This window comes from Phaethon aethereus, assembly GCF_964289735.1.
Source record: "Phaethon aethereus genome assembly, chromosome: 4".
Classification (NCBI taxonomy): domain Eukaryota; kingdom Metazoa; phylum Chordata; class Aves; order Phaethontiformes; family Phaethontidae; genus Phaethon; species Phaethon aethereus.
The window spans coordinates 77,591,161-77,879,518 of NC_138578.1; the positions used below are offsets into that span (position 1 = coordinate 77,591,161).

General features: G+C 40.9%; 1 protein-coding gene across 6 annotated transcripts; it reads left to right on the top strand.

Moving 5' to 3' along the window:
• Positions 1-38,551: 38,551 nt before the first annotated feature.
• On the top strand, positions 38,552-234,750 carry CTBP1 (C-terminal binding protein 1; the record flags this gene model as incomplete). 6 transcript variants are annotated; one of them, XM_081999169.1, is made up of 9 exons in its annotated part: positions 38,552-38,609; positions 191,556-191,710; positions 203,789-203,933; positions 207,777-207,983; positions 218,883-219,097; positions 223,026-223,156; positions 225,297-225,424; positions 228,883-229,000; positions 234,564-234,750. In XM_081999169.1, the coding sequence occupies 9 exons, from the start codon at positions 38,552-38,554 to the stop codon at positions 234,748-234,750; spliced, it is 1,344 nt and encodes a 447-aa protein (XP_081855295.1). The 6 variants fall into 6 exon arrangements, with proteins under 6 accessions (XP_081855295.1, XP_081855296.1, XP_081855297.1 ...); XM_081999170.1 differs by having other exon boundaries at positions 234,567-234,750; XM_081999171.1 differs by lacking the exon at positions 38,552-38,609 and adding an exon at positions 161,506-161,545.
• Positions 234,751-288,358: the final 53,608 nt, after the last annotated feature.

Genomic DNA, 288,358 nt, shown 5'->3' on the forward strand with positions numbered 1-288,358 from the left:
CTCACTCTGAAATATTTGGAATAGTAACACTTTTATATGAGGTTTATACATTTTTTTGTTAAAAAGGAATTTAGAAAATAAAACTCAAGTATTCTAAAATGCCTGCCAAGCATCTTGATAATTTTTTAGTCTTCTGGGAAATAGAATTGTAAGAGCTCTGAAGAATGAGAATTCATCTTTCATTGGTGGCTAGTAAGAAATGGTTGGAGTCAAGTCGGCACAACCAGGAGTGAAAAGTAGAATAAACCAACTTGTGAAACTTTGCAATATGCTTGCTGCTTTCTAGAAGTACCTAAAGTATATGAAAAGCATTTGGCTGTTTAAGTCTGTGAAAAGCTGGCTAACAAGTAGTGTCTTTCAGTATTTATAATATTTAGATTACTATTTGAATGCTCATTATTGTAATTACAGCTAGGAAAGTGATAATAAACTGCCAAAAAGTTGTACAGACTTGAATACTGTTTATTGATTGCCAGGCATCAGCATAGGAGCTGATCTGATTTACCATACCAAAGGTTGAACAAAGGGATGGAAACAGCAGAGCAGATTTTTTTCCAGTATTTCAGACAAACATCTTTTGTTTGTAATATAGCTTAGTCAAGGATTTTGCTGTTAAAAACCAAATAAATGAAAAAGCCTTAATTAGATTTAAAAAGAAATTTTGCAACTTGGTCATTGATGTCACCTGCAGTATTGTTGGAAGAAGCAGTTTGTGACTAATGAATCCACCAAACATACTGGCCAAGCGTTAATTTATACTAGTGTGAGGTGCCGCAAATAAAAAGCAAAAATTAAAAAGAAAAACTTCAAAATGGACATTAAAATGAAAACGCATGTGGAATTAGAAATATCTCAAGAATATTTTCAAGAATTCCATGGAGAAAGTATTTCTTCATCTCAGAGGGTGGTAAGGAGAATGAAGCGTATCTGCAGCTGAGGAATGATTGAAAAAGGAGGAGAGTTGTTCAGACTTTCTAATGCTTGTCAGAAATCTGGGATGATTGCTTTGGGAATTGTATCTGATTATCAGTTTATTGGAATTTGCACCAAGCACAAGTATTTTGATCAAAATCTGAAAAAGCACTGCATGCAAATACAAACCTCAAAAAGTCAGTAAAGAGGTTCTGCCTTGGAACCTGTAGTCCATTTAAAATAACATTGCTGTCAAAATAAGAACAAAGGAGTTGAAAATAACAACGTTTGGGCTATTGAACCTTTCAGTTACTTCACGGTTCCCATTCCCAATGAGAAAGTCACATGTTGAATCAAGACCAGGGGAAAAGAAATGCATGGTGGCAGGACTAACATCAGAACAGGTTTTCATTTCATATGTGAAAATACAATTTGATGTTCTTTCCTCCATTACCCTCCACTGAAGTCTAATTCCTTTTGGCTTTGTAAACTTCATTAATGAAGTAAACTGCACTTGAAAGGTGCTTGTTGCTTTTTTTTGTTTTGTTTAAATTAAAAAAAAAAGAACCACAGCATTTCAGTGTTGTGTTCCACCATGCATTCCTGTGAACAGTTGCATCAGCATAGCTGGGAGTATTTATGGATTTGAAGCCCTAAGGCCTGGTCTTGTTGCCCAGAGACAATTTATATCTGTTTGTTTTGTAGTCTCAGTCCGAAGTTGTCACAGTCCATGTGGCATAGCTACTATGGCAAATGTGAAACTTCTGGCTATCAGTAATACTCCATGTGACAGAAATTTTGTTTTACAAAAGGGTGCTGGGGAGCTGGGTGAACGCGTAATGTGCGTTAAAATAAGTTATGAATTTTTGCAAAGTAAAAACTTCAGAACTTGATAAATATTATAATTGATAAACCAAATTGGATCCGCTGTTCACTATGATGACCTATTTTTTTATTTATATGCTTTGTTGTCAGCAGGATTTCTGCCTTAGTGCATGGGCGGTGTCATTTCTTGCGTGTGCTTGGTATCTGTGCAGCCTGTTTGTGGAAGTCCAGCAGTCTGCTGTGTAGAAGGGTCAGTACAAAACTGTGGTAAAAGACGTTATTGCCTACGAGATCCTTTACCTTCTATTGCAAAAACTGGAGTCTGTGCAGTTTTCCAAGTAAGTTCTTCTCATGGATAGCTCTGTTCCTTAGGAATGCAGCCATGGTGGGTGTTAGAGTTAAAAGCAGAATATCTGTTTCCTGGGGAAATGAGATGGATTTTTCTTCCTTTTCCTGATGCAATGCTAGAAAGGTTTGTGATGGCTCTTTTTTCCCTGAGGCAGTTGCCAGCTTTGGCAGCCTGTTCTTGAGCCGCTGCAGTCGGTTTGTGAAGAAGCCAGTCACTCAGCTGGGCGCGATGCCTGACCTGACCCAGCAGATGATTGCCTCCACGAGGGGAAGTCCCATTCCCCATCCTGTAGCTGTATCCCTTTTCTTCCTTTGCATCAAATCTTCTGCTTACCAGATTACTTGACAAACTAGTTTAGCTCACTGCGTCAGCTATTATTAGCTAATAATTTTTTGTCGTTATCTTAGTTTTATTTTTGCTCTTTGGGATCTATTGATTTGCTGAATAGTCAAACACCAAGCTGTACAAGTGAAGAGTGGAATCTCTTGTCTGGAAGAACGGAAGGGAAAGGAATGAAGATTACCTTCTTTAGCAGCAGCGAGCTATTATGTCGATTTATTAGCTGACTGACGATACCTTTGGAATGGTATCGTGTACTTTAGTACAGGGCTTGACTATTTAAATATATGAATTGCTGCTCGATATCATGTACTTTGAGAAACCAGGTCTAGGAGTCTCATATTGGCTATTTGAAGTAATTTAATACCTTTGATCTTAACCTTCTTGTGCCTTAGTTTCCTTATATTGCAGATTGGCAAATATCCCTCCTTCACCATAGGCTTTTTATGAAAATAAATGAATGTATCAGTGTTCAGGTATTAGAGAGGAAAGTGCCAAAGGGAAGCACATTAGGAATTTCTTCACAGCAGGATTTGAATAGTGTACAATAAACAAATTCTTGCTGAATAAGGCAGGACCTCTCTCATAATGTTTCTTCTCATTTAGAAAAAGGCAGACCATATTCCTCTCTAATTTTAGTGTTTCCTAACTTTGGCATGCCTGATTTTGCACCCTTAATCATGTTCATTTAATCTGATCTAATTGTGTCAAGTTTTCTGTGCAATGAAACCTAATTGAAAAGATACACTAATAACCATCCTTAAAAACAGAATTTGGCACACGCATACTAACCATGTTATTTTTACTAGTCAGTAAGTTTAAAGTGCGTTTTCATATAAGCTGTGCAAAATGCTACTGGTTCTCTGGTTGAATATTATGTCTTTATTGATTCTTTAATCATCTTAATCACTTATCTCCTTAATACATAGGTGCTAAATATGAGAGTTTTCAAAAAACTAAACAATATAAAACTAGAATTATAACTAGCAGTAATGTGATTTCAAATAGAAGGTTCATTACTAGGTAATTACCTCTAGATTGCTTACTAAAATTGGTTTAGGAAGTTGTTGCAGGATTTTGTGTTTGATGACAAAATTTTGAAACTAAGTAGGAGATAGCAAGTAAAACCACACTCAACTTTGTGTGTTCTCTCATTCTTCTAGCCCCCATCTCCTCTTCCCTCGCTGTAATTTTGGATTCTCATGCTCTTAAACCCAGTGCTTCTGCCTATTTTCTGTTCTGGGATTACTTACACTGAGCAAATCTCACAGCTGTAACAACTGCCTGGGATGCGTTCATCTCATGACCAGGCTGGTGTGCAAGCGTCATGCCCTGGATTTCCAGTAATTTGAAAGGCAAAGATATTCAGAGCTATTGCTCCTTACCAGATGTTTTGCCAACTTCTGTCTGTATGTTCTCTGGACAAGGAATTTTCAGGAAGTTACCAGTCCAGCTGCTCTTTGAAAAGTAACCCTAAACCACTTTTTTTTGGCCAAGCTGTCTAGAGTATTTTTGACCAACTGTAAGACTATCAATAAATAGTTTATAAATTGTAACTTCCTACTTGCAATTGATTAAACAAATTTCCTATTGCAAACATTAAGTTTAAAGAAAAATTCATCTGAGCTGTTGACTTTCTGTAGTGTGTAAACTACTGTAACTGAAGACTACCAAGCGACATAGTAATAAGGAGAGGATTACAGCAGAGGAAACAAATGCTGATTCTTAATGCTGATTTTTCAAAAATGTTCTGAAGACAAATCTATGTTTTCAGAGTCTAGATATCTGGACACTGGGAGTATGTTTGATCATGCTGAGAGGTTAGATTTAATTTTTACTTTATTCACTGGGGAAATTGTAATGCATGTCTGAGACTTGTACCAAGTCAGAAACTTTCTTTTTTTATAGCATAACAGAGAGACTGATCCAGCAATTCAGGCATAACAGATGGCAGGGTTTCAGGAATGAAATTAAAGTGAGATTATAAGCTAGGTATAAAGTACATCAGAAGATGTGCTGAGAGAGAAAATTGTAAGATGTGCTTCAAGGGTCACCATTGGGCACATTTAAGAGTTTGCTTTTTCAAGCTCTTTATAGTCATATGATGATTATTCTATAATAGTGTGCTGTGGGATGAAACTGTATTGCTTTGTGCTCTGATCCTTGCTTTGATGACAGATCATTTGGGGGAGGATGGGACACTGGTGTGGCTCCCCTGCTGAGAGAAACAAGGTTCTCTACCTTTAACTCTTCTCTAATGATATCAAGGAGTTACAATATACTGTAAATAGAAGTACAATAGAGAATGGTAGAGTAGAACAGTAGTTTACACGGGGACTACTTTGAAATAGCAGTCCATGACTAGCAATCCCAATTATTTTCTGCACAGCTGCTCACATTCCAGAAGAATAATGTCTTGTTTTGAATTAGCTTCATGCAGTTCAACAGGGGGTCTTATTTATAGATCAAAAGTATTTGCATGGATTAATCAGGAATGATACAAATTAGTGTCTCGTCATAAACAAGTGCAAAGACTTGTAAAGTTTCTTTAATATTCCCTTTGCCAAGTTACACAAGTAGTTTACAGCTACTATACATGGCTCAAATAGAGATTTGCGCTACTCCTTCTACACTGTGCTGTGAACAGTTGTTTCCCACTTCTGGCAGGTGGCAACATGTATTTGTTTACTGGTTTAGTGGGATACTTTAATGAGAAATATTTCGGTAGCCTGAGAATAAGGCACTAGGAATGCTGGCTTTACAGTAGTTGTTTGTATGCCGTGAAATAGGAAAATGAACACTGCCTCCTTACCTTTGACGGCATGATCATCTTGAATAATTTGCTTTGAAAGTTAAACTGACAAATTTGCTTATTTTTGAATATCCTGAGTGTTTTCTACAAAATGTTGAAATTATTTCAAAAGCAGATAACCAAACCTGAGGTTTCTGTCTCAGCTGGGTGTCCTTTTTCTTACAGAATAGTCTCTTATACTTTTTCTCCTACCCCTTTCATCTTTGAATTCTTACCTGTGCCATGCCTCAGATGTAACTGGATGGGTGGAAGATACCCTATTCTAGACTTGCTTTGCCCAAAACATCTCTGGCAGGTGAGAGATGTGGGTTTTAATCCTTCATCTAAAGTAAAGCGTTTTGGGATGCTGTATATAAGATACAGTGATGAACCACTGTAGCTAAGTGAATTTGTTGTTGTTTATATGGGAGCATTTCCCAAGTGTGAGGGAGACAGAGCAGAAAGCTCAGAGGTGCTTGTTTGAAAATGCCACAGGTGTGTTGGAGTCTGGCTTCGTGGGTTTGGGAAAACACAAGTTAATTCCTTTTTATTGAGTGAGAGGCAGTAGTTTTCATTGGGGTATGCTACAGAAGTCTTGAGTGCAGTCTAATAGTTTGTGTTCAGTGTAACAGAAATGGTGGCACGCAGGGAAAGGGATGAAATATTTAAAAGGCAAGCCAAGTAACTGTTGTAGTAGCATGCTGGAGGCTATAAGAAGAGAAGGTCTATATTTTCAGGTCAGAGGAAAAAAACACACAATGAAATAATGAAAGTATTTGTTAGTAACAGCCTGGACTAAAATTTTAGTTACATATGAATTACAAACCTTTGAATCAGCAGTATTTAGACCTAGTTTGAATGTGAGAACCTGGAGAGGCCTGAATCTAGAATTGGCTCCAATGTTACAAGCCTAAGTCATAAACATGTTGATGATGTCTGCTGTGACTTAGTTTTGTCTTTCTTACCACACAGATACATACTAATGTTCAGCTAAAAAAAGAAAAACCCTGCAGCCAAGGTTTATCCTCAAAAGACAGATATTTTGCTGTGCCACAAGCCAATAAATCAATTAATCTAAGGTCGACCTTTCAGTTAATGCTGAATATGTCTCAGAAGCTTTGGGGGAAGCAAATGTGCAGCTCCTTCTTTTGCTTGAACACAGCAACTATCACAGGCATTCCTTCCACCCAACGGCAATGTTGCTTTAAATTTAGGGAGATGTTGCTGTACCAGTTACTTAACAGCTGAAATCTGGAGGCATTTTTCTCAGTAACAGTACTTGAAATGGTTAAGTCTAGCTTTAGCAGGAGTTGATTGTACTTGCATAAGAAAATCTCTTACAGTAGAGAAATTTGATGTGAAAATAGACTTCTCTTGGCTAACATAAAGAACCTTGATGAAGGAAAATGTCTTGTTAAGATATGGAAGAATTCCTGCAAATGGTTCTTGCAGATTAGAATCACAAACCTGTGATGTGTAAGGGGACCTCTGTATCATATTTTGTCCAATGTCCCCATCCAAGTAGAGCTGTTGACAGCACGAGGTCATACCAGCTCTGACTTTGTCTAGCTCATTTTGGAGACCTCCAGGGTACAGCTTCTACCATCTCTCTGGGAAGCCTATTCCACTGCTGCACTACCTACTCCCTGGGGAAAAAGTCTGAGGCCAGTTTGAACCTCCCAAGCTGCTTTTGACCCCTGTTCTTCTCTCTGCTGCTGAGAAGAGTTTGGCTCCATGATAGCTGTTGTTCCCTGAGCTGGCTCACGTTCATCTTGCGTCCACAGCAGTAATCCCCAAGGACCTTTCCAGCAGGGCTGCAGTCTCTTCCCAGTCTGTACTGATGTGTGGGGCCATTCTGGTCCAGGTGTGCAGTTTACTACTTCTTATGGGTACCGTTCTGTTGTCCCAGTCCTCTTGTTTAACAAGGTTCCTTTGAGTTGAAGCTCTACAATATGTACGGCATATCAATCTCCCCATATCTCTTTCCAAGCTTGATATAGTCACTGTATTTGTTGTAGATGCATTCTGTCTCTTCCTCCAGTTTAGTGATAAAAATGTCAAGTAATAACAACTCCTGGGCTTACCACATGCCACCAGCCAAGCCACTGATTTCATCTCTTTGGGCTTAGTGGTGCAGCCACTTTACAACCCACCTAACACCTTTATGCAGCTCATGCTTCCTCACCTTCCAAATGAGACTGCTGTGAGATGCGGTGCTTTGTCCAACCCGCAGCCTTTTATCACAGGAGGGTATTTGGGTTGGTAAAGCATGGTTTGTCCGTGGTGAATCCATGTTGACTGTATATAAATACCTTCTCCTTCATGTATGCTTGTGCTTCTGTGGCTTTATGCTTTAATGTAAGATGATTGTCATGTTAGTAAATGCTAAAATAATCAGTGTGTGTACGTATGATTTCTGTGATGCTAAATCCCTTGCTGCGCTAGTTCCCTTCAGTGCGAAGAAGCAGATTTTTGCTTGGATTTTTAGGGGAATTTAGAAAATATCACCTAGAACATCCTTGTTTTTATAATAAAGCAAAATGTTTATACACACTAAACTGTAACTGCAATAAGCAGAATTCATGTACCAAGTCAAAATCTGAGGCAGAAAACTGCATGTTAGCTTCAGCACTGTAGTGGTGTAGCTTATGATGATTTGTAAAAGTTTTCCCTAAAAAAAAACCCAACACAACCACAAAACGCACAGCAAAACAAAAATGGACTCAAACTTTGCATTCTCAGGATCTGGTTGTATAAAATACGTATTATGGTGTGGGGAACATTTTTGTAAAACTTAAAATACAGTGCTATCTGGCTTGGCTCCCTATTGTCTTATTTCTACTAAAGCAACCCTGAAAATTAGAGGAAAGCAGGAATTATATGAAAAGAGAAAGAACAGAATTTGCCTGTAGCGAAACATGTTTACAGTAACAGATGCTCTCAGCGGAACTGCAGGATGTTCATAAAATAGTTTATTTTTTATCTATATAGCTGGTAAAGAATCAAATCAATTGACATAGATATATAAGAACGCAGTGTTTATCAGAACATTAACAGCTGCATTTTCCTAGTTGAATAGTTTAAGAATGCTTTTGAAGAGTGAAGTGTAGCAATAGCTAACAGAAGTAATCAGGATGGTATTTCCCACATAGTTATGGGGAAGAGGGTTTATATTTTTTTTGATGCATCATGGGCAGGCACTTACTTTTTTGGGGCATTTGCATGTTGCATCTTATTTTGGTGACTTTTTTTTGTCTTACAGGACAGAAGGTGAGGTGTCACTGATTCAAAGTCAATTTGAATAAAAAAAAGTTTACTGATTCTGATTTTTATAATTTTTTTTTAAAGCCTCTACTTTTTTTTTCTGCATGATTTGTCTGTTGTGCCTATCTTGTATAAATGCCATCAGCAGAAAGCTAAATCACATGCTAGAATCTAAAGCTTTTATAATTGACATATTCAGTGCTGAAGCACTGGCTAGATATGGTTATGACTGTGCTTCAGAATCAGCGCAGAAAAATAAAATGAACTGAATTGAGTATGTCTGGTTCTTTGAACTATACAAATGCTGAACTTTAGCTAAAGGTGCATATCTAGGTTAAAAAAAAAACCAACAACAAAAAACCACAAAACAACTAAACAACAAATGAATGTGTGAAGGCCTCCTGGACACTGTAGTAGATACATGGGTGTCCTTGTGGTTATGTATGTCTCTTGAATTTCCAGTTCCAGCCTTTATGCTACTGGCAAGTTCATAAAAGCTGTTGTATTGCATTAATCTTTGCCTGTTATTTTAAACTCAAAAAAGCTGCACTACTTTGTCATGAGACAATCTAGTATCTCTGAGAAGACAAGGTAAAAAAGCTCCAAAGGATACAACAGCCCAGAAGCAGTATAAGTTTTGGTTATTTTTTTTTTTTCAGTTCTTGTGTGATGATGCATGATAAAACTTTGCTTGTATTCATTCTGTTTATTTGCTGTTAGAGGTGAAATTTGTGAATCCTGAGTGTTATGTCAGCTATTGAATATGGGGAAGGTCAGTACTTGACTATCCATTTAAAGTTCATATTCATTTTACTCAGAAAACTCTGAAGAGGTTTCAGACTAACATGTATTAGGAGGATTTGGACATTCTCTTCTTGGTGACCTTTCATATTATGTTACCACACTTCCATTTAAAGACTGCTTCATTTGTCCATCACTGTGTGTGAGAGTCCTTCACCCTACTTTCTGAGTTTTTTCTGGACAAATAGAGGTTATCTGTAGAAGATTGAGAAGCATTCTTCACAAAGAATATATAGTACTAAGTTTGTGTTTTGACTGAATTTTTCTAATGCATGTGAGATTTTTTTTTTTGTGCAAAGTCCCACTCACTTTGTCGGCACTGAACACCTAATTTGGCAATTTATTTGTTTTTTTTTAAATCTCCTGCCATGGACAGAATGTTCCAGGGGTATGTTTATCCTATCAGCCTACAAAAAAGAAACATATTTGAACACCAATCTTTGTTCTTTGCACTGAAAACTGAATCTCCTGCTTTCTACAAGTGTTATTACACGTTGCTATTAGATGTTGCAATGATGTGTACTGACTGCTGTCTTTTAAAGCCTGTGTTTTTTTAGGTACGTATGCAGAAAAACAACTTAGATGTTCTAAATACTGTACTTATCGAATGCAGTGTAAAAGCATATAATGTGTTGAGAAATAGAAAGTGTGCGGATTAACTTTTATTTATCAGCTATTTAAATTAAGTTGTGATAAACTGCGTATGAAATATAAAGAAGAAAATGCTGAAGTGGAGAAATAAGGTGTAGCTCTCATGTATCACCTCCAGAGGCCTATGCTGAAAGTAAAACAGCTTAATCCACTGTGATTTAAAATATTTGTAAAATATATAATAAAAATAAGGTATAGAGGTATTTGTTGTGTTTTATGCTGTATTTAATGCTATATTAGGTTTTGGTGCTGCAATACTTTCCATTTTCCCTAATAAATCCAGAATGTACACTTAGTGCTATATTGCATATTTGTTGCTTCTGCTTATGACCCTTTTACTATCAGAGTCAATGAAATTAATCACTTGCAGAAGACGCCCTAGGGACAAGTCCTCTATTAAGATGACTTAACAGGTCTTTCATGTCTCCGGATTGTACAATAACAACAAGTCTAAAGTCATCTTGGGTGGAATTTCTGGCTGCGAAGGGTGTCTGAAATGTCCTTGGTAATTTTTTTCTTTCGAATCTTAGCGATTTAGTGTGGTGTAACTATGAGAGAGAGAAATATATTTGGAATTATTCTAATAAACACTTACAGAATTGATGCCTATACCAGAAGCATGTGGATTAAATTAGTTTTGTCTTCAAATTGGTAGTAGATTATTAAGTATGTATATACAAATACATGTCTCCAGAACTGAGGTTTTTTTGTGCTCATGCATCAAAAAATTGTGTTTCTCTGAAACGGACACTAATAATCCATTAAGTTTTTTATCAGTGATAAACAGTTATAGTAAGGTTTTTCTGGGTCTAATTGCACTGTTCTATAAATTTCCTGAATACATGAATATCTCACTTCCCCAAAAAGCGTAATGGCTTAATATCTGTAAAATTTCCTCATAGGAATAATACATCCTTACGAAGTAATTTAATTGGAGTTGACTGAACGGGTCACAGAAGTTAGACATTGCTTTTAAAGGCCTTAGCTAGTTTTAGACTAGCCTTGCTTGTCTAAATGTTTTGCTTTCTTGCAGCACATACCAAATATAAATTATATTTGGACAAGGAGGACACAATAAATATGCTCTAGACATGCTTGGAGCAGTAACTGTTATAGCTGGGATTTTTGGAGGATTAAGAAAAACGCATCAGTCCATGTAGAGATACAGTTTACTTCGCCAAAAAGAAAGCACTACAGGCATTTCTGGAGTGCAGTGCAGTTGTGATCAATATTCATCACTATTACACTGTAGTGAAGAAAATACCATTTTACAGTGTTTCACAGTTACAACTGATGCTTTCAGTTGTTTGTAGCCAAGAGAAACAGGCCAGATGGGAAGATATATCAAAAGGTAAAAATGAAATGTGGTTAACTTTTATTTCTGAAAGGGAGAAAAGAAAAATCACTGAAAATATTACAAATACACTTCTGAGGTCTTTTCTGGGAAAAACTGCTCTAGCAGGCACAAGCCTATGACACGTTTGTCAATAGAAGACAGCTGAGTTAGTATGGCTGTCAATAGAAGAGAAGACAATATATATTTTAGCTTCAAAAAGAAGCACCGTGCTTTGGAACAACTCTTAAGAGGATCGATATCAAACAGTAAGGGCCTTTTTTAATGCTTTACTTTTTTTTTTTTTTTTTGGTATCCTGAGACAATTTATGCTGTGAGAGCGCAAAGTTCTAATCATTGCAGAAATAGCAAACTGAGATTTTACACTGGTGGCTTCCAAGTTTTTTCATGACTTGCAGATTCAGTTTCCCTTGTTGGCAATGTGAGTATTAGCAGACTAATATTTGAACAGAAATGTTTCTTTAAGGGTTTTTTAATGTTTCATATATAGTAATCTGAAGTTCAGTTTTCACCATCTTAAATAATTTGAAATATCTCTTTAGGGATAATTATATCTGAATAAAATGTCTTTGCTCTTATGTAAATGTATTTAAAGGAAAGAATTAAAAACTTAATGTTTCACTTTGCTGTGTCCAAATGAGCTTAAATCAATCTTAGTAGATAGGCACTGATACAATGTTTATTTTTTTATTCTATATTTGATGTCTTAGGCCTTTATAAAGGGACCAATCTTATTTTCATTTGTATTAGTCTCTTTAGGGACATAAGTGTCTGAATCAGTGAAGGGCTGGGAAAAAGGTACAATCTTCAGCTTGTTACTGTCAAACTGCAGTAAATGTATTAGGAGGAGACATCAAGGTATCATAGCTTAGAGGAAGACTGGCTGGCCCATTCCCCAGCTCTTACTAAAATGAGGGAGTCCTGAGGTGCCTTTACTGGTGTCTTTTTTCCTCCTTCCCCCCCCCCCCCCCCCCTATTTTTTCTTCACACTAAAAACTTTAAAACAGTTGGATAGTAATTTGGCTGTTAAGTATTCTAAACCAGAGGCATACAGATGGAATCACTTGTATCTCATTTTGTTAGGTATGGTGCTCCTTTTTAATTGAGCTTGTGTAATAGGTGTGAGATCACCTGAAAATCTACTATACTGAACACACTGGAGTGGAAGTCTGCCTCACTGTTGGTAGAAAAAGGAGGGGAGTTGCTCTGAGTGGTGATTTTTCATAAATGAGTAAAGTTATTTTTCTTCTGAGATTTTTACCTTGTGAAGTTTCATGTAGATTTTAGTACTGAAAGCTAGAAGCAGTGCAAGTAATTTGATGTTTGTGTGGGGTTTTTTTTTGTATTTTTGTTATTTTCCAAATGTGGGAATAGTTGAGCTTTGTCGGTTACAATTTCGGATCCCAACAAAATAAGTCTTTGTCATTTTTCTGGAAAAATCTGCAGTTTGCCCAATGACCTGTTCACATTTGCACCTTGAGTTTATGAGGCTGCTGTTCGGCAGGATTACAGCAGGATATTCTTGGGGAGGCAAGGACGGAGCCGTTTCCCCATTGCCTAGCAAAGCTCCATCCTCCCAAGCCTCCACTCGCACAGAAAGGGCTGCCATTGCCCATTCGTGGCTTCCCTGCCTATTCCTAAAGCCGCTCTGTTCTGTGACTCGCTTCCTAGGAGGTTTGTATCCAGGTGTACGCCATTTTTCCACCCCCTCACTTTCTTAGAATTTGGCTTTGTTTAGCCCTGTGGAGACCTCAGCTGCCTCACTTGCATGAACTGTCCTCTGGCAAGGCTCTAGCATAGCTGGCATCAAGCAATTCCTTAATTTTTTGGCAGCAGGTTGGCAGGAGACATTACATACATTTTCTAAGAAATCCTATTACTCGAGTATTGTTGTTATTGTTATTAAAGCTCTTATCTGCTAAAAACATAGGAACATGCCTTATAGTTCTACATCTTACGGTTCTAGAAACTGGCAGATCTTACCTCTTTAACCTTTTGCAAGGAATGTGATGTAGGTACGTAACGCGTGCGTCTTCATGAGATGGCAGATGCTGGGAGGAAATCTGTTGTAAATAGTTAGAAAAACTCTGAACAAGTTGACTCTGAACAAGCCACATCTTGGCTTGTTCTTTGTTTTGATTAGCTTTGTCTTTGGTTAGCTAGATGGATCGAGCTGCCTTTTTTGCCCTCTGTATTAAGACTATTTTCCAGTTTTCTGATTGTCCCAGTATATTTTCTGATTGACATAATTTTTCAACACTCTCACTGAAGTATAGGCTCTAGGTCTCTACTGGTCTAGTGGTGACGATTCTACTGCTTACAGACTTTTTATATTTTCTACATCTAATGTTCATACACCAAAAGATTGCATTTTATACGCAGTAACGCTATATTAAAATGCATTTGTTGTCTTATCAGTAATAAGTGGGTCAACACACTTAAAATGTTGTCAGGCTGTCCACTTTTGTCTGTATTTCAATAGGTCTGCCCATACTCTGTATCTATGCCAATTGTTCAAGCACCTAAGAACGATTAAGATAGTGTTCATATAATTTTCAGGGGAAAAAAAAGATACAGCCTATTTAAAAGTGTAAAAAGGTTCCCTTGGTAGATCTATGGGAACAACTTATCAGAGCGTGCTCTGAAATAAAAGGTGCTGTGTGATGATAGACTTCTGAATTTCGTGGAGACATTTCCAGAGGATTAGCCTAAAGGACTTCAGTTACATTTGTACAGCTCCAACTATAATCTGCTTGAGATATGAAGACCATATAAATGTTGTAATGTCAAAAATTAAGAATTCTGAAACTGGTCCATGCCTCTTTGGAAGACAGAATAATAGTTCACTTCGGGTATACAAAGCTCCACAGGTGATTTTTATGACATAAAAGCAAACTACTTCAATCACTTCGCAGGGTTTTCACGGTGTTTGCCAAAATGTCGAGGGTATAGTCAGCATAATTCTAGACATTGTCTAAGCAAATTGTGGGTTGCGTTAAGTTACATTACTGTGGGCTGTGCTCTAGGAGTCCTGCAACGTCTGGTCAACCAGCAGTCGTTTTGCTTACCTGTAGCAATAAATGGGCAATTGTTTAGTAGCTAAAACCTTGGTTCTGTTTTGTTGGAAAGATGACAGTGTGTCATAGAGCAGGGTTTTTGAGTCGTTTTGCCTTAGGCTTATCTGCTAATTAATTCTTGCAGCTCCTCCCTGGTTATCTCAGGTGCAACCTCAGAGCAATAAAGCTACCCTGCTTCTGATTCTATTAGGTATAATTTTAGTAGTAAGGATTGTAATAATACTGCTTCGGATACATTGATTGCCAAGCTTATTTTAGGTCTTAAAACCATGAGAGAGAGATGATTTCTTGTACATTTGTTATTATATATTGGAAAATTAAAAAATACTGTGTGTTGTGGAGGGGAGGTTGCTGGTTTGTAGCTATAGGAAATCCTTTGTATTTTCTGATGTATGTACTTATTTAGAATCTATACAACGTATTTTTTATTGCTGTTTTTATAACAAAGGACCTTTGTATGAACTTTGTTTTACTACTTTAGTAAAAAGCTTGGAGCGGATGAATTAAATGAATGCCAACATTTTCTCATTGTAATTTTGTAACTGGTTGTTCCAAGTTATTTTGGAATTGTGAATTGTTCATTCTAATTTCAGAGAAGGTATGGCAAGTTCATAATCCAGTATACAGATCCTTCTTTTAAGCAAATATTTTTAGAGGAGCCTTCTGTTCTTTATATTCCAATATTCAGTAATAACCAATATTCAGTATCCCCTGTAATTCTTCAAATAATTTTTCCATAGTTATTAGTTTCTCCCTGAAGGTTTTCTAAAACAGTTGTGTTCATCCTGATTATTTACTTTTGCTATTTTCATCTTCTGAATGTTGAAAGTTGACTTTAGATATAAGCTTTTTTTAGAAGTATGATTTTTGCTGAATCTTTTCAGGTATTCTAAAGAAGATTTTGAGTAGTGATTTCCAAAACCAGTAATAAGAACAGCTGTAGTCTTTAAAACTTTAAACAAAAAGGTTTTTTTAAGGGCCAGAGTTTGGAAAGCCAAGCATAATGCGCAACTAATACTTGATATAATACAGATGGTCTAAATTTCTCATCCTTAAAGGGTCTAGATTTCTCATCCTTGTAGTTAATTTATTGTCCTCTTTCACCTGTAGGAACTTTTGAGAAATTTAACTTCTTTATTTCATGATCCCTTTTTTTAACCTTGATAATCACAAAGTAGCATTAGAGTGAGAACTGTCTAGATTAATTGATGCACAATTCATTTAATACCATAGGATTTTTACAGTTACCATTATGTTTTATACGGATGCTTATTCTTATCTTTTGTCCATTTAGAAAACTTAAAAGCAATTAATGATCTTACTGTAGGAAAGTCCTTTTCTGAAATTCATTATAAGCTTACCTTTGGTTTAGATTTCAGTTTTGCAGTGGAACTGGAGAACTTCCCCATTAATTCCGTATTCATTATTTAAGCATTTCTATTAAGTGATGTGGTACCTCAAATTTTCACGTTACCCTAATGTTTGTCCAGATGTATTTACAGGTTAATGTCTAGTTTATAACTACACTGCCTAGTACTAAAGAGATTATTAATTGCTCTTCAGATAATTTCTGGAAGATATATTTCAGTTCCTGAAAACAAACTTCATTGAAAAATTAAGCTTTTAAGGGAATTGCTCACAGGAGGGAAACAATACTGTAAGTAGTACAAAATGAATATTGATGTGAAAATCAGTCATATAAGGTCTTTGCTTTTGTTTTTAGATACTTTGGTTTCTGTCCTATCTTTGAGTAGCAGGTATGAATCCTGAAACACAAGAATGTATGAATGAATCAACTGGTCTAACGTAAAAATTACAATGTCTCTGGATTTAAATAACCAGTAAGTTTTAAAAAAGTGCCTATTTCATAAACCCACTAGGAAAATTATAATGAAGATTTTTGAAGATTTAGACCCTTTATGCACATATGTGTGTATATAAAAATAGAAACCCAGGTTGTTTTACATTACCATATTAACAACTGATCAGTAATAAGTATCTTCAGCCTGTTTTTAGATCATGGCAAACATACAGTAAGGTGAGTTAGTTGAGAATCTTATTTCCATTACTTCTCAATTTTTAATTGTATATTCCATCATTCAGGTCAGTCTAACTGTTTTTTAAAGTGATGTTTTATTGACATGTGACGATTAGCCATATCGCTGCCCGGTGTCATCCACAAGCAGGATGTGTGCACAAACAGGATATGATCTGAGCAAAGGCACTTTGCAAAATTGGAATAGGAATATTTTATAATGCAATTAAATATTAATCTTTTTTCACTTTGTATCTATTACCTTTATTACATGCATCTTATCCAGGTTTATTGACAAATAGGTTTTCAAAAAGTAACTTATTGTTTAAAAGTGATCAGTTTTGGCATGTGGGCATAATTTTTTTCAGTTAAGAGATAATTATGTATTCTATCCTTCTATTATCTTCAGATAACTTCTGTTTCTGCAAAACTCAGATAAAAGAGTATTAATTCTAAGAATGTTGCATAAAGATAGAGAATAGCTAAATAGTTTAACTTTTAAAAGTTTTACTTCATCACAAACTCTTTTGTTTTGCATAGTGTATTTGTTACATTTGATGGAAGTCAAGTTTGGAAGGGATTATTTTTTGAAAATACTCTTTGAAAAATGTAAAGTCGTAAGTTCACAGCATTTTCTTTAATTTTCACATGCAGTATTAAATCTGTTAGAACTGCTATTGATGTTCACTTAGTTATGATAATAACATGTTGCATATGGAAATAAATACTGCTGCAAAATTGCTTTGGTTTTTTAATCATCCAGGAAGTTGAGTACCAAAGACTTACAGTTAACTTTTTTAATAAAATGTTAAAATATTAATAGTTGCTATTGCTCTTGAGATGCTGAAAAGATGCATTTAGTTTAATATTATCTATTTCATTTTGATGGAATGACAATCTAGAAGGAAGTTTCTTTGTAATGGAGACTCCCAACAATAGTTCTTATAATTGGTTTTAGGCATGGCTTTTAGTGTATAATAGGGGTCAGATATTGATCTCAGTAAAATAAAACTTTCTATGGGGATCATTAAATCACTTATTCTGTGCTGGCATCGGTGTAAGTTATTACTTAACTTGTCATTGTTATAGCCAAAATTTCCTTTGAAATAATTTACTGCTCCATGGGATTTTTAACTGTGCTAATTAATATGATTATTGCTTACTTCCTAGTAATTAAATATCTAGGACGACTTTTGGGATCTTGTGCCTTTGTTCATTAATCTGTCATTTACAGTAATAATATCCAAGATGTCAGTATCAATTCAACCTTTATAGACTCACGATTATTAATTTATGCCGTAGTTATTTCAGTCCTTAGGATATGCAGTAAAAAGTATCCTGACTCCTGCGATCAAAAATTGCACGCTGGATCTGTAGGCACCCATTTGTTTTTAGGATTATAGGATGTTTTATTGATTCTTAATTTTCTGTTGTTTATTTCTATGTTGGCAAATTGGGTATTTTTAATAAGCAGTAGAATATTAAGAACTAGAATGGAATGAGTGATTTGCTTTCAGAACAGTGGCAGATGCTTTGCTGCTTTCTGAACCCATTGTGTTTCTGCCGTGCTTCTCCAGCTTCTCCAGCTTAAAACACTGGGGCAAAAAGAGCCCGTTACAAAGGGCAGTCAAATGTCAAAACTATAAGTGAAGAAACAGTGATTTTATCCGTTACCAAGTCTGACCGATATAATTTCTAGAATTGCATAGATAGCTTGTTATAACATTAGATCTAAGTGCGTGTACATAGATAGAAATCAAAATGAAATGTGTCAAAAGGATTTACTTTGAAAGGACACATTTTAAAAAGTTGATTGTGGTATGTATTGACAGTTTAAATGAAACATTTTTATAAGTGTAACTTCTAAATGAAGTTAAATACTTTTTGAGGCTTAGTTTAAAAGGTCTCAGGTTGCTACTTTTCCCTTATACAGAAGTCAAGGGTATCCCCAATATTTAAAAGTAAAGCAGTGTTCCATGGTATTTCAGAGTGGTGTTTGGGTCTTTAGTTGTTATAAAGTAAACAAATTACAAAAGTCAGTAGATTTCCAAGCTTAATGTTTCCATTTCCTTCAAATGCATCTTCTGGCTACTATTAAATCTGTTGTTGCAAAATAGTACTTGAAAATATCGTGTCCATTTAAACTTCAATTTGTTTGCTTTAAAAAAGAAGTACTTGTATCTTACATTTAAAAATATATTATCAAAGTTGATTACTGTCTGGCTGTATTTTTTTTGTGGAATGTACATCTAATGGGAAGTGAAATCTTATTTGGCTGTAATTTTTTTCCTTTCTAAAATATGTTAATATTTTTAGAGTTTATAAAAACCCAACCATATAATTGCCAACCCATATGTGTACTCACAGACAGATTTCAAAGCATCAGATAAGAAACTTGACGCTTCAGGGAGCAAACCTGAGCTTCAGGTTGTTTGAGGAATTGCTCCCAGTGGTAACTGATGGTGAAGTGTTCTCCTCACCAGTGCAAACGAAGACTGGTTTAGAGGGGGAATGCATTTTCTCTGGGTGGACATGGCAATGGAAAGAAAATATTGAGGACGTGGAAAGGGTTTTTCATTCTGTTGTGTACTTGCCATTTAATTTTCTCAGTTTTAGGATAATTTGGATATAATTTAGGATGATCTTGGATTTAATTGATTTTACTCCTGCAGTACTGAATTTATCTCTTGCAGGCATTTCACTTTTCCTTAGTTCATTCCAGTGCAATAACCTGTTCATGTGTAGCCCATTTAAGTTGTATTTTTGAACTCTGTGGCATGGCAATCCTTCAACGCCCTGTCGGGACAGTTCCCAAGTCGGGAGGTGGGACTATGCTAATGGGAGAGTGTGACAGGGACCATTGGGTGGCCTGGAGCTGCTCTGAGCGGCTTGGGGAGACTAGTGGTGGACTTGGTGAAGTTAGAGAAGATCAGATGTTCTGTTTGCTGCTGCAACAGGGAAGAGGAGGTGGAGAGCCAGTGCTGGCATGCAGGGGGACAGGAGAAAGACAAACAGCTTAGCTGTACAAATAATGAGTGAAGTCCCAACAAGCTCCAGTCTGTGCTGGAGAAAACTTGGCTCTGGATACCTCTTCTGCAAAGCAGAATTAGCTGCCCCTTGTCACCCCTCCCTCTGGCTTGCTTTCCAAACCCGGAGTGCCCTCTGGAAGAAAGAGGCCAGAGAGTTACATCTGAGCATCTTAAACTATAAAATATATCCACATGTGAGGTGAAATGGATGGGGTTGAGCATTTCTGTGCTTGCATACTGCCAATATTTACTTAAGGCAAGAGCTGGATCTTGTTAGAACAACTGGGAGCAGAGGGTTTTTTTCAACATGGAATTTTATTAATCAGCCAGAATGGATATTCCTGCACAAATGGAGAGCAAGCTTTGTAAAATCTTTAGCCATACATTTTGTAATTTTTTTGCCTGATGGGCATTTTATAGCAAAATAATAGTTCAAAATTAAGGTACTTAATTAACAAGTAAAGAACTGACCCAACACCAGCGACAACTGAATCACTAATATTTTAGCCATCTGTTGCAGAATTGTTCACTGGAGTTGAGCCTAAGGGTGCCAGAGTTGAAATCGATAGCCCAGCTCAGGTGCATCTACACCAATGCACACAGCATGGGCACCAAACAGGAGGAGCTGGAAGCCATTGTGCAGCGGGACAGCTATGACGTAGTTGCCATCACAGAAACATGGTGGGATGCTTCTCATGACTGGAGTGCTGCAATGGGTGGCTATAAGCTCTTCCGAAGGGATAGGCAAGGAAGGAGAGGTGGTGGGGTGGCTCTGTAAGTTAGGGAGTGTTTTGATTGTATAGAAATCAATGATTGTAAAGACCAAGTAGAGTGCTTATGGGTAAGGATGAGGGGGAAGGCCAAGGAGGCAAATATCTTGCTGGAGTCTGTTACAGACCACCCAACCAGGACGAAGAGTCAGATGAGACATTCTATAAATGACTGGCAGAAGTCTCGCATTCGCTGGCCCTTGTTCTTGTGAGGGACTTCAATCTACCAGACATCTGCTGGAAGTATAACACAGCAGAGAGGAAATGGTCTAGGAGGTTCCTGGAATGTGTGGAGGATAACTTCCTGACACAGCTGGTGAGTGAGCCCACCAGGGGAGGTGCCTTGCTGGACCTGCTGTTTACAAACAGAGAAGGACTGGTGAGAGATGTGGTGGTCGGAGGCCGTCTTGGGCTTAGCGACCACGACATGATAGAATTCTCGGTTGTGAGGGAAGTAAGGAGAGTGGACAGAAAAACTGCTACCATGGACTTCCGGAGGGCAGACTTTGGCCTGTTCAGGTCACTGGTTGAGAGAGTGCCTTGGGAGACAGTCCTGGAGGACAGAGGGGTCCAGGAAGGCTGGACAGTCTTCAAGAAGAAAATCTTAAAGGCGCAGGAGCAGGCGGTCCCCATGTGCTGTAAGAAGAGCTGGCGGGGAAGGCGACCTGCCTGGCTGAACAGGGAGATTTTGCTGGGACTCAGGGAAAAGAGGAGAGTTTATCACCTCTGGAAGAAGGGGAAGGGCAACTCACGAAGAGTACAAGGATCTCGTTAGGTTAAGCAGGGACAAAATGAGAAAGGCAAAAGCCCAGCTAGAGCTCAATCTGGCCACAGTTGTAAAGGATAATAAAAAAATGCTTCTACAAATATATTGACAACAAAAAGAGAGGCAAGGAGAATCTCCATCCCTTACTGGATATGGCGGGGAACATTGTCACCAAGGATGAGCAAAAGGCTGAGGTACTTAATGCCTTCTTTGCCTCAGTCTTTAATAGCCAGTCCAGATATCTGCAGGGTATTCAGCCCCCTGAACTGGAAGACAGGGATGGAGAGCACAATAACCTGCCCATAATCCAGGAGGAAGCAGTTAAGGACATGCTAAACCGCCTGGACACCCACAAGTCCATGGGACCTGATGGGATCCACCCGAGAGTACTGAGAGAGCTGGTGGAGGAGCTTGCCAAGCCACTCTCCATCATTTATCAGCAGTCCTGGTTAACAGGGAAGGTCCCAGAAGACTGGAGGCTTGCCAATGTGACGCCCGTCTACAAGAAAGGCCGGAAGGAGGATCCTGGGAACTACAGGCCTGTCAGCCTGACCTCTGTACCGGGGAAGATCATGGAGCAGTTCATCTTGAGGTTGCTCACAGGGCACCTGCAGGACAACCAAGGGATCAGGCCCAGTCAGCATGGGTTCATGAAAGGCAGGTCCTGATTGACCAACCTGATCTCCTTCCATGACCAGGTGACCCGCTTAGTGGATGAGGGAAAGACTGTGGACGTTGCCTACCTGGACTTTAGTAAAGCCTTTGACAGCGTCTCCCACAGCATTCTCCTGGAGAAACTGCCGGCTTGTGGCTTAGACAGGTTTACTCTTCCCTGGGTGAGGAACTGGCTGGATGGTTGAGCCCAGAGAGTCGTGGTAAATGGTGTTAAATCCGGCTGGCGGCCGGTCACAAGCGGTGTTCCCCAGGGCTCGGTTCTGGGGCCGGTCTTGTTCAATATCTTTATTGATGATCTGGATGAGGGGATCGAGTGCTCCCTCAGTAAGTTTGCAGATGACACCAAGTTGGGTGGGAGTGTTGATCTGCTGGAGGGCAGGAGGGCTCTGCAGAGGGATCTGGACAGGCTGGATTGATGGGCAGAGGCCAACTGTATGAGGTTTAATAAGGCCAAGTGCAGGGTCCTGCACTTCGACCACAACAACCCTATGCAACTCTACAAGCTTGGGGAGGAATGGCTAGAGAGCAGCCCGGCGGAAAGGGACCTGGTGATGCTGTTTGACAGCTGGCTGAATATGAGCCAGCAGTGTGCCCAGGTGGCCAAGAAGGCCAACAGTGTCCTGGCCTGTATCAGAAAGAGTGTGGCCAGCAGGAGTAGGGAAGTGATCGTGCCCCTGTACTCGGGGCCGCACCTTGAATACTGTGTTCAGTGTTGGGCCCCTCACTACAAGAAGGATGTTGAGGTGCTGGAGTGTGTCCAGAGAAGGGCAATGAAGCTTGTGAGGGGGCTGGAGCACAAGTCTTCTGAGGAGCGGCTGAGGGAACTGGGGTTGTTTAGTCTGGAGAAGAGGAGGCTGAGGGGAGACCTTATCGCTCTCTACAACTACCTAAAAGGGGGTTGTGGTGAGGTGGGTGTTGGTCTCTTCTCCCAAGTAACCAGCGATAGGATGAGAGGAAATGGCCTCAAGTTGTGCCAGGGGACGTTTAGATTGGATATTAGGAAAAATTTCTTCACTGAGAAGAAGTCAAGCATTGGAAGGGGCTGCCCGGGGAGGTGGTGGAGTCACCATCTCTGGAAGTTTTCAAAATTGTGTGGATGTGGCGCTTCAGGACATGGTTTAGGGAACATGGTGGTGTTGTGTTGACGGCTGGACTTGATGATCTTGAAGGTCCTTTCCAACCTTAGTGATTCTGTGATTCTGTTAGATAATTCAGAATTTGGCATTTTACTCCCTTTATACGGATAATTTTCATCTAGATCTTGACACAGAGAAGCTAACAATCTCAGTCCAGATATGCAACAATGTCAGATAAAACAAAAGCACATGTTGTACTTTTGGTCTATTTTAGGCCTTGATTTTTCAGGGGTCAGTTTTTCATTTGTTTTTGAACTGTAACATAATTGCAAATATACTCATCTTGGAGTGTTGAACTCCTGATGTTATTTATTCAAACAAAAGACATTTACATTTTCAAATCTAATTATGTATAGGTAAAGCTCTTCTTCAATTATATTGAAAATATTCAGGAAAAGGTTGCAGGGTCTTTATCTTTGGTGGGCAGTCTTTGAGCTACTTCTGGAGAAATAATACCAGCAGTCAAAGCAAGGTTAACATTTAGCTATCCTTGATAGAAATTAGTGCCCCAGTTCCCATGTTTTTTCATCTATGGAGATTTCATAACTATAAACCATGTAAAATTATATTTAACTTAAAATTTTCTTTATGTACAATAAACATAAAGATCATAGTATTTATCATGAGACCATAAGATCTACTCTGCATTATTGGTTCTTTACATAGGAAAATCTGTTGGTGATGTTGTAGGCCATAGGATTTTGGTTGTCTCGCTCAGTGAAAAATAGTAATTGATCAAAATACAGATAAAGTTGTGATTAAGTGAATGAAAAGTGGCAGAGGCATGTGAGCAGTTATACTGAAGAAGCTTAACAATATCAATTGTGAGAAACATTTTACGAAATTTCATAAAATTGCATAGACGTTCCAAAATAGCACTCAACAATTTTGCAAACTAAATCCATTATAAAAGAGTAGAACACTATATCATTTATTCCTTACTTTTGCAGAGGCAAAGCTGGAACTGCATCAGTTTTCAGCAGCTCAACTAACTGAAAAACAAAGTTGTAGCTGTATATATTTGTAAACTGTTTGTTTGTTGCTTACAGTTAGGTATACTTTGTTACCGACAACTGAAGCAAGTAAGATGATGAGAAAGTTAGTGAGGCAGTCTGTCTAATGTTCCTTTATGAAACACCTGTAGAAATGTACTTGGTGTTTCTGATAAAAGATGAAAAGAAAATTCAAATTGTGGTGGTATTGCTGCTCTTGACATTGTGGGGTTTATTGTCAGTTATTTCACGTCTTTCTTCTAGCAGGTAAAAGCAGAATATTTCAGTGAAATATTGAGGACTAAGCCTCTATTCTGATGTTTTTATGTTTTATTTAAAGTTCTTTTTCTGAGTCAGGAGAACTCTTACAGGATACTTTCTGACATCTCTGCAGTTCTAACCGTACTCCAGACACGGTCTAGTAAAGTTGATGCAACCTCTCTTCAGCCATGGATTCCTGTTACAATGCTCTTCACACTTGGTCTGGTGGCTTTTGACCTCATGTATTTGACTTGTTCAGATTATTTTGGCCCAAATGACAGCTCATGAAAGTTGGGATTAGGCAACATGGAGATGTCTGTAAGGGGATAGCGGGTATTCTTCCCCACGTAAAATGGGTCAACACTTCATGCAATGCGGAATGTATTTTCAGTATTAGAATGTAATTTTTGTCCTTCTTACTGTAGAGCCTTACAGTTAATTACTATACAGACTGGGGAGGAAGTTATCTCGTTTCTTAGTAAAAGTGTAATACTGGCATTTCCTAGTGTTTGTCTTAGAAGGAGCATTGGGATTGTCTCCGCTGAGGTTTGTTTTGAATTTGGTATTTAGAAAAGCTGCTTTTAAGTTTTTTGTCTCTTTTTGTTTTCTGAAGATAGAACAATATTGTCTGGCTATTTAGGTTTTACTATTAAGCTTTGAAACAGTTCTGAGTATTTTAGTGGAGATGCTAATGCTGTGAAAGTTAAGGAGAAGAGGCAACTGCTAACCAGTTCTGAATCACTTCCATACAGGCTCCCATACTTAAAAGGAGAACCAGAGTTTCACTCAGTTCTTACCTCTTCTTACAGACAACTGAGTTGATAATCTGGGCAGTCTGCTGGTTTTAGGAGCTTTGTTTTCCCAGTAGTGTACCTAAAAACCATGAAGGAGCAAGGAGGAGTAAGCAGCAGCCTGTGGAGAGTTCAGGAGTCATCTTGAAGACAAGATGAGGAAGTTGTAGTGAAGAGAAGAGAGGACAGCAAGTATTGTGAAGCTCCAAAAATAAGAAAAATGTAAAATGCCAAGGTTTCCCAGCTATGAAAGCAGATTCCAAGAGCAGTTTTTTGCACAGTGATTCCAGCAGATCGTCTGATGAACACCCTTTATGAGTATTTTTTGAGTAGTAGCCTGCAGAAGTTATGAACAACTTGGACTACTGATAATTGAAAGTAGCACAGTGAGTCTTCTGTGGAGGAAATTTGTGTTTTTCGTCCTGGATGCAACACTGCAAAACTCTGTTTTTTCTCCAGGTATTCTTGATTCCAGCCAACTGTCATTCTTTTAACATTGCTGAAGGAGTTCATAGTACACCAGAAATCGATGGGAAGTTCATCTAATTTATGTAAATTTTTGTCTAGACCTTTTTAAAAGTCAACATTATGGCAGAATGTGCCTTGGAAAGCAGTATAGGGTGCCTGCTGACGGGTGGTGAGTGGGTGTCTCCTCTTGTTCTCAGTGACAGTGTGGCATTCTCATAGGCAAGAAATATTATGCTTCTCTCTGACAGGAGATCAATACACTTTGGTTCAGAATGTCCTGAAGAAGCATATTCAGTGTCTAGTGACACAGTATGCCACCACCTCATCTTTTCTATAAGGAATCCTACAAGGAATAATTTTTGCTTCAGTTTAATCACCTGCCTGATAACTGGTTAAAAGATTTGAGGATGTGAACTAGAGGCTTGGATGTTTGGTATAACGTGCAGTGCTACTTCTTTTGTCTCACATCCTCGGCTTTAATCCAGAATTAAGGAACACATTTCTTGAGAAATGCAAACAACTTTGTCTAGCTTTCAGTCATTTTACGTCTTTTCTAAAAGTTTCTACTTAGTTTGTGAGAGATTAGGTTCAGGCTTTTGGCCTTATTTTCAAGATGTAAAATGTTATGGACTTGAGATAGTTTAAAACTTGTAGATAAAAACTGCCCTCTTCAGTAACAGGATCATTCTAATTAATCAAGAAGAGCTAACCTTCAAGTTAATATGGTCTGGAAATTTTATTTCCTAGTGTAGCATAGGACTGAAATGAATTTCCATTAAAGAGTACTACAGTCTTATCACTTTCTAGATCAGCTGCCAAGTCCACTTCTTGCTTGATCTTTCTTCTGTAATAAGATGCAAAACAGCATATATGTTCAAATAAAGAAACTAAAAATAGCGGGCTGCACATACAGCTGTATTCCAGATATGAGAGAGAATAAACTGTGAAAATTTATAGTTACATCAGTTATATTGCAGAAGGATACTGAGGTACTATGATGAATGTAGTTACACTAAAACCTTTTTGGAATAAAACAAAATGGCTTTTGCATTTGGACCAACTTACTATGCCAGCTTTTTGGTATACATAATGTAGGGATCTTGCATCCTGATGTGAGGATGAAGCCGCTTTCTAAGATTTCTAACACCTACCTAATGATGTCAGTGTGTGAAAACATAATGGCCTGTTTATCCCCTTCTGCAAATACCAGAATTGTTTTACAGTAAAGGTAAAGTAGTTTTGTATTGAAGTGCATCTCAAAACCCAAGCAACCTGCTGCTCTGTGACATTCAAGAGCTCTTGAATGGCAGTTTTGAATGTCGAGATAAAGAACAGGATTCCCAAATTTTTAAGGCCTCTCTTGAGAGAGACTACATCTCATTGCTGTATGTGAACAGAAGAGGGGAAAATCCAGTTGAAAAAATTTTGCAGAACTCCGTAGTGAAGCAGCCTGTAGTGACTCTGGTTCTCTCCTGTGCCTTCCCACTACGGATTAAAAGAAAGAGCAGATAAGCTTAAATGCTGAATATAGACAAAACATAATCAATTTGGAAAGTGAGTAGTGTATGCTAGTGTTGATTATAATATATCATATACAATTGTCAGTCTCAGATTCATGAGACTACCTAATTGTACTTTTTGTTTCCCCACACTTAATTGCATTAAAGGATACTATATCCTAGCCACTAGCATTAATCTTCTACATAAGCAATTCCTGTAATTGCGATGGAGATTGCATATAGGATTTAGCAAGGTGTGAAAAAGCTCTATATTATTGTGATTGAGATGGGAGTGTAGTTGGCTGGATATTTCTTAATGAAATGTCATGTTGGGAGATGTAGATTGACACCCAAATGTGGGGAAAAGATTTACCAATTAAATACTTTCTGTAGTCGGGTATGAAAGCTGATTGCGGGAAGATGGTCAGTTATGCCTTTGAGGCTCGATAGCTCTTTCCAGGAGCCCAGTGGTGAGGGAGCCACAATGGGAAATAATCTGGTAATTATACTTTTAGGTATTTCTGTAGAGTTCAGTAGTATTTTCTCTTTTGCCAAGTAGGTATTCTAATAGTTGGGGTTTTTATAGCTACAATTTACAGCACTTGCAAACTGATTAGGATTTATAGAATGTAACACTGTGTTGTGGTTGTGCATCCATGGATGCCCCATCCCTGGAAGTGTTCAAGGACAGGCTGGATGAGGCTTTGAGCAACTCAATGTAGTGGAAAGTATCCCTGCCCATGATGGGGGTTTTGGATGAGATGATCTTTAAAGGTGTCTTCCAACCCAACCCATTCTATGGTTTATAGGACTGTAGGTAAAGGTGCAAAGCTTGACAAAGATGCCTTATGTTGAAACGTAATGGAACTTGTCACTTGTTTGCTCACTTATCTTGCCTTATCACCAAGGTTTTATTGCTTAGTAAGGAGAGAAAACATTTTTGGTAATATCTAGTGTTACACATGGGGAAAAACAAAAAGGTCTTTATTCTTAATGTAACTATATTTGCTCATTAAAGAACTTTAGTTTCCTGACCCCATAAACATCTAAAGGATTTATGTATCAGATTTATAACTCTACTGATATCAGAAATGTTGAAGAAATGTAGAAATGCTATTGCTAAATGTTATTAACAATCATGTATAAATTTCACAATTAAGTATCTTTTTAATGTTGATTTCTGGGAAATGCAGAGTAAATGCACGTGATACTTAAAATTTTACTATTGGACTGCATTTAAAACCAAACCAAACACATGTGATTTACATGTGGCTATGTACAATTTTTAAAAAATACATTTGTAATTTATGTGCTACTAAAACATGCAGTTTTACCAGGATACCTAAGTAAGCAATAATTCACCTAGATCAGGTATCTTTTATTCTGACTGTAATGAGTTGCCATAGTTTTAAGAGTGGGAGCTATAGTAGCAAAGATTTATCCTTGGTATTTTCTTTTTTCAACCAGAGCATAACTGGAATAACATGACAGTCTCTGGAAGTCTAATCATGAAAAGTGTCTCCCCCTCTGTCCCCAGTAATTGGGGAAACATTATAATATCTCCAGTAGTTACTTGGTTAAACAGTTAAACTTCTGTTCTTTAAGTCTATAATGTATAGTCTAATTAACACGAAGTATTACAAGATGAATTTATGCTTACCTCTCTTAAAAGTGCTTTACATGAAGGATGTCAGGTGTATCCAATATAGTGCTGTAATACTGCATATCTTGAAAATTCAAGATGTTAGATTTTTGTTTGAAAAAAGATTATATTCTAAGGTTTACAAACAGTATTAAAAAAAAAGCCTATTGTAATACTAGTACTGCTGATGGTATGTTGCTGCCACAGGGCAGCCTTCTAGAGAAACTGGCAACTCATGGCTTAGACCACTCTTCACTGGGTAAAGAACTGGCTGGGTGGCCGAGCCCAGAGAGTTGTGGTGAATGGAGTTAAATCCGGCTGGCGGCCGGTCACAAGCGGTGTTCCCCAGGGCTCGGTTCTGGGGCCAGTCTTGTTCAATATCTTTATTGATGATCTGGATGAGGGGATCAAGTGCTCCCCCAGTAAGTTTGCAGATGACACCAAGTTGGGTGGGAGTGTTGATCTGCTGGAGGGTAGGAGGGCTCTGCAGAGGGATCTGGACAGGCTGGGTCGATGGGCTGAGGTCAACTGTATGAGGTTTAATAAGGCCAAGTGCAGGGTCCTGCACTTCGGCCACAACAACCCCCTGCAACGCTACAGGCTTGGGGAGGAATGGCTGGAGAGCTGCCCGGTGGAAAGGGACCTGGGGGTGCTGGTTGACAGCTGGCTGAGTATGAGCCGGCAGTGTGCCCAGGTGGCCAAGAAGGCCAACAGCGTCCTGGCCGGTATCAGGAATAGTGTGGCCAGGAGGAGTAGGGAAGTGGTTGTGCCCCTGTACTCAGCACTGGTGAGGCCGCACCTTGAATCCTGTGTTCAGTTTTGGGCCCCTCACTACAAGAAGGATGTTGAGGTGCTGGAGCGTGTCCAGAGAAGGGCAACGAAGCTGGTGAGGGGTCTGGAGCACAAGTCTTCTGAGGAGCGGCTGAGGGAACTGGGGTGGTTTAGTCTGGAGAAGAGGAGGCTGAGGGGAGACCTTGTTGCTCTCTTACAACTATCTGAAAGGGGGTTGTGGTGAGGTGGGTATTGGTCTCTTCTCCCAAGTAACTAGCGATAGGATGAGAGGAAATGGCCTCAAGTTGTGCCAGGGAAGGTTTAGACTGGATATTAGGAAAAATTTCTTTACAGAGAGAGTGGTCGAGCATTGGAAGAGGCTGCCCGGGGAGGTGGTGGAGTCACCATCCCTGGAAATGTTCAAAAAACGTGTGGACGTGGCACTTCAGGACATGGTTTAGAGGGCATGGTGGTGTTGGGTTAACGGCTGGACTTGATGATCTTAAAGGTCTTTTCCAACCTTAATGATTCTGTGATTCTGTAATATGGGCAAACTAAAAATGTGGCCAAGAACTGTATCTGCCTAATATGAATAAGGTTATTTCACTAAAATACTTAAGTATAAAAGCAGTTTTGAAGAAATGAGGTGCAATTGTAATAGTTAAATATTACCCAAGCAGTTTACAGTTCAAGTGTAAAGTATTCAATCTCAAAAAATGTTTTTCCAGTACTTAGCATGCTTTCTTACAGCAGTATGTGAGCACATACTAGGCTTTTTGGTGCAGAGAAAAAACAACACACGTCCTATAGTTCTTTTTCTAAACTTCAGTCTTTACTAACTTTCTAACCTAAATGTCTCTAGGCATGATTTCTTACCCACTTTCAGAACACAGCTTCTTTCCCCCCGCCGCCCCCCTTTCTTTTCCACTGAAGAAGCACATGTTATTTTTAGCAGTACTTTTAATCTGTAAAACACAGGTTTTTAGACATCCATGGGCTACTTCTCATAGTGTGAGATCCGTGGCAGAGGAACCAGTTTCACATGTGGAATGTGCACGCAGTCCACGTGCCTGGCATTTTGATGTGAGTTTGTGTCTTTCTTGGGGAAAAAAAAAATTAAGGGGCAATAAATCAATAAAAGGTTAAAAGTAATCTTTTCTCCCTTCTGGTTTGAATCCTTTCTAGCAATGGAGATTCATGAAATGCGCCAGTCATCGTTTCCTTTCCTAGAGAATTCATTAACCGAGGCATTAGCCTTTTTATTGTCATGAGCAATGACTAATTCCTTGCATCCTGTTATGCTTTCTCAGGTGCATTAAAATATTAAATACATATCATTAATTTTGAGTTTCTGATTCAAATAATGAAAATCTTGTGTTTTGAATTATTTTCTGTAGGGGCAGTTCAGTTTCACTGCTGTTGTCTCTCAAAACCCCTAAGATTTTGATGCATTCATTTACACAGTTACTGTCTGTCTCTTGCATCCAGCTCTCCAAAAGGGAGGGAGGCTTTCTGCTCCTCAGCCTGTTCAGAAAAAGATAAGTGGAGATTGATCTTCTTTCAGTGTAATTTTCTTTCATTTCCAACTTCAAAAAATACAGAATTGATTACTTTTAACACTGATCTAACAACTCTCTTATTTGACATTTTTAAATGGTTTTCATTTGGGAGTTTTTAAGTACTTTATAAAAGGGTATCGCAGTAGCTCTGTGTGCTGGGGTATGTGTGTTGCTTTACAAATGAAACCAGTGGTGGATGAAGTGAAGAACGCGCACCCACCGGCTTGTACGGCTTGGGTCTTGGAGTAGGAGGCAAAGCCAAGAATTCAGCATATGAGTGAATCAGATTCATCATCTGAGAAAGTCCACACCAGTCTCTTTTATTTTTATTTCCTTTAAATCTGTTCATGAATAAGATTGAGGCTTGTCACTAATGCCAGTCTTTCTGAAGAAGTTTGTGCTGAATACTTGAAGTTTTTGGAAATACTGTTTGATGAGGAGCATAGCTGTATTGCGCAATGAGTGGTTTCTGATACTAAGGATATCTTTTTAATTTTACTTAAAATGTAGGTGTCTCAGGTAGGCAGCCTTTCGTAATTTTTCTAATCATGGTTTGAGCTTCTGAATGAAGTTTTATTCATGACCTAGAAATCTGAGTTAGCAGAGATGCTTCCCATCTGTTTGTAGTCATACACATCTGCAGTAATACATTTTCAGTAGTGAGTAATTTTTGGCTTGTAGACAGATGTATAATTGAGAGAGAATGCTGCTAAGGAAAAAAAAAAAGCTTTGGGAAAATAACCTTATGGTGAAGACAAATATCTCATAAAAAGCTTATAATGACAGAATTAGTATTACAGCCTCTTCTACTGTTTCCACCATATTCCCTCTCAAAAATGCCATTTTTTAATCTTGTTCCGTGAAAATAAGGGCTTATGATTATCAAATTATTATACTACATGTTGGAAGACATTTTATTTGGTGCTGAAGTAATTTGATTAAAAACATACGACAAAAATTTATTCATTAAAAAATAGGTCAAAAACCCATAAGCTTTGTTTTTAATGGCATGCTGACAAGGGGCATTCTCGATCTTATTTTTAACATTTTTATCAGCAGGAAAAAACCCCATCACTGATAAATACAGTAAAAACTGCTGATGTGATAAAAAAAGAGGAGATTGCTGCAACGCAATCAAATTTCCTTTGATAAACTGTACTCTATCAATTTGTTCAAATTTTAGGTCATAAATACAGAATGAAAGACTGTTGGCTGTACGCACAGGGCAAAGAGCCTCATCCTAAAAAGTAGCTTTGCACTGGTGATAAATAAACTGCTGAACCAAGTGCAAAGTCTTTTTGTCTTAGGTGCGGTCCCAGAATGTGTCTGAAGACTGTGAGGGAGAGCAGTAAAGGTTCTTCTGCACTGGACATTGATGTAACTGCTCCTGTGAGGCTTTCTCTTGTTCTGGCAGTCGCAGAGCAGTACTGTAGTGACTTGCTGTTGAATTTAAGGATGCAAGGTTTGACACAATTTAGGTTCATGAAACATGACTTTCTAGTAGAGTATCAAGGAGCCTGGTCTCTTCTGCAAGTAGCAAGGGATGGCTTGGTGATACCCAAGAGGTATCTGTGCAAAAACGTCACGGAGTTATTCTGTCTGCCGAGCAAAGCTGTAAGAAAATCTGGTGACTGGAGTTTTAAGCTAACCTGCCAATGAAGCAAAAGCAGCCAGTAACAAAGGACACTTGTTGCTGGAAGAGCTTACCATGTACTATGGTAGAGTCTACAGCACTGACAGGTTTTTAATGATGGTGATTTTCTAGATGTCTCTTATGATCTATATTGGAGAGACTGTCAGTTTGATGATTCCAGCAGTATCTTTTAGGCATAATAGTATAACTGGTTTCAGGTTTGGGTTTTTTTGTTAGGATGTTTTCTGTGCACCCTGTGAGCTGTGGATCTCACTTTCTGCATGGCTGAATCAGTCCATTTTGTAGCACACCTGCATTTCCTAAGAACATAAGGTGTGCCCATGTGTTGGAAGGGACTGCAGGTCCATCTGTCCTGTGTCCTGTCTCCAAGACTGGCCTCTAGTGGATGCTTAAGGAAAGTATCATGTTTGTTCTGCTCTTGCTCTTCAGGAAGCATCTCCTTTCATGCCAACTGTTGGATGCTGAGCTAAGCCAACATGCGGTCAGTGTAATATAGTGCAGCAGCTGCTACGTAAGAGAACAAAGCAAGCATGCGCTGGCATTTTTCTTGCCTTTGGCATTTACCCGTTTCTGGATTTCTGGCCTGGGTTTGCATCGTGGCCATTATTATTAGTGACCGCCGATGGCGTTTCCATAAACTTGTCTAATTCCTTTTAAGAACCACTGAAAGTTTTGGCATCCATGACACCTGTGACACCAAAGTTTACAATTTAATTACGTACTCCATGACAAAGCTTCCTGTTGTTTTTAATATGCTGGCTCACTATTTCACTGTGTGCTCCCTAGATATTGAATTGAGACTTGGTGCATATTTTATATGCATTTGTTGTATTCCCCACAGTCATGTTGTCTTCGGGCTGAGGGAGTATTTCTTCTTCTCCTTTTTCAGCAAGCTATTCCATGCCTTGGACTGTACTTGCTGCTGGTCCTGGCACTTTTTCTAGTTCTCCAACTTTTTTGAGGTAGATGATCTTAGACTTAGGTAATGCTATTACAGTGTTTGGGGTTTTAGTCCTTTTTGGAATAGTATATAACATTCTTCATGGCGTCTAATTCAGTAATCGCTTCACTTCTGTTATTAATTTATTGATCTTGAAGCTCCCTGTACAGTTTCTCTTAGACTGTACTGACATCTAATGGCAAGGCAAAGTGGCTTAACCACACTTAATGGCAAGATAAATTGTCTGGCAGGCAAATATAATTATATATTTTCTTCTTAATTCAGTAGTAATTTTTGTAAGACAAGATGGAATAACTTCAATTTTTGCACAGAAAGTCTGACCTAATACTACTTCTTCTGGTAATTAATCTTTTTTTATTCTGCTCTTTGGGGCACACTTATTTTTAACTGTAGTTTAAATCTTTGCAAGAGTAGTTTTGAGTACAGTGAAAGTGGTGTGATGGTTTTATATACTGCGAGGTTTTCGGTGTTAGTCACAGCATCTCCAGAAAAGGATAGCAGCATAAAATAAAATGTAAGAACAGATACTGACCTGCAGAACTTTGGAATAGGGTGTTCCAGTCTTGTTGTAGCAATCTCACTATTGCTGCATTTTGAAGAAACATGCAAACAAAGGTCTTTTGGCCTCTTTGTCATCCTCCTATTTGAGGTTCCTCTATATTTTTATCGGCTGTTTTTCAAATTCGTAGTGAGAAGTACTGTTGAATAATGCTTTTGAACTTTAGAAAGAGAAAAGATTGAGTTCAGATATTAATCTCAACGCTATATTTTGTGTTTAGGTGTAGTATGTGGTAATTTCAGCAAGACATCAGTATCATCTAACTTCCATTATGAACCACCATTCCTCTGATCCAAAATGTTTGTTTTTTACAGAACCAGTACTGCTGCTACTGACACTAGAAATTGTCTAACTAGAAGTTGTAGAGTTTTTTCAAGTAGAATGTTTCTCTTGTACATCATCAGCTTTTTTTTACCCTTTCTCAGAGTTAGAGCCCTTCTGTGGCCATAGCCTCAGAAAGTTGACTTCTTTACTATGTAAATGCATCTTTGCTTTTATTTGAACTATTTATTAAGCTAATTTCTCTGACTTAGCATTTTTACATGTCACTTTACTTTCTGCTGTTTATCAACTTGATACTGTCCTCTCTCTTGCCAACACAATCTATGTTGTTCTGTACTAGAGAGAAGTATTTTGAAATTTAGATAAATTCCTGTTTCTCAGGAATAGCTTTCTCACAGTCTAACTTGTCTTCAGTATGTGTCGTAGCCTGCTATTTTCCCAAAAAAGGAGAAAATCTGAAACTTGCGACTTAATTTCTACGGAACATCAGTAACTGTTGTAGAGTGAGTAATTCTTATTTGTGGTTTGTACATTGAGTTAGGTTTGCAGAAAAGCTTACTGCTTCATGCTTTGGGAATAGCGAGGTCAATAAAATGGTTTTCAGAATTCCAGAGCGTATGGTTTAAATTTGTAAATCTGGTGCTCTGTTTTTAGCCACACGGAACCAGTTGCGGCACAGAATATCTGAGACACTAGGAATATCTGACATCCAGCCATGAAGCTGGTGTGGATCCTGCAAGTCCTTCTGGTCATTTCACTGAAGAGATACTCAAGCATCCATGGGTAGGGGAAGATGGAAAAAAAGGCCAAAACACCCACAAAGTTTCTGTTTCTCACCTGTTCAGGTGAGCAAATGTGAGGTCAGGCATTCATACTGTGGTCATACAATTGCAAAGGAGGCTGACAGCGAGGCAAAGGGAGAAATCAGCCTTTTGCCTTTCCTAGCTGTGCAGGTGAAAGGCTGGGCTCAGAAGAGTTTATAGTCTAAATCTTTTTGCGAGTGGGTTAACTAATATACAGTTGACAATTTTTCTGGTAGGCTTTCCCCACCTGTTTGAATTTAGTAGAAACGTGATCTGCTCCATGCAAAATTCTCCCATTAGACTGGTGCAAAGGAAATGGTCCTGCATGGCATGCTGCAACCTTTTGGGTTTGTGAGTTCTTCCCTAGTGATTTGGAGTTTGTCTCAACCATACAAGTATGTGTATAATTAGCCTACTGGTTTGCCTTTTAAAAAAAATTGTAGTTTTAGTTTGCTTCCTTTTCATCCTCTTTCTCTGAAGAGATCATGGTTTTTTGAATGGGCCTGCCTTCATATCTTCTCACTCACAGGTTTTGTTTATCTTTTACTCCACCACCAGTGTTACCTGTTTTGAAAACTGAAATAAAAGTTGCCTTATCATTCCTGTTTTAGCCTGCAGAATTTGCTCACTCTCCTATAAAAATGTTGGAGACTCCCTTTTTCCTTTTATCTTGAAGTCTCAGAAAGAGTAAAGCTCTTTATCAAGAGTGAGCTAAATGCTCCAGACTGCAATACCCAGAGGCATATTTTCTTTAAAAATGTTTTCAAGCATTGGAATCATCTGATTATCTGAAAGAAAAAACTCTAATATTGTTTTCAACAGTGTATATTTTAATCTAAAATTTGTACTGCTCAGAAGAGTTCTGCACATTGATGGTATCTCAGGTTGCTTGGTAGCTAATGCTTGACGTATGTGATAAGCAGTATATATTCTTAAATCACTTGCATTCTCAATTCATCTTAAAATGTTGGACTACAGAACCCTGATCTTAAACACTATTTGGTAGTTTGTATTCTGATTTTTAATTCATTAGGCAGTGTGCTTGTATTTTTAGTGAATTTCTCAAATACAATTATTCATGTTGTGGTTTGGTTTAGTAATTGCAGTAACTAATGCTCCCATAATGATAAGGCTTTTGTTTTTCTGGGAAATGCTTCCCATATCATCATCTTCTCTTTGTGTTAGAACATGAAGTATAATAAAAGTGTATGAGGGTTAAATTTAGAACTGTGTTAACATGTTAATTTAATTTTTTCTCAGAAATGTTTTTTTTGAAACTTATGACAGCTTACTGTGAATAAAAATAATCTGAAAACAATGTATAAAATAAAAACCTTGATTTATATGGTATGCTTTGAAGCTACTGTAGACAGATAGAAAACATCTGGTGACGCTTTCAGTGGCTGGTCAGTAGTTACAGATGGTCTGTTTTTTACAGCTGTCATCCAGCTTTGTACGTAGAATGACTACAGTGGAAAAATCTTTTGCTGAATGAATAAACAACACAGCACAAGGAGGCCAGCAGGCATATATGTTTCTACAAAGCAGGCATATATGTTTCTACAAAGCAGGCATATATGTTTCTACAAGACGAAAAATTAAAGAAGCTATCAAAATTTAAACCAAGACTAGTATTTAAAATGTTCATTATATTCTGGCTTCTGTTTTTTTATCCTTTCGCTCTTTCTATGTGACTATTGAAGGAAGTGGATTAGAAAACAGAAGTGATAAGGGAATAAATTAAAGACAAGTTAAGGACTGATCCTCTACACAGGTTTGGGGTGTTGGCTGAACCAAAGGCAGGTGGCTATGTAGCTAGCTTTTAAGGTTTTAAAGTGCATGTCAGATTTATTGTAATGCTTGTGCAATCTTATAACAACCACATTCAATATTGAAGAATATTGTATTTTGTAAGAATAATCAATGTTGGGAAATATAATAGAAAATTTCTAAAATGGCAACATTATTTTTGTTTTTTAAAGAGAAGAAACTGGGCTTCTGCATTCTTCATCCATTTTTCTTCTCCCATTCATGATGTGTTGTTATGTTCAGCTGGAATCAGACATTACGCAAAACAGCAGAAGAATCTTGAATGGAGGGTAAAGAAAGATGTGTGGAGGGAAAGTGAAGAGGAGGATGACGCTGAATAAAATGTTAAAAACATGATGAATATTGCACATTAACTCAAAATTTTAAATGAAAAGAAACACGAAGAAACACGAATGTACCAAGCCGGGCAGTGTTGGGAAAGATAACTATTGTAATGCAAATGTGTAGTTCTTGATGTTTAAAATACTTTTCTTTGTCCTTTCACCCGGGGTGCATGAATCTTCATATGTTGATGGAATGTGCCTGTGTTTGGTTTTTGAAAAGTTTAGCCTCTCGAAAGACAATTTCTAGGTTCAGTCACTTGTAAGGCCGTTTAATGCTGTCCACTGACGTTGAAAGCTATTGGGCAGGGGTAAAAAGAAACAGGGAAGGGGATCATTTGGCTCATTGTAACGGTCACCGTGCTCATAACGCAGTGTTCTCCGAGTTAGTTTCTCAAAGCCTACTGAGATATTTAAAGGCAGATAAAAGTAGTGCTCTGATTATGCTTTTTAGAGGGTCTGTAGAGTTAGTTTTACCCCATCCACTTGCTCGTGCGCGTTTCACTAGTCTACTGCTCTGATTAGCTTCTTGCTGAGAGAATTTTTCCTTCTCTCTCTCCCCACCCCCCCTTCCTGCATCTCGGTGGTTTGGCTTAAAATGCAGACTGCTTGCTTGCAATACCCTTATGCTGTCTTGCCCAGCTACACGGTGTCTGAAAAGTGCTTAGTTGTATTTGCTGCCAAAGAGCTTGCCTAGTCATGCATAAACCTGCTTTAAATGCCATTGGGTTGATATAGATGTTGGCGTTCTGTGTTGTCACCGTGATGCATTTCCTTGGGTCTATGGCCCTTGAAATGTTTCCTTCAACTTCCAAGTATAAAACTGGTTTACGTTATCATTGGAAGCTTAAAAGTTGAGAATGAAAAAAGTGTTTTCCCTCGCTGCGAGCGTTACGATGCAGAAGTGTGGCTTTCCAGTTTCATTCCGGGTGGACACATTTCTGTCATTTTACGGGAGTCGTGTACCTGTGCCTACCCGAGATGCCTTCTTCAGAGGCAGTGTGTTTAGTGAAAGGGTGAAAAAGTATTTGAGAGTCAGAAGGCAGAACGCAGCAGCTGTCTCGGAGTGTTTCTTACACGGGCTTGTTTGAGCTGTGCTGTGCCCTTTGCATCTCTACATGGTTAGAAGGCAGTTTGTTGTGAAATACCAGGTTACCTAGGATGATTTAAGAACTTTATGTGTTTTCTTAATTGTTTAAATTATGTATAGATCATCTCTCTGGAAAGAGGTAGAAGAAGATCTGTATTTTAAAGTTTTAAGAAGTTATCTTTCTGTTCACAGGTGAAAATAAGTTTATAAAAGACAGTAAGCATTTCTGACTTGTGGCTGGCTTGAGAAGACCATCACCAAACTGTGTGGAGACATTCTTTGAGCTTCCACTCTTATGTCTCTAATGGACAAACACAAAGTGAAGCGGCAACGTCTGGATCGCATATTTGAAGGTTAGATATTTCGATTTCTAATGTTAACTGCGTCAATTAATTTCATGGACTACTGATATTTCTAGAGCCTGGAACTCTTCTTTTGGTCATTGAGTGTATTTTTAATTACGTTGCAGTTCCTGTTGCGACTATATTAACTGTGCACAAGTGCTGGTTTGGCGTTAAAACAGATCTGGACAAATGAAAGCAATAAGCGTGTGAACTCTGTATTACTCTACAGTTAAGTTTGCTTTCAACTTAACTATTTTACAGTATTCTACCCAAATGTTGTGAAAGATTGTGTTTTTATATAAAATAACAATCGCAAAAGCGTAAGATAAGCACATAAAGCTCTCTAGGGTCTTTCTCTACATGCTCGCTTCATGTAGATTGATTTTAAGAGCCTGTATCTGATCCTGGGAAGGAAGTAGAAAATCAAATGAAAAGAAAACGCATAAAAAAAAAAATCCCAGAAGCCCCCCAAACTGTAATAAGCATTAATCAAAATAGCTTGAATTCTAGCAAAAGGAGTGTAATCATTTGGGTCAGGCATTTTACCGTAAGTCACAAATGACAAAGCTGTATATTCCTGGTATTCTTTGTTCATTTGCTTTTAGAGTTGGTGTGAAAGCAGGTCAAGGGATAAGATGTACTATTTCTAAGAACATACATGAATGATTTGGGCTAAATGAATTTTTGTATTAAAATGTTAGCTTCTCCTGAAAAGGCAAAGGTATAGTTAATTTCTTTACTAACCCGTTTTGATACGACGGGAGAAAGCGCACAGACTTCTGGGCTCATGGTCTCTGCATCATGTCTAATACTGGAGCAGTGAATTGCAGTTTGCATTTGCTCCTCCACGCATTGGTCTTGAGACTTTTTTTTTCCTAGCAGCTGTGCTGGTGTAAGCAGCCCCTGGCAGCTGATTTCTGTCCTTGTTTTTTCCCCTTTCTTTGTGCCAATATGAGTGTAAAACTGTATAACGAGCTACACTGAGAAGGTGACTCATACTAAATATATGCTTTTTTGTTGGTATAGTTTCCATTTAGGTAAATTCCTCAATCCAGGTCACTGTTCAGCTGACAAAGCAGTTGCATTGAAGGGGGCAGTTGGAAGGGATCAACGAGGGGCACTGGGACCGTTTACACTGACGTAGCCAGAGGAAGAGACATTTCATCAAAGTATCAAAGGCTGCAGTTCCACATTTGGTTTAGATGGTTAATCTCCTTGTTTAGTCTCTTCTAAAAGCAGGCAAGCCTGCCTATGATTGCCAGGTCCAAACTTTTCTCGTGTCCCACCTAGACTGGTTGGCCAGGTGGTCAGTTGAAGCTGCGCACTGGAGACTAATCCCTGCTCAGAGAACTGGGGACTTGGCTGCTGAGGATGGGGACTTTGGGAAGGCTGCCCCTCTTTCCGGGCAGCTCTTCAGTCAGATCAGCTGGAAATGACTGAGGGGTGTGCTGGTGCAGTGCATGGTCCTCTTCTCTTTTCCCAGTCTCAAGTCCTCATCCTAGGGTCTCTGTATCTGACCTCCCCATAAAAAATGCAGTATGTTAACTTTTATTTTTGCCTGTGTTAGTGAGCTGAATTGGCAAACTGTGAGGAGGATGGAGAAACCTGTCTCTTGATGGCAGCCGAAAATTAGATAAGCTCAACCCACTTGATGGAATTTCAGCCTCCTTTTAGGCTTATTATATTGATCAATGGGACAACCTAAAAGGAAAATAGAGTCTGTGATGATGTGACAAGGAATGTTGTCAGGGACAGAGGTGACAGACAAGTAGCCACTGTGTCTGTTTAAATAGCAGTGGCTTCCCCCAGGCTTCATGTTCACATCTAGTGATGCTGTTTAATCAGTGCCTTTTGTCTCGCCCGTCTTTCCCAGCCCTGCACAATTCACTGCATCTACTGGTAAAATCTGTGTGGCCATGCAGCATAGGGAATTGATCCAGTTGAAAAATTATGTAGGAAAAAAGGTTTCTTTAACTACCTCTGCCTTCTAATCCCATTTACCATATGCTAGGCAGATAGTTGTGTTGGAAAAAGAGTGGGAAGACTAGGCAGAAGATGAACAAGAGGAGAGGAGGTGAAACAATGGATATGGAAAAATGCTTGAAGTTTTATGGTTACGGGAATCCAGTTTGGCTCTTTGAAATGCCTGAGCTGTATTCTGCTCTTGGGTGTCTGTGTGTTCAAATTTCCAAATGTTCCTTCAGGTTTATAAGCATGTCTCTGGCTGATGTTTTTAAATTGCTATCCCTGCAACTGCATAAAGTGGGATAAAAAGTAGGGGATTAGTTTGTTTTAAAAAGGCTTTTTGCTACTTATGGTCATGTTCAGGTTTAAAAATTAAATATGCAGAGTTCTCTGATATGTGCCTTCCATAACACAAACTAAATATTTTATTATTTAGAAATATGCATAACATTTTACAAAGCTCAGGAAATTTAATGAGCTGTATGGCTATTAAAGATGGTTTATCTGAGGTGATTCTCCCCATCTACTCCACTCTGGTGAGACCCCCCTGCAGTGCTGCGTCCAGCTCTGGAGCCCTCAGCACAGGAGGGACATGGACCTGTTGGAGCGGGGCCAGAGGAGGCCACAGCAATGATCTGAGAGCTGGAACAGCTCTGCTGGGAGGACAGGCTGGGAGAGCTGGGGTTGTTCAGCCTGGAGCAGAGAAGGCTCCGGGGAGACCTTATTGCAGCTGCCAGGGCTTAAAGGGGGCTTGTAAGAAAGACGGGGACAGACTTCTTAGCAGGTCCTGTTGTGACAGAACAAGGTGTAATGGTTTTAAATTGAAAGAGGGCAGATTTAGACTAGATATAAGGAAGGAATTCTTCACTATGAGAGTGGTGAGGCACTGGAACAGCTTGTGGGAAGCTGTGGATGCCCCCCATCCCTGGAAGTGTTTGAGGTCAGGTGGGATGGGGCTTTGAGCAACCTGGTCTAGTGGAAGATGGCAGGAGGGTTGGACTAGATGATCTTTAATGTCCCTTCCAGCCCAAACCATTCTATGATCTGTGTCAGCTTTTTTGTTCATCAGTTTGTGTATAGCTTGCTTCTTTTAACCTTTTCCCTCAAAAGAGAATTCTTTTTAAGACACTTTTTCTTTTTATTGCAAGTTCCACTTAAAACTAGGTTAAAGTGTTTTACTAACTGTTGCTAACTACATATTTTTTCATAATTGTTTAACAGAAAAAACTTGTGATGGCCAGACATTAATATGTTATGATATCTATAAAGAGGTGCCAGTGTGGTTCTGGTGGTGACATACAGCATTTCATTACTGTTTGTATCCGTGTATCCGTGTTTGAGGAGGAGTTGATCATGAGTTGGAAATTCAGCTTCTGAAAAATGAGTGGTGTGGGCCTGATTCTCAAAATGAAATGCTCACGTTATAAACATGCGCGCGGGGTTGCGCACAGCTTTTTCCGTGCAGTTAATGGATTACAACAAATGCTCTTGTAAGGTAGATAACTGTGCATGCAAAATGTTATTTGGGTTGAACTGCTTTCCTGTGGCTTTAGGTAATGTGCACACTTGCTTGTAGTAATTAATCATGCAAATTAAGCAACAAATTGAACAGGCATTGCTGGATTTACTATTACCTTGTGAGTTAACGATAGTATGGTAGTAGTACTACTAAATTTCAGATGCTACTCAATGCAGGAAAAAACCTGATCCTATTACTTTGGGAGCAATTAGTTCCCTTAATGTAGCTGAGTAAGTAATTTTGTCTCTGAGGTACCTATGATTCCCTTCAGTGATTTCTTAAATATGAAATTGAATATTTGCTTTTAATCCTGAAGCTGTTTGCAATTATATTTTCTTGCACATTTCAGTGGTCTGCCATGTTCTTGCATGGCAAAAAGCGTGGTATAAAAAGTGCTTTATCACCCCAGTTTATATAGTTCTATAAACTAGAGTTTACTTAGATAATGGAAATTGAAGACTGTCCCTTGAAAAAGCCAGATATTAAATTCTGGTTTTTAACTTCCACCAGTAGCTGTGAATTATGCTTGGGCAGAAAGATATGAGTCTAGGTACTCTGAGATGCTAATACTAAACTCGCTTCACAATTTCTAAAATAACACTTAGGATTCTTCCCTTGAAAATAAATAGTATCAACGCATGCGAAAGATTAATCACTCCCTGATTATATTGTTCTTTGTCCCCCTCTCCGGTGATGCTGGTGATTGCAAAGCATAATTACGGTAGTATACATTTGGCAGAACAGTTGGAAGTGTCACAGTGCAAAAATAAAATGTGTTCATTTTGTGGGTAATTTGAGAAATTCTAAATGTTTTTGGCATTTTGAAAAGTTGTTATCTCTAATTAAGGTATTATTGTACTTTATATTGTAACAAAACTGTAAACAATGCTGTGTATTTGCTTATATTCTAGCAATCTTTAATTAAATGTGTGTATGTTTTACTGACCGTTGCTTGGAAGTTACCTTGGGGATGTCTGACCTCTCTTGGATTTGCTGGGAGCCGATAGATGAAGTAGGAAGGCAACAGAAGGTGGCTACAGTGCGAAGAAAATTCTGCTTTGAATTGTCTGTGTACGGGCTTGGCAAACATAATGAATTAATTTTCTGTAAATACATTACATTGTACAATATCTAGTGCTCAGTCAGCCACTGCTTTTGGTGGGTTTCCAAGCTTTTTTCCGACTCTTTTTTTAAAGGGGAGACCTTAGGGACATCAGCAGAACTGGCAGGAGGAGACGGGTGTCTCCTCTTACATTTCTTCTTGCTTGTTTACGCAGGTATTGGGGATGAAACTGCTGCAGCACAATACCAGAAATGTAACTGCAAAATTGAGAGCGGCTTTTCCAGTTTGATGATTGCTTGAAACCAGGAATTTCTTTCCAGAGCACCTCATATGTGACGTTTGTAGCAAAGACTGTACTGTATCCAAGCACAACAAGGCTGTGAAGACCCTGTATGCCCCCAGACAGATACTATATCTTTTTCTAGTTCTGCTCTTGAGGAAGAGAAAAGCAGCTTTGCACACCTCAGAGCTTCTTGGCAGTCATTACAAATCTTCTTCCTTTTTATGCAGCACTGGTATACTATATATTTTAAGGTTATTCTTAATACACAGGTTGCCTCTTCCTTTTTGAAAGTACCCAGAAGAAAACTTGAAATATATTTTAGCTGTTTTAACAGTGCTGCTTTATTACTTAAGAAAAGAGAATTACTTGGTTGGGATCATAAATTGGAAAAGAAAGTGCACAGTAATGGGATGGGTTTCTGAGATTTCAGATAAAATCTCTTATCTTTAGCTTTTATGAAGGGCAGTCTTTCTTTGGGAAGGTCCGACTGCTGGCAAATAAACAAGTGTTACACCCTTTGAAGGACAGCAAAAATGCACGCTAAAGGAATAGTTCCTTTTCAAAGATATGGTCTAGGCTTTCTTTCCTCATAAGAAAACATCTGTGTCTTTAAAGCTTCTTTCTTCTTCTCGTGGTGCTATATAGCATGAGATTTAATAAGATGAATCCTCAATTCATAGTTGATGTGGTATATTGATGGTTCCAGGAGGAATGCTGAGAAAAAAAATCAGGTATGAATTTAATTTGGTTTTCTTCTTTCCAAATTTATAAAGAAATCTGGAAATACAGAGTGACTTACTTTAAAAATGCATTTTCTTTCCTGATTTTTTTTCTTGTGCATGTAATAGAGAGCTTGGCTTCTTAACAAGTGGAAAGTACAAGACTGACAAATATCAAGTGTTATTTCATGACCACTGATGGAGCCTTTCTGGCTTGCGTAAACTGTGATTTGACCCATTGCAGTTGTGAAATTAGGTTAAGTTTTCTGCATATTAATGAGGGAGATTGCCTCCTTTGGCAGTGCTTGGGCTTTCCCTAAATTTAAAAAAGGATTGTTACTGAACTTGGTACATACTGTGTAAGTTGATCTGTAAATAGAGGAAGGAGGAATAAATGATTCTAGGCAGTGAGTACACTTAGCTCTTTCTTACCTAACTGGGAATTGCAGATGTCAAGTTCTTTGGAAAACGAGCTCTCAGTTTTCTTAACTGACATCCAAATTTGAAGATGCTTGTGGTTGTCTCGCTGCAGATATTAGAGAAAGGAAGGAAATAATAAAATGTGCAGACAATTGTGAATCACGCGGTAGTTCATGGGGTTTTCTTTATGCATACCGATCTTAGTAGTAGGCACACTAAGCACACCAAGTGTTTCTTAAAAAGAGATGAATGGGCTGCCTAGTTGCTTGGTGTCTTTTTGACAGACTTCAGAAGAAGTCCTATTGAAGGATTAGGGCAGCAGAGGGAGCTAAAAGATTCCTAATATTTTATCATTTGTTGTTTCTGAAGTGAAAGTTGCTCCTTCATAAAGTACCAATTAACCTTCACAAAAACATGATTTTCTAACCTTAAGTGCCTTCAGCAAATAAATAAGGGTTTTGAACTGGAGAAAATTCCTTTTCTCCCCAGCAATCCAGTATAAATTAAATTACGAATCAGGTAGTAAAAGCTACTGAAATCTTTCTGCAGGAACAGCCATCAAATCTTTCAACTGTAACAAATGAAAGTGTTTAAGCAAGCACAGTTTTCTATGAATAACTCAGGCAGAATATTCTATGAATAAACCAAGGCACTTTCAGATACAAGTGCCTTAAAATAAAAATGCATACGTTCTTGCGTTGCATACAAGGGTCTTTTAACAATTCAACACTATTTTAATGTGTTTTGCTGTGAGAACTTTGAAAATATTTTTGAGATTGAAATACAGAGAATTAGGTAAAAATATTTAATCTATTAGAGTTGTCTTCAAAGAACAGGAGGGCTATTCTAAGGTATAAGATAAGTCACTGAAGGTCATAGAAATAATAAAATGTACATGATGCCTCCATGAATCATCACAGAACAAGATCATTTGCCACTTACCACACCTTAAGGAAAGTTATCTATATATTTGGGTTATGTTTACCCCAATGCAAAAACATCCTTTATCGCATTACAATTATAGTTGAAATGCTTATGCACAGGCTTATGTTTGGGTTTTGTTTTTATCCTTAATATTCAGTATTTACGGTGCAAGGTGTTTTTGGCTTTCTTTTGGGCTCCTGCAGTAACCTGCTTTTTTAATTTGAACCTGCATTATGTGCTACCTAAACACCTTTGGAATTTGCATGCACTTAAGCTACGGCAATGTTACAGGGGTATTACTAGTAACAATGTAAGCTGTATGAAAAGAAAATTAGCTTAAAAGCCCATTTTGCCCTAAATGATGCTGAACAGTAGCTGCTAATGAAAAGCATTATTTTAACAAGAAAACTAGGGAGAAAAAAACTACAGAGAAGAGAATCTCAGCGAGGTTTTTAAATTTTGCTGAAACATTCAGGTCACTGATTTAAGTTATGAATGTTTTAAAGAAAAGCTGTGGTTTTGTGTTGTCCAGCATTACATATTTTAGCTGTATAATTATATTTTTCCTTGGTATACTGAAATAAAATATGCTTCTTGCTTGTGACAGCAGCTACATTCAGCTACATATCCAGAGCACTGCGTCTTACTGCTATAATAAAGTGAAAACTACTTTAATGTTAGTGTCAAAGAAAGTGCTAAATACAGTAAACAACATAGCTTGAAACTAGGTTGCAGGGTTGTAATAATTGTATTTTTAATTTAATATGTATTTGAACCAGAATCCAATACTCAACCACACCTAGCTATCTAACTCCTGAGTAATCTTTGGAGAATTTAAAGAGCTTTTTGGACTAGATATTTAGCTTTTATGCAGTGTAGAAGAGTGCCTGGTAAAACTTTCAAAAGCTTTAGAAGTCTAAGTACTTGGTGGTAACATATACTTATTTCTGCCTGGGGTCAGGGAAGTTGCTCGGGAAGCCCTAGATTTATACGTTGCTTTACACTCTGCTCTGGAAAATTGAACTGTACAAAGATTAAGTGTCTAGGTAAACATGCTGAAAAATTTAAATAGTCATCTAATTAAAGCAGACATGTTCAGCTTTCATAGAGACAGTGCCCATCCTTAGGGAAGTACAGTCTGAGATGCAAAAAAGGATTTTATTTTGTTTCCTCCCGTAGCGCAGTCAGGATGGGAGTGTGATTATGCAAGTGGAAACAAGAAAATAAAAGTGGAGACAGTCTTCTAGTGCTGAAGGCATCTGCTGCTCCGTCCTTGTTCCACCAGGTCAGTGCTGAACTTGAACGGTGCCTCTCTGTAAAGAGGAGGAATTGCATGGAGGCTGTGCCAGGGGAAGAATATCTTGCAGAGATCTCTCTCCTCCTAGAAAAGTCATTGTGGTCTGACAGACAGGTCATTTGGAGTGAAGAAACCTGTATTTTATCTTTTAGCTCTTCTGAACTCAGTTAGCAGGTTAGAAAACAAAAGTTGCCTCTCCGCCTTTTCTTTTTCCTTGACAGAAAACAGTCAGTCGGAGATTTTCAGAGTTACTGTGATATAAATAACAGCAGGCTGTTGTAATACACTTGGAATCCCTTTAAAAAAAGAGGCTTTGCTAACTGAAAGTACCTGACATTTGCAGCGGGTAAAAGCGTGTCCATTGGTACCACTGGTCAAGCATTGGAAGAGGCTGCCCAGGGAGGTGGTGGAGTCACCATCTCTGGAAGTGTTCAAAAAACGTGTGGATGTGGCACTTCAGGACATGGTTTAGGGGACACGTTGGCGCTGGATTAATGGTTGGACTTGATCTTGAAGGTCCTTTCCAACCTTAGTGATTCTGTGATTCACTGTAGATCCAGAGCCGTGTAGTGGTTTGTGACCCTGCTCGGAAGCTTAAATAGGAAGGTTCCTTCTTCTTTCCTTTCCTGTGAGAACTAAATTTAAATTGCTTGTGACTTTGAGTAGATGTGTTTTGGTTTTCTGTTGTGTTTTTTTCTTTTAAGCCAGAAATTAGCTGTTCAAATTACTCAAGTTTCCCTTTCCTGATGCTTATTTTTCAAAGTAGCATCCTATGCACTGAATTTTCAAACTTCTCATTCTGCCAATTAAATGGAGACGCACCAAAAAACCCAATAAAAATTACAGGTGATGGCAGTAGGACAGCAAAAGATGAAGAGGAAAGACTCTTTATTCTTTTGATCCTACCTGTATTTTTCAGAAAGTTTCCTTGTGTGCTAGATGATGACACTCAAATACAAATAGTCTATGACTCCTGTTAATAGGTTATTAAAAATAATTGTAAGTGTTAATTAAATACATGATAAATGTCTCTTTTTGTCATGGAGTGTATATTTTAAGAAATAGTTGTATTAAATGTGAATAAAACTTTTTCCCAGGCAATTTTATCGCTATTTCTTGTTCCCTGCCGTTCCTTTCTTTCTTGAAGATTGCATCAGTCATACCCATGTGGTTTTTTTTCTGGGTATCAAATACCGCTTAGGCAGGTGTTACTCAGTTTCCACAACATCTGCCAGTCATTTTTTTTGTTGTTGTCTAACCTGCAGATGGTCATGTTTGCCTGCTTGTGTAGAGCTCCACAAACTCCCAGGCTTGTTCCCTGAGTGCTGCACCGCACTTGCAGGCAGGCACCATCAATTTATCAAGCTCAAATAATTTAGTAACAGTTCCTTCTTGCAATAAACCGAGGCAGCTGCACTCCAGCTATCCTTATCTGCATGAATGCATAGATTGTAAAGGGCTTTTCTGACAAACAAGACAAAAGTTTAGGATTTCAAACTGGAATTTGGGGCATGTAAGTCAGAACGACTAAATGCTGATGTTTAGAAACAATATAATAATGCAGAGAATGAATTAGTTACCATAGTAACTGCTTTGTTTTAATAATTTGGTGGGGCAATGAATAGAAGGAGCTCAGAAAGAAGTAGTAGGAATCTTAATTACATGTTGTGCAATGTGAGTGGCTTTGTTCATTAATACTGAAATTTATTTGATTTTATAACAGATTGAAGAATGACTGTGTAAGTTTTACTTTGGAAGGGCAATAAGAATGATTTACAGGTCTTTTTATTCATATTTTGTTTTTCCCCTGGGAAAAATATGATCAAATTTTATGTTTGATTATGAAAACACAGATTATCGATTTCTTAACAATAAAACATGCTCAATATGTTGGATCGTAAGCATGACTTCAATCGACGTGCTGTGGTTTGTTGCTTGGCAGTTGTTGGCAGCCTAGCAACATGCTTCAGTCCAGACCTGCAAAAGGATGTAGACACCCAAAGTTCAGAGTTATGGGGAAGGCAGGTGTCTCAGTACTTCAAAACCCATCTAAAATCATCAGCACCTTGAAATCTCATTGTACTTTATGGATAAAATTTATGTCCCCGCCACACTTTAAGATCATCTTAATTTTCCCTCCTCTTGCACAGTTTAGAGTGCCTTTCGTATTTAAGACAAGGCAGGATCCTCAAACAGAACTAGCTTTTTTGGAGACGGATGCACGCATCAGCTGGACCCTGTTTTGCAGAAAGATAGCAGGCACGATGGTGCTTTATTCAAGAAATTCATGTGCAGTGCCTCCAGTCCCAGCACCCCTCATAAGGCTGGGCCCGAGATGCCTGTGTGCTGGTGAGTCGGTCCGTGCCTAGGGACTGGCCGGTGTGATGGAAGGGATTGCTGCTGTCCTACCGCAGCCTTTCACAAAGTGGGGCCTCTAATTAGAGTCTGTTTTCTCATCTGGATGCCTTTTTTTTTTTTTTTTTTTGCTCTCCTTAATGAAACTTGCAGGAACTTAATTCTCGAGACTACTGGCAGCTTTTGGTTGACATTTGTTAGTGAGTTAAGGATTTAATTAAGGAGGGCCCAGCGGGTAGATGGACAGACGCAATTACGTAAGCCTGGTTTCCTTTGAAAATCTGTCTAAAAGGTGCTTAGATATTACATACAGAAACAAGAAGTGCCACCTGCTCATTCCTTGGCCAAGGAAGTGCCTTCCATCACTGGACTCAAACCATGTTCCCTCCCTAGACCAGGTAGTCTTAAAGTTCTTTCTGCAAAGCGGCACGTTTTAACAGTGGCTCCTCAGTAGGTAAGCGTGCCTGCCCAGGAATGGGGAAACTTTGTGTTCTAGATGATCACCAAGCCAAAGATGATTAGTTTTTTGAAGGGAGGTTCTTTCTGTGTGGCTTGCTGTATTCTGTGTTCCAGGTAGAATCATGGAATCTTTGGGCTGGAAGGGACCTTTCAAAGGCCATCTAGTCCAACCCCCCTGCAGTGAGCAGGGACATCTTCAACTAGATCAGGTTGCTCAGAGCCCCGTCCAGCCTGACCTGGGATGTTCCCAGGGATGGGGCATCTACCACCTCTCTGGGCAACGTGTGCCAGGGTTTCACCACCCTCAGTGTGTAACATTTCTTCTTCATGTCCAGTCTGAATCTACACTCTTTTAGTGTAAAACAGTCACCCCTTGTCCTATCCCAACAGGCCCTGCTAAAATGTCTGTCCCCATCTTTCATATAAGCCCCCTTGAAGTACTGGAAGGAATGCAAGATCAATTCATTGTGCCAGAAAGAAAAGGGATGAGTGAGCTCAGTAAGGAGTGCTCTAACTCAGGAAGGGAAATTTGGGCTTCTCTTCCCTGTTTCTAGAACTTTTGTGTATATAATTTTGTGTTCGGAGACCTAAACTTGTGGACTATTTCTTTTCTCCAAGGTGAGGCCCCCATCACTGGGCTATTCTTGTCCCTGCCTCCTCCCCTCTAGTCTCATCAGAAACTTGCCCTGATAAAGTATTTCTACACCAGCGTATCATACCTCCAGACCCACGTTTTCGTAATTATTCCCTTATCTCTTAGCTGCATTGTAATAAAACTAAATTGCAATGTTTTTGAAATAGTCACTAGCTTGATTTGAACTTTTCCTTCACTGGAATTCTGAAATGCTTGTTAATATAATCTTAAAGTTTACAAAAGCCTTTCCTGTTTAGTTTTTGAATGTCAGTCTGTGAAATGTCCCAAAATGTCAGAAGATTAGATGAGTTTTGCCCCTTGTCCAAGATGTTGATGCATGAAAGTAAAAGGGAGTTCATTCCAGAGCTGAAAACATCCAATGAAGAATTTTTTAGTCGGTTACTTCCTTTTATCTGTTAACCATAAATCAGTGGTTATTTTATAGGTTCCTTGTGATTACAGTAATCAACAGATGCATGGTTGCATCCTTGAATAGTTGGTGAAAGAAACTTTAGAGCAACTCCTTAAAGGCAATAGTACTAGTGCATCTGGTGATGAAGAAAGGAGTGTGGTCTTGCAGTCAATTGTGGTCTTTATCTGCCTTTTTTTCTGCAGTTGAGTCTCCTTTTCCTTGTTTTTCTGATTCTTTTTTCTAGTGAGGAAAGAAAATAATTTCTACTTCATTACTTGTTTTCTAATGTTTCTTAAAATATTCTTTGTTATATATTCATTTTGCTTAGTGATATGCAAGTGGATTTCCACTGGAAATCAATTAGCATTAAATGTTAATTTTTAAATGTAACGTTCAACTCTATTTCATTTGCTCTGATTTTTATGCATTAGTCCTTTATGAGTGGAAGCACCTGCAAATACGTTCCTAAAATCATAGTTTTCCATGTATGTAACTGTTTATTGAGCGGTCAATTATAGTCCTCTTAGATGAAGACTTGAAGCTTTTTGCAAACAGTGGTATTGACAGGTTTTAGCTGGGAAAACACTAAGTAGTAGCCTGAAACAACCGTGTCTGCTGACGTTGGCTTACGTCTCCAAAAGCTAGCAAGTCTGCAGACAGTAGAGTAGATGTCAAGTAGGGTAGATCGTTCCATCTCTCGTTCTGTCTGCATGGTTAACTGGAGGAAACCCATGGTATTTCAGCCTCTACTTTGGAGTTCGGCATGGAAAGCACTCCTGCCCCTAAGCTGTGGATTCCTCTTTACGAAAGAAATACCAGTGGGGTCTCCATGTCAGGTCCACTGGTTGTGGGAAAGGCTTATTGGATACAAGCTATGGTCTTCCTTGAGTCATGAAGTGCTTCAGAAGCATGATTGACTTGTACCTCCTTGATATGAGGTAATCATCTAATTGGAGAACATATTTGCTAAACAAAGATTGTTGGATTGTTCTGGATAAAAGCCTTGTATTGTATGCATTTTTAAAATGATTTACAGGCAAGTTCATCCTTTTATGTTGATAAAATTTGATGGAAGATCTTCGGGTAGGAAGAGGAGTTCAAAGAAAAAAGTACTTTCTTTAGCCTGACTCTACAAAAGTCCCTTACGAATGCTTGATTTAAGAGGGGAAGTTTGTACTAATAATTCTGGTAATTGAGCCTAGTTAGCACACACAAGAAAACACTATTATATTTTGGAGTACTGATTAAAAATAACTTTATACTTCCTTTAAAATCCTTTAAAGTATACGTAAGTATACATACACAATATAGATTACTTGAAAACGTAACCAAACCTTTTACATCAAAAAATCAGATATTAAGAAAGCTTGTTTTAACACGTAGTTATGGTGTTCCTGCCACCTGTCTCCTTAGTCTTGGAGTTACTGTGATGTTTCATTTGCTTCAAGTTTTTTTCTGTTCATTTTTTTGTCCTTTGCTTCTGCCTTTTTCTGGGCTGGATGCAGTTTGTACCTGTTCCCCTTCCTGTTTTTCCGTCATGCCTGAGTGCTGCAGAGCTTGTTTTATCAAAGCTGGCACTCTGGTTCCTGGAATTCATCTCCTGTTTACAACAGTTCTGTAGGTCAGAACTGCCAGGAACTACAGAAATTAAAGGTTTATCAGCGTTTCTTTATAGGACCATAGAGGTATAATTTCTGTTGAAAATCTTACTTAATTCAGTGTTATAATTGAACTACACTTACATCCCGTGTAATAGGAGGTTGATTTATTAGTAGCAGTTAATTTAAAAGGCTGCTGGATACTTCCCCTTTCCTTCTGCAGTATGAGTGGGCTTTTTTGTGTCTTTTTAGAAGTTTTCAAATGTAGCTGAAGCGTGGGACAGATCCTGACTTTGTGTTGCCAGGTTTACAGATGCCACTGGTCTTATAAGCCTTAAATTATCTTTTAAGTAAACACTTCATAAAATAGTAGAAGCAGGGTTTTCATGATTTGTAGAAAGGCCATAAATTCATATTTAATTTAGCTCAGCTACTTTACTATATGATAGGTTAAATTGATCTAAAACAATTTAGCTTGAAAAAACTCTGATAACTTCAGATTTTAACTAAATATATTGAAAACTGGAAATTTCTAGAGAAGGAATTCTATGCAGACATTCCTTGGCTGTGAAGGACAGAGCAGGGGGAAGAAGGGAAAGCTAAAATTATGAATAAAAGCAAGTTCAAGCTATCACCATATCCTTGACATTACTAGCATAATATGTATTGTAGATTGGTAGTAACGCCCAGCTATTTTGCCTAACCATCCAAAACAGGACAACATTGTTCTCCCTATTGATATGTGCATAATGTTTTTGTTTTCTGTTAATGATGCATTTCCCTTTTTACTAATTAGACTTTAATTATATTATATCCTTCTAGATGTGTTAAAGGATTATGGGGTGAGACAGTAAAAACTTTTTGGGTATAAAAGTGTAAGTTTGAAGAAGGGAGTTAATTTCCCCAAGCCAGCAATATTCATCTACTGATGATCATTCAAGAAACAAGAGAAATGCTGACATTATTGTCAATATTTTGTCTTTTATGACAGCTAAAGCCAGGACTTTGAACCAGGGACCTTCAAGCATAGGTTTAGTGTTCAGCTGTACCTGCTCCATCGTCAGTCATGACCTAGGATGCTAATTTTGTTTTTAAATATGTTGTCTGCAAATAGTAAAGTATTAACACATTTTTTTTAATATTTAGCTCAGATTAGAGCCACTGATTTAGTTTTATTTTACTTGCTGAAAGGCTTTTTGTTTGGTCTCTACAGAAAGTAATGGTAAGCTAGACCTTTCTCATTCGGGGTTTATTTAAGAGTAATATTGATCATATGTTATCAGCAAGTAGAAAATCAGCATACCTGCTAAGACAAAAATATAGATATGAGGTTTCAGCAGTCACGTTATTTTAAGACACAATCACCATTGGAACGTGTTCCATTAATGCTTAAGATGACCATAGTTTTTTAAATGGCAGAAAATTTGATAGAAGCATTTAGTGTATGCTGGGTGGGATGTTTTCAGAACTCAGATTCTGTGAAGCTTAAGTATAATCCTCTTCAGTTTTGTGTTTTTTCAAACAACATGACAATCTTCTCCAAAAGCGTTTAACTGGTTGAAAATAAAGTGGAAGAAAATTAAAGATTGCTTGATAAACCAGGGTGTCATTCGCTGAATTCAGCATTAGTCAATTTGAACTGATATTGGAAAATGTGTTTATTAAAGTTACAGAAGTCTTAATAAGACCACGGTGTAGGTACAGGTATATCTGCAAAATACCATAAACGTTTTGTGTAGCAATTGAGCATAAGCATGGCTAGCTGTCAGCTAAATCAGGCAACTAGGAAACTTTTAATCTCCTTTCAGATATTTTCTATGGCTGTTTTATTTTCTTCTAGTTCTCATTTTCATATGTTTTTTTACTGTGTTTCAAAACAGGGAAAAAGCGTACTAACCTCCTGTTTCAGGGACACAGCACTGTCCATGATATTTTAATTAAGTCACAAATGGCTGATGGTTTATTGATTATTGATCTTGTAGCTGGAGCCTAAATTGAGACTGTTGGCCCGTCTCTGTTCTGGCCTCTTCAGGGTTCGCTACCAACCAGATGAGGGGAAGAAGAACAGAAAAAGCTAGCGTGGTTTGAAGATAAGAACTCCTAACAGAATGAAGTTCTGCACTCCATTTTTTTTTTTTTTTTTAGGTTTGCTGATGTGATTTGAAGATTGCCTACTTGAGGTATCCAAGCTGTGTGTGCCACCTTGTAAAGACCAGGGAGGTTGGTGCGGGCTGTTGTAGTTGAAAGTAAGTGCCCTTAGGGAGCAGTTCAGGACTTGCTTGGAGTTTCTGCTGTTCTCCATGGACTGGATGTGGATCCAGCTGGCAAGCAGCGCTAGGGAGCAATAGCCTTTCTTGTTGGGAGAGTCTCCATGAGCTATGCTCGAAAAAGTACCTGAGTCAGCATTGCACTCTACGCTATTGATAGTCAGAACACCAAGTCCCTTTCTGGGAACAAGCAAGAAGATTTTGACCTACTTCAATGAAAGTGTAGCACTTAAAATATTCTCCTCAGCCCTAGGTTAGAAAGCAGCGCTCCTACTTCCCGCAAATGCGTCCGAAACGCCTCGCCTTGCAAATCTGTTTCCATTCTCAATGTGATAACCAGCAGGTATCAAGTGAAACTGCTGCTGTAGCTGTAGAAAGCATTTCTTCAGAAATCAGGTGAGTTATGAAACTCCTTACTGCAGAATATTGTAGGTTACTGAAGTTTCACGAGGGCTGAAAAAGTGAGTAGGTATGTTTGTGGAAGAAAAATCCACTGGGTTTGCTGAAACACTTCTGAGTCACACACCTCCTGAATTGCAATTGAGAGGAGAGGTTCTAGAGATGAATGAGTGGTCTTGCCCTTTTCTCATATTCTTTTTCTCAGTGTTTTTTCCTGAATCTAGCGGCAGGAAAAACCCACTATTGAGCAAGATAGACCTTTGGTCTGAATTCATCACAAGCTTTTCTTGCACCCTTGGTTCTGGAAGGTTTCTCTTTTCCTCAGCCCGACTTAGTAGAACTTTGTTGAAGGGTCCTTCTCCCTTTCTTTGAGGCTTACAGCCGCATCAACCTAATTTTTAGAATAGAAAATTTCAAGTAACACTGTCCACCTGCAGTGCATGGGTTATACTAACCCAGCATATCAATGTCTAGGACCTCAGGTACGCGCTGCTGTGCATTTCTAATGCTTTTCCATTAGGCCTGTCCATGCAATAAATCGTACTGCTTTTCATGACATATATTTTCTAGGTGTTGGAAAAAATATCATTTTAGAGACCACTTGTAAGTTAGCTTTTTTTTGTCTAACTCAGAACTGATGAAGTGTTTAAAGGAAGAGAGGCAGGATACCTAAAAATAAAAAATGGTCTTCTGTCTCAGCTGTCTATGGTAATGCACAACATGTGAGTGATGTATGTAACAAACCTATGATGAGATCTCTCGAAGTGGAATGGTTTGTGATTAAAGATAGAGGAAATCAGAACAAGGCTTAACCAGCTGCGCTTGGTGTCCTTGTGGAAGCAATTTCCCACTGTAGTTCTTTCCTCAGCTCTGAAATGATGATAATACTTTTACCATCTGAGGCTTTATGGCAAGGTGAAAAGTCTACATATAGTTTATAAAAAAACAACAACCCAACAAACTATTATAGAATAATGCTCCTTAGTATTTAATAATTTGCCTATCCAAATAACTGTCTCGATTAAGGAATAATTGAAACATATTTACAGAGAAAATTTGAAAGAAAATAATAGCATTATCAAGCTAAAAAGCTATAACACATAATTATTATGTACTTACTTCATGATTCAGCAGTTGAGCTGTTTTTGTGCATGTAAATGATTTTTACTTAATGGATTATTGCAGCACTTCTGAGCAAGCAGCGCAGGACTCTCCGAAGGGCATACCTTGAGGACACTGCAGCAGCAATATTTTGCTGTGTCACTAGAGTTTATCATGCGTAAAGGACAGATTCTTTTCTACTCGGGAGTTTTCAGATGGAAACTACTGTTACATTTCTGACTGATTTTTATGTATGCTATCAGTGTACAAAAAGTTCTTAGACAAGAAATTGGTGGTATTTGTACTGGGTTTTTGTCCTTTTATTTAAATATTGCATCATCAAGTGTCTAACTATAATGGCAGTTACATAAACTACAGCGAGAAAATGAGGAAATGTGACTACTTCATACAAGAATTTTACGAGTGATAGCTTTTATTTCTTTTTTTGAAGCAGGAGTAATAACAATTTAAGTGTATTTTAGTTTACTGTTGCAGTGCTCTATGGCTGGCAAGTGCTATTATTAAACAAGTAGTAAAAATACTCTATTGATTTTATTGTTTTAGTAATACAGTTACAAGAACCACTTTACTAGAGTTCTCAAGATTTCTAACATGTTTGAGAGTTAGTACATAGAAGTAATTTCTTAGGCTCGGACTGCATCTAATGCTTCATGAAAGTGATCTTTCTAAACAGCCAGAGATTTAGGTACTAGATAAGGGAAATATGGTTTCATTAGGATGAGATTTATCTCTGGAAAAAAAATGAAAAATGTAATTACCAGCAAATTGAATTGAACTGAGGAGCATACTCTTAAAATAAGGTCGCTGATGCAAATATTAGCTCACAGGCATCTACAAAAAAAAGGGGTGATGTGTCATTTGTAGAACAGTTTATCGGTGTCAGGGATGGTCTCAATTACAACTCTGTGTCTGTGCCAAGCTTTCTTTGTATCCCTAAATGTGTAAAATCTTCATGACTGACCTATAGGCTGCACAATACAGTGTTGTGTTAACCTGCGGGTTTTTTTGAAGAACAACATCTTTCTACTGCACTGATAAAGTTGAGGGAAGAATGGGGAAATATCCAGTAAACTCGTGGCTTTTTTGATTGAGCCTTTAATGTCAGTCCAAGAAGTAACAGAGCTACAGAGAGATGAGAAGGTGCATAGAATGAAGCTGGTATAACTGTTTGCTTTGGCCTTCCCCCAAACATCTACACGATAAAAGGGAACTTTTTGTTGAACTTAAAGTCAAAGAAATCAAAACAAACATTCCTACATAAAAGAACCTCATCCCCTGCTAAAGGGTGACTTCCTGGTTTATTGAAATGTAATCTCTCCTGTTGTTGAAATATAATTAATACTAACACTAAATTTTGCGTTTTGACAAGATGCTGTTTAATGTCTGTATTACCAAAACTGTATTACCATTTTCCCTACCGGTGATCGCGGTTGATAATGCTGCTGGCAGTTTCCATGAGGAGACACCAGTTTAGCAACCATGGGGGTGGAAGTACGTTTTGACTCTGATTCACGGAAGAAGGTTTAATAAATTCCGCAGAGATTTGCTCTTTGCTGTATGAACTTCTTTTTGCTTTTCTTAATTCAGAGTATTGTACCTGAATTTAGTAGTGATGTGATCAGCTGAAATTAAGCTAGTTTACTAACCAGTGGAGGAAGAAAGATAGTCTTTAAAGTGTTTAGAATTTTACTTGACATGACATGAACTGAAGTTTTAATCTTTTCCAATCGAATATAAAGGAACTTCTATCTTGAATAATGTACCTCATCTAGTTCCTTTAGGTGGTGGGAAGGATCGGAGCCTAAGGAGGGCTCCGACAGACTTCTTTGGATCTGAAGTTTAGATGGGAGAGCAGTTATTCTTGAAAGCTACCCTATTGGCTCTGTTACTCTAACTTCACAACAGAGGTAACTCCCTCATTCCCGCACTGGAGTGCATTAAGGAGCCCAAGTGTATCTTGGGCTCTTGACTGTGCTGTATTTTTACTACTGAAAGATTACTTTCTGGAGCTCTGAAAGCAACACTCCTTAAAGGTAGCATACCTGTGCCTACTTTTCAAAGGGAGGCAAGGAAAAATATGTTGTGTGTTTATGCCTAAACCTAGGTTTTGCAATCATGTTGATATTAGCATCCACACTGCAAACAGTTTTTCAAAATTTGGCATTACTTCAGCATTAAGAGATTGAATTGCTTTATTTTAATTGAAACCCTTGTAAGTTGTGATGGTACTGCCTATAATTCTTCTGTACTTTAATTTTCATTTGGAGCTATCTTTTGTGTGGTTGACAATTATATGTTTCAGTTACAGTTTATGTACCCTTGCTTTCCTAAATACTAAACTGTTTCTAATTCTGTAACACCTATTTTCCCCATGTATCAACATACAGCCATTCTTGGGTGTTCTGCGTGCCCCTGTTCCCTTCAAAATAAGTCATGTATCAGATATTTTTCTTTCCCTTTAAGTCTGATATTTTGGTGGCCCTTCTTTCTCCTTGTATGACAATCCATTTGCATAATCTCAGCTGATTTTACCAACAATACGATTACTTATGCTCCTTCGCACACTAAAGTAACATTGAATTATGTGTTGCATTGGTTTGCTTGACAGATAAAAGGAAGAACATTTCTTATGTTTTGAATGAGGAAGTTAGTGCAGCTAACGCATTGTAAAGGCATGCCATCTGCAAAGGAAGAGGGGAAAGGAAAAAGCAGTGTGCATGCCCTATCAGAGCACTTGCATCACTTCTACAAGGTACAAAACCGGCATCCCAAATATACTTCAGTTTTCCAGGTAGATACTTCATTTACAAAACTGACACAAAATGAAAAACATTGGTACAAAAAAATTCTGTACTTGAGAGTATGCGTGGACAAACGTACAGAAACAATTCTCTGAAGCTGCAGTCTCAACTTTGGTCCTTATCTCAGGGACCTGCCTGACCAGATTCCAGAGCCGCCTATCTCCTGGTCATGATTTCTTCTGTGCGTGTGATATTTTATATATCTTTCCGTTTGGGTATATCAATGAGGCAGAATGCCTGCTTTGAGTAAGCACTTTGGATTCCATCTCCAAACTCTGCTTTAATCAATATCGTTTGCAGTGATAGAGTGCTGTGTAGAGTCTCCTTTTCTCATCTAACCTCAGCCAGGAAATACAACAGATGGGTTTCACCGTGCTTTTTTGGCAAGGAGTAGCATGAAAATAGAAATAAACCTCATTACGTATGTGCTTCACAGCACGATGCTTGCAATGTGTAATAAATATCACAAAAAAAGTGCAAACTTATTGCCAGTTAACCATTAATCGGGGGAAAAAAGTTTACTAGAATGGGCTTGAAAGCAAATGCATCTTAACCTTTACATTAAAAACTGGTAGTAGGGTGGTTTTTTTCCTTGTATGTAGACATGCACTTGCACAGAGACAGTATCTCAATGTACTGTTATGGAATGAAAGGTGATCCAGTTACGTGTTTTTCCAGAAAGAGCAAACCCACTGTTGAGTAAACAATACAACAAATATGCAATATCTAACAGACTAAAGTAATATAATTAGAAGACAAAATTGCACCTCTATAATTTTATTGTTTTCAACAGCCTGGTTTTATGAATTACTAATTAACATTTTAAATAATCTGAAATATGGCGATACATGTAAATCATGTAGGCCTGTTAGTTATTCAGTGTATTCGAGAAAACTCTAACATGTTTTCTGAGCTTCAGGTGATAAAACTTTTGGCAAGGCATTTGAGGGGATAAAAGTTTATAAATCTGTAATACGCTTCCAGCTGAAACGGAGGTGGTACAGGTTGTCTTTGGTGGCCTATATGGGGTAAGAGTCCTGGGTACATCGGTATCTCTGCTGTGTATCCTGTCACATCGGAGGTGCACGGGGGAAAGTTTCAATGGTTCAGCCTCCCTGTCGGGTTTTTGGAGGTCGTAGATGGGGATGTGTGTTTATCCAGTACTAACAGCAAGATTTTATTTTAATAATGATTCTTTCAGCCTATTGTGCAGCTCAATTCTTAGACTTTCTGTATGTTAGTATACTAAGTGATTTTTTTTTTTTAATCCTATCAACTAAGATAAATATAAGCTTAAAAATACCTTTAAATTTAGAGATTAATGGGCAGTTGACTTCTTTGGATGAGACTAGATTTCAGGACTATCTGTGAGATGCTATATTCTGTAGGATAATGCACTATGGTTCTACTCAGGACTGGACAGTACATCCATTTTCTTAACAGCAATTTCTTCTTCACCTCTGAAGACTTCTTCAAATATCTTCTTCAAAGAGACACTAACCTCAGTGACACCTAGAATATGTCATGAAATTCAAGACCTTTCATGCTTTCACTCTATATATGAGATGTTACATAGATTCTGGTGATGATCCTGGTCATTCTTCATTCCCCGATGGCTGCTACGGCATCCTCTGACCCACCATAGACTCATCAGCCATGTCAACTGTTCCCTAAAAAACCAACACGGTCTCTTTAGGTAACTGGATACCCGTTCTAGTCTGAAGGAAAATTTGATGTCAACAGTTCATCCTTCCTGTTCAATGCTTTTATCGTTTCACTAATGTCAATTATGTGCTTCTACTGACATTAGTGAAGAAAACAGTCAAGATTCAACGGTAGCAATTCATATAATCCAAGAGCAAATGGACCCTGTAGTTCTTCCTATCAGTTCTACTCAACAGCAGATTTTACTTTCATATGCAACACCTTCAAGTGTATAGTTTTGATACTGGTTGGTTGACTAACATCAAAAGAAATGTAGCTGTTCAAATCCAGAGTAAGACAATAAAACTTTTGAGGAGCGTAAGAAAACAGAATGAAAAAATGTTTTCCACAGAGAGTACTTCACAGCCCTCAGTAACTCTGGTTTCTGGTTTTCTTGAGTGTCAGAAACCTTAAAGCATTTGAGACTAAGCTGGCTTCCAGGGGACACATTTAGTTACCCTCTTAGCCTCCTCTCTCCTCATGCATCCTAAGGTGCTGTGTTCCTTACAGACGCACACTTCTGTTCTTGTTACTGACCTCAATGACCAGGAACCAGGAGAACCTCAAAACAGCCTTAACTAATGCAATCTCTGTTTACTTCTACCTTCCTAATTCAGCAGTAGCATTGTGTAGTTTTGTGTAAGTAATAGGTAATGTGGGTCGGTTTCTGCTCTTCAGCTTTAGTAAGACCAGGAAATTTGAGGGAAATGAGTGTTTTTTTTAAATCACCAAGTTTCTTCATTTTTATTCTGTTGACAGTACCTTTGAAGGCAAATTTTGTCATGGCTAGATCACAATGAGCCGTAACAAGTTGGTTTACATATTTTATTGAGACCATAGATGATATCTTAAATACAGGCTCCATATTCTTATTCTCTTTTTTTGACATACAATTCTCTTTTTTTTTTTTTTGAGCTAGACTGTAAAGTGGTCTAAATTCAGCGGGAAAAAAATGGAAGAAAATAAACATTTATTGTACAAAATATGTATTGGCTTGCACTAGGTCGTCCTGAACTCTTTAATTACTGGAGAACTTAGAAGGATGTGTTACAAATAGTTTTACAAGATCAGTTTTTGTAATCTTACAGGTTCTTTGCTCCACTCCTTACACCCTGTAGCTCTGGGCAGGAGCTCTGCTGCTGGGATCTGCTTCCTATGAATCCTGTTGCTTCCTGACCTTGTAGATCCCCTGAAGTTAAATGTCAGTTTTGACACTTCCTTAAGAAGTTGTCAAATATTTTTGTCCATCTACTTTTACATGAAAGAAAGTATAAAGCAAGCTTAAAGAATTTTTTCTATTTTTTTTTTTTCCTTCTGTGCAGGTGTTTATCACTAGCTTAAATACCAGCTGTGTGTGTAGATATTTTTCATCCTGAATTGATTCCATATATTTTTAGTTCCTCTATTCAGCTGCACTAAACAAATTTCTAAGCAGATATGTCCACTGTAACAATACCTAGCTAAGTCATTAAAAAAATTACAAATAAGTATATTCAACCTCTAATCTTCTCATATTACATCCCTATTGCCTCACTATATATCTTTTTTTCCTGTTTTCCCATCCCTTTTGGTTGACTCTTCAAATATAGAAAATCTACTCTTATGTATTCTTGCAAAATCCCATTTCTGTAAAATGTTACATGCTCTAGTGAGCCATTTAATATAGATCTCTTTTGCTTTTGTTTACTGATGCTATAAATTTAAGATATTTTACTCTTCCTCCCATCAAAAGCCCAGTGGACCAAAAGGAGTTTGGTCTTATCAAGCTCAGTCACTTTTAAAGAAGTAGTTTACCACTGTGGTGATGGGATTTCCCCTTGGGTGGTGGGGGAAGTGTCAGATTCAAAATATACTGTGCTTAGCAAATGGAATAACAGTACATTTTCAAAGTGAGAACTTGATTAAAAATAGTTTGAGGAAAATGAGGGGGATAGCTTAACTTCTGACATTTTTTAGTGTCTCTTGAATTTGATTTATCTGATGTTATATAATCAAATGACACGTCATTATAATGTTATTTCATGTCCGAAATATTACTGTGATATGACAATTTTTTTCTTTTCTCATTGCATCCATTGCACCTTTTTAAAAAAATAAGACTTGAGTCCAGTCTTTCTAGACACAGTTTAGAAATTATTTAGGCACAATATTTCATAATAGAAACATTTCATATATTGATGTTTCATATTACTTTAATATAGCCCATATATTTCAATAATATTTCATAATAGAACTAAAAATAAATTTTTGTATATTAATGCTATTTGACAATCACTGACATCAATACTGCTATTATTTATGGACACTTGAAGTATTTATAGTAGGAAGTATGTTAGGCAGTGCTCGATTTAGGAGAAGGGATAAGACCGAAATTCCTATTTAAAGTGCTGTGGACATAAGTCTTGGAAGGCCTCTGTACTGTATGGTGATCTGCAAAGATTTTTCTGTACAAAATGCAGTAATTTCAGTGAAGATTAATTTTTATACTTGCATTATCATCCTGCTGCTTGTCATTAATCAATCCTTTACCTTTTTAATTTTGTGCATGTCTTATTGTTAAATCTGATTTTTTTTTTTTAATGGCTCCTGCTTGCTTATTCTAGCATATTTGACACTTAATATCGTAAAATGGCTGTGTAGGGCATTTAGTTATTTGTACCCTGTGAAATTTGTATGTGTGGAGACTGAGCGAAGTGATGTGGACCCCTCTCATGAGACTAAAATATATCTTCTAGCTTCTTCACTGGTGTAAAACAGTAATAATACTTCATAGAGTTACGCAGGAAATTCTGGGTGCCCCAGATATGAGATGCTACAAAATATTGTTGAACGTATTTGTTTGCTTTGTTACGTTGGCTTCAAGTGTTTGGGTTATTGAAAGGGTAAGGCTATTTGCTTAGTTTGTGTGGGGAGTTTCTAGTTCAAACAAGATGAAACTAGTTTCTTCTTGAATGGCTGTTGCTTTTCAACTCTTGTTAAGTGTTGTCCATGTCAAGGACTGCTGCGGTGATATTTTCTACCTTGTTAAACTACTCCTAATTTTTCTTTTTTTAAACCTCAATAGAATTTTTCTTCTGTGACTAAATAAAAAGTAACCTTGTTCAAATAATCTAAGCGTTGTAAATCCTCTGTAGGTCTTTGGGACACAATGGAAGCTGCTCTTCTTCCTCTGTCAATCGTAGGTTATTTCAGGTGGTTGAGAAGGACGGATGTGCATCAGGAAACGTGGATTTACATCTGGGATTAAGTTAAAAAGGCTTCTATTTTTCCATTGTCCCAAAAGAGTGTACAAAACACATTTTAGCTGATAACTTTAGAAGAAGGTGTTTAAGACTGACGTTGGGGCAATATATAGGCCATATACACTCCATGTAAAAGACATATGGATTCACCGAGAGTCACTCCAGTCCCTGTAACTGTAAATGATATACTGGGTACTTTATAAGCAGCTGATTCTAGTGGCATGGTCTTGGAAAAGGAATAAAGATGCACACTCCTGTTACAGCAAGTGACCTGGACCACATGTGCCATACTACAGAATGCTCCAGAGGACATTTATAGCCCACTCTAGCTTCATCTGCCACCTTCTCATTAGATTAATGGTGGAAAAAAATAAATACAGGTAGTTGTTGAGCTTTATCTCCTTTTCCAAAGGTAGTAAAATGCTTATTGCATGGCGAATAGAATTTAGGTGGTGTGGTACATCATTAAAGGCTCCTACAAGCTCCAAGGTAAATTCATGTAGAAATAAACTTGGGCTGGAAGTATGTTGGTAAGCCGAAATGTATGCGTCCTTCAATACGTTCAATATGTAGAGTTCAGTCTTCATTAGAGTATCAGTTGCTGCTTTTTGTAGAATTACAGCAATCTTGTCTTCACAGAAAGCAACATCCAGTACAGGCAAATACTCTGCTTTGAAGCCTTAGTATTGCCAGGGCTTCTAAAAATGGTTAAGCCTATTTATTTTTCTGGCAGAACCATTTTTAGAGCTTCTGAAAGCTATTAAACGCTTCCGAAGAGGCACATGGGAACAGACAATCTCAAAAATAAATTTTAAGCTGTTGTTTCTGATTTACCCATCAAAAGTGCTCTATTCTTACTCATGTTGCAAGATGGGCTGCGTGAAGATGTCTTACTCTAGCGAGAATGTGAATGCAAAATGCAATGAAGGATGTTAATTATTGCATATTTTACCTGGATTTATTTCTTTAGTTAGTGGATTGTTTTCTGTATTTCAGGCAGCTTTGAAAACAAACATATCCCTTTCATTGAAAAACAGGTTTATATTCTTCAGATTGAACAGCTTTAGCCTATTCCAGATAGGCTAAATAGGTTCTGTTATCTGTGACCTGAGAGAGCTTACGAAGGACTAGAGGAGCAAGAAAAAAGTCCATCTGCTTTTCCTGAAGAAGCACTAATTGATTTTTTTATATATATGTAAAAAAAACCCAAAACCTTCCTTGTGCATGCAGAGCTGCGATGAGCAGGTAGGCAAGTAAAATGAGGTGTACTGACCTCCTTGTGAGCAAACAGCGCAGCTCAGGAGCATTTCAGTTGAGGTGTTAATGCTCAAGATCATTCAGGTTTTTTAATCAACTGGTAGTTTCTTTCTGAGTCAAAACAATAGCTGAAACCAAAGTGATGTAAACTCTGCAGTTAGTTTATTATGGGATTATGATAGATCTGAATGTTATCTTAAGACTGTTATTAACTCTTAATTGACGTTTAATTCTACTTAGTTTTAATATAAACACTTTTCTGTTAAGAGTTGGTTTTGCAGAACAAAGGGAAAAGCATATTTGTATACAAACACACAGAGGCAGTTTTAGTGATGTCTGATCTGATACTACATCAAGGGGAAACGGCTGTGATTTAATGAGCACAGAGCTGACTGAAGTTCATGACTAGGGCTGTTACTGAAGTTGTTGGAAGGGTTTAAGAAAAATCTCGCTCTGCACGTGACTTCAGAATTTAACCGCTGAAGTAGGTTGTGCCAGGAAAGAGGGTTGTGTCTGCAAAACGTCAGAGCTGGGTCTTTGAGTTCTGGGTAATCGTGTAATTAAAATAGAGCGTTTTGTTGAACACGCCTCAGCAGAGGTCCTACAGCTACCTGACATCTCCCTACAGAAATCCCACCCTTTCGGTGAGAAGGGTGTGTGCGCGCTGGCCTGCCCGAGCTGAGGACCGTCCCCTTGGGAGAGGCAGCGGGTTCACCCTGCCGTGGGCGCCCGCAGATCTGCGGCTCTTGGCTCCCATGCCTCCGGGGCGGTCTTGAGCTGCTTTAACCATACTGTGTGATTTAATGGCACTGTTTGATCGTTCTAGGGGTAGGGAGACAGGTACAGGCAAAGACTCTGGTTTGACATCTTGGTATTGGCAGTGCTTCTAAAAATGCTTAAACCTACTTCATTTTTTTTGGCCGAATCATTTTTTTTTTTTTTTTTTTAGAGGTTCTGAAGACTCCGGCATGCTGAAGGCAGCCATGTGGTGTGCGGGGCAGCCTCTTGCACCTCCCCAGAGGAATTTTCACTCTGTTTCTAAACCACCACCATGTTTTGAAATCCAGACATTATCTCTTGTTCAGGGAAAAAAAAAAAGCTTCAGCTCAGTCCTCAGCACATGCAAGTGTTGTGTATTTTATGGAAAACTAAGGAGCTTATAGTGAATTAATTCAAGACTCATAAAAATTAGTATTTACTGCTGACAAGAATTATAGGCTTCCACCTTGTGAGCTACCGGAAGTGAAGAAGCAAGCCCATGTTTGGTTTTTGCCTGCCTCTTGAAGGTCGGTGAGACCTTGGTGTTGGAACAAAGCATCCACTAAATGTGTGTGTGTGACTCCAACCACAGAGGCCGATTCCTCAGTAACAACACCCAGTGTTGTTAAAGACCTTGAGCCAGAACATGTTGCTCACGACCATCTGTTGAATAATGATGTTGCAAAGACTAGACGTGGTCCTTATGTAAGCAACCATAGGCACCATTTTATTCTATATATCTTAACTCCCGGTGTAAGGAAGATCTGGAAAGCATGCAGAGTGGTTATAGCTGGAAAACTGAGCTAAAGAAGAATTATCTCTTCCTGCATAAATTCACTGGCCGGTGTTGTTCAAAATGAAATAATATCTTTCTAAAAGGTGTGGTGTGCAAGAGGGGTTACCAGTGGAGTATTGAGCCTGGTTTGCTTAATGTGGATCACCTGGCATCAGTAGAGGGGCTGTGCTAATGACAAAATTGGAAGACATCCTAAATATAGAGGAGAATCAGGATATTGTACAGAAATAACTGAGACGACATTGAAAACTGGGCTAATAGAAGTGGAATCAAATTCAAAATGCAAAATCGAAGGTCATATCTTCTAAGTGAGTAATAGCAGAGTCTTATAAAACAGGAACTTGCAACAAGATCCTCATTATAGATAAATAGTACTTGGATGATCATAGGATGTGCTTTAGCAGTCCCTGTGATATGCATGAAAACAAGTGCACAGAATTTTCTGCTCTATCAGTGCGAGTTCATAATTTCTGAACAGTTTAATGAGTCAGGTGAAGAGACTATCATGTAAGAGGGAGACGTGAGGAGTGTAGAGTGTTCATCCTTAAAGAGATACAGCATGGAGCGAAAGAACTGAAAACCAATGGCTGCAGGCAGATAAAATGGTACCAACAAATGCTGAATGAATTGAGAATGAATGCTGGAAGAGGATTCCTGATGGGCAGAGCACCCAAAGTCCACCACAGCTTTCCAAGGAGAGGGGTGGCGAAAAAATGGAGGGATTTCCGTAGTAAGGCAGTTCATGAAGGGACTTATTTTGCATAGCGCCTGTAACATCCTAAGGGAAAGCCTTGTCAGACCTGTGCTTCTAAGTGTGTAGTGGCAGTAGCACTCTTAATGCTTTATTCAAACTATTGTCTTTCTCTGGGAAAAGTGTAGATGTTCACAGCTATCCTTGAGACAAGCTGTTCTTGGTGTAAAAGCCCATTGTGATAAATGGTGTGATGAAGTACCTTGACATATAGGCTAAATGTGTAAGGTTAAGAGAAGACTATATTTAACTAATGTATTAAATGTGTCAAACACAATAGAATGTCCTTCAAAAGGAGCTCAAAAGTTCCAAACAAACCTCCAGGGTAGAAAATTTAGGAGGAAGTAGATGGGCTACAGCTACTCATTTCTAGATGATTATCATATCAGTTGTTGATCTGAGACAGATGATAAATTCTTAAAAGCCTATTTTAGATTTTAGTACAATATAAACTGTTTTCTTAAATTCCTTATGGTCTCAAAATTACACCCATGAAACATCAGCTATGTTTACCAAAATATTTTCAAATTTAGATGAGAGTTGCAATACAGGGAGATAACTCAAAGAAGGAAGTGTATATCTGGTGTTGACAGTTTTTTAAAATGACGGGAATGTGCATGTACAATACTCAGAATTTTCACTGTAAGTAAAAAAAAAAGTATCTTTACTCTTCCAAAAAAACCCCACCCCAAACCCCAACCCTGTCATTATAACAGGTTTTGACTTTAAAAATAGCATTTGTTCTTCTGCTTTAAATCAGAAAGTATTGAGACTTTTTATTGTAGCAATATATTCTATCACCACCGAAAACCAGCGTGGAAAAAGACAACTGCATTGGGTTGCCATCCTTCTGTTAAGCTTCAGTGCAGAACCTAGATCTCTGCGGATCTGGGATTTTTAAGCCCTGTAAGAGTGCAAAGAATAATTAGAAGAAATGCTTAAATAAAAAACCCCAAAAACGGAGTTCATTGTTGTCTAATGCTCACTGCATATGAATGCTGTTAGTTTGACATTTTAATAAGTGAGTAAAAGAAATGTTCAGATTACCAAGAATACAGAGATTGCCTAGCCCCCAGCCCAAACCTGCCCGTGGTGCTACCTCCTGCATGACCTCCCTTCCCTCACCAGCAAGCTCTGGTATGTAAATGGCTGAATGTAAAGCCATGCAGGTAGGATGGCTCTGAAGAGCATGGGAATTCAAGCAGTGCCCCTGAAGCAGTGCTTCCGTTAAAGATCTGCTGTGTTACATGTGTCTAAGATGAATATCTGGGTAATTGGTTGTACGAACAACAAGGGAAATGCAGCCATCGTTTGAGAGGCAGCACTGTGCAGCACGATCGAGGTCTAGCAGAAGCGTTGGTTCTTTGGAAAAGCAGTGGTCTACCAAGGTCTCTGGCAAAGTGTGAAGGCGTTTGTGCTGAGCCAGAATAGTAGTACAGGAGTAGTCAAATTTCTATTTGCCTTTCATTGAGTGACTTAAGATATTCAATAATTTCAGTTTCCAAGTAAAGAATGAGGCAACTTGGTCTTGAAGTACTTTATAAAATGATTATTGAACTGGATCAGGCTGTAAGCCCCATCTAGCCCAATGTCCTGTATCCAACAGCAGCCAAGAACAGGACAACTATGTACGGTATTTCTAATACCTCCAGCCTTCAGGCATTTTGAGAGTATGGACTTCTGAATCTCATGCAGCTTACATATATATATTTATTATATATATATACACACACACAGACACACACATATATGTGTAAAAATGTAAATATACATAAAACAAAGATACAGAAAATAAGTAAATATACAGAATTTTTATTTTTCTTTCCCTGGGAACCTGGCTGGTGTTCCTTTTGACTCCTGTGAACTTAGGTCTCTGCAATTCTGGTCTAGGAAAGAGGAAGGTTTATTAGAAGAAATGCACCAGGATCAAGTGACTAGTACCACATAGATAAAAAGCAGTAGTGGGCATTTTTTGACCACTGACTTAAAGATATTTAGGATAGAAACATTATCATTCCGGGTGATAAGGTAAAGATGTCCTGGTATATAATACTTAACATTATGCATGCAGATACATTTTAGAATAGACTAAGTAGGTATACATATATGCATATATGCAGTCTTAATATCAGGGATAAATTTGCATAATTGTAGCTCATAATTTGTCTTCGTTGCAGCTATTTTTGAAAGTTAAATAATTGCTGATAGGAGGGAGTGGTAATTTATGGCAAGAGAAAATGCTCTCGCCTCATCTCGAGGGTGGTGGGTGTAATTCTGAAGCTGGTCCTGTTTGCTGCTTCTCTAAAATATGCATTGCTGCTATGAGTAGTCACATTTTGGTGGCTGAGAAGATTTGTAGCAATGTGGGTATTTTCTTAGTAAATGAAATGATCACGATGCAGAAAATTTCGAAAATATTGAAATAAATGGTGGTTTGTAAGTGGGAATATTTGGGTATATTTTCCAAATAAGGAATTTTTTTTCTGAAAGAAAATAACATTTTATAATAAATTTCTAGTTACTAATAATATACAAGAGAATAGATTTTTTTTTTTAAAAAAGCTAGGTTGCCATAGTTAGGGAAGACAGCAGCTCATCTAAGTAATAAGTCATTTTTAAGGAACCATGCCTGTTTATTACCTTAACAATGCTCTATAAAGGATTAGACTGAAATGTGGATATGGCCTTTGAGAAGATGAATGTCATGAGAAGGAGCTCCTGGAATTATAACTTCAAATATGTTCCTGTTTGTGTTTAACGTATTATTAAATGTCATTTGTTTAAAAAAGGCATTCAATTCATAATGGATCTAGTACAAACAGATAATGTTTTATATTATTTAGACTCTATTTGTTTTTGTTTCATGACAGCATTTCAGAATTAAGATTCCATTATTTATTAGCTAGAAAGAAGGACAGGAAGGACCTTGTATCATGTGTTTAGCTAGGAAATCCGTGGAAGTTCAGAAAGTGGCTAAACATTGTGGATGTAAAATACTCACTAAAGCACTGCGGGTGTGAAAGTACGCTTCCAGGAAACGCTGGATGTTTTACTGTGAAAGAGGTAGTTGGAAGGTCTGACAAGACTTCAATCATGTGAAGATCGCCTGAGAGTACCACGTATCTGGCATTATAGAGGATTAAAACTAATTTTAGGACAGCCTTCTGATGCTGTTGATATGGCATAGTTAGCCTGCAGAGACCGAGCACTAAGGAGTTTCAGGAACTAATAATTGTAAACTTCAATAAACAGGATCTCAGTATTTTAAATACTTTGTTTAGGACACGCTTCAAAGCTGCATAGCAATAGCTAACCGGGATCATGGAGACTGAGGATGCGCCTAACTGCATTCTTCCCAGAAGTAAAGCCTATGCCGTAGGAGGTGCTCCATCTTCCTCCCTGGGGAAGGAATGACTTCTCCGATACCTTTACGTGAGGTTGGAACAGCTCTTCTTGATGCATTTCTCAGTAGTGGAAAAGATCCATGCAGGAAAATACTTTACCATGTCTATACCTTCAGACCTTCAAGTCCAATGGGATTCATTGTATTCCCAAGTTCAAGCAAATACTTGATACTTAAAGTTATTCAGCAGGCACAAAATTTTGATAAGCAGTGTCCATCTATCAGGTAAGAGACTTGCCTTGTATATTTAAGTAAATTTTCCATCATCCTAAATGTGCAAGAAATCTTTGTGTACTCTAATAATGACGACTGCTTGAAGTCTGACTCGTTAAGGAATTAATTTGGTGTAAATATTCCCCGATGTAGGTAATCTGTTTTTATTACTTTTAACACCAAAATCAGCAACATATTTGAAGGAATAAATTACAAAGCAAGGAGAAGCCTAGAAAGTAATTATTGCGGGTATGGTAGTGAATTCTCTAACCACCACTTCAATGATTTTTTTTTTTTTTGTTACTTTCAGTTATGCTTTATGAAACATGTTTATCGACTATGTCAGCAATGTTCTTCCTCAGTTGCTGTTGCAAAGACCATTTTCGCGGTTTATCACAAAATGCCAGATTTGCTCAGCATGTAATTTAATCTTATGCTTGGAAGGATCCACATTACTTGGTTATCATGAAATTATTCTTTAATAAAAATGTATGCTTTGTGATCTATATTTTATTAATTTGGTGAGTCAGTTTATCGATTGTCGCAGATGCCATGAATGTATAATTTGTCACAGTTATTGGTTGCCTGTCAGCAGTTCGTAGCACCACAGAGTTCTTGGCTCTTGGGGCACCTTAGAAATAAGTCTTTCTCGATGTGCAGAAGAAAAGCTTTCTCCTGTAAATTATCGCCCAGACTTGGGTTGATATCAGGTTTATCACTTCGCGGCGTGTATTATCCTGTATTAGCCAAACACTGTGAACAAACGACTGACATGGCCTGTTCAGGCAAGAGTTTTCAGCAAATATGATTGAGTGATTTTTAAATGCTGGGGATGAAAGCACAGATTTTCTCACTATTTTAGCTCACTCTAAAATTAGGAATTACTAGGGTCACTAGACTGGAAAAACAAGAAAATTCTGAGCTTTTTTTTAGCCCTTCTTCTATAGTTGATAGTTTTCTGCTGTAATATACAGCAGCCATGAGTTTTGTTGATTTAAAAGTTTATTTTTATGAACAAATGATAATGAATTTAAATTAAAAAAAAAAAAAGACTATGCATTCAAAATATATATATATATTTTAGTAAAGCAGATACTTATTTCCAGAACTGTTGGACTCCAGTGTTCACTTCGCTAGAACTTGCGTGGTGGTGATGCAGCATAAAGCTTTGCGCGCTGAAGGGACGTTGTGCGGTTGAAACATCTGCTGGTCTCGTTTCAGCATTTGGAAAGGCCGGGTTCTGGTCACGCACCGAGCTTGTGTGTAGTGTTATGAAAAAACCAGTGGCCGAACGGACACTCTTCGGAGCCTCCCATTTTAGCTGGAGTGGGGGACGGGGTTTGTCCACCCCCTCATCCTTCTGGATTCGCTGAAACACCAGGTTTTGGGGTTGATTTAGGCAGAGGCACCCTGTCACGCTGAGCAGAACACGTTCCCCGGGGGCCTCCCGAAGTTAATGCTCTGTATGATGGGGGGGTGTTAACGTAAAAAAATCTGGGAAAAGCTCCCTCCAAAAAAAAAAGAAGAAAAAAGAAAAAAAATAGGAGGTGGGGAAAAAGGAAGAAAAAGGTAAGGGGGGGGGGGAGCAAAAAATAGAACAGAAAAGGAAAGGCGAAAGCGGAGGGGTGTCCTGACCCTCGCCGCGGCCGGGGCACGTTCCCCACCTCGGCAGCGGTGACCCGCTCCGCTCCCGCCCCCGCCGCCGGCCGGGTAATGAGCTGCGCTGCGATTGGCGGAGGACCGGCGGCGGGCGGCCGCCATTGGCTGCGAGCGGCAGGCTCTCCGCCCCGATTGGTCGCGCCCGCCTGCCCCGTATTTTCAGCAGCGGCGGCGGCGGCGGCGGCGCAGGCATATTCCGGTGGGGAGCCGGCGGCCGGGATGCAAGGTGGGTGGCCGCGGTCCCCGGCCCTGCCCGTGTGCGGCGGGCAGTCGGCACCCCCCGGCACTGTCGGCGTCCTGAGGCCGAACCGCTTGATTTTTACCTTATTTTTGAGCGACTATTTTATGGTTGCCTTCCCCCTCCGGCGGCGCGCTGGGCGGGGTGCCTGCGCTCCCGGGCTGCGCCAGCGCGCAGCGGCGCGGTGGGGGCCGGGGCGGCCGCAGACCTCGCCGGCCCCGGGGAGCGCCGCGTCCCGCGCCGCCGGGCCCGCAGCCGCTGCCTGCCAGCGCAGCCCCGCGCCCCTCTCCTCGCGGGGGTGGGTGGGTGTTTTGGGGGGAAAGAGGTTCTTTGTGCGTGGGTGGAGGGGCTTGGGCTTGCGTGGCCGGGCAGGGGGCACAAAGGCCGTTGTTCAGCAGAAGTTTGCCGTGGCGGCGGCACCGGGACGGGCTTAAAACTGGGAGGTGCGCGGCTGGAGCGGGGTGCGTTGGACGCCTTGGCAATGCGCGCGGGCGAGGCGGGGGGCGGTGGGGAGCAGCCCCGGCGCGGGCGTCCCCGCAGTTACAAATCGAGGTTTTGCCCGTGTTGAGTTGCAGAAAGTACCCCGGAGTCGGCTCGGGCTGTATCAGAGCCCTGCTGAGAATCCGGGGTCCTGGCCACCAGTTATTCCCGTGGATCTGCCAAATACTAAATTCCCGGTTCCCCTTCGGCCTGAGACTATAGCTAATTGGAAGTGGACGCGATGGTGTGTTGTCATCTGAACGTATTTTGTTTGGTTCGAATTTAAAATATCGTATATGAAGCTAAATACCCTCCGTTTGTATATCGCCTTGTAAATCTGTTACGCGGTTCGGACACAAATTTGCCTCTATTATTTTGCGATATGTCTAATCTCACCTCTTTCTCACAAGGCGTTTTACAGTCAACTGTATTTAATACATTCCTGCTCTATATTTTCTCTCATAAAGCCACATCCACCTTTCAGAGTTCTACGTTTCCTAGTGGTTTTCATGGCAAAAGTTATTTCTGATTGAGGTAACGTTTGAAGACAGAAAAAAAATCTTCTGCAACTTTCCTCCGTGGCATTTTCTCTGAGTAACGGTGCAGTCGCCGCTGGGCTGTGTGCTTTCTGTGCCATCTCCTAGTTAGCTAGAAATTTAAATATACTGCGTAGCATCCCCAGCTGGAGGCAGTACTTAAATTGTAGTATATTTGCATGATCGTTTCTGTGACAGAAGCGAGCAGTGGAAATTTTAGGTACAAATACCCAATTTGAGCAGGTTAAAAATCAGTGCCTGGAACGTTTCTTTCGAACAAAATTGCCTCTGAACCTTTAAGGTGCCTCATTCATAAATTTGGTTTAAAATCAGTGGTGCTGTCGGTGAAGTCGGTGGGATCTACGCCCGAGTTTGCTCATGATGCTGTTAAGCCCTTGTTGCGCGTTGCGGAGGCAGAAGGATGCTTTTGGGCCCAGGCCTGTTGCTAGGCCTAAAAACTACTTTTTTTTGTTGTTGTTGCTAGCCTGAAGCCGTAGGAAGCAGTAAAGGTTTTTCCGGGGACTGAGGGAAAGTTTTGGTCTGGCTCTGCCGAGCAGGAGCAGCCTCTGGGGCATGGGAAGTGGCTGCAGGTTCATGGGTCCTCGCCTCTCAGCCGAGCACCCGTGGGTGCATGGGCAGCCTGCACAGCGAGAGGGACGGCGTGCTCCCCTTCGTCGAAAATAACGGTGAATGGAAACGGCACCTGTTGCACCAGCGGTGGGCTGTCAGCTCCTAGAAAAAAACCTGCCTGCCTGCGGTTTTATGGTTACCTACCCAAATCACATGGCTCGTCCGAAATGACAGCTCTCCAGGGAGTTTAAGTTGAATTTAACAGCGTATTACGTTCAAATGATTGTGAATACTTGACTGTATGAGAAATGCAGATAGCTATATATAAAGTATTTTTTAAATTATGAAATAAATACCATTTATACAAGTGATACAACTTTAAAAATGAAGCTAGCTACAGTTCAGTAACTACCATTTGAAAGTAGAAGTACCCATGTGTACATTTTATTGTCTTTTGATTTCATTACATAATGGCACGCATAATTTTCATACTTTATATAAACTTTTCCAGAGCATCCTGTGAAAACAGACAGAATAATCTCTATGCCTAGTTGATACCTACTGAGACTTCTTTAGCCTAAGTAGCAAATTCTGATTTCTAATAGTGTGTAAACAAAGTGCAGCCAGGCTGGCAGGTGTTGCCTGCTCGTGGTGGCAACAGAAATACGAAAGATGACGTGAGGACTGCGGAACTGAATTACCCCTCCGCGCCTCCTGCTTGTTTTCTCACCCAGACAGGTGAGAGAGAGCAGATGAAGGCTTTTCTTTCCCTTTCTCACAGAAGAAAACTTTGTTGTTTCTTACTCTCGCAGTTGAATTAGTAAATGTTAGTAAGCGTAGACTATTAACTAAAGGAGATCCTAAAGAAAAATATTTTCCAAATATAAATAGATAATTGACTCTTATTAAATATTTTTCTAAATAACTAAACATAAAAAAATCAGGCTAGTAAAAGTAACAGTCAATTAATTGGGTTTTTGGTTGGTTTTTTTCCCTGATTATATGAGTTGGATAACAGTTTAGACTCCAGTATATGTACAAACATGCGTATGGATACAATGGATCTGCTAAATATAGATTACTGAAAGATCAGCATGAGTGAATGCATAAATCATAAATTTATTAAAAAACAGTCTCTGAATTACCTCTTACCTACCTATGTGTCTGAAAGAGAGGATCAAAGTTTTAGCAGGTATCATTCAGTTGCTTTGTCGGTTTTTGGGTTTTTTTGCCTTTATTGTGACCTTGTTGGTCACAATATGGATGGAGAGTGAATATTTCCTTGGTATTCTTTAAGGTGGTAATTTCTCAGTAGTGATGTGACCTAACAGTGGCACTTCTCGCTGATAACAGCAATGTTTATTTCAAAAGTGTAATTTTTATATTTAAACACATGCAGTGTTAGATTAGAAAACGTTAAATGACAATTGCATGGCATGTTTGTTTTTAAATGGTTATGCTGAACGGTGGCAGAAAAATTAATTTGTAGTTTATAAAGATCTGTGATTTTTCTATCTGCTATTTAATAGAGCTGTAATGTTATCACCGAGCGCTGCCAGTTCAGTATAAAGTGCAATGTGTAACATTTTCTGGTGGCAGAGTTGCTCTAAGTGGAGAAATAATTTAAGCGGTACAAGGATTTTTACAGCCCTCTTGTCACAATTAACTGTGTTTATGAAATAGGAATTTACACAACGTCTGCCTTTCGGGGCTGGCGTTCCCCTCGGAGCCCGCTCGCTTCCCAGGCCGGCAGCGTCGTGTCTGAAGCATCGTGGCAGGGCAGGGCGGACTGGATGGAGCCTGCGCGGGGAACGGGCAACCCGGGCAGTGAAGTGATTCACTTGATGTATCTTGTTGGGAAACTTGTGTGGGAAATGCCGATGTTCTTAAGTATAAAACCTGCTTTCGGTTTCATTTTAGGTGGGTGACTTGCTCAGGGGCAGCAAGGTCCCTGGCCCGTCACTGGCTCATCCCGCTCTCGCTCCATGTGTTCTCGCCTGGTCCCCCCTAATTCCTGAGCTAGCGTGTAGGCAGTAGGAGTCGATCTCAATGCTCGCTGCTATTTTTGCCTTCATTATTCGTGGCAAAATAATTGAGACCGCTGATAAAACAAGCGGTGTTGTTGTGAAGAATAGCAGCAGACTGTGCTGTGTGTTACCTTTACCTCTCAATTTTAGAAGATGAAGTAAAAATGATAGCAAGTTCTGTTGCTATTATTTTTTATACATATATATACATGTGTATACAAGAAAGAGCAAAACCTCCTCATTCTTGTATGGATGTTTAGTCCAGCCTTCTGTTGCTGCCTCCTGAGGTTTTACTGCTAATTGTTCTCCTACTGATATTGCAAATTATTATGATTGTTAGGTCAGAGTGAAAAATTATGTGCAACAGGTAGTTGTTATAGCGGAGATCAATCATATTATCTTAGAGCTACTTTAATCTGGTCAAGCTACTTTAATCTGGTCAAGGAAGGAGGCCAAACTAGTTAATTATCTCTTCTTTGGGTTATCCTTCTATAAAATGGGACTAATCATCATCATAAAAGGTGCTTTAGAACTTATTAAATATTTCTGAAGCACTTAGGAATCACAGTTAAAAAAATAATTGCCTAGTAAATTGTCTACTCAATAAGATTAAAAAAAAAGGATCTAGAGTATATTAGGCTTCATAATCGTTTAAATAGATGCATGTAGTTTATTTACCTACTCAGCAAGAACTAACAACCATTGAAAGCAAATAGTTCTTTAGGAGAACTGTATTTGCAAAATGAAATTACTTAAATCAAGGTTTCCAGTTCACTAGTTTAAATTACTTCTACATTTATGATTTAGGCTTTGATTTAAATCATACTTTCTACTGTTAATGTTCAAATTTATCATCAACACTGAAGCTGTGAACACAAAAGACATTCTTGGCAAGACTTGCAGAATGTAATGTCAGTATATTTCTCTGGAACACTAAAAATTTGGAAAACAAAACCTTCATCTCGGCACTTAAGATGTTTGATATCTGGCGGAAAAAAACAAAACAAGCTGCACATGATTCTATTTTAGTCAACAGGCTAATAGGTGGCCTTAATATAGGAGTTAATATAGGTTCCAGTGGCCTTAATATAGGAATGGAAGGGCTGGGCAGAGGTGCTGCCAGCACGTGGCTTTGTGGTCATCGGTCTTCTTAGAATTGGAGGAATATTTCTTGGATAAATAACATCAATCTCTTCATCAAATATAAAAGCACTGACAATGTTTGCCGTTGCTTTTGTTGATTAGGAGAAATACCAAGAACGAAACTTGTTCTGCATTCCCAGCAGAAATACTGCGGAGTCTCCCAGCTTTTTATTCGTTTCTTGTTCTGCCTAGCAATTAGATAAACAAAACCTCTTTAGATTGTCTTTACACTTGACAGATTGGCATTTGTTTTTCTCTCTGTTTAAAAGAAAAAAGCCAAAACAACCAACAAGCTGAGATTTTCTTCAATCAGGAAGGAAGTTTAGACTAAAGCTTCCAGAATTTATGGAATTTACTCTTACTCTTGTGTTCCCGCAGCTTGGAATTTGAAGGGGAAGCTGTGTGCCTCGGATGAAAATTGTGTGTAGCCGTGCAAGCTGTGCAAAGCTGTAAATCCTCAAACCAGCTCTGCTTCCCAGCAGTTTTACACGGATCCCGGCCAGCCACGGTGCTGCCTGGGCGCCAGGATGTGGGAGCCGTGGGTGATGCTCAGGCAGACGCACTGTGGACGTGGTGTACTTCCCCCTTCTGCCTAACCTCCTCAGGATGGTGCGGGAGGGTGGCTTTCTCCTGGCTCTTTTGGACTGCTCACTGTTTTCATGGGAACCCATATATACTCAAAGATTGCCCAGAATTAAATGCCTGTGATGTTAGGAGCAGAGAGCTGGCTCTAGGCAGTGACTTACGAGCCCTTCCCTTGCCTTCAGGAAAGGTTGCAAACAGGGATCTGATTTGCACCTGTTTAGAAACAGCAATTTCAGCTTTAAATAACGATGCTTTAAATTGTGATTTGCATTTGTATCTTTAAAGAGTAAATACCAGATTGCTTACATAGGTACTATAACTAGTTACACAAAAATTGAAAACCACCATTAAATTACTCAGTTTAAAAAAAAAAAAAAAAAAGGAAAATAGTCTAGTAGGCTACTACCGTTTGATGTATGGATACCTAAGCTAGATTTTTAAACTTCTTAGTATATCGAAATGCTGTAATGTTTCTCAACTGTTGAGTTGCTGTTTGAATGGTCCATATTTCAGTTGTAGTTCTGTAGCTTCCTATTTTCATTCTTACTCAGAATATCTTTAAATAGAATAACCTCTGAGTTGTTACTGGTATATTGGTACCGCACTTTGAAAACCAAGATCAATAATCGTATCCCTATCCAAAAATAATTCTGTTATTTGCTGAATTGTTCAAAAACGTTCTTTGGCTTGTTTTCTGTGCACCCGCTTCAGTGACCAGAATGTCAGTGGAGGCTTTGTTTAAATGTTTTTTCTTTATTTCCACTCCCCCCCCCCCCCCACACACATACACCTGTTCATCTAAGTCTTTTGGGCCAGACATTGGTTTATTTGGTTGGGCATTACGGCTTTTTTTTTTTCCCCCCTCTTCATTCAGTTAACTGCTTGTTGTCAGCAGTTCTGACACATCCCCTTGTTTTCCGTAGGCTGCCCGTGGAAGAAAAGGCTTGTTTCCAATGACAAAGGGTTAATCTGGCTCGGAGTTGGATTAACTGTTGCGGTAGCTCATGATAAACATCTGTTGCAATACTCCCAGATGAGAACATTGCTTTCAGAAGTATTTACTGCGCGTTTTGGACCCGTGCACTTTACTTGTGGTTTTATTCCCCCCCCCCCTCAGTTATTAAATTCTTTCAAAAGGACATAAATCCAAAGAGTCTGTCTCGGAGACTGTTTATTTTATGATACAGAGAAGGAAATGTGATTACCGAGTTATTGTTCATGTGCTAGAGCCCCTGAATAGCTCCAACTGGAGCGCAGAAGCATGTGCGTTCCTTAATAAAAACCAACTGCGGGAGCCGGCTCCCGGGAGCGCTGCCATGGGTGTCGGTGCCCGGCGTGGAGTCCTTGGGATGCCGGTCCTCTGGGTATTTTCTTCCCACTCTGAATTTGGCAAGATAAGACTGGTGGGGAGGAGTGGAGTTTTATTTGGACCTGGAACCCAAGGGTGGGTGTATGGTTGGAAGGGTTTGGGCAATGGGTCTGGGGCTTTGCCATTGAGGAAGCCTTCTGCTATTTCCTTGGAATCTTTTCTTTAAGTTGTTTTTTCTTTTTAAAGTTTTTAAACTTTTTTTAAAAAAGTTTTCAAATTCTAGATTTAGTGGATCAAAAAATGACAATTTCCCGTGCAGCTAGCTTTTGAAGTTAGGTCTTCCAGCAGCTGGTTCTTGCTGTAGCTGAGGATCAGGAGAAGCAAGCAAAGCAAGCTTTGGTGGGTTTTCCCAAAACATCAACAACCTTCTCCCCCAAGCCCCCAAACCACAAAACCTAACCGTGCTTGGTGTGTCTGGGAAAATAACATTGGAAAACAACATAGAATATCTTAAATGGTGGATGTTTCCTGACAAATTGTTTTTCTTTCTTATACTAATGCTCTTAATGAAATAATGTTCAAGGCATTTTCACCTATATTTCTCAGCAGGTGAAAAATATTTTGAGATAAATTTCCTATGCTTTTATTTCCTTCCGCTATCAAAGAAAATATCAGACTACTTTACAGAGGTGCTGATCATCACCAGAATTAACTCTGCATAGCAGTCTAATGAAGCTAGATGATGAAATGGGGGACTTCCACACCACTGGGAGACTCTGTAACTTTACTTCTTGCTGATTTTCTTAGGTCTGGCGGAAACACTTGTTTTAGCAATAAATCTGTAAGAACAGCCATACCGATTCAGATCGAGCGTGTCTGATTCAATATCCTGTCTCTGATGGTGATCTGCAGCCGATATCTAGGGAAGGGTACAAGAACAGTGATAAAATCTAACGTGAGGTTTCTTAGTTTACCAGTTTTATGGTGGTACCAGGAATTTCAGAATCTGCTTCCTAATCATAATGCTGAAATGACAGATGTGCGGTTCTTAACAGCCTCGGCTTTCTCTTAAAGGCCACGATAGCGACAGGAGGATGAAAGAAGAAAAAAACCCCTGACGAATAATGGATAGTATGTAAAATAGAGAGAAATAGTGGAGTAATCCTGGATAGACCTGGAAAAAGAAAAAAGGGGGCTATAGCTACTGCAGAATACAAAGAAATGGCAGGAAAGGGTTGGCTTGTTACCCCAGGTGAAGGCACCCCACACCTGAGCTCAGTGAGACCCGATGAGTTTTCAGCTATCACCTGCATCGCGTCATTTGTGCATGAGCAAGAGTAGGGCACAACCAGGACGGGGAGAAACTGTTGGCCTGAGCGTCATCCATGGAAAGAGATGGTAGAGGGCAGGAGAATGAACTGAGCTTGGGAAGGGCGAAGGGGAGCAATGGGACCGTGAAAGAAACCTGCAGAAGCTCTGGATTATTCTTGGTCTGTAAACATCTGTCCACTCAAATTAATGAATAAGAAGTATTGTCTGTGTAGGGAATATCTGCTGCAGGTTTGCGCTGAATCCCTTGTAGCATTGCTGTACTTTTCCCAGGCCTCGAGACACACAGGTTTTATTTTTAGTGCTAGCCTGGGTTCTGTTTTCTGGCAAACCTGTTCCAGCTTGCTGCAGTCATTACTACTAAGGCCAGCTAAATAGCAGCTTGAAAATACTTAAAGCAATGTAAATAGTAATAAATTACTTTGTGTGGATTAAAAGTACACCTAGGGTGGACTTGTTCTTGGGTCAGGTTTTTTAGTGCTATAGAGCAAAAGCATGCTGAGCCTTATGTTACTGGCATGCAGGTGTAATGGTTCTGTCCTTTAAATAACAGACATGAAGGCGTTGTGACGAGGATATTGTCGCTTTAGCATTCACTTCTTAGAGGTAGATCTTTAGGGAGCTTTTACAAAGGTGTATGGAAAATCGTTATTGACTGTCTAAAGTGAATTCAGGAATAATACCCATGAGGAGGTGTTGCAGTGGGTGAGGAGGTGTCACAGCGATCTACTCACCAAAATAAGTCATATTGCAAGCTAGTGCCATACTTGACAAATTTGGGTTTTATTGCGTGTATCAGGATGAAGAGAAGATGATGCATTTGAGTACAAAAGGGCAAAACCCACCTTGAATTTAATCACGGTGTACATAAGCCTGTGAGCATGGGGGTTTGGTACAACCAGAGGAAAGTGTGTGCTTAATGGTGACCTTATAGAAAGGATAGCTTCATCTGTAGGTAAATACCAGGCAAAGGAAATTTTTCAGGTCACAGACAAGGTAGATACAGGATCAAAAAAATACAAACCGGTCATTAATAAATTGATACTTTGATTTGTATGTATGTAAATGAACATATTATACATTTCTCGTGTTGATAGTAATATATAATATTAGAACAAAGTTTCATGTAATTAAAGGAAAACAAATTCAGAAACAGCTTTACAGTATAGGAATGAGAGGGAATAAGAACACTGTGTGTTTCAGGATTGAGCTTCATTTACCTTTTTAAGAGGATTATAGGAAATTGATGATTTCTTAGTTCCCCAGAAAGTTCCTCCCAGCCTGGCACTCTCAAATCCAGGGAGCCTGGAGTCTGGGGCTGGTTTTCTCAAATACGTGCTGTGGAAGGTGCTTTGATTTACACCCTGTAGTTTAACGTGGCAGCTGTGGACAGGAGGAGTACAGGGCCGAATTGTGCTCACTCTTTCTGCCAAAGAAGTTTACCTTTTCCACTGATTATCCGTGCTCCTGAAGAACCTGAGTTGTTGTACGCTTCTTATTAGTAAATAAAATGAAATGCAACTTCCACAATTTCTACTCTCGGTAGGAAAATAGGAGCTCTAATGAGGCGTATATAAAATATTTTTTTTCAAAATACCATCATCTGGCATATGCTTGTTACTATGTAGCTTTTTATTAAAAGGTTTATAAAGCTAAGTCAACATTTTGCCTTTTTTCCCCCCATTGCAACAGTGTTCCTTTTGTTTTTTTAAAGATATCCTACAACTCCCTTAGAATAAACAAGCATTCTCCAGGTTCAGGTTGGAGGGTCCATTTTTAAACCACACAGAGGAAATTTTTATGGATGGTTTTGTATTTTCTCTTCTGATAGATATCTCAACATCTGCCTGCAAGGTTTCTGACGTCCTCTCTAAACATCCCGAGGATTTCATTGGCATGGACAGATAATGGATGTGCTGTATCTCTTATGTTACATATTTAATATGAAAGAGAATTTACCCTGGAATTTCAACCTTTGCTAAAATAATTTTACTTTTCCCACACCCGTATAAGTTGACTTGACTTTCAAAAGAAGATTCCTCAGAATCGAAGAGGAATCGGATGGCACATTTGCACATCGTTTTACAGTAACTTCTTACACTCAGACTTGATTACCTTCTAGAATTTTGTTCTGGTTTCTTTAGTAAACAGGACTAGTCCTATGCTTCTGTTTCTTAAACGCCTCTTGTATTTGTGCTGAGCTGTTAACGGGTCTGTTAGTATTGTTAAAGTATTAACAGAAGAATGATAATTGCTGTGTTGTAATTGTGTTGAGCCTAAAAAAGCATTCTCAGAGAGTATTAATGAGAGCCTTTTTAGATGTATGAATTCTTGTTCTTGGAGAAAAAAAAGGACCATTCTGGAGGAACATAATAATAAAGATCAATAAGCCTTTGATTTGGTCTTTAACTCCATTGCTCCTCCTCTCCTATCCCCGTTTCTGCTTCCTATAGGTATCACAGAAATCTGCCACGCACCGTACGTGCTCCGGTACATAGGTGCCGCGGGGCTGCGAGCCAGGTGACAGTTTTACCAGTGAATTTTCTTTTTCTGTTTATCTCAGCCTTAAATTACTTTAACCTTATTTAGTCTTAAAAACTGTGACTATAGAGCTAATATTTCGTGCAGCATCGAGAGGAACTGGAAGTGCTTTTCATTGCTATGCAAAATGCAGCTGGGTTTTGGTGCAGAATTAACAACACGGGGCGACGCTGTTGAAAAACGTGAGCAGTAGTTTATTTTCATTTCTCTCATTAAATATCTTATTACCATCTATTTGTTTTTTCTTTCCTTTCTCCTGCAGTGCAAAAAAGGGCAATTGCTAGAAGGTAGGAATCGCACAACTGCTGGAAACTGCCTTAAATTGGTGACCTTCGGTTGACCTCTGCAACCGCTGGTATGAGCCGTGGTATTTTTTTCAGAGCTGAGTTAGTACCTCAAATTCAACTTTTATATTGAGTAATTGACTTGCAAGCAAAATCCAAATATAGGAATAATTAAAAAAAATTATCTCTTGTAAATATAAAGACAGTGCATCAGTACATACTAAAGCTGCAAAAGTGTTTCCTAGGACTTACTTGAGCATTAAAACTTTGCAGTTTATGTAGCGTAATATAATTTTCAGAATGTTTTTGTTAGCAGTTATTTCTAAATAGGCAAATAAGCTGCCGTTGCAACACTTGGCTTTTTGCGGACCCTTTGATCTGAATGAGAAATACGGAGGAAACTTCAGGTTTGTCGTTTGTGTTGTGAGATTTCAAAGAGGCTTCAGTCTATATTCTGAAATATGTAATTTCTTTTCCAGTCTCATGTACATGCTCTTTGTCATCCTGTCTTCTCCCTGGTCTGACATCAGTTTCTCTCTTGTCCATTTAAAACTGAAACTTGAAAAACTGCAGTTTTGTACTTTATATTATTCTTCTACCCCAGAGCTGTTTTTAGTGTCTTTATTGCAAGTAGACAGATGGTGATATTTGGTTTCCTGTCAGTTTTAATGAATATAGATAGGAGTGATAAGAACATTTGCTTCGTTTAGCAAACTTCCTTTTCTGGCTTTTAATTAATGAAGTGCTCACTGGTGTGCCGCTGCTTTTGTATGTAGTACAGTTAAATCTTATACACGATTCAACTCGTAGTGTCGGATAATGGAAGAGGATGAAAATAACTTCTCTCAATATCCTTTAAAGTTTACTTACACAGACTTTGAATACTGCAGACTGCAGAAACGTAACGTGCTTGTACGAGCCGCCATAGCAGCATCCTTTATTTCTTTGTATTTTGGTAATATTTTTTTTATAAAAAGAAACTGGAGGAAATGGGCTGCGTTTGGTGTTGCAGTTAAGCTTGGGTGAGGTTCATCTCAGCTTTGTAACAATTTGCTTCTTGTGCAACTTCTTAAGTAGAGTAAGATCCAGAGCAAAAATTTAATAAAATACAGAAGAAAACAGCTTTCCAAGCTGTTTTCTTCCTGCATTTTGTCCTCCTTTGGAGAGAACAGGAACATTAATCCTAATATTGATTTCCTTTTCCAACAGTTTGATTTCTGTCTTAGGTTAGCACAGACATTATTTTAGATTCTTGTAAACTATTTGAGAGTCCATTGTTCTTAAGATCTTTCTCCAGTGTTTAGCTGTAAGGTTTTTTTCCCTTTCCTTTTGTGTATATTGTGATTCTAATGCAGGTTCCATATCGGTGCTCGTAGCCTAAGTTGTTAAAGTACTTTCTGCCTTGCCATAGCGGTTTGAATTCTTTAATGGTAAAAGTGTGTGTATAAAAATATTTCAGCGGGTAAAGCCTGAATACTGCCTGTAGATATAACATCTCTGCTTTAGCGTTGTAGCTCTAGTAGGTTAAGATCTTCCTAGATGGAGAGGAATGATTCGGGGTGAAGGACAAGAGGGTGATCATTGGGAAGATTATTTTCTTAACCACCTGACTTCTGCAGATTCTGAAGAAATTGATTTTAAGCTGTGTTGTATCTCAGCATCCCTGAGTTTTCTGAGTTAAAAAATGGAGTTGATTTTGTACCTCTTTTCAAGAGTTTTGTTTTGTTGTAACCTTATAAGGATAGGACTTGGTTCCCTGATGGCAAATCTGTGCACAAAAAAAAGTTGGTTTATTTTAGAAAGCTGTTTTAAAATACTCCATCAACCCTGTCAGGAGGCAGAAATAGTAGTTATTTTATATTATTTCTCGTGGCTTTCTGAAAATGTTGCTAAGTGTTCCCTGTTCCTCCTGAAAACTTTAATTTGATGGAAGATGCCTCTAATTCAAATGAGTTAAAAACAAACAGAAAATATTTTCACTGATCCATTGGTTGGTGTGGGCAAATGATCAGGTGCTCGTGCTATTACATGAATGATACTACCTCTGCAAACAGCGACTGAGGCTTTGAATGTGTCCTTGCTTCCTGAAGGTCACAAGCAAGAAAGCAAAATCACAAAGGGATGCCCCAAGAACAGCTTGTGCTTAAGTAAATACTTGCTTTCTGCATTTGCATTCGGTGCCCGTAGGTTGAGAATTCTCATTCTGGTGTTGGTTTTTGCAAGGGTGATGAGGAAAGACTTGCTGGCCATTTTAGAGAGAAATGAGGATCTCTGTCGGCAGCTCTAGCACGGTGCCTGCTGTTTGGGTACCTGGAAAACGGTTTTGCAGGAGCAAACCCTATGTTTCAGGTCCTAGGCATGTTCGTGTACCGCATTTTTATTATGAAGGTCCTTTCTTCTGAACCAGAAGTGAACCTTGTTCCAGACAGCAGTGCAGAATGCCAGGGTCAGTTTTAATCTATATTATTGTCCTTGCAAAAATCAGTGTAAACAAAAAGTGCATCGTGGTGCCTCAGAATTTGCAGACAAGAACATTTTAATGTTGTTAGTTACAATATTTAGGTCGTGTTTTTATTTCCTTCTGGTTCCTTGTCACCCTTCAGGAAGACACAGCATGTCTTCCTTTTTATAATAAAATAGTGTTTCCTGATGCGTCTAAACTGGTATGTGCTGCTTTGTTTGACATACATATTTGTCAATTTGATATGAAAGCCACGTGTGAATTAATGTGAAAAATGAAGAGATTTGACTCAGAATGAATAGAGTCTTTTCCTTCTGGAAAGAGAGCATAGTCTATATTTGTGGGGTTTATTTTTCGTTAGCATTTGCTTCTTATTCTCCAAATAATTGTAGTTGCATGTTTCTCCTTTTTCAATATTCGCCAAAATCTCCAGCAGTTCTTACTCTCGCATATCTCCTTCAGTCATGAGCCAGAAGGAAAAAGAAAGTCATCTCTGGAAAAGAAAACTCACAGGGCTCCATTCCCTTCCCACGCCCCATCATTTTCTCTCCACATTTTTGAAGATGTGAAGCAATTTACATCAACGTTCTCCATCGTTCTCGTTTCCTAACCTGATTCCTCTTCTTGCAGAGAGAAACTGAAGGAAGATACAGAAGAGAAGTTGAAGAAGAAAGGAAAGAAAGAGAAAAAATAGTGGAGAAAATCAGAGCAGAGTTGGCTTTTCTAAGAGGAGTTATCCAGGAAGCAAAACGTGCAGCTTCCTTCATCTTTTTTTTTTTTCTGTTTCTTAGCCCATCCCAGATACTGCTATTTCGAGATAAGTGGGTCAGGCAAAAGGGCATAATTAATAGTGATTTCACAGTTGCTGTGGGTATGGAAGAGCGTAGTAAGAAGGGTGGATTCTCCTGTTGGCAGTCTCTCTCAACGGGAAGCTCCCAGCTGAGCCCCATGTTGCCATGCCCAGTTATCTTCTGTCACAGGACTCTGGGCCGCGCCAGCCAGGTTGGAGCTGGATTACAGTGGGAATGGAGCAGATGGGGAAGTGCAGCACATCTAGGCTTACCCGGTCTAGTGCGGGACGGTACGTGTTTGTGGGAGCAGCTGGGGAAAGGATGGATCAACCCCTTGAACAGGATGACCAGTGACACTAGAAAATGGAACATAACTTTTTAATATCAAAGATTCTGAGTTTATTAGTATGGAGTATTTCTTCTGGCCTACATGCACCTCTAGGGTTTATTGCCTTGAGGTGCTTTGTTTCCGCCGGTTGGTGATCACGTAGTGTCAATGAGGCTTGGATGGGACATGGAGCACATATGGCAAGGACAGCAATCCGTGCCTTTCTGCTGAGAGATTAATAAATTTTAACATCTGAAAATAAGGAGAAGGAGATAACACACGCAGCTAATTGCAGTTTGACTATGCTGCCACAGAGGAACTTTTATATTAATAAGTAGATCTCTGTCAAAAAAATGTGAGGTATAAACCATGTAGTGATGTTGCTGTAATAGAAGATGGAATGACACCCTACCTGCATTCTTCACATCAGCTTTCTACGGTGTTTACATTTAACTTGCTTTTATTCTTCTCTTCCTGATGGACCAAGATTACTATGAAACAGCCGTACTGCATCGTGGCCAGGGCTAGTGCCGATTTTCAGATGCCCCTAAAGCCCCAGCAGTCCTTTCAAAGTCCTGGTGTGCTGTCTTCCCTTGAGCATGTGCAGCCAGTTGGATTAATACTCCCAAACAGCCTGTGCTTGGATTATATAGCTCCAACATCGCCTGCTTGTGATGCCACCAGAATCTTTTTGGTTTTTTTTTCAGCTGGACAACATACTGCAAGAAAAACTTTTATCTTGTTGGAAGGGAAACGCCTATTAGAGGAGATTTTACATCCCTATGACACATTCAACTCGGCCGCTTTGGAAGTTCCATCAGTGGGAGCAACATGTCCTGGTTACTGTGGTAGAGGCTCATAGAGATTTACTTCATCCAGCTGGGACCTTTTAGGGCCGGCTGTTTGGAGACCACCAAACTGCATCCCTTGCTGGAGAGGGGTTGTGGGTGTGGATGTTGCACTTGCGGAGGACGGTCGGTGTATGGGATGGCCATGCCCTGAGACGGAGCAGGAGTGCGGCACCTTGGGAAGACGCTTTTATTTTGTTTTGCCTCCACGAAAACAGTAAATTAATGCTTTTGGGTCTGTAAGTCTGCTTGTGGGTACTAACATATCACAAAGTAGCTGGCTACGCACATCTCTTGCTTTAACCTGTTGAAAGCAGAAGGTAGAAGAGTCTTGTTTGATCAAGTCTATTTTTCAGATTTGAGGACATGTTAGTAAACTTCATCCTGCCATTTCTCCATATGGGTCTAATTTTATGGTATTGAACCTTTCCTCTTTTCATGGAAAAGATGATTCTCTCTGTGGCTGTATTCATGTTATGTTATATTTGGTTAAATAAGCTGAGATCTTTATTCACATGATTTGAAATATTTTGGGATAATTGTTAAAAAAAGCCCCCAACTTCCTGAAGGACTTTGAAGGAAAAAAAGCAATTTCTCTGAAAGCAGTGGCTCAGTCATCAGCAGGTCTGTTCTGAGAACAAGAGTGTGCATGCCCACATAGGGGCACGTTTGATTGTCTGATAAACATCAGCAACTGGCATTTTCCTTCCCAAAAGACCGTCTTGCTTTCCACTGAAGACCTTTATAGTCCATTCTTTGAAAAACAACATTCTGAAAAAGTGCTTTAGTTATTATCAAAGACAAGTTTGGAACATTTTAATTTTTCTGAATTATGGTATCTGTACAAAGGAGATAAATTTGAGCTGAAGGATGCTTTGCAGTTTCTCTCTGGTTTATACAAAACATCTGTGCCTCTGTTTTTTTTTTTCCCCATATGTTGAAAGTGCCATGTGGAGATGTCACTCTATATTTCAACTTGCAGGTGAAGTAGGCTAGGAGTAAGAAACCACTCTAAAGCAAATGGGTTTTCAGCGGAAAAAAACCCAGAAGTGCATTTGTCACTGGATGGACATTTATGCTGTTGACTAATAATAATGATTTGTGGTATTATAACAGAGAGACATTGGTGTGGGATTTTTTGTTAAGGGGAAAAAAGATTACATTCTTAGGAATAATGCTGTCTATAAAAGCTAAAAAGCTTGAAGGCAAATACGGCAAGCAGGCAAATGGTATTGTGTGTTCTTAGTACATAGAAAATGTAGGTGAGCACATCTTTTACACGCAATGGGGAAAAAAATCTTGAGTCGTGGCTGAGTCGCCAAAAAACAGTTGAATGCAGGGGCTTAAAGAGAGAGATGGTGAGAACAAGGGAAGAAAATAGCCAAGTAGCAATATTTGGCAAAGACTTGATGGGGGAACGTGGTTGTCATCAAGGCCATTAGGAAAACATATAGTAGGTGACTTAGAGGTCATAAGAAGGAATGGTGTTCCTTGTCAGGTGGGGTTTTTTTGCAAAGTAGAAGCAGCACAACTTAACGTTGAGCCAAAACAACCCAGGAAGAGTGGGAGACAAATTGCTGATGATGCTCCGCTGTGAAACTGTGGCCTGATGGCATTATCTGCTGAGACGAATAATTGGAGACCGCTGAAGTCTCAGGGGAGGGTGGAGAGCAAAGTGAGAGTTCCGCTGTGATCTTACTGAATGCACGTTCTGTACCTCCACACAATTTAAAATTAGTTTCATCTTGGAGAAACACGGAGTTTGAGCTGTCAGCATAAAGATGATGGAGTTTGCTCAGATCAAGGAACAGGATGGGCTGAGGAAAAAGCGGGACGTCAACATCAGAACCTCGGAGGATGTTGGAGGAGGAGGACTTGTTTCTGGGAGGGAGGGAGGGATGTCAGAAATAAAATACAAATAGGAAGTAATAGCCTTGGGAAGGTCAAGGCTTAAAAAAACAGGAGCGGTTAATACTGTGGAAGGACGCGAGGAGTTTGAGAAGGGTGAGACTGTTGCAGATGCTTTGGATGAGGAGTTTAGCACTGACCACCATTTGTCAAGCAAAGGAATACAGGCCTGGAAATCAGAGTCTGTTCTTCCTTAAAAAGTGCTTCTCCTTTATGTTTTGAGACCTCTAATGGATTCTTGGTTTGAGAATGATTGTGGTTATTTTCTTTTTCTTTTTCCCTCCTTGTTCAGACTGAAAATAGAGCTTTATGTAACAATAAAAGAGATGAAGTTTATTCCTTAAAGGAGATGTGTAATGCTAACACATCAGGACGGTCTTTTGGTTTTGTTTCTGTTCCATTCCTCCAACCAAGAAAAATCATATGAAATCTATCATTAAATCAGAGGAACAAAAAGGTTGTCTCAGCAGAACATGGTGTCAGTACTTGGGACTTAGCGGGGAATCGCACAATTCCTTTCTGTATTTTTCCTCTTGCAATCCACTCGTCACAGTATGTTGTTCTCATTGTGAGCCCATGCTTCTGGAAAACGTGTTTTTTTTTTTTTTATCACAGTATTTTCAAGTTGAGTATATCTGCTCCCTGTAATTTCAAAGCAGAGAAAGAGACTTCCTAGGGCATGTTCTAGCCTTTCTATTTTGGTAACAAAGATCTGCAACTTGGTGGTAGAAGGCAAATGATTCATTTTGTCAGGAAAATGCCACTTTTCTAAGTGGTTGTCAGGGCATGTCTAAAGCAAATATATAAAGATTAAAAGCAATCGTCTTATGTAAACGTTCAGCGGGACTGTGGGAAGCAGATACTGAAGCCACAGTCAAGACACTTTGGATGGGTTGCAATAAATATCTTGCCCTATGTATTTGCAGAGTGGTGTGGGCTTGTAAATTGTGGGGCTGGTTGCAAGAGAATATCTGAATGTTGTTGTTTTATATGGGGATTCAGATACCGATAAACAAAATTTTGCCTGGGTTTCCATGGCTTGAAGAGGTGTTTCGTAACGGCAATGTAATTTTTTTTCAAGCAAACCAGGTTGCAGTGGGAAGGAATATTAGTTAAAGCTTCTAGTGATTTGAGGAGTTGTGGAAATGCCTTGGAAAGTCGCTGCAGTTTATTAGCAATATATTATGGTAAATGAAGTATGGGGGTTGCTTTGTACTTTCCTCATGAGTCAGGAAGACACCTACGAGAGACAGAGGAATAGCAACTGTGCTTTAAATCTTATCCATTGTTCCCTTTTAATTTGGCTCTGTGCCTTTCTAATTAAAAATGGTTTTATATAAACTTACAGACATTTATATAAATATATTTTAGGCCAAGATAACAACTGCTCTTGGAACTGTACATTCTTCATGCCAAGATATGTTCACTGATAAGCTGTAGACAAATAATTTTTCGGAGATTTATTAGAAACAATTTTCATGAGCCTTTTCCCCTCAGTTTTGGTGCTTCTCCAGAAAGAAGTCATTGCCTCTTTTATTCATAATTTAGTGTGATTATCTGTCATTGTCACAAAAGGGTTCTGACAGAAGGTTGTCCTAATATGAAAGGCTTTTTAGCTGGCGGTGATAGGAGTCTCCCGCTGCTGGTCCATCAGGCTGTGGGAAGGGACCGAGGCATTGAATTCCCACCCACTTGCAGTGGAAACAATCTGACAGGAGCCCTTGAACCGAGATTGTTGAGCGCTTTCTTGGATGTGGCTCCACTCTTCGGAAATTACTGTTTAAATTTGGAAACTCCAGTTGACTTCCTTCCCACCTGGCCCAGTGCTAACCCTTCACACTCATCCAGCAGCTTCAGCAGTGCTGGTCCCCCAATCCCTTAGAAAATGTGAACTTTGATTTTCATTTTAACTCTTTGTAGACCATGTAAGAGAAAAGAAAAACTGATACAGGCTCTACATGGCACAGTTCCGCCTTTTTTCATACCAGAAGTACACAGCTCAAGACAAGTACCATAAAGTCAATATACATTTTCTTTGGTTAGATTTGTCACAGTACTGGTTTATTTGTTGGGAGTGAGGTTGTCAAGCCCTATAGATGACCTTTAAAGGTCCCTTCCAACCCAAAGATTCTATGATATTTTTGCCCAGCTTCTCATTTCATTTACTAGGTCTCTTTGCAAATCATTTTTTGTCTTGATCCAGCTAGATCACTTGATGGTCTATCAGCAATTTGGCACCTTCTTCATCCTATCTAACCCCAGCACTTCCCGAGAGCCTCAAGGAAGTTCATTCCCTGTTGATGAAAGCTACTGTGCAGATGAGACACTAATCCACGCTGATTTATTTGTAAATGGCTTCACATCTTTTGACTGTTTTGATCGCTAGCTGCTATAAACAACCACAACTCTGATTTGGTCTTCTAGTTACTTGTGTTGCAGCATCTTTCTATCGCCATTGGTACTATAGCTTCATGGCATTACCTAGACTTCTTGACCAGTATAGAAGTTTCCCAAATCATCAGAAGTGAATAGTGTACAAATTGCATTTTGGAGCCCTGTTTTAGAAGGAGGTTGGGTTAGACCAAATGATCTCCTGTGCTTCTTTCTAATCGAAGTTATTATAAGATTTTATGCTAAGGTTTTCTCTTGATCTTGAACAGATTGGCTGTTTCGTCTTTCCAGATTATTGTTCTTCCCCTGGTTGGTACTGGTGGTGTGTGGATCCATAGCCATTCCTGTGTGTTCAGCAGACCAGCATTTATTTATTAATCGCTATTAATGCTTACTTTGCCCCATTACCAACACAACCAGAGGTCATCTTTTATTCATTTATCGTAGACTTGCCAGAAAACTGGGTTCACCACTGAGGTTCCTCTACTCAGGCCTCATGTATCTGTTACGGTATTTCCTTAGCTGCATGCCCTCATTGCATGAGATCCTTATGGTATCTACTACAGAGGCTGGAGTTAGTTTCTTGGGGAATTACAGGTCTCCTCCTTGTCATATTTTGTTTCTCCTTGGTGCTGTCAGTTCCCCACTTGAGCATCCCACCTCTTCACTTCCACAGCTCTAGCAGTTGGAGTTGGTGTTTTTCATGCGTTGCAGCAACCCAGCCGACTTGATTTCTTTGATCTGGCTGCAGCTTTTTTTCACAGAGATGGAATTTGAAATTTAAATTTCCACCTGTTTAGAGTTTGTCTTGTTAAATGTGGTTTTAGTTAGGTAAATCACTTTTCCATTGAAAGCTGTAATGTAGGGATTCTGCAAGCCTTATCTAACGGCAAGAAGGTTTTTGCAAGGATGGTGATGAACACCACACAAAAAGGTGAAAAAGGTGTTTTTCAATAAGGGTGAAGGTTCGTGGAGCGATTGGGAAGCACTGTGTTGTTTACCCAGTATATGAATGGGGATGGAGGAAGGAGTGGCCAGTGAGGGGTTGTTAGAAACTGAACTGGTTTGTTCCTCAATTTTTATGGCAGAAGATGTATCCCATCTTCTGTACAACACTATTTCCAGATGATTTGCCTCCCAGGTGGTGAAATGGGTAGGATGTCTTGGCACATCAGGGGCGTGTGGGACAGACAGCAGAGGGGAAGGCAATGCCACCTTCCCTTAATTTTCTAAGTCTATTTTAGTAGTTAAAATAGTAAAAGTTGACTTTGGCATCTGTTAGAATTTAGAAGGTGATAAAATGCAAATGAAGAGGCAGTTGCTGACAATCTAAGGTGGCTCTGTAGGTCCCTTTTAGTCATATGTTCAGCAAACCAGACAGTCATGTTTATTTTTACAGACATTTATTCCTAAAAATTTGATATCTGGTTTCTTTTAATTTCTTAGAAAGTCTGTATGTTTTGCGCAGTGGGTTAGTCTCTAGAGGACATATATTTTGAGTGACTTTACTTGATAGTAGATGTAATTTCAGAGCAGTAATGCCTACCAAGGATAGGAAGAAAGCTGTGTTTTGGTAGTTACCTTATTTTTGTATATGCTTGTTTGCAGGGAGGTAGAGAAATCCCTATCTGCATTTGCCCTTTTCATGAAGGAAATTGAAAATCTTTTTATGGTAAATTTTAAAGGAAGACACTTAAAAAAGAAAAAATTAATCCAAGAAATTTTACTTTTGTTGGGTGTTGTACGCTTGACCTAGTTTTGAATATCTTTGCAGCTTGAAGTAAAAAAGAAGGGGGAAAAAAAAAAAAGAAGAAGAGAGGAAAACCCCTCATATTAAGGATTTCATTCTGGAGGCATTCCAGCATGGGCTACTATTTCACATACATATTTAATAATCTTAATTCATATTGAGGGCAAAAAGAGCATTGTTATAATGTTACGTGTGACTTAGATTAAACATGCTGTTTAAATTGAGCACTCTAAAGGACAAGGAAGTGTTTATAAGTTTATTTTTATTCTCAGTTGTTACTAAAGCTAGTTAAGGGGGCTGAAAAATGTCTCATTTGCAAGTGTTTTTCTTCCTATTACCAAATATTGTCATTCCTTCTACTCCTCCCCTTGCCTCCAGGTTTTGAAAGGATCCAAAATTAACACGCCTGTCCTTATTAATTATGTTTTCTATTTACACAGTACGATACAATGACAAAACGAGTTTCCTAATGTACCAATATATTTATGTCACCAGAGCTTTCTGAATATTACTGTGCCTTTCTCCTCCTCCACTGAGTCTGAAACCTTTTTTTTTTTTTTTAAATTAGCGAGGTGGGATCTGGGGGAAAAAGAGACCAAAAGATATTTTTTGAAGATGAGGAGTCTTCCTCCTCTTTGGAATGACTGGTTTGGCTGCATCGACGGAGTGAGTGGCAGAGGTAGATGTTCTTAAAATAACGTTACGGCTCCAACTCAGACACCTGTTTTCAGTGATGCCCGCCTTAACTCTGAGGTTTAGCTTCAAAAGGTTTTGAGTAATTTTTTTCAGTGGTGTAAGTTAGTTTCTGCTGATTACAACTTCTTCTTGCCTCTGCTACTGTTTTGCTTGCCACATGGTAAAAAAATAACAGTGGGGCTTGAAACTGGAGAAATAAAATTAACGGTAGTCTACACAGATTTATAGTATATCAATTATCAAACTGCAGGATCTTTTTATAGGATTAGTTTTAATGAGGATAATAGTGTTGATTTAACAGTCTAGGTTTCTGTATGACACTTGACTTGATACCATGCAACATTTTGATTTGAAAACTAGAATGATACAAAATGAACACTGTAAAGATTAAGTGGATTAAAAATGGGCAGTTTGTACCGGAGTCCTGTAGATAATAATTTTTGTCTTAATCCTCGTTGACACTTTTATCCATGATACAGGAAAAAAACCTGTAAAGACATCATTGACGATGTTTGTAGCTGAGACAAAGATGGAAATTACTGAAGAGAAGAAGCTGTAGGAGACGACACCAAGCCAAGCTGAGTGGTGTGTTGGACACGCCTGAGGGACGAGATGCCATCCAGAGGGACCTGGAGAAGCTCATAGAATGGGCCCATGTGAACCTCACGAGGTTCAACAAGGCCAAGTGCAGGGTCCTGCACCTGGGTCAGGGCAACCCCTGGTATCAGCACAGGCTGGGGGATGAAGGGATTGAGAGCAGCCCTGCTGGGAAGGACTTGGGGGTGCTGGTGGATGAAAAGCTGGACAGGAGCCGGCCATGCGCGCTCACAGCCCAGAAGGCCAACGGTGTCCTGGGCTGCCCCCAAAGCCGCGTGGCCAGCAGGGCCAGGGAGGGGATTCTGCCCCTCTGCCCCGCTCTGGGGAGACCCCCCTGCAGTGCTGCGTCCAGCTCTGGAGCCCTCAGCACAGGAGAGACACGGACCTGTTGGAGCGGGGCCAGAGGAGGCCCCAGCAACGCTCCGAGGGCTGGAACAGCTCTGCTGGGAGGACAGGCTGGGAGAGCTGGGGGGGCTCAGCCTGGAGCAGAGAAGGCTTCGGGGAGACTTTATTGCAGCTGCCAGAGCTTAAAGAGGGCTTGTAAGAAAGATGGGAACAGACTTCTTAGCAGGGCCTGTTGCTAAGGACTAATGGTTTTAAACTAGAAGAGGGTGGATTCAGACTGGACATGAGGAAGAAATGTTTCCCAATGAGGGTGGTGAAACCCTGGCCCAGGATGCCCAGAGGGGTGGTAGATGCCCCATCCCTGGAAACATCCCAGGTCAGGCTGGACGGGGCTCTGAGCGACCTGATCCAGTGGAAGATGTCCCTGCTCACTGCAGGGGGGTTGGACTAGATGGCCTTGAAAGGTCCCTTCCAACGCAAAGGTTTTAGGATTCCGTGGCTCTGGACCACTTGGTTTAATGGGGTTAATTTTATTGAAAAGATGAAGTCTGATGCACAGAAGGAAAAGCTACATGTCATAGTTATGATGGTGGGTTATCTTTATAAGCAGTGATCGCAGATTAGGATGGGCTGGCAGATGAGCGTGAGCTTCCAGATCTTGGTTTGCAGAGCTGTGGCCACAATGAGATATCGCTTCTGTTTCAGGCACAGGGGATTGCTTTTCCAGTGGCACTGAGCAGGGCTGAGGCAGGTGGGTCCTTCCATCAGGTAGGAAAAGTTCTGGAGAAGGTGCACAAGAATGAATTGAAGGCCTGGGAAGCACGTCATCTGAGACAGAAGAGATACACTTTGATAATCCAAGAGAAAAAGATAAGTGTCCACAGTATTGTAAGTTAGACAATTTCAAGGTAGATCTAAAGTGGCAATTTTTAACCCCAAAGTGCAACCCTCAGTTTATCAGTGCTGAGTGGTGTGCAGAGGATGACTAACACTGCGATGGGTTGAGAGTGCAAGAGTTTGGGGACGGAGCCAGATGTTCTTGAGCAGCAGAAAGCAAAGGTCCTGTCATCTGCAGCTCGCTGGACAGGAGCTCTCAGTGACAGGAGCATCGTCCGGTGGGTTCTGCGCGGAAAGGAGCGGAAATGCTTTAACGTGAAATGTGTGTTGTGAAACGGAAACAGGAAAGATGAGGGCGGGTGAGCTGTGCAGTGGCCAGCGGGCGAGGAGGGCTGCGTGGAGATCTTCTGCCATTTTCTGGCTGTTTTCTGAAGGAGAATGCTTGATGCCTTAAGGAAGAGGAAACAGCCAAAAGCCAACAAAAATCGCATACATTTTAAATAGTGACATTTCCTAGATGTGGGGAGAAAACCCACTGAGTTTCAGAACATAACAAGAAAAAAATAAGCGGCCAAGCGGTATGTATTGTGTTTCTGTTGCCTGCTGTGCCTAACTTTGGGAAGCTTTGTGGCCATTCCCCGAAAATCTTTCATCTTCAGAAATCATATGTCGTTTGGCTGTTCTTGCCCGGAATTGCAACAGCTGAACGTAGCCTACTGTGCCAATGCTGGGGCCACTTAATTATGGAAAGCAACTGAATTCAGCTGCCCAGGGGTCAGGGCGAGGAAAGCTCCATTACGGCATCTTCAAATTTGCAGAGAGTTAAGAAAACACGATGGGAACTGATGAGCCGGATTCCCACAGCCGGTCCCTCCCCTGGGGTCCGCAGCAGCATGGGTGGTTTGGCATGTGAGTGAGATTATTATTTTTATTATTGCTTTAAAGCCGATACTAAATCCGAGATTGTACAGGGGCTTCTGCCAACCAAAACAAAAACATTTACAATCTAAGTGGGGCCCTACAGGGGTGCGTCAGACATGAAAGTTTCCAAAATTATTCAAGTATACATGAAACAGCTGGAACTGCTTTGGGTTATGTTCCTGGTGTTTTGAGGTAATGCTGTAAAAATCAAATATGTTTATTAGTTTCTCAAGCTTTCTGCAAGAATTTTGCTAGGACTGTTTAATCAGCGGTTTGCATTCAGAGATGGATCCTTTTGCAAATAGTATCTGTCGCAGTTTTAATGTCTGTGTTGACGTATATCGCTTTAAACAAGTCTGAAAATAGAGATGGAATCTTCTACTGAAAATTAAACCCCAATTAATTCCGATTGGAAGCAAGCACTTCAGAGAACTGTATTTTGAGAATGAAACGTTTATTATTGTTTAAAAGCTCGGGGACATCCTGCTTAAAAAAAGTTAGAGTTCACTGGCACCCACCCGCTTTCCGTTCCCTCCCTCGCGCCGGGGAGTTTGGTCTTGTTTTCGATGCAGTCTTGTCCCCTTTCTGTTTCTAAGGGATTTCTGCAAAGCAAAAGGAGCCCTCAGCATTTGTGATGACTAAATGCACTAGCGATACAAAAAATGCTGTGAGCATCGCAGGTAGGCGTAACCTTTGGATAAGCTCAGATCATGTTCCGAGAAGAAATTGGCTGGTTTGCATTAGACCTCACTTCAGAGGGCTGGCTTTATCTAATCAGGAAAAAAACCCCAAGAAAGCAGATACCTCAGAAAATCAGCGTGAGGATTTTTAGTGGTAGCGCCATGAAGTTTGCAGTTAACATTTCAGAAGGGTGATTGATAGCCAGCATTCGTCGCAAGCCTTTACGGTACAGGCGAAGATCATTTTTCACTTTGCGGAAGCAAACGCCATCCACCCGTTCCCTGAAGGCACCTTTTGTAGGTACGTTTTAAATAATTGGAAAGGAAGGAACACAATTTTTTTCCTTTTTATGGATTTCCTAAAATACCTCTGGTGAGCTATTTCTTGTTGTCTTGAGGGAGGAGGCAGTAAAGGAGTTGCCATGGCGATGCGATTTCGGTTCCATCACCAGTCAATACAGCAGTGCAGTGTTATAGGCTTGGCCCATCTGTTCCCCTCGGTGGAGACCCCATTCAGCCGGAGGTTTCTTTTGTGTCCACAAAGTGGGGCAATATGTCACCTTTTATTGTAGGTGGAATCGCTACGTGGCAGGACAATAACTTTCTGTCGATGTTTTGTGTAGAAAGAGGGGGAGAAATAGTTTTGGGGGTTTTTTTAATTAAAAATAAAATTATGAAAAGCTTTACAGATACAATGTTTTTTTCAGGAATCATCTGCAAGTCCAGTACAGAATTGCAAAGTGCCTAATGAGCAAATATATTCTGTGTCATAGCACTGGTTTCACTGTCTTACTGTTAACTAGAGCTGTCTGAAAGAATGTCAAGTCATGAGATTCTTTTCAGTTACTAGTGGAACTTGTAACTGAAAACCAAAAAAAAAGGGAATAAGGCTTTTCCTACCAATTAAAACCCAAACAGTAGCACCATTCATCACTAACCCCAAAACTTTGTGCTGCTCCCTGAGGCTTTAGCTTGAGAAGGTGAGAAGCGCCGGATGGGGGACGGAGGCACGGCCGGGGCTGCCGGAGTGCCCGGCGCTCCCCGGCTGGAAGGAAAATCAATCACCGTTTGCCGGGGTTTTGTAACCCTGACCCTGGCTACATCCCAGTTATTGCCTTTTGGGGAAAGACTTGTTTTTTTCTGTGCTAAAACGTCCTGTGCTCCTTGCCTAATTTCCCAGAAAGCGAATCAATGCATAGGTTTGTTTTTTCCCCCTCCCTACATTTGATACCATCATATAGTAAATGTTAAGCTCTTTGTTTTTCTACTTTGAAAAAAAAAGTACATTGTTTTCTTAAACTTCGAGTAGTAAGAGTGTGCACAGTAGCGGTGCCATGGCAGACACAGTGCAAAACAAGCCAAACAACTGGCAAGCTTTTAGTCAAAAAAGAAAATCTGAATTTAGGCAGACCTTAAAAACATTAAATGTAATATACAAAAAAGAACATTTTAAAAATACATTCAACTTTATGCAGGTCCAGGAGGAAAAGGCATTTGCCTGTCACTAATCCACCTTTTACATCTCTCTGCCTATTTGCTTTATGGCTGAAGAGTAGATTGAACCTGAGTTTTCTGTATCGTGTTGGGTTGCAGCACAGAGGAGGGCGAGCAAGCCCCATCTTCTGTAGGTTTGGGTTTGGAGCACAGTGGCAGCACTTCAGTGGAGGAAGAACTGGTTGCTTTTATCAACATGATATCTAGTGTTCACGTGGGCTGTCGCTGAATTCGCTCTTTCATCTGGGTGCAGATGCCTTTCGGGTCAGTGGGGACGGGCACTGGTGTATTAGTGACCCATGCAGGATTGGGGTCCTGACTGTGAAGGTCTTGGTAATGAGCTACGTGGGGATCGAGATCGAAAAGGAATGGCTGTTATTTGTTACAAAGTGTTAATCAGGAATCATAAGCACTATCTCAGGTTTTTTTTAATTTTATGATTCATAATAATAGAATCCGCAGAAATGGAGCGCTATTCTATAGCAGCCTTACTCATCTAATTGAGCCTACTGCTCATAAAAGGTAATTAAATACAGACTGTGGTAACAGTTAATTAATGAATAAGGGAGGAACCTCAACTGCAGTGGACCCGTAACCAGTTGTGTGTGTTGTTTCACAGGTCACCAGTTACTGCAGACACTGATGTAGATGTAGAGCTGCCAAGGAGCCACTTCCCACTGTTGTGCTGCGTGACCGCTCTAGGTGTAGAGGTGTTTCGACTCTGTCATTACATGACAGTTTTAATACAAAGCAGATGTGCTCAGTAACTTCGATTTTACTTATCTGGGCTTTAAATCTTCAGGAAATAGAGAACCGTGGTGGGACAATGTGACTTAGTTCCTTTGGAGATTTTTTTTAAAATGTAGTTGGCTGTTGAGTAACAAAAACCTTAACTTTCTTGCAAAGAGAAAATGAGGGTCGCGCTAAGCCATTTCATGCTTTTTTGTTAAGTCATTTGGAAGTTAATAAACAACCTGATGTTTTAGTTGTATGTGTAGTACTCTGTGTTAATACCTCCTTGGTTTTGGCCCAGGTGAAGCAAGACTTGGGTTGTTTGGAGTCGATTCATCTGTTACTTTAATATTGATAACTTCTTTTTGTTTAAAAACTATGTTGTCTGCTCAAATCTGAGTTGTCTAAAAGTCTTCCAGCAAACTGGTTAAGTAATGACTGTGGTAATATTCACATCAAGGAACTATATTTCATATTTCACATTTTTTTATATTGTAAAAATGCACGAGGATGGACAAACAGATCCCCCTGCGTTGAGACATGCGGCGTTCAGGTTGTGTTCACTGAGTGCTCTGAGCTGTCCCGTGGCAGAACCTTCACTTTATGTCACTGGTGTAGACTCTCCATTAAAGTTGGGTTAATATTATAGCTTTTGGGGTGACAGTTGACCGTTCTGTCACTGAATAGAAGAACAGGCTTTAAAAAAACCTCCCTCAACTCTGAGCGGATGGTGGTAACCGGGACAAGTAGCTGAATGTGTGCTAATAACTATATATTCAAAAGATAGGACCCTTTTCCGTAGCGTCATCAGACCTGGTTATACGGGAGTTTATTTATTTTCTTTATTTCAAATATGTTACAGTAAAAAATCCCAATTATTATAAAGAAATTCTGAACCGTCAAGAGTCATTTTTCTTCTCCCAGTTCTTTTCTATTAAATGAAGTTTTGGTTCTATGGGATATGTTTGGAATTGGTATTTTTTAGTTTCTCTATGCTTGTATCCAGGGCCCACCCTGAAGAAAACGATAATGCAGAGTAGCGTTTGGGTTTTTGGTAGCTTGCTAGGAAAAGATTTTCTGTTTGTTCTCTTACAATTTTAAAGTTAACGCTTGTCACTCTCCGTGGGCATTGGGAACCAGCAGCAGCTAAATGCTAACCAAAAATGCTTGCTGCAGGCACTTGGTTTTCTTTTTTTTTTTTTTCTTTTTTTTTTTTTTTTTGTCTTCTCATTTTTATGCCATTAATTCCTTGTAGTTGCAAGGAAAACAAGGCAATGTATAAAGCAGAGGAATTTTCCAGAGGAGAGCCAGCTGCGGAGTTAAAACTGCAAAGCTTTAGCCTGTACAGCGTGCAGTGATACTCTTAACTGGGCTCGTAACACAAGATACTTTTAAGTGTTAATAAACAACGCAGCAACCACATGAGGAAATACTATATTTTGAAACGAGAATTTGTTCAAAACATAAAAACATTTTTTCTTCTTACACCTGTGAATTCCTGACTGTCTCTGATCGTGGCTCAACAGCTGTTTGCCAATGGCTTCTTTGGTTTTTTTGGTAGGAAAATGTGTAGATGTTAAAATAGCAAAAATCCATTTCAATTAGTCTCTGCTTTGTTACCCGTTAGCACTTTTGGGGGAGGAAAAGGTTCAGCAAGAGAAACCGTAATTTTTTAGCTTCACCACTGGATGTTGGTAAAGTCATTGTTGATGGACTCATCAAGAGGATGGACATGGAGAAACAAATAAGAGTTTTCAGTGACCTGACTCCTGGGCGGGGAATCACACACTGCTTCGAGATACCTATTTCCACAAGGACGGAAATCATCCAGCCTGGCTTCTGTGTGGCGAAAGCACATGGAAGATACATTAAATCATTTTTCTACTAAGTTAATGGCGTTGTATTTCAGCTCAGATGAACTCCCTCAGTGGTCTGTTGAGAGCAAGAGAGTGGAGATCACAAAACTATTTCTAGAAGATAGTACAGAGTTTGATTCAATTTGAAAATAAGGTTGTTGAATGGCATTACTACAGCACTTAAAGAGCTTATAAAAAATGAATTATAGATCAGATGGGGGATTATATTTGGAAATGTGCACTTATGCCTTGTGTGCTGTGGCAGTAAATACTTCATGAATGCAAGGATTTCAAATTAAATGCCTGGTAATAGAAAAGTGATTCTATAATGCCAATTCCTGCCGTTGAATTCAAAGTGAGAGACTTCCAAATACCTTTTTGTTCTACAAGTTAGTAAGTAAAAGTAGTCTTTGTTAAGCAAATAGGCAAGAGACTCTTAAATACTTCATTAAAACTCTTAAATAATCCCCTAAGACATTGCAAGTACTTTTCCAACCATGCTTCTTTGCATATTACAGGTGGTTTTTTATGGTTTGTTATTCTGGAATTTTACAAACGTCGAGGGTATGCACACGAATCACTAGATTTCATAGAATTTATTTAAAACATGTTTTAACAAAGGTTTTAGATTTTTGTATGCTTCTCTCCTGTATCGGAAAATCATCAATTTTTACTCACAGTTTTGTCTGAGTTTTCTACCCCCCGTTCCACGTGAAGACCCGAAGCTGTGAAACTGTGAGCTATAGGGTAGTAGAAACGTCTGGCTGGTGGGGACCTCATCTCTTAGGGTGAAGCAAGCCCAGATGCAGCTGAAGTTTGCCTGAGCTGTTTACAAAAAGCTCTTGTGGAAATTTTGAACGTAAAGCGGAGTTTCATGTAGCTGGAGATCTCCATAGCCCAGGGAAATACCGTGCCAGGTAACCGGCGCTGGCAGCAGTGGGGAGAGTTACGGCGCGTGTCTCTGCGTGGTATTTATTAGGTGTATTTTGCAGCTCCTGTAAGCGTGCTGAGCTGGTTTTAAATAAAGTGTCTTAAATGCCTCCAACGGCAGCGCTGCGCTCGGTCTGAAGGAGCTGCTTCTGCACTAACCCGGCTCCTGGCTGGCTTCCGCGGTTCCCGCAGCCCCCGGCGGCGCCCAGCCTGCCCCGTGCGTCCCGCCTACGTGACGCAAGGACGTCGTTCTTGATCTGTGAGTAACAGTGTCCTCTTAACTGTGTCAGTTCTTTGCCTAAAATGAGCACCGTGGGCAACAGAAAGAGATATTGAGCTGTCGTGGTTTAGCCCCAGGCGGCAGCTAAGCCCCCGTGGCTGCTCGCTCGCTCCCTCACGGTGGGACGGGGGAGAGAATCAGGAGAGTAAAAGTGAGGAAATTCATGGTTTGAGGCAAAGACAGTTTAATAAGTGAAACAAAAGCTGCGCACGCAAGCAAAGCCCAAGAAGGAATCCATTCCCCACTCCCCATGGGCAGGCGGGGGTTCAGCCATCTCCAGGGAAGCCGGGCTGCATCACGTGTAATGGTTTCTTGGGAAGACAGACGCCATCACTCTGAACGTCCCCCCACCCCTTCCTTCTTCTTCGTCCCAGCTTTACATACTGAGCATGACGTCCTATGGTATGGAATATCCCTCTGGCCAGCCTGGGTCAGCTGTCCCGGCCGTGTCCCCTCCCAGCTCCCCGCGCACCCCCAGCCTGCTCGCTGGCAGGGCAGCACGAGGAGCTGGACTGTCCTTGACTGCTCAGCAACAACCCAAAACATCAGCACCTTATCGACATTTTCTCATCCCAAATGCAAAACACAGCCTCACACTGGCTTCTGTGAAGAAAATTAAGTCTGTCTTGGCTGAAACCAGGACATGAGCTTATACACATATATATTTTTTTTGTATATAAAAATACCTACATATATGCACACACATGTATATAAAAATAAATATGTATGAATACATATAAAAATAAATAAAAATATAGTCACTTTAGTATAGGAAACAAGAAAATATTCTGCCCACAGAGCGCCAGTTATTACAAGTAAAATAGTCCTCTGCAGCTGAATTGCTGCTTTGATTGTTGCTTGGTGTGGAAGATAAACTTTATTAATCGATGTTTTTATTAAGTTACTTGTAACTTAATGATGAACTTGTGTGATATCAAGTTTTAAAGGTGGGAATTTCAGTTACCTAAGTTTGAAGTGTTTTCAAGAGATTTTTTTTCATTATAGTTAAAAGTGCTCTTGTTCCTAGTCATCTAATTTAAAGGAATAGTCATGCAATTAGTCATCTAATTCAAAGAAATAACAGCTTAGATAATAAGAAAAATCTGCTTTTCTTATTGCAAAGCTTATAGATGAATACTGGTGAGTTTTCCCAACTTCATAGTTTTTTCTGCTGAAATACTAGACCTGAGTGGGGAGTCAATAGCAGAAGAATATCTGGGCAGCCCCAGAGGCCGAGTGGAGCAGTTCCAAGTGCTGCAAAAATTTTTTTATATTCTTGTATTTTGTAAGTGACCAGTTGTAGTACTATAATTCTTCCGTATGTTTTAGGAAAACTCGTTTTAGATCTAACATTTGCAGATGTGGAATCTCTTCTTCTGTACCTTGAATAAAGGTGGGCTAGGGGAAAGAGTTTTTTGCTTGAAAAAAATAGAAATTTCTTTTAAAAAAGGAAGAAAAATCCATCTCCTGTTTAAGACTTTTTTGAATCATGAGAATTTCACGTACGTTGTCCTGTTATTTCTGAAATTACTCTGTGTCACATTTATTTCCTGACCAGATCCTTCATCCCCGTACCTGCTGCTTTCCTTTTAAACCCACGGAAGAGCAATCGTATTTTATATACCACCCTTTTCAGTCATTGCAGCCCCTGCAAGCAGAACCAAGATGCCTCAGAAGGAGGCAGAGAGAACGAAGAAAAGCAGATTTTCCGCAGCTCTCCTCGCACCTCTTTCTGCCACGAGAGCAGCGTGCTCCTGCCGAGGCTCCGTGGTTGAGTTAGGCTGGGCAAAGCTTTGTCTTCTGACATTCTCCTTTCTTGTGGGCTGCTGGCATCTTTTTCACTGGTCGTCTCTGACAACTACTTGGACATTCCTGTTTTCCCGCAAGTGCTTGCCGGTTCCGCGTGTTAAGGCTAATTTAGGCGTTATCCTATATTACATATAACTCCTCAAGAGCTTGGGTCAACACTGTATCATTTTCCTTTGCTGGCTAGGAGCAGATCACTGAAGTTGCTTATTTTTATTTTGTCTATTTATGAAGATGGTATTACAAAACACAAACTAAACGTTACATTTTAACTCGGGATGATTATACATTTCTCAGCACTTGGATGGTGCGTACATGGGTGCAGAAACTTGTTGAACATCTCACACCAGAAAAAAATCAAGCGGGCAGGACCAAGGTATAAAAAGTTTTGACAAAAGAATTAATGATGTGTTTGCCAGCTAGTGCGGGACAAATAATTCTTGTTCTTGTTTTCCAGCGTGTGCGGTTTTCTGGCATCGGCAGCATTTGGCGGTTTGCGGCCGTTCCCAGTGCCCGGTGGCAGGATAGGTATCTGACCCCAGCTGTAGCGAAGAGGCAGGAGCCAGCCCGATGCTCTGTGTTCAGCTGGACCAGAGGCTGCCGGAGGTTCCTCTGTGGTTTTGGTACCGTCTCCGTTTGCAGGGCGGGAGGTGGTACGCACCTCCTACGTGTATGTCCGTATATACCACACGCGTTGTTGCCTGGTTAAGCCAAGACCTTGACTGGCTCCCTAGGCTACTCACAGAGGTGGAAATCAGCAAAAAGCATTTTATATACCTGTAATTAACATTTTTGACACCTGTAACCTCTGAAATCTGGTTAATCAGGATCTCCTCTGGTTTATTAGCTGCTTCTGGCTTTTTTGTGTCCGTAACCATTTAGGTACCCAGCTCCGGCGTGTGAGCCAGAGCTTCTCTGATTAACCATCCTGGATGCTAACTTTGGGGGTTTAATTATCTTCCTAAAAACCAGCATGCTGTTACCTTTTTAGAAACATATGCTCAGTTCTTATGCAGATGGTTGTTCTTAAAATCTATTTTTGTAAACATTTGAGGGGGGCAAGAGGTTTCTGATAGCTATCTATAGCTATATGTGATTTCCTCAGGGACGAGCAGCAGTAAATCAAGCTCCATCAGTCAGGTACGCATCACTCCTGCAGCTCGCAATTCTCATGAGAAAGTTGAAAGAATCATGAATTAAATTATACGTAATTGGTAATGAATTTAAATTCATTCAGTTTATTTCAATTTCTTCTGCTGCTTGGAAGGTAATTTTAAATAAAGGATGCAGATACTTGCAGAGATCATGATGTCTCAGAAAACGCTATAATAGGGATAGTGAATGATGCATTTAATTGACGATTGAAAGATTTGGTGGAATTTTGTGGAATGGGTGAAAGTACTTACTTTTTCTCCGTGACTTACAAAGCCAGTGTATACTGAGAGGTTGGTTTTAAATCTCTGTGTTTCACACACACGGGTCAGCAGATTGTAATTCCTCCTAATACCTACTTGTGGCTTAAAAGCTAATTTTTTCTTTCGGAAATACATTGCTTATTACTTCTGCTCAAGGAAACTGGGGCAAAAAGTAGTGATTTTTTTTTTCTTGGTTGCTAAACATTTTTGTTAGTCATCTATGCTAAGGGATTGGTTTTCTCCCATTAAAATGTGAATGTTATTTATCAACTGAGATGTAACAGGATTTTGCAGAAGGAGGTAGCCATAATAGATAATATATAGCAAATTCCAGCTGTGTAGGAACAACCGGGGGTTGAATCTCTACCAGCATAAAAATCTCATATCTGCAAACGTTTTCTTTCCTGCATGTACAGTTGAGGAAAATCTTCAGAAGTAAAAGACTGTGCGTATAAATCTGAGAAATGGGTGGGGTAGTTTGGGCCCCACGTGTGTGTCCTCTAAGGTGATCCTCCCCAGCGTCAGTGACTGCTCCTTACGGTTCTGTGCAAGTTGTGTGCCTTTCCAAAATAAGTGAAATTTTCTGAAAGTGAAACTTTTTGAAGGTGTAAAGTTTCAGCCAGATGCCAGGCGCTGCAGTGAAGATGTTGTGGCGTATTTGGAGAGCTGCTCTTGTCACGGTCCCAACTGTAGACTGTGAAGGATACTTCAGGTGGACCCATAGGCTTTTACAGAGAGGGGAAGCCGGTAGAGGACTTGTAACTCGCACGTTGCAGTCGTCGGAAATCATACTTTCTTGGTTTTATTCTACTCTTTCTTCTAGGGTTTTAATTTTTAAATCCCATCTTTGCTTATATTTTCTGTTATGGGAAATTCACTGTTTTATACCAGTGAAAGTTAAAAGTTTTGAAGCTTTGAATTGTGGGTTACCAAATATTAAAGATTTTTTTAAAAACCGAGTAAAACACAGAACAAAATCCAGCCCCTCTTCCCAATCAGCTGTGCTCTCTGTTAACATCTTTAGGCTCCAACTAAAATGTAACAGGCAAGTCAATAAATGCTGTTTAATAATCTGTCGGTATAGTACAGTTGCTGGACTGTGAAGGCTGATACCATCCTTTCTTCCTTGCTGGAACTGTATTGCTCATGTGCCACAGGTAAATATCGAGCAAGTTATCTGTCAAGATCTACGTTTTATTTTATGGATGAGTGTGATGGCTGGAATCAAAGAGAAAGCTTCGGATGAAGCGTGAGGGAGGAAATTCAAGAGCTGTGCAACGAGGTCATCAACCCCTGCATCACCTGCTTATTTTATCAACCAATTAACAAATGCTGTTACAAAAAATTCGCATATTTAAAGAAAGCTATCCTACTTGCCTTGCAGCTGGATAAATAGTGTAAAGCTTGTGCAGCTACTGAATCAAGTTACTTTAGGCTTTTATAAATATAGCCGGAGACTTCGCGTAGTTCAGCATCGCTGCTTTCGGTGTGGTGATGAATGCGGTTTTATGCGCTTTCGGAGCGAGATTTGGAAGAGCGTTTTGAGTTTCTACGATTTTATTCCTGAAGTTTTTGATAGAAAAAGCTTCTTGACATCTTGATGCTGTGCCAGAAGACTGTGCAGATCAGCTTACCTAGGGAGGGGCAATTCCGGAGCCCCGTTGGCTGTGCCTCGTAGTCGGCTGGCAGCATGATGAGACGTCAGCCTCGTCGCTGGCCCTACTAAAAGGTGGTTTTAACGATACACAATGCGATTCTTTTTCTCATTCTTGTTCTGAATTGAAGTCTCTAAAATACGGTTTGGATTTCCCTTTGCAAGACCGTTCTTCCAAACGTGCCATTTCCGGAAGGACCCTCAGGCTCACGGACAGCACGCGCACGCTGAAAGCTTGTCCAGCCACTGCTGGTAGGTGGTTAATCTGACTGCAGTCGCTCCGGCCTTTTTCGAGCTACGGCTTTGCTGTTGCAGTTACAACCAGTAATAAATAACAGACTGTGGCTTTGTAAGCACCAGCCAGGCATTAGATGCTGTCTTGGAATTCTTGGCTTCATGACTCGATCTTTTCTGGTACCTTTCTGCATCTTAATAGTGACGTACTTGATTTTTTTTTGGATGATACATAAATTTCCAACTTTTAACTTCTTGTTATGCATCAGATGTATTACTGCATACTGCATACTGCACAAGCCCTGAAGCTAACACTGATGAAGATACTTTCTCCAGAGAAGCAACTTCCAACTAAATCAATAGTCAATCTGTGCCAATGATGCTGAACTTTTGTTGGGAAGGGAAGGACTTAGCGGAGTATTCAAGGGAGGGGAAAGGAACATTTTCTGAGGAAAATTTCCAAATGACGTTCTAAAGAAGAGCAAGTTTTTGCACAGATGTTAATGTTGGCTTCAGGTGATTCCTGGGAATATGCTTTCACGTTGTGTAAAGAACAAACCTGGCAAATGCAGTCAAACAGTGTGTTTATTAAATGCAAAACCTGAATGTTGGTGCTAAATTAAGGTTGAGAAATGCAGCAAATAAAATCTTGTGGCATCTAATGCTACGTTAACTAAAACATTAGCATGACTAGTTAGGGCTTATTTAGAAGTAAATATAGTGTGTTCAAATTTAGTGAACGCAAAAAACATTGCTGAAAATATTGCACACGTGAAATGAGATGGAGTTAATCTTGGTCTAAGATTCCATTGCCAGGTAGGGTTTGCATTTCACAAATTGCTTTTTGGAAGCGTACAACTGATAAACTTTCAAAATTTTTTTCTAGTTTTTCTGTTTCTTACGTAAAGGTGATTCAGAGTATACAAATGCGCATTGGATGGAATTACAAGAAAATCAGTAATTATTATTATAGTTATTATTATTATGCATCGGAGCCCATCAGTATGTGCTGCAGTAGGCTTCACAAAAGTACTCGTGATTAGAAATTTTTCGTTTCCTTTGCTATTGCAAAGTTTCCCTGGGTTTATTTCCAACTTTCAGCACCTCTTTCCTGAATGCAGTTTAATCTTTAGCGCTGTCTGCATTTAAAAAAAAGGAAATAAAAGTTAAAAAAAAAAAAGCTTTAAGACGTGTGAAATATAAACAGTATAATATAATCGAGGAAGGACCTGGCAGCGGCTTCCTTGGCTGCTTATGTTGCAGGTGGCTTTATGTTCAAAGCACTGTGAAATACCGTGCAAAAGCCGTTTTGAACTTTAAGTGTAACCAGGCCAATTGTCTAAAGATACCAGCAGATGTCCTTTTTTAATCAGGTTCTGTGAAGCAAATCAAATGCAATATTTGTTTGGTTTTTTTTCGTTGAGCCACTTCTTAATTCTGTCAGCAGTTTCAGCAGCAACGTCGTATTTTATCTGGGGTGAGTGAAAATAACTTTAAAAAGTGGTTGGACTGATTTTACTCAAATTTTCCGAAGTGTTTCCTTCAGATGAAGCTAGCTGTCCTCATAGTCCCCAGTTCTTATGCCTGGGGGATGCACGGCGGCGGGGCTGGATGGATGACGGTGGTGGGAGCTCCAGCTCACGCTGCAGAAGAAGCCATGGTCTCAACAGCATCTTCTGGAGTAGGGGTACAGAGCAATGTATTAAGAGTATTTGTCTCTCTTCTGGTCCCAGGAGGATGAAGGACAGTGAAAACACACCAATATTAGGTACAACAGTTGTTTCCAAGAGGCCAATTCGCAAATACTGAAAAAAAAAATAGATTTCATCAAAGCAGTTGCAAAGTTGTTTCTTTTTTAATGCCTACCTTTTGCACAAAAATAAGGCACAGCCTTCTAGCTGAGCTTGTAATTGCTGTCCACATCTCGAAGCTGGAGTTACGTGATACCCGGCAGAACTTAACTGATGCGTAGTAGTGGCTCGAGGAGCTGGGACCTTCTCTGTTTTCTTACATCTACCAAACAGAGTCATGCTGGTGTGTTGTAAATCAAAGCTGCATTAAAACAGCCCTTTTCATCAGGAGGGATTTAAATTCTGAAGTTAATTGAAGTTCAGCTGTTGCAAGCCCGAAGTGGGCTTGTCCCTGCCCACCTGTAAATGGATTCTCCCCACCGAGGACGGGGACTCCCGTGGGATTTTAATGCCTTGTTGCGGTGAGGCTGCCCCGAGACAGCTCCCAGGCAGCGGTGGCCCAGGAATGCCGTGTCACGGGTGAGGTTATCATTTTTGTCTAAAAATACTTCCCCTTGCGCTTCAAAATCTGGTACCTTCCTAAGCCGATGAGCCTATTTCTGCTCCCAAAGCACACGAGGAACGGAGGTGGATGGCGAAACTCTGCTCCCACCCACTGTGACCCCCAGTAAATGCGGTTGGGGTGGGGTATTTGCCCCTCTTCAGAAGGATGCTGTCCGTGGGAACTGGGGCCGGGATGTGAGAGAGGAGTCGTCCAAAGGAAACGGGCAACAGAGGAACAACCCCTGCGGTCTAGAGGAGCACAGGGGTCCCCTCACTACCCCTTTTCACGGAGCTGTTTCCTTAAAATGCGTTACTGTTTACATGCAGCTGCGGGAGGCGTTGAGCGGGGTTGCGTAGCAGATGAAAGCAAAAGCTTGTCTGCGGAAGGCGCGTGGCGTAGAGCAGCGTGTTGCTGTCATTAGCCGTCCTGCTGGGTGTCTGCAGTTGCCGTTGTCACGTAAGTGGTTTTCAAAAAAAAATAAATGCTGCTGTAGTTGGGCTCTGCCTGTCGCTGCTGAGGGTTTGACAAATGATTTTTTTTTTTCTTTGCTTAAAAAGTTATTTAAAACAGCGTAATTGAAGACGAGGGCTGGATTTATCAGAGGGGTTGTGGCCCCTGAGGCTTCACCCTCTCCCCGTCCCCGCTGCCCCGGCTCCCTGTGGGGTGCGCGGCGGGCTTTGGTGCTGCAGCTGCAGCCAGCTGTGCTGCACAGCTCCCTGCACAGCGTTTGCCCCGATTGTTTTTGCTGATGTTATTGCCTATTCAAAGAAGGCAGAGCTTTGGCCTCACAAAACCTCCTGTGTCACAAATGATTTTTTTGTTTGAATGTTAAAATTTTCCAAGCAGAAGGAGTTGGGGTTTTTTTGTTTTATTTTTAAGGGTTTGCGCCGGAAGAATTAAAATATCCTCGAACATCATCAGGCTGACTGACAGTGAGAGGGGCTGGCAGACTGGGAAGCCAGATTCAAGAGCAGTCTCTGAACTGTTGAGTGTCATGTCCATGTGGTAAAGTGATGGGTTTAAGGGGCACTGCTGGGCACCCCCATATCTTTGGATTAGTACACCCGCCCTCCCCCCCGCCCCTGGCTATAGATAAGATGTTTTAATGACAAGCTTGTATGAATAGTCAATAGCATAAAAATCAAGGGTAAATGGTAGTGATCTGGAATGACGGTAGCAAAGAGAATTTTGCATGTGCCAGGTGTAACTGTGGCTGGAGCTGTTGCGAAGATGTCAGCCTGGGGCTTGCAAGAAAATAACAAGATGAAATTAATTATTTGAATTTCATTTTTCATTTTTGCTATTGTGCAGTGTTACACACCTATGTCTTCCTTACTCTCCCCCAGGCCAGGCTGATATTTCTGCAATTTTAAAATTTCATTTGTTTCCAAGCTTAAAAACCAAACAAAAGTGCATCACTTCAACTGTCTTGCAGAGTAACTTTATACATAATTCATTGTCTGTTGTAAACTTCTGTCAGATCCCACTGCTCTTAGGAGGAGCAGTAGAGTTTCACAGGCTGGTCCCGTCTCTTTCATTGATTGCTTCATGCCCTGGTGCACCGTCCAGCCGGATATGGGTGGAATGGAACTGTCATGATGCCAACAAGTGCTTTGCTGCTGCTGTAGCCTTAGGTCATCCGAAAACCTTCTCAGATTATTTTGTCATAAACATCGTCTGACATGGGAGTGATGGCATAAGGAATATGTTACGTATCACTTCTGCAGTTATGAAGTTATGGAACGGTTTTATTATGGGGCTGAAATACAGTGTTAATCACATTCCGTTACTGGTGCGGGGTTTAGCAGTCAGAGTTCTTATTGATTAATAAACAAGGCTTTGGCTTGAATGCTTTTCAGTTCCCTATCCTTGTTGGTCTCAACAATGATTGTTTTCTACCACATTGGTACATACCCGACAAAAATAAAAAAGGCACTCCAGTGGCATTAGTATCACATTGTCTTGCCTCGCCTTTATTAAAAACCTTCTTTGTCCTATTGTTGCTAAGTGATCTATCCATCTTAATATTTTCCCGATGTCTAAGCTACTGTCTGTTAATGGCATCCTAATGCATTCTGAATTGACATATTTCACATCATTTAAACTCTGCTTACCTATTTATCATGCAGAGGTCATAACTTAGTAAGTGAAAGTCACTCGAAGGATTTTTCTTCGCTATTTCTTTAATTTTCTGTTGCCACGCTATAAGGAAATTACAGCTCTTTGACTCACTTATCGTACAGTTGCGATAAAGGCTCTTCCTCACCCTGGCATCCGATACACAGAGGAGCTTTGTACGTTCGATTTCCTTCTCTTCTCTTTGTGTCAGCCTGACGTGATCTTAAAAACTGGAAACTGGGATGTTTTGTGCAGCCGTTCCTGGCCCTGTGGGGAGCAAAGCTGACCTGGCTGGCGTGGCACCCATCCCCGCGCAGCGAGGCTATCAAGTCGGTGCTCGCTGGGGCTGGGATTGCGTGTCGCTCAATCTTGTCAAAAATTCTATGAATATTCAATGAGGATTTTAATGTATTGTCATCAAGGAAGCAATTTCTATGTAGTCATATTAAGCATGTTGTCATCTCTGCAGTTTAAATACATTGTTTTGCCCATGAAGTGACCTTAGGCAATTTTAAAATGGTCTCCTTTTTTTTCCATTTGCCTTATACCAAATAAATTAGTTTTACCTAATAGGAATGAACCTAATATGGATCTAAGACATTTGTATAGGGAAAAGCACGTTCTAATAAATAATCAGGGTATTATTCTACATATGCCAGGATTTATCTTTTCCGCTTACGCTTACACAAAAGGTTTGAGATGTGGTTAGGTAGGCAGCAGTCAAGTTGTTCTCTAACCGAGGTTTCATAATGAGTTCCATTTTCAAAGGGGAGCCCGTTAATTTAGCTCCATACTTCCACTGCTGCTGATGTTTAAATCACTGTTTGCTTCATCGTTGTGTGTTTAGGTGTCGTTTAAGCTTCATTGCCCAGGAGAGCTTCTCGTTTGCATAGACAATGTATGAGTATATTTTGTTGTATACGGATTATTGTGGGAAGACCAACCAGCTGCTAGTAATGTATAGGTTTTGAAGTTTATTTTCCTGGGGACTTTCTAAATTGCAGAACTTTTAGAAGTGCCTTTCTCTGTACATAGGTGAGAATGCAAACGTTGTTTTTTGAGAGAAAATTGGTGCTTCTAATGTTGTGATGATTTTTTTTTGGCCCTATGTTGTGAATTTCGTATTTTTCTTCTGAAATCAGAACAAACTATTTCAGGATATACAGAATGTGACATTTAAAACTGAAATGTGAACAGCAGAGCCTTGTTAGTCACGCCAGTGGTTGTACGGCGAACAACGAGTATATTGTCGGATGGACTGGAATGGTGGGACGTCTGATGTGCAGTGAAATCAAGGGAGAAAGCATTAGGATATGAAAATACTTTGTTAATATGCTGTTCATTAAAAACCTGAAATTCCTGAAAAGTAAAGAAAAGTGTATTTTGTTTTAAAATTATTTGAGAAGTAGACTACTTATTAACTCAATTAAACAGCATTTCAGGCTGGGAAAGGAACAGCGTATTCATAGCTCCAAAGTGTACCTCTGGGCCGACGCTTTAAAAGTTAACTGGAAAATTTTGGTATCTTTTATGTTTGTGTGAGAACATGAAAGTATCAGATTTTTTCAGAGACTGGATTATCATCACTTCCAGGCCCAAGCAGTAGTCACTTTTTGAAAAGACAGTCGTCGTTTCTAAGGATACCAAGTGGTTTTCTTAAAAGAGGTTGCATTCCTGCACCAAATGTCCTGATGCTGGAGGAGAAGTTTTTGCCAGTTTTGCAAAGTGACATTCACAGCCTTGGGTTGTGCAGCTAGACTTGAGAAAACTTTCCTTAGCACCTTCCCAGGATTGTTTCCTCTCTTCTATAAAAGCTATCAAAGTAACTTACTGATAAGAACGTTCCAGAAGCCTATTGTACTTCAGTGACTTCATGCATTAGTTATGCGTGTAACTACTAATGCTCTTTGGTGATATCCTTTGCACATGGATAAATATACTGAATATATGGATAAAACTGAGCTGGTTTTATGGATGAATGCATCTATGTAATTCTAAAGACGGGCTGCGAGGTGTGTTTTATTCAAGGACACAAAGATGCCCACTTGTAAATAAGCAGGTAATCCTTGTTGGAAAAGTGTACTTTTTGTTTGATAAATCCAGGAACAACTGATTTGGGTCATTATTATAATATATGATTTTATTTCTGGTTCATATTGGGACTGGACTGTAGGAGAAGAAAGAACATAAAACCTCATGTGGTTTGGTAAGAGTCAATCCCTGGTGTCACTGATATTTTCTGTAAATTCTCTAAATCTTCAGAAGCAGCTGCCTGTTCTCAGGAGCGAGGTGTTAGACCTGGTGGGGTTGGTCGGGTAAGGAAGAGCTGTCCTTATCCGAAGAGTCAGTAGGTGATGAGTCCTTCAAGACTGCCAATTAATGCAGTTCTATGGACGTATGAGAAGATGAGTATTTTTTGTGGGTTATGCCAACTCCATATGAAGGTTAGTTGAGTTGTATCTGGGACAAGAGAATTTTAGACCTTGTTTACACTAAAACTAACATCCGTGCTGCAGCTGTGCCTGGATGGTGGGAAGGGTCAAGAGCTGGGGCAAGAAGGGAGAGATGCCAATGTAAGTGGTATATCCAACCTTGACTCCTGCATTACTCTGGCTCTATGGATGCCTACCTTTCTCCTGTAGTCCAGACGTGAGAGATATGGAAAGAACGGGTTGGGCTTTAGTGGAAAATACAAAGTTTCACTGGGTGTATTTGCCTTGCTCATTTTCATAAATAAGGACGGACTGGATTTTCTAAATGCAACGCGTGCATATCTGATCATCTTCATAGGCATAGCTTTATGCACATGTGGCATCGTGAGCAGGGTGCTGGGTTGTGGCAGTTACAGTGATTTTTCCATTGTTTCGGTGAGTCTTCTCCAGCGAGCTGTTCTGCAGTGGGAAGCGGATTGGAGGAAAAAGGAGAAAAACTGTTCAGATTGATCATTGCCAAATGGAAAGGCAAGAACATGAAACGTCCCCAACTCCTGATATAGGATATTTACAGTATAAAGCAATATGAGTTTTCTTTAAGCTTCATGTTTTCAACCAATTTTTTTAATGTTTCAAAAGCCCTGTGGTAAAGTCAAAGCAGACTAGCGCAGAATTAACAAATACAACTCTAGTATGCCTGCAGGGCTTTGGATATACATATAAAGTAGTAATCCTGTCTGAAGTGATTTCTTCTGAGTTGCTTAGAAAGTCTTTTGACGACTTTGTGTGTTTAAAAGCATTTATTGTTGTGGTCAGAAGAAATGATATTTCTCTCATGATTTCCACTGAGAAAAGACTCTGTGGTTTTCTGCTGTTTCTAACGCCTTGCAAAGTCCACAAGCAATTAGTACTGAAGCCCAGGAGAAAAAGTCATGCTTCATGGCTTTACTTTGTTTCCCCTGAAATGTGTGTTAGATTTCAGTACTGCAGAAATTAATTTTGTATTGTTTTGCATTCTGAGCGAGCTCAACCGTATTGTTTTAAGCTGGTTGTATTACATAGTTGCGCTCGGGTTTTAAATGAGTGCATAAATATTTGCAGGGAAGGGGAAAAAAATCTTGACTTGTAGAAATGACTTGTCACTAATTAATATAGAATCTATATGCATTACTCTTCATTTAAGCCTGTAGCTAATTGCTGTCTCACTGTCTTCGCAAAGACAGACATCTGTAATACCATCGGCTGAAACTCTAGAGAGGTGTTTAGGGATGTGCATAAACAAAAGTATTGAATAATTATATATGCAGCGCATATATAGTATTTTATTCTAAAGGTATAAAAAGTACTGCGAGTGCTTTTTTACCACCTGAGAAACTGAGAAACAGAGGACAGACATGAAACAGCTTAATGAAGACTGGAATTTAATTCTTACTTCTGATATATATATTTTTAAAGGTGGCATTGGTCATCCTTTCCTCACTCGCCTCCCTTCCCCTGTGCGGAATCGCTGGGGGTCCGGTAGGTAGCACAGACCCTCTGCCACCCCGTGACTCTAAAGGAAAGCTCAAACCAAATCCATGCATTGAGGGTTTTCTTCTAAATACTCGTTATTTAATGTGCAGCTGGCGTTGTGAACACCTGTAGCTGCACGGTGAGGTGCTACGAGAACGCTCGTCTGGATGGTGCCGATTCTGTTCTGTAACGGGCGGCAGAGAGAGGCGGGTTCAGCTGTTGTGCTGCCGCGTCCGCGCTCGGTTATCTCGCCAAGCAACCCAATTTGGACTGTTATTCAGTGTACTCCTGGAACGTTGTTCTGTTTGTAATGTTCTTGCGTGGCCTAAAATGAATAATGTGGGAGCTGTCAAAGGGTAAAATTAGGCACATCATAAAAAAAAATCTGCAGAAGAATAATTTAGGAAGGTCAGGTAATATGTTCCTGTGTACTGGCTTTTAAAAAATAAAATTGAAGGGATTTTTGTCTCTTTAGAAATCACACTAAGCTGCCAATAGGTACCCAGTTCTGATTTCTTTACATTTACATCCCCTGTTATTATTTAGCTTCCATATAGAGAGAAACGTGGAACCTGATACGGTCTACGTATGCTTAAGAGATTTGAGTTGTGCAACCGTCTGTGTAATTTGAAATAGTGAATGTTTGTTTTCTCTTCCCCAAAAATGTTATTACTGTTCTTTATGCTTTGTTTGGCACCTTCCTCATCTTGAACTGCTCTGTCGGAGGGTGCGAGAGACCTTCCCCTACCGCCGAGAAAGGCACCAACTAAGATGATCTGAATACAAATTTAGAAGCTTCATCTTTTTGCAGTATTTGAAGATAAAAATGTTATGAATGGCAGCAGCCTGTCAAACCAAAGTACGGAGTAACTCGGCTCCTTGTGTCTCAGAAGGATCAGATACTAAGGGAGGGGTTTCTGAGCAGAGCAAGCCCTTGGAGATTTGTTCCACAAGCCCCAAATTTCAAGGAGAATGAACTTTGGAATAATACTGAGCCTGATAGCCTAAAACTTTTACTGAGTTAAGGTTCTATTGCAAAATGGATTTTAAACTCTGGCTTTGGGTTTTTTCATATTTTTTCTTTATTCTTACTATAAAAAAGAAAATTTGCACATAACTGGAAGATGCCTGTTATTCACAAGAACACCAGGATTTTCAACCCATACCATAGAAGCCATAGAAGGCTTGCTTTCTAGTCAAACTTATATATGCTTTCGACAACTGAAAAATTAAGTTGCAAGACATAAATAAAAAGTAAAAATCCCCTACTTACTAGCTATGCATGTGCTTAACTTTGAAAAGCCAAAAAATTATCAGCATGGCAATTAATTTTCTTTTCTTCCTTTCTGCCAGAGTGAAAAGCGTTTAAAGAATGTATACATTTCCACTGTGCTTTTTAACCTTTTAAACCTGTGCCACAAGCTGTGGGCGGCGCGAGGGTATGACATCCTTGACCTCTGCTCACCAGGGCTCCAGGTTGCTCCATTAACGTGCTAATCGGGTGCTTCTGGTTTGCTGCAAGCCCAAGGGTGATGTACTGTCAGCCACCCAAACGCAGCGCCTGTGTTCACGCGTTATCCATCTCCGAGCGTGGAACGCTGTGTTAAGTTATACCTGTAAAATGATTAAGCTGTTCAGCAAATTTGTTTCGATTCTGGTATTACCGTGGAGTAAGTTGCTTTAGTTGCTGGTGGCACCTAGAGGTTTTTCGGAGGGGTAACTTTGGTGTTACTATAGGTGGTGGATGGACTAAGGACCTCTCCTCTTTAGATCCCATCCAGTCCCAGTTTTGGTTGTGCTGTGCAATATGATTCCCTCTAGGGGAGTAATAAAACCGCCCTGGAAAGATGTTTTTCCTTAATAGAATTTGATTTATTAAATAAGTGCCTGTATCCATTTAAGTCTATATATAGATAATCTATTTGTCTACAGACTTACTGTGATTTCTAAGGTGTAAGAAAATCCTTCCACTTCTCATTTTTCATTATACCATCGAGAAATAAAGGAATTTGAACTCTGAAAACTCTTCATACTCATAGTAAGATTCTTCTGTTGCTTTACTGTGCAAGTGACAAAGTAGGTTTTTATGCGTACAGTTTGTAGGGGGAGAGATGACCCCAAAAGCTAGAATAAACTCATGAAGTGAAAGACAACAAGTAGACATCTATCTGTAACTGCAAAGACAATATATGGATAAAATTTCATGAAGTATACACTGAGAAATGGTTGTTTGGTCGGTTGTTATTTTTACAATTATTTTATCTTCATTTTTTATTAGCATTGTAATTATAGGAGGTGTAGAATATGTTTTCTGCTGGTGCAGAGCCAGCAGATGGAGCAGAAGAGCATGATAAATGGTTGGATAAAAATATACTGAACGCACTTATTCTGAGCTGAGGGAGGGGAAGTGTCTTCAACCCTTATTTTTTGTCAGTATTTGAGCAGTGCCATGGTTCCCCGTGTGTCTGATCCAGCTCCCATGCCAGCCTGTAGTGGTGTGCACGACTTGCTGTAACTTTGCACGTTAACGACCGTTTCACCCCGAAAGGACCCAGGTTGACTTCACTTTTTTGAGTAGACTGACTTAACTTCTTGCCAGTGTACTTCTGTATGGAAAAATGTCCATGGGAAAGGACTGATTCCATTTTCTCTTCCAGAAGAGTTAAGCTTTCAGATAATTTGGAGTACAAATCTTCTCTCGTGAATATCGCAGTTGATGAATTCAGCATGGTATCTTTATTTTTTGTCTTTTTTTTTTAATTACACTGCAAGAAGCCTTGCAACCATGAGGCCACCATAAGCTTCTAAATTGAGCTCCAGATCCTTCCTGCTTGTGCACGCTCTGGGATAACCCTTGCACCACACGCCTGTGGCATTTTGGTAAAGCTGCTCTGGGTTTGGGGAGGCTGCGGAGGGGCAGCGCTCTTCCACCCCCAGCCCGTCGTAGCTGCGTGCTCTGCAAACGGCTGTCGTGGTCGCGGCTCTCGAAGATGAAAATACTGCGTTGCAGAGGCGTTCTGGTGTGCCCCCGGATGGATGTCCCACCCACTACGGTTTAAAATTAGGTTGTTGAGTTGGTTGGGCTGGAATGAGATAAGGATGGCTGGGTGCTGCTAACAGGATTAGCAACAAAATTAACTTTTTTTTAGTAGGAAAAAGTAATTTTATTCTACAGAAGAGGTTAAATCGCAGATGTGTTCTACTAGGTCAAAGGTAACCGTTTGGGTTTTTTTACCATTTTTCAGCTCTACAGCCACTCATTGTGTAAATAAGGGACTATTCAACTAAAATATTGATACTATTTTCAGTGGAATAAAATGGTTTGATCAGAAGAAAATTATATATATATGGATATATAGAAGCTATCTGTCCTTATGCATAAAGAATAGGAGGCTTGTTTTTTTTTAATAAAATTTGAGCCTATTGTTAAGATTAATTTTGATAGACTATGGGGTTAAACTGCTTCAGAGACAACGTCACTGGGTGGTGTTTTATTTCTACTAACCTGGGCACAGTTCTGTGTGGATACGCGTACGTTGTGCTGCAATGTGCTGCAGGCAGGTGGCTGAACACAGATATGGGGAGGACTTTCCATCGATAAACCGTGACAAGCACTGTACTTTCTTCTGGGGATATGAATTCAGTTCTTACTCTCTTGTTACGCAACACAGGAAGAAATTACTGAAACAACTTGTTGACATGAGCGCGATGTATTTTAGTCACGGTACTAACAGGTTTGTTTTGCAGCGCTGATCAGTTGTGTACGTGTGTGCAACTCTACCGAAAGTTTCACGGTCTTGTTGAGCCAGCATGAGACCTCTTTAACCAAACCAAATTAAATACCACCGAGGACTGTTCGCGTTGCGACTGGTGCTTTATAACAGCAAATTCCAGCGGGCTGGGTTAGAATTTAGTGGAGATCCTCTGGAGACTGGCAGGCTTGCGAAAGTCTTGCCTTTCAGGCTTTCTCCCCTGCGGTCTCCTTTTCTGCTAATTTGTTTTTGCATTTTTGGGGCTTTTTGACACGAAACGCTCCCCCCCGCCCCGTGCTGTATGCCGTTTGATGCCGCGGCAGTCTCCCTCCCTGCCTAAAAAGAGAAAATAGTTACTCAGGTTGCACGTGGGTTTTGGGGAAAAGGCTCTCTGCTGTCCTAGCGGAGCGCGGCGGCCGCGCCCCACCGAAGCGGCGGCGCGGCGGCGCGAGGCGCTGCGTGCGGGGAGGCCCGTCCGGCGCACGGCAGCGTTCCGGCCTCGTCCCCGCCGGGCAGGCGGGGTGGCCGCTCCCTGGCGATCTGTGCCAGCGATCGCGCACCCTTGACTTACATGAGGTTCTCCCAAAACGCTTCCATTTCTTCTGGCCTTTCTGATGTCACTATGTAATATTTTTGTGGGGTTTCGTAGTACGTTGGGAGCCACGGAGGTAACTGTAACCGCCGGCTTTTGTGGGCAAAGTGGGCCGGTTTCGTTACTTTCTCAGTGAGATAGAGACAGTGTTGGGACTAGAAGCCAGTGCTTTAAATGCTCCTTTTTGTGTCATTTTTACCAGTAGACCTCATATTGGTCTAAATAAAAACAATAAAACTGGTTTTAACAAATGATAGCCGAGGAACATGTTTAACTTTTAAACTGAGTTTAAAATGTCCACGGCAGGTGATGAAGCATCCTCTGCTACGCTTCGTCTCTGGGAAATTTTGGAGCGGAGGGGTGGAAGCGGGGGACTGAAGCTGGTTGATGGAGTTACTGGCCCCCGTACCGACGGAGGGAGGGTTACCACCCTGCCAGGCTGCGGTCGGCGGCACGGCGGGAGTTGGATGCGCCCTCGCTCTCCGTGCAGCCGTGGGTGCGGGTCTGCGCTGTCTTGTTGCTGATCCTGAGGATAATAATAAAAAAAAAAATTAAAAAAAATAAAATTGTGAGGTTTTCAGCTCAGAAACTGTAAAAGAGCAACTTGGTGGCATCAGCCAGGCTAAGGTGTTTGAGGACTTGAAACTGGAGGTATAGAATATCTGGGGGTCAAGGTTATAAACACTACTCGTATCTTATGTCCTCAGCCAAAGTGTCGGTGTTCTGGCCTGGCAGAGATGAAAAGCAGCTTGAGTTGCAGGAATGAGCAGCCTCCAAGGAATGTAAGAACAGACTGAGCAGGGAAATCAAGAGCAAGAAAAGAAAAAGCAGCATCTTGGAGGTGTAATGATTAAGAGACAGTAACCAAAAATCAAGTTGGCTTAATCTTGCAAAAGAAAATTTTAATGATAGCTAGAGGTTAGTAAAAGAACATGAGGAAAGTAGAAGTGGGACTGCCTTAATTCTGGATGAAGTTGAGATTAAATGCAACCGGTTGTACCCAAGTTACCTCTTTCCTTTCCCAAAATGCTAATGATGGAGAAGACGAGTAGTGGCAACGAGGACAGAGAAACAGCAATTACTAAGTGGAAAATAGTTTGTGTACAACCAAAATTTTAAGAGAAAGGAAGCTTATTAAAAGGGCTGCCAACCTGTTAGTTTCACCTCAGTTACATTCTTTGGGAAAGTGTTTTGTGGAAATAAATAGTTTCTGATTTAGTTGATAGAAATGGCATAAAGTATAGTCTGAGTTTACTAAAACTAAGTAACTGATACTTCTGCTCAGCCTGGGCTTCACTGAAGTGCTTAATAAGCGTCACTTCAGGAAGTTTTTAATGAAACTGGAGACGATGAGAATTATTTAAAGAATGAAGAGTGTGATAGGGGACTTCATGTAAAGGAAAGTAAGGCAGAAAGAGGATTGTTAGTGATGTGTGAATTGGTCTTGGTGTGTATTTTATTTAATATTTTCATTAGTGATCTTATAGGAAGGTTGTTTGAACGAAGTATGCTGAGAATATGAATTAGGAGAGAATTATCAATGTATAGTAAATGATCAGAATATCTGGGAGGAAGATGATGAGGATAGGTAAAATACAAATGGTACCAAATTTCATACCATGAACTGCAAGGATATGCACTGAAAGACTACTAATTTTTTTTTTTTTAACAATGAGTTTCCCAGTTCGTATTATTCCACAGTTTGAAATGACAGAGGACGAGAAAATACTGGTTGCGGTAGGTGACAGCAGGTTAACTGCAAGCCCCTGCTGAAATACAGCCATGAGAGAGGTCAAGTATGATGCACTGCGTAAGAAACGTCCACTGAAGAGAGGGACATCTTAATGTCATTGAATAAGGCTTTTGTCTCATCCCAGACCTTGTGTGTTCCCCTTGTCATCACATTCGCAAATGAAGAATTCATACCGGGACAGGGCAGGGAGCATCTATTAACGTGATGGAGGAAACTGTGGACGTGAGTGTCCTGAGAAGGTCGGGCAGAGTGGCTAGCAGCATAGCAAAACGTGGGCTGAGAGCACGTATATGTTTGCTGTCTGCAGCAATATCAGAAATTTAAAGAAGCAGGGAGTGCGAGGGGTTATTTCAGCTGAATGCCAGCATTAATATAAGAAATAAATTGATGTACGCTGACAATTGCTACTTTTAGGCTTGATGCTGGGAGGCTTGTGACCACGAATGATCGCTCTGACAGATGCAGTAGGTCTGGACACCGAGCTGGCTTTAAGGTGGAGTGTGATCTGGTTTTTTTTTCCAAGGTCTTATATGAACTGAGTGTGAATATATTTGAGAACTAGAGACGGTGACTCAAAAGGTCCCTTTCAGGCTTATGTGCCTCTATTCCCAATAGTATCTGAATTACATTATAACTTAGACTGAGTTAATATAAACCTTCGTGCATTTATTTATCCCATTTCTGGAGTTTGCTGAACTGACTGGAACAAACGGAGAATAAAAACCAAACAACGTTTCAGAGTTCAGCCGCCCATCGCTAACTCTAAGTATGGTAATGTGACATTATAAGGTGGTCATACATTTTGCAAAGGAATTGTGCTTTCATGCTTCTTTGAGCAAAGTTTCAGGTTGTCCTTGCCTTTAGGATATGGGATTTTTTTTTTTTTTTTTTTTAAAGCCCTAAACAAAATGGCAGAAAGCACCACTGTGTTAGGATATGTCTGTGCAGCTGTGCGAAAAGAGATAATGGCGTATTCAGCTTTTGGCTAAGATTCAGTACTTTTCATCTGTCATCAGAGGTTGAAGCAGTAATGCAAAGCGATACTGGAAAAGTATTATTCTGCCACAGTGACAGCACCATTAAAATCAATAGAATAGGGGCTTTTTTTATAATCCCTATTACAGTAAAAGAATTAAGATGCCCGTTAGTTGTACGAAAGCAGGAGATGATCTGGTGGTGCGCTTGTTTGCGGTGTGTTTGGTTTTAGAAGGCTTTGCCTTTCTTTTAAGGAACAATCCTGCCTAAGGCTCGGAGGTCTTAAAAATATCAATATTAAGTAAAAAATCCATCCACTTTTTGGGAAGGATGAATGTTACGGTATTGGAAATCCCTTAAACATACTGTTTATAAGGATTACATTGACCATTGTGCTCTACGGTATATATAACCATGAGTGAATCTGAAGTTAAAATCCATGGTGACGCAGATCCGTGAGCAAAATGATTGCTAGATAGAGCTGTTGCAGCGTTGCTAACTAAAACTCTTCAGCAATTGTAAGGTATCCCAGTGTGTGTTGTTTTTTTTTAAGAAGCTCTATTTTTCACAGCTTTATTACTGAAATGTGAAAACTGGTTTCAAGCTGAAAATCTGATTTTTAACAATGTTGTTTTCTTGCTATTCCTAAAAGAAATCAATTTTTTTAAGCTCTTACCTGAGCTAAGTGTACGTTTTATTATTATTGGTTTATAATCTATTTCACCTGCTGTGGACCTGGAATAATTTATAGCTAAGTCATATCATAGCTTACTTCATCGAAGAAAGTAGTTTTATTTAAACCAGACTTAGTAAAATCAGAGCGTTAGATACCTAATTACTTTCAAAGGCTGGGTTTCATTAGCTTTCTTGAGATTACAAAGGAAATCTATGGCATAAAAGAGAATTGCCAACTTCTTATCTTTTCCACAAGGTTATAAAAATATTTTGTTACTATTCTTCAAACACAAGTCTGTATTGGACTAAGACAATACTACATTTATTACCAAAGTAATTCAGGCTGTTGAACTGTGGTTTCCAAAGGTGAAAGGCTGATACATTAACCCACTGATCCGCAAGCGTATGACAGTTTGTGAAAAATGTTATATATCATTCTCCTCCAAACAGTGTGGCAGAGAGCGTGATAAAATGGAGTGGAAACAAACGCTAATGTTAGCTGAGCCTTTTTAGCAGAAAGTATATTTTTTACGTCAGGAAGCACACAAAGAAGCAGTTGTGGGTTTTTTGGTGGTCGTGTGAGATTTTCTGAAGAAATCCTGGAGGTCTAAACCGTCAGTTATCCGAACCTGTCTTAGTCTGGCTTTTATTTCAGAAAAAATTGTCTGTTTAAAGCAACAGACGTCTGAAGAATGGTTCATTGAGCACAGAGGTTTTGGATGGCCATTCTGTTTGCTTTCCAGCATTTCCCCAAACCCATTGATTTAATTTTTAAAATAAATGCTCTCTATAAAATGAACTTTCTTTTCCTAGGGTGTGGTGCCTTCGTGCTCTAGCACTGAAAGCTGCTCTGTGGGACTGAGTTTTCGTATTGGATGTACTTGCCTGCGGGACGCTGGCGTTGTTTTCGCTCGCCATCACCGTCGTAGCCCCATCTGTATTTTGGCTATCCTTTCATCTCCCATCCAATACCTCAGGCCAAATGCATCCGTCCTTCAGTTAGTTCTTACGGGAGATGGATATAACATCAGAGCTTACAATATATGAACTTCTGAAACTGTGTGCAGTCCTCTTTTCATATGTAAATATTCTAAGTAACTTCAGAGAGATGCATAGTCGTTCATCAAAGTATATTTTTTCATAATTTCTCATTTCATATTATTTTCCTTATTTTCTCTGTGACGCTTTCCTGTCTGTTGGATTTAGATGGTAGCTCTGCTGGCAATGGATATATGAGATATTTAGCAAGTCATTATGTAATAAGGCACATTGCCGTTTAAAAGTCACGTCGGTGCTAACCCTGGAAGAATGAGGGAAGTGAGTAGAAAATCAGTTCTGGTGGAGAGAGACCTGTCCTCTTTTTTCAGATATTGTAACGGTTGTAAAACCTCAATGTTTCTTCCTCCTTCCCGGTAAAGGACGTTCTTCCACCCTTATTTCAGGGGCTTATGCTTCAAAACATTTACGTTTTTTTTAACGGGTGGCACTGAGATGGATACTGAGCTATTGCTCTCCCTGTCTCTGACCAGGTGCCTTCCTCTGTCAATGCCTGGTGACCACCGCTCTTCTGAGAGCTGCTGGACCTCTTGGCAGCTGGACTCAAGACTCCCGGGCAGTCACAGTCTTCTACGTGTTGCACAGTCTCTTCCCTACTTGGGTCTTCACAGACATGCTCTCAGGCTAGCTCACAAATTAGAGTTGTTAATAACCACACTTCGTTAGTAAAATAAGATACTTTTTTTGTTCCTGGAACAGTGCTGCTGAATGCATAGATGAATTTGCTGTATAGAAAGATTATAAAATTTGGCATCTCTCATTTATGGGGGAACGGAAGTGATATGTGTATCTCTTCAAGCGCTGAAACGGAGGAGCGAACAGCAAAGGAAGACCTCTGCTTATGCTGGTACTCACAAAAGATCTTCTAGGTTGCAGTATTTCATAATTGCGCCAGGGAAGCTTTACACTGGATATTAGGAGAAATTTCTTCACCGGGAGCGTTGTCAAGCATCGGAACAGGCTGCCCAGGGAAGTGGTGGCATCACCATCCCTGGAGGTATTTAAAAGGCGTGTAGATGTGAAGATGTGGTGCTTAGGGACGTGGTTTGGTGGTGGACTTGGCAGTGTTAGGTTAATGGTTGGACTTGACGATCTTAAAGGTCTTTTCCAACCTAAATGATTCTGTGATTCTATAATATATAAAAAAGAGGTGATGCTTGCTTTGTTCTTTGAGGGATATGCTTATCATGAAAGATGGGGCTTGTTTTAGGCTGGGATTTTTAAAAGCTTATGGGTATATCACTCACATTTCTGGAATCTCAAAAGAGAAGGCAATTTAGATCTTAATCTGGGTTCAATTCTTTACTTAGTGAATACCCAGAAAGGCAGGTTTGTGCAGGAGAAGAACATTTTCCTTGCATTGACTCTTCCTCTAACATCATTTCAAGGCCACAGTCAGCATTCCTAGAGTTGATAGAAATGAGATATTCTCCTCTTTTCCCAATTCTTTTCATTCTGCCCTTCTGTATCCCCTCTCAGTGCCCTCTCACAAGAAGAAACTAAGTAATTTTTTAGCTTCAGAAATGGGCAAGAAGGGCTTTTGAAGGATATTATATCCTTTATTGGCTGGCCAGGGAAAATAACAGTTGGTACCCAATTTCTTCAAGATAAACTCAAGATCGGAAGGTATTATAAGACATGGGGTTTTTATGAAGCCAGGGACTTGCAGGTAATTCTTGATTTTCTGAATACCTGCTTCCATATAGGTGTCTGCTCTGCCTGTAGGGAACAGTTTGTAGGTCCTGAAGGACAATTCCTCTCAGTATCTGGTATTTGTCTGTCAACAACACAGTACCAAATAAGAGTCGGTAGCCCCGATTATGAGAGATCCTGCAGTGGTTGGAAAAAAAAATATCCACATTCGGTTGGTGTAAATGCATATTTACTAAGGGATGGGAGGTTTTGAGCTGGTTATTCATTAGCACCGATAAAAGCAGTGGTGCCAAGTGTTGGAAAGGACTGTACTTAAAAAGTATCGGCTTCATGGGTGCTCAATTAGAATAGAACAGATTAGAATTTATAATTAAATAATTCAATAATTAATCAGTGTATCCAAATGAAAATTTTAGTAGTGATAAAACCCTCCGACTTCACAGTGTGAGGACTGACAAGGCAAATCAGAAATAAATATATTTTTTCCTTACTTGCACAAAATTTGCTTTTCAAACATCAAGTGCTTGGACAACTTCCAGAGTCAGGATGTGGACTAGATGGACCAATTTTCAACTGATAGATCTTCTGATTCCATTTTTACTGAGTCTTCAAAATGTTAATGATTTGCTATCTGCAGGCTTCAGAGTATTTCTCAGGGACTGGAATACTGCCTAACTTATGCCGAGTCTGAAAAAATTATTTTTAAAGCATTTCAATTTAAAAAATGATAATTCATCTGAATATGAGCTGGGAAAGTAGACCATAGCATATTGCAGGCAACAAGAGCTCATAGCTGCACTGCTGAGGGATGGATCCCCTTCAGCCAAGAAGAAATAGGAAATCTCTCCTAAAAGGTTCAACATAAGTAGTGGAGGTAATGATTTAAGAAATTGGAGACTGGGACATTTATTTGGTATGCTAAAACATATAGCTTTCACCCATACCTATGTGTTAATCCAGTAATTTTAATGATACAATTTGTAAGTATTTTCCTGTCTGAGGTTGTGAAAATCTGTGTTAGAGATTTACAGGTAAGATGAGAATGAGTTAGTATTGCTAAGGCAAATTTTTTTTCCAGGCAATATTACTAAAAATAACTAATTTGCCTAGACTGAAGCAGCCCAATATTTGGCTGTACTTTTTTTTTTCTTGATCATATAAATAGCAGGTGATAAATAGCACGTTTTACACAACTATGCTGGGTTACACAGGTGATGTTGCTCAGTGTCTCTGCTAACTAATATGAAGTTGTCCTTCCTTCACCTGTTTTAACTTGTGGTCAATTTTGTGTTTGCGGAGGGGAGAGATAGGAGGTGGAGGACTGAAAGTAGAAGTGGCTGAGTTTGACTTAAAGAAGTGTCAGTCCTTTTTCTTTTTAGGAAAGCATAGTTTTCTAATAAAACCAGAAAAGATATATTAAAAAAAAGTCCTGTACAGACTTTACTTAAAACCAAATGGTAGGGTTTTTTCCTAGTTAAATAACCAAATATGCTATAGATGATATTTTCACTGCTTAAATTACTCTTAGAAATTTTATACTTGTCAGACGTTTAAATAATGTTGTCTTGGTATGTTAAATAATGATTTTGAGTTTAGATGGCTGTGTAGAGAAATATGTAGTTATAAGCCTTCTCACAACTTTAACGTAAGTGGTTTAAAACTATTACTCCTAAGAAAAAAATCTTATATTTGAAGGCTTAGTTTATTTTCCTAAATTTAAGAATGTAGCTACTTATTTATCTGGGTTTTATAGTTCTATGTAATAGGAAATTGTAGTTTTAAAACAGAACTTTGTCATGAAAATACTGAACATTGATAAACTAGTACCTCATTTCCACTTTCCAAGGCTATAGAGCAATATACAGTGAATATTTGTATGGTGAAAACGATATATTGCTGTCTCGGTGTTAGAAATTCTCCCACGGATGTCAGAGTACAGCTGAAAATCTCATAAATCCGTTAGGTTTACGATACGCAGTACTGTTTTATCTGCCCAGTTTGATCCAGAGAATCCTTAGGGATGTAATCGGTGCTACGCCGACACGTCTTTCAGCGGCGTCTGTTGTTCTGGTTCAGTCGCGCCGGTTTGTATCCTCCAGAGCTATTTCCAAGGCCAAATTTTAGGAGAGTTTTTTGTACAAGAGGTAACCAAGTCCGTTGGGAGCGGTTAGGTGCGGTACAAATACCGAAATGGTGAAGCCTGCAGAGTTCTGTGGTCTGCGGATGGGTGCAGTCAGCGAAATGAAGTGCCTGGTCGCCCGAGCGTGAGGCTCCGCACCCGTACCGGGCACTGACCCGCCGAGGTCAGACCCCGCCAAAACAGCGCCCGAAATCGCGTGGGGGTTATCCGGCCGCCTGCTTGTGCCGGCAGCGGACAGATCTCACCCGGCCGCCGCCAACGCCTGCGTCGACTGTGCCAGTGGCGCCGGGGCTGCTGCTCGTCTCCCTCGGTCCGGAGGGCTCTGGTCAAACAACTGGCTCCCCCAAACGCCCGCGTGGCTCCGCGTGGCGAGCCCGTCCGCAGGTGAGCAGACCCAGGGGCTTACAAGCGCAGCAGCCAGGACTGAGCGCCGCGCCCGACGCCCGTGCAATACGTGCGTGCGCTGAACTCACGTACGTGCGTGCGTCAAGGACAGGAACGTCTCTGTGCGCCCGGAGAGCGCCATTTGTTTTACTACTCTAATACTGTATTGAATTTAAATTAAAACACATCTTCTACAATTTGAACTTTTAACGGACTAGTTATTGTCGTTCTGCTGTAATTGCTCTTTAATGTCATTTGAATAACAATCAGAAAGGGGAAAACAGAATTTATGTGCAATTAAACAGCTGCAGCTGCACCGAACACAAGTGTGTGAAAGTTTCCAAATAGCAACTTTAATTTGGCAGTGATTTTGGCAAAATAATTGTCCTTTTAGTGCAGCTCAACATCTGTGTGTAGTTTAAAAGTTTTGTTACCTCTTGGATAATTAGCTGCCTAGCTTTCATTGTCTTTTAATGTGGTAAAAGACCCCAGTATAAAATATTCCAGCTTTAAAAATAGCAAACTGGGTTGTGCTCTTGTTAAATTTATGTGCATTTCCACAGTTAGCCATCACTAACGGGTATGAAAATATCTGTGTTCCTTGTAAAAGAGCGTTTCAAGTAGCAGTGTACCAGAAAATACTTGGGGGAAAAGCAACGTATACACACCTTCTTCCCACGCTTGGCTAGAAAAAAATGTTATTTTTTGAATTGTCACTGAATCCCAGTGTAACGTGCAAGCGTACAGTTTTACTTGGAAAAACCACTGTGTGATTCTCCAGAGATGGATACTTTTTGCTTAAACAAAGCAAGCGGCGGTGATTTTGGGGTGTGTGGCTCTGTGAGCCCCATGTGTACAACAGCCCCTCTTAAAAGCGTTAATTTCTAAAATACGAACTTTGACTTTTAATCTGCCATTTTTATAGAGACTCTTTTTACAAGTCTCAGTAAGTACATGGCTGAGCAGAGCTGTTGTTCCATCACATCCTTCCAAACTAGAAGCACGGGGGGCAATTTAATGAATGTAATGGGAGAGCAGCATAAACCAGATGAAATAAATGAGTTACAAAGCAAGCGGTGAACATCTAGACCTTGCTGCCTTGGGAAATCTTGGAGGTAGATAATATCTGCCAGATGGACTGAAAACCAGACAGAACAAACTCTTGGACATCTGATCCATGGGCACTGAGAGCGGTAGGTGGGGACGTGTCTTCCAGTACACCCATATACAGCAGCTACGGATGGTGGAAGTCCGGGGAATGGCCTGCAGCACGCTCTGTTTTCAGCATCTCATTTCCAGTACCCTCGGTAATCTAGTCCTTTCTGTACCTTAACAAACTAATGTATTTCAGTGTTACGTATATGCAAGCTTTAAAATCCCGATATCACTGCTGTGACCTTTCAAATACGTTGCAAATACATAACCCGAGATGCCAGTCCTGGAGTTCTGCACTTAACCTTAATCAAAACATCGCAATACTTCAATCTCTAAAGCATTTTCTTTTGAACATCTTTGACATTAATAGCTTGCTCTCAGAACACCTGTGACATTAACACTGGGTTTTGAGGCTTTTTTCAGCCAGCATTCATCCTTCTTGGAGGTGGACAACCTTTTCTGACATCCTTTTGGCTCTGTGAGTACAGGGTGAGGAGACAAAACCCTACATGAAGGACAAGCTCAGGTCTGGAGATAAAAATGAGTAAAAACCTCTGTCAGGGTTAAAAATGTTTTGACCATACTTATGTCTAACTGTTGTGAAGAGTTAAATCTCTCTGAATACTTTGTAAATCAAATAAGCAACCACACAATCTACAGAGACATCTCTAGGCAGACCTTCTCCTTTCTCTTTGGGTATTTACTGTGGCCGAGCCAGAAAATTTTGGAAGAGAATTGTCTTCATCTGGTTTTATATTCATATTGCTACCAGGTGAAGAGATTGTTGTCTTGTGCTGTGGTTCTTTTAAGCTCAAGAGGAGAAAATTATTAAAGTCAGCCTTTCAGGCTATATGATTTTTATCTGTTTACAGTCCTGCTCCAGAAAATTGTTTTAAGCTCAATTAATTTCACCACTATTTAACCTCTTGTTCACATGAGTGATAATGAAAAGGAAAAAAAATGCGGACTTTAGTGAGAGGCTTGTAAGAGGTGAATAATTCAACTTCTAAAAATCAGTTGTAACTTGATTTCTTGGCCTCGTATGTGCTCCATCTGTGCAATTAAAGCACCTCCCAGTCTGTCCTCCCGATTCCCAGATAACATTTAAACTTTTTATTTCTGGCCTAACTATACATATTTCCAGAACTAATCACTTCTTACTAGCCCAGGATAATTTCTCCTTATTTAAACATTGCGCTTACTTAAAAAGTGCTCTGCTTGAAGAGTCTGGGTGACTTTTTGGGTTGTAAAAAGGGTTAATTGGAGCTGCGTTTTCTTCTCATGTTTGAAGTATCATTGGGGTACCAGGAGACCTCAGCTTTCTCCCCTTTCTTTTACCTCAAAGAGTAGAGTGTAAATTGTGACCGAAGATCTGTAGTGGGGCTTGAGGTAGAGGAAGATGCATCTTGGTGCTGACATGGAGCTCTGGAGTATTCTGGCACGATTTGGGCAAGTAAAAGTGAAATCTGTTGGGCATTGGTAAACCCCCGCCATCAGCCCTTGCTTTGGAGGTCCCCGAGCACCGGGTTATTGCCCATTTGGGAATGTACTATGTGGCTGCTCTGATCTTCATGCTTTTCTAAGGCATTCCTGTTTGGCCATGGCCGAAGAGAGCGTGCGTGGATGTCTGAATCCGTGGTGTGACCTAGGACAGTAATTCTTGTGGTTTTAATCAGCGTAGGCATCAGACAGCAGTAGGAAAGGAGGATTCCCGGGACCTGAGGAAGAAAAGTGACAAAGCATTCAAAAGCAGGTCAAGAAGCACAACTGGAAAAGATTCTGAAGTATATGGCTATACTGTTGGGTTTTTAACAAACAATTTATCTTCCCCTTGCAAGCTTTCATAGCTTTAATTTCTGTACTTAATTGCTCGATACTTACTGAGCTTAATTTTAATGTATTTAGTTACATGTATTTTGCTACATGTTCTGTTTAGACTTCACAGAACTGCAGTTTCTCAAAATTATGTAGTAAGTTCATTTTCAACATATTTTACTATTCCTCAGAAGGTTAAAATATACAAATATATAGGCAAGTGACTCTGTCACGCAAAGAAGATAGTTTTATGATGCATTTATCGTGTGGTTTGAGTCATTTTGGAGAAGAGTCCCATAGATTTTTGTTTGATGTATTTTTAATTTAAAAAATGTCTTGGATTAAATAGGAGAAGTTATTATATATTAATAATTTTTTAAAGTATTACACTACTCTTAAATCATATTCTTTCTCACACATATATTATATAGACTTTGTCATACCAAAAATGAAAAACAGCTCACAGGCTTGAGGAGTAAAGATTGCCAGCATTTATCTGGGTGTGACAGAGAGAAAAATTAATTGAAAGCAATGAAAAAAGTGACAGTATATGGTAATATTTTTATCACACTCAAAGTCAGTAGATTTTCTTCATTTGGAGCTGGAAGTGTAATGTATTCTGGTTTTCTCTTCAGCTGTACAAAAGAATGATTTACTTAGGCCTCCCTAATGCTGCTCTTCAGAGGCATTATCGTTTCCCATCAGCTGAAGTGTGCTTTCATAAATCACAACAGGCGAAACAGGAGGTTTAGGCTTCTAACTAACATGCAGCTCCAATCCTCTTCTTGTACAGCTAAGTAAGCAGTAGCCCTGACGTGCTTTGAGTCTGATTTTCATGGAATTTGTGCATAAAAGACACTTCCTAAATCTTTAATGTGTATCTTTACATGCTGCCATGTTTTTTCATTTGCTTTAGTCAGGCTGCAGATAAATTTGTGTTTAATAAAATAGAGGCCATTTTTTCCTTCTATTTTTCCATTCCGATGATGTAAATTATCTTTTAGCAACTTAATTTCGCACTTTTTCCCCTCTCCAAATGTGCACAAGTTTAGGAAGCTAACTGAGATAGACCCACTACCCCATAATGTGCAGTGCTTTCAGTTTACCAAGTTGGAAGAAGGGGGCTGAATTTCTGGAACGGTTTTCAGCTATGCAGTTGTGTTTCTGATGCGTGCTTGTACCAAGATCCCTTGGAAGCCAACTCAACTGGCTGCTTGTGCAAATGCTCTTCCAAATCTTCCCCTTCTCAAGCTGGTATTAGGAACAGCAGTGCCATAACCAGCGTTGTTTTCTCTCTTCACCCCTTTGCAGTGAAATGCCTTGCAGAGGACCGTGTCTTCTTGATTGGGACCCAGCATCTTTGGGGCTCTGGGCTCTGCATATGACTGAGCTCAAAGGAATTGCTGTGTTTCATAAGAGGGCTACCTAGTACTGACTGTCCACCTAGAAAAAAGTAAACTAAAATTATCCGAACCAGAAGAACTTTAAAATTTCTCTTTGCTACCTTTTTCTCAGCCTGGTGTGGTTGACCGTGTCATTGTTTCCATGATTCTATGGTTCCATGATTGTGATGGCCTCTGTCAGTTATTGCATGAGTGGTGCCATGCGTGATTAAAGGGTTAAGGATAAGAAATGTGAAAGAAATGTTAATGCTGTTCATTTTTTACAAAAGTACTTTTTATTTTGAGATGAGTTGGGAAAGGCATGAAAAAACAGTATTATCGTTGGTTTCCAAAAACGCCAGTCGTGATTTGGTCCTTGGTTTTTGCACAAGTGTCCTCAGGGTTTGGGGTAGGGAAGGAGGAAGAATTCTGTGCACAAGTAAGTGGGATGCCTAGATATGCCAGTTTGTAAGTACTAGTTTGAGTGTCGAATTCCTAACCATGCTGGTGTAGGAAGCTGACTGGCTTTATGTTATTGGTTTGGCCAGTGATGGGTTTGTTGACGTCAACCAAGTCACTTCAGCTGGCGGTGCCTTTTTTTCTGTTTGTCTTATCTACTTCATCTCTAACAAGAGACATTTGCTCATTCTGAGTTCACACCATGGGGCTATGATTTCATCTGGCACGTTTAGACGTTACTAGAATAGGGATAATAATAGGTTGTTTGGAAAATTTTTAAGATACCCTTTTTCTCAGCTGTTTGATTTTCCAGCAATAAATGCAGGTTTCCAAGTTAATTTTGGCTTCCATTGCAGCGTAAGTGCCTTCCACTCTATGCTGAAGCTTAATTTCTCTTAAATACAGAATTTGTACATATATATACCATTCAAAATCCTGCATGTGCACATTTTTATGGGATGAGCTTTGTCTCAAAAATGGAATCACACCATCATTGTGTGCATGTGAGATGTTGTTGTGGTTTAATCCGGGAGGCAGCTTAAGCACCACGCAGCCTTTCGCTCACCCCCCTCCAGTGGGATGGAGGAGAGAATCGAGGAAGAGAGGTAAAACTCGTGGGTTGAGATAGAGACAATTTAATAGGACAGAAAAGGAAGGGGAAATAATAATAATGATAAAAGAATATACAAAGCAAGGGATGCACAATGCAGTTGCTCGCCAGCTGCTGACCGATGCCCAGACAGTCCCTGAGCAGCAGCTGTCATCCCCCAGCCAGCTCCCCCCAGTTTCGTTGTTCAGCACGACATCATATGGTACGGAATATCCCTTTGGCCAGTTTGGGTCAGCTGTCCTGGCTGTGTCCCCTCCTCGCTGGCAGGGCAGCATGAGAAGCTGTAAAGTCCTTGACTTAGTGTAAGCACTGCTCAGCAACAACTACAATGTGACTGTGTTATCAACATTCTTCTCATCCCAGATCCAAACCACAGCACTATACCAGCTTGTAGGAAGAAAATTAACTCTATCCCAGCTGAAACCAGGACAGATGTAATCTATCTATGGAAGTGAAAAATTATGCATCTCATTTGCAGTCTACTTACCTTTGCTGTGTCTTCAACTGCAAAGTCTGTGGTTTACAGGTACTTTTTTTCTTTATTAGTAAGGTAGCAGTTGACTCTTGCAGGCATTCACTGCAAGAAATTCTTGAAGCTGTTGACTTTTACCATTACTAAATATAATACTCTCTTTAGTACTGTTCAAAACATTTAACAGAAAGGAGAGTGAGTTTTAGCGATGTTTGGCATTTTACACTCTCAATGCAAAGCAGGTAAGTTTTAGTTGTACCTTAATAGTTGCTTGAAAGCAGAACTCAGTAATGTAACTTCTACAATATTTCATTTTTTTATACCCAAAATTTTGAGACAATAAGACAATAGTGACAGAGAGCAAAACTTCATTTATGGTTTTGCAGTTGTAAATCTTGGAACTGTTGATATAAAAACATAACGTAAAACTGATGTAAAACTACTATAAAAACATGTAAAAATGATATTAAACTAGTGTGGAATTAACCACCTGCTAATATTATATCGCTCTAAACATAAGCGACCAACACCAGGACTCAGGAATAATGTTAAGAATTAGATGTGTTTGCAAATACAGTAAATGTATTTGTGCACACTTATAGCAGTTTCAACATACAAATTTGCCATTTTTTGTATTAAATAGAATAGCATCTGCTTTTAAGGGAAGTTGTTCTTACCAGTAAAACTTTAATAAAAGAGGAGAAATGTGGAATAGCAGCAATATTTTAATTTGTTATTGTAATTTTCCATATAATCAAGTAAGCTATGAGTGCTAGAATATTTATCTCATTTGTCAGGTTGTCCAAGTTGTTCGTCATTACCTCAAATAAGCCAGCCTGTCTGCTGCATTATGTTAACTACTCAGTGAGAAGAAAACCTTCTTGTTACAGACAGATGGTAAAGAGATAGTGGGAATTAAATAAGTAAAACAAAACCCTGTGAAAACTTGTTATTTATAAGTACATATTGGGGTTTGTTCCAAAGGTCAGCTGGTTTCTTGCAGTTGCTGTCTCAATAAAAAATAAAATGGATTTTGTTTATTCTACTTAACTCGCATCAGACACTATCTAAAGTACCAATTTGCAAATTTTCAGGCTGTTTTCTTTTGAATTTTTTTCAAAAGAAAGAAGGACAATTCCAGCTGCTCTGTCACTATTAAAAAAAAAAAAAAAAAAGAGTGTCTAGACAAACAACCCCCACTCCTCCCCAAACCTACTTGTGCTATGGTGCAAAAGCGTGATAACCTCGTTTGTGTCAAAGGACTGATGAAGCACCTGAAGAAATATGCTGTCATATAAGTGACCAGTTGAAAAGATTGTCAAGGTTTTATTTTAAAGATTGTATTCAGAGTCATGTTGACTATTTGGCAGCGTGGAAACCAGGCACCGAGGTGAAGTGGCTTTTGGAGGAAGGCTGGTGTTTCCACCAGGGCTGGGGACACGCTGTGCTGTTTGCAGAAAGCACCCAGAATAGGTTTATAAAGGTGATGGTCTTTGATTATTTTATAGGCCATTACTCATGACAGTGTCTCAGCCTTCATTCACAGCGGATCAGAAGCCATTCTTGTGGCTGTTCTTGCAATCACAGAATGGTTTGCGTTGGCAGGGACCTTCAAAGATCGTCTAGTGCAACTCCCCTGCCATGGGCAGGGACATCTTCAACAAGATCAGATTGCTCACAGCTCCATCCAACCTGACCCTGATGACTTGCTCAGTGGTAGTTAAAGGAAAGAGATGCCTTCATCACCTTTTCCCCTAAACTTTTAGGGCAGTGTTCCCACCTGCAGCAGAACATGTGTTTCCCTTCCTTTCCTCTTCCTTCCCGTAACATGTTAAGATCAGTGTTTCTGGGTTTTGGTTTTGTTTTTTCTTTTCCAAATTTGTATATTTGGCTTACAGCGTTCTTCACTTCAGCAGTACCAAAGTCTTGATGGAAGAGTTTTATGGATCTTACGTTGTACTCTAGCAGTCAAACCCAAACTCTTGATCCATTTTCACATTTTGAAGGCCGATACTTGGTTCTTACCTTCTCATAAAAGGTAACCCTGGTCAGGTCTAGTCGATCAATTTGGTAGTCCCATTGGGGCAGCCCGTCTGGGGAGCACTTGGTCATTTAGATGCTGACGTGTTTGTACATCGCTCTTGTAGATACAAGAAAATTCATGACAAAACCACTTTGCACCTTTTGAACTTCTGCCTCTGGCAAGGAAACCATTGAGTATCTTTTTATTATTGAATTAGTTTCTTTTCATATAGCTACTTTGTGTCAAAGTAGTCAAATGTTTGGAATATGTACAAACTTCAGTGACTGTATTGTATTTTCTATATAATATGCAAAATCCCATTTTAACATAATTTAACCAAATGCATATTCAATATTTAACTTCTGATTTCTCATTAGTATTTTAAAATACGTAAGTTATTCACATTCTGTTGATGCTATTTCTCCCATCTATTTCTAATTTTTAAAGATTTTTTCACCCTCACTCATCTGTTTTATTTAATAGACTAAATTTCCTCTCCGAAGCTGTCAGTGCTACTTTTATTGAAATAGTTTTTAGTATAATTTCTTGAATTTTTGTATTGATGGATTGATGGACCATGTAGGCTATTAGAATAAATAATCTCAAATAGTAGGAGGAGTATCAAAGACATAATTAGGTGAAACAGAGACATTGGGTACCTTTGGGTAGGATGTGTAATGAGGAAGTCTCCAATTCCTATTTCTTTCTAAGAAAAAGTACTTAGGTCTATATATCTAGATCAATACTTAACGCCCTCCTGCTTCCATTGAACTCTACCAGTTGAATATTACTCGATATTACTCAGTGTGTTACCATGTTTGGATGTTGCAAATGGTAATAATATTTTAGCACCTTGCGTGCCTCTTGTGTTCCTTGGTCTGGGAAAAACTGACATCCTGGCCAGAATAGAATTGGGGTTTGAATGTTTGAGATCTGTATTTAAATATCTAATTATATTATTTGACAGATAAATTGCATGTTAATTTTCCACCTACATTTTGTATTGCATCAGCACAAGCAGTGCTGCATCAAAGCCACGTATCTCCAGAAGCTAGCAAGAAATGTGTTGAAAGATCTCTTGAATCATATTTTTCCAAATCACACAGTACTAATACCCAGTAGGATTCCAGAGGGGAGAAATGTAGTATTTGTTTCACAAACACTATTTTCTTCCTTTTGTATGTGCTGTCAGTTGAGCTTCTTGATTTTCCCTTGGTCAAGTTAAGAAAGGAAACAAATATTGAAGTGGTGATTACTCAGGCACGTTGCCTCTTGCAAATGTCTTTAGTAAATAATTTAGGAAAAGAATTACTTTCCTGCATTTGACTAGGGAACGACTTAGTAAGATTGACTATATTTTAATCATCACATTTGTGCTTTCAGGTATTAGAAGTATTTTGTTACATGGCTATAAAGGCTAGCAATTAAAATGTAATGCGTCTGTCTCATACAAGAATGAGAAACACCTATTTAAGCATCCTTGAGATGGCCTAGCTGCATCCACTGAATTTGTTTTGGTACCAGACACCGAGTTTGTTTTCTGACGTGTCACACGCACAGATTTTTTTTTTTTGTAGCCTCTTTCACTTCATCTGCCCTATGTAGTTAGATACAGGATGTGACCTGTGGTATCTCATCGAGTTCAGTATTTTATTTTTCAATAGGAGAAGCTGCTTTCCCCCACGAGGATTTGAGAGATACCATTTGGCCATTACTGTTCTGTGTTTATTTAGTGTCTGGAGTGTGAGGAGCGTGTTTTATTTTGCTTTATTCTTAAATTACAAAGCTTTTAGGGGTCCTCTCCTTTCCCCCTTGCCTTCCACAACATTCAACACAGTGGTTTTTTGGGTCTGTTTTTTGGGAGTGCTGTATTCTGTGACTGTATAAAAATAATAAGTCACTATATAAATTATTGTTACACCTCTGGTTATAACGTCTAAGTACATTGCTCCCTCTTTAAAACCCTTTTAAGCTCCAAACATGCCAGTTATTCAGCAGAGAGCAACTATTTTCTTCCTGGAGATTTTTTTAATCAAATGACACAGCTGTATTGCCCTGCCCTTTAGTTTGAACGTGAAATGGCTCACAGGAAGAAATCTCCTTGTTCAAAACCAGACAGAAAATTCAAGTAAATCTGATGACCCAAGGGCATATTGTTTTCATACCGGTCTGTGTTGACATGAAATCTGTTCATCTTTGCAACCTTCGGTGTCAAAATATTTGTGCCGTTAAAGTCAAGGCAGAAATGACGAAAATCCTGTTGTCAAGTACATATTGTAAATACAAGAATGGAAATGCATGTTACTGTTTTCCAGAGGATGAATAAACTTCAGTTCCATGGGCTTAAATATGGTGGTACAAACCCAAAATGTAGCAGGACCTTCAGCTTCTCCTTGCCTATCTGGGACACGTCGCTGCAAGAGGCGCTCAGGGTACAATGCATGCGGGCTTGCTTCACTGCGTGAAGGGGAGCACACAAATATCCCTTTGTAAATTGGTTCTTCTCAACCGGGTCGATGGAGATGTCCCGCTGGTCCGGTTGGTGACCTGCATGACCCTGCATCAGTCTTAGAACTAAGCGGTGGGATGAGATGCACCAGTAATGGGTTTAGGGTCATGAAACCCCATTAGCCATGCAGTTTTCCATGCAAGATGTCGAGGGGACATTTTTCTATGCTGAACACCTTTTCTGCTCCTTTTCCTCAAGAGCAATGTTACGAAGTTAAGGCTACATTTAAAAAGCAGGAGGTGGGAGGACAAAAAAGTTTCATGTTGAGTTCTCTGGATGACGTTCAGTTTACAATGTAGAAGCAGTGGTGTGCAACAGACTGTTGTAAGTAATTGCCAGTGATATCTGCAGCTGCCAAAGGATGGAGAAGAGAGTTAGCAGGCCATGGTCTTGAGCTCTGGAACTTGCACCTTGTCTGGTCAAAGTCCAGATTTTGTTATCCTTAGGATACGCTTCAAAGCTTGATGGGTGTTTCTTCATTACTGTGTTGAGGATAGGGAAACCTATGTGGTTTTTCCAGAGTTACTGTGATGTCTATGATTGTAACTCATGAATTTGTTATATAAATTCACACTTTAAAAAAAAAAAGAAGTCCTCATATTGCAGAATAAGTAGAAAGCATAAATCTGTGTCTGTTTTGAGAAGCTGCCGGGAGAATTTTCATATTCTCCTTCAGTTTGGTTCTACAGGAGATTGATTCAAATGAAGTCAATGTGTTAACATCATCAGGATTTGACAGATCTCTTGCATCAGAAGTAGGATGTAGAAACATTCCCTTCTGCAGGTTGAGAGAATTGGGGTTGTTCAGCCTGGAGAAGAGAAGGCTCCATGGAGACCTTATTGCAGCCTTCCAGTACATAAAGGGGGCTTGTAAGAAAGATGGGGACAGACTTTTTAGCAGGGCCTGTTGCGATAGGACAAAATGCTTTTAAACTAAAAGAGGGCAGATTTAGACTAGACATAAGGAAGAAATGTTTCACAGTGAGGGTGGTGAAACCCTGGCCCAGGTTGCCCAGAGAGGTAGTAGATGCCCCATCCCTGGAAACATCCCAGGTCAGGCTGGACGGGGCTCTGAGCAACCTGATCTAGTTGAAGGTCCCATTGCAGCGGCGTTGGACTAGATGGCCTTTGAAGGTCCCTTCCAACCCAAACGATTCTACAATTCTATGATCTTTCTTATAGGCTTCCTTTAAGCACTGGCAGGCTGCAATAAGGTCTCCCCGGAGCCTTCTCTTCTCCAGGCTGAACAACCCCAGCTCTCCCAGCCTGTCCTCACAGGAGAGATGTTCCATCCAACACCTGTTGGATCATTTTGGTGGCCTCCTCTGGACCCTCTCCAACAGGTCTGTGTCTTTCCTGTGCTGAGGGCTCCAAAGCTGGACACAGTACTGCGCGTGCACTCTCACCAGAGTGGAGTAGAGGGCAAGAATCCCCTCCCTCGACCTGCTGGCCACACTTCTTTTGAGGTAGCCCAGGATATGGTTGGCCTTCTGGGCTGCAGGCGCACGCACATTGATGGCTCATGTCCAGCTTTTCATCCACCAGTACCCCCAGGTCCTTCTCGGCAGGGCCGCTCTCCATCCCTTCATCCCCCAGCCTGTACTGATACTGAGGGTTGCCCCGACCCATGTGCAGGACCCTGCACTTGGCCTTGCTGAACCTCATGAGGTTCACATGGGCCCATTTTACAAGCTTGTCCAGGTCCCTCTGGATGCCATCCTGTCCCTCAGGTGTGTCAACCGCACCACTCAGCTTGGTGTCGTCTGCAACCTTGCTGAGGGTGCCCTCGATCCCACTGTCTATGTCATTGATGAAGATATTAAAGGGTACTGGTCCCAATACGGGCTCCTGAGGGACACCACTCATCAACGATCTCCATCTGGACATTGAGCCATTGACCACTACTCTCTGGATGTGACCATCCAAGCAATTCCTCATCCACCCAGCAGTCCACTCATCAAATCCCTGTTTCTCCAATTTAGGGAGAAGGATGTTGTGGGGGACCGTGTCAAAGGCCTTACAGAAGTCCAGATAGACGACATCAGTAGCTTTTTCCTTGTCCACTGACGTGGTCACTCCATCATAGAAGGCCACTAGGTTGGTCAGGCAGGACTTGTCCTTGGTGAAGCCCTGCTGGCTGTCTGGGATCACCTCCCTGTCTTCCATGTGTCTTAGCATAGCTTCTAGGAGGATCTGTTCCATGATCTTCCCAGGCACAGACGTGAGGCTGATAGGTCAGTATTTCCCAGGCTCCTCCTTTTCCTACCCTTTTTGAAAATGGGTGCAATGTTGCCCTTCATCCAATCTCCAGGGACTTCACCTGACTGCCAGGACTTTTCAAATATCATGGAGAGTGGCTTGGCAACTACATCAGCCAATTCCCTCAGGACTCTGGGATGCATCTCATCAGGTCCCATAGACTGGTGCATATTCAGATTCCTCAGGTGGTCTCGAACCTGATCTTCTCTTACAGTAGGAGGGACTTTGCTGCTCCAGTCCCCATCTTGCAGGCCATCCACTTGAGAGGTGTGGGAAGAGACACTGCTAGTGAAGACTGAGGCAAAGCAGCTGTTGAGTACCTCAGCCTTCTCCTCATCTGTTGTTACCAGTCTGACAGCCCTGCTTATCATGGGGCGTACGCTTTCTTTGACCTTCCTTTTCTGGCTGACATACCTGTAGAAGCCCGTCTTACTATTCTTTGCATCCCTTGCCAAGTTCAGCTCCAGCCTCGTCTTGGCCTTCCTGACCCCATCCCTACACAACCGGGCAGTGTCCTTGTACTCTTCCCAGGATACTTGTCTCTGCTTCCACTGCCTGTGTGTTTCCTTCTTACCCTTTACGTTGCCTATCAGGTCTCCACTCAGCCATGCTGGCCGCTTGCCTTCCTTTCCTGATTTCTTATACCCAGAGATGCTTCTTAAGTTAGGCTTTGTTTAAAAAGAAAAAAAAAAAACTTTTGAAATGTGGAAGCAAATAATTAGATTAAATTGTTCAGGAAAGGACATGTGTGAATTGGAGCTGTGGAGTTGTTACACAGCCTCCTGTAAACTTGGAAATCTAAGGGCATGGTATGGTTGGAAGGAGGGAGGTGCTACAAAGGTGGAATTTAGAAATACTGCCCTGGCATGCAGGGGTGGTGTTAGGAAAATCAAAGCTCAAGTTGAGACTTGAATGTCAAGGGCAAGAAAAAGTTTCCACCACTGCCTTGGTAGTATGAGGACTCGGGGGACGTGAAGCAGAAGGAGGTGACCGGGAACAGTCAGCATGAAGTTAGCATGGATAAATCCTGCCCATCTGAGCAGATTCACTTTGGTGAAAACCTGGATGGATTTGGAGATGAGGGGAGAGCAGTGGACGTCTTTTCCCCAGTTTTAACAAGGTTGCGGGCACTCCCGCGGTGTTATTCAAGTTGGGAGGTTGTGGTGGGATGGTTGTGGTCTGGTGGGCAACCAACTCAGGTTGGATGATGGGGCTCAGAGGTCATGGTTAGTGGGGTCTGCTCTACCTGGAGGTGGCCGCAAGTGGAGGATTGCAGGGATCTGTTGTGTTAGAAGATCCTGCTCATTTAACAGTAATAGATGAAGGCACTCAGTGATACTAGAGTTGAACTGCAACTTTTGACTATAACAAGGATCTTCAGATTTCAAAACTTGTATGTGTTTCTGAGTCTTACTCATTTAGTTGTGTAATAGGTCTTCATCGAGAAGAGGTTAGCATTGACTGCTAAAGGAGAGTCAGGGGCGTAGGACAAAGCCACTGAAGATTTTATTCCTCCAGTAAATTTATTAACACTCTTCTCTTGGAAGCTCTTTCAACAGTCGGGGAATTTGCTAGCTATTACCAATCGTGGGTTAAAGTATGAAATAGGAGCAGTGTGTCAGGTTCTGCTTAGCCCTTGCAAAAAGATGGGACAAGTGCACGCAATTTTGCTACCCTCACCTGGTCATGGGCTGAAGGTAAGTCCTGCTGGCAGGTCACCTGCAGGAGCAAGAAGCTCTGGAGCTCAGCGGACTCCCCTGGAAAGGATTACTCCGTCGCAGAAGTCATCCCCTTCTGCTTTCTGAGACTTGTGTACGCTGCCCCGCCTGATGTCAGCACAAATGCCAACTTCTCATCCCACAAATGCCTGTTTATAACCGGTGTTCAGTGTTCCTGTCGTCTTGTCCATAGCTAATTTGTAACGGGAGAGAGAGTTCAGCTGAGACACTGTATGTGGTAAAAGATTGTTCTTACTATCTGGTTTTTTCTAAGTATCAGAGTGTTACAGAGATGGTTGATTTTAAGGCAGGCAATATCCAAGACAGTGTACGGTACTGATTTAAACATTTATTTTATGATGGCATATGTTACTCCTTCAGCTGTAGCAAGCCTATTTATAAAATACGGATTTATTTTACTGAAGAATCTTTCAAATTTTTAATACAGCTGTGAGCTGAAGTTTATTTTGGCACACTGAACTGTACTGTCTTCTACAGTTACTAAACTTTTAATTGTGAATCCCTGTACTCCTTCAGTTCAGCCACCTGAAAACCACTGTCTGAGTAACAGGGATCTTTGTTTCATGTTCAGAATTATTTTAGAGTTCTGGGAAGAAGACATTAGCTTGTGTTAATTGCTATTTTGTGTAGTAAGTAGTTACAAATGTAACTTGAAACTTCAGTCTTAACATGTTGGGGTCTTGTGTAGTTGACCGTCAAACTGCGATTGATTTCAATAACATCGAGGCTTGGTCCATAAAGGGAAAAAAACCAGCTTCTTAGTTTTCCCAATAAATTGGAAAACAGAGAAATGCTGTTTTCAAGCGAAATTGATGGTGGAAACTGCCGACCAACACGCAGTTCACAGTTACTTCGTGTGCCGTAATCACCGCGGAAATGATTAGTGTATGTTGTGCTTCTCAGGTCCCAGAAAAAGATCTTATTTCTCCAAGAAGCGTTTTATGCAATTAACGGTAGCGTTGGGGGGGGTGACAGGGAGGCAGCTTCGTGGCAGACTTTGCTTTAAGCAGGACTCGGAGGATCAGCGTGCGCGTGGCCCTGCGCGCCGGCACGTCCGCGGCACCGCCTGCAGAGCGTGTGACGGTAAACGGTCACGGTTTTGCTGGATAAAGCCAAAGTTAAGGAGAAGAGCCTACAGGCAGACGGTGGCACTGAGTATCATTAATGAGTCTGGCTGTGATGGGAGTACGGTTACGCAGATTGCTAAAGCAAGGAGCTGAGGTAGCCATCTCATGGGAAAGCAGTATTGTCTTACACCTGCCGTGAGTAATTCTTCTATACAGCATAGCTATACCTATCATAAAAAAAAAAGTATGTATAAACTAGACTGGGGTTGATAGTCCTTTTTTATTCTAACAACAGTAGCTTTTTGGTGGTGGAAATGTTTCGTTAACAGCTGAATACAATTTTTATTGATTTTAGTTTTTCCTTTCCAGACTCCGTGTCTCCAGATGATTAATTTATTACTTTTGGTGATCTTTCAAGGGTTTGCCCAACGGAATTCCATCATAATTTTTACAGTTTAGCTTCCTAATTGGCTTTTTGTGTTAGAATGAAAGTAAGGCTTTTTCCTAATCTGGACCTGCCAGGATTGTCTACTTTACAAAGGACCACTCCTCTCTCCTCAACTCTACTCTTCATGTAGTAGTAAAACGTTCAGGGCTAGTAGAAGACACCAAAAAGTGTGTTAAAATATGCACGCGATTCTCTGTGAGGCTGCTCTAGGTGATATTTCCAAAACACAGTATTTTTAGTAAAACAAGTGTAATTTTACAGGCCTGCAAATTCTTGTTATATTTTGTTGCTAGCAGTAGGAACTTCAGTTAATTGAACACTGGGAGACCTATTGGTGCATGACACAGTGTGGTGGGGGGAGCGCAAACGGCAGGTTAGATAGTCTGCTCCTACAGATCACTTCAAGGTAGTTCTTCGTAGGGTAGCACAAGAAGCTTTACATACCTGCTTTGCAACTAGAATGATGATCTCTTGCTGACACAACTAAGATCTATACCACAGATGAATGTATACCCATCCTTGGTCTCGTTAGATGTACCGAGAGGGACTCTTCTGTTGTAGTGCGATGTCTAAATATTTTATGAATTTGGTCTCACAGCAAACATGAGTGTTTCATAAGGGAATGCTATACATATTGTAAAGGAGAGGAGCCTGGATATGTACAATGGAAGTAGTTTAGGATGACAAGGATGATAGGAGGCTGGTGACAGAATCAGGAACTGATGGCACTTCTCCCAGATCTTGGCTAGTGCCTTACTCCTTCTAATTTCTCCCATTTACAAGACGCCTCAGTTCCTTTACAAAAGCACTTGCCAGCAGAATTCCTCCAGGCTCCATCTTGCGCAACTTTTTTGCAAACCGAATGGAAAAGACTATGCCGTGTCATGAATTAAGATGTCAGCAGCTTCAATACCAAAAATCGATGGGCAACATCCAGTCCTACTTGTCAGATGCAAGAACAGCCTTGCAGTGCGTGACAGAGAAGGTGCTTGAAGAAGCGCTGAGCTAAACCCGAGCAAGGTGGCAGTAGCATTGGTACTCAAGAAGTACCCATTGCCATCTTGTCGTCTCCTGCTGAAAACACTTCTGCCAGCAACGTACCTGTTCTAGTGTGATGAAGGTGCTACAGAAACTTCAGCTCACAGCAGGCCAGGCTTTGAGCGTGTCTGACCTGGCACAGTGATCTGTTTATTCACTGCTAGTCTCCAAACATCCCGATCTCGGTGCCCTTGAGTAGACAAGCGCATGAACCCCAAAGTCTTTGAGTCATTTACTGACAGTAAAACCAACTTGTTACTAATTTAGTACTTAAAGTCCTTGAGTTCAGTGTTTCACATGCTGTGTGGGGCTTCCCGCTGAGGTCCGGCAGAAATCTACCCACCCTGTCTGTAGTGCACTCAATGGGATCACCACGGGCTCTCTCCTGGAATTTAGCTGTTTTATGATAAGACAGCCCTCTTCATCACAACTTCTAAGTAGCAATTGCTTCCTGTTAATGGACGTCACGAGCAGGGAGAGATTTATATCAGTAGGTAACACTCAGTGAAAGATAGATCATCTGTTCTGCCCATTCCTACAGGGAGCAGAGCAGTGGCCAACAATTAGTCATCGTTAAGTTTTTGGAGCTGTAACTCCCCAGAGTGTATGATCAGGGGGGAATCTCCAGGTTACCTTGAACCCCTTTGTATCATGTATATCCCTGATACAGTTCAGCCCCAAATTTTCTATTAGACTGATGTTTAACTTTCAGAAAGGCATTTGAAGTATTCAGGAGATGAAGACACCACCATAACCCTTGATAGCATAGTCAATAACATCCACTTAAGAAAAAAAAAAAAGCTAGGAAATACAGATTTTGAATGAGCTTCTAAGTTGCTCTTTCTTATTTTGTCTTCCTCTAAGATTAGGCAGTCCTTTACTGTCTGGTATTTCTCTCTACAAAGGTACTGACACAGCGTAATCATGTTATCTCTCAATTTTTTATTGGCAATCTGAATACATTGTGTTCTTCAAGGCATTTTTCTCCAACATTAAGTTTTTCTTTTTGCATCCTTTCAAACATACAAAACACGGATGCCAGAGCTGGCAGCAATAGTTAACTGTTTATTATCTCAGTGATCCTATCCCCAATGGCAAAAATTTCCTCCATATTTGAATCTAACTATCTCTTCAAGGAAAATGTTATATCCTCTTATCGAGGTGTGGTTCTTGGATCTCACACAGAGTCGCACACCACTTTTAAGGCTCTAGTTTCCTATGCCGTCAGTGTGACAGTAGTCTTTTCTAATGGCAAAGCTTTCCATCTTGGTTTTATTAAAGCACGTTTTGTTTCTGTGATCTTCATTTATCTGTGATCCAAAATGACTGTGTGATTTCGCTGTTGCTGTTATTTTTTACAGACAGCTATTATTGTTCTTGTTATGTTCACAGTCATTTTGGCAAAGATTTTCTATCTAAGTCCACATCATTGGTGAAGATGATGACAGACACCCATTAGAAACATCTCTGTTGAGACTGAGATATTGAGAAACATCACTGATAAATGTGTCCTAAGCTGATTCATAATCCTTTTAATATGTGTTTGTTTATATCAGTTTTGTGTAGCACTTTTTTAACTAGAACATCAGTAGTGCTAACTCAGACACCCTGTAAAACTCTAATTTATTGCATCTTCATGGTTGCCTTAAATGAATTTGTTAGATGTTTGTGAATCCTGGTGATGAATGTAGTATAAGTATCAAGATGATTATTTTCTAGTGAAAATAATTTGCTGTTTGGTAGAAATAATCAATAATGTGTAAGTACGTGGTGTCTGTATTTCATCAGTCGTTCGTCCTTGTTTTACTGCATTCTTTTTGGCCAGATCAAGACATTTAAAAATAAATTTTCAGATATAAATACCAGATATGCCCAATGGGCCATGAATTTCTACAGTTGTACTTTATTAATTAACTAAGACCATAATCTAGTACTAGGAAAGAGTTATAAAAAAATTTATATAAATACCCATAAAATAGCCTTCCAGTAGAGAAAATGGACTTGGAATCTCTTTATTAGTATTTGGCTCACTCATTCGAATATCAATGTGCCATGCACAACTGCACAAAATTAGAATTATTTTTTCTAATGCATCTGTGGGGGTGTTCTCGGTTTCTGCAGAGAAGAGATACTACATTCTCCACTGTAACTCTATGTGTAGTAAGTAGAATATGTACTACAACTTGTTCAGGTCAGAATGAAGTAAAATTATACTGTGATATTCTTACATTTCAGTACTGTAAGCTTCTCAAGATTCTGTTTTGCTAATATCTTGATGATTTAAGTTCTTTGAATGTCCTTGTGAGAGCGATACACCGTTCTTTCCGGCTAAAATTATTCAGCTGTTTCTTTCCTCAGTAAATGTATGGGGAGAAAATCAATAGAAAAGATAATATTTTAGCATTAGTTGATCCTAGGGTCTTACTTGATGCCAGCATAGCAGGCTAAGTAGCAAATGCTCTTAGCAATTGTTTCTGTTAGTGGAATTTTGAAAGCACTAAGAGAAATCTTGATCCATGGAGACAGTACAATAATTCACATTGACATATTTTCCCCATTCGCCACAGGGCAATTGGAACTATTAATGCTCCTGTACAAAACCTTTTTCTCTTTTTCTCTTTTTTTAAGAGCAGAACAGAAACAGTGGTGATCACAACAGTGGATTATATGTAAAAATTTAGACTACCCTGCAGCCATCAAAGGGAAGAAGATTCAGAAAATTTACTATCAACGTACCTTTGCTTTTTTCTTTAACAGACCCCCCTGTGCAATGAGTATGTATATGTGTTTACATTGTGGGGTTTTTGCAGTAGTGTTTTGGAGGTTTGATGGTTGTTTTAAGCAAGAAGGCATCTCTGGGGTCAGGGAGCAGGTAGCAGTGATCGTAAAATAAGCTGTTTGAATACTGGATGTACACATGAACTGATTCTAACAAAAAAATCTCCTCTCAGTCCATTCTGTGCCCCACAACATACAGACGGCGCCCAATGGAGACAGCCGTTCCAGTCATGTATACACAAGGAATAGTTGTTATCCATTGTAGTATTTTGCCTGCAGCTTTGAGAGACCCAATTTTGTCTTCCCTTAAGCAGCAGAAATGATGTCAGCATCAATGCGGCACTTTTTTCTTTGGATGTTTAAAGAACTGAGAAATTGAACTGTTCATTGATAAATATTTATGTAAAATATGTATAAATTTAAGCAATTTCACCACTTAGTGCAGTAAAACTGCCTTTGAAATGAGATTTAAACATGAGTTCTTGAAAACTTGGTTGATTAGATGCTCAGGAAATAATAGACAGTTGCCTGCTAATAATGCCAGAAAAAAAAAAAGACACTGTGAGGAGTAGTAATGATAGATGACCAAATAAGTATCTTCTCAATGTGCATCGTGCTGGCTGCAAGCTACTAAAATCTGCATGTGCTATTAAATTAAAAATTAACTAGAACAATTTTCTAGGTAAATTAGCAAACAATTTCTTTGGTGTCCTTTCAAATCCTTCTTCCCCCCCTGACCTCCCCCCTCCCCCCCTTTTTTTTTTTTTGAGAGCGAGCCAAGAGACCAGGCTTAGGTCACAAATGAGATGAGTTTGATGACCTCAGCCTACCACCTCGCAGACATCTGTCTCTATCTCAAAACATCCATAGATTTTTGCACAATTGGAAAACCTTGTCGGGAAATATCCAAGAACTGACTGAGAACACTTAACTCTTGTCGTGATTGTAAAACCTCAAGAAACTAAAAATCATCCCTTCCCTCTCAATAACTGGTGTTTAGTAGAAGTTACAATTGTGGTGCTTAGAAGGAAAAACATTCAAAATACTCTTATTGAACAAAGGTAGGGTGGTTTTTTTCTCCTTAAACTATTTATTATCTACATGAATTACTGTTGATTCTTCTCTTGTGATAGTTCTTTCTGATGTGGGTTTCTCTGTAATGTTAATCATGTAGGTGCAGCCTCTGGGAAAGACAGAAACTTTAACCTTTCTGGGTCATGGGTCTCGGAAGCCACTTTAGCTAGACATCAGCGCAGTACGACGATACACAAAGTATTCTCATTTGTTTCCAGGTCTTTCAGGACATGCTAATTAATTATTTATACATCATCTATGTACATTTACTTATCATTACAGCTCAGTTGTCTTTAGCTCCCACTAGTTAATTTAAAGGACATTTTTCTGTAAGGTAACTTCATTATCTGTGCCATATCTGTTCATAAGGCGTATCGAATAATTTTAATTAAGAACACAGTCTGTTTGCATGGAAGTATTTCCCTTTTTGTGTATGTCTGCTGAACTTCACTCTTCCCATAGCGATGTACAAGCCTGTACTGCAATCATTCTTTCAGATACATAAAGTAATACAAATTAATAAAAGATGATTCTAATATCAATTACTCTTCTGCTGGTCATAGGGATAAATAGGACCCAAGGTAAATACAGGAATTTGAAGCAAGGGAAAAATAGTTTGAATGTTGGTATAGCCTAAGGTGTTCCCTAGACTTAGGCGATAAAAATGAAAACCTTCAAATTTTTGATTGCATCAGTGTTGCAGGTTCTTAATTGCTTACTGTGTTTTTTGCGAGCTGGTAGCTCAAATGGCACATCAATGTACTGAAAAAGAAGAGCTCATTACAGAAAAGCGGTATTAGATACCCTGCTTCATAAAAAAGACAGCATATGTTAAGAGACTGAATAATTGTGTTGATGAAATAAATGAAAAAAAAATCCTGAAAAGAGTAAGATAAGCAACACGGTGCATTAACAGAAGCTGACATAATGTTCTAAATCCCCTTCTATTCAGTACTCTGTTTTAGGAAATTTACCTTTTAAAACTGTCATAGAAAGGTCTTTTATTTATTTTAATGCCTTTTGCTTATAGCTCATGATGAACTCTTTGTGGACGTTCCGCAATGTCATCATGAATCACAAATACTGCAGACGTATCAGCCCAGCCGCCTTGCCAACGCCTGCCTGGCACAACAGTCGCTATCTTTAAAATTGCACCAACGATTCTGCTGTCAAGAGTAATGGTTGTTGTGAGATGATGGAGCCCCCAAAAGATACTTGCAGGACCACAGTTGTGTTGTGCTGTGATACAAGTTCAACAAAACAGCTCATCAGATGGTGTTTTCCTGTGCCGAGGAGTTGAACCGTTCCAAAGACAACGGTTTAGCAAACATTTTCATGAGATGTGTATCTCTGCCGCGTTTTCTTCGTGTAATACGATAAGGCCTTTGGAAAGTTTATCCAATAATCATTAAATAATACCATCTTATCATAATGCACAGTGCTGCCTTAGTCTGTAAGTCAGAGTGATCTGGCAATAAATACAAACTCAAGTAGCAGTAGATCTGTTCATACTCATCACCACCTATTTGAATCGACTTTCTTCTGTAGTGAGATTGTATGTTGCATGAATGTACGTAGTATGATCAGGCAGTGTTTATGCTGGGATAACAGTCCCCGTCTCTCTCTACATTATACAGAGGGCTGGAACAGCTCTGCTGGGAGGACAGGCTGGGAGAGCTGGGGGGGCTCAGCCTGGAGCAGAGAAGGCTCCGGGGAGACCTTACTGCAGCTGCCAGGGCTTAAAGGGGGCTTGTGAGAAAGATGGGGACAGACTTTTTAGCAGGGCCTGTTGTGATAGGACAACAGGGTAATGGTTTTAAACTAAAAGAGGGCAGATTTAGACTAGACATAAGGAAGAAATGTTTCACAGTGAGGGTGGTGAAACCCTGGCCCAGGTTGCCCAGAGAGGTAGTAGATGCCCCATCCCTGGAAACATCCCAGGTCAGGCTGGACGGGGCTCTGAGCGACCTGATCCAGTGGAAGATGTCCCTGCTCACTGCAGGGGGGTTGGACTAGATGGCCTTTGAAGGTCCTTTCCAACCCAAACTATTCTATGATACAAAAGGAGCTTTCTCAATACACAGAAAGTTACCATCTCTCTGGGCAAGTTGGCACATAAACTGATGTCCTTTAGGATTTGAATATATCTTAAGAGTCTTGCACAGGGATAAGGATTTCTTGCTCTTTACTTTTCAGCTATTGTGTTTTAAATCTTGAGAATGGGAAGTAAAAAAGTTGCACAGGAGTCTTTATTTTGCTTTAGTAAAAGAAAAAAGGTGTACCTCCCAATAACTGCGTATAAAATATATAGAAAAATATATATGTATTTGGAGGGGTATAAAAACATTAGTATGTTGCTAGATATATGGAGGCAGACAACATATGAAATCTGTTTCTGTGGCCAGTGGAGTATGTGTTTTACCCATGAAATCTTGCTAGTTTCTTTTTACTTTTCTAAAATCATCGACCATTCACTGTTACGGATTGCCTAGCCTGTATATTGTTCCATATGTTGTAACTATGGAATTGATTTTCACTGCCTGTCTCTTTGCTACTGTTTTTCTCCATTCTAATTTTCCTGTTTTCTCAGAGTACAAAGGGCTGTTCATTGAGATTATTATTATTATTTTTACATAGTTAATAGGATGTTTTTCTTATTTTGTTTACAGATTTCTGGATATACTACTCTTAAAATGAAATTAAAACAAGTTTAAAAAATCCAGTTAGCGCTTACACTTTTCATTATAGTCCATTAAATTCTTTAATAGCTATCTGTAGGTAGATTTTATTATGCTCATAGAAATGCATTCCAGGTTTTTGATGTGCAGATGTTTCCTGTCGTTTGTTATAGCTGCTGTGCAAAGTGAGAGTCACTGAAGGTATCCGAAGTGCCTACCCAGGTGCTGGCTAGCGTTGCCGGTGTAGCATTATCAGATGTTAACTGTATGCGGATGTGATCAGTAATCACCCCAAGTAAGTTTGACAAAGTGAGAGAGTGTTTCACTGTCATAACTGTATAGAATCCCAGTGCGCGGCTGTGCTCGAGGTGCTTGACAGCAAACGGACATTTTCACATAACAGGCGTCGCTTTCCTTTTGGCATCCTTTAGTATCCTTGCTCGTTTTTCAGATTGGTAAGCGTCTTGGTTAGTTTGAGAGGAAAGTCCCTAGGTAAATGCTTAGTGAGATGTTGCTTTGGTTTGATACACTTTTTTATCATTCCTGAGGGGGTCCTCAGTTTTGTGGTATGTGTTTTTAAACAAGGATGTATGATGTTCTGTACACCACTTAGTTTATAAGTACGAATATAATTGTTTGGCAACTTTAAAATTGCCTCTGATCCAACTATAGGTTTTTTTCCTGGCTACTTGTTGTGCAACTTTGACGAAAGGAAGATGCCAAATGTGTTGTAAGGGAACTAAAGAGGAGGTGGAGGATAATAGAGTGCAACTTACATTGCAGCACAGAGACCACTAACTTACTGCCAGTTCAAATTGGTATGAACGTACCGCATCTCCTAGAGATGCCCCTGCTGCTGCTTTAGCATGGTGCCAGGCCCAAAATAATTAATCGCACTTCTGAGCAGATAATCGCCTCCCGTTCGGAGTAACACTGGCAAGTCTGAACTGCTTATGGCTTCAGAGCTAGAGCAGAGATCAATCCGCCAGCCTGAGCATCTCTCTCCTTTCCTCTGGAAGTGGCGTAGGCAGTGGCCTGCCCCTGAATCCATGTAGGCCAATGTACCTCTTGCACATCACTTCTGAACTTGATTTTCTGCATCCGTCGAGATGCTCAGCAGACTGTCCTAAGACTAACAAAACCAAAGAGATGCCCCAATAGCAAGTTCACTCAGGACATCCACTAGTTCTGCTTAGGCCACTGGATGGTTAATTATTCTCCGTATTACCTGTGAAACCGCTACCACCAAACAGGTTATTGACTCTTACTACAAACTTGCAGTTTTTTGATCCCTTCAGTTGGCTTTAATATGTCTGTTTCTCTGCATACAGAATGCAGCATCACAAAGTGTATCTGTTTTTCATTATAATTTTAAAGAGACAATCACATGTCGTAACTGTTCTGCATGGGTCTGAGCCTACCGCTCTTAATCATCTAAAAAATAATACTTTGCTTCATGACAAGGCCCCAACTGATTTAAAACTTGAGAAGTAGATTACTACTCAGTAGTAACTTGCTACAATCCAGTTCCATAAAAGTAAATGCCGAATGTTGTTATGCTGGTTCATTATGTTGAAAGTATATTGCATTATAATTTTTAATGGAATTTTTAGTATAATGCATTCCAAATGCCGCCTTCAACACCTTGGGAGACAGCTGGGTCTCACTTGCTAGTTGAGGGGCTGCCCACATAATTTTGTTAGTAGCTAAGGTTACGTTTTTAAGGACTTCATTAGTAGTAGAAGCCTCAGCATAGTATCTCTGCAGTGTACACAGTTTGAATGAGCTCCAAGATTTCAGACAGGTGAGAAGGAGGAAGCCTTCCCCTGGGTTACTAACCCACTTTTTGTTCTTTCATGTTAATTGGCTGTTCGTTCCTGGGAACACAGATTGCGCTGCTTCTCCTTTACCTCATCCAATGTCAAATCCCCAAAGAAGCCCTGCCAGCGCAGAAGGGAGCGAGCCATCTGGGGCAGGTTGCAGTTGTTCCTTCAGGTCTGGATTTATTCCACTGTGAACAGATGGACAATGGCTGACATCCACTAATGGTTCTCCATAGGTTTCTTCTGTTGTTCATCTCTATCTTGTTTTTCTCTTCAGCCAGCACACAGACCTTCCTCGAAATGGTCTGTTAACTCCTCCTGACTAGACGGAAAATGATACCTCTCATTTCATGATAACCAGAAAATGCAGAGGATTTAATTCCACCCTAGTTCTGCTGTTTTTAACACTTGTATGAGGAGGGTGAGATCAAGAAGAAAATCCCTTCGTCACTTAATACAGATAACATCAGAGGAGAGAAGCTTTTTGTGTTCACTGGTTTGAAGGGAATTTATTCTTCCATTCATTCATCACACTGCAAGCTCTTTCACTTCTGTATGGCTGGTATTTCCAGCGTAGAGCTAGTATAGCCATTCCGTTTTGAGAAGGGAGCAATGCACATTTGGCATGTCAAAAATGACTTTGAATGTTTGACACAGCTGAACTTCTTGTTCGTTAAGTGGAACTTTAACCTACGACTTTGATCCTTCAGCAAACCTTCTTTTCTACAGTAGATGAAGGTCCTGTATTTTACTTCATGCTTGTGATGACCACCACTGATTAAAGCCTAAGTATTTCCCTTTTGTCAGTTATTCTTTTTAATATTTTCCCCTCAGAACCTGCTGAAAATGTTTCTCCAAAATGGCCCTTCTCTTTCACATCAACCATAAAGCATTAACTTCCTACAGCGGGAAGTTTCACACAGAGGAAGTTGTACATTAAAAAAAAGGCAGTTCTAATTAAACTATGCAACTACAAAATGAAAGTAGACTGATCTCTGTGTGTGCATTTTATAAACAAATGCTTTTCAGGATCTGAGTGAAAGAATTAAGGAAAGATTTAAATCCAAAGTAAGTCTTCTTTCCAGATTTTAAATGAATGGTATTGACTTATTTTGATGACACATTTTAAAGATCTGGTTTTAGGATAAAATTTAAATGTTGGGCCTGCTTTATCCAACCATTCTTTTCTTCTGACATAAATCCCTTTTAGGATGTCCTAATAGCATCTGCAAGATTTACTGTTGACAAAAGTTAAAATATTACATTGAAATAGAATCTTACATTTTGATTTAAAAATGCGCAAAGCTTTTAAAACGGTGGCTTTAAAAACTGCTATAATGAATGACACGTTTGATAATGAAGCAAAAACATGCATGAAAGTGCCAGCACGCACAGCTATGACAAACTAAGGAAAATCTGTAAGTACACAGTCTCAGTATCTAGATGTAAGAATAGTCAAACCTCATTATTCACTTTAGAGAGCATTCAACATGTATCTTGGCTCATTGCTTAAACGATACAGCAGTAAAGCTTCCTCTTTCAGTATCTTCAAAGTCACATCTGCTAAAGATATCATATCCTAATGTATCTAATTTGTGAAAGCCCAAGGTCATGCCCTTCTGATTAGACATTCTGAGGGGAATAAAACTTGTACTTAAATTATACATATGGCTGTTAACAGATACACTTAAAACAATGTATTTACTCTTCAGCACATGTGCTCCTCCAGCTGACTCTTAAGAAGTCAAGAAACAGTTTGGGGACTTTGAAAAATGCTGTAATTCTTTGTGCAAAACACAGAAGACACTCAGCTGTGTAACGTTACTGTTTAAAAAAAATATAGTCACAGTGACAGCAGTGCCAAAATGTGATAAGAGGATGGGGATTATTATGTTTTGTGGAAGATTTACTTATATTGTAGCTGTACAAGTCATAGTTGAAACGGTGTGAAGATGACTGAGAGTTTGGTGACCCAGGGGTGATGGAGAACATAGGAAGTAAAATGGATGGGGGCAGCGGAAGGTTTGGCTGGAGTCAGCTGGTCTTCTCCTGGATTTTCTCATGTCCAGTCTAAAACTAGGCCACCGAAAACCATGTAGGGGAGGAGGGCTGAACTCTGGGTGAAGGCAAGCTTGAAACAGAATGAGCATTGCATTGTGTTCTGAAGGAAAACTTCAATCGCTCTTCGGTTATTACATTTTCTTTTCCATCCCAAGAGTCTTCATAGCTTATCCTCTAGAGCAGGTGCCTCATGGCAGCTGTCAAAGAGCAGGGTGGAGAGCCCTTTCGCCTGGGGAGGCAGGGTCAGATAACCTCTCTCCTTCAGCAGGTGCAAATCAGCTTTCCCCTATTGAAAGGAACAAAGTCAGCTGAGGATCCAGCCCTTGATGCTTTCCCAGGAAACATGAATTTGTGATGTGTGTGTGTGCACGCCTGCGCGGGCGGGGAAGTCAGTCCGGCATTACCTACAGTATGCGTATTTGTTAAGTCAGCGTATCATCAGAAAGGAAAAAGAGCAAGCATATGAATCCCTTCATGAAGCAGCGTAGAGAATACCAAACTGCAGTATTAATAACCTCCTGTTATTGAATACTCCATCTGTTCATCATGCCAACTTATCCTCACTTAGAGCACTCCCCTTGTCATAATATTTTGTACCACACTCCCCTCCCTCCTCGAAGCAGCAGTTCCAGTTTAGAACTAAACATTTGCCCAGTCATGTAACCCCACCGAGGAAATGGTCTCATTGCCTGGATCTGTTTATATTTCTCTATTAAAAAAAAAAAAAAGTAACTGAACTCTTAATTTCTGAATTTTCATTTTCCACTATTAATTTTTCCCAGAGATACTTCCATATCCATATTGGTATTCACAGAAATTTCACTGGTGGTTTAAGCATGTTCTACCCCTAATGTTCATTCCCGCTTTGCCACATGGCAACTAAAGTAGTGAAAAAAACCCCAACAACCAACATTATTTTCTTTTTACAGCTTTGATATGTATATATTTTTATATTTGCTAACATCTATAAATGGCAATAAAGTGGTTAACCACTTTAAAGCGATTAAAACCAAATTTGTTTATACAAACCCCACATGAGGCTCTTGGCTAGATGTTGCTTAGTGATGCACAGTGAGAATCTAGAGAAACTACATGTTCTTTGAGGGACGTCCGAGATGTCTATACTGAGCCACAAAAGGCTTTCCCATGAGTATGGGAAGAAAATTAAGAAAGTCAGAGGCTGCATAAACTTGTCCTGGGAGTTACCTCCTGATGCTGCTGGATAACCCTGTGAAATGGACACTACCTGGAGAATGATGGGGAAAGTCAAGTTATTAAGGAGCTGGAGCCAAGCTGCCAAAGGCTGCTTTTAAGTTAAAATCCTTTATTTGTGCCCTGAATGGATTCCTGAAATCCACACAGCTTGGAGGCTGAAACCACCCTTTGTAATAACCTTTGGGTTCAAATATTCCCCTCTCAAAAAAACCAACCAACCAACAAACCCACAGAAAATCTACAGTCTGTGCATATAGAAGCATAGACGGTCCTCCCCTAGTATCGGGCATGTCGCTTACCAAAGTGAATTACTAGTGAACGCTGCCCAGGAATCCCTGTAACTACTTGTATTAGCTACCTCTAATACACCCATCACCACGGGTATCGTCAGTATCGCAAACCAATCCTGCAGAATCCAAAACGAAAAAGCTCTAAGATGTTAAGAGCCTGCCCCCTCCTTTCCGTGCGCTGGTTTTTACAAAGCACCCGCGATCCCGGAGTTCAGCAGTGCAGTCAGCAGAATTAACTTCTCGCACCATCCCGCAAAACGATTAAAAACGTGCGGGAGGAGGTGCCGGACCTTCGGCTGAGCTTGGCGCGGGGTGCGGCGGCGGCAGGCCCGGCGGCAGGCCCAGGCGCGGGCAGCAGGCCCAGGCCCCCCCTCAGCGACGGCACCCCGAGCTCCTCCGGGGCGGCCGGGCGCTGCCCGGCGGCCCGCTTGCCCTCGCCTCCAAGTCGGTAAGAGTTTTGCCGTTTCCCTCCGTTGTGAGGAGAATCAGGCCCCGACTTACCGCTGAGCTCAGAAAACAGCGCTAAGATCTTAATTTTATCCGGGGTTGACCTGTCGCGTGTGTATGTCCCCGCCCCCAGCCGCTATCTGAGGGGAGGTCGGGTCCCTGGGCACCCCTGAGGTGCTGCCGTGGCAGCCCGGGTTTTGGGGCCGTTTGCGGCGAACCGCTGACAGAAACCGAGCGTTTTAGTACTGAAAAAGCAAGAGATGGGGGTTTTCGCTCGCCGAGCTCGTCTGTGGGGAGGGAACGGAACGAGGGAACACCCCCTCTGCCGCCCGCCGCGGCTGAGGAGGAGGGGGGCGGCGGTGCGAGAGACATAGAAGTTTCTCAGATGGCTGGAACCGGAGCTCCCGGGGTTGAGGAGAGGAGGAAGCCGGGGACAGGCGGCGGCGCGGCGCGGGGCCATGGCAGCGGCACGGGCCTCCGCCACCCTCACCTCCTCCCGCCCCCGGGCGGGGCGGGGCGGGGCCGCCGTCAGCTCACCCAGCCGGCCGCGGGGGCGCCGCGCCAACTTTTGGTTTCTGTCCGCCGCCGCCCCTTCGGCGGGGAGATGAATGGCGGGCTCGGGGGGGGGGACCCCCGTGTGGTGGCACGGGGCGGGGAACGCGGGGTCGCCGGGGTTTAGAGGCCAGCGATAGACCTGGTTTTGACCCAAATCTCAGTCTCGGTTCCACTTTGGGCAGCGCAGGGGCTAAGTACTGAAGTTCTGCTCCTTTCCCTCACCAGTGAATCCCCCCGAGGGGGTGACGGGGAGCGGGGCCGTGTGTGGCATCCAGGTTACGCAGTGGGGACACCGGCGCCTGTAACCCCAGGGGCTCCTGACCCTGGGGCTTCAGCACAGCGGCCGGTTTTTGGGTGCCTTCAGGCCTGGCCTTTTTTTAACCCAAAAAAGCGCCTGTTGGGCTCCAGCAGCCTTTTCCTGAGGATCGGCCCCCACACTGGGGTGCCATTTTGGTATTTCTTTCCATCCCCATGCAGCATGGTGCGAGTAGCATAAATACAAGGTAAATGGTGATTAATTTGGCCCTGCCAGACAATATTGTTACAGCAGAATTGGCCCTTTTACAGTCGGAGGGACTTTCCAAGGAGCGGCTCTGGGCATTCGCCCTGGGGACCCCCGTATGGGAGCGGGGCCGGGAGCCGCGGAGCGGGCCAGCCACGGCCTGCGCTGGCGGTACAGGGGCGTCTCCGGGAGCAAGAAGAGACAGGACGTTATTCCTCAAGTGGTGCTTTTGCAGGTAGGGACCAAGGGTGAGGCTTAAAGGGGGTCCGGCACCAATCTCCCAGCGCTTTGGACTTAATGGGAATGTGGGGGACATCCCCGATGGCAAAAAATACCAGTATTTGGTCAATTTGCTGCGTTTTCTCTAAATCCGGCCCCACTGGCGGCAGTGCCAGCCCCAGCCCTGCCGCTTCCCCGGTGGGGCCGCGGGGGCGGTTTTGGGTCTCGAGTGTGGCGTGGGGCCTCTGCGGGTGGGTCAGTGGTGTGGGAGGCACCAAACCTTGCTTACACTCACTAGGAGCAAAATTAGCGCTGCGGTGTTTTAGAGTTGTTGTTTTGTTTTTTTTTTTTAATCACTGTTAATTTATAAGGGGGAAAAGCCTTCGCCAAATCACAAAAAATAACGAAACACTGTAAGTGCCAATGTTTTGGGCTGCCAGGGAGGGTGTCGAATGCAGCCTGTGTTAACTTTGTTGACGTTTAAACAAAACGAAACGACACAAAAGCGGCAACATCGGGTCCTAAAAGCAGCCGGAGGTCTCGGCGCGCGCTGGGCGCACCACACCAACCAAGGGCCGGCGAATGAAGCGTGAGGCTCTAGGCCCGCTTGCGCCCGCCCGGCTCTCCTTCTGCCTTCGGCGCTTGGCTAGAACCAGGAGATCGAGCCGGGAGGCGGAAGCCCCGCCCTCGGCGGCGGAGGCGGTGGCGGCGGGCGGTGGCGGCGGCAGCAGCGGCCGCGCCCCTCGGCGGGCGGTGCGCGTGCGCGCGGCGGGGGCGCGCGGGCGCGCGCCGAGGCGCCTCACTTCAGGGGCGCCCACGAAGTAGCCGCCATATGCCGCGGCGGCTTGTGTTTCCCTGGCCAGCCTCGCCGTCGCGGAGCGGCGGTGCTCCCCCCGGCCTCCTCCCCGCGGCCAGCCCGGGCGCAGCGCTTCAATGGGAAGTTCTCACTTGCTAAACAAGGGCTTGCCTCTAGGTAACGATCTCGCCTCGCCTCACGTCGCGCCGGCCTGGTCGCGGCGGTGGGGACTGGCGGGGGGGAGAGTGTGTGTGTGTGTGTGTGTGTGTGGCGGGGGGGGGGGAGGGGGGGGGGTTGCGGTCGGCCGCCGCCGCCAGCACCGCGCTTTGTGTGCCCGGCCCCGCCGCTGCCGGCCCCGCCGCGGGGCTTCTCCGGCGGCCGCATCGCCAGCGCAACTTTGGCTGGCAGCTGTCGGCGGTGCTGGGGTGTTGGAATAAAAAAAAAAAAAAACAAAACACCAAAAAAACCAAAAAAACAAACGAAAATTAAACGTGGGGAGGCGGGTCGAGGCGCAGTCGGGGGACTGGAATTAGACTGCGGGTATAATCCTTCCTTAAATAAAAAAGTCAAACGGCGCTAAAACTGCATCCAGAATGTTGATTTGGGGTGTTTCCCCCCCCGCCCCGGTCCCGTTCGCGCGCGGGTTGAGCCGGTGCCCTGGCTTTCAACTGCGGAGAAATGCTGGTCAAGTGCCATGGAGGAAAAAAGCTGTGCTAATATTTCAATAAACAGGAAGTTTAAAAGCGGCATTTTACGGCTATAAAAAGTACTTAAGGCCTGGCTGTTGAAATGATTTTGCTAAATCTGTGGACGGGTTATGTATCTGAGAGGTAAGGCTCTTCTCCGTAAATTTGCATTTTTCTTTTTCCTTTTTTCACACTCCTCCCCCCCCCCCCTTTTTTTTTTAAAGTATGGGCTAGCAAATGCATTTATGGATTGCTGCAGGTTTTTAAGGTAATGTGTATAATATGCATGGGGTGATGTTACAGATATGCATTCAGAATTGCTTGGCATAAATTATCATGTTAATCTGAAGATGATTCCCCCCCCAGATATAAGGAGGCAGGATGTCGATTCTGTTGATAAACGTTATAATTTTGTAAGTACACAATACCAAAAGAAGGCCACAAAGCAGAGAATAGTGCCTGTTTACCATGTAGATATGAGTCAGTCTGCTATGCTGCTTTGTTTTCCTCTTAAAAAAAAAAAATAAATTCAAAAGTCAGGATTTTGGTCATAGTACCAGTCTGGACAGAATAATGGTAGAAAACCCTGTTATCAGCAGTGGTTTTCAAAATTTCACCTGTTGTAACTTAAATTAAACAATATAACATCGCCTTATATTTTAATAACTGGTGTCCTTATCAGGAAGAATGTTTGCTTTTAGGTCATGATGGAGCAGCTAAAGATAATCATCCCTTTAGCCTCAGTGGAAATAATGAGGCCTAATAACTGAAGTGAATGTGTACTTTTTTCCCAGTGAATTAAAATGAACTATCATATTTGCGATGTACATACACCCTTCAAGTGCATCGCACTGATTCCTTCTCCTGGGTCTCAGAAGATGTAAATATTCTTATTTAGCATTCGAGCCCCTTGGCAGGTAGCCTGGTGCCCTTATTAAATCTCATTATTGTATCCTGCTAGGAAGGGAACAAGAAAATACTAAGAAAAATAAAATCTATATTTAAGTAATTTCAGCTGAAATCCCATTGAGAAACACTTTAAAAATCTATATCCTTTATAAATAAAAAAGAGTTAAAAAGCTCATTCTGAAGTAGACTATGCTAGTAGAAAGACAATTGTCCAGTGCATTTCTTTGTTCTGTGGTGTTATCTGTTTTATCTATTTTTAGCTGTGCATTGGTGAAGGAGGCATGTAAAATTAGCAGCCCAAACTGCTAACTTTAGTATATTTTATAACGTGGCTCTTCACTGCCCCCCCCCCCCCCCCCCCCCCCCCCCCCAAAGGCAGCAAGATTTCAATACTGGAATTCCTTATCGTTTGGCAAATAATATCCTCTTTGGTTTACTGTTATGTTAGCCATCCCGAGAGGAAGCTAGTGACAAAATATTTTGTCCGCTTGCCGTTCGCTAGTGTTTTTCAAATTGCGATGAAGCAAGCAGCCCCTTGCCCCCAGCCTGCCACCGTTTTCCAGTCTGAACAAGGAATAGGTGTTTACGGGGTGGCTGCGGTTCATAAACGGGAGGGAGAAATTGAGACTTGAACTGTTCCCTCATTTTTGTCATTGTTAATGTAAAAATAATACTTGGGATGTGAATGGAGTTTCTCTGTGTTTATTTAATGGCATCAAGGGCATAAATTGGTGCAGAGTCAGTGGTGTGTTCTCTGTCCTTCTGTAAACACCCCCCTGCCCCCCAAATAATGTAGGTCCAGTATTTCCCCATCAAGGGATGTGTTACTTCGTTGCTGAATTGGCAAATAAAATAGTTAATAATCCTGAGAATTGCTGTAGTCGTGTTCAGTAGAAGAGTTTAGTCAATGAAACTACTGTTTTGAAATGAAACTACTACAGTCACCTTTGTGAATTTTCAGTTTGGTGTCATCATATGTATTTAAGGAGTAGCTTGGAGCCTGCAGCTTTTGAGCACAGAGTGTACTATGTGTAAAAAGCTCATCATGGTAAATATTGTATACGCTATGATACTTTATCATAATGTGGAGTTCCTGATAGTGTGACAAAACAAATTACAAGTGCTCTTACGTTTGTCAGTTTGGCTAGCTCTTGACTTGTCCTTCTGTATCATAGAGATAAATAGCATCTGTCCTTTGTTAAAAATGCCCGGTGCTTCAATTTACTAATCTCTCTGTTTCTAAGAGTTATTGTTTTATTTGCAGTGTAAATGGAGCAGTCCCAGTACTTAGCCAAAAGTGTGATCCGAGAGATTAGGATTGGGCTGGCTACTGTGAAGTGTTATCATACAGATACAGTAGTGCACTTGCCAGCGTTTTGAAATGTGAAGTCAAACCCTCCTTATCAAATGAGAACATCTACAGCAGATTGGTGACTAGGCTGGGTAGTCCCTTTTGGAGAGAAAACTGACATTATCCCAAAGTACCTGTTTGAAAAAAAAGATCATGCTTATTTTAAAAGAAAATGGTTTGAACAGCGATAAGCATATGGAAAGGCACAGATTTAAATTTCTTTTAAGTAAAGATGCTGAGAAGCAACATGATCCTTAATTTGCCTATGTGAACTGTAACACTCAAAACCAGGCAAATATTTTGGACTGCAATTGCTTGTTGCCCCTTTCTCTTTCCTTGCCTACTTCTGTAATAACTGTGTTTCGTGAAAGGGAACTGGAGAGGTTGGCTACTTGTGTGTTGGAGACCTGCCTTTAAGAGTAATATTTGGGTTTTCACCTCCCCAGCCAGCTGGGAACATTGATGAGGTGATACTCTCCAGCATGTGTCAAGCTTTCAAATCCCACAGGAGTAGGCAGTAGGGCAGCATAGCAGCCTCATCTGAGGCTTCCTAACCTTCTGGCCCCGTAATTACTTATTTAGTGAGAGCGTAGAGATGGAGTTACACTTTTAATACGTGTCCTAAAATTTAAGGTGAGGATAAAAGTTGTAGTACATGGCCCTTTAGCCTTAGTTCCTCTGCCGCACGTGCTTTCTCACTCCCAGACAGCGTAGCAACAGATTTACAGTTTGGGAAGACAGAAGTTCCCAGCTGTGTTTTTTGAGTCTCTTTCCTCCTGCCTTGAGAGCAAAGATCATGATTCATTTGAATCTAGGTATTGATCAAGAAAAGATTGCAAACGTTCATTATAGATAAATCTAAAATTAACATTTCCGGCTGAAATATAACCCTTTGCTCCCACGCCAGTATTCCTCTGGGAGGACCAGAGGAGTGCAGCAGCGTTTCCAGTTGTGGTGGGCGTTTTAGGATCTCTGAGCTGTGATTATGACAGGATCTTTTTCCAATGCACAGTAAGCCTCCTCAGTCCATCTCCCTGAATGATTAACGTGATCGGAAGTGTTCTGGGAATCTGGCAGCATCAAAGTGTTGGCTGTTTCAAACTGATGTATGACCTTGCGCCACAGTGTTGCGGGGAGGGAGGAGCGGAGTAGGTGTCTCAGTTTGTTTATGATGTGAAAAAGGGTGCTGCGAGTCCCTGGATTAGACTTTTTTTAGGTGCTTGAGGGGCCGTGTCCTTTTTTTTTTTTTTTTTAAATGTCCGGCTTTGGTTTGGTTCATATGAGTAAAAACTTGAAATTGTTTTTGAACCTGACCAGAGACCCATCCGGTTCTTTGAGCGATATGAGACAGTCCCATGGGCTCGTCTTAATTTGTGCTGCCTGGTAGCTGCTATCTGTGGCCGCGTTGGGCATGGGGAGTATCTGGAACACGGGGTGCCTCAGCCGCACCCACAGGCACCCAAGCCCAGGTGGGAGCTGGCAGCGCTGCCGGCTTAGCTGGTGGAGGGACGGCTGCCCCGACAGAGGTCTTTACCTCCATGGGTGGCTGCAACAGGCAGCATCTTTAAAAAGAAAAGAAAAAAAAATTGTAATGAAATAATAATTAAAAAAAAAAAAAGCCCAAACAACTCAGAAGGCAAAATTAAATTAAAAAGAAATCACTCAAAAGAAACGTCTCCTGAAAAATATCTATATATTAGATGAATAGGTTAATTATTTTTTGATGTGCAAAAACACAGCATGTTTGTATTTGCTATAGCAGAGTAAGAATTTAATTTTTGAGGAAGATGAATATAAAGTAACTTGTTTCTTCTATGAAATATTTTTGTCATTTCATCTTAAGCATATCATGTTTCCTGTATTATTATTCCATCTACTAATTACCCAGTTTGTGTCTAGTCAACATAATTGAAAATTGACGCTGTTTGATTTTCTTTTTCCTTTGAACTAAACGTTGCTAATGCTATAGCGTGTTTCATATTGGTATTTATTTTGGACGACTGTTGCTCATCTCTGCATTTTCATATTTTATTATACCGGCCTTTTTCAAGGGGCTTTTGGAGGAACGTTCTTGCAGCGTACCTGCCAGCCTAGTCAGCCAGAAGGGATTCTCTACAGAACAGAAAAAGCTGGCCTCGGGGCTGGGGACAATTGTTTAGAGTAATTGTAGAGTTGAGGCTTTTTTTAATAGAAAGCTTTTTATTTCTGTTACATGTGAAGTCTTTGTAGCTCCAGCATTAAAACACAAGGTAATGTGATTATATAATTTTGCTCTATGTTAGGTATTTTAAGGCATAGTTTAATAGTTCTGTTTACAGGTCAGTGGATGTCCCTTACCCGTGCCCAAATCACTTTCAGTGAGTTGTGTCACCACCGGCAAAGTTACGTAAGTCTGCAGTGGAAGTTGTTCACGCTTTCTGAGTCTCTGTGGATGCCAGAGCTCACCACATTACCCCTCCTCCCCTTTTAGTCTTTTTAGGGGAGCTCTGATGCCAACTCACAAAAAAAGGAAGGAAGCAGAGAAGTGTATCTTAGTCGGCTTGAGTCACGATTCCAAATTCCTGTATGCAGTCCGAATTTCTCATTGTTGGATGTGCACAAACTGTCTTCCTGAGCAGCCCCCGTATTATTTGATAGATTCCATCTACCACCCTTTTGTCGTGCACGGACACACCCTGCGATAAGAGCGGCAAGAGGTCTGTCCCAGCGGGGTATGCTGGAAGCTTTGCAATTAATTCTAGCACCGCCATGCAGAACGTGAGAAGAGCGTAACTGTGTTGCTGCCTTTTAAAGCGGGCGTTGCCTTTGCCACCTTCTGCGCTTGGTTGACACGTGGCCTTCGGAAGGAGAAATGTCTGTAGTCGGGGAAACCACGCTGGGCAGCCCGGTGTCACGTGCGTTTACCTAAACGTGTATCTGGCCTTGTACAAAAGGGATGTAGGCCCTCAGCCGTGCTAGGCAGTCAGAGCTGAGTCTAAATGCAGGTAAAGTAGGTGGTGGTTTAGGAAAGCGAGTTCTAGGGGTGGCAAAAGAGCACGGTCCTGCTTTCTGTTCTGCTCACGCTGGAGCCTTGGGAAGCCAGGCTGACTGCTGTTGCTGCTGCCGCCGTGTGAGGGATTGTCCCTCTCTCCCACCTTCCAGGCGTTATGAATAGGAATTAGCCCGTCTGATGGCAGCAGGAAAGGCAAATCCAGCTCTGTGAGGCTCTCCCTGCAGCACTGCCATCGAGCTGTACTCCTTTCCTGTGGCAGCAGCGATCGCAGTGCGCCGCGAAGCCCTGTACCTGGCCAAGCCGTGGAATGGCCATCCTGCCTCATGCTCAGCCAGTGCCCTGGCGAGTCAGAAGCAAGCCAGGAGAGAAGCAGCACTGCAGGGTATTCTCATCATCTTCTACTACATATACATTTTTTCACTCTGCAGAATGTCATCGTAGCCCCTGGCTGAGTCAGAAGTTGGGAGAATGAGCCAGAAAGGAGCTGTACTGAGATGCGTGCTCTCCAGTCAGATTGGGCTGATCCGCAGGAGGATTTGCAGGAAGGGAGTGCTGCCCCAGGCAGCTGTTAGTCATCCGGATAGTCGGCGAGAGGAGCTGCTGGGGGCTGACAGGCAGTAATGTCTTTGCCATTGGTGCAGATCCCAGTATCTTTGATTTATAATTGCAGAATTTCTGTTGGCTTCTGTGGGATTTTTACCTGAATATGGATTTTCAGAATTAGCCCTCTATTTCAAGACAAACTATCTAAAATTACTATTTCTTCTTGCATATTTGCAGCATGGCACTCTCAATCCCATACAGAAAATGTATGGCTTTGCAGAAACAGTAGTATGGAGCACTTCATCAAAATTCCCAGATGAGTCAAATTTCATTAGATGGTTGCAGCCAGTTTGTCTCTTGCTGAGTACGTAGCTTTAGTCTTTTCAGAGTCATGCAGGACAAAAGTGTTTAGCAGAGATAACCACAAGCCGGTCTCCAAACTCTTAAACTGATACTTAAATATTTTTTCTCTTTAATGTGTTGTACCAGATATGTTAAACTGTTTATTTTCAACCGGATAATGAGCGTTTTCACATTTGTGGTCTACCAACCATCTTAATGCGTGTCTAGTGCTTCACTGAATAGTATTAATGTGTATCACAGCCTTTCTCATGTTGTTGATTTTCCCGTTTATATAATCAGCATTACTGAGAAGTGATCTTCAGCGTTGTATGTGTACGTTCCCATGCTGACTGGAACTGGCTAGCCAAGTCTTTCTCTATCTTAATATACTACTTCTTGGCTAAGACAGGTCATTAAGATATTGACCAAAGCCACTGCAGCATTTTAGGTTTTATTTTGCATCATCACCAAATTCTCTCCTGCGTGCTAAAAGCTTACCTCTGCTAGTTATGCTCCTCTCCTAGACTACCTTGTGCTGAGATTATTGTCTGTCACTTCTGCTACCAGCTTTTGGTGTAGAAAGTCTTGTTCACTTTGGCTCGTCTGCATTAGCTTTCAGGATCCTTTTAAGATGAAAAAATGCAATATCACTTTCCAGTACCTCTATAAACCAGTTACTTGCACCTAAAGGGCTTACTACCTTCTCCCACAATGAACGTGTTTAGTTAATACTACAGTCGCTTTTTTCCTTGTCTCTGTCAAAATTGTGTTGGTTTTTCACCTCCTGCAAGACTGTCAAAGCCTGTTTGAATTGCGTTGAATTTGCAGATACTTCTTAGTGTGGAATCTCTTCTTGTTATCCTAAAACTAAAGCAGCTTCCTACATCTGCTCTGCTTGAGATCCGTGGTCAGCAGTTTAGCCACCAAAGCACTACTCCTTTGTGAATTTCGAACTCAGCACAACTAGACAGCAGGTCTTTATTTTTTATTTTTACAAGCAAAAGCAACATCTAAGAAAATAACCTTTTATGTATGTAGAACTGGATGTATTTTAGCCACGCCAGTCTAGATAAAAAGAATGTCTTGCATTTTTTAAAAGCTTGTGGGAGGAGGCTCACAATAGAGGCTCCATTGTACTGTTCGTACTGAGCGTACAGGAAATCACAAATTAGCTATGACGAGGGTATTGCAGGGGAGTTTTAAGTTTACTTAATTCCCATAGTATTGTATGGTTTTGAAAGGGTTTCACAATACATTGCCTTTTGGTTTTGGTTGTGTGTATTATTTGTATTTTGTTCAAGGCTTTCTCTTACCATGTCTTTGTTCAGAAGGTTTCATGTTTTGAATCCCTGAATCCAGATGACTTTCCTTCTTGCTGTAAATACAGAGGCATACAAATACACTTGGTATTTATGTCATGACCACCCTGCAGCCATCTAAAATTTAAATCTAGTGTTATGTATTTAGCAGTGAGAACTTGCTCCTTAGAGCAAGCAATAGAAAAGGATTTTAAATAGGAATTTGGCGACCAGTAAGCTGCAGGCACAACTTTTTCCTTTCCTAGCAGATTTTGATCCTGAAGGGTGTTGAGTTATTCGGCTTCCAGTTGATGTCGAGGAGAATTGGAGTGGGCTTACAAATCTGTAGGATCATGGCTGCAACCTACATACTAAGCCAAAGTTATTGCAGGATAACGCTTTTGCTAAGGTTTTGTCTGAAGATTGGTTTGGCTCAGTATCTGCAGTTGAGGCACAAGTTCTGTCACTCAGTTGAAAGAATTAGGATTATGAGGACTCTTGAAAATCATTCATCTGTTTTTCTTAGTCCTGTGAATTAAGAAAGTACAATACAGTATGTTGCATTGAGTTGGTAATTTAGAACATATAGTACTGTGAATATTACAATTTTATGTTTGTTTTCGTAACTTTGCTAGCATCTTCCCTCTGGACTTGTTTTTCAGCCTGTTAAATTTTGTTAGTGATTTTTCTGAGCTTTGTGGCTTTGTTTTTAAAAGAAGACGTTAAAAAATCTGTTAAATACATAAATAGGAAGTATTTTCTTATTTCTTTACCCACAAAGAGTCAAAAGCAAAAAAAGCCACCAAGAAATTGAAAGTAAAGTCTGAGGTTTTTGACTGTTCTGGGGATACTATCTTATAGAAATGACAAATTTTTCAAAGTGTCGTTTACACAATTCTAGCAGCTATTGGAATTCCCTAAAGATTTATTGGCAGGAGGGGATTTTTTTTTTTGTGCAGGAAAAAAAGGACCTTGAAAATCTAATCCTCTCTCAGATTTTCAAAGAGAAGTTGTGAAAATTAGTTTTTGTTTTAGAAGACTAATTCCAAAAAGAACATTAAACAGTAATTATTTTTATAAATAGTAAATAACCTCATCTGTATCTAAGATTTCTTTGATCACAAAAGTGCATAGCGAAAGAAGCAGTCCATGAATAAGCCATATGATACCTGGGAAACTGTTCACATTTAATTAAGTACAATTTTAAATCAAGTTAGTTAAGCTAGAGCAAGCCTGTTTGAACTCTTGTTTAAATACAAACTAGGCTTATTTTACATTTGCATTGAGATATTTTGGAATCAGCAAAACCAAATCAAAATGTGGTACTTTGCAACGACACTACATTGGGTGTTTGTGTTCTGGTTTAAATACATACTTTAGCATAAATACATCATCTTTGTGTGGGATTTGTACCTCCTCTTTGCTTAAGCACCGGTGTTAGGAAATTAATGTCCTACATGAGAACTGAATCACCTTCCTGAAGTTTTGTTGGTTTTTTTTGTTTTGTTTGTTATACAAGAAGTTTCTCATTACTAAAATGCTTAGGTCTAAGTACTGAAGTAAGATGAAGTGCAGGGTAGCTGACTTTCAGGGCAAATTATTGACAGGAGGATTGGAAAAGAGAGGGAAGCAGACACAGCAGTGGTAGCTAATGTGGTAAGTGGTGGTGGAATGCCCCAGTTGGTCTTGGTGGTCTTCTCACACTTGCAAGTAGTCTCAAGAGTGACCTGGGATAATTGACTTGTGTGCTTTGTCCCACCATGTATTCAGTGTAGGTAGTGATGGTGAGGTTATGTGGGAAAGCATTCTGGGATCTGTTGGAAACAGCAGCAAATTAGAGTAGGAGTCTGTTGTTAATGATACTTTGAGTAGGTGCTTGGTAGGTCTTGTTTGTGTCTTGTTTTATCACAGGGAAGTGGTTTGGGAGGTAGTGTGCTTTCAGTTGTGAACTGAAGTAAGGTAAATGCTCTTAATAAAAAGACAACCCGTGGCTTGACTGAACACAGTGGCGTGATGGAAGGGCTTACTTTTTTTCACATTAAAAATGTACTTTCCAGCATTAAAGCTCTTCCTCTTTAAAGAGCAAAAATACCCTCCTGTTTATTTGAATTGGGAAGTTGTATTTCACCAATTAGCTTGAGAGGACGTGCATGCAAACAGACCAGCAAAATACTGGTAAGTGATGAGGCTGCAGCTCCGTGGGCTGTGCGTTGAAATATGGGGATGTTACACTAGCACTGAGTACTCCTGCTCCTGCTGAGATAGGAAGGCTTGGAGCGGAGACATGATTGCGAGCTATTTTTACTTAACAGTTGAACTTTGAAGAGAAGAAGCAAGGGATAATTTCTTTCAGTTTGAATTTGCACATTGTATGACTATCAAGACTACTGTTAAGTAAAGACATCTACTTGAAGTGCCAGATGGAAAAGAGCAAGAAAAATGCCTTCCGTTTAAAACAGAAAGGGGATTTTTTGCCAGTTTTGTTTTGGGTTCTCCTTCAGTCCCCACAGTTGCTGTGCCTGGCACCCCGCTGCGTTGCAGCTGCAGTCCTGGGGCCCGTTCAGGTACTGGATGCACAGCGAGGTGCATTTCTCTCGTTAGTTGTATGATGGAACGCAGGCTTCGAAGGACATCTTCGTCACATGGTGCCAGGTCTGCATCGCAGCGTCGGGCTGCGTTGCTGAAATTGGGACGGCGCTTTTTTTAGTTCCTCCTTGCATTGTCCAGTACGTGCTTTTACGGACATTGCAAACATTTCTGCTACTCTAGAAATGTGTTGGCTCTTTCAAAAGCTGTCATGGTTTGTGAAATACAGTGCTGGCTGTTTGGTTTGGACATGAGACCTCTTGATTTGCTCTTCTGCAGAGTAGTCGATCATCTTATTATGTCCATTTTAGATGGATTTACTTCAAGGCCTATGTTAGCTTACACATAACTTGGAATAATTGGAAAATGTGAAAAATGTGGAGTATACTTCAGTTGCCTAAAATTTTAAAAGGGCGTTTTTTTCCTGCCAGCATCTGGAAGTCAGCCAGGTGAAAGTTAACATTCCCACAATACCTTTTCTGTAGGATAATGGGCAAGTTCAGGGCAGCATTCTTTCTTTCATTTATATAAACAGGCTCTGCTGGCCAAGGCTATGGGAGAAGTGTTGCTGAATGTGAAATTGTTGCTGTTTGCCCTTGCAGTTGTTACTCTGTTGACAACGATTTATTTTTTTTATTTCATTATTGTTCTTCTGTTTATATTTAAATAACATGGAGGCCTCTGCTCTGTTACCATTTAGGATCTTGCCTGAGGCAGTGCAGTGTGAAAAATCGATGCATTCTGCGGACGACTTCATGCACAGTAGTGAAACGATGTAGCTCGTACAAAACTTAACTTTCAGAAGCTTTCAAACAGCAGAAAAGGTGTTTGTACAACAGTAGAGTCTCTTTGACAATAGGTGAAAAGAGGTGGAGGTCTGAGAAGCTGAACCGACCTTTCATCTTACTCAGCTTTGCCACCCCTGGTCCTTCCAAACCATACCAGGAATAAATTGTCAGGGAAGCATGGAGCCGGGTGTGCAGGCACCGTCTGCTCTCTGGCTGGCTGCTGGCTTTCAGTTGCTGCTGCTGTTTTGAGTAGGGGTAATTTTTATAGTACTAAAGATTGATAGGAATGTATTAAGTAAGATTTTTTTTTTCCCTGTTGCAATTCATATTTTTGTAGTTTCAGAGTTGCTGAACAGTTTACATACCACAGAGGTCATGGCAAAGTGCATAACTCTGCATATGGAGTTTTATCAGTTAGGAATATTCAGTGTGTCTTCAGTGTATGTGTAGATTTTTTTATTTTTTAGGATCACAAACAGGAATTTAGTGTGTACTGCCTCAAAGTAATAGTTTATACATGAAGAACTCTGCAGAAATTGTGGTCTTGCCACCCAGATTAATTATCATTTTTCAGCTTCTACAAAAACTGCAGTAATGCTGGGTCAGGTAGCTGTGGCCAACCTTAGGTTACGGTTGGGGTAAGGTAGTCAGAAACATAAAGGATTTCAGAGGTGCTAAATGTTTACTCTGCAGTTTTCTTGGGCTGTGGTATAAACGCTGTTGTTGCTAAAAAGTCACCTTACTGACTTAAGAGCTTTTCAGCTTGGGTCTTTTCTACCAGAATTTTTCTTTTTGCTTTAAATGGCAAAGCTTTTTGTAGGAAATGCATATTTTTTTATTATCGATGCTTGTTTAAAAGGGCAGCAAGCAACTGGCAAATCCAAAAATTCAATTCTTAGTGAACTCTGAATTGACAGCAGAAGAAAGTCTGGTGAAACCTTTCATGCCATCCAGATAGGTTGGGACGTGGCCATATAATTACTCCCTTCCATCCGCTGAGGTCCCTACGCAGATTGAAGCTAGTAACTGAACCTAAAAATCATTTATGTAAACTTTGCAGTTTTCCATGCAGTGTGTAGGCCTATTGTCTTGTAATCCATATGTTGACGTAAATATGAAGTCAGTAGGATGGGTACAAGTAATTTTCTGCTCTGTATTCATGCAAAATGCAGCAAAACAGTAAAATTCAAATGCACTACAATGCATTAGTGGTGGAATTTTCATCTTCCAGTTCTGTAGCCATAATTTTTCATCCATTTTGAACCACTAATGACTTTTGGTATGTTTTCAAGAACTGAATAGGAAGAAAAGCACTTGCTTACGTCATAAAATAAAGACATATTAAGAAACAGAAATTTATTGTCCTGTCTTCAGTTTGTATTCCTTGAGAACACAGGTTTTATGGACCTTTTAGTTGGAGGTTGTTTATTTCTCTAGGTTTTAAAGAACACATACTCAAACTGCTGGTTTTATTGCATGTAAATGTCAGTATCTTGGAACTGGCTATATTTAGATCTGGAGCATTCTTTTCTATTTAATATTTGTAAGCTTCCCTGCTTAAAATACGTCTGTTTTTCCCACGTACAAATACATACCCCTGTGGACCATATATTTCATGATTCTATGTATGAACCTCAAACTTTTTTTTGCTGTACTGCAGAAAGTGGTAGCATCTCTTTGTCAGCTGTGAAGCTGAAGTTGTTCATACACATCCAAAATTTTAATTACATCAGATATGTATGTGCACATCGTTATGTGAGCCACTTGCATGCAGATACATATCTGCTCATTCCTAATGCACTTAATTTGCCAAGTAACACTGAAATAGCGGACTGCCTTACTCTGCAAGCAGCTCTGCTGACTGACTGCAGAACCCCAGTACAACTCAGTATGAATAAGGAACAAAGCAAGACCTTCTTAGGTAATAATAAAAAATAAAATCCTAATGAAAGATGGGCACTGAATAGTAACTTGTGCTTTCCTGTCTACCAACTGTGAAACCACCATAAGAATTGCTACTGTTGTATGAGTGTTCCCTCCTTCTTAACAGAGGTGTTATGTATCCTGTTTTTCTTGTTGACTGGAAATGACAGCTTTTAGAAGTATTGTAATGATGAAGTGCCATGAGCTGTATACCATTCATGTCTTAAATTGCATCCTTTGTTGTGTTCTTTGCTATTCATGTAAAATAGTTGGGCATGGTCAGGATCTTGATTTCCAGCACTTCTGCTTTCTTTTTATTTTCTTGTTTGGTAGATTATTCATTTTTTATTGAATTATATGTATTTCTGTGATCAGTTGGCATGGAAACATGTCTGCTTTGTAGGCCAGTTGCTTTTAGCATTAATTTGCAGGTACTTGTTTTTGAATGTGAAAATGGAAACCATTTATGTTGTTCATCATTCCCCATCATTAATACTTGCATGCTTTCCGATGCAACGTAAATTATCTTCTGTCTTAGAGGGAAAAATGTACTCTATTTTTACAGAAGAAAAAAAATACTCTGCTGCATCATGTACTCTGTATTAAGACAGTACTTTGAGTATAAGAATAATTTTTATACAACAGAATCAGTGAAACAAAACCTAACACCAAATCCTAGTTTTAAGCCCAGAAAGCATGTAACACTTCTCAGTAATGCAAAGTCACACCACAATTTCTTTTTTATTAAGGTACTTATTGATGTTATCCTTCCTTTTTTTAGTTCAAGAGAGCCCTGTTTTCTTGTAGGGGTTTTCTGAATTTCACTTGAAAAAGGTTAGAGGTTTGCTTTGATCAATACTGACGAAAGTGAGGGAATCCTTCCACTGATATTTTGAGACTTTAGTGGAGTTTGCAGTTTCTGAACTACCTCAATAGTTGCAAAAGTGAACTTGTAGACTTTTTTATAATTACTGCACCAGTGTTCACGGTGACATGATGGTATGCTGCTGCAACTGCTGCTCGGAGGAAAAGCAAGTAGCACTATCACATGTCTTCATCTTGAAGAATAGTTAGACTATTAGTGTTTGTTCACATTTATAGAAATTTGAAATGGTATCTGAATACATACTATTTTAAATACAGGTAACTAAATACCTAATTTAAGGCCTGCCTATAAGCAGGACCAGACTGTCTGCTTTCAGTGTAGTTGCTTTCAAGTTCTTCAGGATGAGATTTAATCGCATTCTAGTGCCTAATAACTGCAGACTGTTGTCCGAAGAGCTTTATACAGATTGAATATGCAGAATAAAAATAAGATTTTAGTTAATTTACTTCGGCTAATACTTCTCGATCCCCTTCCAGACTTCAAACACTTTGTTTCACTGACCATTTCATAAGGAGCATGTGAAACAAATTCAGTTGATACTGCTTATGACTGTTTTGCATATTTAATAAACAATCAATTCATCTGGCCTACTTCAATGTATTGCTGTACTGCTTTTTCTTTATTCTCTAAGTTAAAGTACATGCGGTTCAATTTAAAAAGCATAACTCTATGCAGGATTTGACAAATTTCAATGAAAGAACTACAGATCTGCAGATTAGGAATACATTGCTCATGCCACCAGTCCTATTTTATGAATTTCATGGTATTACTCAGTAACCATATGGCTCATTCCCTCTGGACAGTTTAAAAAAAAAATCAGAAAACAAACAAAGCCCTATAGGTGTAAACGCCATGTTTTTACATTTAATATTTTCTTTAAATAACTTCAGTTGGAAAAAGAAATAGTTTGCTTCATACCAAACCCTTCTACTGAAACTGTTCACAGCCTTCTGGTAGTTACTTGCAAGTGGTTTTCTCGGAGGTTAAGAAAGAGAGTTTAGTACAGAAGATGAGGGCTTTTTGTCTTGCTTTCAGAAGTTTACAGATCAGATTTTTACTAACTGTGATGCAGCTGTGAAAAGAAGTTAGGCTGTGCAGCTTCCTGTGTGACAGTACCTCATCATACGCACAGAGTAAAACCATTTCTCCCTTCTTCCCCCTCCCTTCCCCTCCATTCTCTCATAAACAAATGAGTCTGTTAACAGAGAAGAGTGAAAACTAAGTGGGTCCCACCCTTTTATCATCTCGGTGTACTTGTCAGAGTAATTGGAGATGGGATGGACTTCTGTGGCTGTTGTAAACTACTTTTTTTTTTTTTTTTTTTTTTTCCCCTCCCCATCCTTCCCTGAGGTGCCTAACAGCATTCCAGGTCCAGGAAGGGCAGCAGTGAGAACCATGTTGGGGGGGAAAAAAAGCCCACTATTAATTGACTTAATCCCCATACCGAATTGTAACTTTTCTGGCTTAGATTGATCTCTTCTTTCACGTTTTCTCTGGAACTAAATTTTTAGTAATCAGCATAGTTTCTTTCTACATATTTCTAATTCTTTAACCAGACTGTTGTCCATAGTTGGTGTCCTGCAGCACTTGCAGCTCCTTAGTTCTGACCAATGGTAAACGTGAGTTCACGCAGCACTTGCCAGTTGCGTTGTATAGTTTTGTGGTAAGATGCCTCCAAAATTCAGGACAGAGTAAGTTAAGTGGACTTGCTGTTGCATGATCCGCCCCCCCCAGCACTGGAAGAGCGCGTCTTTCTTGAGTTCATTTATCCGGAGATTGGGTGCAGTACTCACTGAAATAACAGGCTTCTCTTCTGTTGGGAGGCTATCCCGTATTATTCTGTGGGTGCTTGCCAGACCTCCCAGAGAATTAAGCTACTAATCGTGTTGTCCTTTTAAATATTTTTTACATAAAACTTTAAATAAAACTTTAACTATCTTTACATGAAGTAGTTGACGTGCTTTAAGAAATATGTAGTCCTGCTTAAGTTGAGTATTTTATCTAAGGGTTCTGGAAAGTACCTATATGGGTTGAATGGCCGCATCTAGAGAGCAATGGTCAACGGCTCAATGTCCAGATGGAGGTTGGTGACAAGTGATGTCCCTCAGGGGTCCGTATTGGGAGCAGTACTCTTTAGGATCTTCATCAATGACATAGGCAGTGGGATCGAGTGCACCCTCAGCAAGTTTGCAGATGCACCCAAGCTGAGTGGTGTGGTTGACAACACCTGAGGGATGGGATGCCATCCAGAGGGGCCTGGACAAGCTCACAGAATGGGCCTGTGTGAACTTCAGGAGGTTCATCAAGGCCAAGTGTAGGGTCCTGCACCTGGGTCGGGGCAACCCCTGGTATCAGAACAGGCTGGGGGGTGAAGGGACTGAGAGCAGCCCTGCTGGGAAGGACTTTGGGGTACTGGGGGATGAAAAGCTGGACATGAGCCGACCATGTGTGCTCACAACCGAGGAGGCCAACCGTGTCCTGAGCTGCACCCAAAGCTGCGTGGCCAGCAGGGCCAGGGAGAGGATTCTGCCCCTCTGCTCCGCTCTGGGGAGACCCCTCTGCAGTGCTGCGTCCAGCTCTGGAGCCCTCAGCACAGGAGAGACATGGACCTGTTGGAGCGGGGCCAGAGGAGGCCCCAGCAACGCTCCGAGGGCTGGAACAGCTCTGCTGGGAGGACAGGCTGGGAGAGGTGGGGGGGCTCAGCCTGGAGAAGGTGCTGGGGAGACCTTACTGCAGCTGCCAGGGCTTAAAGGGGGCTTGTAACAAAGACTGGGACAGACTTCTTAGCAGGTCCTGTTGTGATAGGACAACAGGGTAATGGTTTTAAACTAAAAGAGGGTGGATTTAGACTAGATCTAAGAAAGAAATGTTTCCCAATGAGGGTGGTAAAACCCTGTCCCAGGTTGCCCAGAGAGGTGGTAGATGCCCCATCTGTGCGAACATCCCAGGTCAGGCTGGATGGGGCTCTGAGCAACTTGATCTAGTTGGAGATGTCCCTGCTTATTGCAGGAGGGTTGGACTAGGTGGCCTTTGAAGGTCCCTTCCAACCCAAACTGTTCTATGATTCTATAGAGCAAGTATGAAAAGAAATCTTATCAAAACTTAGGTGTCAGAGTGTCACTAGAATTTTACATACTTACAGGAAAAAAATTAGTAAAACATTTATTAGCTGTGCAGTTTTCAGTAACTCCATTTTGCAAAGCATTTGGCTTCTGTGAAATTGTAGTAAGCGTTGTATGGAGTTAGAAAACAAGAAAGTTGTCTGCATGGTAATGCAATAAAAAGTGTCTTAATGGTATTTTGTTAGAAGTTGATACGTTGCAACTTGCTGCAAGGTAATCTTATATAGTCACTGGCATTCAAAACTTGGAAAGCAGATTTGTGATGAAAATATAGTGGGGAGCTTGGTTGCTATCAATGTTCTTGACTTTGAGTAGCAACTTAGAAAAGCTCCCGAGGGTCACATTTCACAGTGTATTGTGGTAATGTAGACTTAATAAGAAATAGTGCTAATTAATTACTTTAAAAAAAAAAATATAAGAAGGCTGAGTTGCCTCTTAAAGCGTTTATCTCTCTGACCAGCACCGGCTTATTCACTGTTTGTATGTACCTTATTTTGATCTGGTTGATGGTGCTGACCTAATAAATGACCCTCACCTGAGCTACTCATGGATGTACAGTTTTCACTACAGAGAGTTGTTTTCCAGATTTCATCAGCTGTTCTCAGCACTTGTTTCTTTTCTGTCTTTTATACGTGGGATGACAGTCCTGACCCAGGAGGGGCAGAAGAAATGAAATGATTGATCCGAAGAAAATACTGTAAGAGAGAATTTTCTCTGAAATAACAGCTGTGCTATCAAAGTACCTAATAAGCAAAAAAAGAGTGATAGTAACCAAATTTAGGGAGCAGAAGTAGTAACTCCTATTTTTTTTTTTTTACACTTGCAGTGATACTCCTGTGCTAATTTGGTTTGCTTTACATACAGTAAATAGGGAAAATTAATCTGTTACGAAGACCTGTTGCTCTGTTGTTTCTTGATCTCAAGAACAAAGATTAGCTTTATAAAGTTATAGAATCATGTTCTCACATAGCATTATGGCTGTTTTCCAGAATGTTGTCTTGGTTTCTGGGAGTTATCTAATAGCTGCTGTCTTGTACTGGCCAAGCACTAAGCTGTCATTCCCTCCCATTTTTTCAGAAATCGCAGCCAGCAGGAAGCAGTTAGACTTGCTTTCCAGTATCTTTCTCTACGCTGTGTCCATTTTCTAACCAAAACGCATTTCAAGATACGCTTTGAGTGTACTTGCATGAAGTCGGTTGTCCTTGGATTAGCTTTGGATGATAAAATTCCAGGTCACTTGAGTGTCTACTCTGACTGCTTTTAGAAATACAACGCTACTGCTGTTTATCACACTGCTGACATCCCTCCTGTTTCTAGCTTCAGAAAATGCAGAAAAAATGTAGAGTAAGGTTTCTTGTTTTGGAAATTCTTTATTGCACCTAATACATTGGTCTCATTGCCATTAGAATTGCTTCTCAATCTGTTGTCAATCTACATTTTGTTTTGACAGGAAGTTTCTGGGGTCCATTTTTTGTAACTGTCCATTTTTCACAAACTGTAATGCTGCAGAAGTCTGAGGCTGTCACTGCGAGGGGGGGGATGACATTTGTGTGACGCACGTATGTGCCGTGGGCAGATTTTGTAAAGGTCTCTGCCTGCAGACTGGGGGACACAGGAGCTGTAATAAGTTGTGGGTTTTTTTTAAGATAAAGCATACACGGAAAGGGCTAGAATAAAACTCCAAACTGACAACTTCATTTAATGGGAAATGTAACAGTGAATTAATTTTCCAAAATAACAGTGCTTGATCAAACTGAGGATATACAGTTAGAGAGAGAACCTGTTAAGAAATCTCACCTGTATAAAGAATGAGGGATACCCTTTTGCCTTAAGATTTTGTAACTCTTAATAATGGACTCAATAACTCCTTTTATAATACTTTCTTGCAACTGATGTTTTTAGCACTGATAAATCTTTTATGCAATTTACAGAGAGAGAACTTGACTTGTGCCCTGAAAAATTTATAATTTGAAGCCTTTATCTGCAGGCAAAGCATTTTTATGCGTGTGAATAGACCCTTTTCTGGTTGAAAATGGTTAAACTACAGAGACTAAAAGAAACATTATAAAGCCTAGTGAAAAAATGCAAATATGCATCATTTTTAAACTGTTCTGACTTTTCACCAGTTCAGTGGAAACAAAGCGTTCAAAAATCTTCTCCTAAACCCCTTTAGTATGTGGTATGTGTGGGAAGAAATATTTTGCTTCTCTCATCAAGTCATGGGAATAACTCCCAATTTTAACCATGTTTTTCAGTACAGCTTTAACTGTGATATTGGGACCAGAGCCTTTGTAATTGAAACTCAAAACTCTACTTGAAGAAAAGCTCAGTAGAACAGCTCTCTTACATCATACGCTTTTATTATATTATGATTAAATGTAACATGATAATATAAACCCAGCTTTTGCCTTAAACTGCCTGTTTTACTTGGCACGTTGACTGTTGTTACTGGCCTGTTCTGAGTGAGCTTGTCATTTTTATACATCCTGTTTGCTTACCTTCAAAATTAACATCTTTTCAGAAAATCCTATTTATTCAGGCTTGGTTCGGCTGCAGAGGACCCTGGATGGGAGGTACAGGACTTTGATTTCAGTATGCCCCAGACTTTCCCATTTTCTTATTTTTACGACAAAACTGTTCTTTAGTCTGTAATCATCATCAACCATTTTGTTAATATTGACAGAGAACAGCAGAGGTCAGTGGCTGTGGGAGGAGCTGAAAAGGGAGAGAGAAAAAAAGAGCTTTAAGGAGCCTTTTGCACCAGTTCAGTGTTTGTCTGAGTTGCTTTGGTGTTCAGAAGAAAATAATGGAGTGTAACTCGAGAGGCAGTTTATTATCCTTGTTTACTAGAAACCTTAATACTGTGTTGAATGGACCTTTTTTAATTATGCTGGTCTTAAAAGTCTGGGCTATATATATATATACACACACACACACGTTTATTTGATTTTTTTTAAAAGTATTCTAGCTGTATATCTTGGAGTAGGATTCTAGCTCTCCTCCCTTCTTCCCACCCCTAACCAAGAGTCACAGTATTTACGTTTTTTTTCCACTATAAGGATTGCTGACACACATAGCACAGTGATGCTCAGCTGAGAAGGTGGTGAATCACATTACGTGCTTTCCCAAAATAAAAAAAAGTGAAGAAGTCACAAAGAAAATGGAGAGGTCAGTGTTCAACATGTAAAATACTTTTGTACTGTTATTTTTAGTGTCATTTGAGTGTGTTCTGCTGACCTCAAAAAAACCCCTAAACCTTGTGAAACTAATTTGATTATTCAAGGCCCCACACTTGCTTATCTTCAGACTTTTTGATAAAGAAAATAAGGAGTGCCCCAGGTAATAGTTTAACGTTCTTAGGTCAAAGTACAGGTGTGCTGTTAGAGAAATTGCTTTCAGTGTTTGGGATCAGAATAAAGGCAGCCTTTGATGTTTGGCTCCACTCGGGTTATTGGGTTTCTTTCTCTGAGACAGCATCCTGTACAACATCTAAAATATGAGCAAAGAAGCATGGAGAGTAGCCATTAGGACAGGTTGTGTTCAGAAATTATATTCTGTAACAAATCATCGGCAGTGTCCTTTCCATAATGGGAAATTAATGCTCTGATAAGCAGTTATATTGACAATGCTAAAAAGTGGTATTTTTTCCCAAAGCCTACTTAGAGCTCGGGCAGTGGTTCAGAACAAAACAAAAAACTCCCCAAAAACCTGCTGGAATAAGATAACTTGCTGTAGGAGAAACATTTTTGGAGGAGAGAAAATTCTGTTATTTTTATCTTTATTCCTTCGTAGTTCAAATGCCTAATATTTTTACAGGCAAATCGCAAGTAGTTACCTGAGTGCATTTAATTTTAAATTACCGTTACGTGGCAGTCCAGCTCTTAGGAAATTCATGACCAAGATGCTTTTTCTGACAACATGGTTTAAAAAAGAAAAAGCAATGCTTGCATGCTCCCTTATGTTGAATACATGGGTAAAAGAGCGAGGGTGAGGGCTACTGATGTTTTTCACGTCCTATGGCAGCACAGCCCTGTTTCACCAACCCCTTCTAGGCTTGTGTTCTGTATCCCAAGTATTGTCCTCAAAATCTCTAGGACTGCTTCTTCTGTGGAAAGTGTTTTAGTAAGTCTTGGCATGGTCTGTATTGTTACTGGAATGGCTTGGGAAGTTAATCATTCTGCTCCCTATTACAATTGTTGAAGCAGATTGTTTTTCCAGTTCCTGTCAGAAGTTCTCTGGCTTTTTTTTTTTTTTTAAGTCACACCCACCAACCTATAAAGTTTATGGGCTGAAATATAAGCTCAGTTGTAATTTTAAAGTGGAGTTTGGGTGTTTTAAGGTGGGTTCCCTCCCCCCAGGTGCCATTATCAGCCTGCTCCACGGTCGCTGTACTGGGAGGAGATGACAGCAGATGTATACCCTGAATGTATACCCCGCGTACGATGCATTGTGGGAGCGTTTTTGATGCAGATAGATCCATGCGTTCAGCTCTGTATTTCAGAGGTACCGCCCCATCAGTAACTGGGAAATCGCTGTCCGTAGTTGCTTTTGGGAAACGTGGCTGCTGGAGCGTCATTGTTCTCAAGTTCTTTGCTTCTTAATTTGTAGGTGCTGTCCTGAGCTTTGCTGCAGTGATTCCTGTTGGTCACCGAGCAGCGCGTGGCTTTCGCTGCGGCGTTGCGCGGGCAGGGGCATTCCGCTGTCACCCTAAGACTCCTGGGATGGGTACGGAAGTTGGCAGCCTTAGCCAGAATTTCTCTGAAGCTGGGATCAGTGGGAGTGCCCTCAGCTAGGGCATCAGCTCTGCCACTGCTGGCTTCCCCCCACCCTTGCTTTACTTACGAAAGCTAAAAATACTTGAAACAGAGTGAGGGATATTTACTGTGTACAGGCACTGAAAAGCTGCAGATCCAGGGAAAGCTCACTCCTTTAAAACGTTTTGCCTTTGTCTGGAGTTAGCTTTTGTGGATCTGTCGCTTGAAAACAGCGCTTCTGCAGTGCTTTTTGTGTATGTTTTATTGCTGATACTTAACACTTTCTCGGTTCAGTTCTTGATGTAGTTGTTACTGAATGTTGTTATTTGGTTTGCTTTCTAAATGGTGGTGGACAATTAAAACATTTTACAGTAGTGCATTATGCTGTAACTGCTTGTTTGATGTTAAATAGGTGTGATTCATATTGTTTTCAGTCTTATTTTGAAAAGTACTTGTTAAGATTAGGTATATCGTTATAGCATGCTCTGAATATGTAATTTGAGTAATTTTTTGACAGCTGTGAAATACTTCCAGTTTTCACATGGATGTTTGAAGTAATAGAAAATGTTGCCAGATGATTTTGTTTTCCCTTAACAGAACTTTATTTCTGATCATAGGCTTTCAAAATGTGCCTTGTGGCACCTTCATGTTTTGTACCCTGACAGGCATTTAGGATTTTGTGTGCGTACTGACAGATGTTAGACCGATAACAGCAGAATTAGTAGATCTGTAAAAAAGACTGGTTAGGGATCACTAGTTAAAAACACAACGGAAACCCAGTTCCTCGCAGTTATCAGACTAGTATCTGAGAATGGCAAGTTTACTTGCTGTGTGAATATGGAGAAGTAACATGGAATTGTCACTTTCAGGTTCCAGGCAGGGAAATGTGGGATTTTCTAAATAGAAATCATTGGCTTATTTTCTTTTGATTGTACCAAAAGGGAGAATAAAGTAAGATAGTCGTCTCAAAATACTCAATGTTGAGGCCTTCGTATTGTACGCTGCAGGAATTGCTTGGGTATCCACATTCATTTCTCACCGGTGGCAAAATAATGATGTGATGTGTGCATAAATCAAAGTACCAGGGAAGTCTATGGACCAGGGTGGTAATTACATACTAGTGGTGTTGGCTGAATGTTTTGTGTAAGGGAGTGGGCTGTGAATGTCCCAGAGAGCGGCTGGGTGTATTTCAGTCTTCACAATTAGCAAGAGGATATAAGTGGGTGTGACTGCTCCGCACATCACTGGGTCAACAGAGCGCCGGAAACCACTTTTATTTTTCTTGGTCTCTTGCAAATTAAAAAGAAAAGAAGGAAGATGACTTGTTTTTACTGAATTTGGGTAAATAAAAAGCATAGAGGGCAACGGTATTCATCAGCTATGCTCTTCCAGTAGGGTCTCAGTGTGCTTAGCATTAACCTCTGAGCCCTGTAGCGTTCAACAGAGACTCTACATACGCTGTAAGTGAAGCTTAAGCTTACTTTTTTCTTGTAGGTATAACATGAAGTCCACATCTTATTCCTTTGAAAATCTATTTAGGATTGTTCCTGTTAATTTCAGTAAGACTTGAAGCAGGTTCCTAAAATCTTAGGAAGCATAGTTGGAAACATTAAATGAGAAAATAATAAAATTAAATTTAATCTGTTAAGTAATTCAGGCTTTTAAGAGTAGCCGTCACCTTTTTGTATGTGCCCCTTGTTGGTGTTCTTTACTTAAAAATAGTCTTCCCTTTGCCCTCCCCCATCCCACATCCCAAATCATGGGAGGTTGCATCCCACTCATACTCAAGGTGGTGTTGGCTCTAATTCTGTTGGTATCAGGAGATTTTTGTTGCATATTCAGCATCTAAATATGCTGAATATAAAAAATTTGAAGGCTGGTAGCACTCTTTTTTTGCATCCATTTTACTGATCCATGTACCTGCATTGTACTTTAAAGTTTATTTCTGCTTGACTGCTTTTAGAGTTTTGCTCTACCTTGAATCTAAATGTTGCTTGAGGTCACGGTGCAAAACAATGAGGCTCCCAAAACAAAGTCTGAAATTCAAAAATGCGTGATGTGTCAGGAACCTTAAAACATGTTTTTAAAGTATGGCATTTCTAGGAATTTTAATAATGCATATTGGCAAATGTAATTCATAACAGCTTCTGTGTTCATGTTATGAGTGGGATATTTTTTTTTGTTTCGACAACTCATTCTTTACTTGAATTAATATTAGCATCTATTTAAAAAAGTAAACTTTTTTGAGGGCTTATGGTAAATAAATGATGGCTCTGACTGTATTTGCAGCCTAGGTAAGAATATAAAATAAAGGTAAACGCCAAACGGGATTAGTCTCATGTTACATGTGCGAGATTGTAAATCAGTTGAATGTCCAACCTGTCCTTTTCAGGTCTTGTTTTTGTAAATACTGATTCGATTTTTCAGTAGTTTGCGTTTTGTTAAAAACTTAAATCACTTTGATGCTTTACAGTGCATAAAGGGAACTTTGTAGGATAAATTCTTTTAAAGGGACATTGTCAGGGGAGTTTTCCTGCTTGTTTAATCTTCGTACTTGTAAGAATCCCCAGAAATGTGAAAATGAAAACTCTCCTTTGCCAGGCTGTCCTCCATTTCGTGTGCATATTGGTTTGTCATTATAGGGTTACTGATAAGTGTTGTGCTTTTTGGCATTGATGTATTTTTCAGAAAAAAGAATTGAAGCATTTGTTTTGAAAAAAGAAAAACACATTTAAAGAATTACATGGACTTTGCAAACAGATTTAAGAAAATGAAAGGTAGGTCAAGTTTTGGGCCTACAAATCTGACAATGTCCTTTACTTTTAACCTGTATGCCTTATTTGAGAGACATTGGTGATCCTAATGATGATGTACTAATCAGCAGCAGAAAAATGTGAAAATGACGGTGTTAATCATTAATCTTAAATAGCTTACCTTGTTGCCATTTAGTATGTTTTCTAATGTCAGCAAATAGTCACAGCCTACTTTCAGATCTCTATTATTTGTGCAATATGATCATGTTAGTTATTGTCAGTTCCTAATGTAAAAGGTTGTTTTAGGGAAGGTTTAAAATACATTATAACAGCCTAGCGTATGTCAGGGCGAGCTTTCTTATCCTCCAGTTGTGAGCATGTAGAATGGTGTTGGCTTCAGTGCTGCCCCTTGGAGCGTGGCACACAAGGGTGCACCTTTATTGCGGGAGCGACAGGAGGTGCAGGTAGGATTTGGGAGCGGGGAGGGGAAGCTATCCCGCTTAGGTAGGTTTTTTTTTTTCTTTCAAGTTTAAAAAAATACATGTCGTGCTAAGGTGGGTCTGATAATTTGTAAGTGCCCATGCTGCCAGAGGTGTGGAGGTAATTCATGAGCCGTCCTCTCCAGTTTTGGTTACAAAGCTGGGTGACAAGTTCATTAATCCTCTGGTTTGTGAGAGGCCACAGTCACTTGAAGTGTTTATGCATGAGGCTGGCCTCCTGTCAGTTCTGCAGCTGAAAGCTGCTTTTTAAATTTCTAAGATTTTTTTTTTTTTCCATGAAAGCTGGACTAGAATAAGGTTTTGAGACTTTTTTTTCAAAGAGCAGCTAGTCCAAACTGCAGCTCTGAAAAGGCACTCTTCTGTTAGCTGCATGCTGAATAGCTACTACATAGAGACAACTGCTCTGTCTGTGCACATTTATACCTGGTATTATTTTAGAAAAATTCCAGCAGTCACTGGCATAGTAGCTGTTACTGGGGCTCGAGCTTCACCATCAGATTATTTCCATGTTGGGGGGAAAAAAACCCAAACTAATAGCTGGATTACAGCTGTCAGGGAAGCTTTGTTTTTTATTTAAATACATTTAGATAACCTTAAGGGCCTGACTTATACTCAACAAAACCAGCAAGTTCAGAGTTAAGGCTTCTCACTCCATCTCCGGTACTCGCTGGCGCGCCTGGCTCTCCAGCACGGGTGGTATTGGAGATCACGCTCCATCCTCAGATCCCTGCTCACCTGGGCAAAACGTTTGCCGCATGAGTGGTGCCGACTGTTCCAGGTACGTCTGTTTGCAAATACACCTGCTGTCCTGCGCAAGGTGCCGCCTGTGTCTTAACAGTCCACTGGTTTCCCTGCTATGTTAATGGACGGTGGCAGCACAGCAGGTGTGGTGGAAAGCCAGCAGTGGAAGGGGGAAGGGTACAGATGCAGTGAGAAGCTTTAACTTTGAGTTTCCTGGCTTCTGTGAACACAACTCAGACCCTTAATGTTGTTTTAATGTATTGTTTGTGTTTAATTTTTAGTAAAAATTTGAACACCATCCAGGCTACAGAGGTTGCAGTGGATAAGAAGTTTAAAAGCTTTGGTTCAAGATTACAGGAGGCTGCAAGAAAAATTAAAGACATGGAAATGAGGATCGAATGACAGGCGGCTATTTTGCCTCAGAATACTGAAGATTGTAAAGCATTGAGAAATCGAATTCATGACCCTGGAAATCAAGCTCAGATTAAGAAATGTCAGGTTGGTAGGGGTTCCTGAAAGTCTCAAGTTAGGATAAACTGAGATTGTTTTCCCTTAACAAAGGTTCTAGGATGTGGGGGTGGATGGTATAATTTTTGTTACCTGTGTTATGTGAAATGCTATACCATATACTTAAATCAGCTAAGTGAAATTTTTTTTTTTTTTAATTAGTTTCACATCTTTGGTGTTGAATGTCACTTTTGACCAGTTTACATTTATTCCTCTCTGGCCCAGAATTGCATGATTTACTGTTAATGCAGGCATGGAAAATACTGCTCTTAAATACGCATTGCTTTATCCGGCCACTGCAAGGGTCTGCCGCAAAGACAAACACATGGTGCAGGATGACATTTCTAGATAAGGAGGGGACAGAACGTATCTGAACGGTGGAAGAAGTTTTTTGTTCAAAGGGTTCTGATTCATAGTGAAACTGTCTTTCCAAATGTAAACTTTAAATAGTGACTGCCACTGTGATTAAGTTACTGTAAGTTTACTTAAGTGCAGAGTTATTGTCTGCGATTCAGTGATATGGTATTTAGGCAGAAAGACTGTGCAACAGGAAGCCTATGCTGAAGTTCAGAAAGGATTTTGGCAAGCAAAGGTTTGTAGAGTTTTGGTGGTCAAGGTCATGGGGTATATTTGAGTTCTGAGGACTATTAAAGTCTGAGGTTCTCTTGGGGAGGGTTTATCCTTTTAGTTGTTTTTCTGACTTTCATTTCTACGCGTTGGCGCTCGTTCTGGCATGTCACAGCACCAACGTCAGACCCAAGTGACGTGGTTGAAATTGATAGATACACTGGCATGAGGAGGAAACCAGACGACACCTTTATGTATTTTAGAGAATCATTATTTCAAAGGGTTGTGTGTTGTGATACTGTGTTTCATGATTTTCTGAGATAACTTGTTGGACTTGATGATCTTGAAAGTCCTTTCCAACCTAGTGATTCTGTGAACTCTAGTCAGAGAAGTGATTCTTAAGTGACATGTTTTTAATCTCATCTTCTGTTACCTGTTTGGATTGTATGTGCTCTTCTCTTGACAGAGGTGCTTTAGTAGTAGCTCTGAGGGAATCACCTGTGCCATATTTTCCCTCATTCATCTTCAACAATTTTAGTATCAAAGTTCTGTTTTCTTCTTTTAATTGCATTTTAGCTAGGATTCAGACTTGTCATTGCTGGACTGACAATTAAGACAATGACCATAACATTTCAGTTGTAAAATGAGCACAGTTACTGCATTCAGTACGAATGGACTTGCAATGTCTTTTTTACATTTGTTTCAAAACATAATTGCATTTTGTTAATGCTATTACATACACTATTTTGAAAGAACCATGAACAAGTCTGTAGCGTACTTTATTTTAGGGTGTTTCTAAGTAAATTTAATGTGGGGCTTTATAATTAAGTTCCCGTTAAAGGCTAGTAATTATTGTCTGGATAACTATGTAGCATTTACATTGTAGTGTTTGTGTCCTGTACTGCATTATTAGTGTGTGGTTTATTTACTAAAAATGACTGTGTGAAGGTTATGTGGCCATTTCTGGTTCAAACAGGTAACAACAGTAAGTTAGCAAAATGCACAATTTTTAAAAATTATATTAAAAAGACTTCCATTTCATTTTGGTGGCTGGGTATTAAACACTAGTTTACTGAAAGAATGTGTGCATTATTTCTAAGCATGTCTATTGCGGTAGAGGTGAGGAATTGATGGATTTACAACAGAGAATAGTTTTAATGGGTATTATACTTCGCTGGTGAATAGTTTTCACAGCTGAATTCCCATCTGCTACAGTGACGGTACCGCAGTTGCAGTCCATTGGCATAATCGGTTGTTGGGAATTGCCGGGGCTAGAACAGAAAAGAACCAAACGTACTGCAGCAACCAGAAACACAGAAGGGTTGGTGAGGCTCTGTTGTCCTTCTGCCTTGAGTCCGAAAGATCCCTTTGCTGTTTGCCGCTGAACAGCAAGCGATATAAAGCGTCGTGCCGTTACGTTTACATCAGAGCCAGCTGCAGTTTTGCAGGTAGGGCGCTAGCTGAAACTGTGTGCATACGGGAAAAGTTCCAGAGACTCTTGTTCAGTCATCTTTGAGTATAAAACCTGTTTGCATAGGTAAAGAACTTAAACGCCAGATTGCAGTAGGGCTGGTCCGTCATCCTGAGGTGGCTGGACATGAAGTTTATGGGCGCGGGCTGGACAGCTGAGACTCCAAGGGTAACAGTCCCCTTGCCTATGCTCCTTCAGCCCCAGACCTGAGCCTGGTCCCAGCGGGGAAGCAATTGCTGCTTCTGTTGGCTTGTGAAAGTCTCTCTTCCCAGCAGCTGTTTTTCTTCACCAGGTATCTTGTACAGCTGGGATTCTACTAATTTTCCATCCACTTGAAATGCAGATGACAGTCTTTCCAGGGCTTGCTTTTTGACACAGGTTGGGACATAAGATGCAGGGATTTCTTGGAGTAGGTAGCTGGGGAATGTTAGTCTTTTGCATTAATGTTGGACTAACGTGTTATCAAGCAATAAAAATATGTTGAAATTTACATAAGAGAAATATGTAGCCTCCTTCACTTTGCAGTGTTTAAAACTACTTATTTTAAAAGAGGAAAAATGTCATGTACTTTATTCTTGTTTTTGCTTTTCCTTATCTCTTCAGGAAGTCCCTTTCTTTTCCACCCACGCTTAACTACTTTTGTGTAAATGTAATGGCTTAATACTATACCCCTGAGTACTTTCGTATATTTGTAGCATCTATACTGTTAAAAAGATGCTCTCTAAATATCTTGTTATAAGGATTACTTTTAATTTTAAGATTCCATAAAGAGGATATATACAAAGGCTGCACTTTCAACTGATTTTCCTTCCCTGAGATATGTTCCAAGTGTGGTGGTGTTTTAGGAAGGGACATTTTGTTCCTATTTTCTAAGAGTTTTCAATGGTGGATTAAGCTATACAGAATTGTTTTGTAAAATGCTTAAGTCTAAGCAGACCTACATAGATCAGCAATTAGCCTGTACACTTGGACATTGGATCTTCAGTACATTAAAAATTTTGCTGTTGTAGGCTTTTTTCAGTTAAATTTTAGTCTCAGCAGAACATCATCATATATGTAAATTGAGTATTCAAATCCTCACTGAGTTGCTTATGATATTCCATAAGCTACAGTCTTACAAGCCTGGACAAGATATTTCTCACTGTCTAGAGCTCACAAAGGTGTGGAATCCAATCAAAACATAACCCTTGGATGAGATTGCACCGACACTTCTTAATAGTGCAGTAAGGATGTCTCATATACTATTCCCTTAGTGGTTTTATCCATCTTCTATTGTTTGGCCTCCTGAGCCTCATGGCATTTTTTCTTAGGCCTTCTGTGTTTGGTTGGTTGCTGACTGTAAACTTGTTCCTGTTTTACTAGCTTCAGTCCTTGAAATCTTTTTCTGCCATCAGAGTAAACAGACTAGCTGTAACCTATTACTCCATTTGGACGGCTTGAATAACAAGTCTTCTCTGTTTCTTCATAGGCATTCGACCTCCGATCATGAATGGGCCCATGCACCCACGCCCTTTGGTAGCGTTGCTGGATGGCAGGGATTGTACAGTAGAAATGCCTATTCTTAAGGATGTAGCCACAGTGGCATTTTGTGATGCTCAGTCTACACAAGAAATTCACGAAAAGGTAATATTTAGAGGTATAATTAAAGTGTTTCAGAAAATGCGAATATTTTCGTGATTATGAACAGATACAGTGTTGTGTTATCTATGACAATGTGTTCAGCAGTTGCATTTTTGTTAATGGTTGGTTACCTGAGTGAGTTACTGATAGTTTCCAGTAAGTAATGAAACATGATGATGAAACAAGGATCAAAATGTCTGTGTTGATGTATGCTTTTGTGCGGTATATCTTTGGCTGGATGTTGTCCATGTGCTTATCTACAGAATTGGATTCATGGAGAGAGTAACCTCTGGGAAAATTCTATTTCTAATTATTATTACATGATATTTTGAAATGCTGCTTGGAAACACTGTTGCTCAGCCTTCAGCTGTAAAGCCAAATCTCAGCATTGGATTGGCTGTGTAAAGAGCTTTCTCTGTTTAGCCAAGGAATTGTGCAAATTGGGTAAGAAGTCCTCATGCACTGAGAATGACACTGCAGAAGAGTTTCAAAACAAATGCTAACCCAACATTTATTTAGAAAAATGATTTAAAAATGTATTCTATTTGTGTGTTATTCCAGAAGTTCCCATCCTTCCTGGTGGTTTGGAAGCGATAAAACAAGTAGTGGTTCTTAACGTTGTCAAAGGTTTTCTCATTTTCTTAGAGGGATACCCATTTTTTGTGATGATAGCCAAGGGAGCCAGCTGGCCCGTACACCTCCATTTTCCTCTTCAGAGACTTCTTTCAGCGAGAAGGCCTCGTGTCTGCCCCAGATCCTTGCTGCTGTCTAGACAGCAGTAGAACCTTTTCACATCCGTATTTCTGGAGAGGTAGAATTAATTTTGGTGAAGTTTTTGGCTAGCAGAGTAAGCCTGGAATGCCAAAGACTCCTTCACCTGATAAAGGATCAAACCAGGCCTGACAGCTTCGATGGAGGCAAAAATGTAATAAATATGACAGCGAAGGAGGGCAATCAGGGGGCCCTTCCAAGGGAGTTTATTTTCTTCTTCTCCAGCAAAGATCCCTGACAGACAAGTACAGATCCAAGTATTAGCTTAAAGGCTTGTTGGGTAAGTGCCTGGGTGGTGTTGGCTGTTGTGCGTGCGTGCTGCTGAGCGGCATTTCGGGTGTTAAGGAGTTGTCAACTGAACCAAATTGCACCAGTGTTCTTGTTTCTCTATGGATGCTTTGTTAGACTTGGCCTGCGCTAATTGTAGCAGCTCTTGGGTTTGTGACAGGTTTGCAGAAGCTTTTCACTATTTTGAATTCATAACTGGTTTAATTGTTTGCTACCTATTACAAGAACATGAAAAGTAAACGTTGTTAAACATTTTAAAGTCTCTGTATATGATGAAAGATGTAATCTTTTCTTTGATTACTTTCTTACAAAGCCAACTACTTGCAAATAATATGAATATTAACTTCCCTTCTGTTATCAAGTGAATAAATCTCTCTTTCTGTATTCCATTTCATGTCAGCATCTTCCTGGTGAGGCCCCATCAACCAACTACTCACCTTGTTATTTCTTAAGAAAAATATTTTTATTCTGAAAAAAGAAAATTTTCGATGTTAAAACTTTCAAAAATTTGTAAGTGGTGGGGTTTTTTTCTTGGGTGTGTTTTTCTTTTTTAAACAATGAAGAGGAGACTACAGAGCTGTATGCTGTATCAACACAGCAAACTAGAGCTCCCAGTTCCCATGTCAGGAGAACACAAGAGATGACTCCCCTCATGATGAAGCCCTTTGTGTAGTTCCTTGGTGGATATCTATGCAGGCTTTCAAGTTTCCTGTCTCACCCTTCTGCCTCACTCCCCACACAGGAATAAGCTGTTGTCAGAACAATAGTAAAGAATGTTTGGGTTTTTTTATTATTTAAGGTTGTTTTCTGCCGCATCAGAACTGGCTTAATGTCACTACCTTGTTTTGTTCAAATGCATTTTAAATAGAATAAAATTCTAATGTGAACAGGAAGATGGGAAAAAATAAAATTGTTCCTACTAGGAAATAATCTGCATTCCAAACACCCTTTTTTCCAGTTCATTAGTTCTTTCTCACAGGATAGTCAAAACTATTCTTTTTAGATTTTTCTTTAATTATAAGCTAGATTCAAAGTTGGCAATATTATAGTTCTGATCACATGCCTTTTTTAAATGTATTTATACTGTCATATAGAAGACTATCTTTACAGTGGATGGTCAGTGGGATAGCATAAACTCAGAACTTGAACTTCTATTTTGTTATGGCATTCAGTTTTGAAACAGTAAGGTTTTACCAAAACCTAATGCAAATTTCAACCTTCTCTTTAACATCTGTTGAAAAAGACCAGTGTGTTTGCTGTGTGTACAACTAAGACTACTCAATATTGTGACAGTGAATGAGAACCTAAAAGTGACTAACGAGAGAACAAAGTGAAGTGAAAACTTTTGTCGTTGGTAATTGGAGATGCACAGAAATGGATAGTGTTTTTTTAAAAAAACCACAAAAGAGTAACTTTCATTTGTAAGGGTCAAAGACAGTAATAATATAAGCATGATATTTTACTTTTTTCATTTAAATATTTAACACAAGCTTTTTCCTCCCAGTTCTCTTATCTTTTTATATATCAACAATTAAAATGTGATATAATGCTTTATTTATGTCTACTTCTTTTTAATCATGTTTAATCTTACTGTTCTATCTCACGCCATTGTCAGAAGACTAATTTGTGAAATAGCTGGTTTCTATTTACGAGGACTAAGTAAAACATGGAGAGTAAGTTTATAGTAATTTAATAATATAAATGCTGTTTCACTTTTTTAGTAGATAATAGCAGTCTTCAGGTGAACACTATAATATTGGTAACAGTACCACCTGGATAGTCCTCTGCTTTGCTTACTGAGATCAACATCACTTGCTGCTGATGCGTAGAGACTGGGGAATTCCTCTGTGACATGAATGCCTTGCCTTAGAAACACTCAATATTTTCTGTTATCAGTGGGGTGTAGCAAATGAACTTTTCAGATCTGAAACTTTTCAGTGTGTGTGTCTCAAGTTGTGTGGCTTTGGGAAAGCTACAGTAACTGAAACTTAATGAGTAACACAGGTAGTCTGTTCTGGATCCTCAGAGTGTGTGTGGGTATACTAAAGCTTGGATCTTTTGCCTTTTATTATACCAGAATAAGTCATTCTCAATGAGTTCAGTAAGGTGTCTGGAAAAGGTATTTTCACTAGCAACCAGTACACTACCATAATACAAATTTTCACTTGTCTGAAGGGCAACATAATCCTAAAATACTTGGGTTTGCAAAGTACCACTGTTCTGCCAGTTAATAAATCTCTGCGACAAAAATCACAAGCCTTAATTCTTTATCATATTGTTGTATTACTGCAATGTAGACTTAAGAGACCAGTTTTACTGTTTGCTTCCATGTGAGAAGTATTCACCTCCCCTGTTCATCTGCATTTTCCATGGCTATTTTCCACACATCTTTAAGAGCTGTAGTACAGAAACATCTGTATTTTAGTTAAGCTTGTATAATACCTTATTTGTGAATGGTGCCTCACTAAATATAAAATTGTTTTCAGGAAAAGTTTTAAAATTAGAAGTTGCATATTTAAAGCAGTGTGTAAAATGTTCATGTATTTGAGTACACATCCCTGGCCATACTAAATGATGTTGTCCTGTTAATTAAAATACAGATTTTGATGGATGTTAATTTGCAAAAGGCCGTTCCCTGTTGTGAAAAAAGAGATGACTGAAAATCAAGAAAAGGTTTAGTGTTGAGAAGAGCTTGCTGAAAGCCAAAGGTGAAATTTAGTTTTTTCTTTCATGTATTTCCCGTCTCTTAAGAAGAGATGCTGAATGTAATAGGGTAGCAGATCCAGGTACATCTCGTCTGAAGTTGCAGCAGGCAGGCCAAAGACTGGGAAATTTAGGGGGGGGGTTGAAAGAGGTCATGGGCATTGTTTGACACAGGCAGATGGGTGGCTGTAGATGAGTGTAATGGGGGGGGGGGAAAAAGGCATGAACTGAGAATCGGATGAGGAGGAGAGGAGTAAAGGCTGCAAGGGGGTGGCTGGGAAAGTCGGAGTGAGTATAAACTCAGCTTGTGCCATGGTGGAGCCAGGGTGTGAGGAGTTAGCGGTAGAAGAATAAACATCTTGGAATCCAGAGAAGGTGTTTCTGCTGGTGATGACACATTTTCAGGGACAGGATAATGGTTTAAAATACTGTATACGCAGCATTTTAAGATGGCTAGACAGCAAAGGAAGAGGAGTGGAAAAGGGGAATTCGTAGTAGCTTGTGAGGCAGATACCAGCAAAGCACAATCTAGATGTTTTTTCACAGAGAAGCAAGGAGACTGAGAAATTTTAATACATACAGAAAGGAGGATTTGAATACTGTTTGTATACATGGTCAAAAGCAGGACGTTAGCAAATACTGCTATACCTCACTGTGTATGCTAATTAAAGTTTTCTCAAAATTGGGTAATGCCTGTGTTGTACTTCTGTAGCAATTTCCTTATGCCAAAGAGTTCATTTGTCATTCACTTTTTATGGCGGAGGAAATTAAAGTATGGAAAATCAGTAACTTGTTTAAGGTAACAAGTAAAGAATAATGTGTATTAGAACTCTGCTTCATCTCAGGTCAAAGCATTCATTTCCCGTGACGCTGCTTTGGAAGGCAAGTTGGATGGCGAAGATATATTTCCTTCCCCTGAAAAACAGACTTCCAGTGCTTAGGTGAATACTGACATTTACTGAGAGTGACCCGAGGTTTTGAAATAACTTTGTAGTTTGAGGATGCTTATTACACTTCTGCAGAAATTACTCATGTATAAGGTTTTACTGATCACCCCCCCGGGTTTTCCCGAAAAAAAGTGGTTTGTTTTCAAGCCAGTCTGAAAGGCTGCAATATGTTTATGCTTTGATTCCTAAGTTCTGTCCGGGTTCTTTCCAGTTCCTAAGAAGTCCAGGGCTTCCTGGCTTCTACTGTATATTTGGTAACATGGAGTGTGCTCTGTAGCTCCAAAGGGCTAAATGTAAACATAATATGCAAGGTCTGGTAATAGCAGAGACCAAATGAAGTGATCCTTGCATACCTGATTGAAAAAAGTCAGGAAGAACAGCTCATTAGGAATGATCTTTAAAGCAAAATGTATGTGCTGGAAAGGAGTCAAGAGTGAGCTTGAAGCTGTGTACATTTTCACATTCTCTTTTTCTGTAATTATGTGGTTTCCTACATCTTGTCTCAAATCGGCTAGAAGAAAAAAATGGATGTGTTTTGACTGGATTTACTGCTTCATGCAGATACCCTGTTCACCAGAACATCAGAGAGGATAGAATACTCTGTTGGAAGTGGGATAATTGTAAACCTATGCTTCAGCCTTACAAGTGACTTAACTAAGTTAGAATGCATCAGATCTCTTGAATCCTGTTATAAAAGCACAAAATAAAATCATCTTCACAGGGATATGGACTACATGTCCGTATTTTTAGTTAAAGTGTAAAAGCTGAAGTTCCTATTCGACAGTATAGGACTTGAAATTTTTCAATTGCACTTTTACATAGGAATTAAATGTAGAAATATTTCCAGTCATTACAGTATTATCTAAGACTGTATCAAAGAAGAGCTGAAGAGCTTTCATGGTGTGACAAATGTTTTGATACTGGTACAAACAAATCCAAGAGTGGTACTGTTGTACAGCTGAATCTTTGATTTGTTCGTATTATGTCAATGGTTAAGTAAGATAATTCTTCCAGCTTCAGATGCTTCTTTGTTTAGCAGCAGAGCTACAATCTTGCATTTGTACCATCAGCGCTGTTTATATTCACGATGCAGTTTTCCATCAAAATTAAATCCTCAAAGAATGTAGATTGAAAGGAAACTGCCTTGTTCTAAACAGTAATGTATATTTGGGTATAAGTTGTCATTTAGCAGCTCATTCAAAACATCATAAATTTACTGAAACTGTTTGAATGAGCCTCAGATCAGATTTTGTATGAAAGACTTTGAAAAAATTAACAAAAGGAAACCCTAAAATTTTTTGTTACACTTCATTATACAGCAAAGTAGTTAACATACAGCTATCACAGTAAAGATGTATGCAAAATCGGTGTTTGTATTCAGTGACCCTTCTGCCAACATTTGTCAGATTTGCCGCTGGCAATATTACAGGTCAAGTGCAGCATTACAGGAAGGGGCAGGCTGCCAGGGTCTCCTCTGAACTAAGACCCTTTAAAAAGCAGGAGTGGAAGTGCTGCTGTGCCTAGGACACAGCATGTATCGGTCTCACAGACAGGTTAGAGTCTAATATAGTTGGTTATCAACAAGCTTTTTACTTCATTTCCCAGTGCCAGGTTTTACTAAGGCTCATTGGGACTTGAAAATTTCTGGTGATTATTAACAGGTTTTTGGAGGCAGAGTTGCATGGGTTGATGCATTGTCATCAGTGACTTTCATGACATAATGATCCTTTGGTATAGATGTTCAATCCATTGTAATGTCTGATAGACTTGTACTGAAATGGAACACGATTCAGCCTGATTAATAGAACATACAAGTTAACACACAGAACTCCTAGTAAAAACAAATATTTTTTTCATTATTTAGTTATTTGTCATTTTATTTAGTAAAAGTGTTTTCAGAGTCTGTATTCTGAAGTTGACTTCTGTCATTAAACTGCGTAGAATTGTCAGTAAATCCTGCGTTTGAAAGACTGGCTTCAATAGAGTTTTTTAAAAGAGTTTGCTATAGACTATGTGGGTTATATATATAGTTGTGTGTGTATTTGTATGTATATGTTTTTCAGTGTATTTCTAGTCTTTTTAAAATATACTATTATCATATATGTTGTGTGTGTATATATGTAGTTTATACAGTGTGTGGATATATAGATTTTTAGAGAGTGTTTTCAGGAGCTTGCAAGTAAGTTTTGTTTATATTTGTGGAAAATGTTTATACTTAAGTACAGTATAAACTTAAGTATTAGTATTTAGGGTCTACACAAGACAGTATCCCGGCTGAAGAAAGAGTGTATCATGAAATGGGTAGGTTACTGACAGCACCACAGATCATAGGAACCTAACATCGAGCTGATAGTCTCGTGAAGTAGAACAGGAACCTCTCAAGAGCAGCACAGACTAGCAGAGTTTCGGAGTCCTACTAAATACTGTTTGAGCACACTGGCTTTTCTTTTTAGTGTTAACGGCATTAGTATCACATGGACCCTTTGTGATGTTGTAGTGGGGCTTTGAGAGCAGCTACATGTGTGCTGAAGCCTTCCACCTATGTGGCAAGCTATTAATTATAAATTTGACATGCAGCTGCTTTTTGCAAGTCAAACAATGCAGGCCTGCTCAGTTTAGGTAAAGTACATTTCCCCCCCCCCAATATGGAAAATATCTCAAGTCTGTTGGTGACACTGGAACACTTTTTTTTTTTTGAGATGACACATCAAACTCCAAGTCCCAAGAAATGCAATACCCTGTAGTTTCTGGAACCAGATGAAATATAGCACTTCCTAGTGATGATTTTCTAGAAGTCCTTTTAAAAAATTATGATATATTGTCATATTAAATACGTAACTTATAAAAATGTTCTGTCTATGCATTAAAGTAGTTTGGCATTTTACATACTGGGTTATGTTTCTGTACTCTAGATTTGATCCACAATCCTCTAGGTCAGTCTCTCATAGTAAAATCTAGTAGTGTGTCTTCAGATGAAACAAAGAAGAGGAGGCTGTTCTGTTCTTAGCATGTTATATATTTATGTTTTTTTTGGTAAAAGTAAAGATGCTAAGAGCTCTTCCCCAAATAATATGAGGCATGTGTGTTGCATGTGCGATGTTTGGCACGATGACTAAAATAGCCAGGTGCTGAAATAAGGTGAAAAAACAGATAGGAAGATGTTTAAAAAGGATTTCAACCTTCGGCATCCAATACTTGAGATTCGTTGTATTCTTTGAGATAGAAGTATGTCCTACTACAGTGTCATGTGTTCTCAAAGTGCCTTGGAGATGGTGGCATGTTGTTAAAGCAGAGTAGTCATTTTGAGGCTGAAGAACAGCAAAGGCCTGTCCAAGCAGTTGTGGTTGGAAAGGATGTCAGTTCACTGAAGAGGGTGAGCAGTGTGCTGTAGCTTCGTCTGGAAGTAAGTCTGAAGGTGTAGAAGTTATGCAGATGGGCTACATAATCCTTTGGTAACAAAAGGAAGCCAACTCATGTCCTGTGTTTCAACTTTTATCTCAGATCCTTTCTTCTTGAAAAGCACAGCTGCAGTCTGATGAACGCAGGAGCGGCTGTTGAAGGTACGCAGCCATCTCTGCTTGTTCTCTACCAGATTTTGCCTGTTGTCTTTCCTCATGGGAAACCATGAAGGAGTATTGTCTGACTGCCACATACTTGCGCTGATCTGAAATTTCGTTAAATATGTATCTTAGTCAAGTTGATACTTCTGTAATAAAATTGTTATACTAGAATTTGGTGAATGTTGTATCAAATGCATTATGGAAAACGAAAAAAACCCCACAGTATCTCTCATGCATCCACCCCTGGGCGTGCTTCTGTAAGTGATCAGTAAATTACTCCTATGCAGAGTTACTTTTTCTAAAGATTATTTCACTTTCCAGAACTGTTTACATTTATACTGGATTTCAGTTTCATGTGTTGCACTTAGTTCAAGTTTTGATTTTACTCATTGACAAGCTTGTCAAACTTCCTTGTGTGCATTTAGTGTATGTAATGACTAAGAATATAATTGATACAAATAATTCCAACATACAGAAACTGTCACTAATAATTTTTTTTAATCTGTAAGTGGCATTATTAACATTGCTCAATGCTAAATGTTTCTAACTTCAGAATTTCTGCTGTTGTTTTCTGCCTTTTGGCGTACTTCAATCACATGGCCAGTTGCAAAAAGCAGTAAGATAATTTAATTCTCAAATTAATGTGAAATAATACAGAGTCACAGAAGATTACATTTTTGGCAGTGCATTTCCTTGGTAGCTGGTCCATAATCCTAGGAGAGACTCAAATACTAAAAAGAAATTCTGGAAGATTTGTCATTTGCATCTATTCCATATCCCATATGATGGGTAAGAACTGCCCGAGGAAATGGCTAGTGTCAGCATTAAGCCATAGCTGAGAAATATTTTTCCTTTTATTGAACACATTCCTAAGCTTCCGAATACTTTTCCATCTCTTCCTAGTGCCAAGACATAACCTAAACAGACCCAAAAATGTAGCGTAATGGGTCCAGGCTGGCTCTCTGAGTCCAAATTACAGTCTTGACTGGCTGAGTTAATAAAATATGCATGATTATGAAGTGAAAGGCTGCTTCCCAAATGAAACACTGATTCTAAAACACAAATGTCTGAGCCAGTTCAGCTGTCTTTTAGCCCCTATTTAATGCAGTCCTTAAAGTAGTGGCAGCTCTCTGCACGCACAGAAACACACCACTGGCCTTGGCCAGTCTTGGAGAGGAGGGAAGGAAGGGTCTTGGCTGTCACGGGCCTTAGGTGGGTCCTCGTAAGCTCTAAGCTACTTAAGATTTTGCGCTTCTGAGAACTAAACAGAGGATGTTTTCTGCTGCGTCACGACCATCTAGAGCAACCCTGGAAGGGGGTGGAGGAAATGTCTGTGATAAAATACAGAATGGAGGACCTGGCTAATTGGAGAGGACCGGGATATGAAGAACTTGAGGCTTGAAGTTACAAATGCTGTAACTCAGAGAAAGAAGTCCTACTAATAAACTTGAGGAGTGCTTCAGGGAGAAGGATTCAGATTTATGCATTGGATGAAGCTGGTAGCGTGATGGTAGCCATGCAGAAACGCTACATGTCATGTGAGACTTTGTTAGGAGAGATTTCCAGTACGTGCACTGCTGCTGACAGTGTTGGTGTAGTGCTGGGGAGGGAGACCTCCAGTAGCACTCTGGGTGCTGTTGTGGTCACCCACAGAAGACTTGAGATTAGACTTGTATGAGGACAGTGGAGAAGTGTTAGACTTGATCAAAGGGGTAGAAGGGCATTATCCTAAATGAGACTAGAAGGACTAGGCTTGTGAAGTCTAGCCAGACAAATGCTGAGAGGGGATATGATCGTTGTCTATAAATACATTTGGATTGTAAACACGAGAGAGAGAAAGTGCGGTTTAAGCAAATGGCCAACACTGGCGCCAGAACAAATGGATACAAGCTGGGCTGTGAATATATTGAGGCTGGAAATGAGAAGAAATTTCCATATTGTTGGAGCTGTGAGATTTTTAGAACCATTTTCTCTTAGGAATTAATGGGACAAAAAATAACCTAAGGGCATTTTCTGTGGGCACTCAGGTTATAAGAGGGAGTATGTCTTGTGTAGACTTCCCCAGGCACGGGCTTTGACTTGGTCCATACCAGCTGTAATGTCACTGTAGAAGTGAAACCAATAAACTGTTTGGGGCTTTTTTAATCCTACGGAACAGCTCAAGGAAACACGTTCTGATGAGCGCAGTCTCTCTCATTGGTGACTGCTAGATGCAATCTCCAAAGGACTATTTTGGACCATTAAAATCAAGGAGTTTTGTGTGTGTATAATCGTTTATAAGATCAGAGCCTACAGCTGTTCTTTGAATTATGTTGTAGCCGCATTCTTTAAGGATGTGTAACTTCCAATTTTTTTCAGTTCTTACTCTTCCAAGTAAATCTGAATTCTGCTCAAAGGATTCTGGTCTTCATCTGACTTAGAACTGGGGTTACCAATCCAGAAACACCTGTTGCAATAACATAAATCATTTTGTGAAGTATTCAGTAAGAAGCGTTTTTCTTTAATTTTTATGGAGTTTGTTTTTGTTTTCTTTTGAAATTTTTATTCGTGTATTTTAAATTTAAAAACTAGTCCTGCAGATCTTGGTTTGCAATAGTTGTAATCCCCTGTGTGTGAGACTCTGTTTTGCTGCAGTAGGTTATTTTACATGATTTATGTTGATTATTGTTACTGATCTTGCGTCACAGGAACCTCTTGAAGTCATCACAGCTAGCGTAGATGTTGAAGTGATTTGTTGCATGTTTTGTGTCTCGTAGAACTATTAGGGTATTAGGTAGCGCATTGAAGGGGGAACCACAGAGAAATGTGTTGAAGAAGTGAAATTGTCCAGTTTGCCTATAAAGAGAGGAGAACATTTTCTGCTTTCTGAACAATGAGGTGTGTGGGGTGCAGTGTCACTGCTTGTTTGGTAGCAGAATTTGAAACTGCTAGACTTTCTTCCCCTTCTCCACACCCCTTTCTCTTAACCTTTCTTGAGGTTGGATGCACTCTAACATAATTTGAAAGATACTCAGACCTTTCAGATGCTCTCAATTTATTTTCAGTCTTTTGGCACACTCTTCCTCAAGTCTTTTTTTTTCTTTTGCAACATTTTTGCTTTGGTACAGTTTCTTAGAGGTGCTCTTTTTTCTGGATAGTGTCTAATTTGGCATCTCAGTTATACCAATTTACATGATACCCAGTTTTCCATCCGTGAGAGCTTAGACAATTGCAGTGTCAATAAACTAAGGGAGAAACACTTTGTTCTTATGTATGAATTGACAGATTTCGGTCTCTGTTGTCTAAGGGTTTAGTAACGATTACTGAATGTTTTCTGTTCAGGTCTGAAGTGGTTTAATAGGGTGGTGAATGCCTGTACCACTGTGTGTATGGTGAAGAGATATTGCTCTGTGACTCCATTCAAAACTGAATGTCAGCTGCTTAAGCATAAAAATAGTTACTGTTTAAAGTGAGCGCTTGTTCCCGTGGTGGGTTTCATCTGCGTGTGCTGATGCAGTCCAGTGATGCTTGTACTTAGGGTCCCATATTGCAGAGCATCTCCTGTGAAATGAGAAGAGTGTTCCCTCTTAGTAACAACACTAATATAGGTCACTTAGTTCTCCTAAAGCTAATGTCATCAGGCTAGAGGGATGCATCAGATGAAAAAGACTAACAAGAGGCTGGAAGACATTTGGAGAAATAACCTTTAAAACAAAAGACCTGGATTTAATGCTTTTACAGTCTTTTTATACCTGAAAGTATCTATATGTGATTAAGCTGAGATCCGATGAAAGAAAAAAAATAAGTATTTTTTTCTTCCGTTTTATTTATAGGTACTAAATGAAGCAGTGGGTGCACTGATGTATCACACTATCACTTTAACACGAGAAGACCTGGAGAAATTTAAAGCACTTCGAATAATTGTCCGAATTGGCAGTGGTTTTGATAATATTGACATCAAATCTGCTGGAGATTTAGGTATGACTATTAAAGACGTTATTTTACATCTTATGCTTGCCTCCAGAAATCTTGATAGCATCTAAGTCTTTGCATTAATGTTTTCTGTATAATTTATACAACATAGTATGTAAGCTGTATAATTTTCTCATCAAAGTGTTTAAAAATCATTATGGAGATACTAGCATTAGTTAATTAAGTGGTAATATTAACAGCTTTGTGACAGGATGACAATCTGCCTGTTCAGTATAAATCCAAGGAATAAGGCCATAATTTTTCATCTCTTTCTTTTTTTTACCCCAATTGTATATCTTAACTACTACTGCTGTAATCCAATCACAAAATAGAATTCCATCAGCATGGCACACTACTTCTGTTTGAATAAAAAATGACATCATTATCAACTGTCTGAGACTTATTTATGATGCATGAGATTTAGTACTAAAGCACTCCATAAAATAGAAATACCGATTTTATAGGGGAATCAGTTATTGCTACTTCAGAATAAATTCAGATACTGGAACTATGAAGAGATGAGACTTAGTGTTTCACTGTAAAAAAGCAACAGTCTCATTTGTACTTTTCTTACTTTAGAATAAACCATCTCTTATCTATAATCTACAGGTCAAACTACCACTCGGAATAAATGTCTACATTTTCTTTGTTTCTTTTCTAAGATTAAAGTGACCAAATATGCTTGTTTCCCATTATGTTCTGGGAAGATCTTGAAAACATTTACTTGAATGTGACAGTGCTTAGTCCTAGTAATAACCCCACTGACACAGTGAGGAGCTGTAATATGGTGTGTTTATCAGTAAATGATAGTAAAATAATCACCTGTTTCTAATGGCAGTGAAGTTTGCACAGCAGGCAGAGGCTAGCAGCTTCTTTGTGAGTTTCTATAAAGAACAGAGCAGGTCTGAAAGCATGCAAAGCTGTGTTCTTATGTACGGCAACTAGCGCTGAAGTTAGGCGTGTGCATTGTGAGCACCAGAAAACGTATATACGTGTGTATATATATGTAGAGATTGGCCTGGGGTAAAATACTAGATGAAAAGCCAAAGCATAGGTTGCAGATCAAAGGCCCCGACCAGTCAGGAGTCCGATTTGTGCAGACAGTCTCTGATAAGGGGAAAGTCTTTGCAGGTTTGTTGGCTGTTTCTGCAACTCTCCATGCTGGATTGTAACCCAAGCTTATAATTTAAATGCATCCACCTAATTCTTCAAGCCAGAGTGCATCAGATTTGGGAAATTCTCATTCGTGTGAAATGCTAAATGGCCACATTCCTAATCATTCTGTTCCTATAATGTGATTAGACCGAGTTATGCAGTTAGGATCCATCCTGTTTGTGCAGTCCACCGTTTACAAAATACAATTGTCCACTCTGTCAAAATCCAGTAAATGCTGGAAGACTTAACGGTGTAAAATCTTTGATCCCACTACTGGGACAAATCACTTTCCATTTGTTGAACTAGTACAAATAATATACATCTCAAGGAGGTAACATGAGAGTTGATTGCTCTTTGTGTCAGAAAGCTCTGATTCACTCTTGAAATACAGTGTAGAGTTAGACTATAACATCTGATGTATTCCTGAACTTCCATAGCAACTTTTGGAGTTATTTTTCAAAGAGCTGGCTCGTGGGATTGTTAGCAGCTTTTCCTGTTATTATTTTTACGTTAGCTTTTTTTACTTTTCTTAACACTGTGAAAACATACGTTTCTTGGATAAAATCTTTAAGATCTGGTCTGCTTTTTCTCCACTTTATCAATTGCTGACTAGAAAATACGTGCAAGTTGTGAGTGTAGCTGGATGCAAGTGAGGTGGGATCAAGGGTGAATCCCGTTGGCTCCTGTGTTTTTCAGCATTGAACCTATGCACGAGATCACTGAGAGGGGTGGGAAAAGGGAAAGGGAGTGTAGAAGCAGTGGATATGAGATAAGACAGAAGAGTGTGCTACCCTTTCCCAGAATTTAGGAGAGAAATTATATGACTTTTCTCCACCAAACTTCCTAAGGAAACCTATTAGGGAGGAAGGTGTAAGGTGACTTCACTTCCTTATTTTTCTTCCCAGATATTACATATAACTTAAGCTCCTTCTAGAGCATTGTTTTGTTGATGCAAGCTATCAGGAGACATACTTGTTAAATTTGTTTTGCCTAAACAAAACCTCCATTTTTGCTCCATGAAAAAAGACTTTCTGTATGAATAAATGCAGCTGTTTAATATGATGCACTTAAAAAGATGTTACTTTTCAGTCTTGTACTTTTCTTCCCACTTGCGCTTTTTTCCCCATTTTAAAAAAACGGTGAGTTTCATACTAGCATTGATATTAACAGGATGCCAAGATTAATATTCCAGCAAATGATACTGGTTTATCTTTGTGTAAGTCTAAGAGCAGTGACTCAGCAGACACTATATCTCTACAGCAGAGAAAAAAAAATAGTTCTGCAGGTTCCTTATGTTGGTTTTCACTGATCTAAAGAAAGCTGTAAAAAAAGTGCTGGGCAGCAGAGTGAAGGCATTTGCATGTAAAACATAGATAAATATGGTATGAGCTTATTATTTTTCAGATTATTGTTATTACTATTATTGAGGAGAATGTTGTTTTTCTTCCTTGCTTCCTAAGATATACTGCTGTGAGCTGAGGGCTCACTGAATATTTATTTATGTAAAAACCCAAACAACTACATAGTGAAAACAGTATTAGGGTGTTTTTTGGTATACAAAACACTTTTCTCCACCATGAAATTATACTGTGTACTGTTTGTGATCTCAGTCAGCAGAACTGAGAGACAAACATTTGTGGGAGCTGATGATTAGAGGGAGAACATGTAGTAAATAGAATGAATGAAGAGAGACAAGTCAAAAAGGACACAAACTTTTTCAAGTAAACATTTTGCTTAACTGCTGTACATTGAGTACTAGAAGGTAAAAAGCAGAATGGGATAACTTGCATGCAATTACAATCGCTTGTTGCCTGAACTGGTTTTTGAAGTAAGAAGGGGAATATTGTGAGTCCTGAACCAGTTCACCTTCCACAGTTGTCTGTGGAAGTCTGTAACAGTCTTCTAGCTTCTTGATGCTATGCCGTTTTCAACTAGTAACTTTTCAGCTATTGGGAACATGGATTTAATTTTGCATTATCTTTACATGCCGTGCAAAAGTAGATTTTGTATTTCCATTGACAATTAGATGGGTTATCTCTTTAATTTGAGGGATCAGGAAAGGACTTGGATTCTGTTTGTCGTAATTCTACAAACCCGTGTGCAACACAAAACAAATTGTCCCTCCCTGTGTCATGATTACCCATACATGAATTGGAAATACTTATAGCCATGCTGTGAGGGCTTTATAAGAGTTGCTGTCATTATAAATTATTTTGTCTCTTTTATAGCTTGTATAGATAGCTTTTGGGAGGATATCTGCTCAGTGATGGAGAGCTAACTCATGCAATTAATTCTGAACAATGATCGTTGACTGCACAGTGGAGAGCAAGGCAGATTTCTCTTTGCTGTTCAAAACACCTAACTTGGTGGGCATGTAACACGCTTACCAAGACTTGTGTTCTAAACTACCTGACTTCTTTAGTACTTTCCTTCTGTGGTTTCAGTGGTCTGTTTGCCTTAGTTTGCAAACACAATACATAGTAATAATAAATGAGGGGAAAAAATATGTTTGCACATACTAATCAACTACTATGTCAAGTATTCTGTCTGCCATTATAGTCAGAAACTTAGTACTTGTGCAAACCTGGTGTTGCAATACCTCTACATTTAAACATCATACTCCTGAATTGCTGTTAAGTGGGAAAAAGTAAGAAACATTTGGCAACTGGTATCCTTTCCCCCCATTCTTTGCAGGGATCGCAGTGTGTAATGTGCCAGCTGCCTCGGTAGAAGAAACAGCAGATTCTACCATGTGCCACATTCTGAACCTGTACAGGCGAACCACCTGGCTTCATCAGGCTTTGCGAGAAGGCACGAGAGTACAGAGTGTTGAACAGATTCGGGAAGTGGCTTCTGGAGCTGCCAGGATCAGAGGGGAGACCTTGGGCATTATTGGATTAGGTATGTTGGCTTGGAGAGGTGGTTTAATAATCCTTGCCTTTCATTGCTTTAAAAAAATTATGAAGATTTGAGCTATAAAAATGGAACACTTAGTTCACTGCTTTCCGTGTCAAGCATTCTGTATAATACCACTTCATTCCTGGTGTTTATACCCCCTTACACCTCATCATTTCCTTGACACAACTTTTTTTGTTGCTGATACTCTCTCAATTCTTTGTGTTTCGGTACATCTTTCTGCTGCTGTATTGCCTGCTGTCAGGCACACTGGTTGTAAGAGAAGGAGACACCATCACTTCCCTTTTCCAGGACAACGATCCTGCTACTTCAACCCAGTGTCACATGTATATATTGTATTTCTTGTCCATTTTCATATCTGGGTCTGTTTGTGCTGTTTTCCTTTTACTGTTCTTAAAATATCTGAAAATATCTGTCTTTGCTGCAGTACCAGTGTGCAGAGCAGTTATTTCATATATTTGGTTGAGCTGCATCTGAATTTGTATTTCGGCTCACATGAGAAGAAGAATATATGGAAGAAAGTTTGAAATGTTTCCAGACCTAATAAAATCACCTAGTTACCTCTCTGAATGGCCCTAAATGTGTTTCAGCATCTAACAGATGGACAGGCTTGCTTGAGATGAATTAATTACTGTCTGTTACAGAAATGAGAAGAAAAACAAGCAAGTCAGTTTCTATATAAAAATTATTCAGTCATGTGCTCGTCTTATCAAAGATCTGATAGATTGTGGATGTAACTGCTGTGGTATTCATCCACAGGAATTAATAATGTGAATTTGACAACAAGGCATCATACTTAAACGACTGTTCCTGTTCCACATTGCTGTCAAATAACTCGAGCCACAAACTCTTGCTTTTAGAAGCTGAAAATAGCCTGTCATTATATCGTGCTCATTTAATGAGTATGCAAGGCAGCAAAAATATCTTCACAGTCAAGGAATTGTCTTCAAAATACAACTTTCAAGAAGTTAGTTATGGAGTTGCTTTCTCAAATGTATACCCCTGTAGTTATATACCTCATTTAAACGCACAGTCATTATTGCACTCACAGTCATAGTATCTGTACATAAATAGTAGACAATCGCCTGCAGTGTTTTAAAAATGGAAAAGCATACCTAGTTTTTGAAACTTAAGCCTTGGCCTACATGCTATGTGCATATTTGCTGGAGGTATCTATCCTGTTGGCATTGCCTTTTTTATATTGCACAAATTCCAGACTGAGATGAGAAAAAAAAGTCATTATTTACTTAAGTGGATTTTGAGCATGTTGGTTTTGTTGTGAAGGATTGAAAAGTGAAACAAATGGATAATCAGATTGCCAATATGTGTGTAAAGCTAAGTAAAAAGCTAGTTTTTTGTTTTATTTTTAAAAAGCAAGCCTTTTGTGTGCATGAAGGCTAGTAAAATCTGATTTTAAACGTACACATCTGTTACAGTTATTAACCAGTAATTTTCCCTAGCCTTTTATTGTTCCTATTTCTTTTCTTACAATAGAATATTCACAATTTCAAGGAAAATTAAGTTTTAAAGGCAGTTTTGAAAGCTTGCACTGTTTCTTTTTGTGCATATATGTGGATAGGCGCAACATTTTGATTCTGACCTGTTCTAACAAACTTCTGTGTAGGTGTGTATTAATGAAGAATAAAAATGTAGCCTTAGAAGATATGGAAATAGGGCTGTACTAGACTTTACATTTGAGCGCTTCAGGCACTTAGGCTGTTACATAAGCTCTTTTTTATTGCAGATCACTGCAGGAGGCTACCTGTCTCTAGTTTTAGACTAAAATGTGTATTTACAACCACTTTCAACAGACTGATGCTGTTAGGTTATGTTTCCCTACTAGTGGCCTCTTCCCACATCTGTAGTTCAGCCTCAATTATTGTTTTATTATTTAGACATGTCAATGTCAGAAGTGATGAACCACTAAGAGGCTATGAAGTGAATGTATTGCACACAAACCAAATGATTTTCATCACCTGTTACTAAGTCCTTCATCTTTCTCTAATTCTGTGTAGTATTGCTGTTTTCTGTCCTTTCTCGTTAATGTGCATCTGAGCTCAACTTACATCTCAACCACAGCTATGTTTTTCTATTCTTCTCTTAAACTTCTGGTCTCTTCAGCAGTGGATTGCTTAAATTTTTCACTGTGCTGCTGCAACAGCTAAGTCAAGACCTTCTTCACATCTGTTTCTGGGCTTTTCTCTTATTTTGCCAAAGAAATACCCTAGCTCTTGCCTGTCTCTGTGCTAGGGAATGACTATGTGTCGTGGTTTAACCCCAGCTGGCAACTAAGCACCCCGCAGCTGCTCTCCCTCCCACCCCGGTGGCATGGGGGAGAGGATCATGAAGGTAAAAGTGAGAAAACTCATGGGTTGAGATAAGAACAGTTTAATAATGGAAATATAATAACACTAATAACGATGATGATGAGGATGATGTAATGAAAGGGAAAATCACGAAGAGAGGGGACTAAAACCCAGGACAGACAAGTGATGCAAGTTAAAACAATTGCTCACCACCAGTTGGCTGATGCCCAAGCAGCAACCCCCCTCCCAGCCTCCCCCCTAGTTTTATTGCTGAGCATGATGTCATATGGTATGGAATATCCCTTTGGTCAGTTGAGGTCATCTGTCCCGACTGTGTCCCTTCCCAGCTTCTTGTGCAGCCCTGACCTCCTTACTGGTGGGGTGGGGTGAGAGGCAAAAAAGGCCTTGACTGTGTGAGCACTGCTCAGCAAGAACAAAAACATGCCTGTGTTATCAACACAAATCCAAAACGCAGCCCCATACAAGCTACTATGAAGAAAATTACCAGGACAGTATCCACCCCTTATTCCATACCATTTACATCATGCTCAGGTGCCACACTATCCAATACAACCTCATTCCCATAACGTGCAATGCAAATCATGGATTATTTTCACTCAGGATTAAATCACCTTGAGGTATACATTGGACTCCCCCATCCTTCTGCATTACCCACCAAGTGCACCCAGGTCCTTGAGCAAAAACAGTCCCACAAATAGATTTACCTTTTCCTGAGGAAGGAATAATCCACTGTTTTATCCAGCAAGTTCCTTGTGTGTGCTATGGGGATCTTACCTCCTTCCACAGTGCGCTGATTGGGCAGCTGGCAGATCCTCTAGTGTTGGCTAGCCAAGTGGCTCTGTGCTTGAATGCCCCCGTGCCCATTGCTCTCAGTGTAGTTTTTAACAGTCCATTGTATCGTTCAATTTTCCCAGAGGCTGGTGCTTGATGGGCGATTGGATACACGCAGTCAATGCCATGCTCCTTGGCCCAGGTGTTTATGAGGTTGTTTCAGAAATGAGTCCTGTTGTCCAATTCAGTTCGTTCAGGAGTGCTGTGTCGCCATAAAATGTGCTTTTCAACACCCAGGACAGTGGCGTGGGTCACAGGGTATGTTCCAACCATCCAGTAATCATTGTCACCATTGTAAGCACATGCTGCTTGCCATGGTGGGTTCGTGGTAATGTGACATAATCGATCTGCCAGGCTTCCTCAGAGTGATATTTCAGCCATCGTCCTCTATACCAAAAAGGCTTTAACCACTTAGCTTGTTCGATTATGGTGCACGTTAAACATTCATGGATAACCTGTACAATGGCATTAGTAGTCAAGTCCACCCCTCGATCACACGCCCATTTGTATGTTACATCCCTTCCTAAATGTCCTGATGTGCCATGGGCCGATCGAGCTATGAGTAGCTCATGCTTATATTCACAATACAGTTCCACCTGGGCCACTTCAGTTTTAGCAGCCTGGTTCACCTGCTCGTTGTTCTGATGTTTTTCAGTGGCCCAGCTCTTGGGTATGTGAGCATCTATGTGACGTACTTTTTCAACCAGGTTCTTTACCCAAGCAGCAATATCTTGCCATAATTCTGCTGCCTGGATGGATTTGCCTCTGCTCTGCCAGTTGCTCTGCTTCCATTGCTGTAGCCAGCCCCACAGAGCATTTGCCACCATCCATGAGTCCGTGTAAAGTATTGGCCATTTTTCTCCTTCAGTAATATCTAAAGCCAGCTGGATGGCTTACATGTCTGCAAACTGACTTGATTCACCTTGTCCCTCAGCAGTGTAGGATTCCACGCAGCAGCTTTCCACCTTTAATGTTTTCCCACTATATGACAGGATCCATCTGGAAACAGGGCATATTGCTTTTCATTTTCTGCTAAGTTATTACACAGAGGGCCTCTTCAGCATGAGTCACCTCCTCTGGACACACTCCGAAGTTTCGGCCCTCTGGCCAGTCCATGATCACTTCCAGAATTCCTGGGTGACTGGAGTTTCCCATTTGAGCCCATTGCGTTATCAGTGCGACCCGCTTACTCCGTGTAGCATCGGTTGCATCATGCATAGATGCAAACTCCGTTTGAACATCCAGCCCAGCGCAGGCAGTCAAGGTGCCAAAAGGAGCTGTGCTTCAGTACCAACTACTTCTGAAGCGGCTCAAATTCCTTCATATGCTGTTAATATTTCTTTCTCAGTTGGAGTGTCACAGGTTTCAGATGCAGTATATGCCCAGCTCCAAAACCCTAGAGGTCGACCTCAAGTCTCTCCAGGCGCTTTCTGCCAGAGGCTCTATGTGGGGCTGTTATCCCTGACTGAGGTGTAAAGCATGTTTTTCACATCTTGTCCTGTCCAGACTGGCCCATGTGCTATTGCACGAACCATCTCCCCTTTAATTTGTTCAAAGGCTTGCTGCTGCTCAGGGCCCCGCTCAAAGTCTCTCTTCTTCTGGGTCACTCGATAGAGAGGCCATACGATCAGACTGTAACCTGGAATATGCATTCTCCAAAAACCCATGACAGCTTGTGTTTCTTTTTTGTTCATTGGTGGAGATGTAGCTGTTACTTCATTGATCACATCCATTGGGATATGACGATGCCCATCTTGCCATTTTTGTAATTTTCCAGGATGGATGCCTTTTGGCTGTTGTTTTTCCTTGCAGGTCCTGTACCTGAGCTTCTAGTCTCCAGGTAGATTCACCATCCCACTTCCTCATGTCCTTCCCCTGGTCACATAGGAAGAACCACAGGATTGCATGTGGTGTGTGCCACCAGTACCCTCTCCCTTGAACAGAAAAAGGCTGAGACTTAATATCTGAGGCCTTGGAGTGCGTGAGGAAGACCTACCCTCTCGGCTTGCTTGCACATTTTTGGGGTCATTCTGTCCACAGCCAAGACACGGGCCCATGTGGAGGAAGTGAGATTATCTTTGTGTTCTCTGAGTTGTCTGGCCAGTTCATCTAAAGTTGGTGCCTCTGTGTCTGTCCAGCTCATTATTGCCAGGGTGTGGTTGTATGACATTGGTGCATTCTGTACAAACTTTTGCCACATGGACCACGTGCACCAGATTTCATGCGGGTCTTTGGATGCCTAGTTGTCACCCAGGTTGTTACAGATCACCTCCAACATGGTAATTCCCTCAGATACTGGATACCTCCCTTAATGTATGTCCATTTGCTTCTGGAATTGGCACGTTCTTCCTTGAAGGGAACTGTCCTTTGCACTTGTCAGGAGTCGCTGCCAAAGACTGATGACTCCTGCTTTTTTTCCAGTCCCTTTGTCAATGGCCTTATCCTTAGCAAGGGATCCCAGCTGCCAGGGCTTCCTTATGCTCTAACTCCTGACTGCTGGCCACTAGCACAGCATCGGAGTAACCAGCTGGGAATTAGCTCACCTGGTTGACAGCTGAAATCTTTTCACATATCATGCAGCTCACATAGGGATAGGGATTGGGTGGTTTCTGTTTCATTGATGATTTCAGTCTTTTCCTGTTCTTGTGACTGCTCTGCTGCAGAACATGCTGCCTCTTCTGATTCTTTCTCCTGCTCCCTCTTAGGAGAAGCTTCTTCAACCCCGACTTCCGCTTCCATTGTTTCTTTTTAGTTGTAGGGGTGACTGATAAGCATCTGGTTTAGCCATAGTGTCTGTTGGTTTGTTTTTCCTCTCATCTCCCTGAGGGTGCTGCATAATAGGGAGCAGTGCTGGTAGATGCTGACCAGGGCCCAGCACAGTGCGGTAAGTTGTGTCTCTTTGGAATAGCCTTGGTATTTTTTTTCCCAAACATTCTGTAACTTCATCAGGATCCTGTAGTTGTTCAGCAGTAAAGGTCAAGACCATTGGAGGTGACAAGTTCTCTCAATACCTGCCTGTATTCTCCCACATGCCATGCTGCCCACTACCATACTCTCATGGAGCCTGGGTCATATTCCTAAATTGCTTGTTAACCTTAGACAAAACCAAAGCAATATTCCTACGAAATACCAATAAAAGTATTTTAACTACCCAAGGATATTCAAGATACTGAGAAGTTATTGTAAGAAGGGAAAAAACATTACAGGAGAAGGTAGTGAAGGTGCCATTCTGTTATTTCCTCCACAAAAAACCTCTCAGAGGAAGATGTGTAATTGTTAATTGTCTCTGTGAGATGGTACCCAAAGTACAGTAATGGCTTCAGTACAGGGCCCAAATACCAGATTAAGCTCAAGGTCAGTGTTTTAATAACAAATCTCCCAGGCAAAACATCACGGATCACTACAGAGCACAGCAAACTGCAAAGGCCAACACCAATCTTTAACATGTACAGCAAAAAAAAGAGCATGGTGCAGATCAGATAAACTAGTATCGAGAACAGATGAATCAATACCGTGACCCGCAACTGTTAACAGATACAAATCCCTTCTAATGTGCTCTGGTCAATCTATTACTGTCTCCAACCCTTCAGGCCCCTCATTGGGTGCCAAAAAGGACTGTTGTGGTTTAACCTCAGCTGGGCGCTGAGGACCATGCAGCTGCTCACTCACAGCCACCCCCAGCAGGATGGGGGGAAGAGAATTGGAAGCGTAAAAGTGAGAAAACTCGTGGATTGAGATAAGAACAGTTTAATAATTGAAATAATAAAAATAATGATGATACTACTATTAATAGTAATAATAAATCTGTAATGAAAGGGAAAAATCACAGAGAGAGGGGACTAAAACTCAAGAAAGATGAGTGATGCAAATGAAAATGGTTGCTCACCACCAACCAACCGATGCCCCGTGTCCCCACCCAACTTCTTGTGCACTCCCAGCCTACTCGCTGGTGCGGTGCGGTGAGAAGGAGAAAAGGCCTTGACTCTGTGTAAGCACTGCTCCGCAGTAACAAAAACATCCCTGTGTTATCAGTACTGTTTCCAGCACAAATCCAAAACACAGCCCCATACTAGCTACTATGAAGAAAATTAACTCTACCCCAGCCAAAACCAGCACACTATGTCATTCCCTCCAAAGCTTCAGCTACTCACTTCCTTATCCACTGGTCTAGCCAAGTTTTGTGACTCACTTGCTTTTTTCTTTCCGTCGCCCACTCTTTTCTTTGCATCCTCTCATGCATATTCCTGCTTTGACACTTGGTCTGTCCTGCTTAATCCTGTTACTCTATGCTCCTCCGTTAAAGTCAACCCCATCTCTCATCCTCTGCTTGTATTGAGCTTGAAGATAAGCAGAGACTCAACAGCATAATGCCTCCTCGTGCTTGTTGGATACCATCCGTCATTGTTTTGTTGTTTGGTTAGCCTCTGAGCTCCTTAGGGCAGAGCCTGTGTTTCTCTCTGTCTTTATGAAGTGTGTGATTCTTTGAGCCTTACATAAATAATAATATCACATCACTAAACAGCTGTCTTTGTCACTTCTAATCTTTATTACTATCCAATGTCCTATATTTCAAGTGATGCATCATGAGCTTGTATAGTAAGCCCTGCATTGAAAAAAAAAAACATTACCTTTTCACCTTCTATCTAGACATTTTAGGGTTTTTTTTTAAAGAAGAATATTTATGAGCAGCAGCAGCATGTAAGTACTTGGATGAATAGATAGCTGGACCTGGTTCTGCTGTAATGATAATTTTACAGCAGTGAAGTCACACTCCCTTCCCCTTCCTTCCCAGTTACAAATGCTGATGACTAATAGCTAATGCATTTCCTCACTCAGGAGAGGTGAAATTCCTCCAGATAGATTTGTCTCCACATCATAATGAATGTCATCACTCAGTTTGTCTTTCCTACCTGCTATATTCTCTCAACAGGCCTATGGTCCTGACGAGATATTGGCCAAAGTACTGATTTACATTATCAGACAATATTAAGGCTTAAGAGTTGGGTTGTACTAGCACACAATAAATGATGTACCCTTAGCAGTGCTACTAGCTCTCTTAATGTGCTCAGCAGGAAATGTAGCAAAATGGCACTCTCCACATTTCAGACTTCTCCAAGAGGGACAAAAAATTACCCAGACTCTCCATTACTGTTGCATAGACAGGAGAGAGCTGCTAAGTGACCGCACTTATTCTTTCCATGGAAGTTTGCGAGCAGGTCATCAACGTTTCCAGGGTATCGGGGGCATTTTATAAAACTTTGCAGTACCAGCATAGGATGCTCATTCTTTGCCCAAGGGCTGGATGGGGGTCATTGACAACTGCAGGTACCATACCGTTACACTCAAAGCAGGTCATTGGCAAGGTCAAGGTCAGAGACACCTACAAACGGGAAGACTTGGGGGGAGTAGATGAGTCAGACTGTAACAGGAGACCCAGGTGTCTTTGATGAGTCTCTCCACGCTTCTGGTGTCACTGAAATGATACAGGGGAGAAATGATGCGGAGAAAAGATGGGCTTTGCTCGGGCTTTATATAAATCTCTTATTTCTAAAATAGGCTTTTCCTGCTTTCTGCTTTTTTTTGCAACTGTATACAACATGCATTTTCTGCATTCTTCCCCCACTACCAACCGAGACATTAAATTGATATTCTGAACTTAGAATTTGCCTTCCCTGGAAGCAGACATGAATATTCATAGTGATTGTATATGCTTTTAAGATAGAGTTGTCCTGAAGGTGGGATGCTTTGTATGCTCTTCTGTTATTCTTGATAAGCTGCGGTAGGTTTGGAGCCTCCCCTCAGACCCAGGAGAGTTTTGTAGAAGTTCTTCAGGAAAGCAAAAAACGGTCATAAACTTGTGGTTTTACTATATTGTCAGACTGTTGTTTAAAAAGGAATTGGCAAATTATGGGTGTCCGTCTATGTATTTGTCTAACGACTGAGACTAAATATGAATTACCATTGCGGAAGAGTTTTATCCCATAAAATAATTGTAATAGGACAATTCTGGCTGTAAGGACATGCATGTGATTCCCAAGTGTTTCAAGAAGGAAACTTTGTGCACATTGAAGAAGTCTTTGGTTTATTAGCCTGGTTGCAATGAATGGAAAGTGTAGCTTTAACTGGAGAGTCTGTTTTAAGAGATTTCACTGTCGTGAATCCCCTCAGGTACTAGTGTTGTAAAAGAGTGTAAAAAAGAACAGATGACAGTGTTGCATGTGAAAATGAATGGAGCTGGAGTAATAGCAATGTGCCTCCTTTAAAAAAAAAAATATGTTTACAGTTGTGTGACTGATTCCTTGAACTGTGAACATGCCAAACTTTGAAAATAATACAGTGTTTGTGCTGAAAATTGTCTAATTCAAGTTTATAAAAAAACAGCTTGAAAAGCAAACAAATAACATGTATGCAAGTATTGAAATAAAAGATTTTGAAGAGTATTTTAACTCGGAGTCCTCAAAGAAAAGCAGACAGCCCCCATCAGATTGACATACTGTTTAATATTCCAAGCACATCTGTAACTAAGCACTGCAGAATTGCTGTGTTCAGGTTAAATGATCAACAAAAAACCTTTCTTCCTGCAGCTTCTTAAGTTTATTCAAAGAGAAACTGAAAAGCGGAGGGAAATCCCTTCAAGCACAATTGGCAAGAGACGGGATTTCCCTGTGTTAATTTGATGCTTTTTTGAACAAACTCAGATGTTACAAAAGAAAACTTTTTTTAAAAAATGAGACGATTATTATGGTGTGTCTAGTGATGCTTTTGAAATGTCTTTATCTAACATTTGTAATACTCTAATGTGAGTATCTAGGTTTTAGTCTTCTAACCAGGAAAGTGTGTTAGTTCTCGTTCTTCAAAATACCCTTGCTCACTAGATGTGCTCACTCCCTTTTTTCCCCTCTGTGTTTTACTGGTAGCGTGTCAAAGGGAAATGCACACCTCCTGATACATGTGGCATGAAGTCATGCCCAAACAGCAATTTTAGTCACAACTCTGAAATACAGCAGTAAGGAAAGTGGAACAGAGAAAAGCCAAGGTCAATGCGAATGCCAAATGGTACCGTGCTTTTCTTGACTAGGTCCCATATGATGGACTGTGTTTACTCATCATTTAGATAGATGGATACAAGATTTTTGGAGCCTAAGATGATAGGATTCTTGTAGGCATTTTAATGCTGAAAGGATGTTATTCCAAATGAAAGAAAATACTAGCTCAAAAAGGAGATTTCAAAAAGGAGATCTCTCCCTGCATTGAGAACGGTTGAGCTTCAGATTAAACAAATTATCTTTTATTGCATCCATTTCTGAGGATTAATTTTACAGCTTTTTATTAAAGCCAGCTGATCCAATATGGGTAAGAGTACGGCCTTGGCAGGATGGATTCACAAGCAGCGATGTTTTACCGTAAACAGGCCCAGCAGGCAAACCTTTGTATTACACAGATTACTGCAGATTAGGTGACATCTTCTGGCATTTCAGATCTTCGGTTGCAAAAGGTGCAAACCTCCGGCTTTGTTTTGAACAAGGCAGTGTGAAACAGCCCAGATGTAACACTTCTGATCTTAGTGATGATTTCGAGTGGGATGGGAGCCGCCTCTTTTTTTATCCTCTTCCAGTTGCTGTATGAAACGGTGTGATTTGATACAAGCATTTGCGATAGGAAGGAGGAGGCTACCTTGCACTGGCAGCTTCATATCTGTTCTCATGGCATGTTTATCTTGTTCTAGGGCGTGTTGGGCAAGCAGTAGCGCTACGTGCCAAAGCCTTTGGCTTCAGTGTAATTTTCTATGACCCATACCTCTCGGATGGCATGGAGCGTGCTCTGGGACTGCAGCGGGTGAGCACTTTGCAGGATCTGCTGTTCCACAGTGACTGTGTTACCCTGCACTGCAACTTGAATGAACACAATCATCATCTTATTAATGACTTCACCATAAAGCAGGTAATAATCTCTGTGGGCACCCTCCACACTGGTGCTGGTGGCTGACACCGTATAGTGTTTGTTTCTGTAAACAGGCAGATTCTCATTTGAAAAATATTTCTTTCCCTTTTGCTACTTTGAGATCAAGCAGGTTTATAACTGATTAGGAAGTAGCTGGTGGCTTATGTATTGTTGCTTTTATTGTCTTTTTTGCTCAGTAACATTGCATTTGTGGAAATAATTTGCTCTTAATGTTGCTCAGATTTAATAAAGTTGCATTTATATAAAAGCACTTTTTCTATGCCTTCTAGTAGCTACTTCCTTTACCTGTATGTTTTCAGGTAGCAATTCTGCTTTTCACTCTTGTTCCTCAGTTTGAGTTCCTTACATGCAATTTAAGGATTATGACTAAATGGCTCCCCCCTGTGCTCAGTCCTGATGCTTGCAGAGCGCTTCGTGGATGCATCACATTTACAGCATGCATTTTTGGCGGGGGGGGGAGGGGGGGCGAGGCGGGGAGAGCCAGGGGAAGTTTCTTGGAATTAGTACTTAACCTCTCCCTGAAGTTTTAGGTAATAGTAAAATAATTTCAAAATCTAGGTGTAATAACTGCTCCATTATTGACTAATCTGATATTAAGCTTTTTCATTAAGTGTCTAGCTTCTGACTCCAACCTCAGTGTAGGTAACAGCAAGAAATAGAATGTTGAGATGTAAGGATGTAGATAGTGTACAGGAAAGAAACTCCAAGATATAATAGTTGATTTTGCTGTTTTTTATAAATGTAGTGTTTGTATGTGTTGGTAACAATGACAGTAGCACTCTTGCAGCAAAATCATTGCTTGGCTTCTGAGAAATAGTTTGCACCTACTAGTCTTGAACTTTAGGAGAACTGAAGTAATTACTGAACGTGTTCCACAGTCATGTAGGATCATGGCAGAAAACTGACAATATAACACACTTCTTGATTTGAGAGTTCAGGGATTTTGCAGATCCATCCCAATATAAAGTCAGGGTTTGGGATTTAAAACTCTAAAAAATGAAGTTTCAAATGCAAAGCTCTAAGAGAACAGAGCTCTGTCACCTTGCCCTGAACGTTATCTTTTGTTGTGTGCTCAGGTGCATTTTGTGGTGTTTACGTGGTTAGATGTCTCTGCAAGCAGACATCTAGATGGAATTCAGTGGGACCATCTGGAGGCTTAGCAGTGGTCACTCATTATACAGTGGACTCTGAAACATGGGCCAGCACGTCACGGGAAGTTTTTGAGTGGAGGTGGATAAATGTGATGAGCTTTGGAGAGGGCTTAGTGCATTAATCAGAGAAACAAAACAAAACAGGTTAAAACTGAGTGATACCATCTGAAATGAAATGCATTTAATAAAGTCTGTACTGGAAAGGATGTCGTAAGCATTTATCGCGCTATTTGTTATCCTTCATGATTAAAGCAAGGATTAAAATGTTAGAAGATAATTCTTGCTTTGGATAGAAGATGGGTGAAGCAGTCTGTATTGTAACAGTTGATGTGAAAACCATAAAACTGTAACACCTCTGACTGCGTAGGTTGCCTAGAGCAGATCTTCTGAATCTATATCAAAAAGAGCAGAATAGGTATCTTTAAGCTGACAGATATTAGAGTTGGCCTAAAATTTTTAGAGAGCATTGCATGCCACTTTTATCCAATATTGCATGCTCATGTAATAACCAATTTTTAAACAAGGAACAGAGGAGTATGGTGCATCTCATTTCATTAAAGTCTCACCGTGAATTTTGTTTAGAATCTGAAATTACGTAACCTTAAAATGTCTGTGAAAATTTGGTGTCAGTCTTCTCTTTCAGTAGCTTTTCCCTTTAGTTAGTCAGCATTCTGCCTAGCTATTGTGCTTGGCATTGTAGACCCAGAGTAGCTCAGAGATGTGTTTCAAGCTTGTGTTTATTGAACTCATGGTAACCAAGTGCTTTTAAGAGAAGCTGAGGTCATCTTTAGTTTTACAGATTTGAGAAAAAGATGCTGCCATTTAAACGCAGTATACTTTTAAAGCAGCTATGCAGGTTTAGTGCAGGTGAATTTAACAGCTGTCAGCAGTTGTAGCTGTGAAGCTCTTTCAAGTGTCCACCCATCGTTGAGGGTCATCTCCAGCTGCATCCACCCTTACAGTTCATCATGAGTCGCGTAATTCATTCCCACTAGAATGCATTTACGCATCCATGTTCTGTTTGATTTGGACTTGTCTTAGAGTTTTGTAAATAGTCCTAAAATGAAAACTCTGGGTTATTAAGGTTGGACAGAAAATTTTAACAGAATTCATTTTGACTAAAATTTTCAAGTCCTTCGAAGGGTATATAAATACACTAAGCTATATTTAAAACTCCAATTATCTATTTGCAAGAGTGCAGATATAGGAAGGGTATATGAGCTCCCACGAGCCTATACGGCACGTCTGCACAGCAGGTGTGATTGTCACTTGGGTGAGCCCTCCTCTGCTAGTTTTGATCTAGTTCTCACAGCTGACTTAGGTAGTGGAGATGCAGTGATGGTTCCCATCAGGAGTGTCTTCTTGTTACTAGACCAAATTAAGATCGTGCCACTATTTCTTCACTGTTCTAATTCCCAAGTTAATTAGATAAACCTGAAAGAAATATTTCTCAGTTCTGCTCCTGTAAGTGGACTTTGGTTTTGCTATACAGACCAATAGATGGCTCTTCTGTAAACCCAAGAGTCTGCAAATGGAGAGAGGCAGGGCCACAGTAGTTGGCCAGTAAAATATGGTGGGGATTTTATTCATATAACCTTACTGCAAGCGTATGCATGTTAATTGTTTAATATTTCCTATGATCTCATGTAAAAAAATTCTTGTAGCTGACTTTCATCCAAACCTCCTTGTTCATGAATCTGGCATTTCAAATCGGTCTTTCAGAGTAGGGATCCACTTCCATAAGCTTTAGTTTGTTGTGTAGGTTTCAAGTAGTGACTTGGTGTCAGAATGTTGGGGTTTTCTTACGGTGAGAGATGGAGTCAGTACAAAATGAGATTTTTATCATTTATCTTCACCATGGTTCCTGCTCTTCATATGCTTACCTTCATGCACAGAAATGCGTCTGAGATCAGAAGCTGAGTTTAAGACATCTGGTAAAAGATGAAGCATTAGAGTGGCTGGGAGCAGGATGTAGTAATTTATTTTTTTTCTGTACCATCTCTCTCATTTAAACCTCCACTTTGTTTTCAAGTTGTGGATATATTACGGTGTAAATTCATGTACTTCTCCCCACACAGTGTCATCTACAATGCTAATCTGCACAATGCATAGCACAGCTTCTTTCCTGGGCACACAGTGTTCTCAACCAAATTCGTTTTCATGCCTTTTAATTGAATAATATAAGAATTCTTTAGACCTTTATTTGAAAAGTCTCACAGGGAGGAGGAAGCTGAAGAAACAAAAATAAATAAAACGGAGATCTGCTGTGTTTTGGCAACTAAAGGGAAAAGTGTTTGAAAATCCAAAAGCATTGATTTTTTCTGAAAAATTCATGTAGGCTTTTATCTGTGTGAAAGTTGAAAACCACAAAATATGAATTTGTTTAAGAATGTGCTGTAGTTTCTGTCTCATGCAATTTCACAGTGAAATAAAAAGGCATAAAATGATCTGTCACTTTCATATGCATGGTTGTATCTTTTGATCATGTTACTGCACAATATCTGAAACAACGCTTCTATTAAAAGGCACTACATACAAGAAACGAAAGGTTATTAAGTGCTGTGAAATAGCATTTTATGTTAGAAGCATCACATTTTGTGGTACTTTCCAATGCAAAGGGAAGACAACTGTTTCAGGTTAAATCAGCTGAATAGCCTTTGTTGTAATGGATGCTTCTTTTGAGTAAAAAAATAATGCCACAACGATTTTATTTCATTTATTTTTATTTCATCATTCTTGTTTTTAACTTTCCCTAGATGAGACAAGGGGCTTTCCTGGTCAACACAGCTCGAGGTGGGTTAGTAGACGAAAAAGCACTTGCACAGGCCCTGAAGGAAGGAAGGATACGAGGGGCAGCCTTAGATGTACATGAGTCAGAACCATTCAGGTGCTTTTCCTTTTCTTTTCTTTTTATTTTGTTCACTTTCTTATTTTTAAGTCTTAGTGCATGATACAATCAACAGCAATAAGTAAATGGAGTTTTCCCTTCATATGGTAGCTAAATACTCCTTAGTAAAGCAACATGAATCTGTGCAGCACTGGACTAATGCAAATGTAGATGGAGCTTGTGTATGTGGTCAGAAGTGAAAAAAGTGACATCCAAGATTGAATTCCTTAAAAAAAATTCCAATGTATTTAGTAGAAATAGCAGGGACTTTGGTTCAAATCCTGGGCACAGCTTTGAGGGGAGTTCTCCTTTGTCATTGATGCAACTCTGGAGGCAAGTAATGTTGATGGCTGAACAGATTCAAAAGGCAAAGAGTTGAGATTTGGTGTGAGAAATAACTACTTTATGACACTTCTCTGAGTAGAGGACATACTTTGTCCAGATTGCCTCTGCAGGAAACCCATAAATGTAACAGGTTGCAGAAAAAAGTTAAGATAAGGAAGGTGGTCAGAGTGCAGGTTTTGTTTTGTTTTACCCTTTATTGGGGGAGTAGTAACTCTGCTGTCATTAGCAGAGCTGGTAGCACAAGCCTTAGTTTTTGAGTGGCACTGAGAAGTTCAGCATTTTAGGCAGAAATGCCCCACTCCCCAAAGTGGCATTGGTACTGCGCTATCAGCACTCCTAATCAGAAGCAAGGCTGTTTGATATGTCCTTGAGTCCTGAGCCTGACTTCTGAGTTAGAGTTATGAGAATAGACTGCTTGTATGTGACAAGCCTTTTTCACTTGTTCAGTCTGGGCAGGGAGAAATGTTAATTTTACCTGGAACAATCCACATAAGTTTTTGAAGAGGAACAGATTCAGGACTTGAGGGCAGATTGTAAACACTGGAGAGAGGACAGTCTCTTTCCTATCAGCTTGTGGGGGGAATAGAAGCTTTAAAAAAATAATAATAGTATCCTTCTAGGTAGACTTTTTATATCTGCTGAGACACAATGCCACATCACAAATACTTAATTTTATTTATGCATACCCTGCATTCATTTACTTCTAAATGTAGTCATTACAATGCAGCAGTGCTGTGCAAAGCTGGAGTCTTAACAGCTCAAGGAACTTTCAGCTACATACATTCTTCCCAATTCAGATCTCAGATCTGCACAAGCAGGCCGTTGCACCTATAGGAAGCCCCGTTTACTGCATGGAGATGCCATCTGCAGAGATTCAGTTGCAGGATTACAGCCACAATTTCCTTTGGCTTCAGTGCTGCATGTCTATCTGATTGCAGCATGCAACTCTTTATTCAAGAGTCTTGCCAGATATTCTGATGTTTATTGAACTACAGATGAAATCTACCATTTTATGAATTATGAACATCTCTGAAAGCATGCTTTTGTCTTAAAATATTTGTTCTCCTGTTGTTACAATTGACTGTAAGATTATTAAAACTGGAAACAAATAGGAGCAAGTTTCCATTGTTTTCAGTTTGTTTTCTCTGTAGCTGTGATAGCACTTTTACATAGATCTATTGCTTTCCCTGAAAATCATTCTGTAAAGTAAATTTCCTGTAAAGTGGAGTCTCTATAACGGAACAGGAAAGGAAAAAACAGTTAAAAATAACAGAAAAAAAGAACTGAATTATCATAAAAGTTCAGACTGCTGATGGATAGACTTCTTATTGGGAAATAATTGTAAGATTTTTTCTTTAAATGACTAAATGTCACATTGACAGTGACTCTTGAGAGAACAGAGCTTTGTTGCCTAATGCAGTAAAAGTCAAATTGTGATGAAATGGACAAATGGAATGGCATCCTGAATTGATTTGGGTCTTGCTTTATGCATTTCTGCACCAGAACTGGAGTGGCAGTGGCTATAGTTAGCAGTAAGTGCATTGGACAGAAGCTAATGTTGCTACCTTACTTAGGTTCTACCCTTTGAGTCTATGAGAGGTGATTGTTGCTTATTTATATCACGAATAGTGTACTAAATTAACTGACAATTAAAAACAAACCCAACAAGGAATAGAATGCAATTCTTTTCTGTTGTAGAAATTAATCTGTGTATGTACAAAACCATCTGGATCTTCCTCCTCTCCCCACCCCCAATATTTTTTGTCATTTGATCTTGTTTTAAATCTTCATTTAGCTTTAGTCAGGGCCCCTTGAAGGATGCACCAAACCTGATCTGTACCCCACATGCAGCCTGGTATAGCGAACAAGCCTCAATTGAGATGCGGGAGGAAGCAGCACGAGAGATCCGAAGGGCGATCACAGGTACTTACTCACCTTATTAGCTCCTTCAGTGCATATTTCTTTTTAACAAACTTTTTCATTCTTCAGTCTTGAAAGATGCTGAAAAGAACCAGCCTTGGGTTTTGTTCACCACTTCCAGTATTTGGAACATAGAAACCAGCAAATACTGCTAAATCTGTTCTCAGAGCTGGAACAGATGATTTTGGAGGTTCATTGCAATTACAAAGGCGGCAGGCACTGCAAAATAAGTACTTTTTCCAAATAACAGAAACGTACTTATATGTGAAAAATCCGCTTTTTATTGTTGTTGCATGTAAATATTGCCCATTTGATGGGGTTGCCTGCAAGTCATCGGCATACTGCCAGTATCTTTCACAGGTTTTCCTAGATGCACACTTATACTTGTCATGAGCTTTTCTGTTTCCTTTATTCTTTTCTCTTTGGCTCCTTTGTATTTTCCAAAGTTCATCCAACTTTGTCTTAGAGGACGGGTCAGGAATTTCAGTGTCTTTAAGGCTGTAATGTTCAGAGGTAAAGGATTTAGAGCTTCATGCTGTTCCTGGTAATGCTCATATCTCAATAACTCATTTTCTACGTCAGAACAAAGTTTTCCGTATTTTGTTGGGAGGCTACTCTACCCTAGTTTCCTCTCTTTAAAGCATTGCTAAAGAAGTCTGGCATTTTAAAGGGCAAAGTCTCTTTGTTATATAACTACCATGTAATTGTAAACTGTTCACATAAGAGAAAACAGTTATGTCTTGAACACGCACTGCTAATAAATAAAATGAGAAGAGTGAGCCATTTGGCATCAGTTTGAATCCCTTGTAGCTTAAAATAAAAGGAAGGATTTTCATACTGGAAAATGATTCATTAAACACTAATGTTCTGTCTTTAGTAGGACTTTGCTCTTTCCCCCTTGGCAATATAGGCTGAATGCTCTGCAGACATGAAGGGCCATCTGTGTCACCTTGAGAGTAGTTCAGTGCCAACACATTGCTCTGCTTTACAAAAAAGCACTAGCAGTAGCCTTTCCTGTATCTTGTGCCTAGAAAGGCTGGCCAATTTAGTTTCATATATAGCCTGTGCAGAAAGAAGATTCTCCTCTGGATGGTGATTAAAGGCGCCTCTTAATCTCCTGATCTGAATTGCCCTCTACAACACTATTTCTCTCTGTTCCAGAGGTAACCTGAAGAGTCCGACCATCCCTTTGCTGGAATTGGTCCTTGTGCTTATACTCCAGAAGAATTCTAATAGTACATCCATTAAGTTGTTGTATAACTATTGCCTGCTCCCAAATAGCTCTGGGAGAGATTGCACAATCCAGCATATGATACCTACTTGGCACATGATTGATGTGCAAATAAGCATTAATAGGCTAAGATCAGAAAACTGAGTAAGAGTCAGCTATACGGAGCTATTTTTATGTTAAATACTGTGCAATAGCTCAAACATACACACCTAGGAAGACAGACCTACATTTTCTTAAGGTGTGTGATTGTGCTATCAGCCATCTATATAATTGATTTGTATTGAAGCTCTCAGCACTTCAGTGTTTGCACATGGTTTGTAGTAAGATCAAACTGAGGCCAGCATTAAGGAGGTAAGAATGACATTGAATTGCAGTGAAACAAATACAGGAAAGATACAGGAAGTTTGGGATAAAGCTGGGTATGTGAAAGCCATAGGGGAGAGAAGGTGTAGAGGGAGAAGACTAATTGGAAAAAGGTGTACAGTGAAGGAATGCAGGCTATGACTGCCATCTGACGATAAAGATGTTAAGTGGTTCTGCTGTTACCAAAAAGGCAGTGACGTTCTGATGTATAAAATAAAAATAATAAGCAGTGATTAGATATTTTTGAATATATTTTTGAACATCAAAACATTCAAAATATTAAATAAGAAGGACCACTGAAAACAGTGTGGAAGAAACGGGAAGGCAAGTGTGGCAAGTGAAAAGACTGTTACAAGTTTAAAATAAATTTTAAAATACTGTTTTGTAAGCGGAGACTAGTAGAACATGCCTACAGAAGTCAGTGAAATGAAGAATGAGAGGGGCTGGGAGGAAGACATGATTGCACTTTAAAAATACTTGCAAAGGATAAACATCGGAAGAAGAAAGATACTGTTTGAATTTATGGACAATTCTGGCAGAAGTTTAGATGGATGTATATTTCAGCTAAACTTAGAAGATGAGTTCTAATCCGGAGGACGGCAGGAATTCAGGCATAATGGGGCACGTACCTTGTCTGATACTGAACTCAGAAGCCCTTTCGGCTTGTGCATAGGGGACGTGGGAAGTTTTAGTGGCGTAAGCGCAAGCAAAGCAGTAACGAGTATTTGATGGTATCCACGAGACAAAAAGCAATTCTATGAAAAGCCTTTTTTACAGCCCCATTGTGGCCAGGCTGATGGATGGGAGGAGCAGGCAAAGGATAGTGAAGGCCTTAATCGAATTTCCAGTAGGAAGTTGGAGAGAAAAAGCCTGAATTTTTTAATGATGGTGCATGGTCAGTTTTTGAAAGCATTTCTGGAGTACTGTTGCCAACAGTAGCAGGGGTAGACTTGAACTTACCTCTTTCTACCTCTGTGTGTGCAAATGCACAGTAAGATTAAACTTTAGAAAAGATAATTAAAACAGATGTCAAAAAAAACACAGGCTCCAGTTGATCTCCCATTGAAATAGGTGGAAATATTCCTGTTGCCATGAAGAAAATGTGTGTTGTATCTGTTTGTGTCACTTTTTGCAGGGCTGGAGATAGTTCTTCAGAAGGCACTCAGAGGTTTGCCCAGTATGTGCTGAATCAGGTTGACAGATTTTCCAGTATCTGTGTCTTAAATCCTCGGTTGTACTTCAGAGGTTAAGAAAAGGTTTTGAAGAAATGAAGAGAGTTTTCTGGTGTCATTGCTTTCATTTTTTTGTAGGAATGAGAGAGATGGCTGAGGGTTAATACATTATAGTAAATAAACGTGAAGAGCAATGGAGATAAAGTAGGGGAAGATCAGGAGGACAAGAAAAAAGTGTCAGTCATGTTCAGGTTTATGGCAAAGCTCCGTTCAGAATCCTACATTCTTCAATAAGAGTTTTTATTGCTGTTACACGTGGAGGGAAAAGGAGAAAAGTGAAGTTTAAGACAGAGAGCAGGAGGCTACGTTACTGAATTTGAGTGGCAGCCATGCTCTATATTCAAGTTCTAGCTTCTTGGAAAGCATGAATCTTGTTGATTATGGTTTTATTGAGACCCTGTATACAAAAGACAGGGACAGGTAGAGAAATAAAAATTACGCAGAGCATTTCAACCATTATTAACTAAGTCCCAGATGAAAGGGGAACAGTGAGGATCAAAAATGAGCTCAGTGTGATTTTTATGTATTGATTTAAATATGCAAATATTTGTAACTATTTTTAACATAGATACATTAAGAGCATAAGGCATACAGTTAAGGGTTTTTTTAATCTCCTCTCCCTTGCTTCATCCTAGGTCGTATTCCAGACAGTCTGAAAAACTGTGTTAACAAAGATCATTTGACTGCAGCTACACATTGGGCCAGCATGGATCCCGGGGTCGTTCATCCAGAGCTTAATGGTGCTGCATACAGGTAAGCGTGCTGCAGGTGTAAAAGAAATACCTCCTTCATTCAGAGATAGGTAATCAAGAATAAATAAGACCTTTCTATTAATAAATGAAGTGGTTTTGGATTAGGCCCCAGCTATATTGTTTTTATAATTGTTGCATTCAGGAGGATAATCTTGTTTTGCTAGTTGAAGTCAGTCAAGCAGTACGTAAGTACGTTTCCTTTTCTTATCCTTTTTTTTTTTGTGTGTGGTTAGTAATATCTGAATAATACACATTTTTTTGTATATTGAAGTAAAACAGTTCTGGTCAGCTCCAGTGAGTATAGTGGAAGTTTATGTTTGTTTTGCTGAAGGTAATGATGCAGCAGTAGGTTACAGAAAGGCTTTCAATAATAAACTATTTCTACGTGGTTTTGTGGCCTCCAGACACGCAAGGGAACAAATAGCTCAGTAGTGAATACAGTGGAATAGCCTGTGGTGATTACAGCAATATGTTTAAAATAGTGTTTTCTAAATTACACGTTTAATTTTTAAGCAAAAGCATTTGAGGGACTTGATCAATGTATTCTCAATCAACTGTGAAAGCAGCTCTTAATAATTAATAGAAAGGGGTAATTTTTTTACATCTAATATGTACGTTCCTTAGTTACTTTATTTGTTTGAGAGCCTTTCTCTGTCCCTTTATCCCTAGCAGCTGTTCTAGCAGCAGATTTTTCCTAGTAGCCAACTTCACACAATTTTTATTTATGAAAAATGTCTGCAATTTTTTATCTTCCAGTATGGTATTTACTCATAAGTAGGATGAAACTGGCTGAGAAAGCTACAAACAGCTGCTTCCCGATGCCTTGAGGGAAGGGACAGTGCAGTCCTTTCATTATTTTTTTATAACTCTTTTTCCTAATATTTCCTGTCCTTCTTCACACATCTTTCTTATCTTTGTCCTTCTTTAGGAGGCCTGCCCCATACTTCTAATAGATAGAGGATTTTATTTGTGTTACCCCATATGAGAACCCAGCTGTGCACTGCTGAGAAGTGACGCAAAGCTCTCGTGTCCCAGTGACTCCTAACAGTCTCATCAGAAAGTGATGGAGAGGTGACTGGGGAACGTCGCCACCCTCTGCCGAAATCTCCTTATCAGTAGCAATAAGTGCACCAAGGGAAGAGCATAGCTTTGATTTGATCAACGTGCATACATCTTGCATCACAACACGATGTTTATTTTTGGAAAAAGGACCCATAGCCCTAAATATCTGAGGAAGGGTGTTTTTATTGGCTTAAATGAAAAGTTCAAGCACATGTGTTCTCCTCCACACAGCATGTGGTTTCATTGACTTCAGTTGGGAGTGTTTAGGGTATAGCTGAATGCACTTGAGGCTTAAAGGCAGGTATTGCTGAACTGGGTAATAACTCCAACCCTGTCATGGCAGTTAGGAACAGGCTTGTGTGCCCAAATAAAATGCAGTTGTTTGTTCTCATTTTGGGGGTCACAAGTCCAGCAGGAGCAGGCTTCACAGCTAAAAATGAGTTTTAACTTAGGAATGTTTTGGGAGTTAATGATTTACAAGGTAATTTAAGCAGGATAAACAGAGAACTGAATGCCTCTTTAAGACATTGTTTCAGTCAGTTTTTTCAATAAAGAAAATTCATTGTAAATAAATTCTGACTTCACAATTTTTTTCCAATGCAAAATAAAACTAATTTGGGGGGAGAAGTTAAGAGTCAATGCAACAAATATTAAAAGCTTCTTTCTGGAAGGGTGATAGAATAGTGCTTGAGTGTGCGTGAAGGCAATTCTTATTTTGTGCAGTATAAAAAATGCAGGACTTGACGCTCAGGCTTTACGAAGAAGTTGGTTTCAGTAGCAGTGTTTGCTTAATTCCTACCTGGATTAAGTACAGAATTTGAATTGATTGTTTGAAACAAATTTTTCTTTCTTTTCTTTGCAGTCCAAGATTATGTTCAACTAACTGAGTTCTGGAGTCTTTCACAGGCAGTATGGTGTTTCAGATGTGCTAATAACCGTATCATAGTCGTGTAATTGCATTAGAAGATAAGACCTGGGATAATAATTTATATGTTAAAAAATGCAAATAGCTCTTTCGGTGAGCTAAAACTAATGAGACTGTTTTATTCTGGATATATCATTTACTTGTATTTTGATGTAGGACAGAACTCTTAAATTATCAGATATTATCACAAGCAAAGAACATTGAGCATTCATCAGCAGAATATAATCTAGATCTTCTGAGTATCATTGTATTCTGTGGAAAACAAACCCATTTACTACATGAAATGCAAGACACCCTATCGACACAAAAGGTCAAGCGAATGGGACCTATCCCATGAGTAAAGATTAACAATATTCCTGAGAAGAAACTATTTGCAGTAGTCTCGGTGAAGCAGCATAATATACCCTGCTTTTGTGTTATTACTGTGGTTTTGTTACTGAGCTGCCTGTTAAATAACACCCTGCCATTTCCCGTGTCGCCGAGCGTGCGGGTTATAGTCACAGTGAAATTTTACAGCTGGTAAACAGTGATTGTGCAATTTATAGACATGTCGACATATCTTTCTGCCTTCTAACAGGTAGAAGATGAGAATATCTAGGTACTGAAGAGGTACTTGGACGAGAATAGTTATATGTTGGTAATTCAGGAGTTATTTCACTGGTGATTTTCACACTCTGTAATGTAAGACAACAGCATGCACTTAAATTTTTAAGCTCTTTTGGGACAGACTCAGTTTCTTGAACAGAGCTTAACATAGTGAGTTCAAGGTGCTTCTGTATTTTTAAAAAATACAGATTAACATAGAAATTAAAGTTGCCATTCACTTGTAATTAAGGGGGATACTGTATTTTCCTTTGTAAATTAAGATTGTGTTGGGGAAGGGGAAAGAAGAGAATGAAGTAGCAGAGGAGGTGTAACTGATCTCTCGCTTCTGCTTTCACAAAAATTTAATTTAGTGGACATTTTACCTGGAAAATGTTTCATCTTACTGCTGCCAGAGGAGGAAGATTGGGAGCAACTTTATGAAGTGCTGGGGGAAATGTATTTGCTGGTTAAGAATAGAAAAGCAATAAATAGCAACATAAGGGAAGGTTATGTAGCATAGAAATGCCCATGTGTAGAGGCTGTTGAGTTTATGTGCCCTCCTTTCAGGGATATGATTTGAACAACACTGGTGATTAAATTAAAAAGGGACAAAAATTAAGGAAAGAGAATGGAAAAATAGGGTTAGGAGTCGTCAAGCGAAATGCAGGTTCTGTAGGGGGCCATGTTATCTGCATTTTGGCTACTGCCACTGTGTAGCTTGAGGACAAGAAAAACAATTGTAGGACTTTTGGATGTTACTAAAAGCCTTTAGGAAGCCTGCGTCTTAGGAGATGTGCTGGCAGGTAGAGTCCCAATTATTGTAACTTGGTGTCCAAGGGGAATACTTCTATATACAGCAAGTGTATCTGGAGTCAAAGCTGAATTACAGATGTGTAGTTAGAACTGCTTAATGTGCTCATAAGGGAACTGTTAATGCTCCTGATCCACCACCATCCATTTTTATGAGGGGGAGCTCCGACTTTTCTTCCTGAAGGAAACACAGTTGTAGACCTGGCTCTCTCCTTGATTTCTCCCAGCTCCGGTGTATTGATGCTCAGGGAATACGATGTTAGAAAGTAGAGATTCTGTGCTGGAAATGGTTGCTGTGTTGGGCTTTTAAATGGAAGTTTTTGTCATGTCATGTTGTGTTTTTTGCAAAGCACCTAGAGTAACAGATAAGCTGTTTCAAAATTAAATTTGAGTAAGTAAAACAATACTCAGTCTGACAGTTTTCATAGGAATTGAAGCAAATTTGATTAATAAGTCAAATTGACATACTGAAACAAGCAACTAATTCCATTAGCAACTGCAAATGAATACTAAGGAACCTCTCTAGAGGAGGAATCGGCATAGGAAGCCCTGTAAATATGTGTACAGTTGGGAACAAAGTTCGCTGGCCTACGGGTGATGTGATCTTTCACATACTGGCTATCCATCCCAGGTTACCGTCAGCGGCACAATCTGTAGGAGTCTTTCCCACAATGACCAGGCCAGTGTATGGTGTCTTCATCGTCCCTGTGCCGTGGCACGTAGCGATGCTGACCCTCTCTGGCACGGTGCTTGCAAAAATCGCCTTCCCTGATGTTTCTGTGGTGGAAGAAAAAAGAACAAATAAGTATGCTTTCATCCAGCTTGATTCCTTCTCTGAGTTTTGCATAAGCTCTGCACTAATTTTCTCTCAGTTTGAGGGAACTTAGGATGAGCAGCACAAACATGCATTACTTTGGGAAAAAATGCTACTGAAATAGGGTGAAATTCCCCAATGCATGCAGCATTGACCTCTGCTGAGAAGAAAATCAACATCAGAATGATGAGATATTTGAAAAAGCTTGACAAGGCTCGAAGTGCCTTGTCTCCCATGTAGTTCTAAGTAAATATTAGGGTAGCAAATGCTGCAGTGAGTAAGTGGTAGGTTTGTGTGTTTAGGCTTTTAAATGGCTAATGCTCTTACTAGGACACTTGGATGGGCAGAACGTAGCGGGAGAGAAGAAGGGATTAGTGTGCAGCTTTATGATGGGGAAGGGAGGCAAAGGGCTGGTGTCAAGTGGCCAGCGTGAGATACCTCAGTACCCATTTGCAAGTTATTTGTCTAAAAAGGAAACATATTTTTGTTAAAAGTGCTCGTGTGTAGCTGTTGTTTATATACAGCACTGTGAAATACCAGTGTTTGTTGATGACATCTGAACGCCTGGATTGAAACAGTAGATTCGTAAGATTTTTTTTTTTTTTTAGCTTGATAATACCAGAGCCATCATAAAATCAAGCTGAATCAGAGGGTGATTTTTTTTATTGATTTAATAAAATATTTAGGCCTCACTGTTCGTCTAGATAGAGTAAGAAATCTTTAAAACCATCGGTACTTTTTGTGTTTGCACCTCTGTCTCTTGCAGTCTGCCTAAAGCACTTGTCCTCTGTACAACTGATACTGGTTCTCTTTCAGACAAGTACAGTGGCAGGTTTGATGCTGAAAAGGCACTCGGGTGCAATAGGCTTGAATTTGTCATCTTAAGACTGTATGGGTATGATTTCTCTTTTGAAGGGCTAGCAGAAAGCTACAATCGCAAGATTAAAGTTTAAAGAATTATTTTCTCAATTCACAACAGTGATTTCTATGTGAGAATGAAAGAGAAAAATATCCCCAAAGTTCAACTTTGGAGGAAAAATCATAGAGGACAGATACCTGTCGTGCAGACCTAGCCTGTACTACTTCTTGTTGAGGTGTACTTTGTTTCTGTTGCTGTGCTGCCACTCATGCTATTTAATCTGAAGAAACAAGCTAGGAAACCTTTATTTCTCATGTGGGTAAAATACAGCATCTTATGCATTATTTAGCAGTATCTGCATATGGTATCTCATCTGGAGCTTAACCACCTGTCTTTCTCACTGGTCTGAAAACAGATGCAGCATCTTGGTAGCTCTAGAAGGAGGCAAGGTGGACTTTCCAGTCAGTCATCTCTTGGTTTTAATGTATGTTCTCGTTTTCTTCTCTCAGCAGGTATCCCCCAGGCGTCGTAAGCGTGGCTTCAACTGGCATACCTGCAGCAGTAGAAGGAATAGTCCCCAACCCTATGTCTTTATCACACGGCCTCCCTGCTGTAGCCCACCCACCCCATGCTCCTTCCCCTGGCCAAACTGTCAAACCAGAAGCTGATAGAGACCACCCAAGCGACCAATTGTAGCCTATGAAAACAGCATTCCCAACATCGGCGATTTCAACTTCAGTGTGTGGAAAACAAACAAACAAAACAAAACCCTGGATTTTGATTAAAGGCAAAACCATGAACTTACAGGAGGAGACGATTATTGTTTTAGAAACTGGTCCAATATACAGTATAAAAGGAAAAGGTGGGAGACAAAAAGAAGATTTGGAAACATTTTTTCCTCCGTATAAATTGTAGTTTGTCCCTGTCCAGTGGACTGATTCACTGTTTCTGTGTCCTATGGGTTCTTTGTTAAGCAAGAGAAGTTAGTAGTTAATTATATCATGAATGTACTTGTCTGTGTACAGTTTTTAGAACATTAAAAAGGGTTTGTTTGCTTAGCTGTCAACAAGGAAAAACATAAGGGAGGCATTCAACAAACCAATTTTGAGATTAAAAATCCTTTCTTTTATATGTTAAAACATGCCCAAAAATGAGGCAGTTGGCAAACTTCTCAGGACAATGAATTTTTCCCATTTTTCTTTCTACGCCACACAGTGCATTGTTTTTTCTACCTGCTTGTCTTATTTTTTAGAATAATTTAGTAAACAAAAGAACAGTTTCTCCTAATTTTGGCATGAATTCCCTTATTTCAAAATGAAGACAACCTTGCAAAGAGATTTTGAGGAAAAAAAAAAAAAAGGTTTTGTATAAACGAGCATTGTGCTTTTTGTCACCAGTTAAAGTATATATTATTGGTGGTATGCGGAAAAGGCACTAGACTACTGAAAAGTAGCAGCATTTCATTGCCTACATTGATTCCTTCCTGGTAATGTGGTAGGCTAGCAATATTTTTGGTTAAAATCATGTTTGTGACTGTAACCATTTGTATGAATTATTTTAAAGAAATAAAAATCCCAGACAAATACCATATGTGTAAAAATTTTTATTTCTAGTAACTGTTTATTCAACTTTTATTAGGTTTCTTAGCTGTAATTTTTAAACAGATGCTGTCAAGTATTTCATTTCTAGCTTTACTTTGCTCTCTGTTTGTAATACTGTCTTGGAAGCTTGAAAAATAAAAAAAACAACAACCTCTTTCCATACCATTTTTCCCTTTACATTTCGTAAATGTTGATCTTTTTTCCTGTGTTTCTAATGGAGTTTGAAATTAAGATGGATTTTGATTTGTACACCGGCATCATCAGCTACAATATGGTAACAGCATTTATGCCACCACTGTGGGCAGAGCAGAGAAGGTACAACAGCAACACATCAATAATAATAATAATAATAATAAACGTCTTTTGCCGAAGTCCAACATCAGAAGTGTCCCTTGTTTTATTTGCTTTTGTGATGATGGAAGCGTGCAGCAGGATGTAATTGTATTCGCTGCATCGAAGGAGTTTGTTTCTTTGAACGCAGGCAGAAGTGTTTTTAGGGCAGGTTGGATTTCAGCTGGAAGCTCTTTGGGCCTTTCCTGTGCTCCTGGATGAGATGTCCTTCATCCCTCCGCAGTTTAAAAAAGCAAGTTTAGCTGCTGCAAGACGGAAATCCAGGTTGGGCAAAAGTAAACTTGGACATAAACCTCCTCGGTAGCTTCCCGTCTGTGTGTTCACTGTTAATCTGAACTAGGAACTGTGCACCTGAGGTTAGTGAGCTGTTCCTGTGGGATCTGTGAAAAGTTACTGTCCCCCATTCCTGCACGTCTACGGAGCAGCCACCTCTTAGGAAAGCGTTGGGAGGCTGCAAGTCAAGAAGGATTGAAACTTGCTGGTCGGTACCCAAGGAGCACTATATAAAGTGAAATTTTATCTCCATGGGAGAGTGGAGGAAGGTGTTTGCCTTGAACATCTAGAGACAAAAATGTCATCCATTACAATTTATTTGATGGTAAAACCATTCCTATTCCCTCCATGAAACAAAGCAGACAGCAGTCTTAAAGGTGCAAGTTACGCCAGCAAAGACACTTCTAACAGCTTTGTGGCCAAAAACTTGCAAAAAAATCAGATGTGGTCTCCTGCAGTTGAAGTAGGATGTTATATTTCGCTGGTAATTCATGTTCTAAGATGCTGCATTGTCAGGCTGAAGATGCTTCTTGGAACATATGTAAAACAAACATTTAACATCTGGCTGCCAAGAATCGCTGACAGTCTCGTTTGCAGCCACATTTCCCGAGGAAAACCAAGAGGGTGTGTTTTTTTTTTTTTTTTTCCTTCTCTTGCATCAGTTTGGACACGGCTTATGTAAGTAAGCTTTGTTTCCAGTGAATCAATAAATTGATGAACTAGAAATGAAGGCACTCGTGTTTATTGCATGCACTTCTCTGAAGCTGTCCTTCAGCTGCCTGTTTTTGAGCTGTTATCCGTGCTTGCTCAGGCACAACCTTTTTCAGGATTTGAGCCTGAAATCCTGCACTGATGGGTGCCATAGGGCATTGCCACTCTGGTGGTAATATGGTCGATATTTTTTACGGTAGTGCTTTAAATACGTCTGTTGGTCTGACTGCTGGAGAGTAATGCAGTTTTCTGCTGCTCTCAGAGCAGAGAAGAAAAGCCACCCTGGCAAAGAGAAGGCTGATGGGTACCAACTTCTGGGTTATGGTCCGAAAAGCTGAATTAACAAATGAAAAAAAAAAAGGCTTGGAGTAAATGACTAATTGGAAAAGCGTACAATAATAAACAAAGGCTGTTACGCCAGACTAACCTTGTATCTTTTATGACTGCTTTTGCTGGGTGGTGGAAATGTGATTAGATGTCCTCCGGCTGGTTAAAGGATGTGCTAAATAAAGTTTGGACAGAAAAAGTTGCAGTTAGTGGGAAAATAGAAAGTGGGGAAGGCAGTGGCAGAAGAGAGCCACGGGAGATGACCTGAGGCAGTGTTGAAAGGTGAAAGAGGAGGTAATCAAAGTGTCTGCCTCAGTCGTTCCTTTTTTTTTGGTTATCATTCGAATTGAGGATCTTGGCCAAGAAGGAGGCCAACAACTGAGACCGCTGCCGGCTCAAAGTTTGTAGGCAGCGCCAGTACGCGGGAGGCTCTGGAACCTGCACAAGGATTCGATGGTATCAAAGACCGGACTCTTGGAAAGATACCAGTTGTGCAAATGTGAAGTCGGGTAGTCGCAAGTCAAAACAAAAATTTGCCAGAAAAAGGAGCTGTAAGCCATTTCCCATGGTAGGACTGATTGATTGCCACCGTGGGGCAGCCGTGGAAAAGAAAACGGTGTGATGGCAGATGCGTCTGGCACAGCGGGTTTGGTAGCGATAAGAACGGATCAGAGCTTCTACACGGGACCGGGAGCGTTTGGCGTAGAGTTTCGGTCGTGAGCTCGAGCTGAAGTCGCAGCAAAGGCCGGCGCTCGAACGGCTGAAGGTGTGGAGGGCTTGTCATGTGCGTAACTTGGCTTTTTCAGCTTAAAGCGAAGGCTGGTTGGGGAAGTGTTAAAGACATGTTAAAGAATGTTAAAAGAAACGCTGGTACATGAACAGACAAGCCTAAGTGTGGGTTAGGAAAAGATCTCTGTCAGCTGGGAGATCCTGGGACAGGGCTCCAGTTGGAGTTACTGGGAGTCGGTCCTGAAGTCCCTGCAGCTTGGGTTGGTTTTTTTGTTTTGGTTTTGTGTTTGGGCATTTTTGTTGTTTGTTTTTTTTAATGTAACTTTCTTTTTACAATCTCAAATGTGACAACATTGTTCAAAGGTCGTACAAGGTTGCTACCAAACGAACAACTAGAGGCCTTTTCCATTCAGGGTAAAATGCTTCAGCTTCCTTTATAACAAGCCTCAAGGCTTTTTCCTTTAGTATGTTTTTTTTGAGAAAATGCCCTATGATTTTTCATCCAGCCTTCCACCTCAAATGATTAAGGCTGGCTTTCCAAATGACTGTGACTGCTGTAGTCTGGCTGTTACCAGCTTACTCCTTGCCTCAGACTGAAGGGTTTTCTCCTCTGATTTAATCTCAGTGAATGCTTCAATAACGGTGGTGGTTCTGCTTGAAGAAGGCAGCACTGCCAATATTTCCTTTATTCAGTTCACTCCAACCTTTCTACCTTTTTTAAACTGGGAGGAAAAAAAAAAGGAAAAAAAGGGGAAAAAAAAATCATTGGTTTTAAGGGCAGAGAGTGATATTAGATCATTTTGTCTGACCACTTAGTAAAGCTGTTAAACGTGATACGCTTCTTCATTAAACCTGATACCGTGTTTTGACTTAAGTAAACCTTTCAGAAAGATTTCTAGTCTTTATATTAAAATGTCAAGTGATGGGGTTTTTGCTATTTCCTTTGGTAGTTTGCTTACATGGGGGATAACCACCACTATAATTTTTAAACTGCTTTATTTAATTTGGCTTTCCCTGTCTCTAAATTCCAGTTATTGTTTCATGTTGAACATGAAGTCATGTAGGCTGACTTGAATTTAGTGAGCATGTCACATTTTAACCAATGTGCCTTTGTGCTGAGGTCAGTGACACATCTTCCAGGAAGACCAAACTGTGTTATTCATCTGTTTTCCAGTTTCTTTCTTTACACTACATCCTTTCCTTTGTGGCTTGCTGGTTTTGTCCTTTTGAATGACATAGTCCAATATGGTTATCTTCTGCAGATGAAATTACAGGTTTTCTCATCTCTGACTTTCAGCTCTCGTCTTCTTGCCTCCATTGACTTTCTGACTTCTTGGTAAGTTATTTTCCTGCGGTCACAAGAGCTTGAAGAACTTGATTAATCCTCATCTCAGTCTTCAAACTGCATTCACCTAGGTAGAGCTGAGCGCTTCGTTAGTAGCAAAAGCTCCGCGTTGAGTAGATGCGCAGTGCAGTGGTCCCACTCTTGTAGTCCGAGTGCTCGCTTTCATCCCACTGTCTGCACCCGGTGTGTGTCTGCCTCTTGCAGAACGCACCGTATCTGTGTCTTGGACCTCGTACCAGGCTGTTTGTCCCTCAGCATCTGCTTCCTCTTCTTCTTCCGTGCTTCCTTCTAGTGTTCGGGGGACCTGGAAAGTTACTTCTAAAATTCTTCCCTTTTTACAGAAAAAATGTCGTTTTGTCAGCTCTACTTTTAATCTGTGAGTTCCAGCTCAACACAGACCAGTTGTTTTTCGATCTCTCCTTGGCTGACCTCTGTGCACACTGCCTTGCTAAACTCTTATCCAATATTCTATTTTTTTATGTCTATGTCCTGGTTTCAGCCAGGATAGAGTTAATTTTCTTCACAGAAGCCAGTGTGAGGCTGTGTTTTGGATTTGGGATGAGAAAATGTTCATGACATGCTGATGTTTTGGGTTGTTGCTGAGCAGTCAAGGACAGTCCAGCTCCTCGTGCTGGGCTGCCAGCGAGCAGGCTGGGGGTGCGCGGGGAGCTGGGAGGGGACACGGCCGGGACAGCTGACCCAGGCTGGCCAGAGGGATATTCCATACCATAGGACGTCATGCTCAGTATGTAAAGCTGGGACGAAGAAGAAGGAAGGGGTGGGGGGACATTTGGAGTGATGGTGTCTGTCCTCCCAATAAACCATTACACGTGATGCAGCCCGGCTTCCCTGGAGATGGCTGAACCCCCGCCTGCCCATGGGGAGTGGGGAATGGATTCCTTCTTGGGCTTTGCTTGCGTGCGCGGCTTTTGCTTCACTGATTAAACTGTCTTTATCTCAACCCATGAGGTTCCTCACTTTTACTCTTCCAATTCTTTCCCCCGTCCCACCGGTGGGGAGCGAGCGAGCGGCTGTGGGGGGCTTAGTTACCAGTGAGGCTGAACCACGACAGTCCACTTTTGGGCTTGGGATTGCCCAGTTGGTCTGTCTTCATGCAGTTCCTTGTCTGGAGTTCCATTTCTACATTTTCTGTAATAAAGAAAGAATTACAGCTTTTCACATCTACTCTTGGCACTTTTCTTTGCCTTTACAGTTCTGCTCAGAGCCGTAATGGAGTGTTTTCTTGAAGGAGCATTGTTTGTTTTGAGGGGGCTTGTGACACTGTCTCAAGGCCACCATAAACAGACTAAAGTATGTCCTTGGGATGATTAGAGGCATTTGAGACATTTCGAAGATGATGTAGATAATTCTGTGAGCATGCCAGTCCACTGAAGACATTTGTTACTTGCACGGTTTTAACTATATATCTATCCCCCGTCTTTCACGTGCTGCCTAAAAAGGGTAATCGATGGCTGGAAGTGTTGATGGTCTGCTCAAGAAATAAAATAAGGAACTTTAAAAAAAATACATTTAAATACTTGAATATGTTTTGAGTTGCAAAAATTTACAGTACAGAAAGGAGCAAAATCATTAGCTTAAATGGTCACAAGAACCTTTTTTACATGTCAAGTTTGACGTATAGGAAGTAGACAATTACGTGTCTGTGACAGCGCTATTTCTTCGTCAGTGCTGTGAAAGCAGAGTCCTTGTATAGTTTGGGAAAAGCTCATGGAGCTGGTCCTCCCTGGATGAACCCTAGGAGTTAGGGCATAAAATAAGTCTACTGAGGAGCTGACGTCTCAGGCTTGTGTTTCCGAACCCCACCAGCCATTTTCAAAATGTCCCACCCAATGCAACGGATTGAATTCTCAAGCCAGTTGCCTCCAACACAGCTGTCGGCTTCACGGCACGTTCCCCTTCCCAGGAACCCGGCAAGCAGCAGTACTCCAGCACACCTAAAAACATCAGAGTAAACCTCATTTAACTCTCCATTGCTGTTTAGTAGGATTTCAGTTAAGCCCTTGTGTAACGTTAAGTCTGGGCTGTATTTTACTGTTCTTAAACCACAACAGAAAGGGAATCTGCTTTTGGTGTTTTCCAGTCACATATTTACTGTTATCAGCATCAGTAGTTTCCATATTAAAGTGGAGTCAGGGGACTTCCAACTTCTTTTTGCCATGGGTGTTCGTTCATTTTGCTGTTTGCTTGCCCATGTTTTTTAAAGGCCTAGTGTGCGTGAAACGCCTTTATCGTGTCACGAAGTTACGGTGATAGATTTATCTTTATCTCTAAGTTATAGCCGTTCGTAGTCAGCTCTGAGGCCATCTCTTCCCATTCCAAGCATGAAGTGGAAAGCCTAGCCTCTGCAATGGATTGCTCAACTGGAGGTTTTCAAGGATTCATATTCTGAACAGCTTCCTCTTTGCTTCATTTCTTTTCCTCCTGCAGACCAGCCATTTTAAGCACAGGGTAAGCCCCTCTTACTGCAGGAGGCACAGGTAAGAGGTGAAAAATCTCCACTGTGACTCAAAGCTCATTTTTAGAGATTTTCAGCCTCTGCAAAATCAAAGGGTAAAGGCACAGTTTTGCATCACGTAACTAGTAGCTGAGATCTGATCCCATTTTACAGAAAAATAAAAGTCTTAAGTCTGTTGGAAGTATTGGTGTATTAAATTGTGACCCCTTGGACTGTGGTATACATCCCACTCGAATTTTCATATGCATCTCAGAGCAAAATGCGTCGTTCCAGTGAATGTCTTTCCCGACGACACAGGCTCTGGGACTGAACCTCGCCATTTGGAGAACTCCGTTCATGTGTTATGTCCAATGTTGCTGGAAGGTTTCTGATGTTGCTGCGATTCCCGAAGCATTTTAGATTTCATCAGCAATTAATTGTTGGTGCAGCTGCCAGTGATGCCCAGTAGTTGCGATGTATTTGTGAGAGGCAGCTGTGAGTTCAAATCTAAGCAGACACCAAAGGTTTTCCTTTGAAAAGGCTGTTGACCAGCCATTAGGTGGTGACTGTTCTTAGAACCAGATTGATCTGTCTGGGCTCCCTCTTCTGCTTGTCTTCAGTGGTTAGGACGAATAGCTCCCCATGTATATAGTCTTTCCAGTTAAGTGCCTGAAACTACGGTAGAATAAACCAGGGATGGTCCCTGCAGGTCCAAGTGTGTGTTGTCAACTTCTCATGGCAATGAATCTAATTTTCCAGTTTCAAAGCGGCTTCATTACTTAGGAAATGCTCACTATGGAAATGAAATGCCATCCAGAAGAGGTGCCTCTGTGTACTGCCTCCTATCCCCTCTGCCTCCAGATACCTACAGCCCACTGAAAATCCATCCCCACAGAAGGGTGAAACTTCTCCAACCTATGGTGTTTTTTTGAAAAACTGCTTTGATATAACCCACATTCGATAATTCACCCCAATATCCATTAATGTGAGGTTTAAAACTCCAAATGCTGGAAACAGAGAGATGCTTAGGCTCAGCTCCATCAGCCTCTGGTTTGGGGCTGTAGATTCCTGGGTAGAAAGGGTGATGTTTTGTTGTTTATGACATGTTAATTTTTTAAAATTATCTTTTAGTATGATTGTTCCAGGGGTCTGGACTTTCAGAAATGCAGTGTCTGCTCAGCCTGGCGAGGGAAAGTTTGCCTGCTATAGCCTTCGCCTAGTTGAACGTGTCAGGGGATAGAAATTGCGGTCTGACCCTTGCGGTAAGTTAAATATATGAAAATATAATAGAAGAATGCAATGTAATAATGTGCTTTGCCGTCAGCCTGAGCTTGTGGAGGTGCCGAGTGGCAGCTGCCGCGGTGCCGCGGTACCAACCCAAACCTTTGGCTTCAGTCAGACAAATGATCTAAGCTTGTGTCATGCCAACCTCTGCATTTTACAATAGGAACGAAGTCAGATGCTGAACGGTTGTTTTCTCAAGTTCCCTTCTCAGAAACCCCATGCTGCTCGCACCCTGTTTCAAGCCAGGGCCGTATACCCTGACGCCGGAGCACCGGGGCTGTGATACGTGAGCTTTTCTACTGATTTCTCTCCTAAACTTAAGAACTGCAGGTGATCTGGTTTGTGATTGTTATACATACTATATATATTTTTTTTTAATTGCTCCTCTCTCCTCCTGCAGTTTTGCTCCGAGCCCCGGGAGCTGGTGGGCGCTGCGGCTGCGGCCGGCGCGGAGCTGCCGGCGGTCCCTGCGCAGGGGCCACTAGGTGGCAAAACAGCCGCTTCGTCCACCGAAACGTGGAACCCCGTTACAACAACGGGCCGTGCTTTCCCCGCGACTGCTTTAAGCCGCCTCTTATCAGTCTTTTTTTTTTTTTTTTTTTTCCTTTTTAATAAGCCTTTATGGCACATTTAGATTCTGCGCATAGAGAATCTTCACTTTAAAAGCCTGTAAATGCGCCCGTTCTGAATTATGTATCGGTCGCTCAGGGTTGAAGCCTGCCCGGAGCACTTCAGCGGCAGAATTCACCATCGCATCACAGAGTTGGAAGAGGATAAGGTATTAAGCAGCCTGATGAGACTGTTAATAAAGCTGTGTCAGCCCTGGCTCACCCAGCACTCAGAGTTCAGGTGTCATTTCCCTTCTTAAATCACAGGTGGGTGGCTCAAAGACCTGGGACCTGTTCAGGTTAGAGGCTCTGTAAATGCTTTCTTGTATTTATAAACATGTAGATGAATATTTGAAGATAATCCCTGCTCCAAATATTTTACAAGCACAAATACGAAGGCTTGTTAAAAAGCAGAGGGGAAACGTAGCCACCCTAGGCATTTTCTAAAGCCTGGGCATAGGTGACTTTGTTATCCTGACTATGAGATTTTGTCCTCTGTGGAATACGTCCTTGTGCTTTTGCCTGGAGATGAGACTGGTGCTTTGAGACTGGAGATGTCTCAAGTTACAGATTTCCATCATGGTCTGGGTCTTTTTTGTTGTTGTTGTTGTTGTTTTGTTTTTCTTTTTTTCTCAATAGCTTTCAGGGGCCCTCACAGGGAAGTTTCCAGTTCCCTCTCTGTGGTGACAGCAGTGCTCTTGGCTGGCTCCTTTCAGAAAACTTCCACATATCCAAGCCTGTCCTGCTCTTATCCTGTTCCCTAACAACACTGCTTGCAGCCGTGCACCTTATTGCTCTGCTGATCGTACCTTTTTGGGGGAGTAGTACCCCTTCTTCATAGATGCTGGGACGTGAAACTCATCCACTGCACATGTAGGTCCTTCAGTGGCATGTTCACTCCCTCTCCCTTGGCAGAGGTTTTGCTTGGAAGAGGAGAGAACTTGTTTTTCCCCAAAACGATGGCCTGAAATACCATGTTTTGAAATGTGGTGGGTATCTCCCATTCTAGAACAATGAGAAACATGGGCAGGATTAGATTTCCTCTGCATCTCTGTGTCTCTGGCAGACTGGACATTAAAGTCTACATGTTAAAATTAGGCACAATAACAACGGCAGTAGGACGGGTCTAGGCAGAAACAGTGGATGCAAAATAGATTATTGACCCCTCATTTTCAGTGGGGCATTGGTCTTCTGAATGGAAGGTGATCTCTAATGCTATGGAAAATACCGCATGATGCTTGTCCCTTAAGGATCGTAATGTTCATGTGGCCCCACTGAGGTTTCACAAAATATTAGAAGTCTGGATTTTGCTAATTTTTGAGTACTTGCCTTCAGAATCTTAGTGCTGGTATTCTAATATTTGTATTCATAATTTCATTTTTAGCTCTTGTATCTTCAGTTCTGGCTATTTTAGTGGTGTGATGAAGGTGATCTGATGAAGGTGATCTGATGAAGGCGAGTCTCCCGTTGCTGCTGTCTGGAGGCAGGAAACTTCATTGTGGGTGGAGGAATAGCTGGAGATCTGAAAAGTGCTGCTGGGCAGTACCCTGATTTCTGAACAAAAAGCATAGGGTGCTCAGAGCTCAGCTTAGGCTGCCCACCGTGGTCCCGTGGATGCCTGCTCAGGCCAGGCCCAGTGCCACCGGGTCCTGTTCCATGTGCTGTGGCAGAGCCGCAGCTGCAATGCCCAAGTCGGGCACTTTCCGTAGACATTCTGAATAGGACTCACTGCATGATAAGAAAAAATACCTCCAGGCCTTTCTTGTCATCTGACAGTTTTCAGCCCTAAAAGCTGACTTCCTGGGATGTCCTTCGGTTTGCAACAATTTGCTACTGAAGGCAAAAGCAAAAAAAACCCACCCAAACCTGCTAATGGAGTAAACAACATATATTTCCAAGAATGTTAAATATATAAAAATGGTGCTGGAATTACAATAGATTGACAACATGTATTTCCCTTTGACAGACAGGAGAAACATGAAGAGCCATGTAATGTGTCCTGGTGCTCCCAGTTTACAGCAAAGGTAATGTATTTGTTATTCATAAAGGGTTAATCAATGATTAACAGACATTAGAATTAAGGGTTAATTGGTTGTTGTAGACGTAGTTCACCCATGGCTTGCAGCTGTCTGTAACATTGCATTCATGCTGTAATGTATTTATAGCAGTTATTAATCACACACTAGTGTTTTTTAAATGTTCTCATTTTATTAGGTGTAACCAAATTTTCAATGGCACATCAGTGAGCTTGAGTTCTGCCTTCACATTAGCAAAAGGGAAAATATAAGGAACAGATTAACTTGGCCTTGCTTTCTTTAATGTGAGGGAACCGTCAGCTGCATAAATTGGAGGCACTATCACATTATGAAAGCAATTTTAAGTAAAACATGCCATTTATGGAAGAAGCACACTTAAAGATTTTTGTAATTACAAATATTTGCACTGTTAAGTGAATTGCATTAAAGTATTTGTTGTTGTTGCTTTATTTCCCTGGAGGACTCTTCTGTAGTGGGAGCTTTGTTATGCTGATAAATGTGCCTGAAAGCTTTATAATGTACTGATGCATTGTAATGATAAATAGATCTGGTTAAGTAGTAAAGATCAAACACACAATTAAACAGACTGTAATATACATCTTGCTGAGCAAGGGAAAACAACAGTCGAATCAGTAAAGATGAATACAAATGGTTTTATTGAACCGAGCAAAAAATATTTTCTTATGCCTGCAAAATGAGGAAATCTGGCCTGATGATACTTGCATGAAGAGACTTATAAAGTGCTTAATCAGATATAAAATATCTTTAAGATGTTCAGCATTTATACTCAATGGACAGGGCATTCTCTGACCGCTCAGAATAATAGAGATGTGCAACAAACCAGAGGTTAAGCAAATCGGCGTGGCGTGGGATCGCTGGGCGAGGAGCCTGGGCACAGCAGGCAGGGCTCGCAGGTCTGACCCAGCAGTAAAATTAACAGGAACATGTTGCACTTGACAAAAAGATTAGAACTGAATATTGGCAGCACCTGCTTCCATTGTCCCAAATGTCCTTTCCTAGAATCTCTCCCAGCAGGGAGGCTGGTTCGCTCTTGGCGTGGCCACAGAGGTTTCACGCTTCTTATTGCCGTTTGCTCTTCCAAACACCAGGAGAAAACGTGATTCAGAAGGAGCTTACTGCAAGAGGGAAACACGGCTGTGCGTTACTTGAGCGTCACAAAAATAAACCTTTAACATAAAGGCACCAAGGGGAACTTTCATTCAAAACGCAGAGCAGTACCCATGCAACCTGCTTGCAGATTATCCTTGTCCGTTCTAATTTTGAATTACTCTGAAGGGTGTTTTAAGTGAGTTTCCTTTGCAGGGGTACCCATAGCCAAGTCAGCGCGACAGGAATTTCATAGCTTGTTGTACAGATGCTATGGTGAAATAACTCCTAAAGGAGTTAGAATTAGGCAGGATATAACAGCCAGAAGAAACACTAATTCTCCTGGATCGACTTTATGTGAGCTCCTACCCTACACAGTGCTTTGCCCACCTGGAATAGCATAAACCGTTTAGATTCTTTTGCAGTATCTGAGTATTAGCAAGGCTCAGGGGAGAGACCAAATCCTGCTTCACTGTTGCCAACAGCCAAAACTCTTAAGCCTTGCGCGCACTGGCCAATTACCATGTAAAATCCCGCTGGTGCTCACCAAGTTCTGCTCTACCACCAGCAACCACCTAGTAGACAAAATGCGTCCGCTCGTGACGTGGACTGCTGCGAATGTGTTTCCCAAGGATTAACAGCATGATACATTCCAGCCAGAAAACCCGTTGCTTCTAATTTGCCGTGTGCTGCTAACTACTAAAAGCTTTGCAAGGCCTTCAGGAAGTTGGGCTTATTTAATGAGTAGCAGGGGAGTAGTAAATGCTTCCACTTCTGGAGTTGAAGAGAAAAAGGAGTGTCCGGAGAAGGTGGTTGTGCCCCCACACATCGGACTTCTCACAACCCGAGCTACAGGTGTTGCTCAACGCAAAGAGCCCTATAGGCGTTCTCAGGAATATACATGGTAATAGAGCTGGGTTCGTCTTTGTAAGAAAACTTATTTCTGCCCCAAGAACTTTGTGTCACTCCACAAAGATAGTTAGATGTCTAACTGCCGCTTAGGCATCTACATACCTTTATAGGTTTGGGCTTTTGTCCTAACTGTGTTGCTGAAGTCCACAATGTCACTGGTTTTGCATGGCAGGCACCAGATCGGAATTGACTGGGGAGACAAGCACAGCCCGGCAGCCACTGGGTTTGATTTAATTGGGTTGAGCTGGTTTACAGTCCCTCGATATACGTATTTTTTCCCTCGTTGAAAAACAATGTGTCTGCCAAGGCCGGAACAAAAGCAGGAGCTGTCTGGAGGTGAAATTGCAGACTGACGGGGACAACCCTGCTCGATGGGAAGCAGACTCAGAAGGCTTTTGCGATGTCTGTTGGTTTATGCCATCTCTTCGTCACAGAGTTTGCAGTCCAAAGATTATTTTGGATGCTTGCCTATTCCCAGAAGCTCCGTGTGCTCGGAACAATTTCAGTTCTGTGTTAAGACAATCATTATAATCAAATCTCATGCTCCGCTGCCTCGGCCAGTCACCTCCATGGAGCAGATGGGAAGGGGGCTCGAATCAGCAAGGGTTTTCCCTCTCAGTGTACAGCGGGCCTGATGTCTTCAGAAAGGGCTTTTGTGTTTTTCCCTTTGGCTCCCTTCTACTTCTCTCATGGCATCAGGGACAGGCTGCAACTGGAAAATCGTGGACAGGGTTTGAAGAGCAGGGAAGGAGAAAGTTACTTGCTGCTCCTTGTTCACACGTCCCGGCTGCAGAGAAAGCCAGGTTAGGAGCAGGCAGGTGAAGGAAACTGGGTTTTTAGTAGTCCCTCCTGCATCTGCTGATCTTCAGTGTCAGGTCTGAGACCTGCCTCTGAGCTCAGCCTGGATGATTAGACCAAGTCCTACATTCCCAGAAAGCTTAGGTCAGTCAGAGTAATAGCCATTGACCGGCAAATAGGCGTTGTGCTATCCTGCCGTGGCAGGCATGGCCGTGAGCACGCAGGGAAGTTGCTGCTGGTGTGGACAGTGCTCTGCTGAACCGACTAATTCCCTCATACAGCATAAACACAGGGGCAGACACAGGTCCTGAGTTCAGCTCTTTGGAAGGCTGTGCCTCAATGCACCCATCCCTCCAGCTTCCTCTGCAAGTCAGGATTACGGTGAGGTGTGACTGAGTGTCTTTTGTTGGATGGTCCCTCTGTCCTTTTTCACCTCAGTCAAAAAAGCAGGAGGGTGCCTGCTCAGCTCTGGTGCCATTTTGACCCCCAAGTGATGTGTTAGGTCTCTGTCATGGATGGGTAATTTAGGCCCATTAAAAAATCACCATCAGAGATATCAGAAAGCGAATGATTTTAATATAAACTTGTAAAAAGTGCGGCAACAGAATTTGATGGCAAGGTTCACTCCGTTAGTTATTCAACATGGAAAAGGTATGCAGAGAGAAAACAAATTGCAATTAAACTGGAGCGATTTACTTGTGTATCAGATTGAGTTAATGTGTATATTGAGGAGACAAAGTAGGGGAGACCCTCCCACTGAGTCACGAGGTTCAGAGCGGACCGAAATCCACCCCTAGTCCCCGACTTGGTCAACGGTTTATGTCTAAGGATCGGGAAAAGGGAAAGAAAATGAGGGAGACCCTCCCGTTGAGTCACGAGTGCACCACCACAGTCTCCAAATTACAAATTGAGGAAAGAGGTGTCTTTGGGAAAATTTTCCCAGAATGGGAACAAAGCTGCTGAATTGACTGGGCGCCTGTTTTAAGACACGCAGCTCCACTGCACGTCGGGCGGCTTTCATTAACAGCCCAGCCTGTGCTGTGTCACTGGTGCGTACTGGTCGCTGAAGTGCTTGAGGTGGAAGAGCACCTTGCAATCCCCCTGAGTGTTTGGTTTCCACACAGCGCTCCTCAAACAGACTGGGAGCGAGGAGCCACTGGTTGCCAGTGCTGGTCAGACCCAGATCGGAAAATCCAGCCCGTTCGCCCGGAGCCGGCGGTGTGAGATTACCGGGCAGGGAAGCCGACACACAGCCTTAGGTCTCGCATGTTCCCTTCACTCACCCCCTTGATGAAAAGTTGCAGGGTTTTGATGTTTTATTTTTGGCAATGGCTGTTGATATCTCCTTGGTACCGTAGCTCTTCCACATTTTTTTTTTTTCCATTTTGGCTTATTAGAATAGGAGATTACATGTAAATGTTACGTGGAATAGCTGCCGAAAGTCTGAATATTTACTGCTCTCTCATGCTGCATCTGTAATCGTCACCGATTCCCCCCCACCACCACATTTTTTTTCGTAAAGGCCAGTGAGGCTGATTGTGGCTTTCTGCACTACAGTAGTTACAGAGGTTGTTACTGCATCCCGTTGTGCCCCGTCACTGCTATTAATGAGATGTTTGCTCTCTCGAAGGTGTTTGCAATGATTGTTGTTAGAGTAAAAAATAAGCTCTGTGCAGACTCCTCTCCCAGATTTGGGATCTTCACCAAATTTATGATGGTGTTTTAGGTCCGGATCCTCGCGTCATTCATGTGGCTGGCTGATTCACGAAAGCACCTCTGGGGAGTATCTAAGAAACGCTCTGTCCTTACAGGAAAGGGGCAGGAGCACCCACACGGCTGCAGAGGACCGTATTTATCCAGTGACTCAGAAGCCCTGACTTGGCGAAGCCCTTGCAGACTTTGCAAGTCCTTCAGCCATGAGCTTCTCTTTGACAAACCCCGGAGAACCTCCTGCCCACCACCATGGCCAGCCACCAAGGCGATCTCCTCGCTCCCGGCTCCGTCCTCGGCGCCCAGGTTGCACCCCGCAACCCCAGAGGGGCGACGGGCGAGCTGCGCCTCCGGGGTGGGCCTGATGCGGACGCCCCCGGGAGCTGTTTACGTGGAGGTCTATGTAGTTACAGCGTTGCTCGCTCGCTTGGCTTCGTCGGCCAGGAAAAGCTTGTGGGATCCTGTGGTTATTCCAGCGGGGAGGAGAAAATGATGACAGCGAGGAGGAATGCAGCTCCGGGCCAAGGCGGCGGGCACGCTCCCTCACTGCTCGTCTCTGGCACAGCGTCCCGCACGCACTCGCGCCGGGCTGCCAGCCGCCTTCTCCTCTGCCCAATTCTCCCATCGTCTCTGTCCTCCTCCTCCTTTCCCACAGACCCGCCGGCTCCCCGCCACGTGTGCTCCCCGGGAGGCCGGGGGGCTGCCGGCGGGGTGCGGGGAGTGGGCTGCGGCTGATTTGGCTGTTGGCTCACGGGGCGGACCGGCCATTTCTCGCCCTTTTCCGAGGTGGCGTGCGGCAGGCTCGCTCCCGCGCTCGCAGAGCAGCTGTCTCGATGAGTGTTTGCCCAAATCATGACGCTATCTAGCAGTTAGTTACCCTGCAAAAAGGCCCAGCGCCATTTGCATGGTAATGGAAGGCTTTCTCAGAAATGTTTTGGAAGCAATCAGCTAAACTAATAGAATTTTATGTAAACCAATCTCTTTCTTTAGATCAGGATTTTTTTTTTTTTTTTTTTTCCTGGAGAGGAGGCTAAGGGCTTTTTAGTAAATGCAAATTGATATTCCAATGAAAATGGAAATGAGGGAAAAAGTTCGTCGCTGGGGTAAAATGCTGCAACTTTGCTCTAGCAGCAGCTTCGCGTGCGATTCCCCGCACATCCCCGGCAGCCACCCCGAATTTCTGAGGTGCTGAGGCGTGGCACAACGAGGAGAAAAGCTTTCTTCCACCTTCATGCTATGGTGAGACTCAGACCAGGTTGGACTTTTCACGTCAAAGCTGTGCCGTGGAAGGTTTCTCCAGGGCTGGACCTCTGCAGAGGGTCACGGCAAGCGGTCAGGGAGAGGAGGCTGCGGACGAGTGGGCTCGGGCTGCTGTCGCTCGGCTCTGCTGCGACTCGGCAGCGCTGGTACCCTGTAACTCGAGCTTTTTGTACCTCTCCAGCAGGACTTGAGGAAGGTAAAGGATGAGAAGTGCTCAGAAATCTGATTTATGTCGCGTCTTCAAAGCTCTTGCTTTTAAGAGGCGTAGCTTGCACTGGGAAGTTGCTCGCTGCACTCACCTGCTGCCAAGGGCTTTTGTTGCAAGCCCCAAGTGCTTTCTCACGTGGGACGCAGCCGGGGTCACTTTCCCCGCCCGGCTCCCCTTGCCTCGCGGTAAAAGGGCCTGAGAGATGCCAGCAGATCATCTGCGTGGAGTGTGGGCTGGCTGACATTGCTGCAGTCAGTCATTTAACTGTTTTCTTGTTTATGTGAAAAAAAAAAAAAAAAATTGGACTCCGACCAGTCTGCAGACTTGTGGTGCTGCTCGAGGAGATGCAGGTCAGCGAGGGTCAGGCATCCAGGAGGGTTTCAGGTGAGCAACTCCCACCCTATGAGGCTGAACCTGAATTGGAGCAGCAGGGTTTTGGGCTTTCCCATCTTGTGTAGCAAAGGACAGCAACTATATGCGGCAGAGAGGTGTGATGAGTTCCCAAGGCCTTGGAGAGCACCCTCCAGCAGCACATGGGTGGCATGGACGTGCCGGGCGTTAGCCTGGGGGGATCATAGGCCCACGAGCCCTGTCGCAGGATGCTGTCTGGACTTAACAGCGTAAAAGTGTCAAACAAAAAAGCGCGCGGGGAGTGAAGAGCATTTTCCTCATTCACTGCTGGGTGATAGCAGCAAGGTATGCAAACCGCAGCGGGGAACGGTAAATACGCCAAGGTGGCAAGCGGTCCCTTGGAAAGTCCCAAACATCTTGGGCGGGCGGTTGAGAAAACAAACAAACAAGTGAATTTCCTCCAAGCTGGACTTGGTCTTGTGGTACGCTGTGGCTCAGGGTGCAGCAGCAGCCACGGGGACGGGAGGCAGCCTGGTGTCAGGAGGGACGTGTTTTGGTGGTGGCTGAGGAAAGCAAGTGGTGGTCAGTGCCTTATCACACTAACATTGATCTAAATCTACCCGGCCTGGAAATGTCTTTAATCAAGTTCATCTCCTGCTGTGCTACCTGCCAGCTGCACTGTGGGTTGCTAATGAATTGCCCTCCGCAGTCGTCTCTGGAAGCCGGTACCCGAGGTCAGCTCAAGGTGTGCTCACAAACCACCTGGAGAGTAAAGTCGGGCGTTTGTCCACAGTGTGCTAGCTTTGACGGCAAAGTTGGTTTAAGAAATACTTTCCTCCCTCCAGCCGCTTTTTCCTGACCCTTCATTTATGCCAAGACAGCTGTTGGTGGTGTTATCCTGTAACCGCATCCCTGAAATGACTGATGGTAAAAATTCTTAAAATAAATAATTTTGGGGGTTTATTTTTAGCATTTATCGCTCAGTGTCAAAGGCTGGTACAGAATTCCTCCACAGTAATTCCTCCTTTGAGATGGATTCACTCAGTGGCCTCAGTGTGACAGAAAGACCTTGCTCAAGTTTTGGTCATGTGCGAGAAGACAAGGTATAATCAGTGTCCCATGATGTGAAAGAGAAGATCTGACCTGCCAGTATGCCTGGTGAGTTATTATTAGGCTTGCCTGAACATATTCAACTTTTAATCCAACAGTAGAATTCAACTTCACAACTAGAAGATTCAAATCTAGGATATTAAATATGCACTCATTTAAATACATTTTCATATTTGAAACCATATGGAACAGTATAAGCAACATCAGAAGAAAGAATATGTGTTTTTACAAAGTGTGACCTTTTTTCAACCTCCCTAACTGAAGACTGTCCCAAAAGAGCAAGAGAAGAGCGGGGTGCTTTGGTGTTCCACATTCCTGGTTAGATGCTTTCCAGATATACTACTGCTTTTCCAGACATTGCAGATAACACCAACTAGATTATTAAACGGAATATTTAAACTGTTACATGGTTTAAATGCTTTGTGAGTTTGTCTGGGCCACATTAAATTTATATGAGTAAAAAGTCATTCTTGAATTACAAAATCAAGTAGCTTTTCCTCGCCTGACATCTCAATCCACTCCTGGAGATACATTCATTGGGGCCTTGGAATGTTTGTTTAAACAATCCAGTCTCTGGCAGCTATAATTTTTTTATTTTTGATTTATAACATTTATTGAATGCTCTAATATCAGCATTCATTAAAAGTACTACTGACGTTTCAAACTGCATCAGATTTTATGTCTTCAAAGGGAGAAAGTAAAATGAACAGAGTATATCCAGAAACCAATCCTGATACTAACAGGGGACATGAAAAATAATTTTAAAACCAATCAGAAATGTTCAATTGAAAATTTCTTTGATGGAAAATGCAGTTTCTGCAAAAAATAATATTCCAGCTTTGATTGGTAAAATTGAAACAAAAATCTTTCACTGTGGTTTGGATCTACCAGAATAAAAAAATAAATCTCTCTTTAAAAATGAATCCAAACTCTTTTGGGGGTGGCTGCCTCCAGTTTAAACTTTTTTTCTTCAGTTGGCTCCTGTTAGCTGTGGATCAATGCCACTTATAAATGGGGTATGCCAACAACGCGTGGACAGTCCTGGAAACTCTCCTTCCCACTGCTTTTTCCTTACAACTCTGATTTACTACTCTCAGGAGCGCTCTGCTAGCTGTGTGAGTGGCAGACATGGGGAAGGAATTTTCTATTAATCATCTAGTCGCTGACAGGAACACCTGAGCGGTTAGTGTTTGTGCTTTTCATCATGGCAGGAATTTTGGAGGAAAAAAGGCAATCCAAAGTCTTCCCATTGGAAGGGAGAAGCAAGGAAGGGGTGATGTTCTCCAAGTACAACAAGCTGCTTACCCTCTAGTAAGGTTTTGTATTTTGTAGCAAGTTTTCAAACCTGAACCCGAGTATGGTTGTGCTGAAGACCCTCAATAATGGGAATGTGTGCACCTCCGTGTTGCTCCAAACATCTGTCTTTGAAATTTTGAGATCTTTTCCCTACCTGATTCAACATTCATTTGTGTCCCTTTGAATTGTCGGGGTTTTGAATTGTCCTTGTCTTGTTTGACCACCTCCCTGGATGAAAGATGCCCCTCCTGGCGCATGATGGGTTTAGGACTCCCAGGATATCCTGAAGTTATTCTTGCAGCAGGGAGGAATCTGTCGATGCTGCATAGTCCGCACAAAGAACCTGGCCAGCAGACACAACTGGAGATTTGAAGCACCCTTTCCTTACTTCTCCCTTCCAATGGGAAGACTTCTGTCATAGTTTACATCAAAAAGATACAAGATACTACTACAGGATGGAGAGGCTCCTTTTTAATGAAGGAATGACTCAAATCAGCAAATCCTGCTGACCATGAGGCAAGCTTCTCTTCCTTGCTTTCTTCATGTATATTGAAGCAATTTAAGATATTAAAACAGTATTCTAAAGGTTTCAATTGTAATAACTTTGAATCCACTTACCTACTAACTTTCTTCTGCCATAGTCTAAAGTTGCTCACGCTTGGGATAGCTCTAGCTCCTAGCCATGTAAACTCATTTTATGGTCAATGGAGATGAAAGCATGTGGTGTCAGAGCACTTCACCCCATTCTTAATGGGCACCTGAGAGTGTCCTGTTTGGACAGATACCTACACTACAGATGTTGATGTCTGGTGAGATGAAGACACTCAGTTCCATGGCTGTCTTTTCACCCCAGCTATAGCTAATTACAAGAGGATTGAACAAGTCTTTTAAATTATCTTCTCAAAAATTACTCTGTGAAGTTACAAATTTCACAACACTTTCCTTTTTTTCTTGTAAAGCAATTATTATCCTCTCTTAATTCAGTTGTCACAGACTCCAAGGTGTGTTGATAACAGTTCTTCAGGTTGTCATTCATGCTCTAATCATGAATCAATGACTTTCTCGGCTGTCTGGACTGAAGAGTTTGCCTGTTTAAAATATTTTGGAATCCATCCACTTTGGCTTTTCTCTAGATTTTTCATGGCATTGAAAAGCACAGTTGGACACTTATTCTGCTCAGTGGAGTCCTCAATTTTGTTTCCATCTGGAATCACACACCAGTACTTGTGGGGCAGTTAACTTGGCCCAAGAAAGTATTATGGAACTGATCCTCTGAATGTGGTGAAAATATACTTAAGAGGTAAGTTCAGTTGATCACAGTTTGAAAATCTCTCTTTTTGGGTTGCTTTTTTTCAGGAGCACGAAGTTTTACTTGAACAGTTTCCACTTAAGTTATGCATAATATTTATTATGCATAGAGGACTTATTCTACCAGTCTCCAAGTGCATCTCAAAAGCAGGTAAATGTGATTAATTCAATATAACAGTAGACAGTAACTTGACACTGATGCTGGAAACCAAACAGTGAACTGCATCAGTGATCTGCTGTATGAATGGTTGTGATAACCAGTGATACAACAAGTTGCAGCAAACCCAGTCTGCAAGGATCTCCACAAATGTCTTGCAGAGTTCTGCTTTGTTTGCAGGATTGACCAGCTAGCTGGGAAGAACATACATGTTCTCACAGGGTGAATCCAGGCTGGTTGGGAAGATTTGGGCTGCCCCTAAATAAGAACGTTTTTTCATCATGTCTCCCACCAGGCTGGATCTGCTCAAAGCTTGGTTGACTGCCCTGGAGCTCAGAGGCATGGCCTGGAGCAGGGTTCTGCTGGCAGTTCACTGAGCAGCACCAGCAGAAGGACCCATTCTTGGCCCCTCTGCTGGGGCAGAAAGACCAGCAGGATAGGAGACAACTCTTCCACTTTCTCTCCTCTAAGCCACCACATCAGAAATATTAATGAAGGTGGTAGAGCCCTGGCAACCTGTTCTTGGGACTGACTCATCTACCTACAGTCTAAGGCCAGCCTTGACCGATTAGTTGAGTTTGTACAGGTTGTATAATGCCGAGTTCCACATTAGGTAAGCATTACGCACCGATACATGTGTTGCATTCCCATTAGTGCCTTATTCTTAACCTGTATTTTAAACGTCTTTTATTTTACTGGTCTTAATAGTGATGTTTTTCCAGATGTTGGGATCTGGGTTTTTTTAGTGCCTCTAATAGAAGTAAGTCTAGTATGCAGATTGCTGATAAAATAAGCTGCCTTTAAGTGGGAAAAACTGTGATGTCTGTCTAATCTCAAGTGCTTTTATGACCATTAACACCAGAGGACATATCTAATTGCTATTTTAAGTATACAACAGAACTGATACGCAGGAGCTGTAGACAGCAGGGACAGAAACTTGGGTCCGCACTGTCTCTTTGTGTTGCCCAAGTGTGCTTTTACTTATAGGATAACTCAGGATCAAGGGCCTGCCTTAAGCTGGCTGCTATATATCCAATGGTGTCATGTCAACGAAACAGCCATGGTTCCTTCCTAAAGGCTTTGACACAGTGGGCAGAGAAGATGTGGGATATATCTGCAGTGGAGGCACAAGTGTCTGAGGGCTATTGGTGATACAGGGACACAGATTACACTGTCCTTCACGTAGCCCGTTTGTGGTCTTAGATGCAGCTACATTGTACAAGTGGAGCCGAGGTGGCTGGACCATACAGTCACCGCTCATCCTACAGCACCTTCGTGAGTCAGGGAATTGCTGCTCCCTGAATGAGGCTAAATGACTTTCTGCAGGGTCATCTAGAGATGTGAATTCTCTTTTCTCAAGTCATCAGTATCACCAGAACCCCAAGAGCATTTTACCTCATTCAATGCACATAACACTTTATGCCATGATCTATATTAGGCCCCAAGAGATTATATGAGAGAGTCGTATTGTCAGGTGTGTTGCCACAATCTATTAGGGCTCGGTTGTATTTGCAAAGCTTTACAGAAAATGTGTCTGCTGTGGTTTTTTTGGCCTTTATTGCATTCACCCACCCCATCTGTTATTTTCCTGAAGAAGAAACTTGCATGAATCATCTGATGACCATTTTAGAAAGATTCAGCTGTGGGGCTGGTATTCCAGTTTGCGGAGCAGGGCCGGTACTGTAGGGATATATAATTTCAGAGTGGTGTCAGTATTTCATACAGCTGCAGACCTCTCTGCTGACTGGGATTTATAGGAGTAATGAAGTGCTCTCGCATTTCCATGGACTTCCAGGCTGAATCAGAAATGCTAAACACTAAAACGTGCCCTTCGTGCTGTTGACATCTACAGTGCGAGTTCCCATCCAGCTGAACTCCAAGCCTAAATTTCAGAGTGACTAGTTAAATTAAACAGGCATTGACGAGCTGAGTGGAGGGGGAATGGGTTGTAGAAGTTGTCTGGGGTTTTGTAAATTGTCCACGGTCGTCCCTTGTGTGTGGGGTGGCCCCTTCTGCACTGCGGAGCTGTGCTGTGTCCAGCGAGAGCAGCTCCAGCTGGGTAGCAGGTGTGCAGCAGCGGTGACCTGGTTTGGGAGCGACCTCCACTAACCTCCCCGCCATGCCAAGATAAAGATTGGCCATATGTTCTAACGCAGGCTTTCGTGCCAAAAGGTCATCTTCCAAACGGTCTTAGAGAGAAGCTGCTGTCCTGTGCAGAAAACATCTTAAGGTATCCCAGGAAAAGAGAAAACCACTGCTGAAACGCTTTTGTGCATGGGTAGATAATGTAAAACAAAGTTGTTTCAACATCAGGGGTAGTCCAGTGCTGCTCGATTCCTAGCTGTGTCATTAAAAAGCATTTGGCTGCAAAGGGAGGATTATAAAGCACACCGCTGAAGGTCCCAGTACTGCTGAATAAACCAAGAGACAAGATGTCCTGTGTCCTTGCAGCCCTGCTTGAAGTACCATTGTAGGGTTTGAGGGACTGAGGTGCGAGTCCTGAGAGGCTGTTAAAAAGTTCTGGCTGCTGTGGTAGAAGTGGGAGGGTGATTCTGCAGACCCCATGGTGATGGTTTGTGGCTCCATTTTTGGAAATAGGTTCTGGCTCTTCAGAGCCTTTTTCAAGCTGAAGAGCATTGGGACTTAGACTCCTAAAACCTTCGTACAGAAAGATTCTTGATATCTTTTTCGTATTTAATCATCCCACTTTGATTTGCACTAGCATTGGTGGAAGTCGAATGCCTTACAGAAGTTAACTGTCTAAATACCCTGCAGATTGAGATCCAAGTCATATCTGAAAAGGAAAGCATTCCTCCCTGACTTACATGCCTTTGGAGATGTTAGCTATCATCTGAGCAGTAAAATGTCCTACAGGCACTTGAAAATTGCACATGGGAAAGGACCTCTTCTTCTGTTAGTCCCAATTTCTGCATACCTGGGAGAGCCACTAGGTGATATCTAACTGCAGCTAGAAATAAAAGCCACATGCTTACAGAGACAGTTGAACACTCTTTTCTGTTCACCCTTTGGAACTGGGACCATCTTTTCAGTGCTGCCATTCATTCTTGCTTATCATATTTCCATCAATAAACCTCCCAGTCAAGTCCTTATCTGCAGCTTACACAGCACTCTTCTCTGCCTCACCTTTCCTGCATGAGAGCTCTGCAAGCACTGAGTGCACCGATGCAGTCTGAAAAGAATTTATAGGCTTCCTGCGTATTCATGTGGTTACTTACACCACCTTAAACAATTTTATTAGGCTATGTGCGCTTTCTGTGCTCGTGGAGCCGGGGCTGTGTACACGCAGCATTTGCTGTCCTCGCATCAGCCCTTGGCGGAGGGCTTGCTGTGGTCCTTTCCCCACAGGAACATCAGCAGTGCCTGCCCCAGCTCCAGGGGCACAGAGACCTGGAGCTGTGACTGAGCCGCTAGCATCGGTGTCTACACGCCTCTTGCCTACCCAGTCTGGTGGAAAGTGGCTCTGATGACTCATTTCTCATATGGTCGTTTTTAGTTAACAGTCCCAGTTATCACCCTGAAAGAGAAAACTGCCTGCAAGCCTCTGGAGTTACAGAAATCTCCCCCCTTCCTCCCTCTGTCCTGGTGGAGGGAGGATGTGTGTCTGGTGGGAAATAGGAGCGGGCGGCCGTGTCGTCTGCTGTGCCTTGGTGACCCTCTCTGGCCTTTTCCGCTGGAGCTGCAGTGCCAGAGGGGAGCTGGGGGTCTGCTGCAATGTTAATGAAAGGCAGTCTTGGCCAAAAGACGTTTCTGAGACGTGTGTTTCTCTGTCGGTGGAACATCTGAGCATGTTATTCTAGTGGTATAAATTAAAACTGCACGCTCTGGGTTTAACTTGTACCAAAGCCAGGCAGAGCGTGGGGAGGGAGCTTTGAATTAAGCACTTGATCAGTCATATTGTAAAACCTCAAAACTAAGCCGGAAGGCAACCTCAGTTCAAGCTCCAGGAGGGAAGCAGGAGCTCACATCATCTGTTGGCTCATCTTTGCTGGACCGAGCTTTCATTCATGTGCTCTGGACACATCAATGCACGACAGCCTCTCCACCAACAGATAATTCAAGCTTGTTTTCCCCAAAGTGCAGTGTTGGATGTGTTGGGCTGAGGTAACAGCCAGCAGTGGGAAGCACATGGGCCCTGATATGCTGTGTGCTTTTTAACTTTTAGGATTGTGTCCCTCTTGGCCCCTGGCACTGTACTTTGAGGTGCAGTGGAGACCTGGAGTCATAATTTCTGGAGGTCCATGTAAATCTGTAGCATTTGCATCTGCAGGCTCATCTGTGGCCTCAAGTACTTGATATGAAGGTCTCTACAAATGCTTCTGAACACCTCCAAGGAAGGTAAAATTTCACTATTGTATAAAGCCATATTATGCTCTCAGTCTAAATGCTTCCTGCAGACCTGGCCACACTCTCTCAACAGCACCAAGTAGAACTGAAAAAGGTCCAAGGATTGATAATGGCTATGGAAGAATGAGGGCCTTTGGAGGAGGTCCTCTCCAGGGTTAAGGTTTGCTCAGCTGAGTGTGATGATCTTGACTCATTGCTCTTTTGCACAAAGCAAGAACTAGTAGCAATGAAACAATCTGACTGAAGTAGTTTTGACCCAGAATATAACTGAGGTCACTGACCTTGGCACAGACTGTTGCAAAAGCAAAGGTGGATTCAGAAAGGGGTTTGACAAATTGTGAGGAGGTCAGTACATGGTGGCAAGCGAAAAAAACAGGGGTCCACATGCAACCTCCTACTCAAGCTGTTGCTAAAATCCTGGTTTGCCAGAAGCTTGGGAGGTTTGGCCAAGAGTTATATCCTCTCTTTCCCCGTGCAAGTCACAAGACAGTGGGTTCTGGATGGACCTTTGCTCTGACTAATGTTGAGGCTCAAACATTTGGAGTTTACCTGGCAGCAAGTCCCAATGACATAAGTTAAAATTCAAGTGCCAGCACTTGTCAGGGATGTGACATTTGTTTGGATTGTCTTGGTTAGTGTAATTTTTCTTCTGTATATTGAGTTATACACCCTGGTATTGTTCCTGCAGTAAAACAGTCACACCCTGCTAGCATTTTTGTGGCCTACAGATCTTCTGTTTCCTTGATTCTTGCTCATATATGGTCATGAGACTGAGCAGCGACAGCTGGGCTTTGAAAAAGCAAGTAGTGATTTTCTGTATGTGCAGGAGGGTAACTTCAGCAAAGTTTCGATTTCAGAGAGTGCTGACCTTCGAAGCCTTTTTAAGATTAGCTCAGGCTGGACAGCTCAGAACAGAAGGGTCCAAAATCACCCGTCACTTGAAAAACTGGTGCTAAAGCCATCAGCAGTAGGTCAACCCTCGCATAAAAGCTGCAGATAATTAGCACCTGCGTAATAATGTGATTTGCAAGTTTGCTCTAGTCATTATGCAAATGAAAGTTAAGCCCTCACTTACGGTGTGATAGATTTTATGTCACTTACCATGTATAACAAAACCAGTTCATTAAGCTTTCCTGGCATTTGGCAGTCAGCAAAGGCCTGATTTTGCCTCTGTGATGGAACGACACAAGGCATAAATACACTGTTTCTTGGTGTGCCTAATAATGCTGGTGCATAGTTCATGTTTTTAAGCGTTCTTCTAACCGGAGAGAAGTAAAATAAGAAAACTTATCATAAACTTTACACCTTCATCACTGAAGATGGGCTGAGTGGAGTTTTGGTTCCTCTGTGACTACTGAGATTTTGATCTCTTTTCATTCTTTCCAGCTGTAGCTGCCTGGGTTGGGCGTCCAGACCATGCGTGCTGTACAGAGAGGTGGAAGGTGAGGTGTGTGTTGGGGGCTCCGGGACACGACCCCCCTCCATTTGCAATCATCCCGCTTGCTCGCGATGTGGCCAGCCACTGCCGTACGCTGCTGGCCGTGCCAGGCCCTGGTCAGCCACCTCTCTCCTGGCCTCCTTCCTGCCTTCGTCCCCTCGCCTGTGGGACAGAGCCTGACCTTGGGGTGCGATTGCCAGCACTCCGCGTCCCAGCAAGCACCTACCAAATCTCTAAAGCGAGATCCGCTCTGGACATGAACCAGAACTACAGAGCTTAATTTTCCTGGGGAAGGGGAGCAGAAGGCAAGGATTTGCAAGAAAAACTGCCCATTGCCTCTGTGGCAGACCCCATGGAGCAATTTTGCCTGCTTTTGTGGCAGACACAGCTTTCCCATCCACCCCAGTGTTTATACATGGCCCACACCAGAGCTGCATGGACAAGGTTGGCAGACAACCTTCTTCCCTGCTGCCAAACTACAACAATTTAGAGCAGCATACATCCTTGTGATCAAAAAGTAGCCCTAGATATCATCTGTTGCCACTCAATAACCAGCTAGCTTGGTGTCCTCAGGGTTTCTTCTTGCTGGTCACTATAGGTGGTACCCACAGGTCTGGAAAAGGTCAGAAGGAGTCTCTGGCAAATATGTGGACACAATGCTTCGTACCTGGGCTGAGTTTTCTCACTGCTTGTGCCCTGTCCTGCAGGGCCGTGAATGCTTCCTGGGGGTATTTACATCAGGGAGCACTGCACGCCTAAATCAGATGCCAAAGATCAGAGCTTCATTTCCCTGTGGAGAGTGGGAAGGGCTTCCAGGGCCTTCAAGGTACCTGGAGTGTGTGTTCCTCCGTTGCAAGGGAGATTTTCCTCTCCTGAACATGCATATGACGTCTAGCAGAGTAGCACCCCAGCCTCCTGAGATGCTGTGATACACACCTGGATGCTCACCCACAGCTGAAAGGCCAGCTTAGACGGAAGCACCGGCAACGCCTCCCAAGGGAGACGCAGTAACAGTATTCACGGTACGTATTGAGAAATACCATTTCCAGCCATGAGCCCGTGCAGCTCCAGTCGGCTGCAAACCGGGCAGCGTTTGCAACACTCTGGTCGATTCACTGGTGCTGGTTGTTTGAACGAGGAACTCGTTTGTTGCTCTGTCAAAGTCTCGCTGACATAGCCTGCAGCTATGAACAAATGTTGTGAGGCTGCAAGCTGGAGCATTGAAGAGACAGGAAGCGTGTTCAATATTGATAAAGAGCAGACCAGGGGCTTGTTTAAATCGTGCGCAGACAACTTTTCCATAATTAAGGGAGCAACAGACGCCATCCCTTGCCTACAAATGGCGTGACTAACAAAAGCAGGAGACGCGCATCACATGCAGCCTGATACACGCCTGTGAGCAGAAGTGATGGTGAAAGGGACCTGAGATGATTCCCGAGGACGGGCTGTACATGCCCGTCGTTCCTCTGTTTCCAGCACGGGTGTACAGAAATCTTGTGATATGTTCTCAGCTATTAAACAGCGCGTGCCTTGAGCCCTCACTGGGAGCGGAGGCCCTTCGTGTGAGGCCCTGTGCCCTTTCTAGCACTGTTGTGCACGCTGGAATGATTCAGCCTGCAAATGGAGCAGGTGGAGTAAGGGATCAAATCAACCTGTGTTTGTGGTCCCTATTCACAGGGGTTGATGTAGGTATGTGATCGCTTCCTTCCTATCTGCGGCTTTATCCTATCTTTGTTCTTGGGAATGGGTGCCTGTGAAGGGTCCAGTGCTCTGCCTTAATACTTAATAAATGAAGACTTCTGCTGGGCAGCAAAAAATGGGAGAGGTAGCTTGGATGCTGCTGGAGTTGGGTGTGGGATTTACTTCCAATACTTATGGGTGCCTGACGTGCGTAGGTTACAACTGTGGCATTAAGAACGTGCCCACCTGTTAACCATCCTCTTCTGGATGCCACTTGCTCTGTGTTCCCTTCTGTCTAAGTTTTGGGTGCCTTTCCCCAAGCAGAAACTTTACAAAGATTTTGCAGACCCCTCTAGCCACACCGGACCGTGTTAAGCCATGATCCCATGGTCCAGGCCGTACTGATGCACACTTGTCTCATCCTGGAGACCCTGTGAAGTTATGGGGATTTCGCTTCAATGTTCTTTTGGTCGCCGAGGGTTCAAACACGTGGATCGGCTCACAGGATGAGGGCCAGCATGGACAGGCTGCTCTCCGCACAGATCTCATGGAACACTGTTTGAAATGGGCACAGGCATCCAGGTCTGTGCCAATCTTGTAATTTAGCAGCTGGCATATTTAAATGCTTGCAAGTGGGATCAATCTTTTTTTAATCATTTATGTTTAATTATTGTTTCCAGCTAGCTCTTTTGTGTTTTATTGCTAGCAAGTTTCTAAAGAACAGTTTTTAAGCTTGAACTGAAAAGCCTAATATCATCCAGGAAAGAATAGCTTATAGCACTTCAGTAAGGAGACTTCTCCCATGCTTGGGACTCTTGGGCAGGTCAAGGGTTGAATTCACTGAATTATTTTGGTTGGAAGACATCTGGTCTGACTTCTGCTTACAGCCGGGGTGTCTTTGAAGTAGGCTGGGGTTGCCCAAGCCTTGCCCAGTCAAATTTCGGTTATTACCCAAGAAGAAGTTTTCACAGCCCTAGTTACAGTACTAGGCAGTCCCCACGCTGTACTGCTGGGTAGGGTTATCCCACCTCAGGTGCAGGACTTGGTATTTGCTGTGTTGAACTCCACAAGGGTCCCATCAGCCTGTTTCTCCAGCCTGACCAGGTCCTTCTGAATAGAGCCCTGTCCTCCAACGTGACAACCACTTAATCCAGTTTGGTGGTGTTGCAGACTTTGTGAGAGTGTGCGGAGAGCTGGCCAAGCAGGGATGACGGTAGGATGCAGAGTGTTGCTACTTACTTAACAACACTTTTAAGTTAAAAGTTAAAAAACACATAGAAAATAAAGATTTGGGTCCTCCAGCACCCTTCCCTGAAAGAAAAGGTGTCAAGGAGCTGATGAGCTTTGCTGTGGCAAGAAGCTCAGGGTGGCAGGTCCCTCTGGCTATTAAGACATATATTGCCTTTCTGTTGTCCTGGAAGAACAGCGTTCACCAGGGTCACCGTTCAAAGACTCTTGCTATTTTATGTGGCCAAAAGGAAACACTATGGACTCAGAGAGCTTTTTGGCCCCTCCTATTTCCTAATAAACATTTAATTTCTCATTAAGTAATTAGCATTTAAATGTTATTGCTCAGTAAAATTACTCTCTCTGAAATCTCTATTTACCTGGGCTATGGAGAAAACAAACATTAAAGACACAGCTGATTTCAGCTGCCTGATATAATCCACTCACTTCCATTTTATAGGATAATTCAGGTTGCACGGGGCCTCAGGAGGTCTCTAGGATGTCTCCCCTCAAAACAGGGTCACAGCTAGGAGGTCAGACCAGATAATTACATGTGCTATGTTGAAGAACGTGTCTTTGTCACAAGCGTTGTATTTGCTCATGGCACAAACATGCCCAGAGTGTTTGCATGCCTCCCCACGCACGCCCACGCTGAACAGGGATGCAAAGGTGGAGCAGGCTCCTTGCCCTCGCCGTAACGTCCCCACAGGTTGTGCAATGTGGCATTTTTTTTATGAATGACTTTGGATATCCATGTGTTCAGCTGCAACATGCATTACCGTATCAGCCTCCATCTACTGAGAAATGAAAAATTATAGGTGCCAACCCCTCTTTCACTAGTCAAAGCATGAAGGAAGATGATGCTGGTAATTGGGTGTTTGCTGTATAAAGGAGGAAGTTTGTAACCCATTGCTATCGCTGACATGACGCCTCTGTAAACCCCCAAGCCACGATTTATCATCTCAGCCATTTAATATCTGTGTGGAGGGACAGAATGGCATATTCAGGATGAGCCATTATGATCTGTCTGTTTGGGAACACAGAGTGTTTTATAATCTTCTGTGGTTGCTTTTTACTTTAAATGAAGGAAATTAATGGCTAAATTCTGCAGAGAAATAATGCCTGATGTGAAGCACCGTCTGAAGGACAGTGCTACGTGAAAGCTGAAATTGTCTTTCTCTTTCAGCATGATATCTGTTTTCTTTTAATCACAGGAATGAAGGACTAGAGTTTCAGCCTTAACTGTTAATTTCCTGTCTATTGTCTATTCAAACAAGATCCTGCTGTATCTCTTATAATAAATACATTTAGAGACAGGGATGAAACTCGGACCTGCCCTCTACCCCTCTCCGAGGGCAGCTAATTCCTGCAATCTGGGCCACCCTTTCCACGCCGTGCGAGGGCTAAAGCAGCCTGCTAAGTCCTGAGAAAACAGCGGCTGAAGCCCCCAGGAAAGGGCAAGAGAGACTGAAAACGGCTGATAGAGCCAGGCGGACGTTCAGGTGCGAGCAAGATGCCTGAACGCGTTTAGCAGCTGGGCCGGAGGAGAGGACACGACCGAGCAGCACTTCGTGCCCGTGGCAAGAAGTCTCTTGGTGCAGCTCCCACACAGGCTGCTTTTGAGAAGGAATTGCCCGAGACTGTTTGAAAAGGGGAATTTGTAGGAGCCAATCACACATTAATGGCAGTGGTTAATGGGAGAGCAGGACAGAAATATTTAGGGTAAATCGTTAAAAATTTAAAAAGAAAAAATTAAGGGCAATACCTATTTTTTGTTTCTCATCAGAACTTTTGCTGCCCTGTGGTTAGTAGATATTTTAGAAAACTTTATCTGAAAAAAGTACTGGGTTTGGTCTGACATACCTACATTTACTCTTATCAGTCAAGGGGACCTACAGGGGGGCAATATTTTTTTAAGATGAGCCCAATAAATGTACAAAACTTAATGTGATTTTTTTTTTTTTTTTTAAGCTTACAATTTGGGAAAAAAGAACAGTGATCTTATAGGAATCCAAAACCGTGATGCTGAAACTCTTGAATTATTCATATGATCTTATTCAATGCACTGTGATTATTTCTGATGCTTCAAATTCCTGGATAGCTTTTGATGCCTGCATTATTTCTATGTAAATTCCAGCCATTAGTTGGTTTTATCAATAAGGTTCAGATTGAATCATGCCTCCCCTGCAAATTAATGCAGGCTTGACAAATGGAAGAGAAGATTTAAACTATCAAACCACAGACTGTTAGACGTGGGTTTAGAACAAAAACAGATATACGTTATTTCAAGCTTTAGAAGGTGGTATCTGAAAATATTAGCACGCATAGGGACATTTAGCAGAATGGTACACATGGAGGAGTGAGCTAAACTGCAGGCAGGAGAGGCTTTTAAGACGTGTAGATGACTCCTAGTTCTGCCATGGACTCAGTACTTCATCGTTTCCAGGCTGGAGACCAGAAAATGTTAGACTGGCTATTAACCTATTGTCACTATATATAATTAAACCACAAAAATTGTTTTCAAACAACATTAAAGATCAGATTTAAACTCATAAAAGCAGGAAAATCAGGATAAGGTCGAAATTGTCTCTCTAATTCACCCTGGTATACCTTTAGGCTGCCTTTGGCAGAAATGGCATGTGTGACTGACTAGAGGTTACCCGGGGCGGTAGCCCGCTGGCAATGGTGTGGCACTCTGAACACTCAGCTCTCATGCCCTTCTGCATGAGATTCTGCCTTTAATATAGTTTCATTTCATTATTGTAGCGTTACTTTATTTCAGACTACTATTTTTTTTTTTTAATTACCCTTTATTTTCTCAGCAAAGGAGGGCAGAAGATACGATCAACTTTAATGGGCGAAAACTTTTCTGGGCAGAGTGCAGTCAATGCAGTGACCGACTCAAGCCTGCAGGCACACGAAGTTGTACCTGCAAATGTGGTCAATAAATTTGTTCCCCTGAAGCGGTGATGACACTGGTTTAATTGCTAATGAAAACTTACATATGGTCAGGCCCAGTAAGCTGTGGGAGACACTGTTACGGAAAGCGAAGGAAACCTCATTTCCCCTGATGTTGGCCGCTACAATTTTTGAAAAATAAGTAGCAGAAACGAAAGCTGGAGCAGCAGAGACCAGGGTGGACTGCCAGGAAGAACAGTTCTGAGCTCTCGTGAAAATGGAGGACACCAGCAAGATCCAGACATGAATCTGGTCTCCTCTAAAGCAGAGGAGATGTTTGGACCCATCTTTACTGCAGGGACAGGTTACACCTACCAGGTGGCACAACCGGAGGCATCTGTAAGCCTGTTCTCCCCTTAAAACACGTCTTCCTCCTTCTCCCTTATCCTCCCTCCGTCCACCTATCTTTTAATCAGATATTTAAATCTCCTCATTCATTTTCCAGCCCACTCCTTCCCCGGGCGGAATGAGAGCTGCTGTGGGGAGTGAGCAGTACGGGGAAGAAGAAGTTGACGAGGCTTTGGTGGAGCGGCGATCCCTCAGCCGCGCCGAGGCTGCGCACTGGTCCTGCAGGCTGGGTTGAATGTCAACACTGCAAGCAGGCATTCAACAGGCTTTCTGCGGCAGATACCTGCCAGACCTAATCCCCCTGCACTACGCAGGGTCGTGCTGTCGACAAGCACATTAGGAAAAGGGGGTGGGACAGGGAAAGTCGCTTCTGCTTACACTATTTTTCGGGGATTTGACAGAGTCCCACAAATACTCCGTGGTTTGTGGATTTAGAGAATCATAGAATCATTTGGGTTGGAAGGCACCTTCAAAGGCCATCTAGTCCAACCCCCCTGCAGTGAGCAGGGACATCTTCAACCAGAGCAGGTCGCTCAGAGCCCCGTCCAGCCTGACCTGGGATGTTCCCAGGGATGGGGCATCCACCACCTCTCTGGGCAACCTGGACCAGGGTTTCACCACCCTCACTGTGAAACATTTCTTACTTATATCTGGAAGATGGGGCCTGAGCTATCTTAGGTTAATTTAGGTTTTTTACCCAAGTATCAACTGAGTAATTTATCCAGAGATGACTGAGTAAAGGGAATCACCGTCTCCCCTGGCTGGACTTTGTTCAAGAGAAGACCTTGTGGTGTGTAGGTGCTGGGACAGAGTTGGTGGATTCAGTGGTACGTGTCGCTGGGAAGGAGGAAGAGGGGTTTAACCCAATTCTTCCCTTGGTATTCTCCCATGGTCAGTGCAGGCAGCTCTCCCTGGAAGGCCTCAGTTTTGTTGTCTTCTTAACATCTGCTGCTTCTTACCATCCCCTTCCTGGGAAACATACGCAGGCACACCGATGCTGCTGGACCACACAGCAGATGGGGGCTAGAGACGGAAAATATCAGCTTACATTCGCTTGCTGTGGACTGCCAGGACTCGTCTCACCCCATGCACTTTTTTTCTGCTTGCTGCTGCTTGGAAACATACTCCTGCATTTCTTTGGTCCAGCGGGGAAAATTCTTGGCTGCAAAGACCAGTCTCGCAATCTGGTCTGCAGGCCAGCAAGCCCTGGCCAGCTTCCAGGCACAGGATCTTTCAGATGTGGGGATTTTCCATGGAGGGTATTCTGCTGCCTCTTCAGATGTTGAGAGATGCGTTTCGAGCGTGGCTCTTGCTGATAATCACCCCGAAAGGAGAGGAAAAAAAAAAATCCCAAAAAAAAGCATGCGCTTTCCTTCAGAGGCTGCTCCCAAGCCCTGCAGAAGGTTGGGGCCTGAGATCAGCCCCGGGACCCCTGCCCAGAAATAACTGGCCATTGGTGTGCCTACAGTGTTTTGGGGCTCATCTGTCCAGCCAAGAGGGCAGCTGTTGCCTGTATTTGCACAGGCCAGAGAGTACAATATCTAACTGCACTAAAAAAGCCAAAAAAAGGAGAGATTTTATCTTAATACGTTTTAGGTGTATTGAAGAGAAAGGCTAATGCTGTTCGGTTTTTCCCAACTTGATAATTTTTATTATTTTACTGGCATCCAATGCACCTTGATCGCTTTCTTCTCCTCTTTCTCAAATATCAGAAGCCTTGTGTTATGAAGGGAAGGCCCAAAAAAGGCTTCCATCTACTGCGGTGATGAGGGCACCCAAAGAAATACGTCTGCGTGTGCATAGTGTGCCGTTGGAGTATGCTGTGTGCTGTGGTCAGTTCTGCGGGCAGACATCATCTCCGTGGGCATCAGCTGCCATGCGCCATGCCCAGTCCTTGACAGCCTCCAAAAGGCATGTCCCTTCCCCACCAGCCAAAAAGGGGTCTCGGTTTCCTCTCTGCAGTGTCAGGAGGAGAGGCAACTACATGCAAGGCAACAGGGTCAATCCCACGGGCAGAGGGGGTATGCAGAGCAGCCAGAGGGTTCTGATACATCTGGGCTTTGTCTTGCTAGGAATGGAACCACAACGAGGAGCTGTTTAGCTACCAGGGATCGCAGGTCCCACTCACTTGTGAAGATGACGAGCCTCTGATCGCTTTCCATCCATGGAGAAGTGGCAGCCGGTCCAGGAGTAAGTAGTGCAGAAGAGAGGGTTGGTGTCAGCGCTGATTTCTATAATGAGAAGTTATTTTAAGTACTGGGGGGATGCTGTTCCAAAACCACAGTTATTCAAATATTTACTTCTCGGTAGTGGATAAATGCTTGCAAGTCAAAGCTTATTTGGAGTAATTGCCGTGTTTTCTGAAGTTATTCCATCTGGGGTTAAACAGCCCATCAAGAGAAGCTGTGTCTTTGAGTAAGTGCTTAAAATCTCGTGTGCCTACTTGTGAATGGCACCTCAGAAGAGATCCAGATGAGCTCCCTTTCTGTGCTGGGACACGGGGAAGTGCTTTATCGCGTAAAGGGGTCTTAAGAAGTCCGGAGTTAAAAACTTAACGCTTTGTCCACAGAAGAAATTGAAACGTGTTGATGCAAGTGGGTACCGAGAGTGCGTTGAAACGTGGTGCCGCCGCTCAAGGAGGGGTGTCGTGCTCGTGCTTTCTGTGTTGGCTGCACTATCAAGATTATCACTTTGATTTTTGAGTGTGATCAGAAGAACAGAATTTTATGATTGAGGGAGCATGGCTCACTGAATCAAGGATCAGAAAATTTCTCATTGTTTTGGATGGAAACCTCTCTGAAGCTCTCTGAAGCTATGGGTTGCTTTGACACTACACACTTTGACAGCACATACTGGTACATTCCCTTTTCTTTTAAAGCTTTCCTTCGTAACTACTGTTTCTTCCTACCTGGCAGCTGAAGTGCTACATTTTGTTCCTCTGTATATTCAACTTGTCTATCATTAAATGATGGAGTACTGTTATACTTACTGGATGATTTCTAATTTTTTTTTTCTTTTTTAAATTACCAGAGGACTTCTGTATCAGAAGGGGAGGGTGGGAGAGATCATGATAAAAGCGACAGCTTTCAAGAAGACAGATGTCAATAAAATGAAATTCGGTAAATCAGATGTCCTAAGAGGTAAGGATAGGGGAAGATAAAACGAAGTTGTCATTTCTTCAGAGTAAGTGAAGGGCACAATTCAGACTGTCCAAATGCAAGACCAGGATATTCAGTAGGTGCCAAGCTTGGTAGATGATGAAGGTTTTTTTCTGTGACTTTAACACCAGACAGAAACACACAGAAAAAAAGGAGAGGTCAGATTTCTATGAATAAATCTGAAAGAACAGCGCAAGCATTCAGGGATAAAAACAGAAAGGCCGAGGCACAAAATGAGACCTCAAAGATAACCAGAAATAATTCTGTAAGAACCATTAATAGAATGAGGAAGATCAAAGCGGGGATTGGTCTGCTACTCAATGGAGAATGAAAACTGTCTGCAGATAATTACAATAAGCTTGCAGAATATTGGAGAAGGAGAAAAAATATTTTTTTCCCAGAGTAGCTTGGGAATCATAGTCCAGTCAGATTAACAACAGTTCTAGAGAAAAAAAGGAATCAACCGTAACAAATTATCTGTAACATTTACAAAAATAATTGGAAGATGAATAGCAGTAAACATAGGTTGGTTCAAAAATAAGTTTTGTTAAAGCATTTTAATTTCCTTCACTGCAAAACAAACTCCTGTGGATTGGATAATGAACAAAGGTCACATAGCTTGATTTAAAAAAATTTAAAGTTTGCTTGGTAACTTTGCAGCAGGCGTAAAGCTGAGAAGGACTGCAAGCATATTGGACGAAGGTGTTACATTTGTGTGATAAATTAAAGAAATGTCTGAAAAAACAGGGTTAAATTCGGTAGGGGACAAGTGCAAAGTACTCTTAGCCAGAAACACTTTGCTGAATCAAAAAGGCTGAGAAACAACTAGCTAGAAAGCAGTTCTTCAGAAAAGTATCAGATCAAAAATTAACAGAAAGGAGGCAATGACACGCTGTTGTGAGACAAAGATCCCACTATCAGGTTCAGGCAGGTGTGCTCTCTGCTCTGCTCAGCGTGGGGATACTATGGCCAGCTTTGATCAATGAATTTTTAAGAAAGTTGTGGATGGATAGGACTGAGTTCAACGTCCTCTTCTGATAAAGGTTGTGGGGGTTTTGCCCTTTTTTTTTTTTAACCTCTGATCTGTGAGTAAAAATTGAAAGACCTGGGGTTCTGTAGTGGCAGAAAAAAAGGCTGAAGCGAGGCCTGACAGCAGCCTTCAGGTACATAAAAGGCCATTTCAAAGAGGAGGAGAAGGTTTTTTGTGTTTGTGAAGGTTAGGACAAACAGTAATGTTTAAACTGGGCATTAGAAAAACCTCTTGAAGGGCAAGGGCATTAAAGCACTGGAACAGGTTGCTTGGAGAGATCGTGAAGTTCCTGTGATTGTGGGGTCTTCAGGAACAGATTGGACAAACATCTGTCAAGAATGACATACGCTGATACCATGTCCAAGTAAAGGAATCTTTGGTTCCTTTCAGGGCTACTTTTTGATGACTCTCTGCAAATCTAGAGACGTAAGTGACGTACTGGGAGAAATTCTGGTGGCCATGCTGTTATCTCCTTCCTGAGAGGGTACTGCTTTGCATAATTCAGTTCCTTTATTGCCATTCACTTATGTGTAATTAAATACCTGAGGTGAGCAGGAGGAGGGCAGTTGTCAGACCCTGTTGTGGGAGAGCTTGGCTCCAGCTGATCAAAGACGCCGTCGTTTGGATGGTATATATTCTGTTAAGGCAACACGGTGCTGTCAGTCACTCTAACTCTCTTACTTGCTATTCCCTTCTCTAAAAACGTTGTCTTTATCTGCGAGAGCCTGGGGAGCTGTAAATCTCTGAAGAAATTCTCCATATGCTGGTGATTTTCAGGGAACTCTGCCATACATAATTTCTGATAGGAATGTTTGAATAGAGAATTAATTTACTTTGGGTCCTTGGTTATTCTGTCTTGCAATAAGAAGAATATTGGCATCAGGCTGAAAGTTAAACAAGGTTCTAGTTTCCCTTTTCTTTCTCTCTGCTCTTCACATTCACAATAGCATCATTGCAGACAGAAAGCAATGCAGATGGGGTGTACAGCAATCACAAAAAACCGGTATTGTGTAACTGAAGTAATCCTTTTATTCCAGGGGTTCCCAATGAGTAATGAGACTGTGTTTCATAAAACTCCTGTTAACATGGCAACATATGTGCATGCATCCGTCACAAGCAGAGAGGCTTTACTATCACATGGGTAAATTACCTCACACATTTCCCTCTGTGAAACAGCAGACTTCTCTTAGGAGAGATAAAAGGATCAGGCAAGAGCCCTGCAAATTGCTTAAAAGTGGCATAAAAAGAGGAGAAGGATGAATTAATCAAAATGATGACACTTGAAAAGATTTAGAGCCATGGATTTTTGATCCAAAACATATTATCGAATTATAAAAAATCACAACCCTGGCCATCGACCCTCACCCAGTGAATCCTTTCTCTATAACTTCTGTTTGACTTCTGACCAGTATCTGTCTTCGCGAGGGAGCTGGAGGAAGCAGAGCTCACAGCAACTGGGATACTTGTTCCAGCTCTTTGAAGACACATGTTTATAATGATGATAATTATTTTGATTTTCCTCGTCTTCAGTTTCTGAGCAGTGAATCTCGCCATGTTGCAGTGCAAAGCTCTGGTTTTAGCCCCGTAGGTATTTACAGATTTTATCTCTCCTGAAGCAATGTACGGTCCTGTAGCAAATTATGGGCCAAATTCCATGTGCTTTCTTTTGGGAAAGGGCTTAAATGAAGGCAATGGGGCATCATCTGAGAATACAGCTTGACAAGTGGTGGCCTTGCATGATACAACAGTCTGTTTACAGGCACAGTGCCTTCCTGTGTAGTAGTGTTTTGTTGGTATAGGAATTTGATGCAGGAATTGGGAAGCTCTCTTGATAGTAGTTTGTACCATGTACTGGTCCTTCAAGGAATGAAAACTCCAGCGTTTCTAAGTGTTTTAACATTCCTGTTCTGATTTATGTCTAATAAATCTTTCTCTTTTTTTGTTTTGTTTTTAGCTTTTAAAGCAAATAGCTACACAAAGGCTCGGTTAAATTCTATATTCACCTTTACCGTAGGATTTGGCATACTGCAGAAGTAAGTATTTTCTGGGCTTTTCTTTCTAAGGTCCTACACAGTCTCTTAAGTAGGAATATAGTGTCACTTCTCAGTCTGTCAGACTTGATTTAGCTTTGAACACTCAGGCCAGAAGCTGAAATACAACCACATGTAGATGAACCATAGGTATTAGCCACATTTGAAGCTTAAACACATGAAGCAAAGTTTATTCAAAGTCAGGGGATGTCAGGTTTTGCCATAATTTGGCATGTAATGTGGCCAACTATATTCAGCAAGTATTACAACACTTTTAAAGACAAACCAGCCCATGGATTGCTTTCAAAGGCAGTATGGATTTTGTAAAAGTACACTAAAATAGATCAGAGTGACCTCTTAGCTATGTTAGATAATATTTAGATAAAATTTTAAAGGAGCTGCCCTATTTGGCTGTTCATTAAACATATGAATCCATGTGATCTGTCTTCACCCATCTGGAGACTGCAATGTTAACGAGTTAACTGCCTGGACACGGTCTCTGTAGAGTCACTCGGATAATTTGAAGCAGTGTCATTTCAAACTAGGGATAAATACAGCTTTGTATAAAATGATTTCTTGTTCCAGCAATAATTGCTTGCACACTACATAAGATGGTCTTGAATCACCCCATCAGACTTATTCCCAGAGCAGTAAGTGATATGGGTTTCCATAAAGGGGCAGTTCATCTACTAGTAGATGCACTAATTTTGTGATGGTGTCGGCACATAGAATCAATTTATGTTAGCAGTCAGACACTCTTTTATGGCAGAGAAAGCAGTTAGTGGAAAAAGAAAATGTTCACAATTTATACTGCACTTCCATGTTTAGGGTACCAGCAAAGCACATTTCCTAACACAGGTAAGGTAATCTGTGGTTATTTTTATATCGTAATGATATCACTTCAGAAGAAATCATTTCTTGCTGTTGAAATGAACTGTTCGTTACTGGGGCAGCTATTCTTTGTGCTCACTAGGTCTCAAGGTTCAAATATGCAAATCCAGATTCACCGAGGATGAATCTGACCAAAACCAAACATCTACACTCCTGATGCTGTTTGTCTCGACCTTATTGTCAAAGGGGAAAACGAGTGCTTTAGGGCATGAGATATCTGATCTGTTTGTGGATGAGCAAGGAAAATGTTAATATTTAACATTTTAAATACTGTATTAAGAAGTTAGTAATTTCCTAATAGTAATATTAAGAAAATCTATGAATTAAGAAAGAAAATCTAACTGATTGGTCATCAGTTGGTATTTAAATCTGGTCAGGTGAATTGGATTACCCCAGTTAATCCATAAAGAACTCCTGTGCCTTAAAATTCTTGGATGGAGGAATCCTATGTAAAGGGAGTTTTGATACAGTGGGATCTGGCAGGTCAGACGAAGGTAAATTTTTCCCACAACAGAGGGAAAAACTGAAAGGTCTTCCTTGGTGGAAGATATCTTTACTTTGTAATAAAGATAAAAGTCAGCTATATTGTGGGGATGAGATCTGGCAGTGAAACTTCCAAGGTAAGATCAGATGCAGTGTCAATTTCTAGTCTAATCAGTGTCGTTTCATTGAGGCGAACCTCTGTTCTGATATAATCCTGAGCAGTTGGGGAGTAAGAATTCTCCGTCATATTACTTCTTCATACCTTTTAATTATCAACGATTACAAAAATTACAGAAGGAAATCTCTTGCCTACAAGAAATAGGGCTAGAAGAATGTGTTCTTCAAGGTAAGCATCTTGAAATACCATGCAAAGTCGATGAAGACAAAATTCAGATGGTGACTAATGCTCTTCTAGGTTGGAGTCTCTCCAGAAGTCTTGAAATCAAAGCTTGTTGCCAGTCAGTGTGTGTTATGGGAAAATGCAACTAATAAGTGACCAAGACAACCAATGCATTTAATGTGACAGCACCACTTGGGGCATTTACGTCTGTCTTAAGAGAATTCAGTCAAGATTGGATCAAACATTTAAATCACAGGCAAACCTGCAAAACATTTCCATAACCTGACAGAATAACCCTTTTGTCTCCAGCTAAAAAAACGCCATTCATTGAGCCTAAAGTGAATAAAGCAAAACCACTTTCCGTCAAAAGTAACCATGACGCAAATGGTTTTATCTGCATGTAACCAAGGCAAGAAAACATTAACCAGCTGGTCCCCATTCAGAGGCATCTGTAACCATCTGGAGGGAGCCCCAGACCGCAGTGCAGTGGCTCAGTGTGGGACCAAGCATGACTCAGTTTGCGCCTGCCAGAATCAACACTTAGTGACTGGAACATGTTCAGAACCTCCTTTTAACAATACTCCAAATAGTCTTTACCAGGCATTAATGTAGCCTTATTTCTATGATCCAAATGGGAGTTGTATGGTTCTGGCTGGCAAACGCTGGTGTTGGGTGGTCCTGTGAAGTTGGTGGTCTTGGCACATGGATTTCAGTTCTGGGAAGAAGCAATCTTGGGATCTGTTCTGCCTGATGGCTCTTCTTGCTGAGGTTAGGTGATTACTGATGTTGTGGGGTCAGAAATGAGAGAATTAGAGAATTGCCTGTTTGTGTTTGCACTTTCCCACTCCCATGCTTTGGCAGCTTCATATTCTCACTGTTGGTGTTTCAGGATTTCAGTGTGGTTAACTACAAGTGGCTCCTGTTACCTCTGTCTTCATGAGGCTGACGAAGGACTTTGCTTTGACTTTACTATTTGGCAAAAGATTTCATGTTTCTTTTTGGATACTGAGTTTATTCATCAAATTAGTTAAAATGCAAATCAGACATTAGCAGATATGTTGAAGTTCACCCAAACATGCGTCAAACAATTCAACTCAAGTAGTGTACGAGATCTGCCTGCTGTCTGATGTGAGTCCATGAAGCCTCAGGGACGCTGTGCTAACCCTCAAGCACTTAAAGGGATCTCAATGCATCCTACCATTTATCCTGTTGGTTTTGTACCTGTAATTAAACTGCGGTTAGAAAACAGGTGATGAAAGACACAACTTAGTTATTAATCTACAGTTAATTTTCATGTTATGATGCTTTTTGGTATCTCCAAAAATGAGCCTTCAAATGTCTCTCTAAAATGTTGGCATGGAGAATTGCAAAAAGAATAGTGGTGCCTGGGCCTTATCTGTCACATCAAGCAAAATGAATTAGGCTAAATCAGACCTGAACAAATTTAGTCCAAATTATTAAACATTTACTCATGTTGCTGACCAGTTGCTCACATGAGAAATAGGTCCCTCTGAATCCAACAGGACTACAACAGGACTACTTGTAAAACTATCCAGTTATCAATATGACTGACAGGTTGTCTTAACTAATCTGACTTTGGAGAATTTCTGCTTTCCCTGGAAATCCAGACCTTTACGTATGTTGCAGTCACTTTTCTCAGTGAATTAAGAATCTCTATGTACCTTCTGATAACTCCCTTCTTATTTAAGTGAAGAGCGTTGAAAAGAAGTATTATACATTAAATAATAGTCATATAGGATGGCAGAATACAGTTTTATTCAAGAACAAAACCTGTACTTGGGTCACTTTACTCAAAAGGAGCTGAATGAACTATAAATTGTTGTTTTTTAATCATTAAGTGTCCTACTTACCTCCTTCCACATTCAATTATTCAAGCATTCTGTGTGAAGGACTGCATAAAAGGTACCTATATGAATGTTCTTTACATTATGCCACAGACTTTAAACAGGAAAAAGACTGTCCCGAAACTATTTGTTCCCTTTTGGATTTTTGAGTCATCAACTTGAACTTTCTCTGGTTTTGCATGAGTTTGAAATAATATGGTACAATTTATCTGTTGTTTACAAGGGCTTTTGTAAACCAAATCACTGGACCTCTTAAAAAAAATTACAAACAGCTTGCTGCAACCTGTAATCATAGAAGAATTCGTATTATAACAGAGTAGGATTAATAATGCATGTAATTATAATATACAATTTTCTTTAGGCTTTTCTAATTATAAAAAAATTACAGATAACATCAACAGTGTGATTCTGAAATGCCTCTCATTTATTATGTAGCTCTCTTAATCAATGCTCTGCCACTGGAAATCAAGTCAGAATGTTATTATGGTCTCTCCTTCTGGATTTAATTACAGCAGTAACTCATGGCTCAAAGTCTGAGCAAAAACACCATGCAGTTTATAGCTTTGAAGAACAGCTATTAATCCTGCCGTCTACCTCCCAGTGCAAGCCAATGAAAGCATTTTAAAAATCTTTATGCCTGAAGATAAACACACGCTTCCACACAGGCTTAAGGTGGGGGTGCAGAGAGCCCAGACGCCACGTCTACCCTGCGCACGTGCCGTAGAGCATCCGCTCCTGGGAGATGATCTCGAGGTGTACAAACGCCAGAACTTTTTGCCACCCAGACTGAGATATTATCTTGCACCCTGTTAATTTGTGAGAATGACTGCAGGCGGTCAGGTCCTGTCCATTGGGAGCCTGGAGTCAGGATAGGGCTTTTGCCATATAAACAGGCTTGCTGAAGATGTGCATCTGTGCCTCTCCTGTTATTTTGGAACCAGTTTCCATCATGAATCTCTAACCTGACAATTAGCTGCAAATGGGAATAATGCACTCTTCCAAGAACTTGATTTAGTATCAGGAACTGCTTTTAGTTTTGGCAGTAGCCAGGGAGGATGTCTTTTGCTCCAAAGCAGAAACGTGCTCAGCCACACGCTAGCAACTGGGAGGACGGAGCTGCCAGAGAGGTCTGGGGAAGTGTGAGGTGGAGCATGCAGACGAATGAACATGAACAAGAATGCTTGTGTTTTGAAGCTAACTCTTCTTAAGAAAATCTTGTCATCCAAAGGAAGAACAGTTAAAATACCCTAGACTAGTATCTACCAGTGCCCATGTCTTTCAAAAAAGAATCTAAACCATGATTAAAGAAGATTCACTCGTCCTCTCAAGCCACCATCTTGGCCACCAGCTTTCTATATGCTCAATATTTTGCAAAAGAGTAAACTGAAACATAACCAGCCTGGTTATTTTGTTGTGTGGTTTCTTTGAACTCAGCAGGCGTGCAAGGGCCCCAAAGTCATCTGCTCACTTTCCTGGACCACTGGACAGACTGACAGCCATTTGATATGTGTCATTTGGGAAGCTGTGGGAAGGAACCAAGGAAACATTTGCACTTGACTGATGTAGCTTACATCCATGCTGCAGTGTGCTCTGCAAGGTTATCAAAACTGGTCAGAAATGGGTTTTTTGTACATACATGTTATTTCATCAGGACCTGCCAGTTGTTGAAGTGGAAAGTATTGGCAGGAAAGGCAAAGCTTCAGCAGATTGGTCTGTTTGAAAGATAGTGACATTTCAAAATTGATATTCTGAAGTTCCCACATGCCTTCTGGAAACAAAAAGAAATGAAAGATTGGTATTTCTCCAAAGTGTCTCAAAAACATAGACGTGAAGTACTGAGTTTTGTGTGTTTTCGGTTTGCTAGCCCTTTCCACACTGCAACATTTTGGTCTTCGTGGAACAGGTATTTTTGGCTTTGTTATTTCTTGAAATTTCTGAGAGTTGTCTGGGACAGCAATTTTTTCCCACCCAGATTTCCAGCTCATGTTCCGGAAGAACCTGGGATCGTTCTTACCCGGGTAAGCTAGACGGGGGCAAGAAGGCACAGCAGGACCGGGTACAAGATGTCTTGTGTCAAACAGGAGAGGATGAGAGTAGAAAAAGCACTTGGGTAGGAGCTCAGGCTAAGTCTGCAGTAAAAACATCCCTTTACTCTCATCTTGTCTAATATTAGCCTTCCAAAAGCAAGATCTCTTGTCAAACATCTGAAAGGATGGTGCAAGTTTCTACTGCACTGCCCTGGGAGAGCTGACTGCCCCCTCATAGCAATGGGCTCTGTGCTGCCCTTTTTAAGATATTTGTCTCTTTTGGTACAGAAGGGGCTCTAGGAAGACTAAATATCAAGGACGTTTAAATGGCATGAAATGAGGTGGTATGAGCACCTTTGTGCTCTTTCCTCTTGGCAGTCTATTAATCTAAGGGAAGAGCCTGAGAAAACAAGACTAATTAATCCCAACTACTGTGGACAGTGTAATTTAAATTTTTTTCAAAGATTGACATTGCTTAGGCTGAAGCCTGCCTCAAAAACCCCTCAGCTCCCATCCCCAAACACAAGGGTATTCTGTGTTTTATACAACAAAATTTAGACTCATAGAATCATAGAATCCTAGAACAGTTTGAGTTGGAAAGGACCTTCAAAAGCCATCTAGTCCAACCCCCCTGCAGTGAGCAGGGACATCTTCAACTAGATCAGGTTGCTCAGAGCCCCGTCCAGCCTGACCTGGGATGTTCCCAGGGATGGGGCATCTACCACCTCTCTGGGAAACCTGTGCCAGGTTTTCACCACCCTCAGTGTGAAACATTTCTTCCTTATGTCTAGTCTAAATCTGCCCTCTTTTAGTTTAAAACCATTACCCTGTTGTCCTATCACAACAGGCCCTGCTAAAAAGTCTGTCCCCATCTTTGTCATAGGCCCCCTTTAAGTCCTGGCAGCTGCAATAAGGTCTCCCTGGAGCCTTCTCTGCTCCAGGCTGAACCCCCCCAGCTCTTCCAGCCTGTCCTCCCCAGTCCTCGGAGCATTGCTGGGGCCTCCTCTGGCCCCGCTCCAACAGGTCCATGTCTGTCCTGTTCTGAGGGCTCCAGAGCTGGACGCAGCACTGCAGGGGGGTCTCCCCAGAGCGGGGCAGAGGGGCAGAATCTCCTCCACGCTACTTTGGGTGCAGCCCAGTACACGGTTGGCCTTCTGGGCTGCAAGCACACATTGCCGGCTCCTGTCCAGCTTTTCATCCTCCAGTACCCCCAAGTCCTTCTCGGCAGGGCTGCTCTCCATCCCTTCATCCCCCAGCCTGTGCTGATACCAGGGGTTGCCCCAATGCAGGTGCAGGACCCTGCACTTGGCCTTGTTGAACCTCATGAGGTTCACAAGGGCACATTCCTCAAGCTTGTCCAGGTCCCTCTGGATGGCATCCCGTCCCTCAGGCTTGTCAACCGTATCACTTGGCTTGGTGTCATCTGCAGACTTGCTGAGGGTGCCCTCAATCCCACTATGTCATTGATGAAGATATTAAAGAGTACTGGTCACAGTACAGGCCCCTGAGGGACACCGCTTGTCACTGATCTCCATCTGGACATGGAGCCATTGACCACTCCCTTCTGGATGCGACCATCCAACCAACTCCTTGTCCACCCAACAGTCCACCCATCAAATCCATATTTTTCCTATTTAGAGAGAAGGATGTTGTGGGGGACCATGTCAAAGGCCTTACAGAAGTCCAGATAGACAACATCGGTAGCTTTTTCCTTGTCCACTGATCTGGTCACTCCATCACAGAAGGCCAGGCAGGCAGGTCAGGACTTGCCCTGTTGATCAGGCAGGACTTGCCCTTGGTGAAGCCACACTGGCTGTCTTGAATCACCTCCGTGTCCTCTATGTGACTTAGCATAGCTTCTAGGAGGATCTGTTCCACGATCTTCCCAGGCACAGAGGCGAAGCTGACAGGTTCCCAGGGTCGTCCTTGCTATCCTTTTTAAAAATGGCTGCCATGTTTCATATATACAGCCAATATATAGCCAACTGTATTTTCTAAATTTGTTTTCAAACTCATCACAGGAAATAAGCCTTGCAGGGAACAGAGGAAATCAATAACTCTGCCACATTCCCAGGAAAAGCTGTGGGAAAAACCTCCTGTATTATGGATTGAATTCGCTCTGCTGTCCAGCAGTGGGGATATGGGGAAAAAAACCCCATCCTATTCCAGCATGCAGATCTACTGCTGTAGGGAGCTGTGTCCTTGATGGGAATGAGCCGTGGTGTCAGCTCAGAGCAGAAGAAACTGGGCTGGAGGAGGAGAGGGCTTCTGGTTGCAATAGTGTGACACTGACACATGAGGCTTTAATTTCAAGGGAGGAAGTGGAGCAAAAAGCGTTGCAAAATCTGGTTCCATAGTGGCCTGTGATTCTGCTTGCTGTGCTTGGTATCATATTTGTGGTCTCGAAGGAAATGTCAGCTGGTCGTCCTTGGTTTGAAGCAAGATGGAGAGGTGGGTGGAGTGCAGCATTAAAGTGAGAACAGGGAAAAGTGGAGATCCTTGATGTATCAGCAGGAACATGAAGAGCCCTTTCCTCTCACTCTGACTGAGAAGGAACAGTAAAGCATTTCTTTGCACTTTTTTAATTGTTTTTTATTTTTTTTTAAGGCTGTTCTGTGTTTGTGAATACTGAAAACTTTTTGACATTTTTCTTGCAATATGCACGTGAAGACTTACACACGCCCCCGGCTGCCCGCCTCAAACTCCTGGCAGACTCAGCCTTGAGTCGCTTTGTTCCAGGGTATCCCCAAACCCTCTGATGAGGTGGCTCACAGGCTGCGGGAGGTAATTTGCTCTGTGAACTGGGAGGAGAGCAATCCGCGCAGCATCCTTAGAGCAAAGCAACACAAAGAGGACTATTGCGGAGAGCAATTACTGTCTCGTAATCCTCCAGGCTCGCCTTGCCACAGCACTGTGCCGTGAATTTGGACGTTTCTGTAATTCCCTTTGCCGTTCTCTGATGTGGAGGGGAAGGTTGTTTTCATACGAAGGCAATCACTTACCCTTTATTTACTGTGAGGGATGAGGACGGGAGACTCAGACTCCCAAAGCTTTTCACAGTTGGTTTTGTTGTCTAATTATTCTGTGGAAGAGCTTTTCCCGGCAGCGTGGGGCTGCGTCCTCTGCAGCAGAGTCTGGGGGCCTCCTGCCCTTGCAGAAGGTCTCTCTAGAAGTGAGCGTTTTGCAGTGGGACAATACTGCAGCCCATGTGCCTTTTGCACTTTATTTATTTTTAATGGCATCACATGAATAAAGAAACATGCCTTCCATATTGTCTTTTGAAGGCAGATAATTGTGTTGGTGTTGCATTCAGTATCGGCTTGTCATGCCCAAATGAATTTACGTATACCCATCTTTTCCTTCAAAAAGCAGCCCTGCTGAGTTTTCCCAGTTGTTCCGTCAGTCACAAAACACTGTTGTGAAGCAAGTGCTGCTTTATGCGGCCTAAATAGATGTGGCTCTTCTCTTGTTCCCGCTGTCAGTCTTATTGTTAAATTGCTTTGAATTTGCAGTGAATTGGAAGTCTCCGTTCGAAGGAAAAAAAAAGTTATTACTTGTAATTAGGATTATTGGATAGTAGCACTTTTCACTCTAATGGGTTATGATCAGAACATATCCTTTCATTATTTTAAAATATTCCCATCGTTATCCTGATATTGTGATTTAAGAAAACCAACAGTTTAAATAGCAGTCCACTTCTTAAAGCAGCAGAAATACACATGGCTTCACAGGCTACATTAAAATTACGGATGGCTAAACATCAGCCTGTGTCACCACTCAGGCTGAGAAAGAGTCCCACCGTGATCGGTGGCACCAAGGTAAAAAATACACCGTAAGATCAATTATCATGCAGGGTGTCTGAGACTGAGCTTTGCGAGAGACTTCCACTTGGAGTTGACACTGAGTAAGCCATCAGTCTGGCCAAGTACATTCCCACCTGCTTATCTCCATCTCTCTGGGATGAAAACACTCTCCTTCAGAAACCTTTGTGGCACCATTCAAAGTTTGTTACGGGATAAAGAGGTTGTGGAGGCACCATGGCATATAGGAATGGTGCTGGAGAATGCTGGGTGCTACAGCCTGGAGAAACTCTTTCCCCGACCTGATTTGCGTTGCAGGGTTCCAGCAAGATGATTTCTACGACAGCAGAGGGACAGGCACTACATTTCATCAACGGCATTTAATCAATGGTGAGACGAAGGCAGGCGTTTGACTGCCTTCGTCTCACCATTGGTGAGGGTCAGGGAGAGAAGCTTATAAAGGTAGCATAAAGCCAGGATGGTGAAAAAAACTCATCCAGTAATTTGGAAGGTAGGTTTTAAAGTGATGAGCTTCAAAGGCTAGAGACGATTCTTTGATCTTCCAAAGCCTGTAAATGAGAGCTGTGTCTGCAGGACACAATGCTTGTCCAAACAATTGCAAGAAATCTAAATGGAATTTTGAAGCAGCAAAGCCCTTAAAAAAGAAAAGGGACATAATTCAGACAGTCAGCCCAAACAACAGCATCGTTGTCTCAGATGTTTTTATTAGACGTTGTACAATAACTTATTAACTCAAAAATAAACTATTTGAATTGCCAGATGAATTCCTGAAAAATGAGGGAGGTGATGTTTTTAAAAAAAAAAAAAAAAAGAGATGTGGACCTCGAATAAGAAAGATTTTAGTCTGTGCAAGTTTCTGAAAAGATCACAGCCTCAAAAACAGAGGAATATTTTTAGGTGGGAGGAAGTAATGAAAAACATTCTGAAATGTTTTTGTTGTGGTTTTCTGACCTTTTACCAAGAGCTCCAGGCCTGCATTAAATGTCGAGCTGTGGGGTGGATTTATTTGCTCTTAGGTAAAGTATGCTGAGAGAACATCTTTATGATCACAACTGTGGGCAAACAACACTTGGAGTCCTTAGGTGGGCCTTGCCATGGCCAGCCAACCTTGGGAAGGCTCTTCAGGCTAACATTTGGCTTGGTGTATAAATCTGGGCTCAGCTCTGCAGTGATGCTTAGCTACCTGGTTCCCAGTGGAAGAGAGTTAAAAACTTAAATACCTCAGTAGTTTTGGACCTGAATTACTGAGAATGCTGGAAGGAGAGTATGTATGAGCAGTATACTCATATTCTTTCCAGAGATGTATTTGGCACATCAAAACCAAGTTGCTGAATTCATTCGTGTATTTGCTTATCTTAGAGCGCACTACATGACTGGAGGATATATCCTAGTCTGTGTGCCTTTCCTTCCTAAAGTCTTACCATCAATTACAACATTTGTTACCCATGTTTTCTATTTCTAAATACATCTGGAGTTTTGTTTTTAATTATTCATTGAGACAGAGACATTTTTTACCAGAGTTTCTGAATGTGCTCTTAAAAATCTTGGAGCCAACCTGTGACAGCCAGAGGAAAAACAGGACTGGACACCAGAGTCTGTGGTGTCGAGGCAATTGTGTACAGAAATGAGGTAAGATTCAGCATTTGCTTCTAATATGCCGTCTTGGAGTATCCTACTGGAATTTCGTAGACAATTGCCTTTTATAAATGGGTGGTGACAAGCAATTACACACCACTCCACACATCTTAAGAAAGGAAGAACAGAATAATTGAAAATAGGTCTGGGAGAGCTCTCGGGAGGCCACTCAGTCCATCTCCTCACCCAGGTGGGATTGGCCTCACACTAACTACTCCTGGCATATGTTTGCCTCACATGTTTAAAATAACCTTCAGTGACAGAGGTCCCTCAACCTCCCTAGGAAATGCTTTCAGGGCTTATCACTGCTTAATATTAGAAAGTTCTTTCCTACTGCCTTGCTCATGTCCCCGTCACGGCCAGCATGACACTATTTTTTCTTCCCAGGCTCCCAGGGAGCACATGGGATGGTCATTTCCTTTCTTCTACAGCTACAAGTCCTTCTGCTTGGAGACTGCTATCATGATTCCTCTTAGTTTTTTGCTTTCTAGACCAAACAAATCCCATCTTTTAATCTTTCCTCATAATTTATGGGGTTTAAATCTTCCCTCATTTTTGTTGTTTTCCGCTGGACTCAGACTAATTGATCTGTGTCCTTCCCGAAAGCATTGGCTCAAACCTATGTTTCAGTGGTTGCATTTCTCATCCTGATAATTGTTTTGCAGTGGGTGCATAGCTCATTGCAGCAAGGATTTCAGGAGCCTTTGTTAAACCAGTCTTTGGTAAATGCCCAGTTTGGATCTGATCTGGTGTTTGGATAGGCAGTACAGACTAGAGGAGCTTCAACATCTTTGCTGAACTCTGGTACCCCAAGGAGTGCTAAATTTTAAATGGGAAGAGGAGGTGAAAGGAAGATGGTAAAAATACATAGTCGCACCATTGTCAAAGATGTCTAACTCTCTGAAATACTTTTTACTGATCTGTGCTGGTCTCTAGCTGTCTATGTCCACTGAAATTTCTGAAGCAGTGAATCTACAGAAGTGACTTCCCAATGTGAGCCTCTGAGCTTGAGAGTGGGTGAGGAGAGCAACCTATGATGCAAACTTTAGCTGAACAGCCCTACCAAATTCAAGACGTATGTATTAAGGGGTTTGGTCAAGAGGATTCTCCCCTCTTGGAAGAAATACTGACATTTTTAGCTTGTACTACACTACTTTAGTCCTGAAACCTCCATTGACAGTGGCAAAACACCCACGGTCAGGGTGTCTTACAGTAGATTTCTGTCCCAGTTGAGTAGGGTTAGGATGGAAAAGGGTTTCTCTTCCCAAAGCAGCTGAAGGACTAGATGACTTTTCCAGTCACATAGCTCTCAAAAAATCTTTCCAAGCCCTTGGGGTTAGGCAGCCCGAACATCATCATCTGAGTGAAGTTTTTTTTGGGGGAAAAAATGTCAGCAGCTAATGGTTTGATTTTGGTAGGAACTTTATTAATTTGAGAGGGGGAAAAATTAAAAAAAAAGGTTGCTGTTGGCTATCCCCTCCACTGGTAATGTTAACTGGGAGACAGGGACCCCTTCAGAAATAAGCAATTATTGCATGAATCTAATTTTTAGATTCCCAGAGCTTTTGCTGGGAGCTGAGCTGATACTGTAACTTGTGCTGGGTATCTGGAAAACAAATGAAGGGAAATAACCTTGCTTTGAGTATGTGAGGTTAAATTTGTTGCTACCTCTCTCGGTTTGGGATTTCTGCATCCAACAGATTAGACGCTCTTTTAAATAAGCAGAGTTTCAGTGTTTTCTGCCATATAGTGTAATACCACATAAAGCAAGAGAAAGAAAAGGAAGTTGGCTAATGCTGGAATTGTTCTGGTGTTTTCTCATACAACAGAATGGTAAATTGTTTTCCTTGGCTTTCTGGAAAATATCTGACCTTGATACTTCATATTCAATTTATGTAAACAATTACAAAAGCATCTGAGCCAAACAGAAAAGGCTATTGCTTGAAAACCTGCAGGGAATGCACATGGGAATTTCCCACATGCTGTGGCAATCTTAAAAATACCTCCCTGTAACCCCACGATATTAATGATTAACTCCGGAACTGTGACTTTTTCCAGACTTCCAGTGAACTCAGTGATTTGTGTGTTCAGCTGCATGTATCAGGGAGAGGTAGTAAAAAAAAGTCATTTACCACTTTTAGTAACTTGCATTTAACAAACAATCTGCCATATCTTCCCCTTGAAATTTGGGGATTTCTGCAGATTGCTCAGCTGATAAATATCACAGTACGGGAAATGTTTTGTGGCTAAGCTGTGTGCTGAGATGCTCTTGAAAGAATGAGCTGGAACCAGTTTTGTTCTTCACAGATTACTCAAAGACAGAGCTGCTTCGCTTGGGACACTCACCCACACAGCGCAGCACAGACCTTCAGAGATGTGCTGAACATTGTTGATATCTTTTTTATATATATCTGAAATTCAGTATTAGCGTTAGCTTTGTGAATTGTTTCTGTTACATTTGCCGAAGAAGAGAGAAGTAGCAGAGTGCCCCTTGGGAGGTGATTTTCCAGAGCAAGCAGGGCTTCTCACGCAAGGAGCTTCACACCACACAACGTCTGTTCAGCTTGTGGCATGGTGGGCAGCACCGCTGACAACAGTTTGCAAGTGCAAGTTGTTGCCTGAAGCTTTCGAAACATGCTGAGTGCCAAACTCTCACCCATCTACGCCAACAGCCTGTCCCATAATAGTCAAGAATATTCAGCCTCTTGGATCACATTTCTTTTTCTTTACTGGTCTTCTTTAACGTAACAATGTGGTCTGTAAACCATCCCACTGCACTACTCGAGACTGCAGCATGGCTGTCATGGGTGCCAAATCAGTACTCATCTCTACTGGGCCAGAATAAAACTGTTTTGGAGTACTTTGTGAACCAGCACACCTCCATTTCGGGGTGTTTTTAATATCAATATATATACACATCATTTAGTCATATGTATATAATTTAATCTCTCATTACTTATCTCTACCTACCTACCTACCTACCTACCTACCTACCTATTTATATAGTGTCCCCTCTAGATGCTTCTTGGGTTGGTATAAATCTTTTTTACTAGGGAGGCAGTCCCAGCATC